General features: G+C 44.1%; 3 protein-coding genes across 6 annotated transcripts; 1 reads left to right on the plus strand and 2 right to left on the minus strand.

Annotated features, from left to right (window-relative positions):
- Positions 1 to 50,381: 50,381 nt before the first annotated feature.
- ARNT2 (aryl hydrocarbon receptor nuclear translocator 2) lies at positions 50,382 to 173,051 on the minus strand. Of its 4 annotated transcripts, none has more exons than XM_088472947.1 (20): positions 172,889 to 173,051; positions 172,117 to 172,177; positions 164,147 to 164,258; positions 145,509 to 145,556; positions 128,928 to 129,141; positions 127,809 to 128,022; positions 92,009 to 92,111; positions 91,025 to 91,090; positions 90,847 to 90,932; positions 68,835 to 68,911; positions 66,894 to 67,028; positions 66,490 to 66,564; positions 60,012 to 60,163; positions 57,673 to 57,745; positions 57,398 to 57,524; positions 56,489 to 56,585; positions 55,915 to 56,050; positions 55,638 to 55,803; positions 52,640 to 52,776; positions 50,382 to 51,181 (listed from the first exon to the last, which is right to left on the minus strand). In XM_088472947.1, the coding sequence occupies exons 2-20, from the start codon at positions 172,145 to 172,147 to the stop codon at positions 51,083 to 51,085; spliced, it is 2,148 nt and encodes a 715-aa protein (XP_088329073.1). In that variant the 5' UTR covers positions 172,148 to 172,177; positions 172,889 to 173,051; the 3' UTR covers positions 50,382 to 51,082. The 4 variants fall into 4 exon arrangements, with proteins under 4 accessions (XP_088329073.1, XP_088329072.1, XP_088329075.1 ...); XM_088472946.1 differs by having other exon boundaries at positions 90,838 to 90,932; positions 172,889 to 173,049; XM_088472949.1 differs by lacking the exon at positions 145,509 to 145,556 and having other exon boundaries at positions 90,838 to 90,932; positions 172,889 to 173,050.
- Positions 173,052 to 183,015: 9,964 nt separating this feature from the next.
- MESP1 (mesoderm posterior bHLH transcription factor 1) lies at positions 183,016 to 184,523 on the minus strand. The gene is made up of 2 exons (XM_088473037.1): positions 183,738 to 184,523; positions 183,016 to 183,078 (listed from the first exon to the last, which is right to left on the minus strand). Exons 1-2 carry the CDS (start codon positions 184,521 to 184,523, stop codon positions 183,016 to 183,018), a joined length of 849 nt encoding a protein of 282 aa, XP_088329163.1.
- A 76,744-nt stretch (positions 184,524 to 261,267) lies between these two features.
- LOC148523704 (uncharacterized) lies at positions 261,268 to 263,173 on the plus strand. The gene is made up of 2 exons (XM_088473026.1): positions 261,268 to 262,153; positions 263,078 to 263,173. Exons 1-2 carry the CDS (start codon positions 261,311 to 261,313, stop codon positions 263,171 to 263,173), a joined length of 939 nt encoding a protein of 312 aa, XP_088329152.1. The 5' UTR covers positions 261,268 to 261,310.
- Positions 263,174 to 283,989: the final 20,816 nt, after the last annotated feature.

Below are 283,989 nucleotides of genomic sequence, written 5' to 3' on the forward strand. Positions count from 1 at the left end.
AGTCGAATCTGATTGGTTGCTATGGGCAACATCACTTCTTAATAGAACTCCCATCTTAGTAAATTTACCCTCAGTAGTGGAAGCCACCTGTCTATTTACACTAAAAAAATAAATATGTTGCATAGTGGAACAATTAGGATTCTGCAGAAAGTGACCAGGCCTGGGCTTGTGGTAGGACACATACAGTAGGTGAAAGGCCCATGTAGGCAGTGACACAGGAGCACACTCCTCTCACTTTATACAACATTCTGTTTACCATTTTTATTTGCATATTACAGGTTGAGTCTCCCATATCCAAATATGCCGAAATACGGAATATTCCGAAATACGGAATAAGTTTGGCATGACTGAGATAATGAAACCTTTGATTTTTGATGGTTCAATGTACACAAACTTTGTCTAAGGCACAAATTATTAAAAATATAGTATAAAATTACCTTTAGGCTGTGTGTATAAGGTGTATATGAAACATAAATGAATTTCATTTCTGTACACAAACTTTGCTTGGGCCACAAAATTATTGAAAATATTGTATGAAATTACCTGCCGGCTGTGTGTATAGGTGTATATTACACATAAATGCATTCTGTGTGTATATTGGGTCCTATTCCCAAGATATTTCATTATGTTATGCAATTATTCCAAAATACGGAATATTCCGTTATCCAAAATACCCCTGGTCCCAAGCATTTTGAATATGGGAGACTCAACCTGTATAAACAACCTGTATAAACATTCGATTTAACTATGGGTTCAATAACTGCTGCGTTTTCTTGACATAAATTTAATAGAGATTTCACCATCTACGGTGCAATGAGTATGAGTTGTGGGGCTGGCACAGAAAATACAACCTATAGGGTCGAAAAAATGTTCACAAGCAAAAACTAGATTTTTTTTTTTTTAAACACAATTTAAACAACAGTAATAATTTCTGGAATAATTATTCTGCATGACATAGCCAGTAGGTCATTTGTAACATCCTGTACTATTAAATAAAACATTTTAATTCTTAGCCACAGCTTCACTTTAACTCCTTTATTTCCAAGGAATGGAAAACACGCAACTTAACAAGACTGTGCCCAATGGCACCTGCCAGACGCTGTCAGTGTTTCTGTTAGTTTGTAGGTCATTGAGATGACAGTGAGTATTCGAACTGCTGCCTTGTTAGGTTTTTTGTGCCCTGCAGACATTTCATATGATGTAAACTGGTGTTTCATTAAATGCTTATGACGTTAGTCTCCACCTACAGACCAGAGGCCCAGCGAGAGGTCTGCGTCAGTACTAATGAGCACTAATAATAATGCATCCTGTTTGTTGTATCAGCTAAACTATACAAACATTCACCTCACATTAAATGTCAGCTGACTTCTCCACAGTAACATTCCGAGCCCTTCATTTTACACTTGGACCAAAGTGACATTTCTGCTTCCAAGTCACTGAGCAACAGAGTTTACACTGTGGCCACATCCCAAAACAGACAAAGGGAAAGGCACAAAACAGGAACCTTAGTGTAAGACTCATCACAGCATGACGTTACCATTTACCATGTCATACAACTCGGAAATTACTTAGGTCTCCCAAACGTTTCTTTAAACCTTGGACTGCTGGGAATAAACCTTTATTTACGCCATATCTGGACAGTAATAAATGTGACACTTTCCTCCATAAAACCAGCATTCTGTTTACAAGAAAAGAAATAACACATTTCTACATATTGACACATGTACTGACACTATTAAATGTTCTTTATAAAGACAACTTGTGTATTAGGTAACTACTTTCTTAACATTTAGAATTGTAATCACATCTCCATATAATATACCACACTCTGACCTTAGTTATTCCCTGTCTGCATGTTTTTTTTATACTGAGTTTAATTATTTTTATGTTTGGAAATTAAGTAAGGGAAAAAAGAATTCACTATATATATATATATATATATATATATATATTCACTCAGGCACTTTGTTTCTCAGTAGTAGCAGCATATTTCAGGGTACACAGTTGGGTGTAAAGTAACTGTATACCTGGTCAAACCATGTTGCAATGCAAGAGGTGCAAATACATCTATTCTTTTGCATGTTGGGTAAATACTGGCTGCTTTTGCATGTAGCTCACACTGCAGTTTAGATTCCAGTTTGGACACACCCCTCCCAAATATAATTCAGGGGGGCGCAGTCAGGGATATTATATTACACCGCATTAGGGGCTGGGGGGGGCGTGACCATAGTGTAAGAAGCCGTCACATGACGGGGAAACGCGTTAGAAATTTGATACTTTTTTGATATCCAGATGCAAACATTGTCTCCTGTCCAAGGCTGCAGCTCTGCAGTGTTAATAAGAACCCGCTGTGTGAAGTGAGAACGCACACAATAACATCTATCTCCCAGCAATCACACGGAGAAAGGGATTCTACACCTTTGGACTCGCAAGATATCAGCAGCGTTTTCAGACCAGCAGTGCTCCCCGTAGACGTCAGGGAGAGGAGAGCTGGGTAAATATACAGAGACTGTACTATTAAATCATCACCCTCTTTTGAAATAGCAATCTTGTAACACCTTTGGTTGGCTGCAGAGAGTGTTGACTAATAACTTCAGGCACCACCAGAGTGGACATGTTACTAGCTGCAACTTGCTTGGAAATTCCTTATCCCTTCCTAATCAGAAGTACAGTTATTAAAGGGACTGGAAAACATTAGTCTTATTTGGACAAAATATACTCTTTAAGGAGACAAATATAACTATCCATATAAGTGGATCCTTGATTGTTCATACACGCTACCTTTAATTTAATTGCGAAGGATATGAGAGAATGGCCGTTTAGATGCCGATTTATAAAATGTTCACCATATGTTTTATTGTGTCATTTTAATAAAAATTTTTATTGCATTATATGTTTCCTTATGTCTATGTGAGCGCACCCTGAGGTGAATCATTTAGAAATGACCTCTTATATTAATTGTTTATTGTTAAGTAGTAATATCAAAGCTACTTATTGGGTAGTGACTTTCTATACACTTACTACAAACAACTTTAAGTTTATATTCTAAATAGCGCCTGGTGTTGTATGTTTATATATTTTCATATGTTGCCTAAGATTCTAGGTTCTCTATTTAAAAATAAATGGTAGGGAAATTTTTTGGTTTTTTTTTGAAGGTGGCAGCCTTGGCAGAGAATAATGTAGATGTCCTTCCCTGGCCAATTAACAGCCCAGAGGCAAATTGAGAATTGTTGGGCAACTGTAAAGAATAAACTCTGGAATAAGACTATCACCACCAAGACTGGCCTCATAGCAGAAATTATCTGTATAAGCCATAGGGATGAAGACATCAAGAGAAACTATGAATCTCTCATAAACAGCAGCCAAACTGTATCATAATGTCTATAAACAACAAATTATATCATACAAAGTATTAATATTTGTAAATAGTGTGTCAATTAAAGAGTTTTATAGAAAAAGTGACTTTGGGATAGATGTATTAAGCCTTGGAGAGAGATAAATTGGAGAGAGATAAAGCACCAACCAATCCGCTCCTAATTGTCACTTTACAAGCTCTGTTTGAAAAATGAAAGTTATGTAGAAGCTGATTGGTTGTTACTTTATCTCTCTCCACTTTATCTCTCTTCAAGACTTAGCACATCTACTCCAAACTCCTTGTTTGAGTCTAGTAATTTGCACAGCTCTGTAGACTGAATATGCAGATGTAAAATGCGGGAGTGCAGGTGCATTTTTACCTGCACATTCTTGGCATTACTTTTATATGTAACTCAACTCTATATGAAATATGATCTTGGGGATCTATGGTTACAAAGCATATTTCATTTCCTACCACTATAGTATGTCGTTATAATCAAGGTATCATGACAATTGCAAACTTTCCCATTATAACACACCCTTTACTTGCCCAAACCATGTTCCTAGTGAAATAAGCCATTCCATTTACAAGGTGAAATTTAGGATGAACCAGGGACGTGCAGTCAGTGTAGGCAGGGGAGGCAGAGCCTTCCTTATCATATTGCTGAGACTTGATATAAAAATGATTAGAATAATACAAAGCAGATATTTATAACGTATAAACATCTTTTTTGTTTTTTGTAATCATTTTTATAGTTATCACTCACCAGCTTTGTGGAGCTCCCTGGGACTGCAGGGTTGATGAGAGATGAGGCAGAACCACCTTGGCCTCGCTTCTGTATAGTCAGACACTGCTTGCAGAGCTGGGGGCGGGGCCACACCACAGGCATTTAAGCTGCACAGAAAGAGAGCTAATAGAGGCATGCATCTGAATATGGGGGGTGTGCCTTGATCACTGATGGACACCTTTGATCTGTCATGTGTCCAGGAAGTGCACTGCAGTGTTTAGAGATTGGAGCTCAGTCAGCAACAGCAAGAGAAGACACAGTGATGCAGGTATGAGAATCAATGGACACTGAAGCTTAGTGTAGTGAGGGGAGAGTTACAGAAAGTAGGGGGTGAGAAAGGCTCCCAGCACTCAGACCATCTCCATGTGTGCCTCTCCAGCCATTGACCTCACCACACATCACTGGGAAGAACCAAGAAGATAACTGGGCAGTTGCAGCTCCAATCTGGTTATATACAGTCAGGTCCATAAATATTGGGACATTGACAGAATTTTCATATTTTGGCCTCTATTCACCACCACAATGGCTTTGAAATGAAACAAACAAGATGTGCTTTAACTGCAGACTTTCAGATTTAATTTGAGGATAATTACATCCAAAACAGAAAAACTTTTGCTATCGGCGCTAACAATAATATACTGCAAATTTATGTGTGTGCAGCAAATAAAACAAAGGGGATTTTGTCATGATTTGATCAAAGCACTTAAGCCTGCAGCCCAGCATCAAGGGACCCCATTTTTCTGCAGGTCCCTAACACTAGCATATATGCCTAGCACATCATTACATTGCAGTTAAATGTACTCACCTCCTAGATACAGAGGGACACATCTATACAGGGCTGGCTGTTAGCCACACCCAACTAGGCCTTTTATAGCCTTAATTGAAAGCTGCCATGATAGCACAAGGCAAAATTTTGAAACCAAAAAGAAAAGAAATATGCCCACGCTCGGTTTTACCCATATCATACATGGTACCAGCAGCATGGCAATATTAATGCCATATATGTGTACAAAACAGAAAAACTTTTGCTATCGGCGCTAACAATAATATACTGCAAATTTATGTGTGTGCAGCAAATAAAACAAAGGGGATTTTGTCATGATTTGATCAAAGCACTTAAGCCTGCAGCCCAGCATCAAGGGACCCCATTTTTCTGCAGGTCCCTAACACTAGCATATATGCCTAGCACATCATTACATTGCAGTTAAATTTACTCACCTCCTAGATACAGAGGGACACATCTATACAGGGCTGGCTGTTAGCCACACCCAACTAGGCCTTTTATAGCCTTAATTGAAAGCTGCCATGATAGCACAAGGCAAAATTTTTAAACCAAACAGAAAAGAAATATGCCCGCGCTCGGTTTTACCCATATCATACATGGTACCAGCAGCATGGCATTATTAATGCCATATATGTGTACAAAACAGAAAAACTTTTGCTATCGGCGCTAACAATAATATACTGCAAATTTATGTGTGTGCAGCAAATAAAACAAAGGGGATTTTGTCATGATTTGATCAAAGCACTTAAGCCTGCAGCCCAGCATCAAGGGACCCCATTTTTCTGCAGGTCCCTAACACTAGCATATATGCCTAGCACATCATTACATTGCAGTTAAATGTACTCACCTCCTAGATACAGAGGGACACATCTATACAGGGCTGGCTGTTAGCCACACCCAACTAGGCCTTTTATAGCCTTAATTGAAAGCTGCCATGATAGCACAAGGCAAAATTTTGAAACCAAATGCAATGTAATGATGTGCTAGGCATATATGCTAGTGTTAGGGACCTGCAGAAAAATGGGGTCCCTTGATGCTGGGCTGCAGGCTTAAGTGCTTTGATCAAATCATGACAAAATCCCCTTTGTTTTATTTGCTGCACACACATAAATTTGCAGTATATTATTGTTAGCGCTGATAGCAAAAGTTTTTCTGTTTTGTACACATATATGGCATTAATATTGCCATGCTGCTGGTACCATGTATGATATGGGTAAAACCGAGCGCGGGCATATTTCTTTTCTGTTTGGTTTCAAAATTTTGCCTTGTGCTATCATGGCAGCTTTCAATTAAGGCTATAAAAGGCCTAGTTGGGTGTGGCTAACAGCCAGCCCTGTATAGATGTGTCCCTCTGTATCTAGGAGGTGAGTACATTTAACTGCAATGGTAATTACATCCAAATCAGGTGAACGGTGTAGGAATTACAACAGTTTCTATATGTGCCTCCCACTTTTTAAGGGGCCAAAAGTAATGGGACTATCAACTCAAAAGCTATTTCATGGACAGGTGTGGGCTATTCCCTCGTTATTTCATTATCAATTAAGCAGGTGAAAGGTCTGGAGTTGATTCTAGGTGTGACATTTGCATTTGGAATCAGTTGCTGTCGACTCTCAATATGAGATCCAAAGAGCTGTCACCATCAGTGAAGCCAGCCATCATTAGGCTGTAAAATCAAAACAAACCCATCAGAGAGATAGCAAATACATTAGGTGTGGCCAAATCAACTGTTTGGAACATTATTAAAAAGTAAGAACGCACCGCAGAGCTCAGCAACACCAAAAGACCCGGAAGACCACGGAAAACAACTGTGGTGGATGACAGAAAAATTATTTCCCTGGTGAAGAAAAACCCCTTCACAACAGTTGGCCAAATCAAGAACACTCTACAGGAGGTAGATGTATATGTGTCAAAGTCAATAATCAAGAGAAGACTTCACAAGAGTGAATATAGAGGGTTCACCACAAGATGTACACCATTGGTGAGCAACAAAAACAGGAAGACCAGATTAGAGTTTGCCATACAACGTCTAAAAAAGCCATTACAGTTCTGGAACAACATCCTATGGACAGATGAGACAAAGATCAACTTGTACCAGAGTGATGGGAAGAGAAGAGTATGGAGAAGGAAAGGAACTGCTCATGATCCAAAACCTACCATCTCATCAGTGAAGCTTGGTGGTGGTAGTGTCATGGCATGGGCATGTATGGTTGCCAATGGAACTGGTTCCCTTGTATTTATTGATGATGTGACTGCTGACAAAAGCAGCAGAATGAATTCTGAAGTCTTTCGGCCAATATTATATGCTCATTTTCAGTCAAATGCTTCAGAACTCATTGGACGGCGCTTCACAGTGCAGATGGACAATGACCCGAAGCATACTGCAAAAGTAACCAAAGAGTTTTTTAAGGCTAAAAAGTGGAATGTTATGCAATGGCCAAGTCAATCCCCTGACATGCATCCGATTGAGCATGCATTTCACTTGATGAAGACAAAACTGATGGGAAAATGCCCCAGGAACAAGCAGGAACTGAAGACATTTGCAGTAGAGGCCTGGCAGAGCATCACCAGGGATGAAACCCAGCGTCTGGTGATGTCTATGTGTTCCAGACTTCAGGCTGTAATTGCCTGCAAAGGATTTGCAACAAAGTATTAAAAAGTGAAAGTTAGATTTAGGATTGTTTAGTTTGTCCCATTACTTTTGGCCCCTTAAAAAGTGGGAGGCACATATAGAAACCATTGTAATTCCTATACCGTTCACCTGATTTGGATGTAATTACCCTCAAATGAAATCTGAAAGTCTGCAGTTAAAGCAGATCTTGTTTGTTTCATTTCAAAGCCATTGTGGTGGTGAATAGAGGCCAAAATATGAAAATTCTGTCAATGTCCCAATATTTATGCACCTGACTGTATCTACAGCATGAAGTACATAGTAAATATCAGTTGCATATTGTGCTCTGGATCTGGCTACACAGATATTTGGAGAACATGACGGAAGCACAGACTATGCTGCTTCTTGTTCAGAAAGAGTTAAACTGTAAAATTAGTCAGGAGTCAGCGGTTGTAATCATAGCTGTGTTTAGTTATTGTATTGTGATCTTCCATTATCCAAATAAACATCTGGATTGTCTGTGCTCAGCATGCTTTATATTCTAAAATGTCAAATAATCAGCCAATTTATATAATTCAATGTTTTTATTCCTGCACAGCTTCGCCCCTCTTTTCGCCCACGTGGGACAGTTTCCTATTGCAATAGTGAGAGCAAATAAATACATAAAATGTATATTTCCTGGTCACATTAGTTAGTTTGTGTGGGTTAGCATGATGTTTAGATTTTATTTTATTATTGGAAACTGCTGGGGAGATGGCTTTTACATTAACATTTACATTTCGAACACGATTATGTGTGCTACACACCTCACGTCACAATTGAAAATGAATCTTAGTTACATAAATAATACATTTAAAAAAATAAAAAGCAGTTAAAGATCATCTTGCATAAACTCTAATTGTGTGGAAGGCAAAACAGAACCCCAATATGCAGGTTTGGACTAGGGGTGAGCGGGTTCGGATTTCTGAAATCCGAACCCCCCCGAGCCCCCCCGATCCGAGTCCGATCCGAGTCAGGCTCGACTTTTCCCGCCTGACTCGGATCTGAAATCGAGGCAAAACGTCATCTTCCCGCCTTCCGAGTCTCGCGGGTTTTGGATCCTATATAAGGTACACACGTCGGCGCCATTTTCTCACTCGGCTGTGGACAGTGAAGAGGGAGGGTGGGAGTTAGGGCTGTGTAGTGTAGTGTAGTGTAGTGCTGCTGTTGTCCACTACTTCAAAGTCCATAGGGGCTGGCTGTGTTGTGCTGTGCTGCTGTTGTTAATAGGGGCTGTGTCCACTACTTCAAAGTCCATAGGGGCTGGCTGGACTGTGTTGTGCAGTCAGTTCTCCATAGGGGCTGTGTCCACTCCAAAGTCCTGTGCAGTGTCCCAGTCCTAAAGGAGTGCTGTAGTGTTGTCCAGGGGGTGCTCTGTCCATCAGGGGTGCTCCCCCCAAGTGCTAAAAAAATAATATATTTTCTGTGTTTGTGAATTGTGTGCGCAGTAGCCGCACGTGCATCAACAAAGTAGTGCCAAGCGTGCGCCTGTGTCATAAGTAAAGGGCCGGCTGGCTTGACCGTTAAGGGTGCTGTAACCCCCGAAAGTACACTCCAGTCCAAACCAAAAAAAAAATTATTTTCTGTGTTTGTGAATTGTGTGCGCAGTAGCCGCACGTGCATCAACAAAGTAGTGCCAAGCGTGCGCCTGTGTCATAAGTAAAGGGCCGGCTGGCTTGACCGTTAAGGGTGCTGTAACCCCCGAAAGTACACTCCAGTCCAAACCAAAAAAAAAATTATTTTCTGTGTTTGTGAATTGTGTGCGCAGTAGCCGCACGTGCATCAACAAAGTAGTGCCAAGCGTGCGCCTGTGTCATAAGTAAAGGGCCGGCTGGCTTGACCGTTAAGGGTGCTGTAACCCCCGAAAGTACACTCCAGTCCAAACCAAAAAAAAATTATTTTCTGTGTTTGTGAATTGTGTGCGCAGTAGCCGCACGTGCATCAACAAAGTAGTGCCAAGCGTGCGCCTGTGTCATAAGTAAAGGGCCGGCTGGCTTGACCGTTAAGGGTGCTGTAACCCCCGAAAGTACACTCCAGTCCAAACCAAAAAAAAAATTATTTTCTGTGTTTGTGAATTGTGTGCGCAGTAGCCGCACGTGCATCAACAAAGTAATGCCAAGCGTGCGCCTGTGTCATAAGTAAAGGGCCGGCTGGCTTGACCGTTAAGGGTGCTGTAACCCCCGAAAGTACACTCCAGTCCAAACCAAAAAAAAAATTATTTTCTGTGTTTGTGAATTGTGTGCGCAGTAGCCGCACGTGCATCAACAAAGTAGTGCCAAGCGTGCGCCTGTGTCATAAGTAAAGGGCCGGCTGGCTTGACCGTTAAGGGTGCTGTAACCCCCGAAAGTACACTCCAGTCCAAACCTAAAAAAAAATTATTTTCTGTGTTTGTGAATTGTGTGCGCAGTAGCCGCACGTGCATCAACAAAGTAGTGCCAAGCGTGCGCCTGTGTCATAAGTAAAGGGCCGGCTGGCTTGACCGTTAAGGGTGCTGTAACCCCCGAAAGTACACTCCAGTCCAAACCAAAAAAAAAATTATTTTCTGTGTTTGTGAATTGTGTGCGCAGTAGCCGCACGTGCATCAACAAAGTAGTGCCAAGCGTGCGCCTGTGTCATAAGTAAAGGGCCGGCTGGCTTGACCGTTAAGGGTGCTGTAACCCCCGAAAGTACACTCCAGTCCAAACCCAAAAAAAAATTATTTTCTGTGTTTGTGAATTGTGTGCACTGTGGCTGCACGTGCATCAACAAAGGAGCAGCGCCAAGCGTGCGCCTGTGTCCCATAAGTAAAGAGCCGGCTGGCTCATTTCTTAAAGGGTGGTGTAACCCACAAAGTGCACTACTCTCCAGCAAAAATAAAATAATATTTTCTGTGTTTGTGTGCGCTTTAGCCGCACGTATATATATCAATATAACATAAATGGAGGACCAAACTTTCTCCGATAAAAATAAAATAGGGAAAGATCAAGAACCTCTTCCTCCTAGTGCTGTTGCTGCTGCTGGGAGTTGTTCATCATCCCAGAGAGGAAGTAGGAACATCACTACTTTTACTAAACAATTGACCCTCCAACAGTCCCTAGCGATGAGGATGAAGTACGACAGCAGTCATCCTGAAGCAAAACGTATAACTGAGGCCTTGACTGCTATGTTGGTGTTAGACGTGCGTCCGGTATCCGACATTAGTGCAGTTGGATTTAGACAATTGATGGAGGTAGTGTGTCCTCGGTTCCAAATCCCGTCTAGATTCCACCTGCATCCTCAAAGCAGCAGCGACAAGCGTGCGTCTGTCTGTTAAAGGGTGGTGACACCCTCAAAGTGTTCTACACAAACAATTAAAATATTGTTCTTTTTTTTCGGTCTTTGTGAAATGTGTGGGCTGTAGCCTCACCTGCATCCTTAAAGCAGCAGCGACAAGCGTGCGTCTGTCTGTTAAAGGGTGGTGTAACTCTCAAAGTGTTCCAAAAAATAAAAAACTATTTTTTTAATGTGTGTGACTTGTGTGCGATGTAGCCACACTTGCATCCTCAAAGCAGCAGCGACAAGCGTGCGTCTGTCTGTTAAAGGGTGGTGACACCCTCAAAGTGTGCTACAGAAACAATTAAAATATTGTTCTTTTTTTTTTCTGTCTATGTGAATTGTGTGGGCTGTAGCCGCACCTGCATCCTTAAAGCAGCAGCGACAAGCGTGCGTCTGTCTGTTAAAGGGTGATGACACCTCAAAGTGTTCTACACAAACAATTAAAATATTGTTCTTTTTTTTTTCGGTCTTTGTGAAATGTGTGGGCTGTAGCCGCACCTGCATCCTTAAAGCAGCAGCGACAAGCGTGCGTCTGTCTGTTAAAGGGTGGTGACACCCTCAAAGTGTGCTACACAAACAATTAAAATATTTTTCTTTTTTCTGTCTTTGTGAATTGTGTGGGCTGTAGCCGCACCTGCATCCTTAAAGCAGCAGCGACAAGCGTGCGTCTGTCTGTTAAAGGGTGGTGACACCCTCAAAGTGTGCTACACAAACAATTAAAATATTGTTCTTTTTTTTTGGTCTTTGTGAAATGTGTGGGCTGTAGCCGCACCTGCATCCTTAAAGCAGCAGCGACAAGCGTGCGTCTGTCTGTTAAAGGGTGGTGACACCCTCAAAGTGTTCTACACAAACAATTAAAATATTGTTCTTTTTTTTTCGGTCTTTGTGAAATGTGTGGGCTGTAGCCGCACCTGCATCCTTAAAGCAGCAGCGACAAGCGTGCGTCTGTCTGTTAAAGGGTGGTGTAACTCTCAAAGTGTTCCAAAAAATAAAAAACTATTTTTTTAATGTGTTTGTGACTTGTGTGCGATGTAGCCACACTTGCATCCTCAAAGCACCAGCGACAAGCGTGCGTCTGTCTGTTAAAGGGTGGTGACACCCTCAAAGTGTTCTACACAAACAATTAAAATATTGTTCTTTTTTTTTCAGCATTTGTGAAATGTGTGGGCTGTAGCCGCACCTGCATCCTTAAAGCAGCAGCGACAAGCGTGCGTCTGTCTGTTAAAGGGTGGTGTAACTCTCAAAGTGTTCCAAAAATAAAAAACTATTTTTTTAATGTGTTTGTGACTTGTGTGCGATGTAGCCACACTTGCATCCTCAAAGCAGCAGCGACAAGCGTGCGTCTGTCTGTTAAAGGGTGGTGACACCCTCAAAGTGTGCTACAGAAACAATTAAAATATTGTTCTTTTTTTTTCTGTCTATGTGAATTGTGTGGGCTGTAGCCGCACCTGCATCCTTAAAGCAGCAGCGACAAGCGTGCGTCTGTCTGTTAAAGGGTGATGACACCTCAAAGTGTTCTACACAAACAATTAAAATATTGTTCTTTTTTTTTTCGGTCTTTGTGAAATGTGTGGGCTGTAGCCGCACCTGCATCCTTAAAGCAGCAGCGACAAGCGTGCGTCTGTCTGTTAAAGGGTGGTGACACCTCAAAGTGTTCTACACAAACAATTAAAATATTCTTCTTCTTTTTTCTGTCTTTGTGAATTGTGTGGGCTGTAGCCGCACTTGCATCCTCAAAGCAGCAGCGACAAGCGTGCGTCTGTCTGTTAAAGGGTGGTGTAACCCTCAAAGTGTGCTCCACAAACAATAAAAATATTCTTTTTTTTTTTCTGTCTTTGTGAATTGTGTGGGCTGTAGCCGCACTTGAATCCTCAAAGCAGCAGCGACAAGCGTGCGTCTGTCTGTTAAAGGATTACATCGGTGACAGCATCCAAGTAGGCATGTCAGACAGTCCGTACCTGTACTGGCAGGAAAAAGAGGCAATTTGGAGGTCCCTGTACAAACTGGCTCTATTTTACCTGAGTTGCCCCCCCTCCAGTGTGTACTCCGAAAGAGTGTTTAGTGCAGCCGGGAACCTTGTCAGCGAAAGGCGTAGGAGGTTGCTTCCACAAAATGTGGAGAAGATGATGTTCATAAAATGAATTATCAACTCTTCCAGGGAGACCAGCCTCCAGAACGTACAGAGGGACCTGTGGTTCCAGCAGGGACGAATTAATACTCTGTGAGGATGAGGATGTACACACTGAAGAGGGTGAGGAATCGGTGGATGAGGAGGATGAGGATGACATCTTGCCTCCGTAGAGCCAGTTTGTGCAGGGACACATTAATTGCCAGCTTGTTTTGTGGGGGCCCAAACGAACCAATCATTTCAGCCACAGTTGTGTGGCAGACCCTGGCGCTGAAATGATTGATTTGTTAAAGTGTGCATGTCCTGTTTATACAACATAAGGGTGGGTGGGAGGGCCCAAGGACAATTCCATCTTGCACTTCTTTTTTTTCTTTGCATTATGTACAGTTTGGGGCCTAGTTTTTCTAACTGCCATCCTGTCTGCCACTGCAGTGTCACTCCTAGATGGGTCACGTGTTTGTGCCGCCCACTCGTGTCGCTTAGCATAGTCATCCAGCTACCTCGGTGCAACCTTTTGGACATGAAAACACTATTGTGAGGTGTGAGGTGTTCAGAATAGACTGGAAATGAGTGGAAATTAAGGTTATTGAGGTTAATAATAGCATAGGAGCAGAGAAACCAACAAATTCTGTGATTTTAGCTGTTTTTATGCTTTTTTAAAAAAAAATACAGATCCAAAACACAAAACCCAGAACCCAAAACACGGAAGGGTGGTTTTGGCAAAACCAATCCAGATCCAAAACACGAAGAAAGATCCAGATCCAAAACCAAAACACAAAACACGAAAAGTGGCCGGTGCACACCCCTAGTTTGGACCCAGGGCCGGTTCTATGACTACGCATGGTACGCGGCCACGTAGGGCGCCACATAGTGAAGGGCGCCGCGGCCGTGACCATGCTGATTTATAAACAATAGCCAGCAGCGGAGAGGCTGACCGCGGGCAGACTGTGTCACTGTGACACAGCTGCACCGTGGTCCTAATGGGCGGCCGTCCGATGGCTTGTATAGGGCGACGTGACGTCATGACGTCACGTCGCCGCCGTAGGCCTGAATAACACTCCCCCGTGAGTGGCGCCTTGCTGCAGCGGCCCTTCTGTCCCTGCATCCTTCGTCTTCCCCTGGATCCACTACCGATAATCTGAGAGAAGGCGCCAAGAGATGGAGAGGGGCCAATAGGGAATGCTATCCTCCCCCGTGTGGCTTAACCCCCAGTGACATGGCCATCACTGGTTAATAGCGCCCCATTGCTAAAAACTGCCCTGGTGGTCTAGTGGGGATGTGGAGCTGTCTTACCTGTCCCCAATGCGACTGGCTGCGGCTCTCCCTCTGTGCTGGATCCACTATCAAGGGGCTAGCCGTGGCCACCTAAGAGGAGGCTGAAGAGCAGAAGGAGGCAAAGGAAGTTGCTGCAGTGTAAGCCCAAGCAGCAAGCATAGCAGCAGTACCACCAGTGTCCACTCTGCAGACTGCAGGCATCCTTCCCTGAGAGACAATTTTATGGTAAATTGACGTTTACTTCATTTAGTTTATATATGTGTGTGTGTGTATACAGTGTACAATATATGTGTGTGTGGTGTGTGTATAATATATATATATATATATGTGTGTGTATACAGTGTTTAATATATATATATATATATATATATATATAATTATATATATATATATATACAGGTTGAGTCTCCCATATCCAAAATGCTCGGGACCAGGGGTATTTTGGATATCGGATTATTCCGTATTTTGGAATATTTGCATACTATAATGAAATATCTTGGGTATAGGACCCAAAACTAAACACAGAATGCATTTATGTTCTATATACACCTTATACACACAGCCTGCAGCTCATTTTATACAATATTTTTTATAATTTTGAGCATCAAAAAAAGTTTGTGTACATACATGAAATTAATTTATGTTTCATATACACCTTATACACACAGCCTGGAGGTTATTGTATACTGTATTTTAATGAAATTGTGCTTTAAAACAAGTTTGTGTACATTGAACCATCAGAAAGCAAAGGTTTCACATTCTCAGTCATACCCAAAATATTCCGTAATTCGGAATATTCCGTATTTCGGAATATTTGGATATGGGAAACTCAACCTGTATATATATATATAAACGACAGGCTCAATCCACGGCACTCGACCATCTGGGGTGCCCTTGGTATGTGATCACACCATCTACATAAAAAATATCATACAAACTCAGCACTCACATGCCACAAACTTTCTCATATATATGAGAAAGTTTGTGGAAGACAGGCGCCTTCAGTGTACCGGTCAGTTGGACAAAGTACACAGAGGATTTTTAAATCACAGGATCCTTTGGGGAAATTTCCTGAAGTGTCCTCACATAACGACCTTCTTGATGTGTGACTCAAAATAAACAGAAGAAAAAGAAAAAAAACATAGTGTAGCTGATAATAAATAGGTATAAATGGTGCTCATTCACACTGGAAATGGTGAAAATGCATTCAGTGAAAAGGCACTTCAAACGTGCTCAAAACAAGCCAGTTTTCTGCACCAATGATATCAGAGACTCGTACCGACTATCTGTCTTTGTAACTTAGCATATATCAGATTCTTTAATTATCCTGGACTTCCTTCAACGCTAATCATACTCCTGAAGAAGTCCCCAGAATTCCAAGTGGGACGAAACGCGTTGAGCGAGATACTCTGCTGTTAACCCTCTACTACCAGACAGATAAGCTGTTTATATTTTTTACTGATGTACGAGTCCTTATTTTTCTATTAAACTTTTGTGTGTTTTAAATGTAATGCACTATTGGAGGCTTTCCTTATTCTTTTATATTGTCCTATACGGAGGCGCTATATGTATGGAATTGAAGGAAGTCCAGGATAATTAAAGAATCTGATATATGCTAAGTTACAAAGACAGATAGTCGGTACGAGTCTCTGATATCATTGGTGCAGAAAACTGGCTTGTTTTGAGCACGTTTGAAGTGCCTTTTCACTGAATGCATTTTCACCATTTCCAGTGTGAATGAGCACCATTTATACCTATTTATTATCAGCTACACTCTGGTTTTTTTTCTTTTTCTTCTGTTTATTTTGAGTCACACATCAAGAAGGTTGTTATGTGAGGACACTTCAGGAAATTTCCCCAAAGGATCCTGTGATCTAAAAATCCTCTGTGAACTTTATCCAACTGACCGGTACACTGAAGGCGCCTGTCTTCCACAAACTTTCTCAAATTCACAGTTTGATGGTTTACTGATTCAACTATCCTAGGGAAGTTATCGGCTGCCACCTCAATTTGGGAGTGTCTAAATTGTGGTATTTTTCATCATTTTATTGCACTGTATATATATTTTTCTTGTGTTGTCATTGAGCTTTGTGCGCCACTTATATCATTGATATATCTACCATATATATATATATATATATATATATATATATATATACAGTATATATATATATATATATATATATACTGTATATATATAATAAGCAGAAAAGGTGGATGGCCATCTAGGGACTTTTACAAGAAAAAACCACCACACTGTCACAGCATAAGTGTATCTGATGTTTTTGCCTTAATAACCTTCTTCAAAAGTGGGAAAGTCAGACACACTTATGTTATGACAGTGTGGTGATTTTTTTCTTGTATAAGTCCCTTGAGTGCCGACCACCTTCTCTGCATTTGTTTATTATTTTTCGGAAGGCACCTGGTTATCTAAACCGCTCTTCACAGCTGGAGTGCCGAACTTTGTGCATTTATATCAACATTCATATATTAGCAGACTCAGGGGATGGATATGTGCTTGTGGTGGTTGAGGGTAATGGGACTGAAGGTGGTGGAGTGGGCCCCCTGGAGACACCAGTGTACAGAGCGCCCAGGTTTCTGTTGCTGGCCCTGCGAGTAGCTATATTGGCGGGGGGCCAGCACCAATCTATCTGTTGTGTTGTCACTCAGTACTGTCCTGCGGGATAGAGTGGCAGGGCCTCCAGATGCCGTCAACGGGATTCGGGAACAACGGGAAGGGTATTTATCCACATCCTGCCTGGCTGGTAAGTTGGTATTATAACACTGGCGGTGTGACAGACTGACCAAGTGCTGGCCTGGTCCTGGGGCAGGGCTTTAACCTGCATATGGTGTTGATTTATAGATATATATCACCAAAAATAATTTGACCCCTGGCTATCATATCTGTGAGGATACGGGGTTCTCTCAATCACCCAGACACCGAGCAGATGAAACCAACGTGATGGTTTATTTTTCCACAGCACACAGCAACAGATAATATGTCAGGAGAAGCGGTAAATACAGTGAACAGGCAATAAACAGGTAGCAGTCCAGACAGAGGCAGTCCCAGTAGAGTATAATGTCCCAGAACAATTCCACGAAATAGCTAGAGACCCTCAGTCCTCACAGTAGAAACTATCACTGATCACACTTGCAGTGAATAGCGCATGTCCACTCAATCGTTTCCAGGACCCCACACGTAGAAACTATCAGAGATCACACAGCAGTGATAGTCCCTGGGTCCAAACAATTGTTTCCAGGATCCCATACAGTAGAAGCTAATCACAGAACACACAGCAATGAATAGCGTATAGGTCCTTGCAGAATTTCCAAAGTATAAATCCACAGAGAACTGGTGATGCGTTCCACTAGCACCTTAGCAGAGCGAGGCCTCTTAGCCAAAGTCAGCGACTAACATGTGGAGTTGCCTTCGGTGACCTGTTTTGAAATCTTCCAATTTCCCACGATATTGTGACCACCCAGGGGGGGTTGCACCGTTTGCTGATTGGTGCGCGTCCCTTATGCTGTCACTTTCTCCTACCTCCTCCGCGTATTACTTCCCTGACGAACACCTGCTGGGATGGTTCCGTTTAGTCTACCAGATTCACATGAGGCACAAAACAGGCAAATGGAAGGAGGAGTAATTCCTGAGCATCCCCTGGGGAGGTGGGAATTAACTTAGAGGGTCTTTTGTTCTGGGAGGTGTCACCTTGCTCTAGTGGTTACGAATAACACAGACATATGGACCAGGCTAACATCAAGGCTTATCCAGTATTAAACATTACAATTACTTACATTATTACAGTACATAATATACATGCTAATGGAAATATGTGTCCTGAGAATGATCACACATACACTAGGAGACGGGAAGGGGAACACAAAAGGACTAAAAAGTAAATTGATCTCTGCAAGGACTGAGATGCTGCCAGTACATTTGTAACACATATCTCATGTCCTTACATTCCTCACCCACTTTTTTAGGCCCTGTTCCCAGGGGGGATCCGGAATCATTACTGACTGGGCAAGGCGGTGCTAGGTCTTCCTGTGTTGCGTAGAACTGGGTCTGGTTTCTGCTGACGGGACAAGCCATCCGCGTTTCCGTGATCTCTACCCTGTTTGTGGGAAATAGAGAAGTTGTACAGTTGCAGGGCCAAACTCCATCTTAGCAAGCGTCCATTGTCTCCTGCGGTATGTTGTAGCCAACTAAGGGGGTTATGATCTGTGACCAACGAGAACTCGTGCCCATACACGTATGGCTGCAGCTTCTTAAGGGCCCAGACTATAGCCAGACACTCCTTTTCAATAGTGGCTTAGGCTACCTCACGGTCGACAAGCCTCCGCGAGAGAAAAGCCACTGGGTGTTCAAATTCATCTTCCCCTACCTGGCTCAACACAGCTCCTATTCCATAACCTGAGGTATCGGTTTGCACAATGAACCGCGTGCGAAAGTCGGGGGCTGCTAATACTGGGGATTGGGACAAAATTTCCTTAAGCTGGGAAAAAGCCCGTTCACACTCAAGGGTCCAGTGTATTTCTCGGGTGTACCTTTTGGTCGTCAGGTCAGTTAATGGCTTGGCAATGGTGCTGTACTGGGGCACAAACTTCCGATAGTACCCTGCCGTTCCAAGGAAGGCACGTACCTGTTTTTGGTTAGTGGGGTGAGGCCACTTCAAGATGGCCTCAATTTTTGTTGGCTCTGGATGAATTTGGCCTCCACCAACCCTGTGCCCGAGATACAACACCTCTGCCATCCCCATCTGACATTTGTCCGGTCTGATAGTCAACCCCGTCTGGCTAATCCGGGCTAGCACCTGGGCAACATGCTGCAGATGTTCCTCCCAGGTCTCACTGAAAATGGCTATGTCGTCCAGGTATGCCTGGGCAAACTCCTGACACCCTGTCAGCACGCGATCTACTGTACGCTGAAAGGTGGCTGGGGCATTCTTCATACCAAAGGGCATGGCTGAGAATTCAAATAGCCCAAATGGGGTGCTGAATGCAGACCTCTCCTGTGCCTCCCTGGTAAGGGGTCTCTGCCAGTACCCCTTACTAAGGTCCACAGTGGATACATAGCGAGCCGCCCCCAACCTGTCTAGCAACTCATTTACCCGGGGCATGGGGTATTCATGCGTCACAGTCACCTCATTCAGCTTCCTATAGTCCACACAGAAGCGAGTGCTCCCATCCTTCTTAGGCACTAAGACTACACTGGCTGCCCAGGGACTAGTGGATGGTACAATGACCCCAAGTGCCAGCATTTCATCAACCTCTTTTTTGATCATGTCTAGCACCTCTGGACTCACCCGATATGCGGGTTGCCTAATGGGCCGAGCCGCCCCGGTGTCGACATGATGGGCCACTACATGGGTGCGCCCTGGTTTGCTCGTGAATTGAGGTCTCTCTACCTCCAACATCTCCCTCATCTTTCTGGCCTGGGTTGCTGTTAACTGTGAGCCTATGGGCACTGCCTCTACCCCTAGATCCTTTTTGGTTGCTGCTAAAATGTCAGGGATAGGGTCAGTCTCTGGGTCATCCATAGGTGGGCAGCAGATTGCCACAGCCCCTATTTCTCTGGTGACATACTTCTTTAACCGATTTATGTGGTAGGTACCCATACGCTTCCCTGTTGGACCTAGGGCAACAATATAATCTACCTGGCGCTGACGACCCATGATGGTATAGGGCCCTGCCCAGGTTGCCTGTAACTTGTGCTTTCGGGCAGTTACTAGAACCATCACTTTCTGCCCAACATCTAGCTCTCTTTCATGCGCTCGCTGGTTGTAGTACTGGCTCTGCCGTTCCTGTGCCCCCAGCATGTGATCATGCGCAAGCTGCATCAAACGCTGCAATCTCTCCCTCATTTGGACTACATACTCCAGGACAGGAACCTCAGGTTCCTGGAATGTCCCTTCCCAGCTTTCCCGGACTAGGTCTAGAGGCCCTCGTACCCTTTGCGCATATAATAACTCAAAAGGGGAGAATCCAGTGGAATCTTGCGGCACTTCGCCGTACGCGAATAATAGCTGCTGCAACGACTTCTCCCAATCCCCCCCCTCTGATTCAGCATATGCCCGCAGCAACTGCTTTAGGGTCCCATTAAACCTCTCGCAGAGCCCATTCGTCTGGGGATGGTAGGCCGTCGTGCGGAAGGGATGAACCCCAAATTTGTCCCATACTGTTTGCAGCAAGTCCCCTTGAAATTGTGTACCCTGATCGGTAACTACTTCTTGGGGAAATCCTACACGGCTAAAGATATCCATGAGAGCCTGGGCGATATGCTGAGCATCTATGGATGCCAGGGCCACTGCCTCAGGGTATCTAGTCGCATAGTCAACTACGGTCAGTATGTATTTCTTCCCTGTTCGGCTCGGCTTCTTAAAAGGCCCAACAATATCCATGGCCACTCTCTTAAATGGCTCGCTTATGACAGGCATGGGTTGTAGGGGAGCTCGACGTGGGGGCCCCCCGAGGCGTTGACATACCTCACAGGATTCCTTATACTGTTTTACTGCTTGGCTTATTCCAGGCCAGAAGAAGTGCCCTAATAGCTGGGCACGGGTTTTACGAACACCTAAGTGGCCTGCTAAGGGAGTGTCATGGGCAAGTGCTAGCAACCGGGTACGGTACTGCTGGGGAACAATCAACTGTTTCCTTAGGACTTCGGGCTCTAAGGGGTCTGCTTTTGCAGGCACCCTGTACAGTCTCCCCTCCTCCCACTGGATGCGATCCCCCTGAGGTCCCCAATCTGCCCATTCTGCCGCACTGCGTAGGCTAGCTAGGGAAGGGTCTGTCCGTTGGGCTTCCCTAAATGCCGTCCTGTCTAGCTCCCCCAGATTCCCATTACAGTCAAACAAGTCTGGTTTAGTGTTACTCACCAGTGACAGGTCAGGGGTTGTGGCCATTGATCCCACCAAGACCCCCGATGCTGGCCCGAGAGGGTCCTCTGGTGCTGTCGCCAACAACTGCGCTTGGCTCCGGGTGATAGCTCCAACAAAATAACTAGCCAACCCACTGCCCAGATCATTTCCCAGGATAACATGGGTGGGTAACCCACCCAAAAGTCCCACCTCCACTTCCCCTGAGTCCAGGCCCCAATCCAAGTGTACCCGGGCCATGGGGATAACAGTGATCTGCCCTCCGGCCATGGAGATTTTAATTTTCCGTTTCTCCAATAGTTGGCAGGGGGGGATTAACTCCGGTCGGACCAGGGTAATGGAGGCCCCGGAGTCTCTCAATCCTTGCAGTTCCTGTCCATTGACTTTAACAGGCTGTACGTGGGATTTCATGTTATCCAGGGTAGCTTTCCCAATAGCTGCTACTACCTCCACTTGATATGCTACTTCCTCCACCTCTGGCGCATCAGGAACGCAGTTCCCCTCCCCACCCCCAAATGTTGTTTCCTGGCACACAGCTACCCTGGGCACAGCTAGTCGGGCACCTGGAAATGGTCCTCTTCCCCGCGGACAGTCTCGCTGCACATGCCATACCTGGTGACAGTTGAAGCACCACCGAGGCTCTGGAAGTGCAGGGCCCCGCGGCCTTGCATTGGCCGTTTGCAGAGCTGGGGTGTGTAGTGGGGCCGGGCGCTGGGTTGCCAGGTTTCTGGCAACCCAGACCAGGGATTCTGGTCTTGTTGGGGCCGTCGGGGGGCTGACCTCTCTACCGGGTTGGCTCCTCTCCACCGGGGCCTGTTAGCTGTGAACTCGTCAGCTAGGTGTGCTGCATTCTCAGGAGTGGTAGGGTTCCGATCCGCCACCCACTCTCGAATTTCCGGGGGCATCTTGTTAAGCAACTGTTCCAGGATAATAATGTTTTTAACCTCCACTACAGTGAGTGCCTGCTTTCCGGCCAACCATCTGTCACAGTTCTGCCGCAACAGGTTCTTAAACTCTATAAATGAGGTATCCCCTTTCCATGACATTGACTGGAACTTGGCGCAGTATGATTCAGCAGTCACCGCATATCTGGCAAGCAGCACCCCCCGGACCTCCTCATAGGACAATGTCTGTTCTGGACTCAAAGCCTGGCACGCTTCCAGCGCCCGTCCTCTCAGACTGGGTAACAAATATAGAGGCCATTCTGCTGCCTCAATCTTATGCAGAGTCATCATTGATTCAAACGTCTGCAAAGGGTTATCAATGTCCGAGCTGGCCTCATCAAAAGGCGGTATGTCCCGATATCGCAGCCTGGCTGGCTGACTTACCGATACTGGTGGGACAGGGGTGTAGGTCTGTGCTCCCAGGGCGGCCCCCAGTACCGCTGCTCCTTGTCCTAGTGCTGCCAGCAACTCCCGCAACTGATCTACCCCTCCCATGGTAGGCATTGCCCCGGAAACCATTGCCGCCGTGGTTCCCTGACCCTCGGTCTGCTCCGGTACGTCCTCATCGTCCTCATCATCCTCCTCTGCTGGATGATCTTGGTCCCACTGGGCTAGTTTTGCCATTAATTTTTTTCTGGTGTCCTGCGCATAAAACTCAATCTGTTTTGTTCGGCAGAGATCCTGCAGGGGGCCCTTATTGAGGTATCGGTAGCATAGTGGTTCTGGATCCATTCCCTACTGTATTTTATGGCTTTATGCTCGAAAGCTGGTGTCTGAATGATCCCACTGCTGCCACCAAATGTGAGGATACGGGGTTCTCTCAATCACCCAGACACCGAGCAGATGAAACCAACGTGATGGTTTATTTTTCCACAGCACACAGCAACAGATAATATGTCAGGACAAGCGGTAAATACAGTGAACAGGCAATAAACAGGTAGCAGTCCAGACAGAGGCAGTCCCAGTAGAGTATAATGTCCCAGAACAATTCCACGAAATAGCTAGAGACCCTCAGTCCTCACAGTAGAAACTATCACTGATCACACTTGCAGTGAATAGCGCATAAGTCCACTCAATCGTTTCCAGGACCCCACACGTAGAAACTATCAGAGATCACACAGCAGTGATAGTCCCTGGGTCCAAACAATTGTTTCCAGGATCCCATACAGTAGAAGCTAATCACAGAACACACAGCAATGAATAGCGTATAGGTCCTTGCAGAATTTCCAAAGTATAAATCCACAGAGAACTGGTGATGCGTTCCACTAGCACCTTAGCAGAGCGAAGCCTCTTAGCCAAAGTCAGCGACTAACATGTGGAGTTGCCTTTGGTGACCTGTTTTGAAATCTTCCAATTTCCCACGATATTGTGACCACCCAGGGGGGGTTGCACCGTTTGCTGATTGGTGCGCGTCCCTTATGCTGTCACTTTCTTCTACCTCCTCCGGGTATTACTTCCCTGACGGACACCTGCTGGGATGGTTCAGTTTAGTCTACCAGATTCACATGAGGCACAAAACAGGCAAATGGAAGGAGGAGTAAATCCTGAGCGTCCCCTGGGGAGGTGGGAATTAACTTAGAGGGTCTTTTGTTCTGGGAGGTGTCACCTTGCTCTAGTGGTTACGAATAACACAGACATATGGACCAGGCTAACATCAAGGCTTATCCAGTATTAAACATTACAATTACTTACATTATTACAGTACATAATATACATGCTAATGGAAATATGTGTCCTGAGAATGATCACACATACACTAGGAGACGGGAAGGGGAACACAAAAGGACTAAAAAGTAAATTGATCTCTGCAAGGACTGAGATGCTGCCAGTACATTTGTAACACATATCTCATGTCCTTACAATATCATAAAGGTATATCTATCTATAATGCTTAAACATGGCAATGGTGTGGTTTTATAGATTTAGCTATATCTATAAAACCACAACATTAGAATGTTTAAGCCCTATAGATAGATATATAGATACAGCTATATGATAGCCTAGAGGCATATTTTTTTTGGTGAGGAAATATAACATAGATATATCTATATCTGTAGATAGATATAGCTGTAGTTAGGCCATGCCCCATCTTTGGTATTTATAGTAACAAATAAAAATGTGAGGTATATAATACATATATACATATACACATGTGTATGCAGGGCCGGCCGGTCCATTACGCCAGGTACTTATCCGCGTAAGGCACCAAGCTGGAAGGGCGGCCACATCATCTCCTGTGTCCCGCCGTGGTCCCACAGAGCCGCCAGGTGCCGGCATTACAATGAGTCACACTGACTCTTTATATGCCACTGTGCAGTCAGCCGCCAGTGCCGCAGCCGGTGCCTGTCTCCCCAGAGTGACGCAGCTTAGTTACAAGAGCTGGATGGGGAGGAGGGCCGCGCTCTACTCCACTCCTCCCCTTTTCACATTCCAACCCCAGCTTCCTCTCTCTCTGAGGCTGTGCTGGACGTTGGAGATCTGATGTCACGATCACTTGACCACCACCAGCGTTAAGTGAGGTCCGAGGAGGAGCTCTGCAGTTCTGTCCCCAGGTAAGGAAATTGATATACCCTGTATGGTTGTCACCCTGTCACCCATTGGTCATTCTCTCCCTGTCACCCACTGCTGACACCATCTCCCTGTCATCCACTGCCTTCACCCTTTCATGGATTAACCCTCTCCCTGTCAGCCTTTACCTGTCACCTCGTGATGTTGACCTCTCACCCAGTGCTGTCACCCTCTCCCTGTCTCCTAGTGCTGTCATCCTCTCCCCATCGTCACCCTCTCCCTGTCACCCGGTGCTGTCATCCTCTCCCCATCGTCACCCTCTCCCTGTCACCTAGTGCTGTTGCCCTCTCCCTCTCACCCAGTACTGTCACTTTCTCCCTGTCATCACCCTCTCCTTGTCACCCAATGCTTTCATCCTCTCCCTGTCACCCAGTGCTGTTGCCCTCTCCATGTCACCCACTGGCGGTCTCCCTCTCCGTAAATACATATCTTAGGGTATAATTATAGCTTAGCACCCAGGGTGCTCCAGCTGTACAGGGTGTGTGTGTGTGTGTGTGTGGTTTTTTTTTTCATGCAAATCCTATGTGTTTTATTATTTTCATGTGGGGCCATATGTGTTTGTTTTTTTCATGTTGTGGCCTATGTATGTGTTTTTTATTTATCATCTGGGGCCCCACACAGCGGGGCTTAATGTGTATGATTTTTCACCTGTTACGTCAATTGTATATTATTACTAAGGATTCTGTTTGGCCTGATGCAGGAGAAGGTCCATGTGGGGTAACACCATTAGTTACTGCACTCAGTTACACCAACCCTAGTGACACCACTAAATTAAATTATAAACGTGTTTATATAAAGCTGGTCTTTTGATCTACAGATTCCCTTTTGTCATTGTTACATTATTACACGTACTCCGGATATTTCACACACCAAAATATGAGGCTTTATTTCAAAAGGGGGCGCCAAAATCTATATCTGCTTACCAAAAAAATCAGGCTCGGGCCCACCCTGGTTGGACCACAAGGATACAGTGGAAATTCCCGAGGGACCCCCCTCCCTTGAGGGCCACAGCCCCTACTCTAATATCAGGTTCCAGACTGTGCACTCAAATTATTAATTGGCACTCTATTAGAGGGTCAGTTACTTAGTAGAGCAGGAACATGGATGAACAATGGTGCCTGATTTGTTTGTTTAGAGAGTACACTACGATTCGCCCTCCTACCAATCAAAATGAATGGTTGGGTTAACAAATGTAATGTTTTCTTGTGTAAAACTTATTACCAGAGGTTTGCGCAGTAGATGTAGAAGGCTGGAGTCCGCAACCTATTAACTTTTGGGCTACTGGACTGTGGGCCTGATTCAGAGCCAGATGCTCTGACAGAACGCTAGTTCTGAATCAGAGCTGGCCTTCTGTTTTTTTTAGAGCGGCCTTCTGGCCGCTCGCATAGCTGTGGGTGACCACCCACAGCTATATTGAGCGGCCAGGAAGATGGTCGCGATGGTCAAGACCATCGTGACCATCGGGCTTGCAACGAGACCCTTGTAGTAGGGTCTCGTTGCCGCAAGCCCTAAAGTGCTATCGGCTCTAACAGAGCCGAAAGCACTCCCACTGACATCACTTGTGATGTCAGTGGGGCCGGCCCCAGACGGTAGGCGTTCCCATGGGAACTCCTCCATCTGGGCAGCCACTCCCCCGGCCCGCCCACCAAAGGGGGTGTGCTGTCACTCAACATCGACAGCACACCCCTTTGGTACGAGACCTGGAGCGACGGATTGCCTGTTGCTATCCAGGTCTCGCGCATGTGCACGAATGGAGCTGGCTCCATCTTGCGCATGCGCACTGGGCCACCATCGGCCCGCTTGCGAGCGCATAGCGCTCGCGAGCGGGTCTGAATCAGGCCCTGTGTCTGTAACCTGTTAGCAGTACTATATGCCACAGTGGAAGACATATCTGGGCTCAGCACACTTGGTGTTATTATATTTTCAGTTGGAAGTCAATGTACTTGGCCAGAGTGTATAATGGTGTTAAGCATGTGGTGCAGAATGTTGGTACTGGTGTCGATTAGTCCACACGTGGCACAGCTTAACCAGGTCTTATATTTTTTTAGCCATGTAGAAACAACATATGTAGCATAGAGGCACAGTGATGTACAGGTATAGTAACTGTATAGAGCAGCCTGAAGTGCAAGGGTATTGCTGGGTATTCTAGTATGCCTAGCAGGGGATCGGTATGATTTACCGCCGGCCGCATTCAAATCCCGACAGTGGAAGCCCGGCAGTGAAGATCCCGACAGGAAAGTATATTTTCTATTTACTAACCTAACCTCCCCCCCTAACTCTAACCCTCCCTTATGGGTGCCTAACCCTAACCTCCCCCCCAAGTGCCTAACCCCCCTCTAAGTGCCTAAACCTAACCCCCCCTTCCCCGCAGCCTAACCCTAAGTTTCCTGGAGGGTGCCTAACCCTAACCTCCCCCCGGGGTTGCCTAACCCTAACCCCCCCTTCCCATAGCCTAACCCTATCCTCCCGGGGGGGTGCCTAACTCTAAGTCCCCACAGGAGCCCCTAACCTAATCCCCCCCTGTGGCTGTCCACGCCCGGCACCCGGCTTACCTTCGATCGGTAAGCTGGGTGTCGGGCTCCCCGCGTAGGTCAAATGACAGGCGTCGGGATTTCAAATTGGGCATACACTGCACGATATGCCCGATTTGTCGTTCCAATTTGGCTAAATTGGCCAAATTGGCCTGATATCGTACAGGTGTGTATGAACCCTAAGTAATATCAATAGCATTGTAGACAATATTAACACTGAAAACTCTATAAATATATACAGTAGAACACAGGTTCTCAAACTCAGTGGGTCATTCAGACCCACTCGCAAGCGGCAGTACGCTCGCAAGTGGGTCGATGTTCCCCACTGCGCATGCGCACGATGGAGGGAGCTCCGTCGTGCGCATGCGCGAGACTCGGACTGCGACAGCCAAGCTATCGCTCCGGGTCTCGCACCAAAGGGGGCGTGCTGTCGATGGTGACTGACAGCACGCCCCCTTTGGTGGGCGTGCCGGGGGGTGCCTGCCAGACGGAGGCGTTCCCATGGGAACGCCTACCGTCTGAAGCCGGCCCCACTGACATCACTAGTGATGTCAGTGGGAGTGATTTTGGCTCTGATAGAGCCAAAATCACTTCAGGGCTTGTGGCAGGGAGACCCTACCGCAGGGTCTCCGTCGCAAGTCCGATGGTCGCGATGGTCACGACCATCGCGACCATCTTTTTGGACGCTCGTATATGCTGTGGGTGGTCACCCACAGCTATACGAGCGTCCAGGAGGACGCTCCATTTTAATGGAGGAGGGCCCTGATTCAGAGCGAGCGCTCTGGTCAGAGCGTCTGGCTCTGAATCAGGCCCTCAGTCCTCAGTACCCCAAACAGTGCATGTTTTCCAGTGAAATAATTAGCTCCTCCTGTGGATCTTTTAAAATATGTCAGTGAGTAATGAATACACCTGTGTACCTGCTGGGTGACCTTGAAAATGTGACCTGAGGACTGAGTTTAGAACCACTGCAGTAGAAAACTTGTCTATTGTAAATATAAACAACATATAAGAGATAATACAAATGATAAGATTGTACTGGCAGAAAGAGATAAGTTTGGGTTTATGGGGGACGGGGGGAAAGGAGGAAAAAGAATGAGATAGAAAAGAAGAAAGAAAAGAAAAAAGAGGGAGGAGGTGGGCACAGATCACTTAATGTTAAGGAAGGCCGGGTGTAGGGGTTAATCAGTTATGTCAGACCAGGGAGAGATGCATGATGGAGGGCATACCAAGACCTCCAGACCTCATGGATCTTTTCCACCATGTTGTTTTGGAGGCTAGTCAAATATTCCATTTTAAAAACGAACCATATTCTATTGAGTAGTTCCTGGCGGGATGGTGGAGAGGATGGTTTCCAGGCTCTAGCGATCGTATAGATATGCATAATCAATTTATTGGTTTGCTTGGGTAACTGGCAGACTGGGGCACAAAGGAGAAGTGTGGCTGGAGAGAGAGGTGGGTGGGCAGGCACTAATGAAGTTATAAGTGAACTGACCATAGTCCAGAAGGGCACTTTCTTTGGACAAGTCCACCAAGTATGAAAAAAGGTGCCCACTTGACCACACTGACGCCAGCATAATTGTGAGACATTGGGGAAAAGTTGATGCAGATGGTTCGGAACAAGGTACCAACTTGTGTACACCTTGAATGAGTTTTCTTTAATAGCGACGACACTAATGGAGCTTATTCCAATATAAGATCGAACTTCATCCCAGGAGTCCTTGCCCAAAGAAAAGCCAAGGTCCGCTTCCCAAGATAGTTTGTGGGCTGACAAGGATGTACGAGCTGGGCTTAAGGTGGAGTGATACAGTTGAGATTTAGTGCCTCTATCCAAAGGGCAATAAATACATAAACGCTCCTTCTGTTCTTTTTTTTTTTTAATGAGGTTGCTTATGTTTGAACTTCTAAAATGTATTCTATATTCAAATGCAGTTTAACTAGTGACTTATAATGGTTATGCTATGTTTGCCTTACATGCATTTAACCCTCATTTTATGAATTAAATTATTTTTGCCGCAGCTGCTTGGCACTTTGCTGCTTCTTGGCTTTCTGTCAACCAGCATTCCTAGGTCCTTTCCCATCTCTTTTTTCCCCAGTTGTATTTGATTACTTTGACTACATTTTTAAGGGCTGTTGCAGAGTTGGCAGTAAAAGTGGAGAACATCTGTGAGACATGGCGCACGCTGGGTGGATAACATTTGTGTCACATTTATGTCAACTGTGGACAACAGAGCATCTGTGACCCAACTATTGTATGTGCTGCTTAGTAACTTACTGACTGGTGAGCTGTATGACACCCTGCACTGCTCAAGCTCCACTCCATCAACTAGCATGTATAACAGTGCCCATTTTAGGTTTAGGGATTCCCAGGGGGACTTAGGGTTAGGCTAGTGGGAGGGAGGGTTAGGGTTAGGCACCACTGGGGGGAGGTTAGGGTTAGGTCCCTACCACGGAGGATTAGGTTTTTTTTGCGGGAAGGGAGGGTTAGATTTTGGTTGCGGGAAGGGAGGGTTAGATTTAGGCACAACCCGGGGGGACTTAGGGTTAGGCACCACCCTGGAAGTCTTAGGGTTAGGCAACACTAAAGGAGAGCGGGAAGGGAGGGTTAGATTTAGGCACAACCCGGGGGGACTTAGGGTTAGGCACCACCCTGGAAGTCTTAGGGTTAGGCAACACTAAAGGAGAGTTAGGGTTAGGGAAAGGAGAGGGGATAGTTAGGGTACTTACGGGCCTAGCTAAACAGTCAACAATATTTCATAGCTATCCCCAAATCCTCCAGCTATCTTCTCTCATTAGTGTAGTACGTCTGACATTCTATAGGGCATTTTTTCCCCTCACAGCACAGCACCGCAGGCTTTCCCCTCACTGCACAGCACCCATCACAGCACAGCATCCTTCTACCAGCACAGATCACAGCACAGCACCCATCACTCAGTACAGTACCCCTCACCCACCATCCCTCACCCACCAAAGCACCCTTCACCCAGCACAGTGCAAATCACAGCACAGAACCCCACTCCCAGCACAGATCACAGCACCCATCACACAGTACAGTACACTTCACCCAGCATCCCTCTCCCAGCACAGCACCCCTCACAGCACAGCACAAATCAGAGCACAGCACACAAATCACAGCTCAGCACCCCTCTCCCAGCACAGTACCCCTCACCCAGTGCAGATCACAGCACAGCACCATTCACCCAGCACAGCACCCCTCACCTAGCATCCCTCTCCCACCACAGCACACTTCTCCCAGCACAGCACCCCTTACCCAAAACAGTCAGCACCCATCATTCAACACAGCATCCCTGGCTTCATTAATTATGCACCCATGCCTGTCCCAGCACAGCAACCCTCAGTCATCCAGCACCCCTGGCTAGGCTAACCTATGAATGCACCCAGCACCCCAGCCTTTTGCCAGCATAGTCAGAACCCAAGTTACAGGCAGCCCTTCTCAGTCAGTCTAGTCAGATCCAGGCTCCAGAATCACCCCTCTGCCCCCAGTACCCCCTCTCCCAGCTGAGAGCTCAGCTTCAGATTATCAGACAGAAAGACAGTGACTCACACTTTCGTGCTTGGAGTGGGACTGACCATGACCATCCCTGCTGCAACTGCTGTTCCTATCTCTGCTGGCCTGACAGTGAGCACTGGCCGTTGGTGGAAAATGGAGGTGAAGCCTATGAGATGAGTGGCCACGGCTGTGCATATGCAGCATGCTCTCCCGTGGCCATCTTACTTGTTGCAAAATGAAGCTGCTACAAGTAAGGATGAGCTCATTCTGACCGCTGCAGTGCTGTCCGATTGGAGCTTGGCTTTGATCGTGTTAGCCAGTGGGGGCAGCGGGTAGGTAGATGGTAGTTGCCGATACTGTCAGCTGCTAGAGCCAGCTCTCCAGATAGGTAGTCGCTAAGTGCCATCACAGCTGGGCTGCAGATCCGTGGAAATGCAATTAAAGCATGAAAGATTGTTGAAGGTCACATCAGACCCAAGTAAAGGTCCAAGCCCAGATGATGTAGAGAGAGCCATGGGTGCCATAGGCTTAAGTGTAGAGCAATGTGTACTCTGTCATACATGGGAAGATGTCAGCAAATGACATGGACAGCACTGCAGGCAGCGTACCAAGATGGTGGTCTCATGAGAAGGATATAAATTTAAGATGTGTATTATTCAATACCAAGTTATGTGACAGCTGCAATATGAGTGCTTACATTGACAGAATGATGTCTGTATCTCAGCAACTATTGTCTGTTGGAGTGAAAGTAAATGATGAATAAATTGCTATAGAACTTAACTCCTGAGTTTGACCTCTTGGTTGTGGAATTGGAGGCAAACAAAGAATGGTTGACCACAGACACAGTTAGAGCAAAGCTATTACAGTTGCAAAAATGTTTGCCATGTGAGTCAACCACTGAGAGAACTGCATTACACACAAAGCGCCAATGTAATAGAGTGAGAGTTTAGAAAATGTGTGAGTTTGGGGCCTATTCATTAAACGTTAAAAATCTCTGGAGATAATTAGCTTTACAACTCCCATGGAGTTCAAGCTAATTATAGGTGGAATTCATCATTCCTCCTCTCCATAAGTATCTATTCCGAAAAGCTGTCATTTTTGCGATGACAGCCTTTCGGGAAATAGATACTTTTCCCTGCCTACACTACCTTATCGCATCTGGAAACAGTGCTGCGCATGCGCTGTTACATCTGTAAAACCAGCGCATGCGCAGCACTGCCTACAGATGCGTTAAGTTTCGTACCCACCCCCACCCCCCTCCCCCCTCCGCTCACCTTCCCCCCCCCCCGACTTACCTGTCCGCGCAGCAGCCTCCGGCTCCGTCCTGCGGTTTCCCAGCAGACCACTTGACAGATTACAAAAAAAAAAAAAACTTTTTTTTTTTTGACTAAACTTTCTTGTGCTCTGCTGGGGAGCACACATGTCCGACCAGCCTCCGGAGCCTGAGGACGGAGCAGAGCGCCGGAGGGACTCGTCGGGGGACCTGCACACGTGGATACAGGTAAGTTTCACCTGCTATTCGCCACCTCACAGTGGCGAATAATAACTGCATCAAATTCCGAAAATTGATAATTTTCGGAATTTGATGAATACCATAATTTTCACATCCCCATACTAATGTATGGGGAGTGTAGAAATGAACGCAGGGGAACTTAGCAAGGAGATATCTGTGATATCTCCTGTGCTAAGTGGCTACATGAATACCAAAATAACGTTATTTAAGGAAAATGTCCTTAAAAACGTTATTTTAGTGTTGATGAATAGGCCCCTTTAGCAGTAAACTCTCACACTTTTTAAACTTGGCCAATGTAATAGAGTCCGAGAACATGCAAACTGGCAGGCTTTTAGACTCCAAAACTCCCTTGATTTTAACTGTCATCCAGATACTTTCCCATTTTGAAGATAAAACATGACCAATGTGAGAGTTTACTGCTAAACTCTCCCATTTTCTAAACTCTCACCCTATTACATTGGGCCCAAAAAGTGAAAAATTTAGAAAATTCAAGTTCAAGTGTTACAATTGTCACAGGATATATCACAAAGAATTTGAGTGCTAGCAAAATAATGTGAATCCTATGCAAAGCAAGAAATGCAATGGCAAAGATAAATCAGCTCTGAGTGATACAGTAGCCACAGAAAAGATTGCTGGTATATCGATTCAGGGGCAACAAAGCATTTCAGCTGCAATGAAGAATGTGTCACCAAGTTAGTGACATGTGATCCTATCACAATCAAAGGGGTTGGCAATCAACTGCTTACAGCTGCAAAAGTTGGAACAATTAAAGTTGGAAAATTGGGCTAGAGGAAAACTCACAAAAAACCAAGATATGCTCTATGTACTAGAGATGGGAAGAAATGTTATAGCTATCAGTGTCTGGGAACAGAGAAGCTCAGAGTTCACTTCACAAAAGGAAAGTCTATTGTGTGAAACAGAAGACGGACTGTCATAGCTACAGACACAAGGTGCAGAAGATGTACAGCTTTGATACACTGCACTGTTACGCAATGATAACAACTGAGTCACAGTCACTAGAACTCTGGCATGCCAGATTTGGTCACCTTGGAAATGATAGTGTTCAGAAACTACTAAATGGGATGGTCAAAGGAATGTCAGTGAGTGATGCAGGGAAACCCATGTGTAAGAGCTGTATAGTAGGAAAACAAAGTCTTCAGCCATTTCCCAAGTCAGCAAGCATAGCTACTGCACTACTTGAGATAGTACACACAGATGTGTGTGGTCCAATGGGAGTAAAGTCAGTAAGTGGATACAGATACTTTGTGACATGCATAGATGACTTCCCAAGAATAACACACGTGTATATCATCACAGAGAAATCTGAAGTAGCAAAGAAGTTGCAGACTACAAGAGACATGTGGAGAATCAAACCAGTCACAGACTCAAGGCCCTGAGATATGATAATGGCTGAGAATACCTATACAGAGAGTTGGAACTCTTATTGAGAAAATATGGCATAGAACATCAATTTACCAATGCTTATAGTTCTGAGAAAAATGGTGTAAGTGAATGAGCAAAGCATACACTAGAGGAGAAAGCAAGATGTATGCTAAAGGATGTAGGCCTAAGAGCAAAGGTTGCAGATATTAGAATCCAATTGCCAAAAGGCTTATCAAGTCTAGAGATGTCATATTCCAAGAAATAGTGCAAGTTAGAGAGAAGCCAGAAGTTGATATTCAGAACGAGCATACGTCACTGAACATGACAGCAACTGTAGATGTATTGGAACCAGAGGCTACCAGCATGGAAGTTCAGCTACAGAAAAGATCTTCTGCAAGGTCAAATGTCGGCAAGCCACTTACAGTAAGAGGTATAATTAGGTATTTATAAATATTGCATTTAGTGAACCTCTGAATATTTGAAAAGCACAGTCAAGGGCTGAATGGTCTGAATGGAAGCAAGCAATCGACAAGGAGATGACATTGCTCCCACTCTTCTCTTATTATGCCCCAGCTGCTACCAGGATATAGTTTAGAGCTTATCATCTCATGGAAATGAGTCATATTTGTTAGGTATATCTGGTCTTTGATAGCAGTGTGTTGTCAATCACTTTATACAATATATTTTAACAGTATCATTGAGAATTGATGAGTCAAGCTCACAGGTTGTGCACTTATCTCGATCCAGCCATAATAAAGGATTAGGAGTCTAGCTATCAAAGGGAGAAAAGGCCAAAGTACGGCAAAAAGAGAAAGATTATCTCTATTTATCAAGCTCCCCTGGGGTAGCTGTCCCAAGCTATGTAACCACATATTTAAGGACAGTGGTAGCACTTGTACTGATGGTTGTCCTGCTATCTATATAATAATTGTGCATTTTTCTATTATTTACCATTTTTTTTTAGATTTTTTATCTTTAACAAATCTGCACCTGGAAAACCGGATTTAAATAGTTAAAAAAAAATGTAGTAACTCAACACCCGCTGACCAAGGGTGTTGAGAGGAGCTCCAATGCTTTTAGCATGCAGCTATTTTTTCCTAGAATGGAGGCTTCCTTTTTATTTCAGGCTACTTTTTTCCAGGGAATACAGCCGGCATGCTGACCATGCAAGAGCTCAGTCTGTCTATGATAGAGGGGCACCATCCTGTGGGGAAAAGAATTAGCAGGTATAATTTACCGGGGTGAAAAAGGATGGTAGCCTCTGGCTTTAACGCTCGGTCTATTCAGTTGTAGCCCCTTTTTCTCCCCCGGTAAATTACTGTGTTAATGTGCGTTATCCCATAGAATCTGGGATAAGTTCCTGGACATATGGGTTAACATGGTCACGGCACCCGCAAACAGGCTATTTAACATGGATTTCTTTTCAAGCCGGCATCAGGCTCAACTAAAAAAATCCTTGTTAACTGCAGCCTGCGGAATGCTTGCGGCTCTAATTGAATGGCCCCACTGCTTCAATTAGTCTGCGGCTAATTGAATTTCCCCCATAGTCTGGTTCTGTTTACTGCTTCTGCGGGTCATCCCACACTGTTCTTCCCCAAGGATCAGCCCAGGCTATGAGCATTGGTGCTTGGTTCACGTTTGGGGCTCTATTCATCATGAAAAAACTCTCTTTAGTGAAAGTTACGTTTAAGTTTTCTGGGTTTTCTTTACAAAAAATTATTGTAATTAATCATTCTCAACTTATAAAAGTTTAACTTCGAAAGTGGCTCCTTTTGCGGAGACAGCTTTTCACATTTCCCTTCTGTAGCTGCGTTTTCACTTACCTACTGTGCAGTCTTCATACTGCGCATGTGCAGCACCTGAACAAGGACGTGAGCCTGCAGCACACCGTCACACGTAAAGTTCTGCCAGAGGATTCTTCTTGCGTTACATGTGCAGCAGCCGAAAGTGAAAAGGTGTGCAAGCAGGGGGCACAGCGTCACAGGACAACAGTGATGAGGGATCTGAACAGATCCCTCTGCTACACAAGCTGCTTCTCAAGCTGTTGGCAGCATGTGAAGACATTTGGGAACTGAACGCCATCTCAAGACGGTTTCACTATCAAATTCCAAAAATAATGAATTTTCGGATTTTGATGAATTACACAATTTCTACATCCCCATACTTTAGTATGGGGAGCAGGGCCGCCATCAGGGGGGGACTGCCGGGCCTCCAGTCCCGGGCCCGGAGAGAGAGGGGGCCGAGTGGCATCGGCGAGAAATGCACGGGCGGCAGGAAGAAAAAGGCTGAACATCAGCGCAGCACGGCAGAGACATTTCAAATATGGAGCCGACCGCAAGCTAAATACAGCTAGCGGAACGGCAGCCAATCAGGAGCGGCCGCTCCTGATTGGCTGCCGTTCCGCGAGCTGTGATTGGCTCACGGCCGGCTACATATTTCAAATGCCTCTGCCGTGCTGATGCGCTTTCTACCTGCCAGTGCCTGCAGCCCACGCTGCATTGGTGGTGGGCACCGGCCGCCCCAGAGACACCACTGGGGTCAGTCTCCCGATATTGTTGCATTGCATAAGAATCACCTATGCAGCTGTGATGTCGAATCACATGTTATATGGGTCTAATTTATAAACTAAAATATGGATTTTCTCCAGCATTTTAGCTGGAGAAAGCCATACTTTTATTTTCTCTGTATTTAGTTACATTAAAAGTGTGACAAAATCACTGATTTCTCCACCTTTTAAGTTCTCCTTACCCATCCTTGCAACCCCCAAGGGCTGTGCAGGAATGATATTTATATAGAAGAGAGAAGCATTTTGTGTCCTACCTGCAGAAACTGATAAAAGCAGGAAAAAAGGCGTTACCTTCCTGCTTTTTGTCCGCAGCCCTAGCTGATGCTGCTCCCCTGCCGACTGCTTCTCCCCCCAGGCCGGCTTGGCCGATCAGTGGCATTCAGCCAGCCTGTATTCCCTGCACTGCCCCAGCCCAGCCAGCCAGCCTTTCCTGCAGCCCCCCAGTCCAGCCAGCCTGTCTTCCCTGTCCTGCCCTGCCAGCCTGTCTTCCCTGTCCTGCCACAGTCCTGTACCCCCCCTAGTCCAGCCTGCCTGCCCTTCCCCTCGCCCAGTCCAGCCAACCTTCCCTGCTCTTTGCCCTCCCTAGTCCAACCACCCTTCCCTAACAAGTGCCCCCACATGTCAAACTTTGATCATTTTTAAACTGGTTTGCGCACCAATTGATGCCCCACCCCAAAGTAGCTCCACCCACGTAATCCACGGCACATTATCTGCAGCATACCTCTGGGGGGGGGGGGCCCTACCTATTTTATCAGTACCGGCCCCACAATTTCTGATGGCAGCCCTGATGGGAAGTGTGGAAATTATCAGGCCAGTTTTGTAATAAGGAGGTATCTGTGATATCTGGGATATCTCCTTCGTTACAGCCTTGTTGAATAAGAAAACAAATAAAACCTGAGAAACAAACATGAAAACATTGTAAAAAGGGCTGATTTAGTGATGATGAATAGAGACCTTGAAGTAGTATTTATTTATGTATCTTTTGTATCTTTCCTTTTTTTAGACACATCTAGACATTGAGGTCTGACACAATCCTGTTTAGTACAGATATATGTACTATCTGTAAGAAAGGGGATATTTCAGAAGAATCGCTATGCATCTTGTCTGTGCTGTGTAAAGATGATTCTAGACTTGTTACCTAAATGTGAGATTCCCATAATTTATGCTATAAAGTAACATTAGAGTGTAATGTCTGTGGCCACTTATGGCAGAGATTTATATTGTGCTATCCAATAAGACCTCTTCTGGACCATATTCTGGTCTTCCAGCTGGGAACCACTCCAATACATCCCATAGGACACCCCAGAGTAATCCAAGCATAGTGGGTCCCCCTTGTTACTGGATTTCAGGTAATCCCATACCCCTTGCTGTGTCTCAGGGAACATGTGTCATCTGGGTCACCTGATGGTTCAGATATTGGACTGTGTGTACAGCAAGGTACAAACTAGACAATACGTTCTCTGATCTCGCGGATCGGGCCAACGTATTTGGCACATCGTCTAGTGCGTACCCACTATGCACGCTCCCGTGAGTAATTTGTCGGGGGTCATTCTATTGGCCTGCATGCACGGCCAATGGAGCGACCCAGCTGCTGACGCTGAGAAGGTCAATGGTACCAGTGAACGATATATATCGGGCGGTTGTTCACTGGATTGTGCAGTGTGTACCGACCGCCCGATATTTAGACAATCGGTACCATCAGTTGTCGCATTGATGAGTCGCTTAGTGTGTACCCAGCCTACGTAAAGCAGTTGTGGAACAGAATAGAGAGGGTGGACACCCTGTTGGTAAAGTGTGTGCAATGCGTCTTCATCAAAGTTATTCCTAAAATTTTACTCGGCCATCATGTACGTTGATGCCCCCAAGGGCAGTGCCAGATTAAGGTCCACATGGTCCTGGAGCTGGCATTTAGGAAGGCCTTATTGTGTGCCGTCACATGGGCTGTGACCAGCACCACACGTGGGAAGGAGGGGAGGTGACTAGTGATGTGGGGGTGTAACCAGTGTTGGGTGTGCATAATGCCTACATTCAAAAACCTCAATCTCCCTCCTGTCTTTGCTTATATCAACAGAGTACTCAGGGGGGTATTTATAAAGGGTACAGGGTGTGCCCGCACCGCACACCCTGCACCCATTTTTTTCCCCTACTTACCTCTCCAATGTCCCACGAAGTAGCGTTGCTGAAAATGCCTGGAAAATGGCAGCCGCGCCCATATTCCTAGCGTTTTTCATATGTGCAGTAGAAAATCACTGGGTAAATGGCTGCCACCCCATTTTCACAGTGAATTGCGCATGCTCAGTAGACTCCGGGCACACTCTAGTGCCCGAAGTCTACTGCTGCTGTCAGTTCGCTGACAGCAGCCGGGGAGAGAGGAGGGGGCGCCGGCCCTAAGTGTACTGTGAGAGTCTAGATAGAAATGAGCAAAAGGAAAACACCCCTTGTTAACATGAGAGACACTGAAAGGATTTTATATCTAAACACTACAGTGAGATCCAAAATAAAAGTCACTAAGTGCCGCAAATATATATATATATATATATATATATATATATATGTATATATATAATATATATATATGTATATAGACACACACACGCAGTACATACATACATACAGTTATGCAAAAAAACTGTCCTGTTCAGCTGAACGTTCCATGTAATATAGTATAAGAAGGGGACAGTTCTCCGGGACTTTTAGAATCAAACATATATGTTTTTATACGTTTAGATAGCAAAAATCACTCCAATGTTTTGGTGTATTATTGATGCATGCGGTTTCAGTTTATTATCAATCCTTGATGATGGTGTGTCAGTACACCAAAACGTTGGAGTGATTTTTTGCTGTGTAAACCTGTTATTCTCACTCACTGATGTCTTGTGAGTAATGTTATTTCAACGGAGTGCCGCCATTGGAAGCTATATTTGTCAGTGATTTTTCGGATCTGGAAACACACTGTGGAAGGCACCCAGACCAGTCATTATTGGACTATCTCATGAGTTCCGCATCCTGGTTCTATATATACACACAAAGGTCCGGCACTCCAAGAAAAATAGCAGCCCTGGCCGGTGCCCTCACAGCAAAGAGCAGTACACACGGAAAGCAGGTGCAGCACTCGGCACAATAAACAGGCGGAGACACAGGAGTCAGATGTCAACGTTTCAGTGTTAGATACACTATCGTCAGGATAAAGAAACATACATACATCTTACCTTAAATAGCATCACCCCGGTGCACACGCCGCGACAGGACCGGGACCACACACCCGACCGGACGCAGCTGAATGACGTCATCACGCCTCGCCCAAATCAGCTGATGACACCACGTGTACCATCACCATGACAACAAAGCTAAACAGTATGGAAGAACATTCTGTATTAATACACATAGAGATAACTATGCAAAATATATACAAGTAAAAAATACATACATATAGACACACTGCATATATAAATGAATCAGAACATAGCCAAAGTTAAAGATTCATTTAATCCTCTAGGAGAGATGACATCTAAACGATGTATCCACCGTGCCTCACATTGAAGTAATTGACGGGCTCTATCACCCCCTTTAAATGATGGGGGGACGTGATCAATCATGCGATATTTCAAGCATGCTAAACTGTGTTTCGCCTCCACAAAGTGGCGAGCCACAGGTTGATCGCTGGAACCACTGGTTAAGGCAGCTCTAATGGTGGAGCGATGAGTAGCCATACGCTCCTTGAACTTACATTGTGTCTTGCCCACATATGAGAGACCGCATAGGCAGATGATCTGATATATAACGTAGGAGCTATTACAGGTTAGTCTGTGGTGAATCTGATATTTTTTGCCCGAATGTGGGTGTATTAAATATCTGCAAGTCACACACTCTCGTGGCAGGACCTAGGGACCTATTGGTGAAATCTGATATCACTAAAAGGAGTGATACAACATCCACACATTTTTTGTCCAAAAAGAAACTTCGTTGTTTTAAATGCAATTGTGTGACTTGGGCAAGACACAATGTAAGTTCAAGGAGCGTATGGCTACTCATCGCTCCACCATTAGAGCTGCCTTAACCAGTGGTTCCAGCGATCAACCTGTGGCTCGCCACTTTGTGGAGGTGAAACACGTTTTGCATGCTTGAAATATCACATGATTGATCACGTCCCCCCATCATTTAGGGGGGGTGATAGAGCCCGTCAATGACTTCAATGTGAGGCACGGTGGATACATCGTTTAGATGTCATCTCTCCTAGAGGATTAAATGAATCTTTAAGTTTGGCTATGTTCTGATTCATTTATATATGCAGTGTGTCTATATGTATGTATTTTTTACATGTATGTATTTTTCATACTGTTATCTCTATGTGCATTAATACGGAATGTTCTTCCATACTGTTTAGCTTTGTTGTCATGGTGATGGTACACGTGGTGTCATCAGCTGATTTGGGCGAGGCGTGATGACGTCATTCAGCTGCATCCGGTCGGGTGCGTGGTCCCGGTCCTGTCGCGGCGTTGCACCGGGGTGATGCTATTTAAGGTAAGATGTATGTATGTTTCTTTATCGTGACGATAGTGTATCTAACTATTGACGTTGACATATGATCTGACTCCTGTGTCTCCGCCTGTTCACTGTGCCGAGTGCCGCACCTGCTTTCCGTGTATATATATATATATATATATATATATATGTATTGTATTATATATAGGCCCCCACACCTTTGTTGCCCAGAGGCCCCCACAGACCTTAATTCGGACCTGTGTCTGACCTAGAATATACATTGCTGAGTTGACTTAAGAATGAGACAGTCCCACAAAGAAACCCGGCTGCACGATCCCGGATATAGCAGAGATGTGCACACAGAGCAAAAGGTCACATTGCAGAGATGAGTGATGACTGCTGTGTGCATTTCTTTCACATAGACATTTTCATCTAAATAAAATGAAAACAAGAGTTGCTAAATGTTCTTTAAATACCTAAATGTTTTGCAAACAGGAATATCTCCTCATGCTGGTAAACAACTTGCTGAGCACAATGTGTACTACTACTACTAACACTACACCGACACGTATTCTGAAAGCCATTTCTGCTGCAGACTTGATGCACAATCATGTGAGCACAATTCATGTGCCGTAACTGACTGCAGACTAATGCTGGGATGGAATTCCGGGAACGAAGCTTCTTCTTGTGTCTGATCCAATATTGTGATATGCAAAACAAACCCAGCCAAATAGAACAGAACAAATTCTATTTTTAATGTTAGGACTTGTTTAAAAGAGGCAAATATGTTATGTGTCTCATTTCATACATGACATAAGGATGACAAAAGCTAATGTGGGCAGTTATGACAGCTGGTGCAAAGGAATAAAAGAATATATTGCACAAAGCAACCAGCTGGTTCAAAGGAGCGAAAAGATGCTACTGCCCATAGCAACTAATCAGATTGTAACTGATTCTTCGGTTTAGAAAATGATGGTAATGTTATGAGCAATAATATCAGTGTTGACTCAAACATAATATGGATCATATATTATGAAACCATAAAAGGAAGATCTCAGAGAGTTGAAAAGAGGATAAGTCTGTTGATAGTGGAGTGCATTACTGCACAGACTCCATGCTTAAAGTAACTCCAGGGAGGCTTCCCTGATCCAAGATGGACACCGAGGTCAGTACTGTACATGTCTGGCGCCATCTTGTTTATTGTGACAGAGTGAAACAGTGTCTCCAACTTAGCTCTGAGAAAGCCGGCGCACTAAGCTGTATTTACCACACCCTGCACTGCTACCCACAACATATATACACAATCACTGGCTGGTGAGAGTATCACAGCCCTCTCTGCTCCACCCTAACCAGTGTATCACAGTGAATATGGTTCTACATCACATATCTGCCAATAAACCATCTTACTGGTTAAGCAATTGGGCTGTCTGTAGTGATAAGGCATTCCGCTGGTGTGTAACACATACCACCACACCTGTACATACCACCACACCTATACACTAGCATTTCCAACAAAGTCCACTCAGAAATGTACAGTTTCTGCATTGTTGCTTTAGTTTGTACCAGGAGGATATATGGCCACGTCAACAGTCCTAGGGGCCTATTCATCATCACTTAATTTCTACAAAAGCAGGTGAAAATGCTCCATGGGAGGTCTCTGTCCTCCCTGAGCTCACCTTAGGACACCTGCTTTACGGTTGGACAGGTGTACCGCCCCAGTAAAACTCCCCATCGGCCATTCATCAAGAAGGTAACGCAGGGGATATAGCAGATATCTCCTGCTAACCTTCCTCTCGCGGAATGGCCCGCTGTCTCCATACACTAGTATGGGGACAGAATTCATCAATCTCCAAAAATGCAATATTTTCTGAGCTTGAGTGCGGGAGCATTCGTCATCTTCAGATGGTGTTTTCTCCCGTTCACTGTAAGCAACACATTCCTTCCTATGGGAAGGAGTCACGGATTGTGAAGAGGGATCCTTTCGGATCCCTCCGCCCCTGTCCGGATCCTTCCACTGGACGTCGGGGCTCTTGTTCACAAGCGTGACCTGTAGATCATGCATGCACACTAGCGTCACTGCTCTGAAAGGTAGCAATGAAACACTTCGGGAAACAGTTGATTTTCGGATCAGCTGTCTCCGCACTGGAGCAATGATGAATTGCTCTGGCGCTCGCGGAGAGTTAGTATGTTAATTATCGGGGTGGTTTCGGACCCCGATAATTAACATAATAAATAGACCCCTTAGTACTTAGACATAACTGCATTAACTTCACCAGCCTATACACTTCTCTTTCATACATCTGTTGCTGGATTCATTTGGCCGAAGTTGGTCATTTAGTTAACTGGATTTAACAGCTCATCATGCTGAATGATGATTCAGTTTTACTGGCAAGCCATATTTTGCTATGTCTAATACATTGTTTTATTTATATTTTTTAACAATTTCAAAAGACTGTTATGTTGTTCTAGAATTCTGTTAGTGTCTTATGCTGCTTTTTCTAACCCCTTATTAACTAAGAATTATACAGCATCACTTGTATATAGTGTTGGGTGGTCTCTGAATATACTCACTGGCTAGTTCCATCTTTATTGCTGTACACATTGCTGGTCAGTGGCAACCACAATTAATTTATCAGATTTTAACAATGGAAACATTAGAAAGAAAATTATTTTATGCGCAAAATATAATCTTTATTAGTATCTCTTTTCCCTAGAATCAACTTTATGATTATCCTACTAAGGATGACTTTTAATGAATTTATAAGCTCCATAACCTGGATATGGTCTTTGCAGTAGAACCTTGTAGTGTAGATCCATCTACCACAACAGAATATACCTTTACCTATTGCCGATGTACAAGATTTGCTAACGTCAAACTGACACTCTACTCAAAACGGATGTGGTACAAAATGTTGACATTTAGAATGTCTACAAGGACGTTATGTCGACTGACGTATCAAATAACCGTATCACCATAACCAAAGCCTAACTCTAATACTAACACCAACTTCACAATGTCCACATTTTGTCCATGTTGACATTCAGAGTTGAAATAATGACTGCTTACCGCCAAAACACCTACATTACATATGTAAAGGAAGTAAACATAAGTGTAGCACACACTGCAGCTTACAGGATTGTGTATTCATGCCGTGACAGCATATGTGTTTGTGCGGTATACACAATTAAACTGAAAGCTCCCTTAGGGCAGGGACTGATAGGAATCATTACATATTAACTGGCAATAAATGGAAATAAAATTATTACAAAAACTATTTCAGCTTTATATGAGTAATTATACTGCAAATTTTAATGAACTCTAGACGCCGGTCATTTCACCCTCGCTGGGATATGACAGTCGGGAGGCCGGCTGTCGGTATAATGTCAGCCGGCTTCCCAATTGCATCCCGATCACACAATGCCCCTTTATCCTATAGTCCTCTTGACAATTTTGCTTTTGCACTTTTGTCTGTTCATCCTTAGTACAGGTCTAGCCACAATAATTATTCCAAATGACACTTTCCAGGACCAAAAAAGGTCTGGTAAAGCCCAGACATGTTCTGCCAAGGGCTGAGCGACGTGCCAGGGTCATCTAATGCTTATGGTGAGTGGATCAGTAAATTACCTTATGTAAGGAAAAGGAGTACAAAATGTTGCTTTAGCTGTAGTTTGCGCTCTTAGTATCACTACCTGTTGGTTATTACCAGCAATCAATACTCACCTAAGACATTTTACTACATTGATGTAACATATCTTTGGTACGTTCAGCCGGGTAACTTGATAAGTGGGGACAACTGTAAGAAGAGTCCAGAATTAAGAGTCTGTTTGAGAGGTGCACGAAAATCCTGTTGCCACTGTGAATCCGTATGCTGCGAAAATATGCTAATGAATATGAATTTGCAGAGGCTCACTGACATACCTGCGTTCTTGTAGGCCCCCCCTCCCCGAACGACAAATCGCGTAAAATATGTCCAAATTGGGAGTGTCCGATGCGCTTACCCGTGGGTCATACATCGCATCTTCAGATCTTGCCTACAGCAGGCAATATCTGCCAATCTCGTACACAACGTACTGGAAATCGTTAAGGAAGCATGATAGGTTGTTGGCTAGATTGGACACTTTTTAGCACCATATTGTGTCCTGGAGTGCCGGGATGATGCCGGGGAGAAATAAAGGGAAATCGCTCGCGATATAGCATCATGAGCCCATCGTCTAGTACACACCTTAGAGAGTGCAATGATCTTATCATATTGATTGATATCTAAAGCTGGTTATACACTGCACGGTAATTGGCACACCAGCCAACCTTACTCTGGGCATTTACTGCCTGAAAACGGCTGACAAATGGTCTGGATTGTTCTGTTTGTAGTGTATGGAGGCATTCCATGTCTATTGGGCAATCAACTTCTTCCCTATCCATGACTGCTGCAGGGTATGGCCAGCTTTAGGAGCAGCATATACACATACATTGATGGAATCTACCAGTCTTGTTCTCAGTGTTCATAATATATGTTTAAGATTGATGCAAAAAAAGATGTCTGCCTCAAGTGCACTACAAGATAAAGTCAACTTTAACCCTCCCCCCCACCAAAATAAACAAAAATGTATATTTTTTGCCAGCTGAGAAGTCTTTAAATGCCAAACCTCTGCCACATAGTAGTATACCCAGAAACCAGGCATCTTCTGCATCCTCTTATTAAACTACATTTGTCTTTATCGTTTAAGCTGACTTATGTGAAATGTTGAACAATGGAAAAGGAATTACTATTTATAAAATATCATCTGAATGCTTCATTTGTAATCGACTCTTCATTTAAAACTAAGGTGGAAAATGTTTTAAGTGCCCATCTTGGTTTAGTTTAGCACTGGCACAGGGAGGGATCTTTCATTTAATGCCCGTACTGTACTCAGTTACAGGCCCTGAAAGAAAGCACATCTGGCTGGTTGCATTCAGCAGGCACAATGAGACATCCCATGTGCTAACAGGAGACCTTTTACAATAGTATTACTAGTCTAATATTTCATGGTGTTGGAAAATGGATTAAAAGATTACAAATGTTCCATATCGAAAGATTTTATGGAATAAAAAGAAAATCTATAGCAAATCTCCCTATTGTTTATTTTGTTACACAGGTAACATAAGGCCTGATCAGGGGAAATCCCATCGATACTACGATTCTGTACACAGCGGGTAATTTGCTAATGCCGCAGCCGATTAGATTTGTACAGAGATGCCCACCGGCTCCATCTCTAATACACAGACGCAGTGGCAGGCTGAGACAGGCTCCCGAAACGGTCTGGTCACTCCTACGTTTGACTTGCCAGCCCCCCCCATTACTTCCCACAAAGGGTCAGTGAATGTCAATCAATCTGTGTCCAAATCCTCACTGCATCTGCTGATGGGTAATAAAACTGGGCGCTGGTTCATGCGTAAGACAAAAGAAATTACTTAACGCTGCAAGCATCGGCATTGCGTTCACCCTGAAATTAGACCTGCAGGTATTATATAGGTTAAATATAGCTTTATATATGAATTTCAGACCATCCACACAAATTACATGCACATTGATAAATATTGGAATAGGCTTAATCTCTGTGCCTCATACCTCAGTGAAGCCACTAATTCCTTGTCAGTGACAACCGAGCAACAGTTTAATCTGTACTACTGCCACAGTCAGGCCTGGGAAGCAAATATCAATTCATATGAAAGTAAAGCTGCATACACACGTAAAGATTTTCTATCCAATCATCCAACTAGTTGATTGGTTGGAATGAAAATCTGGTAAGGTACAGTATGAAAGCAAATGACAATCAGCAATTTGCTCCCAAACGCTGGAAAATGGACAAAAACTGTTGTTTGAACAAATTGTTTAGATCAAACATTTAACAAACATGTCTGACGACCATTTTCATCTGTTTTCTGGCATTTAGGAGCAAATTGCTGATCATCATTTACTCCCATACGTTACCAGATTTTCATTCCAACCAATCCACTAGTTGGATGGTTGGACAGAAAATCTTTATGTGTGTACCCAGCCTTAGTGACATTTTTGGTGTTGTGCTTGAAATAGGAGAAATTAGTCTGAATACAAATAAAGTACAACTACAATCCACAGATGACACTAATGGGAGTAATTTTGGCCAAAATTCAGGAAAAGCCATTCTGTGCATTCAGTGTTGTGTCACAATGTTCAATCAGTGAATTCTTTTCTAACGTCTGAGTGCTGTAAGACCATTGGATGTTTCACACTAATTAAGACAACAATTCTGTATATGGAACATTCTGTTTTATCATCCAGTACATTGCAACATCTTGTTTTAAAGGCTGAACAATGAGCATAATAAAATTAATGGACAGACTGCGATTAAATTGTTCAGCAGGGAAATCATTAAGTTGAAGGCATAATTAAAAGTATTTAACATACATAAATAATACATACCTGCCTACTCTTTGGACCTCATCTCTGAAGGAAAAGGCTAAGGGTTAATCACAGGGAAAGTAATTACGCATTTTGAATCATTACAATCCTGTTGCGTAAAGTGGTGAATTGTGTTGTCGCGGAGTAGGGCCACTATGACTCGATTCGCACCATCAAGCCCCAATCCCCCCGATGTCCAAGAACATATGGGGGAAATGTGATAAACTGCGAGGTACAGGCATCGCCGAGTCTCTCCAATGTTTTTAAGTGGCAATCATTTAAAAAGCAAAACCTTTGCCTTTTAAATGATTGTCACTTTAAAACATCAGGCAATCTTACCTGCATCTCACAGGATATTACATTTCCCCCATCTCCAGCACAAGTGATATCCCGGAGGACGGCTTCATTTCAAAGAATTTTATTTAAAATGTCATTAGCATTATTGTCTGCAAGTGGCACCTACCTATAGGTGAGGGCACTGAAAAGGAACTTCCTATGTGCATCTCATTTTTATTTCCTGCTGCTCATCCATTGGTTGACAACTGACATTATCATCCAGCTAACATAACAAAGTGGAAACTGATCAAATCAATTTGGCAATACTCTTCAGGTGCATGAAAGGGAGGGGTCATACTAAACAAAAAAACAGAAAGGGGGGGTGTCCCCCAGCACACTAAATTGTACCTGCAACAGTACTTTGAATTTCTATTACCATATAGTTTTCGAGATATTTGTTGCATGTATTTGCAAATACCAGCACAACTTCATGGCTTCTCTAATGCTGGTGGTCCCTACACTGCATGATAACAGTACACACTCTGGGCCATGTAATTGTCTATTGTAAGGCCTCATAGTAAAGGTACATACAGAAATATATCCAAATTGAGAGCAAGCTTACCTGGGAATCAACCCTGGGACCTCCAATTAGCACTATAGGAATCAGCATGCCCTCCGAATGGTGGTTCCATCTACTGTATGCCTCTCAAAACAGCAAACATAAAGTGGAAGCTGCTCAACTCAATTTGGCAATACTCTTCAGGTGCATGAAAGGGAGGGGTCATACTAAACAAAAACACAGAAAGGGGGGTGTCCCCAGATGTCCCCGAGCACACTAAATTGTACCTGCAACATCATCCAGCTGCTAACTGGTGATCTTACTGTAATATTCTTTACCCAATACGGTAACCCACTATTATTTATGTTTACATTATTATACGTTTGGGTATACTTTGTGCAGTGTTCCATTTAAAAAAAAAAACGTGTTATCCATTTATTCTTGCTGGAATAAAAAAAAACACTTTTTTCTTTTATCATGCAGGGAAATCTCACGTTTCACCCTACAGTGACAGAATTAATATACAGGAAAACAAACTATAATGGATATCTCATTCATTATTTGGGGCCGTATGGCCCCCAATGATTAAGTATTCACCTTGCCACGGAAGATACTTAACACCGAAGCAATTCATCATTGCTCTGGTGCAGGGACAGCTGCTCCGAAAAGCAGCTGTCCCAGCGATTAGTAACACAGCTACAGAAGTAGCTGTGTTACTTACCTGTCCCTGCAGCAGGCTTCTGCGCATGCGTGACCTGAGGTCAGGCATGCGCAAAGCCGCTGGGGAGTCAGTGAGGAGGCATCCGCTTGGATCCCTCTTCGCATCCCCGGACTCCTTCCCATAGTATTGTATTTGGAAACAGCCTATTGGTAGGATAGAATAATAACCTGCGTCAGCACCAGGAGTTGGGAAGTGTGTGCAGCAATATAAGATGGAACAATAGACTTCATTAATAGACGTTTTAGAAAGAAAAAAAAAAAAATGACTCAGTTTAGTTGACTGTCCATGTTGCGAGATCATGATGTATTTCCTTAGAGGTCCTCGAATTAGAGTGAACACGGCCATATTGTACAGGTTTTCCTCAGTGCTGGGAGTGTTACATTTATTATTCATGGGTTAAAGGAAAACAAACTCATTAGTTATACCAGTGATTGTTCCAACTTCTCTCTGGGAAGGATCAGCAACCCAAAAACAATCCTTGCCGAGAGGAAGGACACAGCGCAAGGGCTGCTAGCTCTTGTGTTCACGTAATGACTAATTCTTTGCACATATTTATACAGCTGACATGAAGCACTGTGGCTACCAGTTGGGTCTCTACACGTTCTCTTATATATATTTGTACCGGTGCTTTCTGTGACACATATCCATTCCTTTTGCGTGTATTTGTATTTAATTCTGTTTTGTTTGCATGTCTATGTTATTTATATGATGTTTAGTACAAGACCCATACATATTATTAGCTGATGACATGTTGTATATGTATCTATCTGAAAACTGCATAGCCAGGCTGCACATAAACATGGAAACTAAGCAATATGCACATTCCTTGTACACTTCAGATGAGTGAATCAGATGCTTGCTATTAACTCTTGTTGTCTACATTTATATTTTAAGGTTTCAGCATAGGCGCCCGAAGGGGGGTGGGTCAAGGGGACGACTCACACCCCCCCCCAATTATTTGAGGCGCCAATATTTGTGTTTCGGGGAGCAGGGTTACCACGGGCCAGGCATGGAGCTACTTCCCTTTCCAGCTGCTCCATTTCCTCCCTCCCCACAGCACTTCTCTTCCCTCCTCCACCTAGCTCCGACCCCTACAGTGGCTAGTAACTGCAGGCTGGCCCCACCTTTGGAACCAGGCTTGCGCCCCACTTATATATTCCTCCTCTATTACCCCTCAGCTCCACCTTCGTACTTTCTCTCTCCCCGCTTGGACCCAAATGCCCTACCCCCTCATTCGTGGCATATTTATAGTGTAACCAAAAAAATTTTTGAAATAAAGTTATTGGCCCCCGACTGTTCTGTGTACTCATTGTATGTCAGTTGCAGAACTGCGCAGCGGACAGTGGGACCTCCGTATTCCTGTCACACTAGCACCAATAAGCTTTGCGTCTGCTGATATATCGCTTAATAATGGGGAGTTTTTCAGTGAAATAAATGACATGAGACAGTAAGCTACATAAATTATAATATATTATTATAAAACAGAGTTTAAAGTCTGCATTTGTTTTAGCTAAAGAACTCTGGTGTTTTTCAAGCGTCATGAATGCAATGTTCTGATTGGATGCTATTAATAATCTAGACTGAGACAATTTAACTGAGTTTCCACTAAATGTCATCAATCATTTTAATAACTCAGCAACATCTATTTGTCGACTCTAACGTCATTACCCAAATCACCGGATCAATGAACAGAAACCTGGCACACCGGATCAATGAACAGAAACCTGGCACAGACAAAATATAGTAATACAACAACACACACAACCCATGTGATTCTTTAATGAAATGACATTAGCAAAATGCGGCATAGTAAGTCTATGCAAAGAGTAATAGTACGGAACATTCAGTAGTACAAAATACACAATATATATGTTTTACATGAACATAACAGCTTAACAGATAAGTAACCGTGTGATTGGTCACTTCAAAGACACATGATGATTGTCCAATCCACCGCAGATTATGGACATACCCAACAATTTACTAGGAAGGGAATAAGGGTTTAGATTATGCCATCTGGCCGAGTGCTGATGTACAAATCCAAGCGAAGGAATAAAAGACACTAGGGACTCTGACAGAGGATTCCTGTACATTGAGCGCCCACATAGAAATTACTGTGAGAGCATCATACTCTATGGTTGATATTTTCCAGCTATAGGATACTGTCGCAGTAGCAATTTGTATAGCTATATACCAGTTAATCACAATTTATTTTCGATGATGTTTACTTTTTGCTTTCAGAAGCACAGTCTGTATAATAATGTCCCCGTTTCTTGCTTGAGGCAATTAAGTTACAACAAGTTTGCGTGAACCCTTCAAGCTTGTGAGAGGTGGGATGATTGTTGGATTGACAGATGTTGGTCATTTGGAGAGAGCAGGTAACTGTGCAGAGACCATGATGCAGGCTCTCTCCTCCGTTGCTGTACAAGCGACACAGGGAAGGAATGGGCACGCTTCCAAGAGATTATTCAGAAAAAGGTGGGAACATCCCCAGGTCTGCAAAGTCTTCAATGTTGTAGTTACCAGTGCCTTGGGTGGGGTCTCCAGACATAGGAAGCATGTCCTGGGGAAACAGAGGATTTATACAGCCATCCGTATACGTCACTTCCACTCAGACGCTTACCATCTTCATTTTTTACCCAGCCCTAGTATTACAACACCCTCCTTACAAATATGCATTTTTATTATTATTATTATGTTTGAGATTGGGAGATATGATACATAGGGGTGCTAGTGTAGGTGTCAGACTTGTAATCTCACATTATTTAAAACCGGTGTAAAAATAATGTAATCAGTCTATAGCTACTACAGATGTGTCCTCCTCATACATCATTGCTGCGGTCACGCCACTGAGTCTGAGTCCAGATACCAAATACTACGATGCAGCGGACGTAGATTTTTTCCACGCCAAGATCCGTTGTGCTTTCGTGTATACACTCAGTCTCACATTCGTGTATACATTCAGTCACATTCGTGTATACACTCAGTTTTGTAGACGGCGCGGGGGGGGGGGGGGGGGGTGACTACACAAACGGAGTGGTGAGCTTCCGGCTCTAATAGAGCCAAAAGCTCACTGGGGCTTGCAGTAGACGAGACCCTACCACAAGGGTCTCTTCGCAAGCCCCTCAAGACCATCAACCTGGCCACTCGCTAAAGCTGTGGGAGGTCACCCACAGCCTAGCGAGCGTCCAGGAGTCTGACTCTGACCATAGAAGCTGCAGCCCTCATTCAGAGCGAGCGCTCGCATTTTGCGAGCGGCTCTGAATGAGGTCCTCAGTCTCACATACGTGTATACACTCAGTCTCACATCCGTGTATGCACTCATTCTCACATCCGTGTACGCACTCATTCTCACATACATGTATACACTCAATTTGTAAGTTATTTTTCATATGTTGCTTTATTCATCTGGGTAGAACCATGATCAAATTCTTTATTAGTACAATTGCCCAAAAAAAAATATACAAAACCCACCCAAAAAAATATTACCGCACCCAATCTCAGTCACAATCGTAGACAGTCACAGGATTATTGCCCTTACATATAAAAACTGTATTAATGCAGTTAAACTCTCTAGTGGACATGAATTTTCATGGCCAGAAAGCTAAATACATCACAGCGGATAACAGAGTCCCCCCTGCTATGTCTCAGGTTTACTTGTAGCTCTATAACCTCCTGTGTATGGTGCGGAGCCCCTGCTGGACACAGAAACTCAGACAATACATTTCTATCATAATGCGCTGCCTTTGTGCGGGCTTTTTCTGTATAGGTGATTGTAACCAAGATGGGCACTGTCACAGCAGGTAGGACTCGCCTGACACCTAGATAATGATTAGAAATATCCCTGACTATTATTAAACTGCCTCTCTAATACCAAATGAGAAAAACGTGAAATATCTTCTGCACTTGGTTGTACGCACAAACTGGGCTTTTGGTGTATACTGTGCTGTTCTTCATTGTACTATGCCTCAATAAATAATATTAGGTAATCCCAAACTGTGCCCATAGAGACATTAGGTACCTGGAAGACTTCGGCTTGGCCTGGCTGCTGGTGGGAGTGCTGCTCATTGCTCTGCTGGTTATGATGCTGACTCTGCCACTGAGACCACACTTCTGATGCCCGGCCCTGGAACTGACTACTGCTCTGCCCTGTTTCAGCTGAACACAGAGGACAGGAAATAAAAGGGTGGTATCAGAATGGTGCTATAAACATTTCATCTCCATTGTATATGTAGCTTGTGGTGTAATGATGTTTTTTCTGTTTATTGACCACAAACACTATTCAAATGTGCATGCAATATGTTTAATAGTAGATAATAGATAGACAATACTGATAAAGACTGACAAATAGATTATGGTCTGTTTATCGTTAGCATTCTCTGTAAAGCTGTAATGTATTCCACATCATCTTCTATTTTGTGGAGGGGGCCAAGCTCTCTGCCCTCATGGCAGCATGGTAACTTGATGCCCCCCAGTTGTGGCATAGGCAATTCTCCAGTGGAAAGACACCTACCTTTTTGGTTTCCCCAAGCAGTGATATTTTGGGGTGTAAGCCATGAGTACAGAGTAGATACCAGGATGAGACCCCCCCCCCCCCACCCCCTAATAGTCTCCTCATCATGAGGAGGACAGAAAAGCATTTTAATATGTAAATCTTCTCCTTTAACACAAGAAAACAAGTGATTACCAAAGTGAAGAGATAATTATATGGGAGGTGATGGGTAGCTATGGATGGAATAGATCGGGTATATGACAGGTGGATGTTCATTGTAGCAATAAGAGGTAAGTCAGTGGGTGCATGCTGGTCAGGAAGTAATACATACTGATGGGAACAAACACTATGGGCCAAATGTAATAGGGTGAAAGTTTAGAAAATGTCAGAGTTTTCTCACACTTTTTAAAACTCGGCCAATGTAATAGAGTCCGAGAACAAAGTAACAGAGCAAACTCGCATATTTTTCAAACTCTAAAAACTCTCACGATTTAAACTCTCATCCAGATGTTTTCCCATTTTGAAGATACAACTTGACCAATGAAATAGTGTGAGAGTTTACTGCTGGTACACGCTGGCCGACGCACACAAAATATATTGGCCAATCAATTGATCGGCCAACATATCTGCCAGTGTGTACCCAGCATAACAGTTCTCCCAGGGGAGTATTTATAATGGGTACAGGGTGTGCGGGGCACACGGGCCCCTAGGTCCAGGGGAAGCCCGTACCCATAAAACTTACCTCTCCAGAGTCCCGCGTCGGCTCTGGTGTCTGCGCCTGTAAAAACGCCTGGAAAATGTCAGCCGTGGCCATTTTTCCCGTGACCTGTGTATGCTCTATAGACTCTGGGCACACTCTAGTGCCCAGAGTCTATAAATGCGCCGCTGGCCGCATACCGCTCAGTGCGCAGCCGGCCACCGGACGAGGAGAGGGCCCGTGTCAGAGACTGCACACGGGCCCCCTCCTCTCTAGAAATGCCCCTGAATTCTCCCTCGATCCTCTGCAAGGGACATGGGGTTGGCTAATTTCCCTCAGTCTAAGAGAAGTAAATGTCACATTCCATCATCATATCTAGAACTGTTCAAGTAAACAGGATTCAACAGTAGAGATAATATAATAATAAAAGAAGCCTGAAGTCACCAATGACATTATGTTGTATTCTTCTGCCTTTCCATTAGGTGTAATAAAAGAAAACATTCACACTGAAAAGAGATAACTATGAAAGATATAGGGGGTCTATATACTAAGCCTTGGAGAGAGATAAAGTAGATAGAGATAACATACAATCCAATCAGCTACTAAATGTAATTTTTCAAAAGCAGCCTGTAAAGTGACAGGAGCTGATTGGTTTGTACTTTATCTCCATCCACTTAATCTCTCTCCAAGGTTTAGTACATAGACCCCTTAGTGCAGTATATTGATGGCATTAAAATACATAATATGCTGAAACCAGAGTACAGTACACTGTCTGTCTTATGTGCCAGGCCCGACTGCCAAGTGGTCAGATCTCTGTCAGATTTGGCAATGGGCATTCTTACATGTGTGGCTAAATATAAAAGATCTTGTTGTCTGGTGCTCTGTTAAAAACAAGGTTGGATCGGACAGGGCACCATTAGTAAGGTAGATGCGGACATTTTTTAACTGCATTTGCTGTCCATCCCAAACAATACATGATAGTTCTCCATCAGAAGTTTATCAGAGTCGGCTTGTCTACCTGGGACCATACATGCTCAGTTTGCAGCCAATAAAACAGTCAAATTAGCTGTCACAATTGTAGTAGCTTAGGAGATATAAAAGAGAGAGAGACTCTGCTCAGCAGCTCTTCTCAACAAGTAACCCCAGCTGTACTCGCTGGGACGTTCCGGGTAAGCAAAAACTTTTTTTCTTTAATGGCAGGGTGGGGGCAATGAAACAAATCTATCACTGTATCCTTGTAATTGTTAGAATATAATGTAGCTTTAAAAACAAATACTAAGAAACATGTGGATTATAGTTTTATTGTCAATTTTTTGTTTTTCTTAAATTGTAATATGTGAGATATATAAAGTATATCTACAATTCATTCTAATCTTGTATTATTTTTAATGAATACTTGTTTATAGCACATTTATTGCTTATATATAGTAGCACTTAAACATTTGATCAATTAGCATTTATATTCATTACAAATATTTTACTAGGAAAATGTTGGAGGTACAAATAACACAAATGGGCTGCCTGGTGGGTACCCAGGTAGGACATGATTGAGAAGCACTGCTCTAGGCCAATAGCTATTGATGGTGTGGTACATTGATGATGTGGTTGCAGGTACTGTGATGTGGAGATTCAGCGGATAAAGCCAGTGTCCCCCAGGATACAAGGTGGCCATAGCTCACAGTGGAGATTTAAAGAGCAGCGGTGTGGAGAAATATAGGACTTTTTCACCACCACATATATTAAGCAACACAAGGAAAACCTATGAGCATTTTACTTCCTGTACCAAAGAGGTTAATATGGTGACCACAAAGAATCAGAATGCAGACTTACTGAATGCCGCGTTCCGTCCTCCTAAGCCAGAGTAGGCATTTCCGCTGGGAGATGATGTAGCCGGGCTGGATAGCGGGCTGTATGTGGACGGATCTGATGTGTATGTGTGACTTGTTCCAATACCAAATGGAGAAGTTTGAGCTTTACCAGATTGTGAAGTAATTTGCTGTGAATTTAACAAACACATATTTTGCCGTAAAGACAATTCAGCATTGTGCCTCCCACTTTCAGCACGCTATCTGACTAAGAATACATAGACTTCTGGTGGTGAAAGTACCTGTCCTTGAAAAGGAGGTCGGCTTCCTGTCCAAACCTGTCCAGCATTAATCTGACGTGATATTTGGGTCAAGTTCTGCCCTGTGCCTGTTGGAGACTGGATCTCATTAACTCCAGACACATGAACTACTGAAGAACTGAAATAACAAATAGGGAATTATTTACAGCAGAGTAGAGTAGTAGGGGACAGACTCTTCCATCTTTTGTCAGGGGGGAGATGTACTAAGCTCTGGAAAGTGATAAATTGGACAGTGATAAACTACTAACGAATCAGCTCCTAACTGCCCTGTTACAGTCTGTGTTTGAAAAAGGAGTTAGGAGCTGACTGGTTGGTAGTTTACCACTCTCCAATTTATCATATATATATATATATATATATAAATATATATACATATATATATATATGTATATATATATATATATATATACACACATATATATATATATATATATATGCAAAGGGAGGCAGCAGCACTCACAGGACTTCACTGGAAGAATGCCGGATGTTCGGTTCAACGTTTCAGTCAACGGACCTTTATCAAGAACATGGTCGTTTTCTTGATAAAGCTTAGTACCTGAAAGACTTGCCGCTGTGTCCCGGCTGGAAGGGGCTGCCTGTTGAGTACAGTTGCTGAGTCCCGCTGCCGGATGCCGACAACATTTTCTTCTCAGCTAAGAGGCGAGCGAGACAGGAATAAGAGAGCATGCAAATACTAATATAATAGCCATTCCCATTTCTAGTGCAACTCAAATCTTTCACAGCTGACTTATACATAGATCATAATCGCATTACATATGTTAGTAAAATCTACAGACACAACCACTAACACACAGAAATTCCATAGAAATAACTCACCTCCCATTACCCTAAACTATTAAATCAACATCCACCAATATATGTAGCCTCACAAACAATATATAAATAATTGACACGACCTTGGATCTCTTTCAGATGTTGACATGACCCTGGATCTGTTGCAGATGTTCCCCCTAATTCTAACAGAGACACGAGCCCTTGTTACCCCTGTAACTATGCACTGATGGCGACAGGCAGACTAGCAGAAGGCACCTTGGCTATGTTAACACTACATTCCTTCTGAATGAAGACTCTGCATTTGACCCTCTCACTGCATTTACAAACATATCTAAATGCTTATTAAAAACACACTTAACCAGGATCCCTGGGGCCCATGAACTCAACTCTATGCACTGACCTGTCCTGATCTGAACCTGCTAGGCATCTAAGATCACATAATCCCTTTTAAGATGCAATAAACTGTTGAAAGTAAGCAGACTGACTCTATTAGGGTTACAATATAAAAGATGAACAATGATAGTTCTCTAGGTATTGAGGCGTCAAGGTTGCGGTAAAATGTCCTCATATCACACACAACAGGCTGGTTGCATAAAAGTGATGTTTTTAGAAGCTATCACCACTAAAAGAGATGTGTGACTGGCTGTGAGGGATAATATTGACAACTTACAGGCTGTGATTCCAGCAAACATCTCTGCAAAACGTGGGTCCCGGTCCTGGGAAAATATGGGATCAGGCTTATCAACCACAGATTTCCCCCCCTCATGTACATTCCCTGCAAGGTTTGTGACAGGCACCTGTAATGACACACAGCGTCTCAGTGACCACAAGGGGAGCACACAGCAAGATGGTGGGATGGGAGGAACATGTGTGCGAGTATTATGTGTATAGCGCTGCATTATTGGTGGCGCTACATAAATAAATAATAATAATAATAATACACACCTGTGACAGGTCATAGGAGGACAAACTGTCCCTTGGATGAACCTCCAGCTCAGCTTGCTGCTGCTGGACCTGCCTGGGAACATAGGAACAGCTGCGGAAATACTGTAGGCTATAGTTTATGTGACATAAAATAAACAGCACTTTTTCCCTAGTTGTACCCTTTGCAATGTCTTACCAGAGCTATCCTAGATATATCCTGGTGACTTTAAAGTGTGCATACATAAATCAGATTTATCTGGTGACTACTAGAAACCAAAATCGCAGATGTTGTAATAACCTGGAACAAGGGATAGGTGATTATGATTTTTTTTTTTACAGGTTACATGGATGCTACATGGAAAAGAGGACATGAATGGCTACAAGGATTGTAGGTGAGTATGTGGGGGTGTGAGTGAATGAGTGAATGTATGTGTAATAAACTATTAAAAACCTTGAATGTCCGTGACTTGTGGTTTTTTAAATAATTGTTTTACAGGTGTACTAGAGGTACCAGCGGGCTCTTAATGCCCCGCATGCTGGTACTTGTGGTTCTCCACGTACAAGTATGCGGGGGAGGCTTGCTGGGACCTTTAGTTCTACTGTAAAAGAAAATATTATTTTATCTATTTTTTGACAATATCAACTCGGCAACCACCGCCCAGGGATCCCGGGGATAGCCCCTGGCCATCAGCCCAGGCCTGGTGTGTTCTGGAGAGGGGGGAACACATTTATTGTGGAGGTCCCCATCTCCCCAGGGATCCCCAGCCTGGGCTGACTAGCAAGGGGTGATGAATGCTTTGGCCGGGGGACCCGGTGAAAGGGTCCCACGGCCGTGGCATTATACACCCGGTGCTGGTTGTGGAAAATACAGGGGACCCCAACTCATTTTGTCCCCTGTATTTCCACAACCAGGACTGGCTCACTGAGCCCAATGCTGGTTGATGAAAATACAGGGGAGCCCTACGTCTTTTTTCTCCTGTATTTTTTTGCCCCCTGTATTTACATAACCAGGACCAGCTCAGCAAAGACCGGTGCTGGCTGTGCTTTTAGAGTGGGGAGGGGGGGCACATAATTATTTTTTTAAATTTTACTATTTTTTTTTAACACAGAAGCCTTCACGGATCTCACTAATCTGTGAAGATTTTACAATACAAAGTGCGAGTTTACAAAAAACTTGCACGGACTCCCACAATGTAATAGGCTCAAACTCACAAGTTCGCAGGCTATTATTTGCAGAGTTGTGGGTCAAACTCGCACCTCTAAATGTGCAAGAAAGTGTGAGTTTGTCCTGCACAAAAAACTCAGCCCCTATTACATTTGGCCCCATATTGGAATTTGAATGTTATCAGCCATGCACAGCTAAAGAGGTCTATCACAAATTAGACCAAATTCTCTGCATTTCCACCTACATTCTGCTTAATCTGTACATCTAAATGGAGGGGAGAACCCCTGATCATAGAGTATAGTATTTGATCTGGGTTATGTGTGATATGGAATAGTGAAATGACCTCATTTTCATGATCTAGATAAAAGCATCTGGCCTGTTGGTCTCATACCCGTCTAGTGTCAGAGCTCTTGGTGACGTTTTATACCCTTACAGTGTACAATAGGGAGTATTTTACCCCAGATATTACATGCAGGGATCACACTTTGGGTCTGATGTTGAGTCGGACAGATCTCTTGGCACAGACGCAAATGGTGAGTTTTTCATCCAGCGCAGGCGCAGAAACAAATGTGCACATTTTTGCAATAGTCCATCCTATTCTGAGCTGGATGGAACTCGGACACATCTGTCTTCCTTAGAAATGGCGCATTTCGGGGCTGGAACTGGGCGGTGTCAATGCAATTGCACATAAACACCCAGACTTGTCGGAGTGTCACGTGAGTGTCATGGGTGTGTATGTAGAGCTCTCTGCAATTCTGAGGGCTACATACAAGAAAGAGAAGACTGTTTCTGACCGATCTCTTGCAGATATTAATGATGACAGTGGTGGCGGCCAATGTAAAACCAATGTGCGGCACAGGTTTCCGCTGGCACATGCAGGAATGCCCGCATTAGTTGAATGGACACTGGCATTAGGTGGTAAATCTAACTTCCGCAGCGTCCCGCAACTACAGCCACTTTGCATGCGACTCAGAATACGCCCCTTTGCCTTGAATGTTCATCCAAAGTAATAATAATAATGTTATTTATATAGCACTTTTCTACTAATAGGAATCAAAGTGTTTTACATTTGCATTTAAAACACAAAATACAAAATAAGCTTAAAAGCAAAGAGAAACATTAGTTTCCATGTTTGGTCTCCAGTATACCTAAATAAAGGAAGCAGGGTCTGGCTTATTGTGTTCCAACTACTTACTTCACATTGGTATTTGTACAGATAATGTATTCAATCTCATCAGAGTATGGGTTCTGGAAAGTGAAGCTGCTTGTGCGAAGCAGCATCCAGTCTCGAGTCTTAGTGTGAAAACGATACATCACAGAGAGCACCTGTCCTTTCAGCTTCACCACCTGGTGCAAAAAACACTGTATTAATATAATATATCTAATTAACAAAGACATTCATTAAATTGGATTCATTGTGAGATATATTGATACTGGTGACCTACTCACTGCAGTATACAACCTAGTGATGCAGCGGAGCGGTGTTTCATACAACTCACCGGCGAGTGTATGATGCTTGCGGGTTGCGGTGCAGGATGATGGAACAGCATAATAGCAGGTAATAACCAGGTCTCTTATTTGAAGCTAAGTAGGATACGTCTGTCTCCCACCATGTCACTCTACGCAGTGGCAAGATGGCGCAGCGCATGCGTAGTACTAACAGTGGCAGCCATTTTGGTACAGGAAATGAAGCCTCCCTGGAGGTATAGTAAGATGGAGACTATGCAGTAGAGCACTCCACTTTTAACATTGTGAGTGGGACTAAAGACATGAATTCATGTAGTATGCATTAAAGAGTATTAAGGTAGAATCATGCTCTTCTGCATTTAGGGCTGCATTGAATTACCTGGATATCAAGAAAAATCCCAGTAACCCTGGGATTGCCTGTGGTTCCCAGGGCTGGAACAGCCATATGGGCCTGTAGGGTTTTCTGACAATATCACCATTTAAAGTTGTGTTTATATATATCATCATAGTGCGCAATGCTCTGCAACACCGACCAATAGGGAAAACAGAGCATACATAACACAAAGCAGATAAAATAAATGCAAACATAAAAACATATGGTAGGGATGGCTCTGCTCATGAGAAATGGGTTGTGAGCGTGAATGGAAGCGGACTTGTAGAATAGGTGAATCTCAGGGAAGATGCGAGTCACTGGTCATAGGCAGGACTAAGAGGGCATCAGGGACAGTATTTTAAGATGGGATTTGAGATGTATGAAGTGGTAATCTCATTGAGGGCTTTGTAGATGATAATGAGTAATCTGAATTGGATACTGAAAGATATGGGCTCTATTTATTAACATTATTTTTACTAAAATAAAGTGAAAAAGGGTGTTTTCACACGCTTTTCACATTATTTTAGTTTCACCTGTAGTTATTACAGGGCAATTGGAGTAGAATTAGTAAAATTCTACTCCAACCCCTAAGTATCACTTATTTTTAGTAAAGCAGATCTCATTTCCCATAATTGTAATGGGAAATGTGATCCGACTATAGCTACTAAAAATAAATTGTAAAAAAATACCGGGGAAAGTCCTGTGATAATAACGCCACCTGGAGGTGGCGTTATCCAGGGTCTCCCCCGGTTACCGGGCTCCCAATCTGCTCTAATGGGGAAACCAGAGGCGGGAGCCGGTACCAGTAATCAGCTGTGTGGTCTAAACAGACCACAAGCTGATTGCTGTAAAAAAAAAAAAAAAAAAAAATTTAAACATTTTTTTTTTTACTTACCTGAATCCAGGGACCGGTGATCGGGCCTCCGGTGATGGCTCCTCTCTGGTCAGCTGGTCTCCCATAGTGCCGTGCTGCCCGGTCATCAGGTGATCGGGCCCCAGTGCAGTATGGGAGATCACCTGATCGGGAAGCCCGGAGAAGATCACCGAAGGCTAAGAGGATGCAGGTAAGTGTAATGAAGGGAGGGGGGGGGGCGCGGGGGGCGGGGCTTAGCGTTGATGGGGGGTAGCAGCGATGGTGGGTCGGCGCATGCGCGGGCTCTTAGTCGCGGTATTTTTTCCGAAAATACCGCGACTAGAGTGCGGATGGGATCCGCAGGGACAGAGCTTTATCGCAAGCTCTGTCCCTGCAAGGGATTTAGAATAAATCCCTGTGATATTGCCTGAATTCGCAATGCGAATTCACTCGGTAATATCACACTAGAATCTGCATTCAATATGCGGATTGTAGTAAATAGAGCCCATGGTGAGCTAATCTAGGTATTTGCAGAATGGTGCATAAGATGTGGAGTGGGAAGAGAGAAAGATCAATCTTTCCACAGTATTTAGGACAGAGTGAAACTGAGTAAGGGGAATGTCAGTTAGGAGGAGTTTGTAGTAGTTAAAACAAGAGAAGATGAGAGAATAGAAGAGCTATGGTTGTATATATATATACTACATGATTAGTGGCTGGCTGTCATGGTATACACCACAATACTATACTGGGCCTGAGCAATTGCAGCTGCAATGTATAAGGTAGACAATGTGTACCATTGTCTTTCTACTTGTCCATTATATTACATTATATACTGTATATTTTGTGTGTATGTCTGAATTTATGTATTTGTACAGTGGGAAGCTGAATGTAAGGAAGTTATAGTGAAGGCCCATATAATATGTAAGGATAAGAAGGAATGAAGCTGCCCATTATGGAGGTAGAGGACTGTATAAACAGAGGGATAGTGTGTGAGATTCCTTAGACTATATTAATATATGGATGAATATCAGGGCTATTTAATCTGCATAGCTACGTAGGCTATTTAATTTAACAATAGGTAACTCTATTAAATAGTTGGATGTGGGGACTAGATTACTTAGGTGGATAAGCAGAGATATATAAGTGGACTGGTAAAATGTTGGCATTAAGGTTAAACACTATAATGGTAGCATATGTCTTTACACTGGGATTATAATATGGCTATTCAATATGCATAATACTGAATTCTGTAAATATATTGTCAGGATAATGAATGGGCACTATTTAATAAAATTGGGCAGCATGGGGGTATGTAATACCCATGGGCAAATTATTGCACAGTAGTTAGCAGTGCTGCCTCAAAGTCCTGGGGTCATAAATTTGATGCTGATCAAGGCCCTGAGTGGAGTAAGCATGTTCTCTCCGTGTTTAGGTGGGTTTACTACATACTAATAGGGTAAAAGGCTTCTGACAAAATGGACCCTAGTGTATGTGTGTATGGCAGGGAACTTAAAGGGCACAGACTAATGTGGATGACTATGTATTCCCCGGGCAGTGTTATACACATAAATGACCACAAATAAATACTAGGATGTGTATGTTTGAAAAGGTGCTTCGAGTGTGGGAGAGAAGTGGTTCATATGCTGCAGCGGCTTTCGGGCAAGTATCAGTTTAATACGATTTGTTGTCTGCATAGCAATCTGCTTCCATGTTATACACAAATTTTTGTCAATAAAATATCTGAAGTGGTTAGGTCTTTGCCCTCCACTTCCAGCTATGCACAAATATAGTTTTTCCCATCTGATATTGAGATTAAGAACAGAAAGACACCTCCCTAGGACCTAACTAAATATGAGTAGGTCACTGTGAAATTAGGTTTATTTTGTCATTCACATGTTAAATGAATTTGTAAAGTGACCATTAGCAATTACTGGTTTAGTTCAGAAAGAAGTAACTTATGACAGCAAGTTTTAGTAAACTGACAATTTAGTTCTGAAGTCTTCATTACAGTCTTTGATTAAACCACTGAGACTGAGAGGTAACTTTACTAAGTGTTGGATTTGGGTCTATTTCAAAGCTCACAGTCAACGACAGGTATCGACGTCAGATTTCAGTCTAAAAAAAACAGCATTACTGTGCATCGGTTTTGACTGTCAATTCAAATCTGGCGTCGATACCCATTGGATTTCTTCCCTCTATTCACATCAGATCCGACGTCAAAGCTGTTGTCAATCTACTGTACAGTGAAAGCCCTGCACAGATCACTATAATCTGTGCAGGCTTCAATTTCTGTACATGTTAACAAATGGTTAAATATAGAAAACATTTGTGGGGTCCTCCCATAAATTCATAACCAGCCCCAGACTTTTGAGCCTAGATTGATATTGGTAATTAGGGGAGAGAAGCAGAAAAAGGGTTTCCCCTATTATAACCAGGACTAGGCTGAACCGGTTTTGGGAGCTGGCGCTATAGCAGGGGAATACACAGCATGGGATCCCCCTGCCGTAATGGCAATCAGCCCCAACCTGGGCAGCCCAAGGCTGTGGGGACCCCCTTTCCCAAAAAAAAAGATCCCACTCGCCAAGGACAAATAGCCCTGGGGTGAAAGGCCACGGCTCTTCTCTGCACAACCTGGGCTTTGGGTGCTAAGGTAATAGTAATTAAATAGTTAAATAATATTGTTTTTACAGAGCCACGCCGCAAATGACAGGTCACTTCCGGTCACTCTTCATAGAAATTAATGGGGACGCGACAGGGCATGCTAACCATCATGCCGGGGCAGGCTTGCTGGGTCCTGTAGGCCACCTGTAATAAACAATATTAGTGCTGATTATTGGAAAATAGAGGGAACCCCACTCTCTTTTTCACCCAATTTTCCAATACCAGTCTAAGCTCAGAGGTCCGGGGCTGGTTATGGATTTGGAGATGGACCCTATAACATTTTTTATTTAACTATTTATTAACATATCAGCAAACAAAGTCTGCACAGATCATAGTGTTCTCTGCAATGTTCACCCAAACTAGCCTGACTAAGAAGGCAGGACTATTGTTTGGGCAGGTTGTCGTTTCAGTGTTGGTTTCTGGTTGGTTTGCAAGTAAATCTGTGGCTTGCATACCCTGTCCCCTCCCGCCTCCAGCACAAGCTCTCTCCTGATGCCTGTCCAATCTTGGCCACCACTTCAATCTTTCCCTCTCATCAGATACTGTTCCCTCTGTATTCAAGCATGCCCTTGTCTTCCCATTCTTAAAAAAATCCACCCTTGATCCAAACATTCTCTCCAACTACCACCCCATCTCTCTCCTCCCATATGCCTCCAAACTCTTTGAGCGGATTGTCTACAACTGCCTTACTGGCTTTCTCTCCTCCCACTCCCTGCTTGACCCATTTCAGTCTGGCTATCATCCTCTCCACTCCACAGAAACTGCCCTCATGAAAGTCAGCAATGACCTTCAAATTCAAGGTCCACTACTCTCATTCTGCGTGTTACTGCCCTCTCCTGGCTGTCCTCTTACCTCTCTGACTGTTTTTTCTCCATCTCCTTTCATTACTCTACTCCACCCTCCACTTCCACTACTGGTAAGTGTCCCCCAAGGGCCTGTCCTTGGACCTTCTTACGTCTTCCTTAGGTGAGATCATCAGCTCTTTTGGCCTCCAATATCATCACTATGCTGATGACACTCAGATCTACCTCTTTTCACCCCCTCACTCCTTACTGTGTCTTTGTTATTTGTTCCTGGATGTCACAGCGCTTTCTTAACCTTAACATGTCTAAGACTGAGCTGATCATATTCCCACCCTCCCACATAACCTCGCTTCTCACAATTTAATTAGCTATTGATGGCACAACTATCTCCTCTATCCCACAAGTGCGCTGTCTTCAAACAAAACATCCAGTACCTTTCGCAGTTCTGCCATCTCCATCTCAGAAATATCTCCAGGATCAGAGACTTTCTCACCCTTGAGGTAACCAAGACCCTCATCCACTCACTCGTCATCTGCATACTGGACTGCTGTAACATCCTACTTTCTGACCTCCCTGCCTCCCATCTCTTCACTACAATCTGTCCTCAATGCTGCTGTATCACTCATCTTCCTCTCCAAATGCACTATATCTGCATCCCATCTCCTCAAAGGCCTACACCGCTCCCCTTACCTTCCGAACCCAATTCAAACTTACCACACTCACTTACAAAGCCCTCAGCCAATTCACTCCTATTTACGTCTCTGACTTTATCTCCTTTACACTCCCGCCTGATAACTTCGCTCCACAAACACATGTCGCCTCTCCTGCCATCTGATTACTTCCTCCCACTCCCGCCTCCAAGATTTTGCCCGCGCTGCTCCCCACTTTTGGAATTCTCTTCCCTTCTCTATCAGACTCTCCACCTCTCTACTAATCTTCAGACAGGCTCTCAAGACCCACTTCTTCATCAAAGCATTCCAGCCCTCATCCTAACCTCTGCTCCTTCCACACTATCTACCTCATCTGTGTCACCCCTGTCTTTCTGCCCGTCCCCTTCAGAATATAAGCTCTCACGAGCAGGGTCCTCTTTCCTCACGTGTTTCTCATTCCCTTACTTGTACTATGATTTACTCCTAACTCCCCAAATGGCACCTAAAACTTGGCTTCTAATGCCCTGCTGCTTATTTAAGTGTTATGCAGCAATGTTTATAATCCTTGTCTTTGTCTTGCATTGTTTTGTACTGTTAATAATTGTTTTTCTTGTGTGCTCATTTATGTACTTTTTAAGGCGCTGTGAAAAAATCGATAGTTGGTCCGACCTTCTAAAGTCTGTATTATGGTAATTTTTCCGTCTGTTTTGCCTTTAGCAAATGGTCGGTTTGCAAACCCACAGCAAAAACGACCAAAATACCAAACTTGACCTTTAGTTAATATACTCCTTAGAAGTAAGGGACAGGTGACAAGTGAGCAGACTTGAAGCATGTTATGTTTTTCCAGGTACATTACTGATGTGTACCTGCTGAAAACTTTCTCGAAGATGACTCTGGTCTTCAGGGTGGCAGAACTCAATTATGTCCTTTCCCAGGAGGTCCTAGACAGACAGAAACTGTTTAGTATTCTACTAGTATACAGCAATTCTGTATCTTTATTCTATATCTGCAGTCTTAAACATTCAGGAGAAATGTAAGCATAGATCTAGGCCACTTCAATGATAGAACAACCAAGTCAAGGCAATAAAAACACACATGGTCTGATCAAAGGCACAGACCATGAAACGGTAAATAGACAAAGTAAAAAAAGCCGCAAAATCGAGGCCAAACTGAAACAAGCCATAACACTAGAATGAACCCTCACCCACAAAGCAAATCTGCTTTTTCAATCTCAGACATATGCCAGATGGTAACTGGTCACACTACTAACCTGTGGTTGATATCCAATCACACTGATGCACCGAGGGTCCACAAATGTGATTACTCCGTCTGTGCTGTGTCGTGATAAGAACTCAGTGGGAAGAGACATTCCATTCATATCCAGGCTCCCTGGAGAACTTGTGACCTGAATAAGACAGCAATACACTTTATCCCGTTATTTATACTGAGCTGTAGAAGTAATATGGAAAGCTTGCACTTGGATCAGTGCATGTGTGTGAGAAATGAAGGGGCAGTGAGAGACTGGAAAACTTTTTGTTTGTACTACTCAGGGTGGGCAATGTAGCAAAGCCGGCATAAAAACAATGGAGATCTGGCTGTAGGTGCTTGATGAAGAGATGACAACACGTTTACTAACAAAGTTATATGCAAAGAGTGACAGAGATGGACAAGAGCAAACGTGATGATGAAATGGATGTATGACAGAAGTGCGGCATGAATGAAGTGACATAGTTTATATACAATAAAATACATTTTTGGTGGCCTTGGCAGCAGGATATCACAGGACAATCACAACATTTTAGCTTATCAGAAATCTCCAGGTAAACAGGAGTGCTGCGGCATGAGATGGAAGTGGCACTAGATACCATGGACAGAAACTCACACTCAATTCATGATGCCTACCATAGGTTAATGTTCTACTAAAAGTAGTAATTAATTGAACCCTATTAAGACACAAAATACTTAATTAGCAATATACTAACAATGTGTGACTAATTCGCACATCTGTGTAAAAAAGGTTCCGGTACGAGTGTTCGCAGCCGTTTTTCCTGCAACGTTTTGTTATGTTTAATCTGCGACTTTTTACACATAGTATACAAATTCCTTTGTGACAAAAGTAGTAACCTAGCGTCCCTGGTACACTGTGAGCGGCTTTGCATGTGATTATGATGCGACTAAGATGCAATATTTAGGAAAGAGTAGGCTTTGATAGCCGTGGCGGAGCATCTAAGTCGCACCAGCAATCTGGTGCCATATAGCAAACAGATGCTGGTTGCATGAGGACACATCTGTATGTGGTCAGTTTTGAATGATGATCTCCCAACAATAGGGGTGTCCCCTTTTAAATGCTGGACATCCAATTCTATATTCCAAAAAGCTTATCAATTCCTCTTATTTATGGATGGAAGAAAAATCAAGGCAAAGCTCGGTCTGGTTTCAGATAATGAGAATTGGTGTACATAGAACCGACCATTAAGGCTCTATTCACATCAGTACTGCTATGTGACTGAGTACAGCGCTGTGTAATATGTCAGTGCTTTATAAATAATGGATAATAATATTAATAATAAAAGTTTTACCATATTGAATGTTTTATTAATGAAATACAATTAAGTATCAGTAAAGGAAGAGCCTATTGGGATTATTAACTGCTGATGATATTCAGGCAAATATAGTGGGCTGTTCTCACATGTATACAGAACAATCCACCACGTACCAAGAAAAAGAGCATGATTGGTTTCTGGTGCACAATACACATAGCAGGGAACGTCTTACCTGAGGATTTCAGTGTGTTTTACACTTGCCATAGACAGGGATGAACATCACAGTCATTTACACCCAGTAAAGGATTAAGGATGCTTATCCAACAAATGTCTTGTGTGGCATCAGTCCTCTACGGATGCCATAAATGACTTTGTAGCCGGCAATGTAATATGGGGATGAAATCTCCAGGTGAGAAGTTTTCACCTATAGAGATGTGTCCTGATGTGCAACAAATGTGTTCACTACAGGATGTATGTAAAAACAAGTGCAGTGAAGTGCCCAAGGGCACAGGTAATGGGCACAGGTGATCAACACGCCTATAAAAGTGGAAATTGTAAAGAAGTCAGTGGGAATTTCTACTTTGGCTTCTCACAAACATAAACATATCTTATTTTTTAACATTGATTTGACATAACAAGTAAAGTGACAATAATTACAGCATTCTCACCTGCAGTCTCCCAATAGCAACGAGGCAGTACTTGCTCACCTGGCCCACCTCAGCATCTTCTTCAGGGATAGTCATTCCTGTAACATATAAGACGCATATATGACTATACTATACAATTCAGTAGTGATTTACCGCATTATTTTATTTTTTAAATAGGACATACAACTTCTTACTCCAAAAGTAATACAAAAAGCTTTATCTGTACTAAGATATCACTGAATGTCTCATAAACATGGCATTGCATACTACTGTCCTGTAGATGACGTGTTTGTGTGCACATCATGGGGGGCAGGGTAATTACCTTTACATAAGTTGACTTGATATAACTAACATCCCATAATATGTACGTGTGTACTGCATATGTGTATTACATACTCATAGCCACCCACGGTTACTCATGTATATTTATAGCATCGAGCTTGGACATTTATGTTACAGTCACTGATCACTAAGCTGTTTTCTTGTATAAATAAACAGTTGTTAACATGCAAATGAGATTTTGTTGTCTGTCTATGTCATGGTAAGGGGAAATAACATAACAGCTAATGCGTCAGTGTAAAATGTGGTAAGAGTTAATGCAAGCTCTCTTGTAGATCTATAAGAACTTGCTGTCCCTGGTTCCCCCTGCTCAGCAGACACACAGCACAGGAATGTTGTTTACTAGTAGCAAATCAGAGGCGATGGAGCACATTTGTGTCTCATTAGAGGTATTTTTATCACATGCAATTCTGCACTGCTTGAAGCCATCCAAACTTCCTGTTATGAATTTGGAAAAAATGCGGCTTATTTTTTTTTTTCTTTGTGCGGAACTGGTTTCAGCATTTTCCAAGCCCATTTCACAAGGCCCCGAGTTATGTAGTGACGGCACAGGGGCGAGTCTGCCAGAACACATCTTGTTTAAGAAAGAGGCTTCAGATTCGACCATCCAAAACAATAGGAACTTCCCATGTGGCAGCGCGCACATCTGTGGGCTTATTATGTACAGTATGGGGAAATTACAGTGACCCCATAGATTGCAGAAGCCGGAACAGAATCACCATGTGGTCAGACTCAACTACCTATGGATGGGATGTAGTCACAAGGTAGACAATTCCACATTCAAAATGTTGACAGTTACGATGTTGGCATTGTTAAAATGTCAACTGGCAATGTGTCAACATTATCAAAATGTCGATAGGTGACATGTCTACAAAGTCAGAATGTCGACATTAGGGCTAGGCTGTGTGTGAGAGGATTAGGGTGAGGCTGTGGGGGTGGGGAGGTAAGGCTTAGGTTGCACGTGCTCACAGTTTTTAGGCACTAATGGGAGGGTTAGGGATTAGGGTTAGAGGAAAGCCGGAGGAGCACAGTTATATTGACATGATGAATGTCGACATATCATAGCACACCCCTATGGATTGTTCTCCACATTGCACCTTGTTTCCTATACTATATACAGTATTAAAATTGTAGGTGTCAGGCTTCACGTACTGTATAAACCTTATCCATGTCTGTGTATATAATGACACAGATAGTATCTCTTTGTAATGTAATGTAATGTATATGAGAGCTCTCATTTCTTATGTATGATTACAACATAAAGACAACGCATATGTGATTTTGAGAGCATTAAAAAATATGTCTTATTCTCTGGAGATATGTTAAATGCACAACAGATGTTAAATAAACTCACATTCTATAAATATCCCATTCTACTAGGCCATTAGTTTTGCACCTACAGTATAAGGAACAGCTCAACTCTTCCTGAACGAGACATCTATATAGTTGAGTGCAGGAGCTACTGTGGCTGCCAGGAGCATGTCAGCCCTATCTATAACAAATTCATGTTCTTTTTTTATATCTTATTGTAACCAAATGTTTTAAGCTGTAGAAACTACGGGAGTTTATTGATGGAAAATGCTTCTATTGGTGATCTATAACCTACATTTTATCATTCACTTTAGGTTGTCTGATGGTCATGGATTAACCAGGGAGTTTAAGACACACAACTGAGATTGAAATGCAATATTTGAGGTGAGAAAAAACTGACGCTCTCAGTGATCATCCTTACAGCACAGCAGGAGTTGAATCAGCAACAGAAAGCATACCCAGCCCTATCCTATTCTATTACAGCATGTAACAGCATCACATACAGAGAACCACACATACAAGGCATACCTAGCAATAAAAGTAGCTCTGGGATAGCCCTTGTGTTAGAGAGCAACGCTCTGGGCTGCCTCTATTACTGGCCCTGGAGCCAACGCGCACTAGGACCAGGCGTAGCTCTCTCTGGAGGTTCGACCTCTGACATGCACGACTTTACAGCGGGTTCTCACTCCTCTGTGTCAATACACAGAATGGATATGCCCCTGATTGACTCCAGGATACTACCTACATTACGAAGGACCCACAGAGCTCCTATAACACTATACCACAACCACCACAGTGTACAGTACAAGAACCATTGCTGTTACCACCATACAAACAGCATACTGCACCTGGCACACTACAACACCCAGCATACCCTGTATGCTCCAGGCTGCAATTGAGTTATCCCTATAATCTGTATCTTCTACAAACCATGTGTTGAATTACTGCCTGTCTTTACCTGGTTAATAAACCAATGACCTGGTTAAGCAGTCTGCTGTGTGAGCTAACCACCATTGTCACTGCCCATCCAGCACCACTCCAAAATTCTGCCAATAAGTTATGAATTACAGACACCCCAGTGTGAAGACAGACGTTTCCAAGAACAGAAACTGAAGCAACATGGAATAAGAGGATCTGAGAGAGTACAGAAAATTCCTTATTCACCTTAATTAAAAAATGTACAGTGCAGGAATAAGCATGAGCTTTGCAAAACTAGCTGGTTCAGAGAATTATGCTACATGGACGTTTGCCGTGGAAATGCAATTACAGCAGAAAAAGCTGTGGAAGGTTACTAGCAATCTTGGTGATAATCCAAGGTGAGATGATGTGGATAGAGCCATGGGAATAATAGGCTTAGCTATGGAGCAGCATGTATATTCCATTATTCTTGGAAAGACAACCACACATGATATATGGGTGGCTTTACAGATGTCAAAGGCCTAATGAGACTAATTAACTTGAGGCATACTTTATATACAAAGCTTAGTGCATGCAAGAACATGAATGAATATCTAGATAAAATGTTGTCCACCTATCAGAAACTTGACTTGACTTCAGTAGGCATCCTAATAGGCAACTAGGAGGTTGCAATGGTGATGCTGCAAAACTTTAAGCCAGAGTACGACTTCTCAGTAGTAGCTTTAAAGTCTAACACTACAAAGCTAACAACAGAGATTGTACAGGCCAAGCTACAGCAATTACAAGTGTGTATGCCCGTGGAGACTAATGCTGAGAACTCTGTTCTTCTGTCAAAGAGCACAAAGCCTGAAAAGCCACAGTACGGATGTTTCAAATGTCTTAAGTTGGGACGTAAAGCCTTCAGAGTGCAGAGCAAGTGAACTAAGTGGTACCACATCACATAAACGGGACAGCAGGAATGAGTCAGCATTGAATGTAGCAGACAGCCACCACAAGGACTGCTGGTACATAGACTCAGGAGCCACAAACCACTTTAGCTGCAACGGGAGTTGGTTCAAGTCACTAAAGCCATGTGAATATCAGGGGAATAGGAGATAAAGAGCCTGATTCAGCAGTGAATGCAATTGCGATTACGGACGCATATGGAGCGACTGTTTGGCATCACGCATGTGTATAAGCCACCCTGCGTACGTACAGTGATGGCATTGCGATTACGGACACGCAAAGCAATACATAGCAAAGTGGATGACAGGCTGTCAGTGTTTGTGGGTGGTGACAGGGAGTGGTCAGAAAAATGAAGGCGTGTCTCTACATTTGAATGCCGTTTCATGGGTGTGCATAAATTAGCCACTGTGATTTCACATCTGCAAGATCGCTCGCAGAGTCTCCAAAATGCAGCCTGATTGACAAGCTGCGGGTGTTTGGGGGTGGGGAGGGGGTGGCGCTGGCCTGCTTTCCCAGAAATAGTGGGGTGTTGCCCTGTTTTCTGGGAGTGCTGAGGCCAGGGACTGCGTGTCACAAGCTGCCGCACTGAGAATGCAGGGCGAGGCGAACTCCAGGCGATCGCTCGTGACTTCCTGATGAGCATTGATGGTACTGATGTCTACGCAGAAGAGCAACATTGGACGGATATGAGAAAGCAGCAGTGGGCGTCTTTATGCCGGCTGAGCTTTGGGAAGCATTAGCATATTTTTGCTGCTGCATTCCATGCCAAATTCTCAGCTGCGATTGCAGTAGCGATCACTGCTGAATCAGGCACAAAGTCCTAAATGCCATGAAAGTCAGGACAATTACTGTACTCTTAAGAATTAAAAGCAAAACAGATATTACAGAAATAGAAGATGTACTATTTGTGTCTAATTTAGGGATAAATCTAACTGCCATTAGTATACTGGAGAAGAAAGGATACAAAGTCCAATTCACAAAGGGTCAGTGTGTTGTGTACAACCAAAAATGGACTGTAATTGTGGCAGCAACCCGGTGCCAAAAAGTGTATATCCTAGATACAGAGTAATGTTGTGCAATAGCAGCTTCTGAATCTAACCAGTCAATGGAGGTATGTCACAGAAGATTAGGTCAAGACAATTTACAGAAACTTCTAGCATGGCGTAGGGGTGTGGGTGAGCAATCCTGAAAGACCAGAATGTGAAAGTCACGTGAAAGGCAGGCAAGCATGTTGCACCTTTCCCAAGTCAGCATCCAGAACAAAAGCACTGTTGAAATTAGTGCATATCGATGTATTTGGACCAATGAAAGTGGAATCCATGAGTGGGAATCAATACTTCATTATTATTATTATTATCATTTATTTTTATGGCGCCACAAATGTTCCGCAGCGCCTTAGAAAGTACATAAACAAGTTGTAGACAAGCGACTTACAGAACAATACACTACAGGACCAAGACATGGATAATATATATTGTTACATTAGCGACCATAACACCCAGATAAGCAACAGAGCACAAGCAACCAAGTGTTAGGTGCCCTAGTGATGAGTAAGAAGTAGATGAAACTAAAGTAGGGAGAAGCGCAAGAGGGTAAAGGGCCCTGCTCGTAAGAGCTTACATTCTAAAAGGGAGGGGAAGACAAACAGGGGTGACACAGATGCGGTAGATGGGGAGGAAGGAGCATGTAGCAGGGAGTTAGAATGATAGCTGGAAGGCTTTGATGGAGTAGTGGGTCTTAACAGCCCGTTTGAAGGATTGCAAAAAGGTGGAGAGTCTGATGGGGAGTGGGAGAGAGTTCCAGAGGTGAGGAGCAGTGCGGGCAAAATCTTGGAGGCGGGAGTGGGAGGAAGTAATCATCTGGCATGAAAGCTGGCGTGCATTAGTTGAATGAAGAGAGCGGAGAGGAGAGTGACGGGAGATGAGATCAGAGATGTATACGGAAGAAGATTGGGTGAGGGCTTTGTAAGTGAGCGTGAGAATCTTAAATTGGGTTCTAAAAGGGAAGGGGAGCCAGTGGAGGGCTTGTAGGAGAGGGGAGGCAGATGTAGAGCGTTTGGAGAGGAAGATAAGCCATGCAGCAGCATTAAGGATAGACTGGAGAGGAGAGAGATGGGATTTGGGGATGCCAGATAGGAGAAGGTTACAGTAGTCCAACCTGGAGATGACCAGTGAGTGTATGAGGGTTTTAGTAGCATCCTGGGTGAGACAGGGTCTGATCTTAGAAATATTTTTGAGATGGAAACGACAGGACTGTGAAAGGTTCTGGATATGTGGTTTGAAGGAGAGGGATGAGTCCAGGATAACTCCAAGGCAGCACACCTTGGGACTAGATTAGATAGTTATTCCATCAATTGATAAAGAAATAGTGGGAAGTGAGGTTATGTGGGAGGGTGGGAAGATGATCAGCTATGTCTTAGACATATTAAGTTTAAGAAATCGATGGGACATCATAAAGAGATAGCAGAGAGACAGTTGGAGATACGAGTCAGAAGAGAGGGGAAGAGATCAGGGGAGGAAAGGTAGATTTGAATATCATCAGCATAGAGATGATAATGGAGGTCAAAAGAGCTGATGAGTTCACCTAGAGAGGAAGTATAGAGGTTGAATAGGAGAGGTCCAAGAACAGAACCTTGGGGAACACCTACTGTAAGAGGCTGTTGAGGGAAAGAGGAAACTGAAAAAGATCGGTCAGAGAGGTAGGATGACAGCCAGGAGAGCGCAGTGTCACGTAGACCAAGGGAGTGAAGGATATGCAGCAGGAGAGGGTGGTCCATAGTGTCAAAAGCAGCAGAGAGATCAAGGAGAATGAGAAGTAAGTAGTGGCCTTTGGATTTGGCAGCAAAGAGGTCAGTGCTGACATTCGTGAGGGCAGTTTCAGTGGAGTGGAGAGAACGGAAGCCGAACTGAAAAGGGTCAAGGAGGGAGTGGGAGGAATGAAAAGTGGTCAGGCGTTTGTAGACAATCCGCTCAAGGAGTTTGGAGGCAAAAGGGAAGAGAGAGTTGGGTTGGTAGTTAGAAAGAAGGTTAGTATCAAGGGTAGGATTTTTAAGAATGGGGAGACAAGGGCATGCTTGAATGCAGAAGGAACATTGCCTGATGAGAGGGAGAGGTTAATGAGGTGGGCAAGATGGGAGCAGGCAGAAAGAGAGAGGAAGCGGAGGAGGCGGGAGGGGATAGGATCAAGAGGGGAGGTGGAAGAGTTGGGAGGACCAGATGAGGGCCATGACTTCCTCTCCAGATACAGAGGAGAAGGATGTTAGAGTTGGTAAAGTTGATGGGGAGGGGTGATCTGGGAAAGGAGGAGGTGGAGAGCTGGGGGACTGGTTGGATATGATGTCCTGACGTATGGAATCAATTTTAGATGTAAAGTAGGTGACTCATCAATGATGCTACTAGGATGACGCATGTTTACTTCTTAAGAAACAAAAGTTTACTTACAGGCAAGATCAAAGAAAACAAAAGTCTTGTAGAGAATCAGACAGGCCAGAAAATACAATTATTAAGATCTGACAATGACAGAGAATACAAAAATAAAGATATAGCTATCTATCTAAAAAAAATGCACACAGCATCAATTAACTATCATCTACACACTAGAAAAAAACGCTGTGAGTGAAAGAGCAAATAGAACAATAATTGAGAGAGCTTGAACTATGTTGAATGATACAAAAAATGTTGGGCAGAAGAAGTTCAAACAGCTGTTTACCTTACAACTGAGCACCTACAATGGCAGTCAAAGACAAGACACATTGGAAGCGTCATCCAGGAATAGACCAAGTATCAACCATTTACATGTTTATGCTAGGATACTGCCAACAAAGCAAGAGTTACAGACTGTGGGACATCAGCAACAAAAGGCTTCTAAAGTTGAGAGATGCACTATTTCACAAGACCATTTCAGCTAAGTACAAGCAAGATATCGTAACACTACAAAGATTTGTGATGCTAGACATGCCTGCAGCTGCAAGCATGTCAGAGACTGAAACAGTAATACAGATGATCAGAAGCAGGAGTTTTGTGAGGAGCAACAAAGGAAAACCTAACAAAAGTTACAGTGCAGAATTTGCAAACTTTGTCAACTGTGAACCTCAAACATTCCAAGAAGCAAAGTCAAGTAGGCACTGACAAGAAAGGGAATCTGCCACAAGTCCAAAAGTTGACAACCAATGTCCAGCAAACAGATGACAAGAAGACAAAATAGCAAGTGTCAAGCTCAAAGACCTTGGGCCTGTGCACCATCTATGACTTTTTAATATTGTACAATATCTAAGTGCTGGGACTGTTACAATACATCACCAAGGCTATACTGGAGCAATGCTTAACAAGTCCGGGATAGCAGATGCAAGAGCAGTCAGCACACCCATCAACGAACGCATGAAAACTTCAAAAGCTATGTGTCCAACTACAAGCGCAGAAACAGAAGGAATGCAAACAGTTGCCTTATCTACTACCGAGGCGAAAAAAACATGACTCACTGAGACAGCCATAGAGGCGTTGTGGCTGGAAGAGACTAATGGGTAAATTTACTAAAGGTTGATTTTCATTGATTTTGAATTATCTAAATCGATGTTGTGTTTCAGGGGCTTAATCGCACATTTACTAACATTTAAAAATCAATATTAAAAAAGACATCTGTTAGTAAATGTGCAATTTAGCCCATAAAAACAACATCGATTTAGTTCGATTTAGATTAATCAAAATTGATTATAATAGACCTTTAGTAAATTTACCCCTCACTGTGAATGACTTATTTCTAGTTTTAGATGAGACCATCAACATTGCATGTGACAATAGAGTTGCAATTATTTTAAGTACTATGGTAGGTCCAATTATATATATATCAGATACCATTTCATTAGAGAGCTGGTAGATAATGCCTCAGTCAATGCATTTTTAACATGACTAGCAAAAACAATGTTGTGGAGATGTCAACCAAAAGTTAATTATCTCATGTCACAAATGTTTTCTTGCAGGTATATGGACGAACACATTTTAATGTTGATGTACTTTATCATGTTATGTTGCATAACAACTTCTAAAACCCCATAACAACCCTAAATGGCTGTCTAGCTGAGCTCCAGGAGTGGATGAGTGCTAGTTGGCCTGCGACTGAGCCCTGATAAAACAGAGGTCCTTATGATAGGTCACAGGACAAAGCTACAGCATAGCCAACCAACAGGACTTACGCTTGGGGGTTCAGAATTACAAAACATTGAACGTGTGCGGAATCTTGGTGTTTTCCTGGATAGTGGCTTGACACTTAAACATCAGGTATCAGCCACAATCAAATCCTCATTCTTTCATCTGAGGAACATAGCCAGAATCAAGCACTTAGGCCCTGATTCAGAGGCGCTCGCAAAAAGCGAGCGCTTGCTCTGAATCAGGACGGGCGCTTATTTTTTTAGTTACAGCCTCTTGGCCGCTCGCATAGCTGTGGGTTACCACCCACAGCTTATACGAGCAGCCAGATGATGGTCGCGATGGTCAAGACGACGTTGCGGTAGGGTCTTGTTGCCACAAGCCCCAGTGGACTTCCTGCTCTAACAGAGCAGGAAGTCCACCTACTGACATCACGAGTAATGTCAGTAGGGCCACCCACAAATGTCAGGCGTTCCTGCAGGAACGCCTCCGTTTGCCCTGCCACCACCCCGCCCCGCCTTCCAAACGGGGCGAGCTGTCGATCAACATCGACAGCCGCCCCTTTTGGATGCGAGCGCAGGAGTGAGTGCTTTTTGTGCGGGCGCACTGCCTAACAATCGACCCACTTGCGAGTGGGTCTGAATCAGGCCCTTAATTCCCTCAGAAGATCTGCCTAAAGTCATACATGTATTTATATAATCACGCCTAGACTACTGCAATGCACTCTACCTTGATCTCCCAGGCTATTAACCAACCAGCCCCGTTCCAGCCACATAACACCCACTCTCTACTCCCTTCAGTGGCTGCTGGCGAATTGTTTTCAAGATTGGCTTACTAACTTTCAAAGTCCTACATGACCAAGGCCCAAGGTACCTGAAGCAGCTTCTGATTCCTTACTGTCCCATTTGATTACTGTGATCCGTTGACGAAGGACTATTAATAGTACCTAGAATCTCCCGGAATTCGTCTGGGGGTCGAGCTTTCAGCTTTGTGGCTCCAACTCTGTGGCTCCAACTCGCTCCCCCGCACAGTACAAGAAGCCTTCACTCTAGAATCCTTCAAAAATAGACTCAAGACTTTCCTGTTCACCCAAGTATTTCTCTAAAGTTCCTTGTTAAGCTTGTTATGTACTGTATTTTGTGCTGCAAAGGCAAATGTAAAGCACTTTGCAGACTTTAGGAGCAAAGCGCTATATAAATAACATAATTATTATTATATTCTCTGTTTCTGGTTGCAGGTGAGACGTCAAAACTGTGCGATGTTCATGTTGAGATCTTTGTAACCAGAGACAGCCTTGAGCAGGGGGGGGGGGGGGTGTTATAGAGAGCTCTGCGCTGCCTGTGTTCCTGGCTCCGGAACTGACGGGCGCTGGGCTCTCTCCGGAGATTTGACCTGTGACGTGCTACAGTGCATGCGAGACTATACTGCACATATACCGAGTGCCCGTGCCCCTAAGTGACAACAGGGTACTATCTCCATTACGAAGAAGCCATAGAGACCCTATAGCACTATACCACCACAGCAGTGTATAGTACAAGCACCACTGCTGTTACCACCATACAAGCAGCATATAGAGTGCATACTGCACCTGGCCACACTACAAAACCCAGCATACCCTGTAGGCTCCAGGCTGCAACTAGGTTATCCCTATACCTTGTATCTGCTATTAATATTAACCCTGTGTCGCCTTACTGCCTGTCTCTACCTGATTAATAAACCAAGGATCTGGTTAAGCAGTCTGCTGTATGGACTAAACTCCATTCGCACATCCACTGCGCTTCCTGCACCACTCCATATTAGGAAAACTATGGTGCAGGTAAACCATTGATAACCTAATCCAGTACTAATCTCTCCTTCACAGTCCATGTGCCCTATGTTTCATCTACTGCAGAAATGATCTTATGCTATGTAAACTGACATATTTTTTTATCTTTCACCTATACTACTTCAAAACCCTATGGTGAATTCTAGCTCTTTCACGGCACGTGGTTGACAAAATGGTATTTTGCACCCTTAGGAATAGCCTTTGTGTGCATGTCAGTGTGATACCAAGTGACAGTCCCTAAGACACATAAACAGTTAACATGAGTGTAATTTGCCAGTCATTACTTTGTTGTGTATGCCAGATGTGATTTCAATTACACTTTCCTTTTATGGGACTTTCTTCAAGCTACTGCCGAATAAATCCAGGACGTTTAAAAAGCAGCCTGGAAGCGAAAGTCTTGGCAGGACAGCCACTGCTTGGAATCTGGGATTTAGCACAACGGAAAATCTGTAGCTTTCGGCCTGGCGCACGCTGCTCGGCGGGAGTGCCAGATATGTATGGTTATTGTAGTACAAAGATGAACAGAATATGAAAGGACATATTTAAAAGCTGAGGAACAGTTGCATGGGAGAAAGATCTGGTCTCTAATAAAGGGTTCTCCAGGAAACTGTTGGCTGGAAAGATTTATCGATCAGTCAACATCAACTTGCCATTGCAGAGGCATGCATACATTTTTCACTTCATGGCCATACGAAGCTTGAGGCCTCAAAGCGTGCGCTGAAGTTAGCAATTCCTGAGTGAGGTCTGACCTGCCTTAACTGTGCGCATGGGTCCTATGTTACTCGATGTTACCGATTAATTCACTATGTTGCCCAAGTATAGGGATGTGAGTGAGGGGAAGTGGGCGTCCTTATGTTAGGCTGCGATTGCAATGCGATTGCAAACATTTGCATTTCACCGCTGATATTAGCTACTGCGTAGCGCGCGTATTAGCAGAATAGCGATCCTTGCTGAATCAGGCCCTGAGACAATTTAGAAAGTCTATTGATTTATTAATACTTTACTTATTATTAATTTTTAAATAGTGGTTACAGTTTTACATAGATATAAACAGAATTATTCGGGCACCTCTTCCACCCATTTGTGCTGATAGTTTAGTTTAAGATGTGGACAATGTTCTTCAGCCAAATTCTTAGTGGCAAATTTACTAAAAATCGTGTTTGGTCCAAGATTGCCAAAGTTGAAACACGCTCAGTATCGGTGAAACACGGGAGACTTTCGACGGCTCAAACACTCAAATTACCAAGAATCATGTTCTGCTGAATTGTGTTTTTCGATGGTGTATGTGATCTCAGAGTTCCCTGTGCCTGACCGCATCCAAACACTCCCGAACAAGCAGCCTGCACATATCAGTGAGATGTGTGTAATATTTATTAAAAGAAAGGGTTAATTTTAAATAAATATTGATGTGGGATCCCCTCCCCCAAAGCATAACCAGCAACCAGTCCTGGTTCTAAACATACGGGGGACAAAATGTGTAGGGGTCCCCCGTATTTTATGAACCAGCACTGTGCTCTGTGAGCTAGTCCTGGTTTAAAATATGGAAAAAAATGGGATGGGGCTCCCCGTATTTTTAAAACTAGCACCGGACTTAAACTAGCCGAGGTGTAATGCAACAGCCAGGGGACCCTTTTACCTGATCACCCTGGCCAAAGCATTAACACCTCAAGCTAGTTAGCCCAGGTCATGGATCCACTACACGTTCTGTCCCCTGTATTTTTAGAACCAGAACTGGCTCATGAGCCCGGGGCTGGTTATGTTTTGGGGGGGGAGCACATTTTTTTTTTTAAACATTTTTTAGGCTAATTACAGGCAGAAACGTACACAGATCACACTGATCTGTGTATGTTTCTGCCAAACACGCAGCTGAGGAGGTAGTCTATTTGAAACTTCTATTTAGGACCGAGTTTGCTACTGATTATAATCAGAATTCTTGGTAAATTCCTGAGTTGTATTCCTGGCTATGAAAAGTACCTACGAGTTTGGCCGATGGTGTATTTATTTCTATCAGTGTTTTCATCTGAGTTTTAAAGAGAGTTTCATGATTTCTCACCTGAGTTTGCTTTTAGTAAATTTCTGAGTTCTAAAAATTAGCCAAACACACCCGTGATTGCAATCTCGACCAGACACGGAGCTTAGTAAATTTACCCCTTAGTGTTAATCAGTGCCTTCAAGTACTCCTCTGATTAAATTGTCATCAAAAAGGCTTTGATTAAAAGTTCAAACATTTAGTAGCCAATATATTTGGGAGAATTAGACAAATACAATGCAATTTGATTTTTTTAGTATGTAAAAGAAACCTCATCAAGATTGATTAAAAAGAGTCTTATTTGTGAGTGTGTGTGTGTGTGTGGGGGTAATTGCTGCAAAACAAATTGAATATTTCATTATCTTAATAAGACTACAACAGTTTCTGAAAACAAAGCCCTAGTCCAACATTGTCCTGGATAAATTGTGGAATTGATACACTCCCCAGCAAAATTGTAGCAGCACAAAGCAATGAAAATGGGCCCGGATAAAGGACTAAGGGGGTGATTCAGCAAGGATCGCAATTGCACAGCTGCACACAGGCAGCTTTGCAATTATGTCGTTGCTATTATGCAAATGCAGCAGAAGGTGTATGACATTTGCGATCCCAGCACGGAGGTCACAGGCTGAGATCACCATCGCGACCATATGTGGTCAATGGTCGTGATGGTGGACGGCGCCGGGCCGCCATCCAGCTGAGTAAACCTCAGCTTACTCAGGCTGACCGGCTTGCGAGCCCAGGACACTACGTCGTTGACGCAGTCCCTGGGCTTGCTACTCCCGGAAATCGGGGCAGTCACCCCCCCGTTTCTGGGAATGCCGGCCGACCCCGCCCCACACCGGCCCTTAAATGCAGCTGCCTGTCAATCAAGCAGTGGTATAAAAGGGTCTGCATGCGACTATGCATGACCCATTCTGCACACTCGTAGAATTCCCGATAATCGGGAATCTGCGATCAGCAGTGCACTTGCGTGCACTACTGAATCAGGCCCTAAATCCCCTGCAGTCTGCAAGAGGTTAAAATAAGATGACTTTATACAAAGGTCAAGAGCTGTGACTATAAAAGCATGATGGTGATGGATGCAGTCCAACTGATAAGTTTTATGTGCAAATTCCAAAGCATAATTGTCTGCTTTATATACAATTATTAACTATTGTATGGACATGTCCCTATGTGATCCATGACAAGATGGCGGATAGCAGCTAGTAAAATGTAATACATGTAATGAATATGAATGGAGAAACTAATAAAACTGCAATGATGATTTAATGGGTAAGAGAAGATCAGCCAATGACTTCTGCTCCTGACATTTAGAAATTTAATTTGCTTACATTTATCCGGAGTGTTTCCATTCTACAATTTCTACATTTCTTCATGATAAAGCTGAGCCTGGTTGGCCAGGGGGGTCTCATTTATATGAGCTCACATCAGCGGGCTCTTTCCGATCGGCACACACAAACAATGTGGAACAAGTGATTCTTTGCGTGTGCTGGAACGTTGAATTCCCACCTGCCATATATTACAGAAGGGGCTGCTGGCTGCAGGCTAAACAATTCTATATATAGGATTTCTGAGCAGAACCTTAATTCCCACAGGACAAAATAGCATACGCCACAACTAAGGAATTTCCACAGGTTATTGAGGGGCAGCACTAACTTGATCTTGCATAGAAAGACATAGCCGGAAAATCTGAGTACCTATTAGTCTTGACTAAACCAGCATAGCATCTAGCACAAATCACTGTGACAATATAGTAGTATGGGGAGGGGTTAGTGGGAGATTCACCCTATATTTGAAAAGGTACTTGATAACTTTTGTAATTGCTGCAGTGGTATTGTTCAAATGCTGTTTTCTTCCAACGATATAAAATGACTGCGCACCGCCGCACATCGCCTAAGTGTTTGCATCCAAAATGACAGATATTTATACAGCAGTTTGTAGGGTTAAAACTGAAATCCCTGGTGATGTGAGGAGGTTTTAAAACCCCAAACTAGATGGAAGTTTAAGCCAAATGAACCAACAGAAAACAGAAAAGGTTTACGAGTGATGAGTTTGCTCGACATGCATGCAGATTCAGCTACCTGGCGTTTCACAGCATTATAAGGTGGCAAAATTGTGAAAGCAATAGTCTCGACATGCATGCAGATTCAGCTACCCGGCGTTTCACAGCATTATAAGGTGGCAAAATTGTGAAAGCAATAGTCTTGCCCTCTGTCATTCATAATATAATATTGCCCATATTAAAATGTCAATATTACTGCCCCTATAACTTAATGAAAAAAAAAAACGGATGCAGTCACCATGTCGACAGTAACAATGTCAACAGTTATGACGTCGACATTGCAAAATGTCGTCATCTGAAATGTCGACATTCTGCATAATGCACTAGGGGGAGGCTTAGGGTTTGGGGCATTACTCACCACTGGATAGTAGACTGAAGTCATTATCACCTGACCTCTGAATCCAGAAAACACTGCCACAGCCGCTGGAGACCCGCTAGCAGGGAAGTGACCGCTGCACCAACGGGACTGTTTTGTCGACATTCTAATCATGTTGATATTCCATCAATGTTGACATAATGAATATCGACATTGTCAATGTCTGCGTCCATGTAGACGTTCTCATGTCGACATTGTTGGAAAATGGTGTGTGTACAGGCTTAAGAATGGAGCAGAGTAACTGTACACACCAGCGGATGCCTTACAACTAACAACAGCCCAGTTACTTAGCCAGTGCAGTGGTTTATTGAAATGACGGGCACAGCCGTACTCACTCAGATGCACACTGGTAGGATGGAGCGGCAATTGAGTAGAGTGGGGTGTCATACAGCTCACCAGCTGGTGAATGTATGCAGGATGCGGGTAGCAGTGCAGGATCACTCTGGAAACGTTTTTGGAGCAGATAAATCGCAGGTCTCACTGCGTCGCTCATACACAGTAACAAGATGGCGCAGTATGTGCAGTACTAGGCTTGGCGGCCATCTTGGCTAGGGAATGAAGCCTCCCCATAAAAACGAACACATACTTACCGACATTCCTGGGCAGCTTTCTGGGAGCAGCAGGAATGGACCTGCTGCTCTCCTCTTCGAGGGGCGGGGCCAGACGATACACAGCATTAAGCCCCATCCCCTTTACAGAAACCCCCGCGATTTGCTGGTCCGTGAGGGGCGGGTGGGGCTAAATGACGCGATTTGCACCATTTAGCCCCGCCCCTTCCCTACGGACCATAAAATTCCAGATAAAATCTCCCCATCCTGCCCACTTCACTAGGAAGTGGGCGGGATGCGGGAGATATGCCTACTCTTCCGGGGGTGCGGGGGGTTACCCGAAAAATCAGGAGCCTCCCGCGATTACCGGGAGAGTAGGAATGTATGAACTAACATGGAGTCAGGGCAGCAGCACACTCCATTTTCCATAGACACGATGAATGGCAACAAAATATACCAAACCCTTAATTAATGCATTGTGACTTTTTATGATGTCTTGGATGGTCTGATAGCTCAAACTGTGCTCTGTGTGAGCAATCTCGCCACTCACTACCTCCCCTTGTCTCACATTTTTTCCAGCGGGTTTTATGACGGTTTGTGGAATTACAGCGTGATAAAAATTTGTATGCTTGACATGTAAAAAAAATCGGGAGGGCGATTTGAAGAGGCTTGATTTTCCATGGCTTTGCCTTTATCAAATCTAACCCCGAAAGACAATTAAAATGGGTGAGATTAACAAATTTCTTCTTAATAAATCTGCCCCCTGCATTCTACATATCAGACTGTTAAGATGTTAATAGGCCCTCTCAACTTCTGTGTGATGCTGGAGCAGTCAGATTTCCTTGTCAGGGAATAACATGTGTTCCTGGGACAAGTCAGTAAACAGAGGGATTGGAACAACCTGAATAGAATGAATGGCGTGTTGATCGCTTGTATACAGTAATAATTCAAACATAAGAGTAGAATAACAGAATGTAAACAATCCAGGAATAAAAATGCATTCCTCAAAATGTGTTACAGGCCCCTATGGTTGAATAAGGTATAAAATGGATAGTCGTGTTCAAGTCAGGCCGGTTTACATTTACAGACTACCTGGGCTTCTACAACACGACCCTAGTTAGGAGTGAAAGCTGAGATGTCCGTCTGACAGAGTTTGGCACACACGTCCAGCATCTTTCACTTTCCTATGAGAATCCCAACTGCCAGATTGATTTTCAGAAAAAAGTCGCATTTCTACTTGGAACAGACCATTCTGATCTGCCAAAATATACCAGCACCTCTAATAGCAAACCTTAACCTCATGTAAAACACAAAAGACATTCACATTTAATGCTCTAGTGAACGCTGACAAACCTGGGGGTATATTTACAATGGTTCGATTTTGATTTCTGTTCGATTTTGCATTCGATTTCGGTTGGATTTTTTTATGAAGGGATTTACTAAAGGTCAAATCGAATGTCAAATCGAATAGAAAAAGGAAATAGAAATTAAATTGAATTTCTAAAAACATTGATGTTTTCACATAGAGGACAATAGGATCCCTTCATTTACTAACATTCGATTTGTAAATCGAATGAAAAACGAACTCAAACTTGAACTGTAAAGCCCCAAATGACTAGAAGAACTTCATGCATTAGTTTTCAGCATGAGCAGTTCGATTTACACAGATACATGCATAAGTGAGATGCACGCATACATCAGTGAGATGCATGCATGTATCTTACAGTAACAAGCTTGTAAAGAGTTAATGTTAAAAAAAATAAAAAAATGACGTGACACAACCAGCCCCAGACTTTTCATAGCTAGTCCTGGTTGTGTAAGTACAGGGAAAAAATTGCGTAGGGTTCCACTGTACTTAGCACAACCAGCACTGGGCTCAGATCCGGTTCTGGTTCTGGAATTACAGGGGCAAAATGCGTAGGATTCCCCTGTAATTTCCACAACCAGCACCGGACCCTTTCTAGCACGGGGGCGAGGGAATAATGTCACAGCCAGGGAAACCCTATCCCTGTGCTCCCCAGCCGGAACATTACTCCTGACCGCTAGTCAGCCCAGGCCTGGGGAGTTGGGGACCCCCCCAATAAAGGGGTCCCCCTCTCCAGGGCACCCCAGGCCAGGCCTGATGTATGCATGTATCTGTGTCACAAGGAACTGCTCATGCTGAAAATTAAAGCAGTTCTATTCATTTGGGGCTTTGAAGTTTATTTTGGAGTGGGATTTGCTGTTCGATTATGACATGAACATGCAAAATCGAACAACAAATCCCTTCTTAAACTTAAACACGCTCGAATTCGAGTTGAAAATCGAAAGCAAAATCCATTCTTAGTAAATTTGAGATTTGCTGAGGGATTTTGCTGTTCAAGTTCAATTCAATCTCAGGAGATTTCAGTGATTCATAAAAATGAATCTCTAATCGAACTTTAGTAAATTTACCCCCTGGAGTAAGATGTAATGTCCACTCGTTCATACAGAAGGTATAAGGAGATGAACTCCTGACACTGCAGCATATGATAATGTATCATACCTACAGTACTTTCACCTCGTCGCACACAAACGTTTTGTTTTTGTAAAGTGTCTCTATGCAGTCAGTCACTTTCCGTGACCATTTGTAGGATTGCAGGCACAAAAGGGAAAGTATATGCTAGTAAAAAAAAAACACTTGAAAGTACCATCTAATATAACCTTTGGGTCACACCGTTAATAAATTACATAATTTCTAGTTTTCTCCTAAACTAAATTCTCACGGGAGCTTCTTTCTTTTTTTCAAAATTCAGTAAAGCGGCCTCTGCTTCCCTGCTAAAGTGCATGAAGAGGCACATGGCATGTCAGCAGGGTATCAGCCAGCTGATCGCGTCAATGAGTCTTAGTAAATGTGTTTTTGTGAGAGGAATTCTCTATATATTCTGTCAGTCATTACTGTGTGATGTGCAGGTTACTTGTTGATTCCTGCAATATGTGTAAATCTACACTATTAATCTGTGTCAATATGCATTATCTTTTCTATAATTATGCAACAAATATAAAAACTTTCTCTACAAAAACTATTTGCTGTTAGCACTGGGCAGAAATGTCAAACCCCAAAACTTAGATTTTACTTATTTTCACAGATTTTGGATTATAGAGACTCAAAATACAAAACAAAGACTTAGGTGGGAATTCAATTAGCCGTGAAAAATTTTCTCGGGTGAAAAAGGGAGGTAGCCTCAGGCTTTATCGCCAAAGGTTATTCTATTAGGCTCCCTTTTTCACCCGATACCTTTGTTAATGGTCATTAAAGTGACGTGATAACGGGCATAAACACAGGTTAACGGGCATTAACACACATCAGTGAAAAGTTCCCGGATTCGTGTGGTAATAGGGTCGCAGCACTCGTTAACCACCTAGTTATCGAGGGGGTGGATGTCACAGTGAATACAAGGCTGAGAGTGTTCCATAGTCTCTCTGCTCTGTACACCAGGTGCCAAAGGACTGTGGATGCCATTGTAGTAACACAAAACAAAAAAATAAATCATTTATAGCAGTCTAAAGAAACAAATCTCTATATATCTATAATAAAGCACCCGGTTTAGGGGTCTGTCTGTTCATTAGGGCTAATCTCTTGAACCACTGAATGGATTTTAATAGGGTTTTCACTATTCTATACATCATTGGTTAAGGAAGGATTAGGTGTATGAACCATTCCTCTGTGACAAAAGATAGCCGAGCAGTGACCATTTTACTGAAGAAAGTCACAGAAAAAAACTGTTGTGCTGTGTGAGTGACTGACTGCAGCTGCTACAGAGGGAAAGGGCTGCACTCTGATTGGTTCTCTGAGACAGTGAAAGCCAATCAGAGCTAGCAATGTGCCCTCTGAATGCTTAGCAGCAGCCTAGAGAGGGAAGGGAGTCAGGGACTGAGCAAGGTCACGCCTGGCAGACAGAGAGTGAGAGACAGCCTCCAACGAACCCATGAAGATGCCCTGATACAGACAGAGTAGCCAGGCAGAAGCCAGGGGAAGCATAGCTACCAAGAATTAAAAAAAAACAACTTAAAACCATCGGAACACAATCTAATGATTTCCATTTAATGGTGGAAAACATCAGACCACCACCATCAAATGGTACAAACCCTACCATCGGAACAAAAACATTGATGGTTAGTAACCATCGGATTCCGATGACCATCCCTACGCTGAACCTGTAGATGAACTCCAGCCACCACTCCTCCATCGTGAGGGGATCCCTCTACAGTGTGATTTCCCAATTAGCCACACGTCCTCAGTGAACAGAAGGCACCTCAGTGAACAGAAGGCATGCCCTCGGTGAACAGATGGCACCTCTCATGGAAGTCAGCGCTGTTCTCAGACAGGGGCACCACGGCGAGGAAGCTCAATAGGAAAACCCGGAAATACAGGATACATAGTGCAAAGAGGACATTGCTCATTGCAAATTTTCAGAAGCCTGTAAGGAGTGCGCATGGAGGCTGCGGAAATATGCACAGGTTCCCCAGCCGCAGGGACATGCTGCTGATAATGCTTACAGTAGCTGCAATACAAATCTCTAATCTATGATCCTAATACCTTTTTAGTGGCCGGGCCTCAGCCAGCTGCTGGGAAACAGCAGGGAAGGTTGTAGTGACACTGGGGAGATGCACGGCGCAGGAGTGAGAAGCACGGGGTTGTAGTGAGATGCAGAGACCTGTGGTGAGGCAGGGGCCTGTGGTAAGAACCAGTGACAGGAGTGAAAAGCAAGGGCATGTGGTGAGATGCAAGGTGCTGTGGTGAAATATAGGAACCTGTGGTGAAATGCAGGAGACAGGAGAAGCAGGAGACTGTTGTGAGATGCAGGGGGTAGAAATAAGAAGAAGGAGGCTGTTGTGAGATCCAGGGGACTGTGGTAACATGGCTTAAGTTGTGATGAGATGCAGGGGGCTGTGCTGAGATAAAGGGAACTGTGGTGACATGGCGTAGGTTGTGATGAGATACAGGGGACTGTGGCGAGATGAAATCACTCGTGTGCAATATTGTCATCAGATCGCTGCTTTAAGTGGTCCTTAAATACATAACAACAAAATCTGGTTTTTTTTCTTAAATGTATGCGGATTCCTCCCCAAAATCATTGCACACATCTGATCCTTCCACTCACATCAGAAAACAGTCTATGATCCATCTTTTTTTAACATATGCTGGTTAGGTTGCAATTCCCTCCATTGTTTCTTTCTTATAAACCGACTCTCACCACCTAAAACTGGGCCCATAAAATTCACCAAACCGCCACTCAACACATCATGTGTATCTGCAAGGTCAGCCTGCCATCAATCAGAACACTTAACCATGGGCCAAAAGCCCAAAAGGGCCATCGCATAAGGAAGATATTCTGATGGGGCAATTTAATTCAAAATGGCTGCAATGTACTGGAAAAAACAGTGGAACACCGGCACATTGCAATCATCAACATTACAGTTTCCCCTCACACTCCGTTATGTCTTCTGTAATTCTCTGGAATGCACACAGCCGAATATCACAACTGCACATCACGAAAAATTGAATTGCCCACTAATAATGTTACATTAATCTTCCATACTGCAAACACAATACACTGTAATAATTGAATGACATCTGTAATAAATGTAAATATTTACATATATGGTGAAAAATTTGTGCTACATATAAAAAAATGCATATTACACTGAGCACTCATTTATATTTTAATTGGCCCTCAATGTGCCAACATAGCGTCTGTCATTCTGCTTCCACTGCACCGACCTAATGTATTTCCACCCCTCATGAGCTCATCACTCCAGGTACTCACTTCAAGTCTCCAAGCATTACTTTAAAACTAATCTATACCAAAAAAGAGAGAAAGCTAGCTCGGTAATGTACAGCATGGCAGTGCTCACTGGGATGCCGCCAGTGTCGGACTGGGGCATGAAGGGCCCACTGGGGGAATGTAGTGGTAAGGGCCCATGCTTAATGGTTGTAGCCAGCCACCACAGACGCTTGGCTAACCAATAAGCAAATCTTGTTGTAGTTTCTATAGAAAAGAGCCAAGAACCCATGTTGATCAGAGGTACTACCCCACCAGTTAACTGACCATCTAATACAGTAACAATGTATGATTTGAGGTCTGGAACCTGACACTTAGAAGAGGGGGTGGGCCCCCAGGCAGTGAGGCCCACCGGGGATTTCCCCTGTACCCCTGTGGGCCAGTCCAACTCTGGATGCCGCTATGAAACAGACTAGCTAAGCAATAATATACTGACAGTGGAATTCAATGTATAATGTTGGTGTTATATATATATTATGTACAGCAATATTAATATAACATTATTATTAATAATAACATATTACTAATACCACAGTAGAAAACCAATGCCATGTAAGTGGGAATTTCAGACCCCTGATTAGTTACTTTGAGTAAGTGGGGGAAAAATAAACTTATGCCAGACATCTGACTTGTCTCTAGGATCACTAACGTCCACATTTCCGGATTCCAGATCTGCGTCATGGTCCCAGCTGGACGGAAATGACTCTTTGTTTTCACTTCACACACCTTTCTTACCTGCTGGAGGCCATGCCTTAATGTATCCAGTACAGTGAACTACGGAATATTGTGCCTCTCCTTCTTTCACTGGTCCAAGGCCGTTCCTAAAAGAGACAGTAGAGTGCTTTGTGCCGAGATAGAGAAACTGCTTTGAGAAACAAAATAGAGAATAGCTAAAAATAAGTGGAAAGCTTACCTGTATCTCTTTCGCATTGTGCTAATTCTGTTAAGAGGTAGGTGATCCAGTTGGGCATTACCACACCTACAGTAAAACATACTGGCCGACTTAGTATACAGAGAGCAGACAGAGCAATGTGACCTTGGAGACAGCACGGTAGTTGGTGATTTTATATACAGATGTGTCTTTTCTTATATAGCCTCAATGCACCATGCAGTTTGGCGTGAGTGAGCTGCCTAGTTCTGTGAGACTATGTTAGCGTCAGGCATCTCTTTGGCAAAAAAAAAAGCGTCTAAGTCACAATGCGATGCGACTAGGACGCACCAGGAGACTGTGCTGATTAATTTGATATGTTACACTTGTATATCTGTGTGCGACTGAGACTGGAAACGGAACTTGGTGTAGAAAAAAAGTTGCTGCCATTGCATCATAGCACTTTGCATGCTGATTGAGAGAATTAGTCGCACACAGATATACAGGGGTCACATATCCAATTAATCAGCACAGTCTTCTGGTGCGCCCTAGTCAAATCGCATTGCAACTAAGACGCATTTTCAACAAAAAAAGATGTAAAATATCACCAGATACTGGCAGGATCTCACAGGACCAGGAGTGCCAGGAAGGTCTGTTTGGCGCGACTGCATATATATAGTACTGCTGTAAAGTCATATATATAGTACTGCTGTAAAGTCATATATATAGTACTGCTGTAAAGTCATACATATAGTACTGCTGTAAAGTCATGTACATAGTACTGCTGTAAAGTCATATATATAGTACTGCTGTAAAGTCATGTATATAGTACTGCTGTAAAGTCATATATATAGTACTGCTGTAAAGTCATGTATATAGTACTGCTGTAAAGTCATATATATAGTACTGCTGTAAAGTCATGAGAAAATAGTCTGGTTATATACTTATTACATGTCCACTACACATATCTTAGACTTATGTGGAAACACGGCATTTTAAATTAAGGGCACACATATATTTTGACATTACCTCATCCGGCAAATGAAGGAACGCCGGGAACCCATACACATTCTCATAGACGATTGCTGGCCCTCTTTCTTCACTGTACCGGTCTTCAAGTCCAAAATCCGTCCTAAAAACAGAAAAACACAAAACAAATTGAATTATTTTTCCTGTTCTGTTCCTTATTAAATTAACATTTTCAACATGTTGACTATAAAAGGAAACTCCTATTTCTGTTATTTGGTACATGGGAAATATATCTAACAAAAAGAAAAAAATAGAGTGAGGGACCTCTTTTCTTGTTACTATAATGTATGACTCCTACTTGTAAACATCAAAATAGAGGTCATCAATAATGGAGGCAGAGTACTGTGACATCATGGGGCGAATCGCTCAGCTGCGATGGCTGCAATGTGCTATGCCGGAACAGTATATTGCGCCAGCAACATGGCTAATATTTCCTAGTACCCCATAGAGGTGTGCAGGAAAATTAGTGATGTTGAGCTACCGTAATAGGCAGAAATGTGCGCAGCTGAACATCATGGTGATGTCCAGGGTGATAATGTCTGCAATTGATTTGTATCCTCCCCCTTCATGTGACTACTTTTGTATGTGTTGTCTTGTCTTCGGTGTTTATGATGTAGTTCAGGAAGTAACGCTGAATTAAGGGACTGATTCACTACGGTTCGCAAGTCTGCAATCGCAGGCACCCGCTCGCTGTGAAAATATGCAAATGAATGCGATCGCAGTGCAATTGAAGCACTATACCAAGACACCTACCACTCTATAAAGCCGCCCACTTCCCATTACATACATCCGCAAGTCAGCGAAAACATTGAGTAACATCGGACCCATATGCGCAGTTGTGGTTGATCTGACCCTGACTCAGAAACTGTGAAACTTCCTGTCGCAATATAGACCTCTGGATGCATATGCCGTCGCAGAGGCTTAATTATGCACACTCATGTAACGGCGTTCCAACGCACAGGCACGCCTGCTTTTCTTTGACCACCTCCCTCTCCACCCCCTAACGGTACTTCCTCTCAATCATTTCTTTGTGCCGTTGTGTGTCCGCTGCATTCTCATACCTGATCGCAGTGGCCGGCTTGCGCACGCACTGCAATGCATATGCATGCACAGAACGCAAACATCGACCGGCTGCGTGCATCTGCAGCCATGCAATCCAACCTGAATCAGGCCCTAAGTTCTGAAGTTGCTAAAATTCCTTTAATGCTGTTGGCAAGTGACAGAGGGCCTGATTCATTACCAATCGTCACTGCGATTACGCTCATAGTCGGACGATTGTTGAGTTTCACGCATGTCTATGCATCTCAATGCGCGTTGTCGAAGGCTCCTCTGCAATCGCAGTGTCTACGCAGACCCATCTCAGAGTGATTGAGAGGAAGAGACCATTTGGGGGAGTTGATGGGGGGAGAGGGGGCGTCGGTGAAATGCAGACGTGTCAGTATGTTTGAACGCGTGCATAAATTAGCCACTGCAGTGGTATGTGCAGCTTGAGCTCCCACTGTGTGCGACGAGGTTAGCAATTTCTAAGTAGGGTCAGACCTTGTGCAACTGTGCCTGAGGCTGCAATAGTACTCGATGTTAACCATGGCTTAGTTATTTTGCTAAGTATTACGGATGTGTGTAAGGGGATGTGGGCGTCCTTATGTTTGGCTGTGACGGCACTGCGATCACAATAGCGATCCATAATAAATCGGGCCCAAAGAGCGGAGGAATGAAGCACATCTTTAAAGACATTCCCCACTTTGATGGCAACTGCAGAATGCTTAGCCGCAAAAAAAAAAAAAAAAAAGAACAGATTATACCACAGGTGGCATTATACATTATTCACAATCCCAACTGTTCCACACAGGACCATGTATAGTGGTAACACAATATAAATCACGTGCATGCATGATCCTTTACAAAATCCTAAGTATGAAAAAGTATTGCATGGTAGATATAAGCAGCCTTGATGTTATAGTTTACCGACTTATATAACTGTTACATGACAGTATGATTATGTTTAAAAAGAAAAAGTTTGAATGAATGAGGGAGGTGGGTACACAAACGGATATCCAATACAGTATATCTGCTCACGTTGATCTCTATGCCTTTACTTGGATTAAGGTCTTCTCTGCCAGATATAATATACGTAGCTTTGTCTCATCAGCTGTAGTATCTTTCATTAAAACTGTCATATTGCATAAATCACACTGTCATCCATTGCCTACACTGCTGCACAGGGTGGTCAGCAAAATACCATTGTCCTGGTCCACCCTTTCCTTTTGTGTCATTGCTGTGTAGAGCCTGAGGTGTGTGTTCCTGGGATTACACATTAGTGCCTGAGAAATGCATCCTCTTGTACATTGTACGCACGGTCAGCAGAACACAGAGACAAAGCACATTCATCTACTTCCCGCATTGTAAATGCTATAGGTGTCTGTTTTTGCACAAATATGCTAACGTTTGTGCAACACGCTTACAGTACATACTGTGCTAGATAGTGGCAGTATCTGCTATGGTGCAATATGTTGTAAGTTGTGATATAACAGCCGGCAGATCGATGTGTTCCCTGCCCAGTGCAGAATAGGCACATGAACGCAGATCATTTAGCACTCACATTCAAAAATGTAAAAAAAAAATGCAATAAATAATAGCAGTCTGTCCGCTGGCATCAGTGTTGAGAAGGAAAATTGTTTGCAGCAACCTAAGTCCTGACATAGAACAGTCGCCGAAGACCATGGAGAAGGAGTGGGGTGTGGCACCCTCCAACAAATCATGAAGTGTACAGGAGGACCCAACTAGACCACTAGAGAGGGGGGTACGTGGATGGAAGATCGAATATTTCGACACCAGATGGCCTACAGTCAATAGGTCCACATAGTGAAAAGGTTGACAGGGACAGAAGGTTGATTAATAATTGGTCTACATTGTTAAAAGTTGACAGGTTCATATGGTCGCCACAAAAAAAAAGGTCAACGTGTGTTTTATGGTTTTTCAAAGGTTAGGCACTTGGGGGAGGGTTAGGAGGCCAGAGGGGACAGTTAGGGTTAGGCACTAGGGGGAGGGTTAGGTTTAAGCACTAGGGGGAGGGTTAGGTCAATCGATCGGCCAATATATCATGTGCCCGTCGCCCAGTGTGTATCAGCAATAAGTCTGTGAACGACGTTGTTCACAGACATATCCTGTTGGCTGTGCTGCACAGCCGATGGCGGATATATCTGTCCATCGTGCTGTGTGTACGGGCGTCAGAGGGTTGCTGTGCTGGGTGAGTTGTGCTGTGCTGGGAGAGGGGTGATGGGTGCTGTGCTGGGTGAGTTGTGCTGTGTTGGGAGAGGGGTGATGGGTGCTGTACTAGGAGAGGGGTGCTGAATGAATGGTGCTGTGCTGGGAGTGGGGTGCTGGTTGAGGGGTGCTGTGTGAAGGATGATGGGCACTGCGCTGGGAGAGGGTTGCTGGATAAGGGGTGATGTGCTGGGAGAGGCGTGCTGGATGAGGGATGCTGAGCTGGATGAGGGGTGATAGTGGTGTGCTGGATGAGGGGTGTTTTGCTGGGAGCGGTGTGCTGTGCTGGGAAAGTGGTGCTGTGTTAGGGGTGATGGGTGCAGTGCTGGGAGAGGGGTGCTGGATAAGGGGTGATGTGCTGGGAGAGGGGTGCTGGGTGCTGTGCTGGGAGAGGAGTGCTGGATGAGGGATGCTGTGCTGGGTGAGGAGTGTTGTGCTGGGAGAGGGGTGCTGTGCTGGGAGAATGGTGCTGTGTGAGGGGTGATGGGTGCAGTGCTGGGAGAGGGGTGCTCGATAAGGGGTGATGTGCTGGGAGAGGGGTGCTGTGCTGGGAGAGGAGTGCTGGATGAGGGATGCTGTGCTTGGTGAGGAGTGTTGTGCTGGGAGAGGGGTGCTGTGCTGGGAGAGTGGTGCTGTGTGAGAGGTGATAGGTGCAGTGCTGGATGAGGGATGCTGTGCTGGGTGAGGAGTGTTGTGCTGCGAGAGTGGTTCTGTGCTGGGAGTGGGGTGCTGTGTGAGGGGTGCTGTGCTGGGAGAGGGGTACTGGATAAGGCGTGCTGTGCTGTATGAAGAGTGCTGTGCAGTGAGGGGAGAGGGGTGCTGGATGGGGAGTGCTGTGCTGGGTGAGGGGTGGTGTGCTGGGATAGGGGTGCTGTGCAGTGAATCACTATATCCATTTGTCAGGGCTAAGTAGGCCTAATCATTACTGGGGTGCTCTTCCATATCTCCTGGCCTAAATTATAAAAATAAGTGCAACTACACCTACTCATTTCTGCAGCGCAGTTTCCAGCTGGCAATAGAGGTCAACCTTTTAATTTTCACTTTCCTGGAGTGGAATGTGACAAGGAGCGTAGACAGTGTTGTAACCAAAACCACAGTAGGGTTACAACCACTATATTTCTCAGATGTCAGGTACCCACATGCTCCCTTATATGTAATCTGCTCCACTTTCTCTTTTATATTCCATTAGAGCCCTCTCAAGCACTTTGTAAGCATTCAGACGCCATCCACATGCTCTTTATGCCATCTGTTCCACATGAAACCATCAGAGCCCCCTCAAGCCCCTTATGTGCATCACCCCTAGTCTACATGCCTCTTTATAAGACAGAGCCTCCTCATAAACTAATACTGTGCTAGAGCCCCCTCACGCCTTTATATGCCACTACTATGTCAGAGCCCACTCATGCCATTTTTATATGCCACTAATGTGCCAGTGCCCACTACTACCCCTTTATTTGTCATTGCCCCTCATGCCCCTTTTATGCCATTAATATGCCAGAGCCCCCTCATCTTTAGATGCCATCAAATCAGAGCCCTGGTCTTGACTTATCTCCTTCCATGTGTCACCAAAACAGCAAAGTTTAGTGTATAAAACACTAGTGACCGCCGCCACAGATTCCAAACAATTTGCTAGAGAGTCCTTCAGTTCTATCCTAGTCCTGGTGACTCAGTCTGATTGCCACTCCCTAACTGCAGTGACGCGGACGAATTAGAGGAAGCAGAGGCATGACTTCCCAACACTGACCGTCCAGGACTGACAAGCCTACGGACAGATATTGTAATTTTCAGACTGTCTGGAGGAATCTCGAACGGGTGATAACCCTAGCTGGCAGTAAGTAGAGACCTAAGGGAAGTGTGGGCTAAAAATAAAATAGTGCCAGAGATGTGCTGTTGTGGCGGTTAATAGGACCATAAAACGTAAGATCATAAATTAATTACTTGCTTTGAAAATTTGGACAGCTACCGGTATTTACCTAAGAAGTCGTTTATATAATCACTGTGTATTATGCTTCATTTGTTTGATGTAAATGTACCTCTCAGGATCAGTTTCCAACAATGTCATGCTGCAAGTAGGAGACTGTATGCTCCAATGATGCAGGGACTGATGTTAAATATTCTCTGTACAGCGCTACATAATATGGTGGCACCGTGGCACTATAATAATCCAGCAAGGGCACTAAGGATTTATTGTCCTTTACAATACTCACCTTATTTATGGCTGTTTCTTTTGCAGAGTCTGACAAACTCTTCAGCAACCTGCCTCTCGTCAGCCATGCTTTTATGGACCCTCCTGTTATAAATGGGGTGTTCAGTTTCCAATAGTAAAAGCAACAGGAATGCTGGAGCAGTATCCACGATTCAACATTCCTACGCTAGTTTTAGTAGTAGACCACGTATTCATTCTAAGCATTGCTCTGATCAATCTTTAATATAAATGATATCATGCACAGTGTCACTTTACATTTATTTCACCACATTCCTATCACTATTCTTTCTGGCTGGTGCACAGACACATCTGACTTCATTTGGACTTTCAGTAGCTGTAGAACATATGAAATTTCAGCTACATGTTTTGTCAATTAATGACAAAGTAGTTCTAAAACCAAAACTTGTGACATGTGGCTCGTGTGAGCCCTTTCCAGATTTTTCCTGTTATGTGCGGCGCTGGTTAGGGGAACACATGTGTCTAGCAGAGCCCAGCCACCTGTGACAGATTATGGGAGCACAGTGGACAGCCAATAACGGTTTATATTTCTAGCACCTGTCTCCGAATACAATTCTGCACAACACATAGTTTGGCCCCAGAGAAGATATATTGTACAGGGTATTGGACTTGTAAAATATTTAACCTGGCAGCAGCAGAAGTCATGGTCCAGCCTGATTGCTACTGATACAGTATATGGCTGTCTTTATCTTTCCCTAACTCATCTGTCTTTAGTATTGTCCTTGATTTATGCTCCTTGTTGCAATACAATTACATGGCTTACACTAGAGACAGTTAATGTCTGGCACTCCAGATGCTGTGGAACTACAGATGCCAGCATATCTTTCCACAGTTTAAGCATGCCATAACACAATAACTGTGGCAGGGCATGTTTCCATGTGTAGTTCCACAGTAGCTGGAGTGCCGCACATTGCATACACCTGGTTTATACCCAGAGGCGTCATTCGCTGGTGCGGCAATTACCTACTCCATGCTTGTAACTCGTGACCACACCCACAGCTAAACTAAACAATTCCTAAAGTAGTTATGACAGAGAGAGACACAATTTTCTATTTGAATATAAAGTTGTCTTTTCTAAATAATGATATATGTGTGTGACTGAGTTAATAAACGAACACTGCAATTAGGCTTTTACTCAAGCTGTAGAATTAATGTGAGATTTTTCAAGACTGCACTACAAGTATACAACAGTTCTGCATTAATTATACATTACACTCACATTAATAAACAGCATTACAGTCTTGTTCTCTACCAACATTTGTAGGGAAAATGAGCATGGCAACGCATGACAGGGAGCTGGCCACATCTCACGGGGGTTGGCTCAGAGCATCTTTTAATACGCACCCAGCCTGCTGATCACTAGTGTTGGGAGGTTTAAATCCTGACCCTCTATCTCTGTCATCCTCATATGGTGCAGATATTATTTCAGCATTCCGTTCGCTGTGGCTCACCAATTACACATATTTTGAATTGAAGAACTATGGCCCTAGAAGCCCAGCATGTCATGTCACAATCTGTGATATGCAAAAAGTGAGCCACCAAGCAGTGTACATGATGTTCAGCAATGATGTAGAGTGGGACTAATTCAGGGAGTCCCCTTTTACACCACAGCTAAAATCCGGACCCGGGTTGCTGCAAGGTGTAAAAGGGGCTTGGGTTGGATACCTGGGTCAAGTGACCTGGCAATCCAACCCGGTTACTTTGCATGGTTTAACACGGGGATGACCCGTGCAATCCTGCAGTGTAAACAGGTAACCTGGGTCGACTGACTCAGGTCCCGTTTACAGGATGGAGAGTTCCACTGCACCCGGGTGCTCCACGGTCTGAAGTGGGTATGTCCCGGGTCTGATCCGGTTTAGAACCTTGTTCTAAATACCGGGTCAGAACCGGGAATTTAGTGTAAAATGGGTTTGTCAGAGCATGATCCGTATACTGTAGCTTGCATGTATTTAAGCAGAATATAGGGCCGAACCAGCTGCTTCTTGCTCCTGAATGGCATATAACAGCCTTCAATAATAAAGGGGGCCACAGCAAGAGCAATGTCTAGGGCACTGGCTGATCTGCGACATATGTACTGTACTGACTTACCTCCAGAATATACTTTCATGACTACATTATATATTTGTAGACAACATCTAACACTTTTCCTGTGTAATACAGAGAATCATTTTTAAATACTGTATTTTGTGTACAGTAGAGAATTCCCAAGTGGGCATTATTGCTGACAGCTAGGACTTTCTTTGGTAACAAATAAAAGCTATTCATGCTTGTTAGACCAAATCCAATGATGTTGAGTTTGCGACGTGCAAGTAAAGGCCGGGCATAGACAGAGAATGGACATATGTCTGGCCCACAGATGAAGACTTTGATAAATGTATTATACTCTCCACTAGAGAGATTACAAATAGGAAAAGCTTTTATATTAGTGAAAGTAAAACCTAAGACCTCCACCAAGCACTAAATTCTTCATTTCTTTTTGGGTGGATCACAAACAGCTCAGATAGAAATCAAACATGCTTGGTGTGATCCATTCGATGGAGTCACCGGAGTCCCTGATATATCTAACAGTCCCATGTGACATCCCCATCTCCCATACCAATGAATGGGAAGTTCAGAGTGGAGGGGCCACTGAGGAACAGGAGAGTGATTGCGGTGTGGGACCATTAGAACCATGTAGCGATGCAGAGACAAAAGGCTGCTGTTTTAAGTCAATGTAGTGTTAACAAGTGGTTAACACAGGATAAGCTGTCTTAGGTCTCCCAAGTTGCCAGCACTGGTAGCTTCACTGTAACTTCAATCTAAGAGCAACTGACATTATAAGTGGCACTAGAACAACGAGTAATGACAGGCAGTGGAAATCTGACAGATCTCCCCTGTAGCTCACTTACCTACCTTGCACTACAGGAAATCCCTGATTACACCATCACTACAGATTTCCTTTACCAGAAGTACAAGAACACTATGTACAACAATTCTAATGGTTCCTGGTCACATCTGTGGAACTTGAGGCTGTTACTAACAGCTAGATTGCTAGAATGAGGCGCTACCAAATACACGGCTGTTTTCAGCAAACATTTATTAACCTATGCAGGCGATAAAACCCAAATGCTGTGTAAATAAGCATCCGGTGGGCGGGTATGAGTTAAACTTAAAAATTCTGAACCAAAAATAAATTTTCCATACTGTAATTATTTCTTTGACTGATGTATGCAATAAATGAAGTGGGCTATATTGATCCATTAAAAGGTATTCCCAGCCAAGAGCACCTTGTATTACTTATAAACCTGATACTGCACTCAAAGATTGCACGCACAGCAACATATGACAGCTATCCAACAGAAATCCAGCCTGTAGGGAGCGAGAGGTGGCTGTCCATAGTCCAACATGGAGCTCATCACTGCTCTGCAATTTCATGTACCATAAATCACACCACGGTTCTGGTTAACAAGGGTGATTGCTCTAACATCAGCATCAGGACAGAAATATAAATATGGGTCAACAGCTGTGATTAGCTAAAGCTTTCTATTTTATGAGTCCCCCAAGATAAAGATAAAAACAAATTTAATAGCTGAAACTGTGCCATTACACAAGAAACACTTCAAAACTTAAACTGCAGCGCAAAAAGGAAAAAGCCAGGCGACAGCACAGGAAAACAACAAGGATATGAGCGGCCAGTGGGGCAGCGCAGGTGTTTGATTCTCTGCCAGATATAAGCAGGATTTGAGAGGAAGAGTCTCAGGAACTGCCAAGACGCATGTCATTATTCCAGGAGATGAGAGAGAAGGGAAAGGATTAATATGAGTGAAATGAGAAAGAGAGGGAGGGTATGAGAGATGGAAATTTGCTAAACCAACTAACTAAAAACACAATAAATCAAAACAAGAAAAAGGGTTAAAAATGGTAAAAATACAGCAGGCAGAGACCATCTAGAACTACAGACATGAAGGAAACTCAGGGAAACAAGAGGCCTGTGTGTTATTCAGCTCCCACAATTAATACTTTAAAGGTCCTGCAGCATAATGACAACTACAATGTAGAGCCTAAAGCCTAAAGAAAGAAATACTTTGATGAAATGAGAGGGATGGATGAACAGCAGACAATAAGGATGAAATATAGGTAGATAAAAGGTGAAAAGACAAGCATAGGAGAAGTAAAAAATGTTTATACAAGTACAGAGAGGTACAACTACAAATAACAACAAAGATACATATTAAACAAAGATTAACACAAGAATGTGAAAAAGCATAAAGGGCCCCACACACGCAGCGATATAGCGGGCGATCCGACGGTTTTGAACGCTACCACCGCTATATCATTCTGTGTGTGGGCATGATATCGCCTGCTGCACGCTCCCGTGGGGTCATCCATCGCTCCTCCAGATCTTTCTGTTTGTTCAATTGATCTGGGGGAGCGACGAGCTATCCCATGCAGCGCTATGCAGGTTGGGGATGGGGGTGCCGGCATATCGGGTGGTCGGCCACCGGATCGCTCCGTGTGTGGGGACCACCTGATATGTCGGCCGTCAGATTGGCCGTTGCATCGCAAGGTGCATATCGCACCGTGTATGGGGCCCTTAAGACAGATAAGAAGACAGAATATCAGAGTGTAAACGGTAACACTGCAGTTAGCAAGAGAGAGCGCAAACAAGAGCAGAGAAGCCAGTCCAGGAGAGCATGACTAAAAGACTTAAGGGGCCCATACATAGGTGACTGATTGGCGCAATTCCTTGAACCCCCGACACCCGGGTCAGGGCATCAACATGTTGGATTTCCCTGAATTGCTGATCCAACCAAAAAATGATCAGTATCTGTAAATCTGGGAATTTTAACATGCAGAATTTCCTCCATACGCACTGGATCTCCGATCATCGATGTCTGTAGATCGCCGGTTTTGATCACCAAACAGATCAGCGTCGGGGGATCAGGGAATTGTGGCGCTGACGTATGGACCCCATGAGGCCTCATAGCGTGAGCAGAAGCACTTCCAGAGTGAGGTCTGTCGAAGCTGAATAATTGGCTAAGACAAGTTCAGGTTGAAATTTAATCGCGGCGACGCCATCTTGCGACTGGCCGCAAGACGCCATCTTGAAAATGAGATCGCAAGACGCCATTTTGTGAATGGCCGCCTAAGCGCCATTTTAGATAAACTCACATTTTAGTACATGTGGCGATAATACTAATAGCACCATGCGTTTGCATCTTTCACCATTTCTCATACACACATTAATACACACAATTGCGCTGTTAACTAGTCGCAAATTAGCGAATGCATAGGACTTTGTATGAAACCGCTGTTTTATTAACTTTATGCGCACGCAACTGCCCCAAGTTAACTAGCGTCCTTATTTCAAACCCTGAATACCCACACATTACATATTCACACATAAGGTTCAATAAGCTTTAAAGTGTATGATTTAAGTAGGTTCAGTTAGTTTAAATGCTGAGAAATAAAGATATTTAATAACTAAGGTATTATACATGCTAAACCAGTCGTGTTTGGAGTTGTACTGATGCGTACTCTTTTCACAGTATTCCGGTGTTATCGGTGGGGAGATCGCATCATGCATTCCTGAGTTATGGATCGCAGAGCCTACAAGCAACAAAATGTATATTTTAGAAACAACTGTTAGGATGATACAGGAGGCGTGAAGAGGAAGACCCCCAGCTGTTAGAGGCAGGGAGAGTCTGTTTGAACCAGCCTGTTAAATGTGCTGTAACAGATGCTTCACCCCTGAGAACCAATGATATCAGCAACAGACTTCCCTATTGTCCTGTATATTCTGGGGGGGTATAAATATGAGTGCACGAACACTGGTTCTGAGTCTTCGTACTGAATGCTGAATGACGAGGGGTCTCTAGCTGATGCCTATCTCTGGGTCCGGAAGCGCCTGCGTATGTATACTGTACTTGCGGTCTGTATAATTTCCATTTGCGCCTAAATTGTGTCTTGATCAATTGCGTGTAACTGTCTGAACTTTTACCTGAATATCACTTGTGCTTTGGAACCACAGATTCCACGTCTAAGTCTTTATTTATGGTGTGACTGCGTACGCAAATTAGCGTCATCCTTAGAAGGTATAGGCAGGACAATAGAGGGTATAGGAAGGTGTGTATAGAGGTTCTGATCCAGTATCGTTAGTTGGGGGCTCGTAGTGAAGTCACTTACCTGCACACACGGTACATACGGTCAACGATATTTCAGCAAAGGGTGGAGTGGCCACATGTAGGGTTTGCCTGCAACCGCTTTGTGCTGAAAGATTGCTATCTGTCGCCGTGTGAATCAAGGGAGCTGACTAGAATCCAGGGACAAGAGAGGAAAAAGTTTGTTTTCCTCTGTTGATAGAACCTTACGTTTAAAGGGGTGTCGCAGTACTGAGTACGCGACTAAGTCGCAGGTTTGCGCATAGAAAAAAAGACGCACTTTTGTGTACGCAGTTAAAAAGCCATTATACGGTTGTGTGGTAGTCGCATTATTGTGTATGCGACTGGTCGCACAATAGCGTATACGGACTTCCGGCCGTGCTGCCACGTGTTTGAACAAAGCCATTGAAGTTTACATTTTTTTCTATTACCAATATCTGGGTTAACGTGTATTTTTCTGCACAGGAAAAAAGTGTGTAACAGTGAATACTTGTTGAACAAAGTTAAGGGTATCGTATGATCCTTAAGGGCTAGGTGCAAGGGTTAGCCTAGCCGCTCGGTAAGCAGCTTTACCGTTCTATACACAGTAGCAGGTGTACATGTTGTCTTTGTTGTAGAGAGGTGCGTGAGAGTAGCCGACATATAAACTCTCATCTGATCCGGGTGTGGAAGTTGCCTTTTTCAAATCTAATCCAGGTGTGGAAGTTGCCTTACTAAATCTTATCAAGGTGTGTGGGCGCCGCCGACTTAAATCGTCCACAGGTAAGTGAAAGTGTCTTGATTGTCTTTCACCGGCTTAAATCTTTATTGAAAAATGTAGGAGTTGTCTCAGAATGGGAGCCACGCAAACAGTAGAGATGTTAGGCCATGATGTGCTGCTAATGGAGGCGCCGATCGGATCGGCCCGTCGTATCATGCATACCAAGTACGGTACTTATGCAATAAGGTATTGTGATTTATGATTTAATATGACGAGGAAGAGTGTTAGACCGTTTCCCAGAATTGGTAGTTTTGATAAAAATGTGTTAGACAATGTCCGGGATAACATCAGTTTGATGCGCTCCCGAGAGAAAAGGGTTAAATATTTTGAATGTTTAAAACTGTGGCAGCATGAAGGGGATGCGTGGCTTAACAATGTGCAAACGACGCAAACTAGCATCGCGAGCACATTGTCAGAAAATACATCCGCGACGCTAAATTGCAATACGGGTGAGCCGCAAATGGCGCGCACATGCAACAAGGTAGCATCGTGGAGAGTATTGCCAGCAGTTCACGCTCACCTCCCCCACCTTATCTGGATGGAGGTGCAAGTACAGTAACCAAAAATACCCATAAAAATGTAACAAGCAACTTGTACCCTCTCTTAGGCAATTATAAAGAAAATGTTCATGATGCGGATGATGAGCCTATTGTAATGTCTGCCATTTCCCATGCTGTGCAGATGATAGATGCTGCATCATCACAATCACGAGTGATGCCGCCATCTCCATCGGTAACAGCAAGGGAAGTGTTAATGCCCTCTGCACCCGTAGAGGAAGTTGTTCATACCATAGGTAGCAGCAGCAGACTAAACCCCCAGCCAGGTAATCAGGTCAAAGGTAGCAGCGCTACCAGTCTGCATCCCATTCGGACAATAACTGTTCCAAATGGAAATGCAGACGCGAACGGTATAGTGCCCACGAGGGAAGTAGTAATGCATTGTCCTTGGACAAGAGCAGAACTAAATTCCATCATAAATGATTTCCCCGATCCCAAAAAGGAATTAGCCAAATGTCAAAGATTTTTGAGAAATTTGGGTAGTTCACATGAACCCACTAATAAATATTGGCGTGTGGTGTTAAGGGCCTGTCTGCCACGCAATACTGACGTGACAAAATTTATCACGGATTGTGTATTGGATGATGACGTTCCCTTAACAGACCAAGTAAACCAAGGTAACATTTCCCGCATTGTAACTCAATTGGGTATATATTTTCCAGTAGTAGTTAACTGGAACAAAATTTTCACCATTAAGCAGAAAGAGAGTGAGACTGCAGAAGATTACTGCGATCGGGCTCTGCAGGCTATCACCCAGTACACAGGGATAGAGGATATTAAAGATAGCACTCACCACAGGGGGATGATAGTTACGGTACTTGTGGATGGTCTGAAAGAGAGTTTAAAAACTCGGGTTCAGACCTCACAGCCTGGCTGGCGGGGACTTACAATAGATACCCTCATAGAAACCGCCATTGAACATGATAAGAACATCTCCAAAAAGAGAGAAGCCCAGAGCGAGAAACTAATGGCTGTCAGTATACAAGCTCTGGAGGGAATGACGGTAACATCACAGCCAACAGACACACTTGCACCTGCACACACACTCACTTCTGAACAAGTATGTGCTCTCAATAACCCCACTCAACAACAAACACAACTCTATCCAACTAGCCCGATGCAACCACAGGTCCCAGGCTATCCACCAACCTCTTATCCCCCACAATACCCTTACCCTCCCTATCCTTACCCATATCCACCACCCTTACCCTCTGCGCAAACCTCACAACACCACATGTCTTCACCCGAAACACGAACATGTTTTAACTATAAACAAACAGGACACTTAAGTAGAAACTGTACAGTAAAAGGAGTAGGGATCTCACATCAGGGAAGACCTAGATATCCCCATAAGGGATATGCACAGAGGCCAGCAAATGTTCAGCAGGCACCAGCTCCAATTGTAGCCATAAATGCTTTATTGGAGAATGGTAGCCAACACTAGGGGTCAGGTCATACCTGTAGTCTACAGATGGTCAGGTTAACGGGAAGTACTAGGGAAGAACCGGTCATGATGGTTGATGTAGCTGGTACTGAATATCCTTTTCTTGTAGACACAGGGGCGACCAGGTCGGTGATAAAATCTCCCGTTAATTTGCAGGTGACCGAGACAGTACCAACAATGGGTGTAACAGGTAAAGTGGAACATTATCCTTTAACAAAGTCCACAGAGGTTACTATTGGGCCGTCGCATACCAGGCATTCTTTTCTCCTGGCTGCTGCGGCTCCTACTAACCTACTGGGCAGAGACTTGTTATGTAAAATGGGATGTGTTATATATTGCACCCCTGATGGTGTATTTTTAGATATCCCAGAGAGAATGGTATACGAGGTGCGGGATATGTTAGACACTCCTCAAAGTATAATGTATCACTCTACCGTTTTAAATGAAACTCCATCACAAGTAGATGAAATGTTGTCCCTAATTCCAGATTCCCTTTGGACTAAAGATGGACAGGACACTGGATTAATGGCAAACGTAAGCCCTGTAATGGTAAATTTAAAAAGCAGAAGGCAAGCTCCAAAAATTCCCCAGTACCCACTAAAGCAGGAGGTAGAACTAGGGGTTTTTCCAATAATTGAGCGATTATTGCAACAGGGAATTTTAGTTCGTACAGCTAGTGTAGCCAACAGTCCCATCTTTCCAGTGAAGAAGAGTGGTGGGAGGGGTTATAGGCTGGTACAAGACCTTAGAGGTGTCAATAAGGTAGTAGAGAGCCAATTCCCCGTAGTGCCGAATCCAGCTGTCATTTTGATGCAAATCCCACCAAATGCAACCCATTTCACTGTCATTGACCTCTGTTCAGCTTTCTTCTCTGTGCCTCTCCATCCTGACTGTCAGTATCTATTCGCATTTACATACAGAGGTTTACAATACACATGGACACGATTACCCCAAGGGTTCATAGACAGCCCCAGTATCTTCTCCCAGGCATTGCACGACTGTTTACAATCTTTTCAAAATGCCAATGGATCTGTTCTAATTCAATATGTGGACGATTTATTGCTATGTTCTGACTCGTTTATGTCATGTTTGAATGTTTGGTGTCCTTAGCCACCACAAGGTGGCTAAGGACAAACTACAGCTGTGCCAATCCAGAGTAAAATATTTGGGACACTGCCTAACCCAGGGGTTACGACACCTTACAACAGATAGAATCCAGGCCCTATTTTGGCCTTACCTTTACAGGAATTAGTCTCTTCCTCAAAGCCCGATCGTGTCATACACACAGAGGAATCAGAACAGGCTTTCCTTAATCTTAAGGATAGTCTGACAAGAGCTCCTGCATTGGGAATACCTGATTATGAAAAACCTTTTGATTTGTATTGTACGGAAGCCAATGGTTGTGCTGCAGGTGTCCTTACACAAAAATTGGTGATGCCAGTAGGCCCGTAGCATACTACAGTGCCCAATTGGACACGGTAGCAAGATTACTCCCCACCTGTTTGAGAAGTGTAGCAGCTACCGCTTTATTGGTGAGTAAAAGTGAGGACGTAGTATTGGGCCATAATATGATTGTCTACACTCCCCATGCTGTATCTACTCTGTTGAACTCAGCTCAAACCAGACACGTCTCCTCGGCTAAGTTCACCAAATGGGAACTAGCTCTAATCGCTCCTGCAATTACTGTTAAACGTTGCAGTACGCTGAATCCAGCAACATACCTACCATATGTACAACATGATGTACAAAGGGTGGAAGGAGAGGAGTTGCTGGCGGGAGGTGTGTTCGGCAGACATAATGATACACATGATTGTATGACATATCTGAATCAGACCTTTACTGCTAGACCTGACATACATGACACACCTTTAGAGAACGTGGATGTAACTTTTTATACAGTTGGGAGTTGTCATAGACAAACAGACACAGGTGAATTATGTACAGGTTATGCTGTTGTAAATGACACAGACACCATAGAAGCTAAACCTCTTGGTCCTCCTCATTCAGCCCAGGTGGCAGAGTTAGTAGCACTGACTAGAGCATGTGAACTGGCAGCAGGCAAATCTGCTAACATGTACACTGACTCGAGGTACGCGTTCGGGGTGGTGCACGATTTTGGGGCTCTATGGCATCTGAGAAAGTTTATGACAGCAGCAGGCACACCAGTTGCACATTCCCGACACATAAAACATCTTTTAGAAGCAATCCAACTGCCCAAAGCAGTGGCAGTAATTAAATGCAAAGCCCACACATGAGAGGATGACCCGGTGTTACTGGGCAACAACAGAGCTGATGAAGCTGCAAAATGGGCAGCAGGGTTAAAAATGTTTCTTCCAACTGAAACAATTATGTCATTTCAAACTATTGATATGCTGAAATTAATTGAGATGCAAAATTTGTGTTCAATTCAGGAAAAATCCATTTGGAAGTCCAAGGGGTGTGGGCAAGGGTCCTCTGGGCTCTGGAGGAACGGACATGGTAAGCCAGTAGCCCCCAAGGTATATTACCCCAGCCTGGCTGAGGCAGCACACGGTCTGACTCATCTGGGTAAACAGGGTATGTGCAAGATGGTGAGGGCATACTGGTGCGCACCAGGTTTTTCTTCACAAGCAGAGAAGATAGCAATGTCCTGTCTGACCTGTTTGAGAAAGAACATAGGGAAAGCGATCCCTACCGAACCGTCCCACATTCCACCGACTGATGGACCTTTCCAGGTGATACAAACTGATTTCAACCAATTACCACCCTGCAGGAACCTTAAGTATGTATTAGTGTGCACAGACGTATTTTCTAACTGGGTTGAGGCCTACCCAGCGGCCACTAATACTGCTGCGTTTACTGCCAAGAAAATAGTTCAGGAATTTGTATGCAGGTACGGTATCCCTAGAATCATCGGGAGTGATAGGGGTACCCATTTCACAGGTGATGTTTTTCAAAATATGTGTAAGCTGATGGGTATTAATAGCCGACTTCACACCCCCTACCGACCGCAAGCCAGTGCCAAGGTAGAGAGGATGAACGGGACTATTAAAAATAAGCTAAGTAAAATCATGGCAGAGACTGGACTAGGATGGCCAGAAGCTTTACCTTTGGTCCTACATAGCATAAGGACCACTCCTAGACCTCCTCTGAATCTGTCCCCATTTGAAATATTGTTCGGTAGACAACTTAATTTGATTATAAGTCCACAGGAAGATCTAAAGGGTAACAATGAGGAAACTGTGAAGTATCTTATATCAATGAGTAAGCAGTTAAAACAACAGCAGCAGAAACTGAAATTGTTGTCTAATGATATGCCTGAAACGAACTGTCATGATGCTGAACCAGGAGAATATGTAATGATCAGAAATTTCTTGCGTTCAGGTTGTTTGACTGATCGGTGGGAAGGTCCGTACCAGGTGCTGCTGACGAGTACTACATCTTTGAAGGTGGCCGAGAGAGATACCTGGGTCCATTCCACTCACTGCAAAAAGGTCAATCAACCGGTGGAGAAACAAGTCGGAGACAAAGCTGATAGCATGGATCTGTCGCTCGCGAGCTTGCTCCGGGAGGATTGAAAAGGTCGTAGTAAGATACCTGAACTGAGAGAAATTTGCAGGTCTTGTTGTGACAATGGACGGGCCTGCTGTGTTCATTTTCATATTCTCTTTTAGAGTGTTCACCATCCTGGTCAGTCCGGGGATATCCAGTGTCTGTGATGGGGCACCGATTGAGGAAACGGGAGCTGATATGGCAGTGCTGATGGAGTGGAATCAGGAGGAGTGCAATGCCAATCAGGGGAGTGTCTTTAAATTCTTAGTACTGTTATTGTTAAAAGAGCTGTAATTCTGGATACTCGGGGAAGGTGTGGAGGGTTATCGTCTGAAGATTCCTGTATTTGTGAGCTTTGTGGGTCCCTAGTTGATGAGAACTGTATCCAACGGTGCCAACCTAAATATAATCTGTACTGGGGTGGGTATCCTCTAGAGGATTATCATAGCATGGTAGGCAAAGTGTTAAATCAAACTGATTGCTGGGTGTATTCACATGTGCCCCAGGGACAGCATAACGTAGGGTTGGTGCCATTTCCGCTGAATATCACGGAAATTTTTGAATTACAAAAAGGGAAAACATTGGATGGAAAATTCCTCTCATCCAAACCACCTCATTTCAAACTCTATCAATTCCAAGTAGATAGATCACTTTTGTGTTTAAACATAACCAACCCCAATAAACCCGGGAGTTGGGAAGTGACGGGGAATAATTAGACGATGACCTTCTCACAAAGAGCTGATAATGAGTCCATAAACCATGATCTATTGCGCTCCATTAAGTCTGGTGGGAAACATTTTAGGTATCGGTATACATTGAGTTCCACCAAAGAAATTATTGGTAAGGTGCCAAATGGTTATTGTGCTAAAATAATAGAGCCAGAAACTTGCATGTACCAGATGGAAGAACCAGAAATAGGATTGTTTGCAAGGGAAATGTGCTTAATGATAATGATGCATACCATTCCTTATGTTCTCCCTGATAATGTATATTTCATCTGTGGAAGAAAAGCGTATAAATGGCTCTCCCTGAGTTCCGAAGGTTTGTGTTACCTGGGAAAAGTAGTCCCAGAAGTTATGACCCTCACACATGTTGAAATGCTGGGTATACATAAAAACACACCTTCACTATATCTTCACACACAATATGAACACAGAGGCAAAAGAAATTTGGTACCTGGTGATATACATAAAGCCACTCAGTTAATCAGTGAGACAACTGGCTTTCAAGTTCTGGTCGCATTGGACCCCACCAGGATCGCTCGGGGTACATTAAATTTTAGATATATCCAGGAACTTGCTAAATTAAGATAATATCACCGAGATGTACGATGACACATTCAGGTATACAGGGAGAGAATTGCAAGCGTACAAGAAAGAACTGGTGCAACACAGGCTAGTGTTGAATAATTTAACTGCTGTTACTGGAGGGTATTGCGTAACCTTGGCCACCCAATTTGGAGTAAAATGTTGCACCTATGTCACCAATGATACCAGCGACCCTAAGGAGGTGATAGACCGGAAGATGGATGAAATTCTGCAGCTAAAGTGGGAATTTCGCAAGAACCATAACGCTTCAGTGGCTGAAGTAGGGGAAAAGATAGAAGGATGGGTGTCATGGCTGAACCCAGTGAAATGGTTCTCAGGTCTAGGGGAATGGGTCCAGGAAGTGATCGCTAGCATAGGCAAATTCTTAATCCTTATACTGATTGTCATCATAATAATTGGCATATGCGTCCGGTGTGTTCCTATTGTGTTGAAGTGTGGAAAATGTAAAAACAGAGTGAAACGAAAGAATGAAACTATGATGGTGGTCTGTAATGACAATATGTATACTGAGGTAAATATAGAACTGCATTACAACCCTGAACTAGGAAATACAATTGTTTGATGTATTATATTTAGACATGCATAGAATGTATTATTGAAATGTTATTCATAGAACACCTCAGATGATGTAAAGTCTCAATTCCCGTTCAAGACTGCTATTATAAGACTGGTGCATTCCCGCACCTTTCACATGATCTTCCAAGATGCACGGTGTGCGTATAATAGTAGTTTTATGTCCCCACCCAGAGACACATTATTGATGGATAAAGAACCACCTTGTGCCATACCATAATAACACCAAATAATATGTAAATGTAAGCCTAAATTAAATTCTAATAGCAGATTGTGATAGCATGTTGTTTGCTATCAAAGGGTGGACTGTCGAAGCTGAATAATTGGCTAAGACAAGTTCAGGTTGAAATTTAATCGCGGCGACGCCATCTTGCGACTGGCCGCAAGACGCCATCTTGAAAATGAGATCGCAAGACGCCATTTTGCGAATGGCCGCCTAAGCGCCATTTTAGATAAACTCACATTTTAGTACATGTGGCAATAATATTAATAGCACCATGCGTTTGCATCTTTCACCATTTCTCATACACACATTAATACACACAATTGCGCTGTTAACTAGTCGCAAATTAGCGAATGCATAGGACTTTGCATGAAACCGCTGTTTTATTAGCTTTATGCGCACGCAACTGCCCCAAGTTAACTAGCGTTCTTATTTCAAACCCTGAATACCCACACATTACATATTCACACATAAGGTTCAATAAGCTTTAAAGTGTATGATTTAAGTAGGTTCAGTTAGTTTAAATGCTGAGAAATAAAGATATTTGATAACTAAGGTATTGTACATGCTAAACCAGTCGTGTTTGGAGTTGTACTGATGCGTACTCTTTTCACAGTATTCCGGTGTTATCGGTGGGGAGATCGCATCATGCATTCCCGAGTTATGGATCACAGAGCCTACAAGCAACAAAATGTATATTTTAGAAACAACTGTTAGGATGATACAGGAGGCGTGAAGAGGAAGACCCCCAGCTGTTAGAGGCAGGGAGAGTCTGTTTGAACCAGCCTGTTAAATGTGCTGTAACAGATGCTTCACCCCTGAGAACCAATGATATCAGCAACAGACTTCCCTATTGTCCTGTATATTCTGGGGGGGTATAAATATGAGTGCACGAACGCTGGTTCTGAGTCTTCGTACTGAATGCTGAATGACGAGGGGTCTCTTGCTGATGCCTATCTCTGGGTCCGGAAGCGCCTGCGTATGTATACTGTACTTGCGGTCTGTATAATTTCCTTTTGCGCCTTGATCAATTGCGTGTAACTGTCTGAACTTTTACCTGAATATCACTTGTGCTTTGGAACCACAGATTCCACGTCTAAGTCTTTATTTATGGTGTGACTGGGTACGCAAATTAGCGTCATCTTTAGAAGGTATAGGCAGGACATTAGAAGGTATAGGAAGGTGTGTATAGAGGTTCTGATCCAGTATCGTTAGGTCTGACCTGCCTTAACTGTGCGCATGGGTCTGATGTTATTCAATGTTACTGATTGTTTTGCTATGTTACCCAAGTATACAGATGTGAGTAAGGGGAAGTGGGCGCCCTTATGTTAGGAAGCGTTTGCAATGCGAATACAATTATTTACATATCACCGCTGATATTAGCAACTGCATTGCGTGCGTATAAGCAGAATATCGATCCATGCTGAATCAGGCCCTCAGACAGCAAAGGAGAGAACTTCAGAAAACAGAAAGAGATAACTAGAGTCACACAGAGCACAGCAGAACTAGAACATGTGTCACACAGAGTACAGCAGAACTAGAACAAGAGTATCACACAGAGCACAGCAGAACTAGAACAAGAGTGTCACACAGAGCACAGCAGAACTAGAACAAGAGTGTCACAGAGAGCACAGCAGAACTAGAACAAGAGTGTCACACAGAGCACAGCAGAACTAGAACAAGAGTGTCACACAGAGCACAGCAGAACTAGAACAAGAGTGTCAAACAGAGCACAGCAGAACTAGAACTGAGTGTCACACAGAGCACAGCAGAACTAGAACAAGAGTATCATACAGCACAGCAGAAGTAGAACATGAGTATCACACAGAGCACAGCAGAACTAGAACATGAGTGTCATAGAGCACAGCAGAACTAGAATATGAGTGTCACACAGAGCACAGCAGAACTAGAACATGAGGGTGACACAGAGCACAGCAGAACTACAACATAAGTGTCATGGAGCACAGCAGAATTAGAATATGAGTGTCACACAGAGCACAGCAGAACTAAAACATGAGTGTCACACAGAGCACAGCAGAACTAGAACATGAGTGTCATAGAGCACAGCAGAACTTGAACATGAGTGTCACACAGAGCACAGCAGAACTAGAACATGAGTGTCACATAAAGCACAGCAGAAGTAGAACATGAGTGTCACACAGAGCACAGCAGAACTAGAACATGAGTGTCACACAGAGCACAGCAGAACTAGAACATGAGTGTCATAGAGCACAGCAGAACTAGAACATGAGTGTCACACAGAGCACAGCAGAACTAGAACATGAGTGTCACATAAAGCACAGCAGAACTACAACATGAGTGTCACTTAGAGCAGGAGAGAGAAATGCAGATAGATATGAATAGTGACATAAAGACCACCACAGAGAGAGCAAAAGGGAAGAGATAACTACAGAGAGCACACAATAGACACCAGTGTGACAGACAGAGGAAAAGAATGAAGATACCAAAAAATACACAGAGAGAACACAAAAGAGTCTCATATAAAAGAGAAGTAAATACTGAAAGCACTCAATATAAACCAAAAGTGTCACAGAAAATGAGAGCCTGAATACAAGACACATAGGGGTGTTATGCCCTACATCGTGTTCCAAAAAAAAACATTGTGGGACCCCCTACATGGGCGGTTTTGCCTCGTAGGTATAGAGGTGCAATGGAAAATCGGCAATAAGGTGGCTACCATAATGGGCAAATGTGTCCATAGACAAAAACTGCAGTGATGTACGGCAGGAAAACAGCCAAACTTGAAATGCCCCCCCCTGGAGGAGGTATAAACAAGAGAAAGTAAATAAAAAAATCAAGACCAAGGGCTCTATTTATCAACATTATTTTTACTAAAATAATGTGAAAAAGGGTGTTTTCACACCATTTCACATTATTTTAGTATCACCTATAGTTATTACAGGGCAATTGGAGTAGAATTCGTAAAATTCTACTCCAACCCCTAAGTATCACTTATTTTTAGTAAAGCAGATCGCATTTCCCATAACTGTAATGGGAAATGTGATCTGACCATAGCTACTAAAAATAAATGTGAAAAAAATACCGGGGAAAGCCCTGTGATAATAACGCCACCTGGAGGTGGCGTTATCCAGGGTCTCCCCCGGTTACCGGCCTCCTGCCCTGCTCTAACAGGGAGAGCAGAGCCGGGAGTCGGTCCCTGTAATCAGCTGTGTGGTCTAAACAGACCGCAAGCTGATTACTGTAAAAAAAAAGAAAAAAAAAATAGTAAAAAAAATGTACTTACCTGACTCCAGGGACCAGTGATCGGGCCTCCGGTGATGACTCCCCTCCTGTCAGCTGGTCTCCCACAGTGCACTGCTGCCCGGTCATCAGGTGATCGGGCAGCAGTGCAGTATGGGAGATCATCTGACCGGAGGAATGGAGACCATCACCGGAGGCCTGCAGCATGCAGGTAAGCGTAAGTAAGAGAGAGGGGGGTCGCGGGGGGTTCCGCAATCGCGGGGGCGGGGCTTAGCACTTGGGGCGGGGCTTAGCGCCGGAGGGGGGGTAGCAGCGGCGACCGGTCGGCGCATGCACGGGCACTTAATCACGGTATTTTTTGCGAAAATACCGTGATAAGGCTCCGAAGGGGATTAGCAGGGACAAAGCTTTATCGCAAGCTCTGTCCCTGCAAGGGTTTTGTAGTAAATCCCTGTGATATTGCCTGAATTCGCAATGCGAATTCACTCGGTAATATCACACTACAATCTGCATTACCAATGCGGATTGTAGTAAATAGAGCCCCAAGGGGTATATTTACAAGGTTCGATTTTGATTTTAGTGTGATTTCACATTAAATTTTCATTCGATTTTGCATTAGGAGACTTACTAAAGGCAAAATAGTATGTAATGTCTACCATAAAACCGAATTTAACTCAAATCCCACTCAAAATTGAACATCGGTAAAACATCGGTACTTTTACATAGACCAACACACAAATCCCTTATTTACTATTATTCGATTTGAAATCGAACACAAAATCGAACTTCAAATCCCCAAATGAATAGACCTGCTTTATGCTTTCGATTTTAGCATAAGCAGGTCAGATTTACACAGATGCATGCATACATCAGTGAGATGCATGCATACATCTTAGTGTAAAATGCTTCTTAAGTGTTATTTTTTTTTTTTAATGATGTGGGGTCCCCCCCTAAATACACAACCAGTCCCGGACTTTTCATAGCCAATCCTGGTTGTGTAAGTACAGGGAAAAAATTGCGTAGGGTTCCCCTGTACTTAGCACAACCAGAATCTGGCCCTGGTTCTGAAATTACAGGGGAAAAATGCGTAGGGTTCCCCTGTAATTTCCACAACCAGAACCGGACCCTTTCTAGCGGGGGGTAATGTCACAGCCAGGGAAACCCTATCAACAGTTTCCCCAGCCAAAACATTACCCCTAGTCAGCCCAGGCCAGGGATCCCTGGGGAGTTGGTGACCCCCCCAATAAATGGGTCCCCCTCTCCAGGGCACCCCAGGCCTAGGCTGATAGCCTGGGGCTATCCCCACCACCCGTGGGCACTGGGTGGCGGGTTGAGTGTAAGAGTAGTGTAAAAAAAATAAACATTGTCTTTACGAGTAGAACTACAGGTCCCAGCAAGCCTCCCCCGCATGCTAGTACTTGGAGAACCACAAGTACCAGCATGTGGGGCATTAAGGGCCCGCTGGTACCTGTAGTTCACTTGCAAAGAAATGTTTAAACAAACAGAATGCACACACACACTGTGATAATATAGTTTAAATTCATACATACACACTCACACATACTCACCTACATTACCTGGACCGGTCCACTTCTCCCTGTAGGCATCCTAGGTCTTCGTAAAATAAAAAAATGCGAAAACCGGAGCCACGCAACAGGTAACAACCACGATGGTTGTTAGCTCCCGAATGAAGAGCTCAGGCGCGGCTTTTCTCTTTGTAGGGCCGTGTCTGAGCGTTCATTGGCTAAGAGAGACAATGTTTACACTTATCTTTTTACACTACACTTACACTATCAACCCGCAACCCACCACCCAGGGGTGGCGGGGATAGCCCCGGGCTATCAGCCTAGGCCAGGGGTGCTCTGGAGAGGGGAACCCCTTTATTGGGGGGGTCTCCAACTCCCCAGGGATCACTGGCCTGTGCTGACTAGTGGTGAGGAGTAATGTTTTGGCTGGGGAACCCGGTGATAGGGTTTCCCTGGCTGTGACATTACCCCCTCCTCCCCTGCTAGAAAGGGTCCGGTGGTGGTCGTGGAAATTACAGGGGAATCCTACGCATTTTTCCCCCTGTAATTTCAGAACCAGATCAGAGCCTGGTGCTGGTTGTGCTAAGTACAGGGGAAGCCTACGCAATTTTTTCCCTGTACTTACACAACCAGGACTGGCTGTGAAAAGTCCGGGGCTGGTTGTGTACTTAGGGAGGGACCCCACATCATTTAAAAAAAAGAAATAAAACTTAACAAGCATTTTACAATAAGATACATGCATGCGTCTCACTGATGTATGCATGGATCTGTGTCAAAACGAACTGATCATGCTGGAAATGAAAGCATGAAGCAGTTCTATTCATTTGGGGCTTTGAAGTTCATTTTGAAGTGGGATTTGGTGTTCGATTTGCACATGAACATGCAAAAGCAAACATCAAATCACTGTTCAAAATCTAACCAAATCGAATCAGATTTAGAAAGGGCTTCTAAAATCGAATTTTAGTAAATGTGGGATTTGTACTTTCGATTTAATTCGATTTGAGGTGAGCTAAATCGAACATCAAAACTAAAGTAAAAACGAACTTTGATAATTATATCCCCAAGAGTCTAAGGGCAAAATTACTAAACAGCGGATTTTACAGGTACCATCATGCAGGGGCAGGCTTGCTGGGACTTATAGGTTGCCTGCAAAGAACAATATAATTAACTATTCTATCACCATTATCCCTGCACCAACCGCCCAAGGCTGGATATTGATTTAGGGCATACTTGCCAACTCTCCCTCATTGTCAGGGAGACTCCCTGAAATAGCAGCAATCTCCCTGATTGCACCAAACTCCCATTATGAAGTTGTTATATTAAAAAAAACAGAGATATATACATTCAGATGGGATCATTAGTATCATTTCCCTGCATTAGTTAAAAGGCACAATGATCCCTATGGCTACATGCATTTCCTGAAAAGTATCAGTGTGTTTTCATCAACAAGTAGATCTGACTAACTGCTTTGGGGCTCATTTACAGTTGGATGTAAGTCAGTTTTATGGCACGCCTCTCAGATGTAGCAGTACATATCCACTTTACCACTGCGCACATAGGTGTTGCTTTCACAATCTCCCTGAAATGCTTATTCAAAAGTAGGCAAGTATGATTTGGGGGGAGAGAAGACACCACACATTTTTTAACAATATTGAACTATATCTATCCTTTTGAAGCCTGCCCAGATCACAGTGATCTGTGCAGTTTGTTACCTAAACTTGTCTGCCACAGGCAGGTCTGTTGTTTGGGCAGGTTTGTCAGCGGATTTCAAAACCCCACTTGATAAATTAGGGGTTTCTATTCTATCATTTCCATTGTCTAAAATATTGATGGTGCTTTCATATTCAATTCTATTCTATTCTGAAGTGTGCTCTCTGCGGTTTTGCAGTGGTTTTGGCCTTAGTAAATCGGTGGCTTGCAAATTTAGAAGCCACCGCTTAGTAAATTTGGCCCTACGTGTATAAATAGAACTGGAATTCAGTTCAAAGATGATCTAGATATGATTATCAACCAGAACCACAAGGCACAAAAGTAATGATGTAGGGTATCTATAAGGAGGACAGGGAGAAGAGCGGATTGTTACATATGAGATTCATATACGGAGATGGAGACGATTGTAGAAGAAGAAAGAGACGCCAGGCATATAGAGAAATACGACTGCACTGACAGAACATCCAGCTGATAAGGAATTTCGCCCAGCCCTTTCGGGAAAGCTGAGGAATTTTTCTGCAACAAGTTAAGAAAGAAAAATAAACGTTTGAGGGACCTTCTTTTTCTATTTCAGCACTCGGAAATATTACAACTAAAATAAAACAGAGCCAGGGAAAAGTTGCTGAACTTTAAACATTTTTCAAGTACCATCAAATAGAGAGGCAAAACAAGGCAGGGCGAATAAATATTTTACTCTAAAGAGCAGCAGAACTAGATCCAGCAAAACATCTGCCATAACAAACTGCAGGAAGAAAGCGTGAAACCTTAAACCTAGACTGTTGTGAACTGTCAGGAACTCTCTGTTGCCAGAGCCCTGCGGAGCACTGTGGGGCTTTTCGGAGCAAGCTGTGTGGAGACTGTGCCGTAGAACATACTCAGCCATGCCCATAGATTAATGCTCTTGCCTATATACGTGCTGTGTAAAATGCCTACAGGTGCTTGGTCCTGTCCTTGGAGTCTGCAAACACAACACATAATAGAACAGAAGCAAGTATCCTATTTCATAGACAGAATAATACTAAATAGCCCTGCAATTATGAATAAACATCTTAAACAAAGTATCTGAAACACTATATATCATGCTAGCAATTTGCTCCATAAATCTCTTAATGAGTTTGTCCGCTCCACTCATTGGAAAAAGAAATGTCACTGAATTAAGGGATATTTAAAGACAGATAAACTGTTGCCTTGCGGTAGTCTATCCAGTGCTACTACTTACTGCAGAAAAATAATATCTACAAGCAGAATAATGATAAAGAACAAGGCATATGTATCAATTATCGGGTTTTAGACCCGATAATTGTTATGTCTTATAGATGCTATTCACGGCAATAAGAAGTTAATATTCATTTGAATGTATCATAAAGGAAGGAAGCCAAATGTGTTAGAAGTGAAATAATGGAATTAGTGGTCACTTCTATATCGGGAACGCCGCAGGGCATCCAGAGCTTGGTAAATCTTCAGGCTTATAAGAAATAAAGATGCTAATAAACAGTGCGCTGTAAAGAAATAGTATATGCTGCCAGAAATTACACAAAGGGATGTACATCCACAACCCAAAGTGCAGTAAATTCTGCACTTCCTATTTCCCCATGTAAACCAATGGTCAGATAGGTAAATGAATACACTAAAAGAACCAAACAATTGTGAACAAACACCACACATGAAATAAGTTCACATTACATATAGTCCAGTTACAGTCCTTCTTTATAGGCCAGTCCACCTTGTTAGGAATTGTTCCACAGGTATGTGAAGCATCTTCTGATGAAGGACCTATTAAGGTCAGAAACTCGATGGCTATATGCTTTCCGTGGTATTTGTGGTTACAACTGCATGTCACCATTGGTAACTGGGGAGACACAGTCCGGACCTGTATCAGCATTTCCATATTTTTGGTTATCACTGCATGTCACCATTGGTAACTGGGGAGACACAGTCCGGACCTGTATCAGCATTTCCAGCCCTTATTTCCATCTGGGGGATCCAAAGAGGTGCTGCTTTGCCACAAAAGACTTGTGTTACATGCTGTGTTTACTCCTTGATCTTGTAAGTGTGATGTATCATTAAAATTTACCTTTTATCTTAAGGTTTTGCACTATCTTTTCTTTCTGTTCTTGTGCCCCCCCATTGTTTTTGCACGTGTTGCATATATGGGAGACACACCTGTTGTTTCAGGGCAAGGATATACATACCTGTGGAACAATTCCTAACAAGGTGGACTGACCTATAAAGAATGACTGTAACTGGGCTATGTGAAATCTTCAGGCTTCTCAGTCCCCATAGTAACCAGTGCGGGCTACAGCTGCTGCTGGGAATAGAGTAACCACGGCAGATATCAGAGATCTCTCTCTATCATAAATTGGGGCGATACCAAATATTTGCAGGTGTTTGAGGGATATGCCGCAAATATTGAGTGATAAATAAGCCCCCAAGAGAGAGAACCAGAGGAAACAGGAAATAATACAAATAAAACCTTTTTCCCTTGTGTAATTTTCTGCCCAAAAATAGACATCCTATTACAGTGCTGTGCAGTGGCGGATTTTGCCTAGGGGCCGCAGGACTGCAGCCCCCCCAGTAAAATCCCCCATCTCAGTGTAGTCAGTACAGTCCGTGACTGCACTGGCTACACTTTGACTGGCAGAGGCTTCCCACTGGAAGCGCTACCTGCCAGTCACATACACCACAAGCAGTCTCAGGGGGAGGTGCCAGTCCGGGCTGCTATTAGCAGAGAGCGGCTTCCAGTAGGAAGCTGCTTCTCTGCCTCTCCACCAGCCCTAACCGGATCCTTGGTGCTGCAGACGATGCAGCCCTTTGGAAGCCGGTGATATGCACATGCGCCGGTCCCGCCGCCTGTCAGATCGATTGCGCAGGTGCCGGGACCCAGCCAGGACAGTGTTTTCGGTGGCGGCAGCCCTCATCTAAGAGGGTAGGAGCAGCCGCTGGTGCTGTGTAGTGTAGAACAACCACTCATGACCTGACACATTGGGGTCAATTCAATAAGATGCGCGTTTGCTAAAGTGAATTTGCATAAAAAATGTTGCATACATCAATGGCAACGTACGCACTTGATAAATGTGAGATTCAATTAAAAATGCCGACTTGTGCGACCTGGAAAAAGTACATGAAAAAGTGGAGAACTCATCCTGGACCCCCGAAAAGTGGTAAATGAGATTGCAGGACCATAAAGAAGGCTGTAAGTGGCCCCAAGGAATGTACTGGAGGTTCTTAACAGGTGTCCAATGGCTGATTTTGCACTTTTTATTAATGGTGGAAACATGATAGCCAGCAAGTGTTTTTCAGCAAATTTAAGTCTTTACAGTATATCTGGGGTACAGAAAAATGCCTGTAAAGTGATTTTCATTATTTTTATGCAAGTTTGTAAAAAGTTTGAAAAACACCATTATCTGCTTTTGACAAGTTCAAAAACCCCTTTCCCATCCATACACCTCCACATACCTGTCATACATCATTTACACCTCCACATCATATATCATTTACACCTCCACATATCTGTCATATATCATTATACCCATTATTGAGCTTTATAGAGAAATTCTCCTAAAACTGCCATGTCTGTATTGGCCAAATGATGCTTTTGAAACCCCTCCAAGTGCAGGATTATTCACTGGGAGGGGTGTACCAGAGGTTCTGCACTGTGGGGGTCATTCAGACCCGCTCGCGAGCGCAGGACGCTCGCAAGCGGTTCGATGTTACCCAAATGCGCATGCGCACGACGGAGGGAGCTCCGTCGTGCGCATGCGCGAGACCCAGCGAGCGACGGGCTCTCCATCGCTCTGGGTCTCGCACCAAAGGGGGCGTGCTGTCGATGTTGATTGACAGCAGCACGCCCCCTTTGGTGGGCGTGCCTGCCAGACGGAGGCGTTCCCATGGGAACGCCTACTGTCTGAAGCCGGCCCCACTGACATCACTAGTGATGTCAGTGGGAGTGATTTTGGCTCTGATAGAGCCAAAATCACTCCAGGGCTTGCGGCAGCGAGTCCCTACCGCAGGGTCTCCGTCGCAAGCCCAATGGTCGCGATGGTCAAGACCATCGCGACCATCATCATGGTCATCATCATGGTCACCCACAGCTATGCGAGCGGCCAGGAGGCCGCTCCATTTTCATGGAGGAGGGCCCTGATTCAGAGCGAGCGCTCTGGTCAGAGCATTCGGCTCTGAATCAGGCCCAGTGTTCCAACATTTTTACGTAAATGAAGATTGTCCCTACCTTTTCACCTGCTCAGGGGGGTGCGCAAAACAAAATGTGACTTTAGGCCTGATTCAGAGGTGAACGTAAGTAAAACACTGGGCGCAACCGCCCAATGTTTTACTTCTGTGCATGCGTCCAAGACGTACCAATGGTTACCACTGTCGGACGCAGATCAGAACTGCATGGAAATTCATGCAGTTCCGATAGGCATTCCTGGACAGTGATAGGGTGTGGGGTTCGAGTCGATGGGCATATCGGGGGCATGCTGGTGTCAGGGACTGCATCAGGTGACACAGTTTCTTTGACCCAGGGAGCCAAATACTGTCAGACAATCTGAGCAGCATTAGGGTTGCTCAGAAGATCGATGGTGCAGCCGATGTCAGCTCGATGGTGAGCCTTTGTGCAGACCACGGTGGATTAGAGCTGCAGCCGGTGGGTGTCTCAATAAGCATCTTATCAGCTATACCATTAGCATAATTTGGCAGTAGCATTCGCAGCTGCAGGTGCTTAGCGTCCACCTCTGTATCAGGCCTGTGCTGGGAAAACGCAAATGAGTTTGGGTGAATGTACCGTGAAAACAGCTCGCAGGACACAACTCACTCCTAACTGAGGGCCTGATTTAGAGCCGGACGCTATTTGCGCTCGCTCATTCAGAAAAAGGGGCCGGCTATTTAAATTGAGCGCTCGCTCTTTGCGGTCTGTTGACGCCTCTATGTCTGAGCGAGCGAACGAAACATGCACTCGCTATTTTGTAAAGACGCCCCCTGGCCGCTCGCATCCTACGTCATCTCCGCTATTTATTTGATTAATCGAGTACATCGAAAGGCGTCTGAACTGCTCGCAGTGCTTGTGGTTGGATTTTCCCACCGCAATCAAGCGAACAGTTCAGGCTAAGAAACAACCAAGTGACATGGTCGATGACGCTGCTTTGTTAATTATGCACACCCTTAAAACGCCCGTTTTGACCGTTTGGCACGCCTGCGTTCGGATCACCACTCCCCGTTTTCAAGCACCTTCCCCTGTTACCACCCACAAACGCCTCATCCTGTCACTCAAATTAGCAGGCACTCGCTATTTTGCGAGCGCTCGATTACCGACCGCAATGACTGGATGGCGCATGCGCATTACGACCCATACGCATGCGCAGTTGTGCGAACATCGCTCGGAGCGAACGAGCGGCCGCTTACGAGCTCTGAATCAGGCTCTGAATTTACACCATTATGTCACATACAAATATTCAGGTGAGCACTCCAATTCAACCCCTCTACTTAAAACAAATATATTGCTATAGAAAATATTTACATTTAAGGAAAAATCTAAGCTTGAATGCACCTAAATCAGAATATTAAGCCACAAACACATGGTTTAATTGTTCTTAAGAAGCTGTAATTCACAGAGGAACAACATTTTCTCCACTTTGGTCAGTGTTTCACTAGAGGTGTGTTTGACTTACTAAGGATATTTTATTGAAGAGATTGTCTGTGGTACACATGCATTGGCTCTTTACTGATTACATACAGTTACTACAGCAATTTGATTAGTGCTTACTTACTCTCTTAACATTCTTTAGGCATAAAGGAGGTAAATTATAGAGTGTGAATACTGGTGTGGAGTGCAAAATCATTTTTGTTAGTGTCATGCCGTAATGTGGGCAAGTGTGCTTAGATTTCCACTAACGCACATAGGTGTCATTCCAGTGACATAAATAATCTGTAGCGTCTGTCAGTACTGAATCCTGTGGGAGAGCATTCCACAGTTTCACTGCTCTAACCATAAAAAACCTTTGTACAGATGCAGATTACATTATCAAATTAAGGGTCTGATTCAGAGTCGCACGCAATGCCGATGTTGGCAGAGATGAGCGACTCTTTGCTGCTGCGCATGCGCAATAATCCCTAAAAACTCCAATGGTGCATGTGTTATACATAGTGTATGCACAATGGCTTTGTTTTGCGATTGAGATGCACGTTATCAGATATGTGATGGTAAATAGTGGGCGTGCCTGGGCGATGACAGGGAGGTGGCTAACCAGAGGCACGGAGATGGGCTGTCTTATGGGTGTGATGCAGGAGTGCTTGCACACTCAGGCGATCAGTCACTCATTTTGGAGGCCATACTGGTAAATCTGCACCTGTCATAGGGCTTGAGCAAGATTCGATGGTGCGACCGATGGTGTCATCTAAAGATGTAGCAGACGGTATTATAGCATGTACAGACGCTGAAATTGGGGTCTCAGGGTCTCATTCAGACCCGTTCGCGAGCGCAGGACGCTCGCAAGCGGGTCGATGTTACCCCAATGAGCTCCGTCGTGCGCATGCATGAGACCCGGATAGCGACAGCACCAAAGGGGGCGTGCTGTCGATGGTGACTGACAGCACGCCCCCTTTGGTGGGCGTGCCGGGGGCATGGCTGCCAGATGGAGGCGCCAGATGGAGGCACCTACCGTCTGGGTCCGGCCCCACTGATAGAGCCAAAATCACTCCAGGGCTTGCTGCAGCGAGACCCTACCGCAGGGTCTCGTCACAAGCCCCATGGCCGCGATGGTCTTGACCATCGCGACCATCATCATGGATGCTCGCATAAGCTGTCGGTGGTAACCCACAGCTATGCGAGCGTCCAAAAGGCCGCTCCACATTTAAATAGGACGGCCCTGATTCAGAGCGAGCGCTCTAGTCAGTGCGTCCGGCTCTGAATCAGGCCCTCAGTCCTTGTACATTCTTACGCACGGATGTGCACCAGGGAAGAACTTTGTATCAGCATTTGCATAAAGTCGCAGACAGGCGACCGCCAATAGACGTGGCTACAGAGTCCAGGTTTAGAATAATGCAATTTAACACTGTGACAATTTCTCCCTTAAACATTTTTCTGTAGGGTAAGTAAATACTGTATAGGTCAAACAGTCTTCACTCACAATGGAGAGCCTCTATATCCCTTATTAGATTCCATCACTTAAATTTCATTAATTACTTTGAAATAAGAGTAACAATAGATATAATTGTAAAACGTAAGGATAAATGTAGGTAAGAATATCAAATAGCACAAATATTTTTCAGATGAAAACTAGTGTCTATTTGATCAGTATAAGTGATTCATTGGCCTATTCATCAACACTAAAATAAAAATGTCAAGTATTTTTTCTTAATTACCGTTATTTTAGTATTCATTAACACAGAGAATTACCGCAGCTGTAATCAGTGCTGCATATGCGCTACATTTGTGAATGTAACAGTGCATGCACAGCACTGACTACAGCTGCGGTAAGTTAGGGCAGAAAGGGAAAAGTATCTATTTTCTGAAAAGCTGTCATCGCAAAAATGACAGCTTTTCGGAATAGATACTTATGGGGAGGAGGAATGATGAAATCCTACGGTACTTAGGTAAAACTCCATGCGAGTTCTATAGCTAATTAACTCAATTGATTATTTTAGTGTTGATGAATAGGCCCCATAATTCCTTCATTGGATCCAAACCACAGACATGTCTTTGTAACTTGGATGGCACTTATTTGTTTTAACTAAAATGTATCACTGAGTTCCATAGGGAATAAGGCGGATATTTAACTAGAAAATATGGAAGGAGTGCTTGTTTGAATAACCACACTAAGGGCCTGATTCAGACCCACTCGCGAGCGGCTGTCCGCTCGCAAGTGGGTCGATGTTATGGACTGAGCATGCGCACGACGGAGGGAGCTCCGTCGTGCGCATGCGCCAGACGCGACGAGCGAAGGAAAGTCCTTCGCTCGTTGTGTCCGATCAAAGGGGGCGTGTTGTCAATGTTGATTGACAGCACGCCCCCTTTGGTGGGCGTGCCTCCCTGACGGGGGCGTTCCCACGGGAACGCCTCCCGTCAGAAGCCGGCCCACTGACATCACTAGTGATGTCAGTGGGAGTGATTTTGGCTCTGATAGAGCCAAAATCACTCCGGAGCTTGCGGTTGAAAACCTCAACCGCAGGCTCCGGCTCGCAATTTTGATGGTCGCAATGGTCACGACCATCGCGGCCATCACAATGCACGCTCGTATAGCCTGTGGGTGGTGACCCACAGCTATACGAGCGTCCAGGAGGACGCTCCATTTTCATGGAGCCCGGCCCTCATTCAGAGCGTGCGCTCTGCTCAGAGCGTACGGCTCTGAATGAGGGCCTAAGGACGGAGAGATTACTCTGCTAAAGCTCCTTTCATTATCCCACCTACAGTTATTTACCGCTTATTGCATCCTTAAGCCCGGCCAGGAAGAATTGCAGAGCGGCTGCCCCAGCGCTTAATATGCGGACACGCTAGTGGATCCCTGGGATTGTACTGTTTACCGCACAGTCCAGCTGTCACATTTCATCGAGCGGCTGGTCCGTGACAAGCCTGCGCTCCCGCTGACGAGCAGTCGCAAGCCCTCACATGTGGAACACAGACCAGTGAGCATCTTGTGCAGCTTACAAACCCTAATCATTTCAGTGTATGTTTGTACATACGGCACCCAGTCAAAGGACTTAGCCCAATATTGAGGTAACAACACATCCCAGAGGCACAGATGGTTTAAACCAGGACATATCCACTTATTTCTTCATATGTGGCAGCTAAAAAGGGCATTGTATTAATATGCCCATATAGGAACTGGCATTTCAATAAGTGGGAGATCAATTGGAATACACAAATCAGAATAATCCCTTTCTCGGGTGGAACTATACAAGCCAATGTTATATGAATCCTTGATTTACTGTTCTGATCCAACATACTCTTTTTTGGAAAAAGATTGGGAATCAATTTATTGAGTTTAGAGCTTGAGCAGATATTGCACTATATTTTATTGTTTTTTTGCATTGTATTTAATATGCTAACAGTGTTATTAAATAATTGGTTTTAAACATAAGTGTGGTTATTCAAACAAGCGCTCCTTCCATATTTTCTAGATTTCCCCTTTTAGTAGAAAGCAGATTTTGCTGGTGGAGCTGCCAGTTTGAAACCAGTTTATATTGACTGATTGAGGGGCGCACTTGTCTTTTTCTTTTTTGGATATTTATAACTACATTATTTCATTGGTAGTAAATAATATTATGATATCAGCCATTGTACGTATATTCTACTAATAGGACATACCGGTCATGGAATTCTCTGAAGTGCATAATTGCTCTCTGAGCTTCTCAATGTCATCCGGGTGCGTCTGCTCATATAGCGTGCTCCCAAACCATTCTGACTGAGACTGGTTTAATACAGGAGTGACTGAGTCTGACACGTAGATCACTCTCCCAGTTTCTGCTGCCACGACAAATAGAAATCCATCAGCAGCCTCCAGTATAAGATGCTTCAGCTCCTGATCAGAGGAAAACAGGAGAAGTAAGGACCATAGTAGTGTTTGTTCATTTGAGTAAAAAATGTAGTTTTTATATAACAGTAGAGTCAAATCGCAAGTAAGACACTATCCTACGTAAAGAAAAACCTTATAAAATGTATTCACAATGTAGATTCTACAGTGTAAAAGCATAAAGCAGCTATTACCCACTTCCCTCTTTTTATATCAGGTTATTAGGCTATAAAATATATGCTACTTGTACTAGACACATGTACCATATATGTAAGAAAAACAAATGAAGCCTGCAAACCAGGAGCAGTGACATAACAAAATTAATAAACGGTTAAAAGCATTGACATTGTCTAATTCAGGAAAAAAATACTAAATGTTTAGGGCTTGGCAGGATTTCCCAAACTTGGTCTTCAAGACACCCTAACAGTCCAGGTTTTAAGAATATCCATGCTTGAGCACAGATGGTTAAAACAAACTAAGCTACTAATTAAATCACCTGTACTTAAGCATGGATATCCTTAAACCAGGACTGTTAGGGTGCCCTGAGGACTAAGTTTTGGAAACTCTGGGTGTTATGTAATAACAAATGCACTAAGGGAAAAATTAAGATAAAGCTTTCAACTGTAATAATGATAAAATAGCACTGTGTGGTATACTGCTACAGTGTTACTTAACTGGGCACATGTCTCAAAAAGACATGTTTAAAGGAAGTGTTTTGACTATGTATACCACTTTCCTTCTCCACCACTATTCAGTGTAACTAAATCATGTTTTGTAATTGCCATCTTTTCTTCCTCTACTGTACTTCTAACTTTTTAACTCTCGTCTCTTCCAGAGTCCCAGTTATTATTCTCTCTACACAATCGCCCTTGCTGGAGTGCACATAGTTCTAATAGCCTTCAGAGCAGCAGCACCTGTTCTGTTAAGAAGGAGGGTTTATAAGCTCCGTCCGTAGATTTATTTCCTGTCCCTCTCATGGATTTCATGTGGGACACAGCCATGCGCAGGATGGTGAGCTTGTCAGGTTTGCGTGCGAGGGCACTGCAGGTGGGAACCATGTCGGACAGCTCTGTGATGTATTGAGTCATCTTATTCCTCCGACGTCTTTCAATTTCACTGTGATTCTCTCTGAAAGCAGAATCAGAGCAGGAGAAAAAAACGGAAGAGTATAAGAATCAGCACCAAGCAGAGCCGTCCAGGGACACGGTCCCCGCAACCCAACGAACACACACGTGTGAGAGGCTGGAGATGATGTGTGCACACAAGAGTCTTTGTCAGTGTCTGTTCAGCTTCCAAATTACTTTCCATACTTTTTCAATGGCATCGGGTCTTGTTAATGGTTTGGTTCTCCTTTGCTTGGTCAACATCTGATTAGCTTTTTTTTCCTTTTAGGTTTTGTTTCAAATGGTAGGAATGCTTGTTTATTTTATGGAATTTGCTGCTGGGCTGCAAGTGTATTAAACTGCAGGACTCTCCAGCAGTAAATAGACAGATGTGTGTAAATCAAAGTTAACTTATAACTTCACTGGAAGGTTAAAAGTCATTGCACAGTCACTGTGCGGAAAATCAGTTTTTTATTTTTAATCCTTTTGCTTCCAGGAGGCCTGAAACCAATTCAATGGAAGCAAATATTTTCTTCATTGGCTGCAAACAGCATCCATGTAATCATTTCTACATTTCTGAGTTATTTATTGAAATAATAATACGTGTTCCAGATCACGGAGCCACCAAGACCAAATAAATGAAACAAAAAAAATAAATTAATTTATAATTTACTGAGTGGAATAACTGATTAAGATTTGGTTTGTCAGCTGAAAAAACACTGGCGACTGTTTTTTATCGTGTACTGTGTAACAGGCATTCCTGAGTGCCATACATGTCAGCAAGATACATTGTATGTTAGTGTGCCCCGTCAAACTTAGTGTGACACACAAACACACGTACTGCTCAGTGTATTGCACTCACGGAATATTGAGAGAAACATAGATTCATAATACATTGAGAATGGTTCCCTAAGGCACTTGCGTAGCAAAAAAACTCAACTATTTATTTGCTGATGTCATTTAATTTTATCTGCTGTCTTCTGTACAACACCAGTACTGCCAAACTGGGACAAAACTGAAGCAAACGAACAAACCTCTCCTTTAACCGATAGCTCAGCACGGCCCTGCACCATTTAGGTGGGATGTTGTCTTGACCAAATAAGAGAGAAAGGTGCAGCACTTTGAAAAGAAATTACCTGGGATCTTCATGAATAGGAACTTACAATCTTAATGACAACACAAAAAGAGACATCAGCGAAATAGGACACATACAGAGATAGAAGATAAAGCAAACATTTATTTAATCGAATTGTGGAGTATATCAAAAGCACACAAGCCACTGTTGGATGCCAATAAACATCTTTTATCTAGAGTCCTAGGGGTACATTTACTAAAGTGAGAGATTTTAGAAGTGGAGAAATTGCCCATAGCAACTAATCAGCTTTCACTTTACATTTAACTAGCACCTGCTAGAAGATAATAGCTAGAATATGATTGCTTGCTATGGGCAACATCTCCACTTCTAAAAACTATCACTTTAGTAAATACACCCCCTAGAACAGGGATGGGGAACCTCAGGCCTGGGGGCCGTATAAGGCCCCCGGAATCATTTTGTCTGGCCCTCAGAGCTTTTTTCTGGTAGCCTCAACTGGCTTACAGGGTACTTAGAATGGCATCCTGCAGCCAGAATCTATTCAGTAGTGCCACCTGGAGCGTCATTAGGAAGCTTCAGATGGTCACACCGCTGCCCTTACAGCTCCCCAGAGCATCTTCAGGATGCCCTGGGGATTGCTGTAATCACTAGCGATTGTGGCCTCGCCCCATGTAGCATCACACTCAGGAGGCGTGGCCTGTGAATAATGTTATATATATCAAAATGGCCCTCGGCAGAAAAAAGGTTCCCCACCCCTGCCCGAGAATCATTGCTTGAGCAATTACACTTTGTTTTTCTATTATCTGAGACTTGTATGTTGTTTGATATACTTTACTTTGTTTACATATTGTGCAACATGTTTTCTTTCTATTTTCTTGTACCACAGCAGGGGAGATACAGCAAATGTTTGGCTTTGTAAAGATTTTGATTAAAGAAATATTTATATTGGTATACACAAACTCTCTTGCTGACACTGTTTGTACAAGCCAGCAGGTGAATGCTTATTAATCCAAATGTGTCCTCTTCCCGCACTGCGCTGTCCTATACTGTGTTAGACCTGAGCCACGTGAATGATTGAAGCCAAGAGGTGGTCTTTGTGACCGTGATTTGCTCATGACTGTAGGTGAAGGGTGGTTTGGTGCAGTGTTAGAAGAGAGCAGTGTATACACAGCTGGAGGATTTCAACACTAACAATCCATCAGTGCAGATAAGGAGCCACTTTACTTTCCACCTTAAAGGAGAACTTATGACATATAATATATGAGTGAACTTGTCCATGTGCTTACCTCTTATAAACTTAGGAGCATACTGTAAAAATACCTTTTGCTGTGGTGAAGGTTTTCCATCTGTTGCCCCAGAAACCATTATGGTGGTTTTTTTTTTCAGATCTTCTAGATGTTAGGTAATACATACATACATATCATGCGTGTAAAGCAATTGTTTACCCAGTCCTGCTTTAGGCAGCACAGGGTAAAAAATTGCTATGATCCTTTTAGCTTTAGAGGAGTTCCTATACCCATTCAGAGGGATAAGGCATTTCTGAGTGCGCATGACCTCATCGCTCTTGAAAGCTGCAGTGCAAGACCTGACTTATACCCCTTTTACACCAGAGCAAAAACCTGGGTTTTTGCTGGGTCTACCCGGGTCGCAGCTCAGTGCAAAAGGGTCCCTGAAAAATATCCTAGGTCAAGTGACCCAGCAATCCAACCCAGGTAGCTACCAGGGTTGGACCCAGGATGGACCCGGGTAATGGTGCAGTGTAAATGGCACGACCCAGGTTATCCAACCTGGGTCATGCCTAAAATGAGCTGATTGGTGGTTGTGGAGCATTCACTCCCACTTTTTATGACCTCGCAGGTTTAGCAGGGCAGACCTGAGTTCAGTGTGAACAGGGCTGACCTGGGAGTAACCCAAATCGAAGGTGCAGTGTAAATGGGTCTGACCTGGGTCTGACCAGGGTTGGAACCATGTCCAAAAAGCCAGGTCGGACCTGGGTTTTTGGTGGAAAAGAGGTATAAGTGTGCTCAAGAGAAGTCAGTGCTCCAGCATGCAAAGCATGTTATGCCAATCAGTGGTGAGGTGTAGGGAAGGCGGGTCAACTAAATAAATCGTACAAACAGTTGTCAATGGCCCCATGGAAGTCACTGACTTAATAGGATTAACATTTTGCAAAATGCTAATAAAATAAAAAAAAGAAATAAGGGTGGTCATAAAGGGGTTCATTTACATATGCATCTGATGTTTTGCTTAAGAAAAGATATACAAAAATAAACGTGCATACATTTATATATACATTTTTGTGTATCAGTGTTCTCCCCAGGGCCTTTTTCATAGGTGCACCACTTGGCATTTTTACCAAAACACCTGGTTGTCAATCTGTTCCAATGTCCATAACCGACAGCTGGGGAGCGTAGCAGCAGGTACCAGTTGTTACTACTTATTAGAACCCTCCCACTCTCCCCGTTCATCCCACTCCTCAGGGATAGATGTACTAAGCCTTGGAGAGAGAAAAAGTGGAGAGAGATAAAGTACCAACCAGTCAGCTCCTAACTGTCATTTTACAATCTGTATTTGAAAAATGACAGGAGCTGATTGGCTGGTACTTTCTCTCTCTCCAAGGCTTAGTACATCTACCCCTCAATCCCTCCAACTAACTATTTATCCCACTCCTCATTAAGTTCCTCCTACTCAGTGTGACATAGCATTTAGGGATGGTTCCATTCCTAATTACCGTCAATGGCACAAAACAATATAGTATGAACCATCAATGGTTGGCAATACCCTCGATGGCCACTGCTGCTACAGGGTACGGCAGGCTGTGGGCCAATCAGCAAAATGGGCAGGCTTAATGGGCCTTCGGTGGCCGGGTTAAGCTCTGTGCTGTTGGTAACAAAGAAAAAGCCCATGGGTTCCCAGTCTGCCATTGATGGCAGAGAACCATTGGATCTCTGCCTTCGATGGTGAAACCATCGACAGTTAACCATTGATTGTTATTAACTATTGATGGCCATCACTAATAGCATTAGAGCAGTGGGTAGCGTGGCAGGAACACTGATGTGCAGACAGTCATAGTGCAGACGTTCTTTCCATACCTCATCTTAAGAACTTCTTAGTGCTTCAAGTGCAAATACAGCTTACATCAGTGGAGGCACGCTATTACTCAGTCCTTTCACGTTTTCTGTACATTGTTCCTCAACATACATGGTGACTCACTATTCAAATTAATTAGGGACTGGTGAGGCACTGTATGAAAGCCTTCTGAAGAGTGGAGAAGTTGACCATATCGACCAATCGGCTTCTGCGTATCATTTTATAGATTGTACTTGATAAATGTTAGCTAAAAGGTGATTGGTTGCTATGGGTAACTTATCCACTTTTTAAAAGGTTTGATACATTCGCTCCTAAGCTTTAGTTTGGCTGACACAGAGTGGAAGCAGGGAGAACAAAATAAAACCTCATCTACACCACTGTGTGACACCCCCAAAGAGCGGCATCACTTGACCCTAGGAGGCTCAGAAGGAGCACATGCTGCTATATAACAGTAATATATTTTGTGAAACTATATTGGATGACTCCTGTGATTTGCAATGTGGAGGCGGAGTGATACAGATCTGGGTGATTTGCCCAGTCAGAGAATGAGGAGCAGGCTGAGACACAGGAAGAAGGGGGTGCTGTGACGGTATCCATGCTGTGTGAAGGAGAGCAGTGTCTGAGTGGGAGAGCCATGCCTGTGAGGAGAGTGCAGTGCAGCAGCCAGAGGTAGTAGGTTGTGCAGGGAAACCAGTGCTGAGAGAGTAGGATGTGACAACACAGAGAAAAGAGACAGAGAAGAGCACCTGAGACTCTCCACTTTGATCTGATGCTGATGTGAAGCCCAGGGCCGCCAAGAGCCAAGGCGGGCCCCGATAATAGGGGGCGTGGCCTAATCTCGGGAGTCGTGGTCACGCCCCCTTGCCGGGAAAAAATAAAATAAAAATGATTTGCAGAGGCGCTGCGCGCCGGGGAGGGGGGCGCTCTGAGCCCCCTCAGCCTGGCGCAAAGCCAGGGGGGCCACGATCAGTGTGATCGCTCCCCCGCACAGGCATAGGAGACTGCTGTGGCTGCTGCTCAGCAGCCACGAGCAGTCTCCAACTGCAGCTCAGCACAAGCTGTGTGCTGGGCTGCTGTGAGGGAGGGGGGGGCGGCGTCGGACCCGGGCCCCCGCCGGGCCCCTCAGGAAGCCCGGGCCCGGGTAATCTGTACCCGCTCCCCCCCCCCTCTCGGCGCCCCTGGTGAAGCCATCTAGAGAGGTCTGTATTTGTAACAGTGAATAGTCAGACACAAATCAGACAGGAAAAATAGAATTTCACCACTGCTACAGCCAATACTGACTACCAACTAATAATCCCCCTCAGTATCCTTGGGAGTCTGGTAACTGTGCCTTAGTAATTTACCTCAGGAGAGGTGATTGAGCTCTGCTCCACTGACTGTAAATGGCACCTGCACCCTAAACTTAGCAGAGAACTCTGCCTACATAACCTACAGTGCCAGCTTTGCCAGCAGATTAGTATTCTGTGGAAATGATACCAAATACAGTATTACAGCTACAAACCTAATTAGCAGCTATAGCTGAGGATTATATCTGCCCAGAAAGTTATTATCTGCATGGAAATGTCTATATATATATATGCATATATATTTGTAAATTTGCAATGCACCAAGGACTGCCTTTTAAGACTATTATTACAAGTGAACTCAAAACAGGATTATCATCTGTTATGGATCCGAGGGCAGATTCACAGGACCAATTTATGAGCGTCACCAGTATTGAAACAACTAGGTTTAAGTCAGGACATGTGAGTCCTACAGTATCTAAGGCAGAGTGAGATTAATATATATTGATTTGCTTAAGTGTTATTAGTATAAAAGGAATGCTTATTTAAGGATTCGCAATTACATGGTTATGTGTTATATGTAAATTATCTTAACTACTTATGGAAATGCTATAGTACTATGAATGTTACTCATTTTACTGTTTAAAATGGACTAACTTTTCTATCATCTAGAGTCAGAACCGTGGCCTGTTAAATAAACGGAGATTTTCTAAATCTGTGTGATTCTTGTTTCTGGGGTTGGTTTGTCTTCACCTCTCTGCCAAGGAAGAAAGAGAAAACATCCCTGTTGCAGTGTACCTGATTCTCAGAACCTACCCAATCCACCGGACATCGTTGGTGTGGTGAGTGTCACCCTATAGCGAGGAAAGGGCGTCACAACTACACGTTAGACCTGTACACATGTGTTCAGTCTGCCCACACCCGGCTACTTCATAATGCCACCTAGTTGAGACTATTTTCTGGGGAGAACACTGTGTAGCTTTAACCACTGGTGTCACAAGGGGGGTGAGGTCCGCACCCGGGTGTCACCAGCCGAGGGGAGCCGGATGCTGCACTATGTGCAGCACTCAGCTCCTAGCACAGTGAGGGAGCCGGCACTTCACACAGGCTGGTCCCCGGGGGCAGCCTGCATCTCCTTCACCCCCGGTGTGACAAGAAACGGGGATTCGGGCCAAGAGGCCACGTCCCCACCCACGAGGCCATGCCCCCTGCAGAAAGCTGCCCGCACCGGGTGCAACGAGAGGTAGTCTTTAACTTGTGTCTCCTACGGCTGAAGAGGCAGAATGGGGGATGATGGGTGTGATTAAGCTTAAGTAGAGTACAGTAAGGACATGTTCACATAATTGCAACACAAACAGTTGTGCCTGTTCCCATCTTGCCCACCTCTTCAAGCTCTCCCTCTCATCTGGCACTGTCCCTTCTGCATTCAAACAAGCCCTTGTCTCCCCCATTCTTTTAAAACCTACCCTTGATCCTAACACTCTCTCCAACTACCGTCCCATCTCTCTCCTCTCTTTTGCCTGGAGCTCCTTGAGTGTGTTGTTTACAACTGCCTTGCCACCTTTCTTTCCTCCCGCTCCCTCCTTGAGCCTTTTCAGTCTGGCTTCCGTTCTCTCCACTCCACTGATACTGCCCTCACGAAAGTCAGCAATGACCCTCTTGCTGCTAAATCCAAGGGCCACTACTCTGCTCATTCTATTTGACCTCTGCCCTCTCCTGGCTATCCTTCTACCTCTCTGACCGATTCTTCTCTGTCTCCTCTCATGACTCCTCTCCCCCCCCCTCACAGCCTCTTACATTGGGTGTTCCCCAAGGTTCTGTGGGGACCTCTCCTATTCTCCCTCTAAACGTCCTCTCTAGGTAAACTCATCAGCTCTTTTGACCTCCATTATCATCTCTATGCTGATGATACTCAGATCTACCATTCCTCCCCTGACCTCTCCCCCTCTCTCCTCACTCATATCTCCAACTGTCTTTCTGCTATCTGTTCCTGGATGTCCCAGCAATTTCTTAAACTTAATATGTCTAAGACTGAGCTGATCATTTTCCCGCTCTCCAACATGACTATACTTCCCACCTTTGTCAATTGATGGCACAACTATCTCCTCTACTCCCAAAGTGAGCTGTCTTGGAGTTATAATGGGCTCCTCCCTCTCCTTCAAACCACATATCCAGAACCTCTCGCAGTCCTGTCATTTCCATCTTAAAAATATTTCCAAAATTAGACCCTTTGTCACCCAGGATGCCACTAAAACCCTCATACACTCACTGGTCATCTCCAAATTGGACTACTTTAAACTCCTATCTGGCCTCCCCAACTCCCATCTCTCTCCTCTCCAGTCTGTCCTCAGTGCTGCTGCCTGGCTCATCTTCCTCTCCAAATGCTCTACATCTGCCTCCCCTCTCCTACAAGCCCTCTACTGGCTCTCCTTCCCATTCAGAACCCAATTCAAGGTTCTCACACTCGCTTACAAAGCCCTCACCCATTCCTCTCCCATTTACATCTCTGATCTTATCTAACTTCACTCTCCTGTCCGCTCTTTTCGTTCAACAAATACACTCCGCCTCTCATGCCGATTACTTCCACTCCCGCCTCCAAGATTTTGCCCGTGCTGCTCTCCACCTCTGGAACTCTCTCCCTCTTCCCATCAGACTCTTCACCTCTCTACAATCCTTCAAATGGGCTATCAAGACCCACTACTCATCACAGCCTTTCAGCTTTCATCCTAACTTGCTGATACATGCTCCTTCCTCCCTGTCTACCCCATCTGTGTCACACCTGTTTGTCTGCCCCTCCCCTTTAAAATGTAAGCTCTTACGCGCAGGGCCCTCTGCCCTCTTGTGCTTCTCCTTACTTTACTTTCATCTGCTTCTTACTCCCCACTAGGGCGCCTAACACTTGGTTGCTTATGCTCTGATGCTTATCTGGGTGTTATGGTCGCTAATGTAGCAATGTATATTATCCATGTTCTCATCCTGTATTGTATTGTACTGTAAGTCACTGGTCACCTATTTGTTTATGTACTTTGTAAGGCGCTGCAGAGCACCTGTGGCACCATATAAATAAATTATAATAATAATAAAATAGAAGTGGATGTATCCACATTTAGGTGGTGTCATTACGAGTGATGAAGATGACTAAAGCCAGGTACACACTAGATGACATTTTAATCAAATTTGGCGATAACGACCAATCGTTAAGTCAAATTCTTCAGTGTGTATGCACTATATTGCTAGTGATGCGTGCTCTCGTGGCTCGCTATTGATGTCCTCTGTCATCTGTACATGCAACTCAATTTCGAAAATGTTGCTAACAACTAGGAGCAAATCGTGCAGTTTGTACGCTACAAACGACGAACGATATGTCTTCAAGACCTTCCTGGTGTGGATGTCATCAGAGCCACTCCCTGGACACTCCCATCTAATCCCTCTGCAGCAGCCTCTCCTTTCTCTAGCATGATCTCCAGCGTCTCCTATTCTGGGGCTTCTCCCTATCAGTTAACACCACAGCTGCAGCATATGATGCCATAACCCGATAGTGAAGTGAGACATCACAGGAGAATGAAGTAGTTACACTTTGTTAAGGCAAGCCAAAAACAAAGCAGAACAATCTAGCAATGTAACAGCATTCAGCAGGTATAAACCTAACCTCACTAGCCACACAGCATAAATGCAGAGAAGTTATATGGCCGCCGGCTATTTATCCCCTCCTGAAAGTCCTGCCCATACCTCCTGAAACTCCTGCCCAGTATTTAACTTAGGCAGAAATCCGTCAATTTGGTAGTGTCGGATGACTCACGTATATCGTTTGGTCGTTTTCAAAATCGCTCAGTGTGTACGCACAATATCGTTTGTCCGGGAGTTCCAGGGGTTCAAGGGAAATCGTGAGCGACATTGTGTCATTTGCATGTCGTCTAGTGTGTACCCTACAGTAACACTTTCTAGATTGTTATGAATGGGTAATTGTGTATTTATCTTCCCAGCCCCCCTGCCCCGCTGATAGTATTTCATTAATTAGTGTCACAGCTATATTAGATCATCTCCAATTGGAATGTTGCAGAAAAAAAGATTCTTATTTCATTTATAGACAAAACAATAGATTATATATTCAATATACTTTGTATTTCTGTTTATTTCATTACATTACTGTATATTGAAAATTTTACTTTTGTATTTATTAAAACACTGTTAAGACTATGGGCCTGATTCAGCAAGGATTGCAATTGCTAAAGTGTACGCAGACGGCCGTTTGTTGTGTACTGCTCATGCGTATACATCACAGTGCGCGTGCACGAACCAGCCACTGCGATCGGGACTCCGATCACAGTGACTACGCAGACCAATCACAAAGTGATTGACAGGAAGCACCATTTGGGGTGACGAGGGGGTGGTCGGAGAAACGTTTGAACGCAGTTGCAGGTACGTGCATAAATTAGCCGCTACGGTGGCATACGCAGCATGAACTCTCACTGCGTGCAGGAAAGTTAGCAATTTAGGGCAGTATTCAATTAGAGGCGACAAGGCAGTTATTGGCGATAATTTATCACTGATGATGTCATTTTCGCCTATTTTCATTATCCCCGTATTCAATTTCAAATACTTTTCGCCGGTGCGAAAAGTCCTAGTAAAAAAAAAACGGGGATAACTTTTCACCACACAATTGGTGGCGAAAAAAAGTTTAGAATTGGGCTTTAGGGGTGCAGGCTTAAAAAAAAATAGCCTGCAACCCTGGGAATGGCCCCTAAAATTAATGTGTGTCAAATAATAAAAAAAAAAAATCGGGACACCCCAAAAACTTAACTTGAATTTTGGGGTAAAAAAAAAAATGGGGAGCAAAGTTTTAAACTAGCGCAATTAATGCAGGAGGGGTTCCCAATTGTGCGGCAGGTGTTTTAAAGAATGCGGGTGGTAGCGGCAGGTGCCCTTTAATGCACTTTAGGGACTTAAAAATATGCTTGCACCCATTTTCATGTACCCCTAATTGATGGGCATAGTTTCCCCCCCCCAAAAAAAAAAACCTAAGTGCTCTTCTTCACCCCTTCTTCACAGGCGCAAAAAAGCACCTGCCGCGGCTATTTAAAAACCCTACTTACCTAAAGCAGGCTAAAACGGAGGTCAAGACATCATTAGGGAGGTCCCTGGATGATTTTCCAAAAACTCCCCTATTTTTTCCGATACTTACCTTTCCGCAGGGTCCCGTTTTCGCCAGCTACAAAGTGAATGCGGGGATAAAGTGGGCACGCACCCGATACGTTATCCCTGCAAAACCTCCGATGTGGAGCGAAAAGTCCAGCATGGACTTTTCTCTCCCAAATTGAATATGGCCCTGAGTGGTAGGGTCAGACCTGCCTTAAATGTGCGAGTGGCTCCGATGTACTTCAATGTTACCGATGTTTTGGCTAGATTGCAAGGTACTACGGATGTGCGAGAGGGGAAGTGGGCGTCGCCATCTACATGTTGTCAGTGAGAGTGATTTGCGATTGCAATTATTACCATACTTTCGCAGAAAAACTGTGTGCACAATTGCTACCTTGCTGAATCAGGCCCTATATTCTCTCTTGTATATATAACCCTTCGTTACATTTTTATCTTTTGTACACATAGGGTCAGGCAACTTTAGCATTTACTTCTAACACTATCAACCCACATCCCTTTCCTATCATAGACTTTAGTATAGTCACTTGTACGTGTGACATTTGTCTGGCGCAAATGCAGCCATTCTACTGATGAACACATTTTTAAATGCATCAACTGCTCATAAGCTGTAAGTATTCATTTGTGGCACAAAATGTTTATTTATAAAATATTAAACTTTGGGCAATCTACCTCTTTAAGGACATCACATTTCTGCAAAATATATCATAGGCAAACGCAGGGGGGGTTTCCATCTGCCTGGAAACCCCCCTCCCCAGCCCACGCCATGACTACAATAGGAATAGTAGAATAGAATTTTACAAGTGCTGCATGTTATTCTCACTATCACAAATGAAATAATTAGCACTACCTGTGGATCTTTTAACATGTATCAGCTACTAATAAATAATCTGTACATCAACTAGGAGATCTGGAAAACACGCACTGTTAGGGATGTGCTGCTATAGAGCCCAATATGTACATATATGTCCAGGGCAGTGCTAGGTTCTGCTGCTGCTCCCAGACTCCCGGACTTGCTCCCATGCTCTGGAATGGTGCCCACATCTAAAATAAAAATATTCAGCTTAGGCAGGATAGCCATTATGCCGCATATAATGGCTTAGTGTGATCGCTGGTCCTGTACATGCTGGAGTTATGACACACAATACACTTTGTATGACGCATATTAAAGCTGGTTAAGTGCTAATTCTACAATCTCCATGGACTGGCCACACTCACTCTAAAATCAAGCATTTGGAAACCCCTCTCTAGAAATCCTGCGTTTGCCACTGTATATAGTTTTCTAGTGGTGGAAAGAGCTGCAGATCACCAGTATGTTAAATGTTTTCCTGACAGCGGAATGCAGGGAGAGACATGAGCGCTGTATGCTGGGAGCTATGAATGATGACAAGCTTGGAATCTAACTCCCACATGGCGAGCTAGGGCAGTACACCCCAAACCTGTTATCTGGGATTCATGTTCCACTTGTAGACATCTTGCACACATACATATATATATTACATTCAAGTGCAATATAAAACAATTATTTACAATGCTAATACATGACATAATTACCTTTTACATAATGATGGGAACCCAACTATCATTACTGAATATTGAAGGTGGCAGCTATCCTAGGGGTCCACCAACACCCTAAAACCCAAAAGGCATATACATGTGCTGAGAATAATTGATGCTAATAGGCGCTATCAATCCTTTTCAACATAAATGCCTTTTACACAATAAAACGTGATTACTAGTTGAAGGTGTTGTAAATCTTTGTATAACACATGATATTATAGCCTTTGTATAACACATGATATTATAGCCTTTGTATAACACATGATATTATAGCCTTTGTATAACACATGATATTATAGCCTTTGTATAACACATGATATTATAGCCTTTGTATAACACATGATTTTATAGCCTTTGTATAACACATGATATTATAGCCTTTGTATAACACATGATATTATAGCCTTTGTATAACACATGATATTATAGCCTTTGTATAACACATGATATTATAGCCTTTGTATAACACATGATATTATAGCCTGTGTCCTGTACTCTCTGCAATATAGGCATTTAACCACGTGTGACTCAGGCAGCAATGAGCTTCTTTTCATTTCATAAGCTTTAAAAAAATAATAGCTATTTAACAGCAAAATGCTCCAAATTCCCTAAAATAAGATGTCCAGCATGTTTGGTCTAACTAGGGGGTATATTTACTAAAATGTGGGTTTATAGACTTGGAAGTCTATATCAACTAATCAGATTCTACTTTTCATTCATCTAGTACCTTCTAGAAGATGATAGCTAAAATCTGATGGTTGCTATGGACAACATCTCCACTTCTATAAACCCGCACTTTAGCAAATATACTCCTAGATGTGCTGTTAATTCCACATAAACAGCGGGAAGAAAGAATATTCCTTCTGCACCTCCGGTACAGACATCAGCCCTGCCACATGTGCTTATGTTAATTTGATTCATTCTGCATCCACTCAGAACAAGATTATAGCTTGTGTTGCACATGGGCTTGCTGCCTTCCTCCTCTGTTGGGTGGGAATGAGGGAATACCATATACATACTCTACTGCCCTTCCATTGTGCATAAAATAATTTGCAGTAAGGAGATACATTTATGTAGTTATTTGTCTCCCATGGCCAAGTCATTGAACTTCCTATGAGTTGTGAATCCACACAAATGTATTATATGTAATTTGCCTAAACTCCCATTTTATAATTTTGTACATACTGTTCCCCTTCCAAGCCTCTCCTATGTTTGCCATTCCCTTCTATTTACTATATCCCTCACTCCTCTGTTCTCATGTCTTAGCTTTTTACTTTTAGAGTGAGGGTCTCATTAACAGAGTGAACTGAATGCACTTTGATTGTGTCTGGATAGACATTGGTATGGTTTTTATTACATGTGTAGTTTTATAGTATAGAAACGAAAGGTGCCTACACACATGGCGATATTTTACCCGATCTGGCCGATTCCGACGTATCGGAACGACAGATCGTGTAAAATATGCCCAAATCGTGAGTCCCCACTTACGATCACGATGCGCATCCTTGCTGGTCGCACATCGCATCCTCAAATCTGCCGTGCTGTAGGGCAGATCTGACAATCTCAGTCACGATGCACTGGATAGTTTAGGAGGCACGATAGATCATGTGTCAAATTGGCAGCTTTTTCAGACCAAATCGTGCCCAGGACTGCCGGGGAGCTCCCGGGGAGAGTTCAGGGGGAAATCGTACACATCGTGGGATTGTGAGCACATCGCTATGTGTGTAGGCACCTTAAACCTTGAGTTTGCAGTGGCTCGCAAAACAATTAAGATTCACTCTCACTGCCCTAACAACCAATGCAAACTACAGCTACTGTGAAGACACTACCATACTTCCCCACAAATGTATGCGCTTAGGCAGAAATCTAGGTGCACCTGCATTACACCAATACACAGGGTTTTGTTCTGCTTCTCGCTGTGTCACCTGTTTATTTTAGTAGGAGTAGCAGTTGTAATATGTAATCAGCAAGTGGGTATATAGCCAGGGTGGTGGTCTACTTAGGTGTGAGAACTGACCAACTTTTTATGCCTTTTATGTAAGCTAGCTTCTATCTGGATGATTACTGCATTATATTATAATTATATATGTGAGGACGATGCAAAAAGAATGGGAATATTTCTCAGTAAATGAACAGCACATCAAATGTCTAAATCTACATATATATATTCCATGGACTAGCAAATAGCAATATAAGCATAATGCATAAAATCAGATAAAATATTATTAGGTATTTTAAAAGGTTGCTAATTGGCTGCTGTGTGATGAGTGTATCTGTGGGAGGCGTGGCCAATGGGTAATAGAGAGTCTGTTCCCGGTTCCCGCTGCATGTTGTGTGTACAGGTAAGCAAGCGGCAGCTGTGGTACAGGGCAGTATGTGTGTCACACCCGCATCTTAATACCCTCACCCCAAACACTGGGCATCACATGCAGCATCTGCACATTTTCAGCATTGGGATGCTTTCATCTGCTAATTCCTCCCCCCATACAGCGTGCTCTCCACGCACACAGACACACGTTCTGTATAATCTGCTGTACATCTGTGTAGTTTAGTATTGTGTGGCATCTGTAGTCTAGCATAGTAAACTACATAGCTAAATAGGTGGATGTAATTCTTTAAAAAAAAATATCCTGGCCTATTACACATTTTCGCCATGTGAGGCATTGGGACAGGGGTGCAACCAGGCTTTGTCATCCGGGGCAAAGACACAGCTCCGTGTAATACCTACCACCCCATCCACTCATAGCTGCACCCATGCATTGGGAGGTGAGTGGTTCTATAAGGGGTACTACTGTGCGGCGTAACGTGAATAAGAGGCACTACTGTGTGGTGTAATGTGAATAAGGGGCACTACTGTGTGGCATAACTTGAATAAGAGGCACTACTGTGTGGTGTAATGTGAATAAGGTTGCAATTTGTGGCCATGCCCCATCCCCAGGAGGCCACATACCTTTATTTTTGACATGCACCTATTTAGAATATAAGGGGGGGGAGCCAGTCCCTTACTTTGCCAGGGGCGCAAGGACCCCTAGATACACCCCTGGTGTATTGTACAAATCTAAACAATGAATTGAATTGATTCACTGATGCTTAAGAACACAATTCTTACTAATTCATTATGCAGTACAAGTAGCTGCAATAGGAATATAAATGAGAGGTCCTGGTTGCTACTATCTATCTGGTTATAATAAAAAACTCCTTTCAATAATTATTGTACATATTGAAGCTGTATTCTGTGCAGCTATTCATCAAAACAAAAAATTTCATGCAGGCACCAATACACTATACAGTGATGTGTTAATATAAAGCGCGGGCACCAGAGGCTGTGGTACACTCTAAAGCCGCTTATCCACTAGACGATAAAGTGGACGATTCGAACGATAACGATATCGGTATCATTTATCGTCCACAATATCGTCCAGTGTATATGCCATTAACGACCAGTGATGCACGCTCCCGCTGGTCATTGACAACATCTATCATCGCCCGTACTTGCAGGGCAACCTGACAATATCGTCAGGTTCTGCAAGTACGGGGATGAGGGAGGGTGACGTCACTGAACGATATCATGAATGATATCATTCAGTGTTTGTGCTCAATGTCGTTAATGACATTGAGCACATCACTGCCAGGGAAACACTAGATGATATCGCTCATGGAGCATATCGTCTAGTGCAGAGGTTCCCAAAGTCCGCCATTACAGTCCACGTTTTAGGGCTATCCAAGCTTGAGTCCAGATGGTTATATCAAATGGATTGAGGTACTAATTAAGTCACCTGTGCTCAAGCATGGATATTCCTAAAACGCAGACTGAAATGGCGGACTTTGGGAACCTCTGGTCTAGTGGATAAGCGGCATTACAGTCATGGCCTGCACTGGCAGTTGAAAATTGAGATAGGTTGCTATTATTCAGTGGGGTAATGCTTCCTGTCAGTCCAAGCGTAAGCTGTTTGCCCTACCTGCATAGGTGATCCCTTTCCAGTAAGCTTTTGTCATCTTCCAGCTTGGAAACAAACCACCAGCTCTCTCAGCAGGGAACACAAACCCGCTGCATGTATGAGTGCCGGGCATTAGCCGCAATCTCCTCCTATCTTATCGTTCAAACCCTGCAACTTGCAGTCATACCTATAAGACGGGACAGAAGAGGATATTGAGTAACCGTTGTCTTCTGCAGTGTCACATGAGGGCAGCAGAATTCCAGTAATCACTAACCTTGAAAATTTGCTTGGACCCTCTCCATCTTCATCGTCAAAGTCCATTCTATTACAAACAAGAAGAGTGTGAGCTGGGCCACTTAGCAGACAGAAAATACCTGTTCTAATGTTCAAAAACAAACTTTAGGTTTCTCAAAGAGCGCCTTGTCCACCCTCGGCTCCTTTCTTGCTATCTGCACACCCTTTTTGAGGCTTGTGTAATGTGACCATCAAACCAGAACCTTTGGCAGATTATAACCCTGTATTTGTCTCTTCTCCATTGTTACTCCTTCTAGTGAGTATGTGGACCAGTACCTCTCGATCCTACTCCCCCACATCTCTGCCCTTATTACGGTCATTTTTAGGCTACAGCCTTTTTTTCTCTGCTATGTCAGTTTCATTTTCTTTTACTTTCTTTATTATGTTAAACTTGTTCAGTCTGTGCATATTTCTGCAAAATCCAGGGTCTACTGTGTATTATTTCTATGGTGTTCTGTATTGCTTGCCATCAAAAACTTGTCAAAATAAAGACTTCAAAAAAAATAATTCAGTTCACTTTAGTGTATATAGTGAGTCTAAATAAAAGGGAACACGTCCATGTAGTACAACTTTCACTACTGTAACTGTGTTGATCCAATGGGATCATATACTATATACAGCCACCGACACTCCTTCTGTGTATCATTATCCTAGTTTATTTCTAAGTTGTCACAAAACTGTCAGTATAACAAATCATACTGTGGAGAACCAACGAGGTTGACATAGAAGGTGCAGATATGAAACTGAGTTCACTGAAGGAAATTATATGGCCTAATGACTTATTGTACTGCATACTCCGTTACCAGTACAGTAATCATTGCTGCATTTCTGTGCAACTTACACTGAAATAATATACAAGTTCTCCAGCATTGATTTCATAGTGAAGAACAGTTACATTGGAATGCGACTGTCATTACAAAAGGTATCTGTGTTAAAAGGGACCTTTAAATCATCCATAGAACCTATCGCTGAATCTTTCATATTATTGTTAGACAGTTAGATGGTGATGCATGAGAATACTGCAGGACTATGAGGCCGTGGACATGTGGCTGCTGAAAAGAGGCAGATAATACTGTACATCTGTAGAAACACATAATGATTAGTATGCCTGAGGTATGACTTTTCCCACCATCCTGGTGCAGGAAACAGGAAACAAAGAGGAGATGTGAGGCATGGGCTGGTTTTAAACAAACACACGCCTCTCTTCCCACTGATAACCGGACAATTCCTCACTCACACGGAAGGGAGGAGAAATATTCATTCCCAAATGAATCTTTTTAAGGTAGAAAAGTGTTTGACAGCTCACATCCTACTCAGCAACCACCAGCAAGGAGATGTGTTTCGTGGATTGATCCTACAGTGTTCCTCCCTCATTGTAAGATACAAAACGGGGCACTGCCTGTTCATGCAGAGATAAGTTAGTCTTGTATACTACCTAACGGATGGGCAGCTGTTTTATTAGGTGTGTTCTGCCCAAGCCAAGAACCGCCAATAGTGCTCTCTGCATCTTTCTGATTTTAAAAGGGGCTGCACACAAAGAATAATGCGTTTTATGCCGGAACATGTAAGGGAAACATAGAAGCCAGAATATTTCTAGATCCTAGGAGAATACGTGTAGCAGTGTAATAAAGACATAATGCCACTGGCATATTAGGCTAACCAACAAAATGGTCATACGTCATAACATGATAAATAAATTGATAAAAAATATGGTGCCACTTTGCACAGCTGAACATATAGTTAATTCTGACAATGTGCTACAATGGGGGGGGGGGTCATTTGGCCTGAGGGGGGACAAGTGAGTGGCCATTGTACAGAAGCCTACTGTCACATAGTATTGTTAGAAGGGATATCCTGGCAGCAGCTCGTGATGAGGACAAGAGGATAATAGAGCAGCACTACAAAGCCATATCTCATTCTCAGTAGTAAGATGCAGTCACGATCAAGTCCAGCATAACAGTCACTAGCGACTTGAAAAAAAAGCTTGGGCTGGAAATTTGCCTTTGTTTTTTTAATGTAATAAAGTCTATTTGCACCTCATCATACTATTATAGATGCTTGAATCCTTCCTGGAACGTAAGTTTTCTGGATCTTGTTTTGGCCAAGGAATCTGCCTGACAACTGCAGAAGTGCCACATACTGCAACGATTGCAGGTCTCTTTAGAGTTGGTCCTCATCTATTTAAAATTGTATTATTTTTTTTAATTAAAAGGGCCTGGGGAGCAAACAACCTTCTGCCTCTCATCCCACCATCATGGCAAGTGCATTTGTGTTTTTGTTCTAAATAAAATGAAGTTGATGACAAATTAATAGATTCCTATGGATATTGCAGAAAATCTGGATTTGTTTAGTTGGATGTAATCGTGCTTTATAGCTAAAAATAAGAAGCCAAGATACAACAGTGTGCCAGAACATTTTATGGGTATTTGTGGTGTGGTGGTGTCCTCTAGTGGTAACACCTCTACATTGCACAATCATTGTTAAGAATTTGTAGGCAGTGGGACTCATGCCGAATTGGAAGATATTTGCGCCCTAATACAAGCACAAAATGCAACCTGGAAAAAGATGCAATCTGCTTAGCTGGCAGTGCTGGTCATATACATAATATATATATCCAGCTTGGCAAGCATAGCCTATGCACCTTCTTTCCTTCTGGAGAGAAAGGTAGTATATTTGCCTGCTATGCTCCAGTAGAGAACAGTATAAAAGCCTACTTCAGTTCTGGATAGAACAGTAATATATGCACTTGGATTACACCAAGAGAGAAAAGTACCTGGTTTACTCCAGGAAATAAACAGTTGTACATACACCTAGTATACTCCAGGATAATATGAGATATGGTAAGAACTTACCCTTGTTATCTCTATTTCTACGAAGTCCATAGGGTTCCACAGGATACCTTGGGTATAGGTGTGACGTCAGTCGCAGGGCACCAAAGAGTTAAGCTTTCAGCCTCCCAGGATGCACTAGGTCCCCCTCCTATACCCCGCCCCCGGGCCAAGGCACCTCAGTTAGTTACCAAGCCATAGGCCGGAGGAGGAGAAGGAAGAGAGAGAACAAAGATCTGGACACATACAAGAATCACATTCTCACCAGAGGGAGACGGAAAACCGGTGACCAGAGCAAAGCCCATCTGCAGCACAGGTGCGACAGGGCGGGAGTCCTGTGGAACCCTATGGACTTCGTAGAAATAGAGATAACAAGGGTAAGTTCTTACCATATCTCATATTTTCTACTTCAGGGTCCATAGGGTATCCACAGGATACCTTGGGGATGTCCCAAAGCAGTATCCTTTAAGGGTGGGGACGCTCCTGTGCAGAAAGGAGAATCCGCCGCCCGAAGGAAGCATCCTGAGAGGCGAAGGTGTCAAACCTGTAATACCTCACGAAGGTATGGACAGAAGACCACGTAGCAGCCTTGCAGATCTGAACTGCCGAGGCACCACGTCGAGCTGCCCACGAAGGACCCACAGACCTAGTGGAATGAGGCTTCAGAGAAGGAGGGACCGGTAGGCCTTCATGAAGATAAGCTTCAGAAATAGCCATACGGATCCAGGCTGCCAAAGTTTGCTTTGAAGCAGGCCAACCCTTTTTACGGAAGCCAAAGAGGACAAACAAAGCGTCCGACTTCCTAAACGAAGAAGTGCGGTCAACATAAGTCCTTAAGGCCCGCACAACATCCAAAGAGGCCTCACCCACGGAAAGACCCGGTGAGTTAAAGGCCGGAACAACTATTTCCTCGTTAATATGAAACTGGGAAACAACTTTGGGAAGAAACTCGGGCCGAGTGCGGAGCACTGCCCTGTTCCCATAAAAAACCAAGAAAGGGGGTCTACAAGAAAGAGCCCCTAACTCAGAAACACGTCTGGCCGAAGCAATGGCCAGAAGGAAAACAGTCTTAGCTGTTAGCCATTTAAGATCCACTGAGCCCAGTGGTTCAAACGGCGGTCCTTGGAGAGCCCTCAGGACCACAGCCAAATCCCAAGGCGCCACAGGTGGAACAAAGGGCGGCTGAATGCGGAGAACACCCTGCATAAAGGTGCGCACATCCGGGATTGTAGCAATCCTACGGTGAAACCAGACAGATAGGGCCGAAACCTGTACCTTCAAAGAAGCAAGGCGAAGCCCATGATCTAGTCCCGCTTGCAGGAAGGCGAGAATCCGAGACAGACGAAACTCCCGCGGTGCATAACCTCTCGGTCGACACCACTGGAAGAACGTATGCCACACGCGATGGTATATCCTCGCGGAAGACGGTTTCCGAGCTCGCAACATGGTACGCACCACAGAGCTGGAAAACCCCCGGGACCTCAGCATGGCCGTCTCAACAGCCACGCCGTCAAAGACAGCCAAGTCAGGTCCGGGTGAAGGCAAGGACCCTGAGACAGAAGGTCCGGTCGTAGCGGCAACCGCAGAGGAATGTCCACGGACAGACCCTGAAGGTCTGAGAACCAGTGCCGTCTGGGCCACGCGGGAGCTATCAACAGGAGCGTCCCTCCTTCCTGTTTGAATTTCCGGATTACCCGTGGAAGAAGGGAGACCGGAGGGAACAGGTATGCGAACCGGAACGTCCACCGGACGGACAGAGCATCCACCAGAGACGCCCCTTCGTCTCTTGTGCGAGACCCGTACACCGGCAACTTGTTGTTGTGCCGGGACGCCATGAGGTAGATTTCTGGAAGACCCCACCTGTCCACCAGTAGTTGAAAAACGTCCGGGTGCAGGGACCATTCCCCCGGATGAACGTCCTGGCGACTTAGAAAGTCCGCCTCCCAATTGAGCACTCCCGGGATGAAGACCGCTGATATGGCCGGAAGATTGCGCTCCGCCCAAACCAGGATCCGAGAGACCTCTACGAGAGCCGCCCGACTGCGAGTTCCTCCTTGCCTGTTTATGTAGGCCACGGTGGTAGCGTTGTCCGACTGGACCTGCACCGGGCGACCCTGGAGAAACCGCTGTGCCTGCTGGAGAGCATTGAAGACCGCACGGAGTTCCAAGATATTTATTGGAAGCTCCGCTTCTGTCGGCGTCCACCTGCCCTGGAACAAGTGTGGACCCGAAACTGCTCCCCAGCCCCGAAGACTGGAGTCCGTTGTCAACAGGACCCAATTTGGAACCCAGAACGGACGTCCCTTGTTGAGGTGGGTCGTCTGTAACCACCACGTAAGGGACAGGCGAACCTCCTGGGTGAGCACAATCGTCTGGGACTTCAGAGACTGAGTCAGCCCGTTCCACTTGGACAGGATCAGGTGCTGCAGAGGTCTGGAGTGAAACTGGGCGTATTCCACCATGTCGAACACCGACACCATGGAGCCCAGTAACCTCATCGCCGAGTGTAAGGACACCCGGCGGCTGTGCAGACAACTGCGCACCCTTGACTGTAAAGCAGAGATCTTGTCCTCCGTCACGAAGATCCTTTGCTGTCCCGAGTCCAATAAGGCTCCAAGATGCAGAATCCTCCGAGACGGGATTAGAGTGGACTTCTGCCAGTTGATTAGCCAGCCGTGCCGTTGCAGCAGTGCAATGGTCAGGTCCAAGTGGCGTAACAGGAGCTCTGGAGATCCTGCCACCAATAACAGGTCGTCCAAATACGGCAACATGCGGACTCCCTGCAGCCGCAGAGAAGCCGCCATGACCGCCATTACCTTGGTGAAAACACGTGGTGCTGTTGCCAGGCCAAAAGGTAACGCCCGAAACTGGAAGTGGTCGCTGCTGATTGCGAACCTGAGGAACTGTTGATGGCGCCAAAGAATAGGGACATGCAGGTAAGCGTCCTGTATGTCCAATGACACCAAGTAGTCCCCAGGTTCCAGCGCCAGAATGATGGACCGTAGGGTCTCCATCCGAAACTTCGGGACCCGCAAAGACTTGTTGAGTGCTTTGAGGTTGAGAATCGGACGATATGACCCATTGGGTTTCTGTACCAAAAATAGATTTGAATAGAAACCCTGGCCCCTCTGGGAGAATGGAACCGCCACTATAACTCCAGCCTGGAGCATAGTGTGCAATACCTTCCGCAGCTCCGTAGCCTTGTTCCGGTCTGATGGGAGACCCGTGGTGAAGAAGCGAGCCGGGGGTCTGTGCCGGAAGGAGAGGGCGTATCCGTGAGAAACCACCTCCAGAACCCAAGTGTCTGTCGTAGTGGTCGACCAACACTGGGCGAACTGTAGCAGGCGGCCTCCCACCCTGGGATCCCCCAAAGGGAGGCCCGGACCGTCAGGCCGCAGGCTTGTCATCTGGCTTGGGGGCCGGACGTCTGGTACTCCATGCCTGCTTCCGGGGCTTGACCGATTTCTTAGGGCCAGCCTGTCGAGGAAACGACTGTGGTTTGGGCCTGCCCTGGGCCCTAGATGACCGAAAGGACGATGGTCCCGAACCAGAAGGAGCAGCGGCCGACGGGAGACAGGCAGATTTGGCTGCCGCCAGCGTGGCCACAATCTTATCCAGATCCGGACCGAAGAGAACTTCTCCGGTACACGGCAACGCTTCCAGACCTTTCTTGGAATCTGCGTCCGCCTTCCAGGATCGCAGCCACAAGGTGCGACGAGCAGCTACCGCTGCTGAAGAAATTCTAGACACCAGAGTACTAATGTCTAGAGCCGCCTCGTTGATGTAGGTGGCCGAATCACGGAGATTGCCAATCAACTCCGCCTGATCGGCCGGACAGTCGGATTCAAAAGAAGCCTCTAATGAATCCGCCCAGCGCTCCATCGCTCTGGCAACCCAGCAAATGGCCATAGCCGGCCGTGCTGCCCCCCCTGCAAGGGAATAAGCGGACTTCAGGCAGATTTCTACCTTGCGGTCCGTAGCATCCTTAAGGGAGGACATGGATGGCATCGGCAATGTGGCACTACGGACAAGACGGGTCACGTGAGAATCCACCTGTGGAGGGGATTCCCACTTCGCAAAATAATTATCCGTGAACGGATAAGCCACCGCCAGGCGTCTCTGCGGCTGGTATCTTTTGCCAGGTTGTTTCCACGCCTCCTCTAAATGGTCCACCAACTGACCCGAAAGAGGAAAGACTGTGGCATCGCCCTTCACATCTTTGAAAAAGGCATACTTAGATTTAGCCGCTGGGGGAACTTCGTCCTCAATCACCAAGGCTGTGCGGACCGCCCGAATAAGTCCAGGAATATATACTTTGGACTTAGCATCAGCGTCCTTAGTATGGAGAGGTTCCTGATCGTAAGGATCTAGAATCTCCCCATCATCAGACGTCCCTTCGTCATCCTCATAAGGAGCGGACAGAGACGCCACCGGCCTTTTATGAGACCGCATCACAGACTCCCCTTGCAACACATCCGACAAGTGCTGTACAGAACTCGTCAGGGAGTTAACCCACGCTGGCTCCTGAGAACCCGGGAGCGGGGAAATAGGGAGACTGTGGGGTACCACCAATTGTCGTGGGAACCCCTGCATGGGTGACGACACCACAGACTGCTGGGACAAACCCATCGGAGTAAACGCGGGCTGCGGAGCTAACTGGCCCACTAAAGCTGTTAACGCCTGAGCGAAACAAGCCCAGGGCGGCTCCTGTACCGGTGCTGTAACCGTAATAGGCCGCGCCATGGACAAACACTGCCGGCAAAGGCCCTCCGCGCTACCCTCCCCCTCCGCTAACGGTACTTTGCACGTGGTACACTGTAGCCGGAGGGGAAAATCACTTTCAGACATGATGGCACCACGTATGTGACCTCTCTCACCAATTAAGTATTAAATAGGCGAGAGACCACCCTGCAGCACCGCACCGCAAGGGCTTTAGCAGAAAGAACAGGGACAGTAATAAAGCTGACAGTTTAGATGAAGAAAAGATTACAGGCAGCAGCGCTAGCACAGTCACATACAATGCAGAGAAATAACAATTCCTGCACTAACAGCGCTGATCACTCAACTACACAGACACAGGGCCTGGTAGGACACAGCGCTGCATACACAGACCTGACCACAGCGGAGGAGAGGTATGCGGGGGGACCCAGACCACGATGCTTCCGTCCAGCGCTTCCAGCAGCGTTCACCATGCGTTCTGGAGAAGATGGCCGCCGAGGAGCAGAGAGGAGGCTGGCCTGGGGGAGGAGCGCTGCCACAGGACCAGTCGGCAGCATGCAGAGAGGGCTGTGTGCAGCGGGGGAGGCGCCGGCTGTGAGACAGGGAAGGCGCGCTCCCCTGGCATGCATTTAACCCCTGGGACGCCGCAGCGCTACCGCTCTGCTGCGGTCCGCTGTCCCAGGGGGTAGTGGAAGCGCAGGTTGGTCGCCTGGCTCCACGCTGCAGCCAGTCCCCAGGGAGCCCCCTGCCTGGGGACTTAGGACCATGTGATCAGCGGGGACCCACCGCGGGACCCCGCTGCTTACCTCTGTCCCCCTTGAATCCGGCCATGGTCCGGAGCATCTGGGGTCACCGCTAGCTGTGACCCCAGACGCCCACCAGCATCCCCGGATCAGTACCGGCGTTCTGGTACCGGCGGGGTGTAGGGAAGACAGCATGGACGTCAGGACTGACTGTCCATGCTGTACATCCAGTTGTGCAGCCACAGCTGCATGAAGAATAAGCTTCAGGGGCTCTTCTAGCCCCCACTCCAACAGGTGCACCCGACTCCGGCCGGGCACCAAACTAAACTGAGGTGCCTTGGCCCGGGGGCGGGGTATAGGAGGGGGACCTAGTGCATCCTGGGAGGCTGAAAGCTTAACTCTTTGGTGCCCTGCGACTGACGTCACACCTATACCCAAGGTATCCTGTGGAACCCTATGGACCCTGAAGTAGAAAAAACAGTACTTGCCAACTCTCCATCATTGCCAGGGAGACTCCTTGTAATAGTAGCAATCTGACTGACTCCCTGAAGAGTCTAGCAATCTCCCTGATTGCACCTTACCCCCATTATGTAGCTGTTATATACTTGAAAATATAGAGATCTACAAATTCAAATGGTATAATCAGTGCCATTTCCTTGCATTAGTTATGACCCCTATGGCTACATGCAACTTCATATAAGGCTTCTCGTAGCCACTTATATGGAACCACTTGTAAAACACAATGGGGTAGATGTATGATAGCGGCACTATAACGCTTCCTGCTTCGCCTCTTTACCGAGGCGAAGCAGGAAGCACTACTGATGAGCTGTAAGAACATCTCATCGGCCGGAGAGGGGGAGCGTGAACTCCCCCCTCCCGCTAGAGACAGCAGCGCATCAGCCTAGTGCTGATGCGCTGTGTCTCTGTCCCGGCCGGCTCCACTGAGCATGCGCGGAATCTCGCAAGTATCGCGAGATCCCCGCGTGCAGCCCTGGAGCCGGCAGCAGCCCCAGCAGGGACTGCGCTGTCCCTGCTGTGGGGATAGGCTAGCGCCAGGCTGTAGCTGTCCATAACGACAGCTACAGCCGGCCAAAAGGTCATGCGGTATGACCGTTCGTACATGGCCCTGCCACTCGGTGCTGCTATCTTGTAGATAGCAGCGCCGATAATGACAGGGGCGCATAGCGCCCCTGTCATTTACCGCCCAGACCCCCAATCATACATCGGGGAGAAGCGGTATCAGCGCACATAACGTGCGCTGATACCGCTTCTGGGCTTCATACATCTACCCCAATGCATGTACATGGTCTATGCACCTGGTTTACTTCAGGAGATAACAGTAGTATATACTCATACATTTACTATACTCCAGGAGAGAACAGTAGTCTATGCACCTTGTTTACTTCAGGACAGAACAGTAGTTTATGCACCTGGTTTACACCAGGAGACACAAGTAGTCTATGCACCTCGTTTACTCCAGGAGAGAACAGTAGTATATACTCATACATTTACTATACTCCAGGAGATAACAGTAGTATATACTCATACATTTACTATACTCCAGGAGAGAACAGTAGTATATACTCATACATTTACTATACTCCAGGAGAGAACAGTAGTCTATGCACCTTGTTTACTTCAGGACAGAACAGTAGTTTATGCACCTGGTTTACACCAGGAGACACAAGTAGTCTATGCACCTCGTTTACTCCAGGAGATAACAGTAGTATATACTCGTGCACCTACTATACTCCAGGAGATAACAGTAGTATATACTCATACATTTACTATACTCCAGGAGAGAACAGTAGTATATACTCATACATTTACTATACTCCAGGAGAGAACAGTAGTCTATGCACCTTGTTTACTTCAGGACAGAACAGTAGTTTATGCACCTGGTTTACACCAGGAGACACAAGTAGTCTATGCACCTCGTTTACTCCAGGAGAGAACAGTAGTATATACTCATGCATTTACTATACTCCAGGAGATAACAGTAGTATATACTCGTGCACCTACTATACTCCAGGAGAGAACAGTAGTATATACTCATACATTTACTATACTCCAGGAGATAACAGTAGTATATACTCGTGCACCTACTATACTCCAGGAGAGAACAGTCTTATATACTCATACATTTACTGTACACCAGGAGACACAAGTAGTCTATGCACCTCGTTTACTCCAGGAGAGAACAGTAGTATATACTCATGCATTTACTATACTCCAGGAGATAACAGTAGTATATACTCGTGCACCTACTATACTCCAGGAGAGAACAGTAGTATATACTCATACATTTACTATACTCCAGGAGATAACAGTAGTATATACTCGTGCACCTACTATACTCCAGGAGAGAACAGTAGTATATACTCATACATTTACTATACTCCAGGAGATAACAGTAGTATATACTCATGCACCTACTATACTCCAGGAGAGAACAGTCTTATATACTCATACATTTACTGTACACCAGGAGACACAAGTAGTCTATGCACCTCGTTTACTCCAGGAGAGAACAGTAGTATATACTCATGCATTTACTATACTCCAGGAGATAACAGTAGTATATACTCGTGCACCTACTATACTCCAGGAGAAAACAGTAGTATATACTCATACATTTACTATACTCCAGGAGATAACAGTAGTATATACTCGTGCACCTACTATACTCCAGGAGAGAACAGTAGTATATACTCATACATTTACTATACTCCAGGAGATAACAGTAGTATATACTCATGCACCTACTATACTCCAGGAGAGAACAGTCTTATATACTCATACATTTACTTTACACCAGGAGACACAAGTAGTCTATGCACCTCGTTTACTCCAGGAGAGAACAGTAGTATATACTCATGCATTTACTATACTCCAGGAGATAACAGTAGTATATACTCGTGCACCTACTATACTCCAGGAGAGAACAGTAGTATATACTCATACATTTACTATACTCCAGGAGATAACAGTAGTATATACTCGTGCACCTACTATACTCCAGGAGAGAACAGTAGTATATACTCATACATTTACTATACTCCAGGAGATAACAGTAGTATATACTCATGCACCTACTATACTCCAGGAGAGAACAGTCTTATATACTCATACATTTACTGTACACCAGGAGACACAAGTAGTCTATGCACCTCATTTACTCCAGGAGATAACAGTAGTATATACTCGTGCACCTACTATACTCCAGGAGAGAACAGTAGTATATACTTGTGAACCTACTATACTCCAGGAGAGAACAGTAGTCTATGCACATTGTTTACTACAGAAGAGAACAGTAGCATATACTCGTACGCCTACTATACTCCAGAAGAGAACAGTAGTATACACACCTGGTTTACATCAGGAGACGAGTAGTTTATGCACCTGTTTTATAACAGTAGTATATATTTGCACACCTAGTATACTCCAGGAGAGAACAGTACTATATGCACCTGGTTTACACCAGGTGACAACAGCAGTACATGTACCTGGTTTACTCCTGGAGAGAACAGTAGTATATGCACCTGGTTTACACCAGGAGAGAACAGTAGCATTTACACCAGGAGAGAACAGTATTATATACGCTTGGTTTATTCCAGGAGGGAAAATTTGTATTTTCACCTGGTTAAATAGTAGTATATGCACCTGGTTTACACCAGGAGAGAACAGTAGCATTTACACCTGGTTTACACCAGGAGAGAACAGTATTATATACGCTTGGTTTATTCCAGGAGGGAAAATTTGTATTTTCACCAGGTTAAATAGTAGATAATATATAATAGATGTGGCTGCACAGTGGTAATATTAAATTCTTAAATGCAGTACACAATATAGTACATGACTGGACAGTGTTATAAATAACTAATAAAGTCACATTTAAAATTAAATTAGAACAAGATGTAAAGATGAAATGAAATTGTTAAGGAAGTGCAAATGAATACACATTTGCAAATGAATACACACATTCGCTGTCATCCCCTTATAGTTCAAATGGTAAACTGCATTTATTGCTGGAGAGCAATTGCAAGTATCACTATATTGTAATAATGAGAATAGATTGCAGCAACGTTACCATAGCATTAATGCAGTTGGGAGGGATACAGCCAATCAGAAGTGATCGCCAATCATTATCATCAGATCACATTTTGCTCCAGGGGTGATCAGCCTCCAAACAGGCACATACAGTATGCAGAGTTGCCTACCTTTGAAGATCTCTTCCCGGGAGAAGCCCGGGTAAGAGAAGCAGGAGGGAGGCAATGGGGGCGGGGCCTGTCGATTCACGTCATTAAGCCCCGCCCCCTCACGGTAAAATTGCCGCGATTGGCTAGAATTTGCATAGGGAGCGGGGCCAAATGACGTGATTCATGTAGAATCACATTTTAAGCCCCGCCCCCTACCGGAAGACCCGCAATCGCCGCGGGTATTCTCCTCATTCTGCCCACTTCACTAGGAAGTGGGCAGAATGCAGAAGAAATGCCTACCCTTCTGGGGGTGCGGGAGGTTACCCGAAAAATCGGGAGCCTCCAGCGAAAACCGGGAGGCTAGGCATGTATGACAGTATGCATTGTATTTCCGTCCAACTCTGGTGGGTGGTCTGGGATCAAACCAAATTATTTATGATCAGCGTGATCAAAAAATATGTGTATAAACAAAAGTACAACCCTGTGCACCACTCCATAACTGTCCCTATGCATGGCAGATAAGCACAATTTACTTAATTTAAAACTTTTTTTCTGAATTTCTCAATAAGAAATTTTTGGCCTTGGGGTGCTGTGGAAAAAATGCTGATTCTCTAGGGCGCCGTGATTCAAGAGAGTCTGGGAAACACTTACCTAAAGGTGCGTACACGCTAGACGATATTTTGCACAATTTGCTCGATTTCGACGCAACGGAACTACAAATCGTGTAAAATATGTCCAAATCGTGAGTGTCCAATCATGTTCTCGATGCCGATGTGCATCTCCATGGGTCGTAAATCGCATCTTCAGATTTCGCCTACAGCAGGCAAAATCTGCCAATCTCATTAACAAGACTCAGGTCGTTGGTCAGATTGTTTGTCAGATTGGACAGTTTATGCAAGATATCGGGGAGTTCAAAGGGGAGTTCAAGGGAAATTGTTGACGACATTGCATCTTTTGCAAGTCATCTAGGGTGTAGGCCAGTGGTGTAACTAGGGTATTTGGAGCCCAGGGCAAATTTGAAAAGGGAGCCCCCCCCTGATGTGCACGTGGCGAAGGCATGTGCGGCAAAAAAATTGGGCGTGGTCACTTAAAAATGGGGCGTGTCAACATGACACACCCCTTTATTTTCAAACTGAACATTCCTATCCATATGCACCTTAACCCCAGTAGTACCCCTTATACAGTACCCCCAGTATGCAGTTGTGGTCCCTCTTATGCAGGCCCATAGTAGTGCCCCTTATACAGTATCCCCAGTAGTGGTCCCCCTTATACAGCCCCCAATTAGTTCCCCTTACTCAGTACCCCCAGTAGTGGTCCCCCCAAATGCAGTGCCCCACGTAGTGTTCCCCCTTATGCAGTGCCCCCAGTAGCAGTCCCCACAATGCAGTGCGCCCAGTAGCGGTATCCCCTTATGCAGTGCCCTTTATATGGTGCCCCCAGTAGTAGTCCCCTCCCCATGCAGTGCCCTTTATATAGTGCCCCCAGCAGTAGTCCCCCCCCATGCAGTTTTCCCAGTAGTGGTCCCCTTATGCAGGCACCCTGTAGTGATCCCCCCTATCCAGTGCCCCCTGTAGTGGCCCTTCCTATTATTGCCCCCAGTAGTGGTCCCCCGAGTGCATTGCCTCTACTAATAGGCCCCTTTTATAATGCCCCCAGTGGTAGTTCCCCCCCAAGTAGTAGTCCCCAGTAGAGTAGCCCCCCCCAGTAGAGGTCCTCCCAATGGCGCCCCCAGTAGTAGCCACCCCTCCCCCAGTAGAGGTCCCCCCAGTAGTAGCCACCCCCCTCCCCCGTTGTGCAGATAAGTTAAAAAAAAATAATAAAAAAAAAATATATATATATAGATGTACTTACCTGAATTCCTGCTCCTGCTCCAGCTCCTGCTCCTTTCCGCAACGCCGCTACCGCCCGGGCTGGCGCGGTCAGCATTATGGGACAGACCTCATGACGTCAGTCCCATTACCCACTGCAAGAGCCGGACGGAAGCCCGGCTCTTGCAGTGGGTGCTGCAGCAGTCAACGAGAGTCTATCTGACTCTCATTGGCTGCTGTTTAACACACGCATCGCCGCCAGCGCTGGCGGCGATGCGTGTGTTATGCACAGCCTGAGTCCGCCTCCTAGCGCTATTGGGCAAGCGCTCAGGGGGAGGGAACGGGCTCAGGTGTGAAGCACAGGACCGGCGCTGGAAGCCTAGCGCCGGTCCTGTGTAAATGTGTAGAGCTGACCGCATTCAATGCGGTCGGTGCTACACTGGCTAACTAGGGCGGGCGAGCCGGTACCAACGGCGCCCAGGGCACGCACCCCGCTCGCCCTGCCCTAGTTACGCCACTGGTGTAGGCACTTTAAGGGAAAATATTGTGTAGACAGTGTTTGTGTCAAGAACAAAACTGAGAAAACCTTCTCTCACAAAACATGAGAATATGATTTACAATGTATGTTTGGAACCTAGCACAAACTGACAATGAAAATGACAACAAAAATTACACTGGATTCAGCAGACCCTATAAAGGAATTTCTATTCAGCACATTATAAATATTATAATTTTATTAATTAATAAATATAATCGTATTGCATTTCCATGATATAAGGAAAAATAGCAAAGGTATAATTTACACTTAAATGGTTTGTGCACATTATAGACGGATGAGAATGATTAAAAATATGATCTGTGCAACGCTGTGTTATATAATGGTGCTATATATATAACTGGTAATAATATAGCAAAACTGGTAATTAGTATACATTCTTGCATAATTCAGTGTACATTAAATCAATTCTGGTGTTCATGAGCATATATATATATATAAGTATATATATAAGTATATGAAAGTGTATCTTTTATAAAAGGACTGGCCTTATTTCATGGTTTAATTTTTTTTTAATATGCACTATGCATGATCTGATTGCATATCTACTGTATATACAAAGTCACAATATGACATCCCAAGAGATATATGGCAGTGGTTAATTAGGATTCCAGATGAAGCATCTGATAGAATTCCCCGCTTCCAGCATCATGTGGTCTCTTTCCAGCTACAACTGATATTACATAAACACATTATAATCTACAATATTCAAATGTACTGCCATAGCAAAGCACAATGTTATTATCAGGTATACAATAGCAGTGTCAGGCTGGTGCATGAAGGGCCCACTGGAGGAATGCAGTGGTAGGGGCCCATGCTTTGGGGATGTGGTCAGCCCCCACAGAGACTTAGACATTAGAGACAATGTGACCCTCTAATAGAGTAACAATGTATAATTCAAGTGCATAGTCTGAAACCTGACACTAGAGCAAATGGTGGGGCCCACCGGGGATTTCCCATGTACCCCTGTGGGCCAGTCCAACCCTGTACAGTAAGTAGCTGGAGATCGTGGGGAAGCTGGAACACCAATGCACAGTAACATTTTAGATATATAACATAACCAGAACTCGGCAGCTGTACAAAATGATCAGCAATTACTAAAACTGTATGGGGCGGTTACAAGTATGATTACTCTCTTAAAGTAAAGTGAGTTAAGCAACACATACAAAATGAACGAAAACAGGGCAGGTGTGTATCTTGGTGTCGAGCGCCCTTGGCAAAGTAAGGGACTGGCACCCCCCTGCTGGCAGATAGTAATGGGCGGCGATCGCCCTCCCCCCTCCTTCCTTTCCCTCATCGTCCGGCACTGATGCTTCTGACTGAGAAATCAGCAGCACAGACTTTTGACAGACAGTACTGGCCGCAAATGGCACTGCCGGACGGCAACAGCACCCCCCTACCTGCTGCCGCCCCTGGCAAGTGCCAATCTGGCCAGTAGGAAGATACGCCCCTGAAACAGGGATATGTAGACAAGTCCTTAATAGAAAACCCCACTTTTTCTTGGCGCTCAGATGATTAAATGTGAAAAATGAAGCTAAATGGTCTGTTTTGAAAATACATCTCTTATACTCTGCATAGATCATTAGTTGGATACACTCTGCTACATAGGGCCATAATCAATTTGAAGCGAAAAGTCTGTTGCTGGACTTTTCGTCGTCATCGGAGGTTTCCAGGTCGGAAACTTATCACGTTCGTCCCCGCGTATCCCCATATTCAATTCCAGATCGGCAAAAACAGGACCCGGCGAAAACGAAAACAGCGAAAAATACTGTAATTTTTGGGGAAATCAGCCTGACACCCCCCAAAAGATGCTCTGACATGGGGGTTCACTATGGGTACCCCCGAATAGCCCTTCTAAAGGTATTTGGGGTCTCAATAGGTGCTATTTAGCGTCTTTGAGCAAGTGGTGAAGAATAGCATTTACCACTGTTTTTTTTGGAAAAATAAGTAGTCCCATCAAATTTGGGGTACATGAAAATGTATGCAAGCAAATTTAAAAATCGCTAATGTCAAGCATAAGAATACGCAAAAAAACGCACCTTCAGCAAACACCTGCAATCAACAAAACACCTCCCCCATACTTGCAGACCCCCCCAAAGGCTATTTCACTAATTTGTACCCCCACTTTGAACTCTTTCACCCACATTTTGGGGGTGTCCTTTGTGTTTTTTTAAGAGTTTTTTGATGCAGTTAGTGTCAAGGGGGGTGTACAAAGGGTGCATAATGGTTTCCGCACCTCTGCACCCCAAAACCCGCAATTCTGCACTTTTTTCCGCTGGGTAATCATAGGCAAAACTTTTTCGCCTATTACATTGCATTGCGTTTTCGCACCGGCGAAAAGATGCTACAATTGAATGCGGGGATAAGTGAGAACGGCGAAAATGACGTCATCGGCGAAAAAGTTTCGCCGAGAACGGCTTTTCGCTCCAAATTGAATATGGCCCTTAGTGTATTTAATTGAGTGTATCCAGCTAATACTTTTTTAACAGATGTAAATATTTTTCAACAATTTTTCTCATGTTCATAACTTAGAAAATGTCCAGAAAAGTATTAGCTAGTTTTCCTGAGTACAGGGATACCAAATGTGTGTTCTGTTTATCAAGGACTTAAGAAGGTATATGGGAAAAAATGTGGATATGTTTTATTGTACACGTTAGTGTGTATATTAAGGTAAAAGAAGGTATGTGCGTCCCACTGTGCTTACTTTTTGCCGATAAAACAGGGAGAGAGAGGCTGTTAGGTGACCAAAGAGGGACAGATAGAGAGCAGACTTTATCCAAATAGATTTAACTGTCTTTAAGATTACCAATCAATAGTGAGTTAGTCACAGCATATCATACAGGCAATCTATCGCCCTACCAATAACCCAAGAAAGAGAGCTTATGGAAGGTTGGGAAAAACAATTAAGAGTCTGGGGGAAAAAATTATATAGCTACCTACCACAAAACAACTTAAAGAACATAAATACACACAATAACAATGTTGCTTACACACTGACTGCTAAGTAGTCTATTAAGGTATAAAGATCAAAGAAAAAAATATTTGATTAAACAAGATAAAATTCAAGTAATATAATGGGATGGAAAATCTCAGCAGCTCTCACTGAACCCAGCAAGATGGAAGATTGATTTAAGAAAGTCATTGATAGAAAATTGGTGAATTCAGAATAAGGGAAAGATGAAGTTATAACTGAGTTACAAGTCTATAAAATAAAGAAATAATATAATACAGAATACGCCAAAGTAGACAATATAATATAATATTATATTATAATATAATACAGAATATGTAGGAGTAGAAGTAAACCTACAATAAAAGGCTTTGTCATCATGAAACATCTAATATATAAATAAATATATATACAGTATATCCACATATACACACATTTATTTACAAACTGATCAGAATAATAGTTCTAGTATACACTTCTTCCTTCTCTAAATGTAAACCTAAATGTAAAACTTTCTTCCACTGATTCAAAAGTTAGACCCTGAATAAAAGTATATTTTAACAGTTATATTAAAAGTTACATTTTGAAGAATAAAGTAGTCCTTTTGTGCATCACATTTGGAAACCCTCCGTTCTCTCTCTATAGTGAATACTAGTCTTCACTGGGATCAGTGGTGGAACCTCCCCTCAATTCTGGGGAGGAAGAAACTTTCTCCCAGCAATACGTCTAAGGGGATGGGCATAACAAAAGGAATTATAATATGGTGCGGTGACAATTTTGGGTTTAATCGAGACTCAAGCATGAAACCAGCTTACCCTGATCGCCGTTTTCCTCCTCGTGCTGACATTGGGCCCGTCATCCTCACCTGCCCAGGCGCCATAGCAGCCACCGGCAAAGTCACTGATCCTGGGATGTCTGTGGTCATCTCTGTGGATTTAAAACAACCATTATCATCCCCATCATCAACAATAAATCAACCAATAGAAGAAGTATCATTGGTTATATGACATATTTCAGATCACTTACAAACTGTACAATATCTGCAACTTATAAGATCAGTATTCCTCACCCCTTATCCCAACATCCATCAAGTCTGTGAACATTTTTTATTTCCATTTACAGTATATATTTAGATGTAGGAAGCACATACATGTTACAGCCTATATTTCTGATTACTTACATGGCACAACCATATAAATCTGTACCTGATCATAAATCAGCTCCTAACCTAACACCATGCAGATGAGTGAGATGCTCAGATCTCTTCCTGCAACAATCACAGTCTCTAAGCAGCTACAAGACCATATACACAACAAGCATATTGGTGATGCCGTCTGTATTGCCAGAGGGGCACAGACAATCCAAGCAGGCAAGGAGAATATACTGTCATTTCACTTTAACACAAGTATCCCTCAGTGAAGATTCTCCTCTATCACACAGATGAATTAGCACAAATGTTGGAAGGTGCAATCTTTCCGATAAAGCCAGGCAGTGATTGATCTGCTTCCATAGATGAGCACCACAGCCAGACAAAGGCTGACATTAGCTATGACAAAATGACATGTCAATCGGCAGCGTGGAAAGGAGAACTGGGTGAGACTGAAGAGACGCAAACAATCGCTGTTAAACTTTTACCTGCAATAAAGTGAATGAAATAGAGCTGATGGCGTTTCCTCCTAGCAGAGAATCTAGCACTGAGAACGGAGCATCATCAGTATGCAAGAAATCTGGCAGTAATGGCTGAGACGGAGGAGGGGGCGAGAATTTGTATTCAGCTCAGAACAAGAAAACATCCCTATCTACCTCTGTTCAGCGTGATCGTGATTCAGCTGCCAACACAAAGCACAATTGCAGCAGCAAGACCACACTATCCGCCTATAGCGGCTACTGAATCAAACAGGTTGGACAGTGGGAGAGTGCTTCATGTATGATACACAGGAACCCTAAAGACACACTAACATCCAGTACACCCCCCCCCATCCCCAGGGCAGACTTACACAGTGCATGGAGCTAAGTATGGCAGACACTTTCATGTTTACATAGTTAGATAACATGTTTATCACTAGCTTTAACATTACAAAGACCAATAAGGGGACTGATATAATAAACTAGAAATAAAAGAACAGTGCACCTGCTGTCTATGTACAGGCAGACCACACACTTTATGGGATGTGCCATTCCTAATAATGGAGCCTATAAATTTACTAGAAGGAAGTGACATCACTGAGATATATACGGTACTTTTATTTTGACCCCAATAAATCGGAACTGCTCATGTCATTCAATTAGAAACTTCAAGTCACTGGCATTGCAGTCATATTGTGCATTATTTGTGCAGTTTAGTCAAATATGAGTTCAAAAAAATGTAGCTCCCATCTGCAAGTTCTAAAATCCCTTTCCCATCAATTCAACACCTCAACAAACATGAGGTTGCTATCAGAAACTGTGGGTCCCGTTAAGGCGTGTATTCACCAGACGATAAATTGGACGAGTTGAACGATAACGATATCGTTAATCGTCCGCAATATTGTTCAGTGTGTATAGAAACATAGAATTTGACGGCAGATAAGAACCACTTGGCCCATCTAGTCTGCCCCATTTTTAAACATATTATTACCTCAATCCTTATTGATCCTTACTTCTTCTGAAGGATATCCTTATGTCTATCCCATGCATGTTTAAATTGCTCTACTGTCTTAGCCTCTACCAGCTCTGACGGGGGCTATTCCACTTGTCCGCTACCCTTTCTGTGAAGTAATTTTTCCTCATATTTCCCCTGAACCTACCACTCTTCAGTTTCAGAACATGTCCTCTTGTTCTAATACTTCTCTTTCTTTGAAGAATGTCTCCTTCCTTTACCTTGTTAAAACCCTTTATACATTTGAATGTTTCTATCATGTCCCCCTTTTCCCTTCTCTGCTCCAAACTATACTTATTTAGATCTTTTAGTCTTTCCTGGTACATTTTGTGGTGTAGACTTTGCACCATTTTAGTTGCCCTTCTTTGTACAGTCTGTAATGTATTAATATCCTTCTGGAGATATGGCCTCCAGAATTGAACACAGTATTCAAGATGAGGACGTACCAATGACCTATACAGTGGTATTATCACTTCTTTCTTTCTGCTACTGATTCCTCTCCCTATGCAACCAAGCATCTGACTTGCCTTCCTCATTGCTTTGTTACAATGTTTGCTTGCCTTTAAGTCACCTGAAATAGTGACTTCTAGATCCCTTTCCTCTTCAGTACTTTCCAGTATAGTGCCATTAATACTATATTTAGCCTTTGGATTTTTGAGACCCAAGTGCATGATCTTGCATTTTTTGGCATTAAACTGTAGTTGCCACGTTCTTGACCATTCCTCTAGTCTACCTAGATCATCAATCATTTGTTTTACTTCTCCTGGTGTGTCTACCCTGTTGCATACCTTTGTGTCATCTGTGACGACATCTTTCATCGCCCGTACTTGCAGGGCAACCTGACGATAACGTTAGGTTCTGCAAGTACGGAGATGAGGGAGGGTGACGTCACTGAACAATATCGTGAACAATATCGTTCAGTGTGTATGCTCAATTTCGTTAACGACACTGAGCCCGGCACTGCAGGGCAAACACTAGACCATAACGCTCATGTAGCATATCGTCTAGTGGATACCCGCTTTTACTTTATTACTTACCTTTTCTTTGGCTGGTCTTTCTGTCCTCTCCTCTAAAATGCAATCTTTGCTCACTTAGAGCTCTAGGGCACGGTATTCCGCAGCGACTCTCCACTCCACCTGCAGGAACGATTCACAGAGGGCCGATGTGCAGGGAAGGTTTGTTTTTAAGAGGTTCTCCCTGCGCATCAGCTCACTGTTTTTGTGAAGCCTGGTGCAGCTCTTCAGGTATCGACAGTAGGAGCCAGGGGCAGGCCGCCCTCTCTGTCCGTGCAGTCCCCTCTGATGGCTGCCCTGAACATACATGTCACACATAATTAAAACAATTGTTCTGCTTTTCAGAGAAAATGACATGCAAAAATTACCTGTCTGGCCATATCTCACTATTTAGAGGCACCTCCACAAACATATATGGTTTTATCCATAAGTATCATAACACTTTTCTGGTGGTGGTATTTATGCAGTAACAATATCTGCTGAAGCTGTTATGTGCTGCTTTATACTTTAGGACAGGTATAATCTGTTAATTGATGATAGCAGCAGCAGATCTCATATTGATCTTATGAACTAACAGCAAGTACCCTCCATGGATAAATACACATTAGACAGCATATTCATAAACTGGGTATAATAAACAAACTACTTGAGTGAGGTAAATCAATATCTTGTTCAGTTGATTGTATTCATATCATCCATAGGGGCATATTTATCACAATCTGCATTTTAAACGAGCACGCGATAAATATTTTACGCCTAAATTCGCAACATGAAAATGTTTAGTTTCACGTGAATTTAGTAAAACGCTCTTTTCGGGAGTCAGGCTACAAGAAGAGCCCGTCCTGGCAAAGAGCTGGAAGCAGAGTGTTAAGGCGCACCTCCACATGCCGATAATACTGAGCGATTGCACGATTACGACATCATAATCGTGCAATCGCTCAGTAATCGTGCACCTTTATGTCGGAAACGATCAGCGATGCGGGCTCCCGCTGGTCATTTCCGACATCAATCATCGGTCGACCATGCTGTTCAACCTGACGATAACGTCAGGTTGAGCATAGTATGGGATGATTGATGTGCCTACTATGAACGGCTGAACGTTCAGTGTAGGCACAGCACAGACTGTCATATAACTGTACAATTACAATGTCGGAATCGTGCAGTCGTTTTTTGATTGGCACGTGGATGTGTGCCTTTTGTTTACGCTATTACTCTGCTTACTGCTTCAGGTCCTCAGCTCACACTGTGCATTTGTGGCTGTTAGCCGGCGCATGCGTCAGTGAGGGGACACAGGGAGGGATCCGCAGGATCCGGCTGTTTTCGGTGATATCCTGTAATTATTAATACATAGGCCCCTTATTGTGCTGCTGTTTTGTATCTGAACAATCCCTGTGAATGTGTATACAGTCACCAACCAAAAGCAGCAGATTCATACTGTTAGTGACTATGTCGACTATCTTTAGGTCAACACTGATGATATCCAGGTCCCGGCGGTCACGTGAGAAGGAATTCCGGGTGACGTCTCAGCAGAGGCGTTCTTGTGAGTATTCTACCCCCTATCCCTAATCTTCCTCTAGTGCCTAACGCTAACCTCCCCCCACAGCATAACCCTAACCTCACCCCGCAGCTTAACCCTAACCCACCTAGCGGCACCTAACCCTAACCGTCAGCATCCTCAGAATGTTAGCATTTCACACTGCAACATTTCCGATGTCGACATTCTAATGTCAACAATGTGGTGTTGGGACTCATATTTCCTTCAAAGTTATAGTTGGTATACTACTCAACACTGTCTCCATTTATGGGGTGGTGGGGAGGTTTATAGATTTCCATGTAATGAAATCAAAAATAGACAGGATATTGGCGTGACACTAGGGTATATGTGTGCTCATATTCCAAATACACACGACACTCAAACTTGGTCAAACTTGGAGGGGGTGTGCAAGCATTGGTCGAGTACTACAAGTGAGTTCATGCAGATTCGATCTATACTGATCACTACAAAGACGCAAATGCACCTGTCGCAAAACCTATTACTTGGTGGTGCTTGAGCCCTAAAGCAAAATATGCAGAGACGATGACGATCAACATCTGCTGGTGATTGGCTGCATCTAATTTTAAATATATTTTACATAGTAAATGCAACTTATTTATTAGTAACATTGTTCAGGCAAATATATATTCAAAACATATTGTATAATACGGCACTGAACTTGTAAATTATTACAAAGTTGTCACGTATGTATGATACTAAATAATCGCTAGTTATAGGTAGATTTCACTATCCAAAAACCGTGCGTGGTTTGGCGGTGCTTCCAGAAATAAAGTAGAACTACTTAAACAATACTTTTAGCAAGAGCTAAAAGGAAATTTCCATTTTTGGGGAACACTCATTAGAAAAATATAACAGAAGTGTGAATTTAATTGTAATATGATGTATATTAAAACATACCTTTTATGAGTGTTTCTTTTAAAATATAGGGTATCTGGGCTCTTTAAAGATAATGAGTCCACCCAACAGCATTAAATAAAGATTTTAAATCACTGGAAATAAATTCTATTCCATGAATAATATAGCGGCGAAATATAGTTCAGAATTAAGACGCATGATAAGTATCATCACCTGTCACAGGTGATTAAGCTTACACGGCGGAACGCGCGTCCTGCTTCTCTCCCCACTCAGCATACCTTCCATGAACACGCTACCTTGGAGCAATAGGAGATTGTATCTTGCATTATACTCCCAGGTACCCTTCCTTCTGTGTAGGCAGTCCTCACACAACGCATCTGACTTCTGTTATGTCTCATATTGACACCAGAAGTCACCTAACACCTGGCATGAGAGTGATAGCTTGCATTTTTCTTTAGCTTCCATCAGCACAGCTACTGGCCCCCCTCTCATCCAGCATCCTCTCCTGGAAGAGGCTGGAAAGCAGACAGGGTTAGGGCATCTGTGTGCTGTACTTTATACTTACCTTTTTATCATACTTTACACTTTTAACAGTGGGTTATATGTTACATAATTCACAACCTACAAACTGTATTTCTGTTTACAATTTATACATGTGAATATTACAAGAGATGATGCTTTCTCCACCATACCTTTACCAGATAACAATACTTTCTTCTTTCTTCCCTGCTGTGCATATTTCACATGCGGAGACTACGATACTCTGCTATATTAGGAGATTATATTTTGCACTAACTCCTAGGTCTCTTTATTCTTTGCAGACAGTCCTCACATGGTGCATCGGAATATATATGTTACACCGCTAGCAGCACCAGCCCGACGTGGAAGGAAATCCCGATCGTGCTTAAGGTAAGTATTATCTAACCTAATCTGCCCCCTAACCCTAACTCTCCTTAGGGGTGCCTAACTCTAACCTCCCCTCCCTGTGCCTAACCCTAATCCCCCTTCTAAGTGCCTAAACCTAACCCCCCATTTCCCTGCCATCTACACCTAAGTCCCCCGGGGGGGTGCCTAACCCTAAGTTCCCCCCAGGGGGTGCCTAACCATAACTCTCCCTCCCCCTAGCCTAACCCTAACCCTCCCTCCCCCTAACCTAAACCTAACCTCCGGTGGGGGTGCCTCACCCTAAGTCCCCCCCTGATCCCTAAACCTAACCCTCCCCCCCCGCTGCTGTCCGCGCTCTGTGCCCGGCATTAACCCTCACCGGGATTCTGTAGTGGAGATGCCGGCGGTCGGCATAGCGACCGCCGTCATCATGAACTCATACCGGCGCATCTGACCTCTGCAATGTCCTTATTGTGACATCAGAGGTCACCTAACACCAGGCATGTGAGATATAGCTTGCACTTTCCTACTGTTTCTATCAGCGCAGCTACTGACCCTCCTCTCATCCAGCATCCTCTCTTGTAAGAGGATGGAAAGCAGACGGTGTCAGGGCATCTGTGTGCTGTACTTGTTTATTTATTTATTAACAGTTTCTTATATAGCGCAACATACCCCGTTGCGCTTTACAATTGTGAACATTGATAGAACAAAACTGAGTAATATAACAGACAGATATATAGGTAGGAAGGCCCTGCTCGCAAGCTTACAATCTATATCTTTAAACCTCTACAATATACAAAATGAGCTATGTGTTGTATGATTTACCATTAGTCCATTCTCTGGCTATGTGTTTTTTGTGAAGTGGCTAATTGTAGCCAATTGAATTTGGGCAAACTTGTTCAAACTTGTATTAGAGGTTGAATATTTGACTCAGTACCTGTGAGAGAATTATATACAGTATATATTTTTTTTTCATTTTAGCAATTGATCAGAATAGTTTTGTCTCCATTGCTGTCAGGTGATGATACTTAACATGTGTCTTAATAATTCTGAACTATGTTTCGCCGCTATATTATTCATGGAATAGAACTTATTTCCAGTGATTTAAAATCTTTATTTAATGCTGTTGGGTGGACTAATTATTGTTAAAGAGCCCAGATACCCTATATTTTAAAAGAAACACTAATAAAAGGTATGTTTTAATATACATCATATTACAATTAAATTCATACTTCTGTTATATTTTTCTAATGAGTGTTCCCCAAAAAGGAATTTTCTTTTTTTCTTTTTAGCTCTTGCTAAAAGTATTGTTTAAATTGTTCAGACAAAGACGGATGTATATGATACTACAAGGAATTATTACATTGTATACAACTTGTGTACTGTAACATTAGCATTGACTACAGTATTACCCGACAGCCACATCTCCTGGCGTAAACCAGACACGAGTACTACATATGCCTATGGCCTATGTATGTATGTACGAGTATGAATGTGGTTTTGTTATGTAAATAAGATGTATATCCTTTCATTGTTAAAAGAAATAAATCTCTGACAGCAAATCAGTCCCATGCTGTTAATTTTGTTTTTAACTGCTGACATTTGTTAAATATTAACTCTCATCTTCAAGTGCTAAATTAACAAATATTCATATTTTCGGAACACTGTACACGTGCATGTAACATGTTAGTTTACTAAAGGACACTGTAATCATTATCGTCAGCAATACATTTCACCCCTCACAGCCAAGTGTACATAGTCACCTGTCTGAAAATATCCCAGTTATTATAATAGAACATTGCAGCAATTCTTGTATTGCAACAAATTGTATGTACTTACCGCCCGGGTTTACGGCTGCTGGTGTTGCCATTGTTCTACGTGAGAACTGCACCGATTATCCCTGGAAATAATTAACAAACATAAACACCAAGGAAAGAGAGAGAGCAGTGGAGCGTACAGTTCCAGATGAGCGACTGGAAACTAGTAATTGTACTAATGCTGCATGGAAGTAGCTGAAAGGGGAATTGGGTGGTTAGTATGGCTTACTATGGGATAGGTACACAGGATGCACTAGACGAGGTGGCAAATTGTGGTTATCGGATAACCATTATCCACTTGTGACACTGAAAGTCCCAGCATTGGGTACATTGGTATAAAATAATGCATTGTTTTCATATTGCTAAGCACTGGTTGATACTGGTTGATACCTCATAACTGTGCAGAACTGAATGACAAAGGGGGTTACAAATAACCAGATGTCACAACAATGAAATAGAAAGTGTTTTAAGATATGTTTCTGTGTTTCTAACTGCTGATTTCAGTGTTGCTGATGTTGAAGAGTCCAACACAGATCTGTTTTTACTTAGTAGTGACAGGTGGGGACAGTGGGGCAGCACGGGCAGGGGGAGAGCTTTGTTCAGGAGAGGTGACAGAAAGAGGGGCACATTGTAGAAGGAATGAAGGAGCAGTGAGGCTGGGATAAGGGAGGAGGGTGGCACAGTGGGCGGTGCAGCTTCGTATTTATGGATGTGAGAGCATCGCACATCATTGCTGCTGCATGGAGGTGGCAGGGAGCTCGGTGTTATATAGGGGTGCGGGGCTGGATACTCACGGTGCTCCCTCCCCCTCCCCAGTGTCCGGTCCTTTTGTGCGGCGGCCGGTGCCCGGAGCTGAGTGAGGGGAGAAGATACCGCGAGAGCTGCGAATCTCTTTAGGGGGGGAATCAGGAGGGGGAGACTGCGGTGTTGCCACAGCAACAAGTCACTGCCTGACCAGGGAGGGAGTATCCCCATGGCAACCACGAGAGGTGGAGAGGTGAGGGACAGAGCGGGGCACCAGATCCTCTGTGTGTGTGTGTGCGGTGTGTTATGCCGCTTATTTCATATATTCTGATCCTAGTGAGTCCCATGACTCCCATCGCCAACAATAGTGCTCACGCATACAATTATGTGGCGCCATCTAGTGGTAAAAGACTAAAGTGCCAACAGTGGGCAAAGACTTTGGATTAATGCGAATATGTATAATAATTACTATTATTCTTCTAACCTGGTGGTTCTCAATCATTTTCCTCCTGGGTATCCCTTGGCAGCCCATTTGCGTTATTTGTATACCAAACATTTTCAAAACAAAATATTTGTAAAGACTTCAAATAGAAATAGAGGGGTTTATGTATCAAGCAAGTGAAAAGCGTCGATAAGTTGCCCATAGCGACCAATTAGCTTCTACCTATAATATTATAGACTATACTTGATAAATGCTACTTTAAAGCTGATTATTTGCTATGGGCAACTTCTCAACTGGTACACTTCCCCACGCTTTTCATTGCTTGATACATAAACCTCAGAATGTTACAATTAAATTAAGGTAGCATAACGTAATGATACTGGCAGTTCTTCACAGTCCGCCGAACAGACATGTTATTTACTTATTTGCACTCAGTACTGGGAAAACTTCTTTGGAGGGAATTCAGTTGTTTTTTCACACCCGATCTCTCATCTAAAATGATTACTTTTTTTTGTGCATGTCGTGCCCACATGCCCCGGGTTTATACATCTAAAGTGGCTACACCTGTCTAAACTATTGGGCACGCTGACAAACATGCAGTTTGAGTGCCCAAAAGCCCAATTTTTCACCCATTTCTGCTCGCCACCTCAAAAAGGTGCGAGCAGAAATAAAGGTCACCCGCATCACTCAAGCCCGATCAGTTCACCAATTGAATGGCTCCATCAGGTGCTGAGAAAAACGATTGAATTCCCTCTATTTATGTAGAGTATATATTAACATTTACATATATATATTTTTAATGAAATGAGTTTGTTCATTACAACAACTTAATGACTGGAACTTTACCTGCACTCCTTTCCCTATAAAATACTTATAAAAGGAATGATTCATTACAAGCCGCCTACAATAAAATAGCTGAATGCTACAGACATGTTAACTAATTATCCTGCACTATAATTATGCTTGAATTAGCTTAAAGTCCATGCCCCCTCACACAGTAGGAAGTTGATAAAAGGATGGCTATTATGCAAGAAAAAGGCTAGATGCATTATTTCCTTCATCACTGCTAATTGATAACACAATGTAGCCCCTGTTTTCCTTGAGGGATATTGGCAATATGTTATCCTTAATTCCCTTCAGAACTTGCTGGTTAACCACCTGGTAGTAGCCCAGGTTTCTCTTAAATCAAGGCACTAGCAAACAAGTGCCTCTGAAAATACTGGTTTATACCCCTTTTACACCAAAGTCCCGGGTCTGACCTGGGATTTGGAACACGTTTCCAACCCGGATCTGACCCGGGAGAGACCCCCTTTTACACTGCGGCACCGACCCGGGCCAGCTCTCCAGCACAGGTGAACAGCGCTTCTTACCATCCCTCCCCCTCTGCGACCCCCTTACCTTACTCCGAAGTGGTCTGGAGGCACAGAGGGCAGGTGGGGTGCGCTGCTCCGTTCTGGTCGGCCTGGCAGTGGACGCTTGGTGATGATGTCATCTCCAAGCGCCACTGAAGCCGGCCAATCGGGCGGCATGCGGCGCGACCCGGGTCATCGTGACCTGGATCGCACTGTTTACACTGCAGGGTGAAAAGGGAAAGACCTGTGCTCAACCCTGCAATCCAGCTGGGTTGGATCCCTGGGTCACTGGAACCGGGTTGATCCGTTTACACTGACAAAAATCCCGGGTTGATGCGCGTTCACGTTATTTATATAGTGAACACATATTATGCAGCACTTTACAGAAAATTTTTAGTCATTCACATCAGTCACTGCCCGAGTGGAGCTTGCAATCTATTTTCACTGTTACATATACAAACTAGGGTTAATTTGTTGTCATAAGCCAGTTAAACTACCAGTGTAAACAGCAGTACCTGGATTAAACCCATAAAAGTAAGGGGAGGACATACAAACTCCACATAGATAGGGTATTGGTAGGTAGGAAACTAAAGACTTATTTACATTATGCTACACAGACGTACCCCTTATTTACATTAAACCACACAGTAGTGCCTACAATGCACATTACAGTACACAGTAGTGCCCACAATTTATGTTAAGCCACACAGTAGTGCCTCTTATTCACGTTACACCACACAGTAGTGCTCCTTATTCACATTATGCCACACAGTAGCGCCTCTTATTCACTTTACGCCACACAGAAGTACCAGTTATTCACATTACAACACACAGTAGTACCTGCAATTCACATTATGCCAAACAGTAGTGCACACAATTAACTTTATTACACACAGCAGTGCCTCTTATTTACATTACACCACTCAGTAGTGCCCCTTATTCACATTATGTCACACTGTAATGCCCCTTATTCATGTTATGCCACACAGTAGAGACCCTTATTCACATTATGCTACACAGTAGTTTCCCTGATTCACATTATACAACAGTAGTGCCCCATATTCACCTTCAACTTTACCAAAGCCAGGCTAACCATGTATGTGAAGACCCAGCACATGAACAGTTTCATCTAACCAACAACTACTGATGTCTGCCGTCTCTGAGCCCTTCCATGGCGCACTGTCACGTCAGCCCAGGAAGGAGAGCGGCGGGTGTTTGAACAAAGGAAGAGGGCTGGCCTGCGAGGGATTACCCTGTAAGAGGGAGTGGTGTAACAAGGAGTGTGAACTGGTCGAGGAGAGGAGGCTGGTCAGAGGAGCTGAGTAGAGAGTTATGAGGGCTTATAGGCTTGTTTGAAGAAGTGAGTCTTGAGGAATAATTTGAAAGTGTGTTGGCTGGCAGCAAGTCTGATAGTGAGGCACTGGGAGTGAGTTCCTGAGTACAGGGGTGGCACAAGATCTGGAGTGAGGGGAAGTGACCAGGAAGGAGATTAGGTGTGGTTAGTGGAGGAACGGAGAGTGTGGGAGAGAGTGTGGATAGAATGCAATAAAGCACTTTGCATCGGGGGAGGCCAACACAGAGCGGTAAAAGAATTAAATGAGATGGACGCAGCATTACGGATAGATTGATGTGAGAAGAGATGGGTGAGAAGGAGGCCAGAGAGGAGGAGATTGCAGTAGTCTAGGTGGTAAATTACATCTTAATATTATAGTCAACATTGTTCATTGGTAATTTAACTGTTTCATTTACCATAAATTGAGGTCACTGCGTATCCTTTACTAACAACATGCATAATTGAAACAATATCAATAAAGAAATCACCCATCATTAAATAAAAAATAACAGAGGTCAATATTCTATTATAGCTTGATACTTTTACTACCTTTTTTTTTGTTAAGCTTCTGGTTAGGGTGTTTTAGGCATATAACATGAAGTTTCTCTGATAGGTGGGTTAAGGTTAGAACAGTAGTCGGCAACCTGTGGAACTCCAGCTGCTGTTGAAACTACACATCCCAGCATATCCTGCCACTGTTTTAGCATGCCATAACAGCAGAACTGTGGCAGGGCATGCTGAGAGGTGTAGTTCAACAAGAGATGGAATGCCACAGATTACCTACTTCTGTGGAAGAACTTGGATTAGTTCTGTGTAGTTATTTGATATCTCATTATAATAACCTAATTTAAAAAACAGCCTTTTCAATTTCCAAAATTGGCTCAGCATGAGAAATGTTGGGCACCAGTACGAAAGGGGCGTGATCCACCCTCTAAGCGCTCCAGGATATATCTGCCTACAAGGAGTAGTGGAGTTTTCTGACAAGCCATCAGTAGCAATCAGTGATCTCCAGCAAATGGCTTCAAGGTAGGGTTATGAACCCCTTATCTTTGTTCCCCAAACTGTGCACACTCTCATGGGTCCCGCAGGTGGTCTGTTCCTAAATCAGAAGATTTGGAATACTTGTAGGCTGGGCTGTGTGCTGCCTGTAGACCTTAGTGAGGCAGTGCATGGCCATTTACACAGGCTGCACTACTGCTTGTGTATAGCTCAGTGGCCCACCCCCTCTTATACATCCCCTACTCCTCTGTGCAACAAATGAGCCCCAATGAGATACTGCTGACAACCAAGTGGAATACACTAATAAATCAATGTAAGTAGTGTAGCGAAGTTCAGGTTATTTAAGGTAGGAAAACCGCACTTGTTTTTGCTCACACCTGTATCGGGTACGAGTAGAAGCGAGCAAGGTTTTCTTGTGGGATGACCAGCGCAGTATTAACATGTCACTAAATTAATCTCCCCCTAAGCCTATGGAAAGCATTGAAAAAATTGCTGAGCAGAGAAAGTTTGGAACCACTGCCTTATTTACATTCACCAAGCTTGTATGCTAGTGCTTATGCTAGTACGGCTAGTATTTATGCTTCCTTGGATACATTTTAGGGTAATATAAAATTGTGCCTGTTGATCCAGAGTTAACCAAAATGATGACTGACATTCATGAGCCAACCAAATACATGTAAGAGCTCTCCACATTTTATGAAAGCCCAACATATATAAAAAAGGGAAACTATTCAGAAATCGCTCTAAATGTGCACTAACTGTAGCTGCCTGGTACTTTGACTGTGTCCCAGCTGTAGTACCTAGTGAGTATTTTGTAAAAAATATTTCTACATGGCAACCTTGGTTTTGATTGATAAAAACACTTTTGAAGACCATGGGGTAATTGCAATAGGGTACAGAATTCTGATATCGGCGAGTTCTGTGTGAGACTGCCCGATGTTTTAAAGTAGCAGTTATTTAACAGGCAAAATCAACCTGGTTTTAAATAACTGCTACTTTAAAACATCAGGCAGTCTCGCACGGGACTCGCCGAAGTCAGAATTCCACATTCTTTTCCAGTTACTCCCATAAATTCATATTTAAGAGCATTATAAATGCTGACTTCTATATTAACCACCTGTATTTCAGTTACATTGTCCACTTTCCCCAAACAAAATGCATTAGTCCAGTTTTTCCCAAATTTGTTCCTCAAGGCACCCTAAAGCTAGGTACACACCTGGCCTGACCTATCTAATGATTGGAAAGTGAATACACACTTACCAATCGTTCGACCGATGTGTGTGGCCAGCAGAGTCATTTGAAGATACCTGCCCACTTGTGACATCAAATTCAGTGACTTCTGTGGGCGATATATCGGACGGTCGGCAAGTCGGCCATACAAACAGTCAGATGAAACAATATGTCTGCTAGTTCAGAGGTTCCCAAACTCAGTCCTCAAGGCACTCTCACATTCCAGACACACGCACAAACCTGATCACTAACCAGTCAGAGACTCAATTAATTAAATATTGGTGCAGCAGTAAATATAGAGGTAATTGCCCACCTCACTAAATGAAAATACAGAAAAAACGTTTACTGCGCTCCAATATTATTGCAGGGACACAGGGAAAACACAAATCACGTAAGTATTCAAAATTTAATTGTATACGCTATAACAAACACAATAGCAATGTATAATTAACATGAATGAATGGATATTGCAATACACTCCACTAGTTAATTAGTATACATAAGAATAGAGATAAAACATGGAGGGATAAAAAACGACAACATAAAACATAAATTCACAGGAAGGGGACAACAAAAGGAGTTGATCAGGCTCCAATAATATGTCCCCAATAACACCTGTGAAAAATCAATTCCAAATAAAACCAATTGAGTAACTGGAGAACCAATGCTATATTGTAGTAAGTACTAGAAACCAGATTGTAGCATAGGAAAAACTGATATATAACAGCTCTCCCTATATGTGAGTGGACCTCGGTGTTATTAGCCCCTCACTGCAATAGCCAACAGATGTGTCCAAGTCACGTATAGTGTAATCAGCTGTATATAAAGCTGAAAACGCAGTTTGGTATTCTGTACTCAGATACAAAAATGCTGATCCTTTGTAGTGTATTATATGGCACAACATATAATTTTGTACAAGAACAATAGCAAAGCCGGTAATGTACCTGTAGAAATGAAACAGCACAGTCTCTATCATCAAAAAGAGTGAACCTTGGGCGGCTCAGCGTGGTATGCTAACAGCTGGCAACCAGCAATAATGTATCAGGGCAGTAATCCTCTCTAGTCAGCGTTGTTCACCATCTGGAGAGCAGATATGGCAGAAATGCTGACCAACAATAGGGCTGGTGTCTCCTCTTATTTGGAAACGGCTGTTAACAGAAACCCCGGCTGGCGATGATTATATATGGACTCCCGTTTCAGTGGAGCCAGCGGTGGAAGAAATAGACAGCGTAGTTAATATCTGGCAATTTACGCTATTACCTTCCGTCTTCTGTGTCAGAGCAGCTGGTGGAAGGCGCTGGCAGAGATGTCAGCTGACAGCAAGGAAATGACCTCCCGTCCGTTGGAGCCAGCAAGGACACTGACAGCGGAGCCGCCGGCTGGCGGTGAGAGTAATAGCTCCCGTGTGTCAGGACCAGTATTGCAAGCTGTTGGCGGTATAAATTCAGTGGCCGCATACAGGTTGTACCAGCGCCAGTCCAGGGACTTGAATAAACACAAAGTATCAACCGGCTTGCAATGATCAGCAGCAAAAGATCTTTATATAGGGAGAGACTCCAGTAACTTGGTATAGAGAGCAGCAACGCGTTTCGGATACTCCTGTATCCTTTTTCAAGCTTCCACCAGCTGCTCTGACACAGAAGACGGAAGGTAATAGTGTAAATTGCCAGATATTAACTACGCTGTCTATTTCTTCCACCGCTGGCTCCACTGAAACGGGAGTCCATATATAATCATCGCCAGCCGGGGTTTCTGTTAACAGCCGTTTCCAAATAAGAGGAGACACCAGCCCTATTGTTGGTCAGCATTTCTGCCATATCTGCTCTCCAGATGGTGAACAACGCTGACTAGAGAGGATTACTGCCCTGATACATTATTGCTGGTTGCCAGCTGTTAGCATACCACGCTGAGCCGCCCAAGGTTCACTCTTTTTGATGATAGAGACTGTGCTGTTTCATTTCTACAGGTACATTACTGGCTTTGCTATTGTTCTTGTACAAAATTATATGTTGTGCCATATAATACACTACAAAGGATCAGCATTTTTGTATCTGAGTACAGAATACCAAACTGCGTTTTCAGCTTTATATACAGCTGATTACACTATACGTGACTTGGACACATCTGTTGGCTATTGCAGTGAGGGGCTAATAACACCGAGGTCCACTCACATATAGGGAGAGCTGTTATATATCAGTTTTTCATATGCTACAATCTGGTTTCTAGTACTTACTACAATATAGCATTGATTCTCCAGTTACTCAATTGGTTTTCATTGGAATTGATTTTTCACAGGTGTTATTGGGGACATATTATTGGAGCCTGATCAACTCCTTTTGTTGTCCTCTTCCTGTGAATTTATGTTTTATGTTGTCGTTTTTTATCCCTCCATGTTTTATCTCTATTCTTATGTATACTAATTAACTAGTGGAGTGTATTGCCATATCCATTCATTCATGTTAATTATACATTGCTATTGTGTTTGTTATAGCGTATACAATTAAATTTTGAATACTTACGTGATTTGTGTTTTCCCTGTGTCCCTGCAATAATATTGGAACACAGTAAACTTTTTTTCTGTACTGTCACATTCCAGGTTTTAAGGATATCTATGCTTGACCACAGGTGACTTAATTAGTACCTCAGTCAATTTGATTTAACCACCTGTGCGCGACCATGGATATCTCTAAAACCTGAACTGTTGGGGTGCCTTGAGGACGGCGTTTGGGTACCTCTGTCGTAGGTATATATGGTCATTGGCTGGGCTGCAGGGCCTCTCAGATATGACTGTGATCAATGTCGTTCACCTACATATCGAAGATACACACCCGCCGATGATAGAACTATATATTTTTAGTCACTAGATTGAATAATATATTGTTCAAGTGTGTATCCAGGTTTTAAAGATATCCGTACTTAAGCATAGGTGACTTAATTAGTACCTCAGTCAGTTTGATTTAACATTTATGCTCAAGAATCGATATTTTTAAAACCTTGACTGTTATCCCTATTTCACACACAACAGATTTGTCCTTCTGGCAAAAAAAACTGAAGTTTTGTTTCATTTCAGTGGAAATGACAAATACATTAGGGCTTTCACACTGCACACACACGGCACTATCTCCGTGTTACAGCCGTGATAACCACTGACTAGGATGGCTGCTGTCCACGGTCTTCAGTTTGACAGATTAAAAAGAGATTCAAACACACGGCAATAACATTACACACGGCACAAAACTGTTGCTTGTGGAAGGGACTGATCCACAGGAAAACACCCAACGTTCTTTTTCTGTCCGGACAAAAGCGTTGTGTGTGAAAGCGTTGTGTAATAATATTATTTGAGATTAATGAATATTTTATAACCTAGATTAGGGGTTCTTAATTCCACTCTAAGGGGTAAATTTACTAAAGTGAGAGTTATTAGAAGTGAGTTTTAAAAGAGTTGTTGCCCTTAGCAACCAATCAGATTGTACTTAACATTTAACTAGCACCTTCTAGAAGATAATAGCTAGAATCTGATTGGTTGCTATGGGCAACATCTCTTCTAAAACTCACTTCTAAAAACTCTCACTTTAGTAAATTTACCCCTAAGTAGCACCAACAGGTCATGTTTTGTGGATTTCTTTAATCATGCACTCGTGAGTTCATCTGTTTTGCTTGGTCAGTAATTATTCCACAAACAGAAATCCACAAAACATGACCTGTGGGGGGTACTTGAGGGTTGAGGTTGAGAACCGCTAATCTAGGTCATAGTTTTTAACATTTTGATATAAAGCAAGGCTTTAGTGCTATTAATGTTTACCAAATACCATATAATTTAAATATGTTTACAAAGTACATTTTTATGTCAGAAAGTTAATACCGAGTACCAGTGGCTATGGGTGGTGACACTCAGTGCGGCATCTAGGGACTCTGTGTACGTGCCAAAGATGATGACCTTGTGTGGGCATGGCCACGTCCCCTGATGTGGGACATTATGGGATTGCGAATGCATGTCACACCCTCGTTTTTGTCACACTGGGGGCTTGCCTAGCTCTCTGGAGCTGCTGAACAGACCCAGCCTCTCCCAGTAGAGTGTGGCTGACACATGCATGTGTGCGTCATCCATCACCGCTGCAGTGCTGCTCGTGGCATTATCTGGGGGGGTGACACCAAAATAGCAGAGTAGCTCCGATATTTGGTGTCAACCCTTTGTATGATGTTACCAAGTACGGGCCACACACCCCTTACCCTCATAGTGATGCCACTGCGAAGTACCCATGTATGTCTATGTGTATCCAGTCCCTCCTTATATTCCAACACCTATTATTTCTAGAATTACTTAGCAGTACCCCTCATGCCATGCCTATATGTTTATATAGGTTTGTTATACTTATGTCTCTTTGGGGTCTATTTACCAAACAGTTGGGAACTGCTTAGTAAATAGACCCCTAAGTTTTCTACTTAGGTTTCTAGTATTTCCTCTACTTTTTTAAGCTTATTACTATTTACTAATACACATTGAAGAACCTGCTTTAATATATCAGAGATGTCCCTGAGGGTGCACATACTGTAGAATGAAAAACCCTGTAACGTACTTTATGGAACAAGTATTCCTAAAATATTGTCCATTTCACTCTCAAAAGAAATAACTTATGACATAGAATATATAGATATTTAATAAATAAATATATGCTATTAAATATTTGCAAATGCCATAATGATTGACAGAATCAAAAGACATGACACTATCGATCCATATAAATGATATCTATGTACATAATAAAAACACAATAAGTTAATCAAGTTGACTTTTGTGAGTGTTGGATGCTTTCCTCCAGCTCAGGCATGAGATTGTTCTTTCCTCCACATCTCCACCAGATTTGTGTACTCTTCACATGTGATCTGACAAATACATGATAACATTATGGTTAATTTTAAGAATATATGCATGGAATTTATTACACTTCAGCAATTAACTGCAAATTGTGCCTGAATTATTATACTATTATACTGGGATCTACATTCTGTAATATAGCAGGCTGTGGTGTGGCTCCAAAGCAGCTATAAACTGTCAATTAACTTCAGATGTCAAATACAATTGGAGATGTAGTTCAAAGCCATGTTAGAATATCATATTATATTATTATATTATAGTATATATATATATATATATATATATACTATAGAATATTATACTATATATATATATATGGCTAATTTCACTTTTATCATGCCTGCAGTCGCTGACGACAAACGCATCCAAGTGCTACATTTCTTTAATGCACCGAAAACAGACATTTTAGAACAGGGGTATTCAACATGCGGCCCTCCAACTGCTATGAGACTACACATCCCAGCATGCCTTGCCATTTTAAGCATACCCTAACAATAAAACTGTGGCAGGGCATACTGGGATGTGTAGTTCCACAGCAGTTGGAGGGCTGCATATTGAATTCCCCTATAATATTAATACTTCTCAGTTTAAATTAAAATATTACTGGAGCTGACAATGAGTGACATATTATTATCAGTATATTACAGTATGTGTAAGAGGCACTTACCATCTGCTGTTCACCTGTGATATCGTACTCATTAGTTAGCTGGGACAATGCTGTGCTTGTTGTTGGATACTGATGTTGTAGAGGGGTCGGTGGTGGCAGCTCGTACTGCAGCTGGTAGCTTGTGGGTGTATTCTGTAGCCCAGATTCAACAGTTATAGGTCTTGCTGCTGCTGTAGACTCTGCTGATGATGCAAAAGGTATAATATTTTCTTCTATAGGCTCTGAGCAAAGTGGATGAGTCATGTCCATGCAAAAGTTAAGGCCTTGAGGGCATCTTTTAGTCCTTTGCATTGCAGCTAGTCTTCTTTGCTTCAAGACTTCTTCGCTAAGTCCCAGCTGTGCAGACAGATGTGAGATATAGAGTATTGTCAACTGAAGGGTTTCAATTTTGGTCAAGGTCTTGTCTGCTGGAGCTACTGAAGGAGGAAGATATCTTCTGAGGTTCTGCAGAGCTTTGGAGAGGTTCCTCATCCTCATCTTCTCTCGTTCACTTGCACTTTGCCTTTGACCATATGGCAGCTTTCCCTTCATCTTCTTGCTTTTCTTTTCTGAAGAACTTTTAGGATGAGCTATGGTCTGAGGATAACTGGAAGAAATATTACCATAGGCCTCCTGAGATGTTGTATAATGGATATACGGAGGAGAAATGCCACAGGAATCAATGGAAGATGCAGGAGAAAGACTGCTGTATCCCTCAGAGCTGGGGTAGCCGCATTGGTACAAAGTGGTACAGGTCTGGTGCATGCTGCAGTCCTGGCGATGGAGAGGTACAGATGAGCTTTCCATGGCTTCCTTCCCTCTCACAGCGCTGGTGGAATAGTGAACAGAGCCAGACTGCCTCTGTCTTTATCCAGTTTGCAGAGGTGTGAATTGTCACCTTCACCACCATCATCAACACATCAAAGCTTCATGGGGTAGAGGAAAACAAGGCAGGGGGTCTCTGGGAAGAAGACTCAGTGGAGAGCCAAAAGTGAGGGATTTCACTCCTGCAGCCACGAAATGTAATTCAGTCTGTCTGGTATTTTGAAATATACTCATGTAGTCCGAAGAATTTCTCTGAGAAATGTTAGAAAGTTCTCTCCCAGGTATAATTTAGTAATATGGTGGGAAATACACTTTTGTGTTTGTAGGTAGTTATCCCTCATTTCAAAACTGTTAAAAGTAGCCCCTGTAGTGTAGTTTGTACTGATGGGTTCACAGTATTTGAGAAACAGATTAGTTGTAACTTTTGTACATATATTCTTTTATATTCACACCATAGTGAATGCTCTGCCATATATTGAAGCATTAAAGATTATGTTTTTATGAGTCTATTAAATAATGGCTATTTATTGTATACAGCATACCAGTCATCATTTTTTTAAGTGCATGTATTAATTTTATATTATTATAATTATTATAATGTTCACGTAGTTATAATTATATATAATGTTCATTGTTCACATTTTTTTATGTACAATATCATTCCAATAGAGGTTTTGTAATTGACACTCCTACACAAAATACATAGATTATTACATGAAGTGACATAGATTATTACATGAAATGAAGTGCCTATTTGCACAACTGGCAAAGTAGCAATTACCCATGGTACCTTCAGTTGTACCTTGTGCGAGATGATGATCACTTCTATGCTCTAAATGAATATGTCCTTTTGTGTTATTGGTGTTGTGCTCCCTTGGGCTCATTCATGTCTTATAGAAAACATTCCTTACCTCTAAGGGCCTTAATCAGAGATGTACGCTAATGCATTTGCAGCTACCATCCCGCATGCAGCTGCTGTGCGGAAATATGCTAATGCTGTAGTCAACTGGAAATGTAATGAGACGCCCATTGGCGACTTCGCAGATCCAATCAAGTGCGTACAAATACACAGCCGCCGTCATAAATCATTAGAAATTGGCCATCTGAGTAGTCCTGTGGTCACTGAAAATGGCTGCCTGGGCTGAGACGTAGGAACCCCTTTATCTGGATCACAGACGCAGGATAAGAAATGCCCTGAATGTGTGATGTGGTATCACCATGGAAATGATAGTGAACCAAGTTTGAGCACACTCACTTCTGTATTCCTTACAGCAAGCCAATCTTGCATACTTTGGACCTGATTCGTGGTATAGGGTAGGTGCTAGTATGCATTGATGATTATTAGGGATACCAAAACTACCAACGGGTGTGGGTGCTAGGGTGGCACGACCACAGAGGGTGACATGGCTATGCCCGCTCATTCATGAATCTGTGGTGCACACACCGGAGGACATGGTCATGCATCAGTTGAAGGGGGGGGGTGTTGGCTATATCTACTCCGCACGCCTAGGCCCTTAGAGAGGCAGGCCTGTGTAATCCGTACTCGGTGCCCCTGGCCCCTGATAATAATGATGACTAGTAAGAATTCTAAAGAGTGGCAAAGTGGACAGGTGTAGAAGTTGCTCATAACAACCAATTAGCTTCTACCTGTCGTTGTATAGAATGTACTTGATATATGCTTCCTCAAAGCTGATTAGTTACTATGTGCAACTTCTCTATTTTGTAGCGGGGATACATTTGTTGGCGGGGTTACATCACCTGCCAAGTGTACAAATAGGGGGTGATCCATCCACAAGATGTGTACCACTCTGCATACCGGCGAATATACACATTTCTGTGCATGCCGTTTGGGAGCAACATATGCTCAATTTACCTGCAACTTTGCATCAGCCCCTTTATATCTCTCTCTGTTAATGTTGGTGGGTCCAAACTGACCATTACTGTTACCAGAAGAATCACTGGTTGACCACAAGTCGTAGTGGACCTTGTGACTGGTGACTAGGATTTCCCTTTGTGTCTCATAACGTCTCTCAGTCACAGCTAACGTGTATTTTTTGATTATGTAAATGTAATTGTTACATATTTGCAGGTGTTATCTCTGGGTGCAGTTAATGTTATTAAGAAGCTTTATTCACCTGTACATTGCAGTGGATTTGTCCGCATTGATCACAATGTAAGTGTAACATTACACTAAATGGTATTCACACCTGTTTTACCTTGTCCTGATAGAGATGAGACATGAGCTTACTCACTATGCCATATTTAAATTATATCTGCACAACTAGTGAATGAAGGCTGATACTACAAATATGTATTTTGGTGTATCCTATGTGCCACTAAAGCTGGGATGGATTATCCACTATCAGGGCTGCTCTACCTGCCATTAGTGCGGTGGTACTGGGCATCGGCAAGTAAGCAGCAAAAACATGGGTTATCCCACCCGAATTCCTCTCTTTCAGATCCTCACTCAAGCTATTCTGGTCTTACACCCAGATTTGTCTAACCTTCACTTATGGCAACTACTTACCTGTGAGGTAAAATAAGGATGGGGTTACCCAGCATTATGTCACAGGGGTGTTTCAGCCATTCTGCTGCCTGAGGTGACTAATTAAATGCTACCACTTTCAACCTTTATATAAACTACTATAAACATTTGGATGTTTAAAAAGCTACTAATGCTGCTCCATCCTCTGATCTAAGGCTCTCGCTCTTTTCTCAGATAATTAGATTTTTAGTACATAATACATATATATAGTATATACTAGATATTATTTATGGTACAGTAATACATTTTATAGGTCATGAAAGAGGAAAACATTGCAAGCTAGTTGGCATTTTATATTATGCATGGGACCTAGTGCTAGGAATCAATAATGTGCAGAGTACACTAAGGACAAGTTCTCATCTTAAGTGTTTTTTACAGTGGCAACATGTTTTGTACCTGAGAGTCATTCATGTAGAGTCCATATTACTACGCTTGTACCATTATCATTGTGAGCAAAATACAGAGGACAATAATGTTAGAAACATGCCTTACTTTCTGATTAAATTCTAACTTAATGCTTTCTAGTTGGTTATGTCATTGTCCATCACAGGATCCTGGGAAAGAGTACACAGGTGCCCCTCACCATTTACAGCTGCTGTAAGAAGGATTCACAGTGAACCGGGACATTCCCACACTATACAGACCAAAAGGTGACCAGTTTGCCTCCTTTGGTGACAAATTCTTTAAAAAGGAGTAAAACATGAGGGCTTCAAAATATAATTCTCAGCTTCTCAATTATCATCCTGAGGCTTTATTTTTCTTTGGAGTTTTTTTTTGTACTCTTCCTCCATGATGAGCAATACATTAATGTCTTTACTACCAGACTAACGTATTATCTATTGCAATAACTATCAGCTAACGTATGCAATCTACCCAAAAACAGGATTCCTCTCAGACAGGAATAACTTATCTCTGTATTTCTAAGTGAGTGAAGTCCAGTCAGACTAGAGAGAGGTTGGTACATAACTTACGAGATTACAAGAGATCACAGTGAGATGCTTGCATTTCAAACATTGCGAGTCACAGATTGACAGGAATGAGAGTTTTTAGCAGCTCATTTCACAGATAACTGCTGTTCATTAGTGTCCTTTAGTTCATTTCCAGATCCTCCCTAACTCCTGAATTGCACAGTGCCTATCTAATTGTGTATTGGCATCCTGGTGCAAATTCCCAGTGACACCCTGGCTTTTAGGCCCAGGCTGAAAGAGATCCCCAGTCACTAGGCTAGTCTGCAATATACAGAGTAATGCCCAGGGACAGATAACCACATCCATGGGATATTTATGGATGGTTAGTTTATCAGGAGACTAAACACAGCACCTCCTTATTTATTATGCATATATGCTACAAAAATGATTTGCATATATGAATATACACATTCTCTACATTATATTAACAGAAGTATGCACTTAGGTGAATTATGATAGAATTTAAAGGAAGTTACAGTGTATATAGTTTGCAAAGTGTTTGACTTCTTACTCTGGCTGTAGCATATAACTCCATATATATGGCCTGATTCAGCAGTAGACTTAAGTGCACTGCTGAATACAGATTTCCGATTATCGGGAATCTGCACGTGCGCAGGACCTGTTCTGAGCATGTGCACAGACGGTGTAATGGTTAGCATTACTGCCTCACAGCACTGAGGTCGTGGGTTTGACACCCACTATGGCCCTAACTGTGTGGAGTTTGTATGTTCTCCCTGTGCTTGCATGGGTTTCCTCCGGGTGCTCCTAGTGTGTAGAATGTAAGCTCTTACGAGCAGGGCCCTCTACCCTCTTGTGCTTCTCCCTACTTTAGTTTCATCTACTTTTCACCACTAAGGCACCTAACACTTGGTTGCTTACGCTCTGTTGCTTATCTGGGTGTTATGGTCGCTAATGTAGCAATATGTAGTATCCATGTCCTCGTCCTGTGTTGTATTGTTCGGTAAGTCGGAGTAAGAAGTAGATGAAACTAAAGTAGGGAGAAGCACAAGAGGGTAGAGGGCCCTGCTCGTAAGAGCTTACATTCTAAAAGAGCTTACATTCTAACATCTTATATATACTGTATTTGATGTCACTTTTTTCCAGGTTTAGTTTGGTTGAATTTTCATAATATCCAATAATGTGATAAACTATCTGAGCTATAACTATCCCTTTAGCCTCAGCAGCTGCCGCTATACATTAATATGTTACATAAAGTACACCTTACACTGCCCTGCCATCTGGCATAGCTACTAATAACAAGAGAAGTAGCTCTTTTGTACTAAGTTTTCCTTTTCTTGTCTCCCTTGCAAAGGTAACTATAAACATAGATGTGTATAGGTAGTTTTCCTTTCTAGCTTCAAATAATGTCTGTCTAGCATCTAAATTACACATACCTGATTCACCTACAGGATTATTTTAAGTGTTGTTTGTAATGTATGTGATTGTATATTGTCATATGTTAATTTGTGTCCAGAAGCCTACTGTGATGAGATGAGCAAATTGATTATGCTAATTCTAAAATTTGAGTGAATTTGTAAAGATAGTTAATTTGGGATACAGGGGCCCATTTATCATAGATCGCTTTTGCAATGCGATCAGGGCATGCCAGTACCGGCTCTGATCGCAAAAAGCGATCTCTTTGGCCAAATGTATCATCCGGGACATGCAGGGACACGGGCTCCAAAAGGAGCCCGTCCCTGCGATGTCTCCAGAGAGCTGCCAGCCACTACAGGGGGTGGTGCGCATGCACAGTCCCGTGGGTGGCACATGCACATCCGCCATAGCTGGAGAGGGTTCCGGCGGATCCCCCCGCTGGGTAATAGTGCACGGTGTAGCCCATAGGCTACAGTGGCTAACGCCAAGTTCAGATACTTAGTATCTGATTTTACCTTAAATACATTTTGATAAATGGGCCCCTCAGTCATACATGCCAAAAATTAGCAGAATGGATAATTCCCACTAGAGTATCTAGCCAATCACAATACATGGCACATAAAGATGCAAATCAGCATGCATGAATAGATGTCACATGTCTGCATTTTTTTAAAAGAAGTTTACAGCACCTTGTACATTTATATTTTGCAGACTGCCCTATATAGCTACACTATGACATATACCTATATATACCTATATATTTAAAGGGCAGACTAGATGGGCCAAGTTGTTCTTATCAGCTGTCAAATTCTATACCAGTAATTGGCTATACAGCAATTCTGTCTGTATCACTCCGCTGACTATATAGGAGGACTTTCACTGGGTCCCCTGTGAAAGTTCTCTGTGAAAGCTCTTCCCAGATGCCCGGAGGCAAGTTATAATTTGGTGCCCCCCCTATAAAAAAGGGAAAATAAATATGGTGCATATCTATCTATCTATCCACACAAAACACTAATATAGAATATGTGAATTTTTTTCTATTAGGTCTATTTACTAAAGTAAATTTACCGGATATCCCCCCCCTTCGCGGGTATATACAGCTATGCCTTAGGCACAGATAAGATAGTGACCTGTATAGTGCAATTAGCTTGAGGCTCAGAGTCCTCCTGATGGAGGCGAAAGACATCTGATGTGGATGGGGAGCCCTCCTGATACCCCAGATAGAGGGAAAAAACACCTGATGTGGGGGCTTTGAGGACTGAGTTTGAGTCAAGATACTGTAAGACTGCTACTGTGGTGGAACTAGAAATCACAAAATGCCAAGTCTACTGCCGACTGCTCCACCAAAGATCTGCCTCCAGCCTCAATTGCTGGTGCCTCAGGACCCCGCCACCTATGCCCTCTTACCCGCAGCTCCGACTGGTGCATCCTTGTTGACATCCAGCACCTGGAAGATCTGCAGCCGTGCTTATGCTCGGGCCTGCTGCACAGGTCTGTGTGTATTCTACCAGGAAGGAGTGGGATGGGGAGTTGTGGGTGAGGGTAACACCAGAGTCACACTGGCATGAGATCTGCTGAGGAGCAGCGACATCAATGAGCGGGGACAGGCTATAGATAGACGGAAGCGCTTTCTGATGGTCTGACACAGAGCCCTCCACTAATATATGGTTATGGTAGCTTCTCAGGTGCCGGGAAGAGGTGACACTACACTCTGGGTATATATTTACAACCCTAAGTGGGCATATATTGTGGGCAATGGAGGAGGTGCCCCTTCAGTGCTGGCGCCCGGCGGCATGCGCCTCCATTGTCTCCCATTGTTCTGCCCCTGACCCCAATCTAGTCAGCTTAGGCTGGGGATCTCAGGGGATTTGGTGACACCCCCAAGAAAGGGGATCCCCCTCTCCTGAGCACCGCAGGCCTGGACTGGAGCCAGGGCTCTTCCCTGCACCGCTGGCCGGTGGGTGCAGGGGGTAATAGTCAGTGGCGGGCTGGGTCGGGGGGCAGGTTGCCATGTGCCCCCCGGGCCGCAGCATCATGCGGGCCGCGGGCCGGTGCAGTGTGTGTCACTCTGACACAGACTGCACCGCGTGTGTAGCGCTGACGGACAGATTTCGGTCAGCGCTATGCAGCACAAACACACAGCCGCCGGAGCCGGCAGCTGTGTGTTTGCTGTAATCAGCAGCCGATGAGAGTCTGCCAGACTCTCAGCGGCTGCTGCTGCTCCCACTGCGGGAGCCATCTTCCGGCTCCCACAGTGGGTAATGGGAGAGACGTCGTCATGACGACGTCTCTCCCATAATGCAAAGTGGCCGGAGGAGACGGTAGAAGCGTCGGGACCAGGAGCGGGAGTTTAAGGTAAGTGGGTTTTTTTTATTTTTTATTATTAAGTCTCTCTGCTGGGGGGGGACTACTGGGGGCACTACCAGGGGGGGGGGATTACTATGGGGGGCACTACCAGGGGGGGTGGACTACTACTGGGGGCACTACAAGGGGGGGACTACTACTGGGGGCACTACAAGGGGGCGACTACTACTGGAGGCACTACAAGGGGGGGCTACTACTGAGGGCACTACAAAGGTGGGGGGACTACTACTACTGGGGGCACTACAAAGGGGGGGACTACTACTACTGGGGGCACTACAAAGGGGGGGCTACTACTGGGGGCACTACAAGGGGGTACTACTACTACTGGGGGCACTACAAGGGGGGACTACTCCTAGGGGCACTACAAGGGGGGGACTACTCCTAGGGGCACTACAAGGGGAGGGGGCTACTACTAGGGGCACTACATAGGGGGAGGGGACTACCACGGGGGGCACTGCATCGAGGGACCACTGCTGGGGGCTCTATATAAAGGGCAATACTGGGGGTACTGCATAGGGGGGAGACTAGAACTGGGGCCACTAAGGGGCATTGCATAAGGGTTACCACTATTGGGGGCACTGCATGGGGGGTGGACTGCTACTGGGGGCACTATATAAGGGGCACTGCATAGGGGGTACCACTATTGGGGGCACTATATAAGGGGCTTACTACTGGGGGCACAAGGGGCACTGCACAGGGGGGACCACTACTGGGGGCACTATATAAGGGGCTTACTACTGGGGGCACAAGGGGCACTGCATAGGGGGGAATCTCTACTGGGGGCACTACTGGAGGCCTGCATAAGGGTGTTCTCTCCTGTGGCACACAGGGGCACTGCATATGGGCACTACGACAGGGGGCTGCGCCTAATCTTTATTTTTACCTTACATTAATCCCATATGGACCTGCCTCCTCCCTGAAACACTTGAGGGGGGGCGGCGCCGTAGCACGCACGTTCTTCGGGCACCCTGGCTACACGCTACTCCTCTGCCAGGGCCGCCTGCATGCATTTGCCCCCCAGGCTAAAAGTTGCCAGCCAGCCCCTGGTAATAGTGATAATATTTAATGTCTATATACTATTGTTTTTTACAGTGGGACTACAGGTGCCAGCATGCCTGCCCTTTGGCACTTGTGGAACCAGAAGGGTCAGCAGGCAGCCAGCACCGGTACCCCCACTGTAAAAGACATTTGCAGTGTTTTCCGCCAGTGGGTGTGTATGGGCTGGTTTGTTTCTTCTGCTTTCATTTTTGTGGAGATTCTGATGGACTTTGCAGGCTTGTGGGAGTGCCTATGTTAGCTGGTGTTGGATTCTGGTTTTCTCTCATCATGTTTGTGTTTTCCTTGGTGGAGTGTTCTACACAAGTTATTTTCTCTGTCACATGGGTAATATGTATTGCTTTATTGTTTGCTAACATTGGGTGGTATCAGGGCCGAAACTAGGATTTTTGTCACCCATAGCAAGGCCATAATTTGGCTCCCCCACAAAAATGCAACATAGAGGACAAAAAAGGTGTGTGGTTTTGTGACATAGTAATGACCCTTATAACATATTATGCCACACATTAATGACACTTATAACACATTATGTCACAGTAATGCCCTTTACAACACATTATGCCACAGTAATGTCCCTTATTCATTAAGCCACAGCAATGCCCCTTACACATTATGCCACAGTAAGACCTCTTTTCAGTGGTGTAAGTTCATCCCAGATGCCCGGAGGCAAGTTATAATTTGGTGCACCCGTCACAGCCGCTGACACTGTAATGTAGCAAATTGTATGCAGACAGGCTATAGATAGATAGATTAAGGCAGCAGTTGATGGTCTGACAAGGAGCTCTCCACTAGTGTATGGTGGCTTCTCAGGTGGTGCCATGTATTGGGCGGCCGTGACGGTACACTCCGGGTACATAGTTACAGCCCTAAGTGGGGTGAATATGTTGTGGACAATGGAGGAGGTGCCCCTTCAGAGCTGGAACCGGCGGCAGGCGCCTCCATTGTCTCCCATAGTTCTGCCCCTGCCTCTTTTACATTAAGCCACAGTAAGGCCCCATCTCCCTTCTCTTACCACCCAGGGCCGTGCGATAGGGGAGCTCGGGTTGGCGCGGTAATGTGGCACTGCTCACGAACCAATTGGAGCTCACGAACCGGCAGCCTCTGCTGATTGGCTGCCGGTCCGCGAGCACTAATTGGCTCGGGACCAGCACCACATTAGACTGACGGTGCCTCTGTGCCTCTCAAGGCCGGGATGTGGCTCCAAATCCACAAGAGCAGCAACCTAGCCTCCCAGCAATCTCTCCCGGGCACCCCCTCAAGTCCGACATCCAGGTCACGTGCCCCCTTAGGCCCCCCCCCCTAGTTTTGCAGCCCTGGTGGTATAAAGTGTCACTCACATATGTTTTAAGCAGCAGGGTTGATAGCGCTGTTTTTGACACAAATACATCTATATATATATATATATAATGTATGGAGCTGATAAATAGCATCCTACATGGTTCTTCAAAGTTTTCTTGGCACCCCTTACCGCCTAATTTAATTGACCTCCATTATTTTTGTGATCTTGCAAAGACTTTGGTCACCCAAATCTTCTTTGTATCAGTAATTGTGTTTTTATATTTCTTTTATCTGAATCATATTTTCACCATCCCTCCCTTTCCCTCCACAGTTACAGTTTTCTTCCCACATCTCCTCCCTCTTCCCCAACTGGTCTTCCCCAGTAATTGAAGAAATTATCTTTAGTTTTTAAGCTACGGGCCCATTTGTCATTGTTTCTTCTGTACTCTATTTCATTTTTTTACTTTTCCCATAGACACTTTTAGTATGTTTATTGTACCTATGGATTTTGTGGTATATTGTTAAAAAGACATAGGGCCTGATTCAGAGGTGGATACATTGCCGATGTTAGCGGGGTTGAACGATTTGTTTCTGTACTGCACATGCGTAGGAGTCGCACTGCGTATATGCCGCGATTAATTACTGATGGTGGTTACAGTGAGAGTCTAGTAGTAGAGTGAGTGATCGTCAGTGAGCGTTTATGGGAGGGTGTAGGCAGTTGCACTGGCTCCGGAGGATTACATCCGACAAACATTCTGAGCAGCATTTTTGCCGGTGGGAGTCTCTGTACAACTCCCGGCAGCTGCAGCATTTGCATATGTTCGCAGTACCGCTGCATACAGATACACAGTGGTACCAGGATTAGCATTCACCTCTGGATCTAGCCCATAATTCAGAAGGTATGCAGTCAGAATGTCTGAGATTACAATGTTGACATCAGAAGGTCGGCTTTGATGATGTCAACATTGTTAAAATGCGGACACCTACAATGCTGACATAAAAAATTTTGAGATTGTCATAATGTTGACATTTCCATTGAGGTTATGGTTAGCATCAGACTAAAAGCACAGTGTTGACATTTCACCAATGTGAACAATACATCAGTGTCGACATAATGGATGTTGACATTGTGAATGTCGACAAAATATACCACACCCATTGAGAAAGTGCCTGTGCTAAGCAACAGAAAAGATGGGCATGTTAATGTATGTTTTTTTATAATATGTCTCAAGAAGATTTAATATGATGAGCAAAATCGATGAGTGATGCTTTTTTACTTGCAGACAAATACATTTAATGTTGTTAAATCCCTGGAAACTGATCCTTCCCAATAGCACTGACCCCAAGACTGAATATCACTTTCTTTCATTCACAGTGTTTACATTGGGCCTGATTCAGAGTAGTACGCTAATAGCATTGCAGCTGCATCTTTGGACGCAGCAACGATGCTAAAATATGCTTATGTCGCAGGAGGTGTCTGAAGATGCATGTGTACGCACAGTCCACCCACCATCGGGTTTGTATACAAGCCTGAAAAGGGTCATTATTATCCACAAGAGCATCCAGGACCTACCATTGATAGCAAATTGTTTTAAACAATCATCAGAAAACCATTGATGGTCGGGTATTGCGCACAAAGTCTTCAAAAGCTTTGATGGGCCACTGGGCTGGGGGCCATGACCAAATCCTGGAGGCCATGCCCCTTCCCAAAATAAATGTAAGAACCTACTATAAGTGGTGCCGTGAAGAGGCGCCGCAAGCTCAGCACAGAGAGGACGGCTCCAGAGGATGGCAATGCAGTCATTCCAACCTGTAACACTTCACCTCTCTGCTCACTACTGTAGGCCGTGCCTGTATATCAGTGCAGGAGCACATTGGGCAGTGAAAGAAGATTGCTGCAGCTCTCTTATTGCCTGATATGTGTCTGTGCTGCTACACAGGCACGGTCAGCGGTAATGGGCAAAGCAGTGGGGGACATCACTGTTCAAGGTTTCCACCAAGCCTTTCCAACAGGCCCGGGTGTATAGTAGTGACTCCCCCCCTCTCTGCGCCCTTGGCCTTGCATGTGCACATCTCAAACATCAGACAGGTGTCACAGATGTTCTACAAACGCACCATCAATGGCAAAAGAACAAAAACAAAACTTGTCATTGGCCAAAAACCATCGATGGTCAATGACCATACCTAACCCGGGGTCATGTGATTATATTCACTGCTAGGTCTCTTTCTCTTAAACACTCTCCTCTCTTATGTCTGTCTCTCTAAAGCTCCCTCTCACTGTCCATGTCTGTACTATCTCCCCGCATCACCCTCTCTTTTGTCTCCCTCCACTATTTTCTGTCTGTGCATTGAGGGGATTCTTCTGTGTGGGTCATGTGGACATAGGGCCTGATTCAGAGCCGGACGCTATTTGCGGACGGTCGTTCAGGAAAAGGGGGTGGCTATTCAAATGAACCGTTCGCTCTTTGCGGTCTGTTGACGCCTCCATGTCTGAACGAGTGAACAAAACTTGCGGTCCTTTTTTGGATAACTTCGCCCCCTGGCCACTCGCATCCTATGTCATGTACGCTATTTATTAGATTAATCGAGTACATCGACCAGCGCATGAACTGCTCGCTATTCTTGTGGTTGGTTTTTCCTACCACAATCTTGCGAGCAGTTCTGACTATAAAATAACCCAGTGACGTGGTCAATGACGCTGCTGTATTAATTATGCACACCCATAAAACGCCCGTTTTGACCTTTAAGCACGCCTGCGTTCGGATCTCCACTCCCCGTTTTCAAGCACCTTCCCCTGTTACCACCCACATAAGCCTCCTCCTGTCACTCAAAATAGCAGGCATTCGCTATTTAGCGAACAAACGATTTTCGGCCGCACTGACTGGTTTGCGCATGCGTATTAAAATCCGTACGCATGCGCAGTTGGAACGAATGAGCGGCCGCTTACCAGCGTCTCTGAATCAGGCCCATAGACCAGGCTGTTGCTGTTTTGTGGGGAGATGGCTGGGTGCCTGACAAAAATAAATAAATAAAGTCAACTTGTTTTTTCAAATTTAAAGTATTTTTTTCTCATTTTAATAAAAAAATACTTTCTCTATGTGTCAGTTAAATTGAAAATACTTTTTTTTAATGCATTTTTATTTTACATGGAAAGGTAATGTTGAAGAGTTTAAAACTGGATGAGAGATTGCAGACAGAGCTTACTAGGAGGCATCATCTACACACTGGAGACAGAAATTTTGTGGGCTAAACCAATATTCAGTTTATCAATTTTCGAGGATCTGGTTAAGCCCAGAAGTAAGGGGTATATTTACTACAGTGCAGGTTTTTAGAAGTGGAGATGTTGCCTATAGCAACCAATCAACCTATTATTATTTTCTAGAAGGCGCTAGATAAATGTTAAGTAGAATCTGATTGGTTGCTATGGGCAACATCTCCACTTCTAAAAACCCGCACTGTAGTAAATATTCCACTAATACTGGCCATACACGCTACAATTATCGGGGCGATCCGCCTATTGATAATTGTAGCGTGTGGGGGGGGCGACCGAGGGTTAAATATTGCTTGGTCGGGCATGCCGGATTGTCCAGCATGCCCGTCCGATGCGATATTTCCCGTTAAACTGTCTGCCGCATCGGGCAGTGTATGCCCAGCCGCGGACGACAGACAGACATTTCCTGTGTAGGAACAGGGAAATGTCTATTCCCCCGGGGGTGGAGCGCAGATGTCTGCCGAATACACTGTGAGAGAAATCTCACAGTGTTTGCCGGCGACATCTGCGGCTGGCAGCCGGCCAGATAAATTGTCGGTCTGACAGGCATTTTATCTGGCCGTGTATGCCCAGCATAAGTGTCTATTTTTGTATGCATGTGACAGATCAATCTTAACTTTGAAAAGATTTTTATAATCTTTCTCTTTCATATTTTTCATAAATCTCATGCAACAATAATATGTAGCCCCTGCATTTAGATACCGCTATGTGCGGTGCTGCAGAGCCTTTGTGGCACCATATAAATAGAATATATTATTGTGTGGCAGCCCCTGCTTACCCCCCCTCACAGTAACTGCCTATGCTGCAGATAACAGGATCATGAAGTCTTGAGACGGACACTGGGTGCATCTTTAGGGCACCAGGCACATCTTCAGGGATCCTCCAGGTCCTCTTCAAGAGAGGCACAAGTGCCACAGTGCCACCAGGGCAGCACCTCAGCACCTCATATGTGGGTTGAGGATTACAATTTAGTACTGGTGGCTTTTTTTTTTTTTATGTAGAAATTTATATGGGATATTTTCATTAATTTTTTTCTACATTAAATGGCGGGTTACAATACATAATGTACCCAATTCTAATAATAAGAATATTGTTAGAAACTTTGCAGCTCACTAACTCGTACAAGAGCATTCAGGGGGTCATTCAGACCCGGTCGTTAGCGCACACAGAGCATGCGCACGACGGCGCCGTCGTGCGCATGCGTGAGACCCGCTACGACCGACAGCGCCGGTCGTAGCGGGTCTCGATCCAAAGGGGGCAAGCTGTCGATGTTGATTGACAGCTCGCCCCATTTGGAAGGCGGGCCGGGGGGGTGGCAGCCCAAACGTAGGCGTTCCCTTGGGAACGCCTACCATTCGGGGGCGGCACCACTGACATCACTAGTGATGTCAGTGGAGAGCTTCCGGCTCAGATAGAGCCAGAAGCTCTCCAGGGCTTACGACAAGGGAGACCCTACCCTAGGGTCTCGTCGTAAGCCCCGATGGTCGCGATGGTCTCTGACCATCGCGACCATCATACCGGAGCAGTCGTTAGAGCTGTGGGTGTTAACCCACAGCCTAACGACCGCAACAGAGGCGGGCGGTCAGGATGCAAGTGGCCGCACAGTTTCTGAGCGACCGCTTGCATCCTCCGACCACCTCTGAATGAGGCCCTCAGTCTCTGGCCTTTAACAGCCCTTTGTTTTAAAGCATATTTGTATCATAACTTAATAATACCTTATATATTTAGATTATTAAAGTTAATTTGTTTAATAATTGACATTAAATTATTCTAAAAACTTTTATATGATGGAATAAAATGTATTTAATAATTATGTTATTTGAATTTTGTTCATACAGCAGTGAGTATGGGAAAATGTGTGGACCCTGAACCTCTGATGTGTCAGTATAAGGTCAGGTCACCTGGGTTCCTTTGTAAACTATTTCCAAGCATGCTCACTTTCCCAAGCCTGTCCCAATTCCCCAGTTACGTGTGTGTCTCTGACTGCTTAGAAGTGTGACCACTTCACACCTCGCACTCATGTTGATACAAGTGCCTAAAAACCTGTCCTCCTGGCAGCCAAAAGTGTTAACTTGGGAATTGCTACATTAAACAGAACATCTATTCTAAACTACTTTTCCAGATTATAGCCAGTCTGGACTATTAATATGGTAATATTCATATTTGTTAAAGCAGCATGGAAATGGAAATTATTCAATCAAGTGTTTTAGAAACCATGCGTTCTTTTTAAAGGATGATCTACACTGTCTTACAAAAATAATATTTAATTTTACATAATTCAAATACATTTGGGATAAAACACTTCTTTGTATAGCACTACAGAAAATATTGGCTTAATGTACTATTATTATTATTATTATTATTATTAATAATAATAATAGCATTTAACAAGGAGAGGACATCATACAAACTGACTTTAGCAAATGTTGTAGATGACATTGCCCTGAAAATCCGAGCAAGTACCACAAACAGGTCATGTTTTGTGGATTACTTTATTCATTACAGGTGACTTTGTTTAACTGACTCACATAGCAAAATGCCACATGTCAACAAAAATGGCCCAATATTGTAGTCTGTGCCCCAAATAGACATAAATTGTTGGTGGTATCTTCCAGAAACTCTGTTCTAGGGCTGTTCGCATATTTTGCTACTTTGTTGACCTTCCCTAGTAAAATACAGCTCTGTGGAACATACAGTATTATCATTATGTGGGTAAACATTTGAATACACTGGGTTAAAGTGCTTAATATTAAATCTAGTTCTCACCAAGGCAATAGTTAAACATCCATTGATGGCTAGATAACAGATTTACTAAGCTGTTAGGAGATAAAGTGAACGGTGATCAGGTACCAGCCAATCAGCTCCTAACTGCCATTTTTCAAACACAGCCTGTGACATGGCAGTTAGGAGTTGATTGGCTGGTACCTTATCACGTTCACTTTATCTCCTAACAGCTTAATAAATAGACTCCTTATACTGCTTTAGTACATCTGAGTCACTTGTGAGATTGATACAATATACAGTAAAAGCCTCACTGATGTGGTGGTTTCCAGTGATTCAGTTGGTTCAGGCCACAAAATGGCTGCCACTGCTGTGTATGGATGATGGGTGCTGCCATACCCTGTCTATCATGACCTCACATCCAGTGTTGAACTCTTCAATATTATTTTCCCAAATAACATGGCTCTTCGCTGCCCCTTGACCTTTTCAGATGCCTCTGTTAGTGTGAAGATTTCTCACCTTGTATTTGGACAAGTGCCGGGATTCAGACATTTTATGATTCTCCCTGTCAATGCCATCATCTCTATTAATCATTGAGTTTTTAGAGTGGGAACTGGACAGGTTCTCTAATATATTTAGATATGACAGGAATTACAGGTAAATAGCTTTACTGGGGTGAACTTCTTATATGAACAGTATAGCATTAATTTATAAATAATTACTGAAACTGGCCCTGGTGCAGAGCCGGACGCTCTGACAGAGCGCTCGCTCTGAATCAGGGCCGTCCCTCCTCCTTTTTGGAGCGGCCTCCGGGCCGCTCGCATAGCTGTGGGTGACCACCCACAGCTATAGCGAGCGGCCAAAATGATGGTCGCGATGGTCAAGACCATCGCGACCATCAGGCTTGCGACGAGACCCTTGAGGTAGGGACTCGCTGCTGCAAGCCCTGGAGTGCTTTTGGCTCTACTAGTGATGTCAGTGGGGCCGGCCCCAGATGGTAGGCGTTCCCATGGAAACGCCTCCGTCTGGGCAGCCACGCCCCCGGCACACCCACCAAAGGGGGCGTGCTGTCAATCACCATCGACAGCACGCCCCCTTTGGTGCGAGACCCATAACGACGGCATGGCCGTCGTTATTCGGATCTCACGCATGCGCACGACAGAGCCACCTCCATCGTGCACATGCGCACTTGGGCAACATCGACCCGCTTGCGAGCGCTCAGCGTACGCATTGCAGTGTGCATGTGCGAACCAGCTGCTGCGATCGGAACTGCGATCGCAGTGGTGACACAGACCCATCACAGAATGATTGACAGGAAGTGCCGTTTGCGGGTGGTGACGTGGAGGTGGTCGGACGAACGCAGGCGTGACAATACTTTTGCTATGTTGCTAAAGTATATGGATGTGAGTAAAGGGGAAGTGACCGTTCTTATGTTAGGCTGCGATCGCAATGCGAATACAATTATTTGCATATCAACACTGATATTAGCAACTGCATTGCATGCGTATCAGCAGAATATCGATTCTTATTGAATCAGGCCCAGACACTGCATACAGAATTGTGTTGCAACTGTATTGGGCGGTGCCAGGAAGGCACATGGAGATGGTCCATCTTATGGGCATGTTATATGAGTGTCGCGGGTGAGTCGCTGATAGTGGTTGTGTACACAGACGCTCAACCGCTCACGTAGGAGGCCATAGACTGACGGAGATGCTGCACCTGCCGTGACTGAAGGTACCTCTAATTGGTGCACCAATTGGTATTTCAGCCTCTATAGACTCTCAAAGTGAGCGTCGCAGCCCTGGCACTTTCAGACACACAGATGTATTCGGGCTTTGTAGTGGTATTAGCATAAAGCCACGACAGGCGTCTAGCAAAGAGCAGACATTGTTGCGGCTGCATTCAACTCAGAATCAGACCCTAAAATCTCTATGTACTACAGTATGTCTGCAAATGGATGCAGATGAAAATAAAATAATCATGATTTGTACTAAATTAGAAAATTCAGTAATCAATATGTGTATTTTATTATTATCTTTTATTTATACAGTACAGATATACAGTATTTTATAGCCCTGTACATTGGATCATTATGCATATAAATAGCAATACATTACAGTGACATTACTGAGAAGGGATGACCTGCCCAAATTGCATACAATCTAACTGGAGGAGAGGAACAAGTATAATATAAGGCATAACAACAAATGCCGATAGTGGTGGTGGTGGGGAATGTGTGCGTGGCTACTGTAAAGCAGCCTATTATCAGCCAACAATATTAAAGCAACCCCAGGTATCTGCCATTTCTGTGCAGCTGCTGGTGATGTGTAATACAGGTTGAGTCTCCCATATCCAAAATGTTTGGGACTAGGGGTATTTTAGATAATGGAATATTCCGTATATTGGAATAATTGCATACCATAATGAAATATCTTGGGAATAGGACCCAAATATACACACAGAATGCATTTATGTGTTATATACACCTTATACACACAGCCTGCAGGTAATTTTATACAATATATTCAATAATTTTGTGGTTCAAACAAAGTTTGTGTACAGAAATGAAATTCGTATATGTTTCATATACTCCTTATACAGACAGCCTGAAGGTAATTTTATACAATATTTTCTAATAATTTGTGCCTTAGATAAAGTTTGTGCACATTGAACCATCAAAAATCAAAGTTTTCATTATCTCAGTCATGGCAAAAAAATTCTGTATTTCAGAATATTTTGTAGTACGGAATATTTGGATATGGGAGACTCATAAAAACATTGGCAAGTAATTGTAGAAATCTTCTGATAGGTATTTGCTGGCAACCAAGACTCCCCTTCACCATCTATTTAACCAGAACCTCCTACTCTTCTGCTCGCAGACAAAAAAATTCCCTCTTGTGCTGTTTGGACACGCGTGTGGGTCATCAGCCAGTTCGGAGTAGTGTGTAATTTGTATATCCGTCAGCTCGGACTAGTGTGTGTTTGGTGTATTTGTTTGGTATCATGTCTGCTGCTGGATACAGAGCTAGGACACTTTTTCCCCTTGTTTGCAGAAGTTGTGGCACCCACGGAGATCACCAAAGGAGGAACAGAGATGGGACTGCATTGACCACTGAACTCTCTGCCCCAATAGCTGGACTTAGATGGTATTCCAGTAGATCTTTCATGAAGCCCTGTACAGTCTTGTCATTTCCCATTGCCGTCATATTTGTGAGAAGATATGTAGGAGGTAGGACAAAGAGCTGATCTATGAGTTGTACTGAACATGTTTTTTCTTATTATTATTATTTATTTCAAGGAAAATGTAAAACTGGTCAATGGATATTTAATTATTTGACTAACACTCAACATTTGTCTGAATAATATTTAAATGATAATAAGGCAAACAGGTGTGCAAAAACTTTCAAATGTTGACATTATGAATGTCACCATATTGGTTGCCAACCTAACGTCCATGTGGACATTAAGAAACGGTCGACATTCTGACTGGATCCCATTAGGGATCTATGGGCCTGATTCTGAGGTGGGAGTAAAGGAATAAAAGCAAGTAATTCTGTATCTGGAACAAACCATGTTGCACTGTAAGGGGTGGAAATGTATTTATCTTTTTGCATGCACAGTTAATACTGGCTGCTTTTGCATGTTGCCTACAAATACTGGGCAGGTTACTTTGTACACTGCAATTTAGATTTTAGTTTGGACACACCACTCTAAAATCCAGAGGCGTCATTAGGGGGATGCCGACTGCACCGGGTGTCATCCTCTGAGGGGGTGACACCAAAATGCCGGCTCCTACTCACTGACCAGGAGCCGGGCTCTGCACTGTGATGTTATTGTGCAGCGCCCGGCTCATGGTCACTGAGGAGGACCCAGCAGTGCGGGGAGAGTCTCTGGGGTCAGCCCGGCCATGGCCCCAGAGTTATGAAACCGGGAGTATATCATGAGCCCACACTCGTTCCCTGAGAACCCCCACCCCTTTTCTAATATGTTCCTTCACTGTGTGCAGGAGGTCTATTTGGTGCACTGGGTGTTACCGTACCCAGTGATGCAGCTGCTCACCTCTAAAGCTGGGTACACATCAGACGACATCAGATCACATCAGATCCACGGGATCGGACGACATATCGTCTAGTGTGTACCCAGCTTAAATCTCTCTGCACATTTCAAATCTGCCCCACCTACAGTGCAATACATACTTGCCGACTTTACAATTGCTGCCGACAGGTTCGGGGAGGCGGGTCCGGACAGAAAATGTACTTAAGCCCCACCCCTTCCTGGTAAAAGGCCGTGTTTTGCGGGTCTGCGGAGGGGCTATATGATGTGATTCACTGCGTTTTAGCCCCGCCATAATTCCCCATAAAATCTCCCCATCCTGCCCACATCACTAGGATGTGGGCAGGATGCGGGAGATCTGCCTACTTTTCCAGTGTTGCGGGGGGGTACCCGAAAAATCAGGAGCCTCCCGCGACCTCCGGCAGAGTAGGCAACAATGGTGCAACATGGTTGTGCCAAAGTGCTCTCTTTTGTTTTGCTCCCACCTCAGAATCAGGCCCTGTGTCTGTATTAATATTGTTTGCGTATTCCTTATTTCCTGCATTTACAGGCATTACACCATAGCTGCATCAGTACAAACCTATTAGCTACATGTCTCACATAGCCAGACTAGTAAATATACAGTATGTTACTCCCATTATTTCTGTGTACTACCATGTCTTAGCATAATAAGTAGTATAGAGCATGTGTTTTGCTTACTAGTCTCTACATTAAAGAGTAGATGCTGTTACTTAATACACAGTATATTGTACCTGTTGAATTGCTCGTTAGTAAATAAATACAAGTGTTGCAGCGTTAGTACTTCCCTGCACTCATATGCAAATAAGGTTCACAGTTTTCACTTCCCACTTAACTAATTACCATCCTGAGTGACTTAAGGATAGGATAAAAAAAGATGACCTTGGGACGTGTATTTGTCTGTGCAGTGGAGATCATTTACCAAGAGCAAAAAGACTACGGCACATTGCAAGAACAGCTTCGGTTTGTGCAGGTGCATCTAGATTTCCGCCGAGGCGCATGTATTTATAGGGTCTGACTCATTGTTGCCAATGTTTTATTGAACACCACTAGGGATTTTGCTGGCACCCCTTGGGTCAGGGTAATAGTATATTGTCCAATACTGATTATGTGCTTCTCTAGAACTACAAGTCCCAGCAAATGCTGGCAGCCATTTACTGTTGAGGCGTGTAGAATTATGGCTGCCAAATATTGCTGGGATTTGTAGTTCTACAACAATATCAAACCATTTAAGGACAATACATTATTAGACTGGCTCTATTTATAATAATAATGTTATTTATATAGCACTTTTCTCCGAATAGGACTCAAAGTGCAGAGCCTTAGTGCAACTAGTTTTCCATGGGGGGTATATGGCAGTTATGGAGGGAGGCAACAGCATTCCTTTTGAAGACTTGAATAGCCTAAAAAGTTCTTCTCCGTGCTGACTGAGCTGGGAATGTACATCAACCTACTTTGTGCTGGCTGCAATTTTTGCAGGGGGAACCCAACATTGTTTCCGTGTTGTAGCAATATCCAGCACATTTGCCTCCGGGGGGCAGGTGTGGGGGAGCACCAGCAAGGGATGCCAGGACAGGGATAGAGCCTTAGGACAGAATACCAGGGCCTACACCTTAGGGCACTGAGTGTAGAACCAGCAGCTATAGTACTGGTGGTTGTTAAATAATTTAGGGCTGAGGGTAATCACATAAGGGCTCAATCTAAGCTGCATACATAGTGGCTGTATGTTCGAGCAGCTGTGGAAGCCAGGTTCACTACCTTATGCTAACACGAGATTTCGTTCAGCTAATGCAGGGGTCCATGCGCCTGCAAGCGGGGAAACCATACGCCCCTTGATTGTACCCCAGTTGCCGCAAACGTCATCAATAGTATTAACACTTGCACCATTCTCATCCATCAGAAACAAGCCTCCCTTCCCCGTACTGATGACTCAGAATTGCACAGAGCTTTAGGGGCTCCCATGACACTTCCACTGATCACATTGTCACCACCCATTTCCCTTCCCGAAATGCTCAATTTTACAGAAAGACAGATCTAACCAATATGCACAAAATGCATAAATTGGCATCTGCACATGCGCTGTATTCAAAAACCTGCCCTTTGCGTCCATGCACAGAGATCCGTCTGCATCAGCAACACTGTTGTCTTCCAAATGTCATTTTTATTATTTTTAATACAGCAGTAATCATCGTCAAGTCGATGATGGTCCTGGAGCTGCATCAGCTCATATACTGTGTATGCATGATGCTGTGCTCTCTCTTTATAATGTTCCCAATACAATGACAACCCCCCCACCACCACCACACTTCCTGCCTTATACAACATTTACAGTATGGCATTAATATGTATTTATTTAATTACCTGTTACCATCTTTTTATCGCCACACATGATAAAATGGCAGATTTGGCCTGTATTTTAAGTTTGTCATATAAAGAAGGAGAACTGTATATGGGATAATGGGCCTGATTCTGACACGGGTTGGGTACGGGATGCCGTTGCTCGGTATCCCGGCGGTCAGAATCGCAATGCCGCCATCCTGTCAGGGTTAGGATACCGACACATTTCAGCATGTATCCTAACTTCCCCTACCCCTAAACATAACCCTCCCTCGCCACAGCCTAAACCTAGCCCTCCCCCTAGTGCCTAATTCTGACCCCTAAACCTCCCGCTAACCCCACTACTTACAGTCGGGATGCCGGCTGTCGTGATGCTGGAGCCAGGATTCTGACTTCACCAATAGATGTAGCCGCAGTCGCATCTGTATCCACCTCTGAACCAGGCCCAGTCTGTCTCTCTTGTGTTGATTATATGCAAAATAGAAAACATTAGGGGTCCTTTGCAATCACACATGGTAACTAATGGTGTGTGAGCTGTGCTGCTGTCCAAGACACATGGCCGATGGGTGGCACCATTGTTGCCTATTGGCATCTGTATTTGGCTTGCAGGGTGCCTATAAAGGCACTTTGTAGCCTGGATATAAACCTCAGAGCCACATGGCGCATCCTTAGGGTGTGCCCGGCTCTCAATATCCTAGCTCCAGCATTTCCTGTGTAGGAATGGACAATGACCATTAATGTTTAGTAAACTATGGCTTGCTATCGATGATCGCTAAAGGTGGTGGATTACCAATATTTCTTCTACATCAATGGTTGATTTCTGATGGTAAAGCAGCTATGCTTTTTTTCACATGTTGCTTGTCATGTAGCCATGTCTTCTCTTTAGCCATCCCGTAGCCCTACCCTCCTTCCCCTATTGGCCCACCGTAGTCACGTGTCCACATTTGTGCAATCCACTGATGGTTGAAACAAACATTGGTTTTCCAACGACGGTTTCCGGTCTGTGATGGAAATTGCAGCTGGTGACATTAATGGAGACCATTAACGATGAACCATTCAATGTCCAGCCCTACTTGTGATATTCCATATACAGGGAACAGGGCTGCCCCAGGGTGCAATATTACCCTGCCATGGCGCTGAGTCATCACATCTTGTTTTGCCCCTCCGTATCAGCCTGCCCTAATTGTGCCACAGTGCATGCCTTAGGAGTCAAGATAATGCTTTTTGTAAATGGAATTTCTCTTGGTGTAGAGTAGAGGGGATAAAAACCAAAATATATAAAGGTGTTCCCTACTGCATTCTATTAGAGGCCTTATTTTTAATGCCAACTATAAAGTGGTAAGCAAAAAAGATGTACCCAGCCTTTAGTACAAAACTGACATATGAAGGTGTTCAATATTTATATATATTTTTTGAGATATAAAGAACCCCCTTACTTTACAGAGTTAATGAATCACTTGAGGAAGGTTAAAGGGGCAGTTTTAAGAATTAATTGGGATAATACAAATGCAAATCAGTGATTGAGTATAAATGTGCTTACAATAATAACAAAGAACACTACTGAACATAAATGTACAGTATTTCTGCATACTGTAGGTTTGCCAGATCAGCCATTCAAATTTAAAACTGGCCACTTAAAAACTACACCTGATGAACGGCTCCATTACAATGAATCGATATTGCAGTTGATTTTGAGCAGTTGGAATTGTGTGTGGCCCCAAGCGGTCACAATTCTCAAAAACGAAACCTATTGAAATTGACGGAATCATTGTGTCACATGGTAGAAAATGCAGTTGAAACATGACCGCTATTAACCTCAGTATGCGGTCAACCGTCAACTCATTAATAGGCTGCAGTAAAGCCACAAGTGATCCAACCTCTGGGCTCGAACATCAAATGGCTGGTTCTCATCCAATTTGACCAAACAATGCTCCTGTAAGTCAACTGTTGTTATGTTGTTCAAAATAAGAGTTCAATGGTAAATCAATGGAAAACTATTTTTTTCAAAATATCACAAGCTCTATGCTTTATATAAAAGTTGTAGAAAAGGGTCTGCCCCCTGCTCTTCCTGGTCCTGTCCCCACTGTATACTTACCCCGTTACTGGCGCAGAGTGGTCCTCCGTTATCTACGGCTGGTCTCTGCAGCAGGAGCCTTTGGTAGTGGAGGAGGTCACATGCCTACAGTGAGCTCCTTAGCTCCCCCTGCGCATGTTGGAGACGGGATAGTGCTTATGGTTCTCCTCTCCACACTCTGGCTGCCTTAGAAACTTGGCAACATGAAACATTAACTAAATAAAATGTATTTTAAATGTATAACAAATTTCCAATCTTTAACCATTGGTTTAGTTACATTCTTAAGATATTTCTATGATAACTATTATCGTGAAATTTCCATTTTCAGGGCGTGCAGGCGAATGCAGCCTTTACACCACCTCTGTAACAAATGCATGACACCTGGCATAAACGAGAGGCCATAGTTTTACCTCGCACATGATTACACCAACACAGCCCCTCATGTTTAATCAATTGAGGACCCCATTGCACAAGTTTATTGCATGCCACATCACACACACACTAACTTTGTCATCCAGCATTGGGGTATGGCTGCTCTGTGGGTGTTTTTCTTGGATGAACTTGCCCATGGGACACCTACATGATGCACTCATTCTGATTAAATATAGGTCTAATGATAAATCACAAAATATTTGGCTTTTGTTTCGGATGCAAACCAAACGCAATGCGCAAAAAATTCTGAAAACCCCAACAGCGCATGTGTTACCCTGAGTGTACACACAAAGATGCTATTGCGATGGTCTAAGATGGTATCAGAAATAAGGTGGTAAACTGATGGGCCTTCCTGGGCTTTGACTGAGAGGTGGCTTGAAGAGAATCCCTGAACTGGTGGCCACACTCCCAACTGATATACAGGGCATGTAGGAATCTGCGGGCTGCATTTCTTTTCTGTCAATAGTCAGTGCTCCATGTGCATCACAGTGGCATTATGTCATATATTATGTGTTATAGATTTCCCTATCCATCGGCACCCTAGGTAACTTTCTAGGTGTATTCAATTCTAGAGCATACCTGAAGGAGGCAGAGAATGAGTGACAACATGGCCACCTTGTTTTGCAGACATGCACTGTGTGGATTGATGGAGTTATACACAGGGATAGCTAGTCACAGATCACTACTGCTTATCAGATACCATTAGGAGAGTGTCCTAAAGATGTTGGAGGATGCTTCATAGTCTGTAGTGCAGCTGGGAGGTAATAATTTACTTTACTTTTTTTAACAGGGCTGTAGTTTTATATCATGTTAACACTTAATGTATTTTACCTTCCTACCTACCTATCTGAAAAAAAAACATGTATGTAGTGCAGTGAGGGGAACAAAACAAGAGACAGTGAGCTCCTGTACCATTGGGGAAAGCTAGAAGATTGATGGAAGATGAGAAACGGCCAGGTGCGAAGATTTGTATTTTGTGTCTATAATGGGTATTATTTAAGGCTAAGATCATCAGAGGGTGAAATACATAATTATAAGCTGGAGTTCTGCACAAAAACCAGTGGGTATTTATCAAGGCCATCTATTGAACATATTATCCCTAGTGATAGAAGTCTTGCTTGCCATTGTAAGAGATTACATTTTAATCCAAGCATCTGTCAGATATGGAAATTATTTTATTTAATTCAACAGATGAGTAAAAAAAAATGATTTTGTTTGTAGCTACATGGTACCTATTATTATCCCTGCGTACTACTGTAGAATTATATTGAGAGAAGTACCTAAATCAGTACCAGATACAAACTACCATGGACTGGATGCACTGAGGGCCTCATTCAGACCCGCTCGCAAGCGCCGAGCGCTCGCAAGCGGGTCAATGTTGAGGCCCTGCGCACTTGCAGCAGCCGCACTGCGCGTATGCAAGCCCCAGAGCGAGAGAGAAATTCTCTCGCTCCCGGGCTCATTACAGAAGGGGCGGCTGTCGATGGTGATCGACAGCTCGCACCGTTTTGTAGGCGGGGTGGGGGGGGTGGCTGGCCAAACGGAGGCGTTCCTGAAGGAACACCTGCCATTTGGGGGCAGCCCCACTGACATCACTCGTGATGTCAGTGGTGAGCTTCCGGTTCTATTAGAGCCGAAAGCTCACTGGGGCATGCGGCAGACGAGACCCTACCACAAGGGTCTCGTCGCAAGCCCGGATGGTCGCAATGGTCTTGACCATCGCAACCATCAACCTGGCCGCTCGCTAAAGCTGTGGGTGGTCACTCACAGCTTAGCGAACGGCCAGCAGGCCGGCTCATTACACAGAAGTGGCCGCCCTCATTCAAAGCGAGCGCTCGCATTTTGCGAGCGGCTCTGAATGAGGTCCTGAGTGTATTGCAATAAAGAGTAATAGGATCTCACCAAGATCAGTGGACAACACAGCAAGCCCCCTCTTATCACATCACAAGGTGCATCTGGCTGTAAAGCAGTAGCCATTGCACCAAGCGTTTGTCAGAGGCACAAAGTGTGTCACTTCCATGTCACTATAGCTAAGAGGAAGTGTAGAGATAACATAGAGACGACTGTGTTACCCTATCAGTTCACAACTGTCATTATTATTTATTAATTACTTATTACCAGTTATTTATATAGCGCACACATATTCCGCAGCGCTTTACAGAGCATATTTATCCATTCACATCAGTCCCTGCCCCAGTGGAGCTTACAATCTATATTCCCTACCACATGTACAGGCACATACTTACACACAAGGGTTATTTTTTATTTATTTGGGAGCCAATTAACCTACCTGTATATTTTTGGAGTGTGGGAGGAAACCGTAGTACCCGGAGGAAACCCACGCAAGCACAGGGAGAATATACAAACTCCACACAGGTAGGGCCGTGGTGAGAATCGAACCCCGGCGATCTCAGTGCTGTGAGGCCGTAATGCTAACCATTACACCATCTGTGCTGCTCATATACACCGTGCTGCCTGTCATAGACACAAGAGAGAGAAGTGTCTAGACAGTTATTAATTTGGTCACATTTCCATAGAAAAGGTATATAAATACAAATATAAATACAATTTAAATAAAAATAAACAAAATTAAATTAAGTTATTTTAGTAGAAACATATGTTGTTTTCCCCTTCAAAAATCTTCTGCATTAGACCAAATAGAAAAGCTGCGAATTTATATAATATATCCGCAAAGCCAACAAATCAATAAATACACAAGTAGCCAATCAGCAGCTGCTAGATATTGCTGCCGATAACTGCCATCAACATCATCATCGCATTACTAACCCCATCTGCCCTCTCCTGTTCCACATATCCCCTCCCCTATTCCACCTGTGTGCCCGCCAACTGTAAATGAGCCCATTATTATTTTAGTCTCAGATAGTTAATTAGAATTATTAAAGTGTGGCTTTTTATTTCACTTACTTTATTTTAGGCACAGGGCTATTGTAGATTACTGAGTAATCACATAATAACTAAACAATGTTTTATCACTTACGGAACTTGAAACTTCTTGTTAATGCACATTTGTGTTGATACTTTTAATGAATATGTTCCTCTAAAAACATTTACAAAATTACCACTGAGAATAATTGTTTATATTTTATGATTTGTTCCTACTGTGCTTGTGATATATGTATTCCTATTTTTACCTCTATGTAGAGCAAGAAAAAAATGAATTAGCATTATCAGTGACTATATTTTATTGCTGTTATTGCATAATTGCAAGGGAAACACCTGAGCAGTGCAGAAACATATCATAAAACTAGAAACTTAGCCAATAAAAAGCAATTCTTTATTTCCATAGAGCTCAATGTAATAAATGTACTGTACGCTACTAGCTAGCATGGTGTACTAACAGGTATCAAAAAGCTCAATGTAACTCCTATATTAGAGTCTTCATTAAGTGGGAGCATCTCGCAGTGGCCTGGTACAGACACATGAAGTAAGAAAGTTAGCAGTTGTCATATATATAATAATTGTTCCCACCACACATAAGGAGTTCACTGTAGCATCAATTAGAGACATAAGGAGACAAAATTCACACCTTTGCAAATGGGGCTCACTTTCCCAGAGACCCCCTGCATCTGACCCATTCAAAAGGCTGATGATTTTGACACATCTCTAGTCCTGGGAAGAAGACTGTTTACACCTCTGGACTCAGTATATAAACCAGTGGAAGCTCAGAGCTTTCACTATTTGGACTGGCTGTCAGATAAGCACAGGGCTCTGGAGAAGGAACAAAGTAGACTCTCCTAGTATACATGATGCCACAAGACTGCTCTTTTCTCCCTGAGTGGGTCTGTCCTTCATCGTGCTCACAGTCTCCAGCATCCGAAACCTACGGTCTGTCTCCCAGCTGTTCCTGTCCATCCATGCACAACAAACCTTTTACCAATTGCCATCAAAATCCGATGTTCAACATGGCTTGTCCTCAAACGGAGAAGTCCCTTCTGACATCGACAAGAACAAGGTGCAAAATGATTGGTCCTCAAAGACACAATGCCAGTGAGCGGGAGAAGATGAGGATGAGAAACCTATCCAAGGCTCTGCATAACCTGAGAAGATACCTGCCACCCTCACTAGTGCCCGCAGGCCGTAACCTAACCAAAATTGAAACCTTAAGGCTGACCATAAGCTACATTTCCTATCTGTCACAGCTACTTGGCTTTAATGAAGAAACCGTGAGTCAGAGAAGAGAGCCTCAACAAGATGTGAAGGCTGCATATCTAAAGATGCCTGAGGGATACCAAGAAATGACATGTAGACACTATCAGCACAACCAACAGCAGTCACAAAGCCTCCTCTTCCATGAAACACCCCCTCAGTGTGAGAACTTCAGAATTTCTCCCACACAACAAAAACATGCCCAGATGGAAGAAGAACCTATTCCATCATCGGTGTATCACAAAAGACATGTACCAGTCACCGACTGCAACCTGGTGTCTCCATATAGCTCAAGGTTTACACATTATCACCAGGTAACGTAATTCCATTCCACTGTATAATATATAATGTATACCTCATATATTAATATGAATTTTCTATTATGCTTTATTAGATTTGCATTGTGTGCTATCCCAGGTCTCCAAAATCTACCAGTGCTGAAATTACAATAAGGCCACAAATTACACATATTGTCATGTTTTATAAAATTGTGGATAAGTGGAAGGTTTTAGTAAGTTTAACATTTTCGGTTAATCTATAAGAACTTTAGTCATACATAATACAAATGCAATTATTGACTGCAGCAGCAAACGCATGCCCATTTTGAAAAAATCACTAGATACTGCTGCACCTTACAAAAAGTAATTAAGGGGTCTATGTACTAATAATCGCAGACCAGCCGCGATTATTATCTATCCATATCGTTGGGGATATTTAATTTTTAATGAAAATATCCCTGCTATATACAAAGGGGAATTCGCAGGCACAGCGGTTGCGGTAACCACTGACCCTGCGAGTTATATCCCCGGCAAATTGTAGAAGTCTTTCATATTTGTTAAAGACTTTTCCTGTGAAAGTGACACTGTGCATGCGCACAGCATCAGTAACGGGAGCCGGACTGAGGCTGCGAGAGTGAGAGATCGAAAGATCTCCCTCCTGCATTGGGAGCCTCCATAGGCTTAAAGCAGTTTACACCATATGAAGATGGTGTAAACTACTGGGGTCAAACTCCAAAAAGCTTTGCGGTTTAGAGTTTAGTACATATGGGTCAGATCGTAGTCCCCATTGATAATAATGGGTACTACGATCTGAAGTGCTAATTAGCACTTTGCCAGAGATTTCTGTGAAATCTCCTGCATTGTGCCATTAGCACGTAGGGACAATACATAAATATGCAGAAACTGCAACTTGTGCATAACTTTATGTAACAAACAGATTGATACATTATAGGACTCTAAAACTTGATTTGAGTAGACACGTGCATTAATTTTACATAGAATGCACCTGGGGAAGCGAAATGCCCTATTTTATAACCTGAATTTAGTGGCTCAAACACTTACAAAAACATCTATACAACAATATATATCAGTTTTTTTTACAACAAAAAAAACACCCATACGTGTGTCAAACAATTAGTTGTGATGAATTTCGTTATTGCATATGCTGGGCATACACTATACAATTATCTGTCAGATATCTGTCCAATCTGGCTGGTTGGAATGAAAACCTGGTAATGTATGGGAACAAATGACAGTTGATCATATGGTTTTAAACACTGAAAAAAGGACAAAAAATATTTTTCAAATTGGTTACATTTGTGTGTTTTAACCAATTTATCTGAACAACTATTTTTGGCTATTTTCCAGTGTTGGTGAGCAAATGGACGATTGTCACTTTCTCCCATACATTACCAGGTTTTCATTTCAACCAGCCAGATTGGACAGATATCTGACAGAAAATTGTATAGTGTATGCCCAGCAATAGTAAAATCCTTATGCTGGGCATACACTATACAATTATCTATCAGATATCTGTCCAATCTGACTGGTTGGAATAAAAACCTGGTAAATGACAGTCGATCATATGATCTTAAACACTGAAAAACGGACAAAACAAATTTGTTCAAATTGGTTAAATTCATGTGATTTAACCAATTTGTCTGAACAACAATTTGTGTCTCTTTTCCAGTGTTTGTGAGCAAATGGATGATTGTCATTGGCTCCCATACATTACCAGATTTTCATTCTAACCAGCCAGATTGGACAGATATCTGACAAATAATTGTATAGAGTATGCCCAGCATTAGTGGTGATAAAAACTGCATATGACATTTAAAGGGGTATAATTCTAAGGCAGGTATGACATCAAAACTTAAAGCAGCACAAATATTAAGTGCAAAAGGCAGGTCTTTACGTATTAATGACACTTAAAATTTTGAGGTCAAACCCACTTGAGAAACAGTGGTTTTCAAGAACTGCCCTTTTGTAAATATAGCCATTAGGCCAGTGGTTTCCAGACTCGGTCCTCAAGGCTCCCTAACAATCCAGGGTTTAAGGATATCCATGCTTAAGCACAGGCGACTCAACTAGTACTTCAGTCTGCCTTAGGCACTGTATTGTAATTTGATATATATAGTTGTATAAGGTCCTTTATATAGCAGCACTTCTATGCTACAATTCAGTTGGGGGAATAATTTACATTACAGGGGAAAAAATAATTGCATTAGCAGACATAAATAAAACAAAAGGTAGAATTTGCATTTACCAAGTGCTGTATGTAACAATTAATTAGATTTATGGAAAATAAACAGAACATTGTGACAACATTTGCTTGATAAATCACTATTCACTCTGATAGATTGTTAGTTAGCCAATGTGTACAATGCGATTTTTGTGTCATTATTTTTTCAAATCTAGAAGAGCTAATAACATAAAAAGATGGATTTACTAAGCTCACTCATTATTCTTTTTATTCAGGTTACAGAACATCGAGCATCGGACCTCCACTCGGCACATCTGCCATATATAAGAGAAAGTGACAGCAGTCTGAGAAGCACAGACCCCCGACTCACCTTCATCAATGCATTGCAGGCCTCTTAGTGACCTTACTACTCAGAAAAGACTTATACAAAGAAACAAATTAAATATATGACTACCTAGTCCACTACCTAGCCCAATACTAATGACTGACTGTAACATACGTGTACAAATGTTTAACAATAATTGTTCAATTGTATTGCATTCAGATAATAATAGGTAAAGTTTATCAGACTGACACAAATGCTACCAGGCCTGTACTCATTGCAAACTACAAACTGATTGCAATCAACCTGCATTGCTCCAAAGTGTGTTCATAGCTTTACAGTTTACATAGCCCATATGCATTTATTTTCAGTAGGTATTTCTAATTTACTGTATCTGAAAAACTCATAACTAGGTCACAGTATGCAAAAATACACACTATATATATGTGTAATGATTGATTTGAGAGGATTGGGTGGTATGGGGCACAGATCAGGGCCTGCAGGGTGAAGCACACATCAGGAACAGGGCTTATTTTGTGATGTTACCTATATAAAAGCTGGAAGCTATGGTATATGTATGAACCAAAAATTGGTCATGTGACATTGCCTGAGCACCTTTTATCAGCAGTAAAATATCTAAAGCCCCTTCTTTACAATTTTATTTTACTAGCAATAATCTGCAGACATAAGAGGCTTATATCCATGACCATATTTACCATGTCAGATACTCAACAATCTTGCTGAAGTAGCATAGCCCACATTTAGAGCCCTTATCCACTGGCGTCTCATAGATCATGCTTTTACTAGTGGTCTTACCATGCAAATAAATATGGGAATGTAACCAATTGGTTACAAAGACACATTGCCCACTTGCACTTGTGCCTGTGGTCAGGAGCGTTTGTGCCATGGCTGCTGTTCTGTAAGCTGTCTACTCTATTTACTCTCTTTCACTGCAAGTGAACACACCAGGGTCAATGGAATATCTTCCATTGGCTCCCCCAACTGCAAACTCTGGTTATCAGGGCAAGTTTTCTATTATTGGGGTCTATTTATTAAGCAGTGTTAGGAGATAGAGTGAAAAGTGATAAGGTGCCAGCCAATCAGCTCCCAACTGTCATTTTTCAAACACAGCCTGTGAGATGACAGTTGGGAGCTGATTGGCTGGCACCTTATCACTTTCTTATCACTTTTCACTCTGTCTCCTAACACTGCTTAGTAAATAGACCCATATGTCTGTAAACAGTACCCTAGTCCACTCTTGTAAAAATGTTAGGCAGCGTTCATATATAACACAAAGCTGTGAAATATAACCAAATTCACAATATTGGTTGGCATATAGCAGTATTTGTGGGCAGCTTTACACTTGTACAGTATATACTTTTCATTACACTGTGTCACTGTAGGTATTGATATATGTTGTTTTGGTGTGTGAAGTGACAAATGGCTTTATATAAAACATATCTATGTATTTCTAGTATTTATCGTAATTTGCATTATGTTGGCAATTGAGAATGTTTATTTATTTGTATTAAAAAGGAATATTAAAAATACAAAAAAAAATTAACTACACAACTTAAGCAACCTTGTACGTGTGACTAACACGTTATTGGGCATAATGCTAATTTGTAATATATTGGGTATTTCATTTTAAATAAATATTTATGAGACATCATGCATCTCTATGGCAAATCATCAATAACATAAAGCCAATACTACACCTGGTAATTATCTCTATTCTTTTCTATGTTATATTTAGAAATATATGAGAATATAATGGGGGTTTCCACCTTCAGATTAATTACTTTATATGCTTCCACATGCCTTCCTATAGTTTTTTGTTTTTCTTCTGGAGTTTCTGGCTGTGCTTTATCATTTATGTATTATGGGCCTGATTCAGCAAGGATCGCTATTCTGCTTATACGCACGAAACGCAGTTGCTAAAATCAGCGGGGAAATGTAAATGTTTGCAATCGCATTGTCCACTTCCCCTTACTCACATCCGTATACTTTGGCAACATAGTGAAACAATCTGTAACATCGGACCCATATGCACAGTTAAGGCAGGTCAGACCTCGCTCAGGAATTGCTTCAGCGCACGCTATGAGGCCTCATCATGCATATGGTATTGCAGTGGCTAAGTCATACACGCCCCTGCAATGGCGTTGAAACACACTGGCACGCCTGCGTTTGCCCGACCCCCCCCCGTCACGGCACTTCCTGTCAATCACTCTGCCATGGGTCTGCGTACACACTGCGATCTCATTCCTGATCGCAGTGGCTAGTTCTTGCGATGCATACGCGAAAATCGTCCGAATGCATGCATCTTAGCACTTGCGATCTTTGCTGAATCAGGCCCTATATTATCAGTTGGTTGTCTCTTTCTGTACCTCTAGAAAAGGGGTCAGGGAACTTTTTTACCTTTTACCCCAAAATATATATAGATACGTCGATGTTACCCCCTTGATTTGAAAGGAAGGAAATCATATAGTAGTGCCCCCAAATAATGCCCCTATAGTAGTGCCCATGTAGCAGTGCCCCCTTAGTTGTGCCCCTGTAGTAGTGCCCCCATATAATGCCCCTGTAGTAGTGCCCCCATAGTTATACCCCTGTATTTGTGCCCCCATATAATGCCCCTGCAGTAGTGCCCCCATATAGTGCCCCTGTAGTAGTGCCCCCATATAATGCCCCTGTAGTGCCGTTTGTACAAACACTTACCTTAATCCCCGTTCCTGCATTCGCCGCCGTCCTGTCCACCCGGCTGCTCCTCGGAACTCATGACGTCTCTCCCATAGTGCGCATGGAGAGAGGCGGAAGCTGGAGTTCAGAAGAGAACTCCAGCCTCCGGCTAACGCGGCCCTGCAGTGAAGGAGCCGGGCGCCCGCTGGTAATAACATCTCAGCGGGCGTCCGACTTAGAGCCTCCCTGCGGCACAGCCGGGCATGCATATGAATCATTCTATATTATAGAATGATTCATATGCATGCCCGGCTGTCCGTCCATTACCCACTGGAATTTCATTTTTACCCCATGTGGGGTAATTTACCCCTGTTCCCTGACCACTGCTCTAGAATATGACGTGTATCCAAAGATTAAGGGGCATATTTTCTATAATTTCATGGGCGTATCTATAATAGAAATGAGCGATTCAGTTTTGTTGAAATTTGGGGTTCTGAGTCGAACTGAGGGTCTGATTCAACAAGGAACGCACACACTTGGCTGATGTTTTTGCACTGTGCATGCATCGCACTGAGCGTGTGCAAAGTAGTCAGTGCGATCGAGTTAGAGTACGCAGACTACACGCAGTGTGTACGCAGACCCCTCCGATATTGATTGACATGAACTGCCGTTTGTGGGTGGTGACGGGGAGTGGTCTGGTGAACGGAGGCATTATAACGCTGTTTAGGAGCGTGCATAATTAAGGCAGTGCGGCGGCATATGCAGCCATACAGTAAGCTGTACACAGGAAGCGGCCAAAATCCTGCAGAAGGTCAGGTCAACCACTATTATGCTAATGGGTTCGATGGTTCTCGATGTTACCGATGTTTACGCTAACTTGCGTGCTTATCAGGCTATGAGTAAAGGTAGATGGGCGGCATAGTATGGGGCTGGGCGTCTGCATCTTGTGCTGCAGTCTCCGTGCGTATGCATTGATTAGCATATTCTCGCAGCGGACGGGTGCGTGCGTCTGCATCTGTGCTTTCCTTTCTGAATCAGGCCCTGAGTCCGGACTCGGGTTCTCCGGCTCTAAAAATCAGATCTCACATGTTTTTGATTGCATGTAAGTCCAACCCTCGTGATTTCAGGTGCCAAAATTGGTCAAAATTGACTGGAAATGGAACTGAATGTTATTGATATTGATATTAATAATACTATTGGAACAGAAACAGCTCCAAGTTTCGGGATGTTAACTGTTTTCATAAATTTTTTTAAGAAAAAACAAAACCAGAGCTTTTGAGGGTGGTTTTGCCAAAACACAAACACTGTGGTTCGGGCACATCTCTAATCTATAATAGGTGAAGGGTGGGCAGTGCACATGAGTAGGGCCATATAGGGGTGTCTGAGTTTGCCCAGGGCGTAGGGCCCTGGTGGCGGCACCGTCACTTCCCTGTGGCACCTGCATATGGCTTGCATGGCACCGGGAGCAGCACCATGCAGCCAGTGGTACTGTTGCAGAGCCACCCACAGCGTCCACTTGACACTCCGGTCCGCACCCTGCAGCCTATAGAGCTCTACTTACTAGTGATGGCTGCTCCATCCCCTAGGCATGGCATCATGATAGCACAGGTTAGGGGGCAGGGTTAGCACAGAGCGGCATAGAGCCCTTCTCCAGCCCTGCACATGGGCCCCTGAGTTCAGAGAGAGCCCACAATCTACACCTGTTGGCACCATGTTGCAGGAGATCTGTGTCATTTTCCCGAAGATTGGTGCATGCACAGTGCCATGCACCGGGGGAGATGGGAAGGGGGTTGCACGGTGGATGCACATGGGCCCTGCCCTCTCTTGATCTGCCCCCACATATTGCAGCAATAAAAACATTTTGAATTTACCAAATGATTCTTGCAGGGACATTGCTCCAATAAAAGCACATCTCGCCAAAGAGAAGCAAAGTGACAGCCTAAAGTGCCTCATCCTCAAGTAACCGATAAATGCTCAAACTGCGTAAACATCGACATTGCGCCCGTCTCTGAATGAGGCCCATTGTTGTGAACAAAGTAGTCAGCTCCAGGAACACATAAAGCTTTCTGGCTGTACATCCGAATCCCTGCAAGTTTGGCTATCAATGTGTGTGGCTAAATAGTACATTGAGGGGGCTATTCATCATACCTTAAAACTCTCTGGAGGTAATTAGGTTTAGAACTCGCATGGAGTTCTACCTAATTACCGAAGGACTTCATCATTCCTCCTCTCCATAACTATCTATTTAGATAAGCTGTCATTTTTGCAATGACAGCTTTTCGGGAAATAGATAGTTATCTCTATCTACACTAACTTACCGCAGCTGGAATCCGTTCTGCGCATACGCTGTTACATTCGTAAAGCCAGCGCATGTGCAGCACTGCCTACAGTGGTGGTAAATTTGTGTCCCCCCCAACCCCCTCCCCCCCACGCTCACCTCCCCGTCCCCACACTTACCTGCCCGCTGCTGCGCCTCCGGTGGCTGTGCTGTCACATGTTCTCCCAGCAGCCCACAGCACAGTTTAGAAAAAAACACAACATTTTTTTCTTCTAAACTTTATTGTGTTCTGCTGGGAGAACACGTGTCTGCACAGCCCCAGGAGCCAGAGGACGGACCAGAGTGCCAGAGGAAGACGCCAGGGGACCTCACCAGCTGGAAGCAGGTAAGTGTCACCTGCTATTCGCCACCTCACAGTGGCAAATAGTAACTCCATCAAATTCCGAAAATACATAATTTTCGGATTTTGATGAATACCATAATTTCCATAGCCCCATACAAATGTATGGGGAGTGTGTAAATTAACGCAGGGAAACTTAGCAAGGAGATATCTGTGATATCTCCTGTGCTAAGTGTGTTCATGAATACTAAAATAACGTTAATTAAGGAAAATGTCCTTAAAAACGTTATTATAGTGTTGATGAATAGGCCCCTGAGCCTATTACTCTGTGCTTTGCCCCCCAAAATTCTGAAGGTTGACATAGCTTAGTATACATTTTTGTCTACATTTTTTTATGGGGGGTGGGGGGGGGGGTATGTTGCCCCCTAACACATTATCAGTATTGCTTGTTCTTGGTCGTGTATACGAAGCAAGATATATATATTATATATGTAAAGAAAATAAAGGTGATTATGATATATATGATACTATTAAACCTAGATATAATTCATTGTGCTCTTTTTTATGGGGGAATTGTCCCTTGGAAAAACAGCGTGACATACGGTATAGACCAGTGTTTTTCTTTTAAAGTACGCTGTAGTGAATATTGTCTCTCTAAGCTTCTGAAAGGCGAATAGTCAGGGACGGATTATAGGCGGGATGGTTGTCCATGGACCCCCACACTGTACCATACAGTGCCACTCTGGACCGGTATACACTACATTGCCAGCTCGTTTTGACTTGTTACTTGAGACTGCCGAGGAAGCTTTGTCTCTGCCTCAACATTGGGTGGCCCGGCCGTGGCTGCCGATCGAAAACTTGCCCCCTCGCTGGCACATTGCCGCAATTCACGGGTGTATGGGTGTGGGCGGGGCCTAATGCCGCGACATGCCCGTCCCCATCAGAAACCTCATTCTGGAAGCCTGAAGCACAAATAGGTAGTGTGACACTACTAGTGTCAGTGTGTGTGGCTGTATGTGTGCTTGTGGTCTCTCCCTCTGTCTCTCCTCCCTCTCTCTCCCTCCCTCCCCTCTTCTCTCCCTCTCCTCTTAGATGCTGCAGGCTAGTGGAGCAGGTGGGGTCATGAAAACCTCTGCACAACCCCCTCTACAGCTGAAGAGCCCCACAAACATAGTGGGCAGTGGGTGCCAGCACGGATCATTACAGAAAAAACGCTGACACCTAGTTTACTTTCATTCTAAACTATATATATATATAAAAAAAAATCAGTACAGCGCCCCCTGGTGACTGTCGGGTGCACTGCCAGTTAATAGAGTTTCCCTACAGCACAGTCCAGGACGTAGCCGCACGCAGCTGATGCATTGGGCAAATGCATACCCTCCAACTATACCGATATAGCCGGTACAGTACCGTTTTTTAAAGGTCTGTACCGGCAACAGAGGCTGTACCGTTTTGTACCGGTGGGGTACAATCTCCTGAATTCTTTAGCAGCGCTGCTGGGATACAGGACTCCCGCAGCGCTGCTGAGTGACAGGCGGCTCCGCTGTATCCTCCCTGGTGGTCTGTAGAGCAGTCAGCACTGACGCTGACGTAATTACGCCAGCGCCGGTGATCAGAAGCCAGAGCCCAGCCAGTGCCTGCTACCTCCAGCCCCCATGTACAGCCCTGTAGACACGCCCTTTAAATGTAACCACGCCCCCTTTTGAGCGTGGTCACGCCCCTGTACCGGGTTTTCTCAATGAAATGTTGGAGGGTATGCAAATGCTGCAAATGAAGGAAGCCTTTTTATGGTTATCTCCGTCCTCTGCATCATCCTGCAAAGGCAGAGACATTCATGAACAAGTACCCCCTTCATCCAGCCTCGTTCCAATATCAGGAAATTGCTCGCAAGGACTTACCTGCACCCAGTCCGGGTCCACTTCCCACTTCGGACGTGACACTCACTCCTTAATACTGATATTAAATTGTTTGCCAAAGTCATTGCTAGTGGGCTTAAGACCAGTGGTGTAACTAAGGGGGGGTCGAGCAGGGCGTGTGCCGTGGGCGCCATAGGTTAGGTCAGCACTACACATTTACACAGGACTGGCGCTAGGCTTCCCTGCGCCGGACCTGTGCTGCACAGCCGAGCCCCTTCCCTCCCCGTGAGCGCTTGCCCAATAGCACCAGGAGGAGGGTGGGAGGCGGGCTCAGGCTGTGCTAACACACACATCGCCGCCAGCCCGGCAGTGATGTATGTGTTTACCAGCAGCCAATAAGAGTCAGACGACTCTTATTGGCTGCTGCTGCTGCACACATATCTCCGCCGAGCGGCAGTGATGTGTGTGTGAATAAGCAGCCAATGAGAGTCAGACAGGCTCTCATTGACTGCTGCAGCGCCCACTGCAAGAGCCGGGCTGGAGCTCACTCATGAGCTCCGCCTTTCCGGCTCATGCAGTGGGTAATGGGAGAGACGTCATGACGTCTCTCCCATTATGCTGAGCGCGCCAGCCCGGGAGGACTGACGTGCGGCGGCGGGAGCGGTGTCCGGAGCCGGAGCGTGGATTCAGGTAAGTTTGTATATATATATAATTTTTAATGTGTCTGCACTACTGGGGTCACAACGGGGGAGGGGGTGGCTACTACTGGCAGCACCACTACTGGGGGGACTTCTACTGGGGGTGGGGCACTACTGGTGTCTACTACGGGGGGGCTACTACTGGGGGCACTTCATCGGGAGGGGGAACCTCTACTGGGGACTACTACTGGGGGGGGAAACTACTACTGGGGGCACTATATAAGGGGCTTACTACTAGGGGCACTGCACTGAGGGGACCACTACTGGGGACAATAATAGGAAGGACCACTACAGGGGCACTGTATAAGGGGCACTGGATAGGGGGGGATCACTACTGGGGGTCTGCCTAAGGGGAACAACTACTGGGGGCACTGCATTGTGGGGACTGCTACTGGGGGCAATATATAAGGAGCACTGCATAAGGGGGAACACTACTGGGGGCACTTCATAGGGGGACCACTACAGGAGGCACTGGATAGGGGGGATCACTACTGGGGGCACTGCTTGGGGGGGGATACTGCTGGGGGCACTGCATGGGGGGGACTACTGCTGGGGGCACCACTATATAAGGGGCTTACTGCTAGGGGCACTGCACTAGGGGGAAAACTACTGAGGGCACTAAATAGGGAGGACCACTACAAGGGGCACTGGATAGGGGTACCACTACTGGGGGCCTGCATAAGGGGGACCACTACTGGGGGCACTGCATAGGGGGGGACTACTACTGGGGGCACTATATAAAGGGCACTGCATAAGGGGGGGTACCACTACTGGGGGCACTACATTGTGGGGAATGCTACTGGGGGCACTATATAAGGGGCACTGCATAAGTGGGAACACTACTGGGGGCTCTTCATAGGGGGGACCACTACATGGGGCACTGCATTTGGGGGGAACACTCCTGGGGGCACTGAATAAGGGGAACTAATGGGGTACTGTATAAGGGGCACTACTATGGGCTGCATAAGAGGGACCACAACTGGGGACATTGCATACTCAGGGTACTGTATAAGGGGCACTACTGTGGTTAAGGTGCATATGGATAGGAATGTTCTGAGTGACGATAAAGGGGTGTGTGTCATGTTGACACGCCCCATTTTTAAGTGACCACGCCCATTTTTCGCAGCTCGCGCACAAGGGGGGGGTGCTTCATTTTCAGATTTGCCCTGGGCTCCAAATACCCTAGTTACGCCACTGCTTAAGACCCTACTCTGCACTAAATCATTCTGATCAGGTGGGGTTTGTGGCAACACCACCAAGGTCCTAGACATGTAGCCCATAGGGACTGCACCCCGACAAATCTACTATCCACAGTACCAGATTAAGGTCCAAACGGGCCTGGAGCTGAAATTTATGAAGGGCCTATTGTGTACTTCTGCAGGAGGCATGACCAGCATGATGGGGGTGTGACCAGTGCTGTGGGGGTTTGGTGCACACACACACACACACATAATATATATATGCATGCACGCACACACACACACACAAAAATAAACAGATAAAGTATGTAACCACTAAACTAGCTAAAATTTTTCCAAAAATATCCCCAAAATTGTCGATTTTTTTAATTATCAAATTATGTAAATAACAGCTATTTAAACCTGATTTAATATTTTTTTTTTAACAAAAAGACAAATCAAGTTTAAATGGCTATTATTGTATAATGCGATATTTTTTTTAAAAAAGTGTGGACCAGGCGGGACGGAGCAAGAGGGGCGGGGAAGGGGGTTGGTGGGGTGGAGTTGTGGCAAAGTGGGTAGGGCACGGCAGGATAGTGTAGAGGGCAGAATGGGGGGCAGGGATAAACGCTGTATATAGACACAGTACACGTACACCCACAGTATGACCGTGTATACATTATACATATATACATACCCAGTGTGTGTGTATATACATACATATATATAAATCGGTATATATGACCGCCAAACCTCAGCCTGGCGGATAAAATCCCGACTCCGGAAGGCCGGCAGATGAAGATTCCCAACTGAGGTGAGTAACTACCCTATCCCTCCCCTTCCCCCCCACTAAGCCTAACCTTCCCTCAGGGGGTGCCTAACCCTAACCTCCCCCCAGAGGTGCCCCCCCTCCTCGCACTCTAAACCTAACCCTCCCGGGGGGGTGCCTAAACATAACCTCCCCCCGTTGGTGCCTGAACCTAACACCCCCTTCCCCTAGCCTAACCCTAAATGTCCCAGGGGGGGTGCCTAACCCTAAGTCCCCCTGGGAGTCCCTAAATCTAACCATCCCCCCCTGCGGCTATGAGCTCCCGACGCCCAGCTTACCTACGTTTGGTATGCCGGGCGTCGGGATTTCGGCGTGGGGCTAATGCAGGGGTGTCTTAAGAGAGGAGGGGAGCCGATGTGGCTAGCCGGCCACCGCAGAGTCAGTAGACTCTGGGCACTAGAGTGTACCCAGAGTCTACTGCACATGCGCAGAACGCCGGAAAAATGGCTGCGGCGGCCATTTTCCGGTGTCCTGTGCAGTGCTGACACCCGTCTTGGGACCATGGATGGGTGAGTTTTAGATAATATGGGTGCAGGGTGTGCGGTGCAGGGCCTCTCTGGACCCTGGGGCCCGTGTGCACCGCACACCCTGCACCCATTATAGATACGTCCCTGGGCTAATGATAGGCGTCGGTATTTAGTCGCCTATCATTAGTCCCATGCCAGGGTTTCACTGTCAGGAAGCTGGCGGTCAGCATTTCGACCGTCGGCTTCCTGACTACATCCCACAAACACTGCCCAATCACTGTGGCCAGCAGTGATTGGGGGCAGAGCTGAGCTGTGGCTGCTTGGCCACTGTGGCCTGCAGTGATCAGGATAAATTGGGGGTGGAGCTGCGGGTGCAGAGGGGCTGGCACGTGGTTAAAAAAATATTTTCAAACTTTTAATAATTAAAAAGAAATAAAGCATTCCTTTTAAATGGAGAATAATCCTTAATAATTGAAAATTGTGCTTACCTGGCAGTCGCTTCTATGTTCCATCTTGTCTCTTCTGATCGGCAGCCAGCAGCTATTGGGTGAGGGGACAGAGGCACACATGGATAAAGGGGGCAGATGCACAAATGGGAAGAGGCACATAGGGTAAAAGGGAACAGGGGTATAAATAGAGAGGGGACAGAGGGACAGATATGAAGGGGGGGCAGAAGCAAAAATATGGGGATGAGGCAAACGCACAGGTATGGGGAAGGGGCAATAAAAGATGAAAGAGGGTAAAAGCACATATAAGGAGGGGCAAAGGCAAAAATATTGTAGTCTGAGTGAGGCACAGATATGGGAAGCAGCAGTGGCACATATATGGAGAAGGGGCAAAGAAAAGATGGTAAAGAGCACAACAACATAGGAGAGGGCAGAAGCACATATATGGGGAGGGGGAAGAGGTCGGAATGGGCGATGAGACAGGAGAGAAGGGCTGGGCCACCTCTGTGTATGGCAGCGCTGTCTCACCCACATTACCATCTTCTGTGTGCAGTGCAAGCACACACTATGCCCGGCCAGGGGGAGCAGGAGAGGAGAGCTGGGGGCGGAGCATCTCTAGTGGAGCTTATCCGGTGGGAGACCTGAGAGGAGCGACATGCAGGAGACAGGGGGGCAACACTCCCTGCTTCTCATTATCTGGCAGCAGGCATCAATGATTACTGTGGGGGAGGGGGGTCGCGACCCGCGTGATGGGGAGGGGCTTGTGCTTGGGGGCAGAGCCTCAGACAGCCACCGGCAAGCTGCTGCTGTAGCAGGAATTATTTTTTCCTGTCTATATATCAGCACATTACAGCAGTGAGGTGATGATGGGCCTATTTTAATGGGCGGCCTGGAGCTGAAGCTCCACCCGCCCCATTGTTAATCCTCCCCTGACTATCCACTTATGCCGAAAATTCCTTTGACAGAACAGATTGGCTTTTATGCAAGGACTGCTGACATTTTAGCAACGGTCCAACCTCCTTTCACTGGATTATAGCTTTATATACATCTTCCTCGGCATGTGTAAAGATCAATGGGATGCCTTCAGAATCAGTGCACATTGCTAATGGCATATGGCACGGTTCCTCCCACTCCCCCTTATCTTTGTGCTCTGTATGGAGGTACTGGCTTGGGCAATTCTGTTAAATCCCACTGTCTTAGGCCTGTGGGTCGGCGAGTCTGAATATAAACTGGAGTTATTTGCTGATAACATCCTATCCATCATATTCAACCAGACTGTATCTATCCCTAACCTAGGGCCTGATTCAGACCCACTCGCGAGCGGCTGTCCACTCGCAAGTGGGTCGATGTTATGGACTGAGCATGCGCACGACGGAGGGAGCTCCGTCGTGCGCATGCGCCAGACGCGACGAGCGAAGGAAAGTCCTTCGCTCGTTGTGTCCGATCAAAGGGGGCGTGCTGTCAATGTTGATTGACAGCACGCCCCCTTTGGTGGGCGTGCCTCCCTGACGGGGGCGTTCCCACGGGAACGCCTCCCGTCAAAAGCCGGCCCACTGACATCACTAGTGATGTCAGTGGGAGTGATTTTGGCTCTGATAGAGCCAAAATCACTCCGGAGCTTGCGGTTGAAAACCTCAACCGCAGGCTCCGGCTCGCAATTTCGATGGTCGCGATGGTCACGACCATCGCGGCCATCACAATGCACGCTCGTATAGCCTGTGGGTGGTGACCCACAGCTATACGAGCGTCCAGGAGGACGCTCCATTTTCATGGAGCCCGGCCCTCATTCAGAGCGTGCGCTCTGCTCAGAGCGTACGGCTCTGAATGAGGGCCCTAGTCTCTGAGTTCCATATATTTGGATCACTCATTTTTAGACCACGCCCCTTCATGTAGTGGAAAATCGGAAAGTTTCCTTTGCTTCTGCTGGCATCTGTCTAGCCTGACATGTCTAGCCATTGCAATCAGTAGTGATCTGTGTCACCTCGTCGCTAACAACTTCCAGCCTATGCTTCGTAAGCATCGCAATGGGCTCAATGTATTCATATCCAGCTGGGTCCCACGGACTGGCACAATATTATTTTCCTATTTGGTGAGTTACTCCATAATTGAAACTCAGTTTAAGATTTTTGTTCGGATTGTAATGATGCCCTAGCATACTTTCACTGTTTCTCGGAGTGCCCAACTCCTGCTGGCAATGTAATAATGCTATAGGCACTCCCCTACACATACTGCGGTGGGATTGTACGGCCAAACACTCCTTCTGGAACTTGGTGATTGCACTGTCTAAGGAGATTCTGGGCTTGGACATTCCGGTTGAACCCTTACTCACCAAGATCATAGGCCCTGCCTCTTCCTGTAAGAAGTCATTGCATAAACACCTTAAAAGTGCAGCCAAGTGGTCATCCTGATCCACTGGAAGTTCGCTTCTCCACCCACTGGGAATGGTTCTAGATCTCCAGATAAGACCACTACATGGCCATGGATGATCTACCTTTGTCAGGGATTGACAGATTTCGTGAACTGAGGGGGCGATTGTGACCCTCTCGCTAAGTTGCGAACGCATGCAACCTGCCGATGTTCAACCAACTGCGCATGCGTATACGCCGCAGTGCGCGTTCGCAAAGCACACACTGCGATCGGGAGAAGCTCGCTCTCTAAAATATCCCACGGCGCAAGTTTGAGTAACATCACAGGGGCGTGTGTGGGTGTTGACTAGGCCAGGTCTGTGTAAACGAGGTGTGCTTGCACTAGCACAGGCGTGGCTGGGCATTTTTACACCAATTTAAGGGCGTGCATAATTACATGTTAGTGTTAGCATACACGTCACCAAGCTGTTTCACAGACAGTGGTGATCGCAAAGCCCAGGGTCTACCTCAAGCACTGCGATTGCATCCGATGGTTCCCAGTTACCATTCCTCCCCACACTCCCTTGAAGCCGCCTCCTCCCATCATTCCTCCCCACACTCTCCTGAAGCCGCCTCCTCACTCCACTCCTCAAATTGGGCCACATCATCCCAAGAGGGACCGGGCCCAGTTGAGGAAGAACCTGTGGTGGAAGGTACATTGACACACATATGCTATACAGTATTTCATCTACAATACCTGCTCTGATCCCTCCATTTGTGCTGTCAGCAGAATCACCCATGTTTCTATGGTGTAAGCGTTGTTGCTAAATGTCACAGATGCCAAATGCCCCAATAGCCAGAATGTAGGCTCCTGCAGCTAATGCCATCTGAAAGCAGCATTAACCACAGTAGCCTATGTGCTACACTGTGCTCTATTAGCCGTGAACGGATACACCAAAAACATCCATGGCTATGTTGGGTGAGTGATGTTTTAAACTGTTAAGATGTTTGACTAACACACAATTAAAATTTAATCATTTTTTTTTATTGTTTACATTTCAGTGGAACTACAGGAGACATGGCGGGATGTGCTCCGGTCGGAGGGAGCTGAAAGTGGTGGGGACAGCTGTCCAAAGTATTACTGAGGCACTCACCCACATTTAAAGTGCACTTTCATTTTTTTTTTTACAATGTGTTAAAAAAAAAATGTTGTGTTTTTATTATATCTTAACATACTGATAATAAACAAAAACAAACAAACAATTTAATAGATTCTATCTATCTATCTATCTATCCTATCTAACATATATGTACATTAAAAAAATAAAAATAAACAGATCAAAGGCACAATTATTCAATGATTGCATACGCATAATGTGCAATCAAAAACGGCACATGGAAACATCAGATGGGAACACACGTCTCTAGAAAGTGATCGCGATGGGCTCGCAGGGTGATGGCTACTTCCATCGATCTCAGAAGTAAAGTGATCACACGCCGGGACACATAATGGTCCAGTAGGTGTGTTTCAATTAGTTTAGGTGTTCTTTAATCTTGCGTTGGAATTTGCGAGCGTTCGCTCGTTTTGCATATTGACGCTCATTTCGGTTGCGTGTGTTCGCAGCTTTGCGAACAGGTCTGAATCAGGCCCTGAGTGCTATATGGACCACTTGGATTCTGTTTAAGGATTCCAATAGCTACATAGCTTCTCATACCTGAGGCAGGATATTGGTCCCTGGTCAGTTTTATGACCCTGCCACTCCTGAGGGTAAATTTACTAAAGTGAGAGTTTTTAGAAGTGAGTTTCGGAAGTGATGACGCCCATAGCAACCAATCAGATTTTACTTAACATTTAACTAGCACCTCCTAGCAGATAATAGCTAGAATCTGATTGGTTGCTATAGGCAACATCACTTTTAAAACTTACTTCTAAAAACTCTCACTTTAGTAAATTTAGCCCCAGGTCTTTTCCTCTTGCTGTCTCTCCTCATTTTCGGTTGGGATCCCCCTTCCTTCCTTTCCCGCCTTTCTCCCTCTCTCTTCTATTCTTTCTCTATGCTTTGTCTTTGTTTATTATCTGGATTCTAACATTCACAACAAGGGCATTCTAGTTTTCTATTGGTTTTTGAACACTGAATAGTCACTCTATGTACCTGTCCATTGCTATAGCCTTGGACTTGTTCAATAATACCAACCAATGTATCTATAGTCACAACAGTTTGCCCTGTTTATATGCTATTTGTTTGTTTATTTTGTTATTTACAATAAAATCATAATGGGAATTTTTTTTAATCTATAATATACATTATAAAGAGGTGAGAAGTGATCCGCTATATAACGTGCCTTTTTGCTATCTATCCTCGATAACAAAGATTTTCTATCATTACTTATAGCAGCAGTAGAATATCTTGCTTTGCCCAATTTACTAGGCTTTACCAGACAGGCCTGCCCGCTGCAAGCATCTTGAAATGCGCCACACATCCACAATGGACTGGAGGTCCAGATAGTAGAATTGTTTCTTTAATATATTTATCTTCGGAAAATCATGCTTTATTTAAATAAAAAGCATATTTCGTAAATGTCCACTGCTCTCACCACATGGCAATTTTGATAGGAGGACAAACACTCCAGCTGTCCTCGTTATATAGACTCCCTCTGCTTTGCATTAGGCCGTTTTTCCAAGAGAGATGATTCTTGGCGACAGTCTTACCAGCCTGGGACCTTTAATACATAGGAAGATGCCCTATAGGGCTATCCCCCTTTACTAAATATGCCCATCAGTGACACTGATTTTGGCATTATAAGCTTTGGGCATGAACCAAGCGTGCATTGCGATGGCAATGTTAACTCAATCACCACTTATCCAACTGCAAACGAGACCTCCAGTGTAGTAGTAGCTGTATCAAAGCCACACTCTACTTAAATATACTGAGCAAACAAGTTGGCTTTGAGGTGCTTTGTGAGTTAGATAGCCCGCTTTGAACTCTTGGATTACCATTTTCAAAGTTTAATTAGCATGTAATCATGAGACATTAGCAGGCAAGTCTTAAACTCTGTGTCGGATAATTTAGAGCACTGTGTGTGTGTATTAGTGTCTCTCTATCTCTCTGGCCAGACTTCTAGTCTGTGCCCCCTATAAACATCCAAGCAGCTGGACTGCAGAATTCCATTGCAGGTAGTTGATTTATTTACTAACTCATTTCCATTTGAACAGGTATGTCACAACTATCTGTGTGTGATCAAGGTAGGCGGACACTTCTAATGACACTAATGCCAAGAAAAAAATAAATAAAGCAATTATGCTAAATATACTACAGACATCTTCTCGTTATGCTTGGAAATGTAACTTCTCTCCACCCAGGGGGGGTGCTGCTACTCCTGGAAACACTAACCTACAAGTGAGCAATGTCTGTGCATATGTAAGTTTATTTGAATTGTGCCAATGAACATGCAGCCGCATGTATAGGCAAAACATGCAATAACAGTTTACATTTCAGCATTTTATGTCATCCTGTCGCATAAAGCTTATAATCGAATTAGATAAAGGAGAATGCAAAACAGAATTGCTAAGTAAAATAATAACAGATCCTGCCTGATTGCAGAATGACCACATGCATATCCAATTCTATTAATTACTTGGTTGTCCATATTGCAGGTTCTTTGAGGATCAAACACAGTAATTGGATCATAGGGAGAGTAAACAATGCAGTTAAGCTCTAGTCTATAAAATTCAATTGAACTGGAACAAATCTTCAGCAATCTTACCGCTCTTTATAGGTCCATATTGCAGATTGGCGGATCCAGACTTAGGAGCAAATCAGAAAAAAGGAGCAATTTGTACATTGGCAAAACTATGGTGCACTGCAGATGGGTAGATGTAACATGTGCAGAGAGATTCAAGGTGGGAAGGAGTGTGACCTAGCTTATCAGAGCCATAACTAGACTATTTGGTACCCTGTGCCAGAAAGAGCAATGGCGCCCCCCCCCCCCCATTTTTAAAATAGGGATGTGATGTTCAGGGTTGTTTGTGGACCCGGGGTGGTAGCAGGAGCGATCACAGAAGCAGATTTGAAAATAAAACTAGGATCTTTAATAAGTGCTTGAGTAGACATATAATGTGGCAGTAAATAAAAATCCAGGAATATATAAATGTGCACAAGAGTTCTGTGGTGGGAGCAAAAGGGTTAATGTCCAAGTAGAAACAATTAGAGCTGTCCAGGTGTGCAGGTAGTGAAACTGAAAATAAACAAGCCAGGTTTGCAGGTAGTGAATTGAAGCGCAGGATGTCAGCAGGCTCAGGCACTCAGGTATGGGCAAGGGTGATGGAGGAAGCGGGGTAGTCCAGTGGGAGCTAGGAGCTGACAGGCAGACTGGCAGACAGCGAATTCACAGGAACAGGAAAGCACAGAGAACTCCCTCTCAGCTAGGCTGAGATACACGTTGCACTGGCAAAGAAGGAAGGCACTGACCCTTCCTAAATACCCCATGCCGTGCTGTTACTGGCCGGAGGGAACATGTGACTCACCAGGATTGGCCAGCCGCATCACATGGCCAGAAGACAAGATGGCGGCGCCCATGCCAAATGGAACGGAGACGCCGCCAGACCTTACCAGCGCATAGTGACAACAGGCCCGCACGACAACGCGCGCAGCCAAAGCCCCCCGCCAGACACCAGCTCCGCCACCAGACAGCCCGCGCCACAATGACCTCACAGGTAACACTCGCCTAGCGCCATGCTGAAATACACTGGCCGCGACAGTACCCCCCCCTTTTGGGGTGGCCTCAGGACACTCACCAGGCTTCTCCGGATGGGCAGAATGGAATCTCCTGATGAGCGTGGGAGCATGGACATCACGAGCATCGGTCCAGCAACGTTCCTCTGGACTGTAACCTTTCCAGTCCAGCAAATACTGTAGATGACCTCTGCGTAGACGAGAGTCCAAGATCTGGGCGACCTCAAACTCAACTCCTCTCTCCGTCTGGACTCGAGGAGAAGCAGGTAGAGCACTATGGAATTTATTCAGGACCAGGGGCTTCAATAAGGAAATATGGAAGGAATTAGGGATTTTTAGGTATGGGGGTAACTGTAGACGATAGGCCACTGGATTAATGACTTCTGTTATGGAGAAGGGACCGATGAAGCGTGGTGCAAATTTCATAGACGGAACCCTCAGACGAAGATTCCGGGTGGATAACCAGACCTGGCTTCCAACTTGCATGCGTGGAACTATTCTACGCTTCTTATCGGCCTGGGTCTTATAGCGAGAGGATGCCTTCAACAAATCAGACCGTACTTGCGTCCAGATGGCAGCAAAATTCCACACCGTGTCCTCCACGGCCAGAACATCGAAAACGGGCAGGCTTCGAAATTCGGGAACACGAGGATGAAGGCCATATACAACCTGAAATGGCGTTTGGTTAGTTGACGAGTGGTAGGAAGCATTATGTGCAAACTCAGCCCACGGCAGCAAGGCACCCCAATTGTCCTGGGAAGATGACATAAAAATTCTCAAGAAAGTCTCTAGATCTTGATTAACTCTCTCGGTGGAACCGTTGCTTTGCGGATGGTAGGCCGTGGAAAAGTTTAACTTCACTTGAAGAACAGAACACAAAGCCCTCCAGAATTTTGCAGTAAACTGCACACCACGGTCAGAGACAATTTCAGCAGGAAGGCCATGTAGACGAAATATGTGTTGGACAAACAACTGTGCCAGGTCAGGGGCAGAAGGTAACTTCTTCAACGGTATATAGTGGACCATCTTAGAAAATCGGTCTATTACAACCCAGATAGTGTTGAAACCTTGAGAGACTGGCAGGTCTGTGACGAAATCCATGGAGAGATGCGTCCATGGACGTGATGGAGTAGGTAATGGAAGCAATTCCCCAGCTGGAGCTTGTCGTGATGATTTATGCTGGGCACAGGAGGAGCAGGAAGAGATGAACTCCATTATATCTGCCTTCATAGAAGGCCACCAATAGTGTCTTTTCAGGAACTCCAAGGTCTTCCGAGTGCCTGAGTGCCCTGCGAAGCGAGAGGAATGTGCCCAAGTGAGAAGCTGCTTCCTTAATTCCGGGGCCACAAATGATTTTCCCGTAGGAGGCTGAACTTGTAATGAGGCAAAAACTCTAGATTCCAAGACAGGGGTATTGCTTTGATTTTCAGATTGATCATCACAGAGGAGAGATCTCGATAGGGCATCAGCCTTCTGATTAAGTGCTCCAGACCGGAAGGTCAGGGTGAACTGAAATCTGGCAAAGAATATTGCCCAGCGGGCCAAACGAGGACTCACACATTGGAGGTTTTTGAGAAATAGGAGATTTCTATGGTCCGTAAATACAGTAAATGGAAACTTGGCGCCTTCTAGCAAATATCTCCATTCCTTCAACGCCAACTTTACAGCTAGAAGTTCTTGCTCACCTATGGCGTAGTTCCTTTCGGCAGGTGAGAATTTTTTAGAAAAGAACCCACACGGATGGACTCGGTTGTCCTCATAACGTTGAGACAAGACTGCTCCCACAGCTTCAGATGATGCGTCCACTTCCAACAAAAAAGGCCTGTCCAGATCTGGTTGTCGAAGAACTGGTGCTGAGATAAAGGCCTGTTTTAGAAGATGAAAGGCAGACTCTGCCTCAGGTGACCATTGGGCAGGATTAGCACCTTTGCGGGTCAAGGCTGTAATGGGAGCCAGCAGTGTAGAAAATCCCTTAATGAAGCGTCTATAATAATTGGCGAAGCCCAACAATCTCTGGATGGCCTTCAGTGTCTGAGGTCGGGTCCAATCCAGAATTGCTCGTACCTTCTTGGGGTCCATTTCTAAACTGGAGCCAGATATTACATAGCCGAGAAAAGGTACACTGGGCACTCCAAATACGCACTTCTCCAGTTTGCAGTAAAGGTGGTTTTCTCTCAAACGGGTCAGAACTTCTTTAACATGTTCTTGATGTTTAGCCACAGAGGGTGAAAAAATCAGTATGTCATCCAGATAGACAACAACCGAAACATATAACAGATCCCGGAAAATCTCATTAACGAAACTTTGAAAGACAGCAGGGGCGTTACACAATCCAAAAGGCATTACTAAATACTCGAAATGTCCATCTCTGGTATTAAAAGTGGTCTTCCATTCATCGCCAGCTCGGATACGAATGAGGTTGTAAGCCCCTCTTAGATCTAATTTAGAAAAAATGACAGAGCCCTTGACCCTATCAAACAACTCAGTAATCAAGGGAAGAGGGTATCGATTTTTTACAGTAATGTCATTAAGGCCTCGATAATCGATACATGGTCTTAGACCACCGTCCTTCTTGCCAACGAAGAAAAACCCAGCTCCGGCAGGTGAAGTAGAGGGGCGGATGAACCCCTTTGCCAGGTTGTCCCGGATGTACTCGGTCATGGCTTGAGTCTCAGGCAAGGACAGCGGATAGGTACGACCACGAGGTGGCATCTTATCAGGTATCAATTCAATTGGACAGTCCCATTCCCTATGAGGGGGTAAGATATTTGCTTGTTGTTCAGAGAAAACGTCGGCGAACATCTGATATTCCTTGGGAATGGCAGAAGAAACTAATGAAACTGTCTTTCTCACAGGTCGAATTTTTGGAAGACAGGATTTCTGACAGTCCATACCTCATGACAGAATCTGCATAGAACTCCAATCAATCCTGGGATTATGTTTACGTAACCAGGGTAGACCAAGAACAATTTCTTGAGAGGCCTCTGATATCACCAGGAATTTTAAGGACTCAGAATGAAGTGCCCCAATTCGGACCAATACAGGTTGAGTCTCTTTGGTGACTATCCCGTTAGTCAGAGGGCGTCCGTCTATCGAGGTCAGAGAGATAGCATGGTTGAGAGACAAACAAGGTATCTGAAATTTATCTATGAAACTAGACGTTATGAAATTTCCGGCTGCTCCTGAGTCGATTAGATCAGTAGCAAAGACAGGTTTGGGTTTAAGATTCAAGGCTAGGGTAATCGTGAAATCTTTAATTTTTGGAGACGGGTTCATAACTCCTAACTTGATGTCTCCAGGGTCAGTTAGGATTTGGCATTTCCCGGTTTACGGGGGCAGGAGATCAGCAGGTGACCAGACTCTCCGCAGTACAGACAGAGGTTTTTTTGCATTCTTCTCTGACGTTCTTCTTTGGAGAGGTGTGTATGATTCACCTGCATAGGCTCCTCTTCAGTAGGAGAAGGAATGGGACGGGTAGAAATGGAGGGGGTAAATGACCTTTGCCGGTCAGTTCTGTTTTTTTCAGCCTGACGTTCCCTGAAGCGTAGGTCAACTTTGATACACAATGAAATCATGTCGTTCAGATTAGTAGGAAGCTCTCGAGTGACTAGATCATCCTTTAGTCGGTCTGACAACCCATGCCAGAAGGCCGAGGTGAGGGCTTCCTCATTCCATTTGAGCTCTGATGCTAAAATTTGAAATTGCACGGCATATTGACTGACAGGACGGACCCCTTGTCTCAGTGTCATGATGTTTGATGATGCTGATACAGTACGCCCAGGTTCATCGAAAATCCCCCTGAAGGATGACACAAAGCCTGCGTAATTATCCAGCAGTGGATCTGAGCGCTCCCAGAGTGGGGAAGCCCATTCCAAGGCCTGGCCGGATAACAGAGAGACTATATAAGCCACTTTAGTTCTTGCAGTTGGAAAGTTGTCAGGCTGCAGGGTAAAATGTATGTCACACTGATTTAGGAATCCTCGGCAGAGTTTAGGATTGCCGTCAAATTTATTTGGTAAAGGAAGATGTAAGCGGGGAGATGATCTGCCTCCTGTATTCCCAGACGCTGATGCGGATGTAGATGCTGGTACTTCAGGGGTAGAAAAGGAAGTTTGCAAACTATCCTGTCGCTTGGACATCTCTTGCAGAAATTGAGCCATCTGATGCTGCATGTTTTCCAGATTTTCTAAACGACCAGAAATGCACCGAAACAAATCCACTCCTGACTCCTGATCCGTGGCCGGCTCCATGGGGCCAGTGCAAACTGTGATGTTCTGGGTTGTTTGTGGACCCGGGGTGGTAGCAGGAGCGATCACAGAAGCAGATTTGAAAATAAAACTAGGATCTTTAATAAGTGCTTGAGTAGACATATAGGGCCTGATTCAGACCCACTCGCGAGCGGCTGTCCGGCTGTCGATGTTGATTGACAGCACGCCCCCTTTGGTAGGCGTGCCGGGGGCGTGCCTCCCTGACGGGGGCGTTCCCACGGGAACGCCTCCCGTCAGAAGCCGGCCCACTGACATCACTAGTGATGTCAGTGGGAGTGATTTTGGCTCTGATAGAGCCAAAATCACTCCGGAGCTTGCGGTTGAAAACCTCAACCGCAGGCTCCGGCTCGCAATTTCGATGGTCGCGATGGTCTCGACCATCGCGGCCATCAAAATGCACGCTCGTATAGCCTGTGGGTGGTGACCCACAGCTATACGAGCGTCCAGAAGGATGCTCCATTTTCATGGAGGCCGGCCCTCATTCAGAGAGTGCGCTCTGCTCAGAGCGTACGGCTCTGAATGAGGGCCATAATGTGGCAGTAAATAAAAGTCCAGGAATATATAAATGTGCACAAGAGTTCTGTGGTGGGAGCAAAAGGGTTAATGTCCAAGTAGAAACAATTAGAGCTATCCAGGTGTGCAGGTAGTGAAACTGAAAATAATCAAGCCAGGTTTGCAGATAGTGAACTGAAAATAAACAAGCCAGGTTTGCAGGTAGTGAATTGAAGCGCAGGATGTCAGCAGGCTCAGGCACTCAGGTATGGGCAAGGGTGATGGAGGAAGCGGGGTAGTCCAGTGGGAGCTAGGAGCTGACAGGCAGACTGGCAGACAGTGAATTCACAGGAACAGGAAAGCACAGAGAACTCCCTCTCAGCTAGGCTGAGATACACATTGCACTGGCAAAGAAGGAAGGCACTGACCCTTCCTAAATACCCCATGCCATGCTGTTACTGGCCGGAGGGAACATGTGACTCACCAGGATTGGCCAGCCGCATCACATGGCCAGAAGGCAAGATGGCGGCGCCCATGCCAAATGGAACGGAGACACCGCCAGACCTTACCAGCGCAGAGTGACAACAGGCCCGCACGACAACGCGCGCAGCCAAAGCCCCCCACCAGACACCAGCTCCGCCACCAGACAGCCCGCGCCACAATGACCTCACAGGTAACACTCGCCTAGCGCCATGCTGAAATACCCTGGCCGTGACAAGGGACATGAGAAGCACACTCAAAAAAGGGCCATGGCCTCATAGGGAAGGGCCAGGGAAGAGATAGGGAAGGCCAGGAGATGCTGGGGATAAAAGAAGAGGAAGCTACAAGTGAGAACAATAATAAACAGGAAAACTGACAGGCCCAAACAGCGTCCCCTGCCATGGCACTGGTCGCACTACCCTAGTTACGGCCCTGTAGCTTATATCTAAATTTCAGTGTAAAAACAAAGCTGCCCAGTACTGTTCGCTATATGGCAAACTAGTAAATACATTTGCATTCTTTGCCTTGCAACATGGTTTGTTCCAGAAGCAAATTGTACCTTATTTGCTCCTTTTTTGAATTGCTCCTAACCCTGAATCAGAGCCAATGAGACCCTATGTTGCTTTTGTAATTTTTCCCTATTTGACCTCTAAGCATGTTTCAATCAGTGCACTCAGATCTGGTCCTCAACTGTCCCAGTAAAATAGTGATGTGCCCCATATTGTCGCTCCATCTGAAAATGCACAACGGGGAACAGTGAACATCCCTTCCAAGTCCAACTTACTACAATTTTAGAATCATAACCTTAATTCCTTAAAACTTTAAATGATTTTGTCCTAATATAATTCTTGCTTTGGCCTAATTTATGTCTTAAATGATTCAAAATAGTGAAGGGCCATTGGCACTGTTTTTGTTACATGTGCCACTAATAAGTATTATAATAGTCTCTTTTTTATTGGTAGAAGTGTACCTGATAAATGCATTCCCATATAAAGCATGTCTTTGTATGGGAACAACGGGCATCCGTCCGATGATAAGGCAGCATGGGCAGATCAAGGAGTGAAATGCTGTGCCACCTCCTGGGTAACCCGGGAATGCTCCATACTGTAAATGTACCTTCTTCAGCCCTTTATCTCATTTAAATAATCTTGTCCAGCACAATGAGATGCATTTTTGCATATGATGCATACAGTAAGTAGCCTAGTCTACACTCAGCAAGCTATGCCCCCACTCTGCCCAGCTCCTTCCATCAGTGCTGGATGCTGTGAATTGTGTCATGTACCCATTGTCTTTACCACAGGTAAGTGCTCTCTGTATGAAATGCCTCTCCCTAATGGGCCCATTTGTAAAATAATATTTGCGGCATAACCCCGAAATAAAAACACAGTTTTTGGGGGTACCCGCAAATATTAAGAATCCCCCAAATGTGTGAAGGAGGGACCGAAGCATGTATCTCCATATCTGCAGCAGTCACAGCCCCCATATGTTTCTATGCATACTTGCCTACTTTGGAAAAAGCATTTCAGGGAGTTTGTGAAAGCAGCACCTATGAGTGTGGTGGTAAAGTGGGCGTGTACTGATACATCTGAGGGGCGTGTCCTAACATAGATTTACATCCAAATGTAAACGAGCCCCAAAGCAGTTACTAAGATCTATTTTTTTATGAAAAATTTAAAACACACTGATACTTTTAGAAAATACATGTAGCCATAGGGATCATTGGCCCTGATTCAGACCCACTCGCAAGCGGCTGTCCGCTCGCAAGTGGGTCGATGGTCTGCACTGAGCATGCGCACGACGGAGGGAGCTCCGTCGTGCGCATGCGCCAGACGCGACGAGCGAAGGAAAGTCCTTCGCTCGTTGTGTCTGATCAAAGGGGGCGTGCTGTCGATGTTGATTGACAGCACGCCCCCTTTGGTACTAATGATCCCATTTGAATGTATATATCTCTGTTTTTCTTTTATATAACACCTTCATAATGGGGGTAAGGTGCAATCAGGGAGATTGCTGGACTCTTTAGGGAGTCAGGGAGATTGCTACTTTTATTGAAGCAAGTCAATGAAAAACGGATGTCTGAGCGCTTTCTTGGCTTACACTGCTGAAACCATTACCAAACGATGGACTTTATTTTACACCATGTAGAAATTGATTCGTAATATCTGGTGTCTCCAGAAAAATAGATTTAATCCCTTTATCAGTTTTTCTCTTTTTTTTTGTTATTTATGTGAAAAAACGATTCTTTAATTTCAAACGAGTAATGGTGCATAGTACACACGGTCAGATCAGACAACGATAATGATATCATTGTCTGATCATCCTGCATGTGCTGGATGATTGATACCGATCATCCAGCACAGCACCAACCCCCAAGCGACTAAACGACCCGCGATCAACGGGTTCCTATAGTATATATCGACCAGGTTTGACTGCATGCACGGGTGATGGTCGTTATCGTATTGACCATCCGTGCCCACGCATCGTCCATCATTTGGGAGTTGGAAGGGGCCAAAAAATGGACGATATGAACGATATAACAATAAACGATATCATTATCGTTTATATCATCCTACAAAGTCTGACTGTGTGTATGCACCATAAGAGTCGGGGCAGGTCGCTAGTACACAATAATAGCACTGGCGGCTGTGTGTTTGTAAACTGTGCTCTCACTGCGAACTGCCCTACACTTGTGACTAGCAGGGGACTAGCAGTGGCTGCACCGCCACTAGTTCCGGTCCTTGTGGTCCCAGCCTGATTCCACCCCTTGGCTGCTGGAGGCACTGCCGGACTTCAATCCCCTTTGGCCGGCGCCCCTGGTGAGCGCCATCCTGGCCAATGGGTAGATACGCCCCTGTCTAGGTCCAGTGCACAGCACGGAGATGATACAACAGCACCAAATGACAGCTGGGAATAGTCCTCTGACTAGTTTAGCCTCTAGGGAGGATTTATCAGGGAGTGGCAAGGGGACAATACAGTTGCTGCCTAGACAGCACATGTTTCCATCTTGCAGGGCGCCGGGTGCATCCATTCTTCCTGCTCCTGGCACTTGTTCTGTTACTTAGGGGTCTATTTACTAAGCAGTGTTAGGAGACAGAGTGAACAGTGATAAGGTGCCAGCCAATCAGCTCCCAACTGTCAGTTTTCAAACACAGCCTGTGAGATGGCAGTTGGGAGCTGATTGGCTGGCACCTTATCACTTTTCACTCTGTCTCCTAACACTGCTTAGTAGGGAGCCTGCCAAGGGCATAGATGCACTCTGGGCCGGCAATAGATCTGTCATTGTGCAGTCATTATTACATAGCACATGTGCCTCGGAATTTTGTGTGTTTGGAGGAGTGGGGGAATGGGGTAAATTTAGGGAGTTATCTGTTGTTGATTCACACTTAGAAATGTTGGAATTTTATTTATACATCTTTGTGGGATAACTGACTGCGCTTTACAGTTACAATGTACTGACCACACTCAGACATATGGCCAGGGAAGTTATTCAATGGGAAATTTTACTATGGTCACTGGCCAAGCTCCTTCTGCCAATGGATAATAAAGTGGAAGCACTATGGGGCAGTTCAGGCATGCTGACAAGTTACAGAATAGGGTGTCTGTCTTGATTTAGTGCACTAATTACACTAGTATGGAACACAATGAATTGTCTGTGTACGAGTAGTTTTTGCACTAATGACAAGTACATAAAACAATTGTGTTTTGTAGTAAGTGATTTGTAATTGAGAAACACTTACTGAATTGGGTCATCATACTCCGCCACTGCTCCCTTCACTAGGGAATTGGGCATGATTTGAAAGGGTTGCCCGCTGTTCCCGGAGTCTGGGAGAATTCCCCAAATTTCAGTCTCCCGGACATTCTGTTAGAGTAGTCAAGTAGGAGTTAATGTTTAAAATGTGAACAAATAAAAGAGAAAAGAATAATCCATTATTACTTAGCTATTATGGCATCCTCATGGCATCATGGCCCTTTTTAGATATGAGTAATTTTCTTGTTTATATTGTAGATTGATACATTCTCCTTATTTGGTCCAGAGAACAACAAATGCAGTGTACAGTTCTCTAGGTTACCATCAGTCACAGAGAACATGCATAGACACAGTGTCTGAGCTCCTTATATGAGAATATATATCTGTGGCTTTTGTTGATGGCCAGCTTCTTTACCGTTCCATCCAACTGACGCTAATTATTCAACAAATATTTTGTAAATCAACATAAATCTATACTAATATAATAAGAACGTTGTGTCTGTCTGTTTGTTCCAAGTCAGAGCAAAAACTACTGAACCGATTTTCATGAAAACTGCATTATTTTGTATTGGAAACTCCTAGAAATAACCTGCACTTTGTTTCATCTGCATCCATCAAGTTAATGCTGTGCAATAACAAAAACAAAATTTATTAACATCACCAATGCAAGAGATAGGTGTGGCACCATGTGCCCGGCCGTTAAGGGGTGGGGGGAGAGGTGCATTGGGTCTGCACTCACTGCAATAGGATAGGCTACATTGCAGTCTATGCACAGGGCACACAGTGACATTAGTGTGGGTGGTGGGTGAAGACGCTATTGACATGTCTTTATAGCGCTGCTGGTCACGTGGGTCACACCCGCAATAGATCCCCTATGCAAACCAATACAACTAGAACACCTCAAATAAAAAAATGCTGGCAGAAGCAATTTCATTGTGGGCAAAGCCATGGGAAACAGCTAGTGTTTGAATTTGTGCAGTTATAAAAATATATTCACCCATCTCTACTCGTGCATAGAAAGGTGCATCACTTTGCCTATCCCACAAAATAAGGCCTGATCAGCTCTTATTCATCCATTGTCTTATGCAAAAGCTGTCTAAGGTGTGGTTGTAGCCACAGACAGTAGGCACAGGTCTATGGCTGGTATAGTGGCTCATGTTAGTCATGGAGGGCAGTGTAGGGTTATCTATACACAGACTATGGGTTCAGGGCAGTTATTTTCGAAGTGAGACTTTATCACAAGGAGCACAGAGGGAGGCTGGCTCAGGCACATGTGCAAACACAATTCAGGACAAGGTGTGAAATGGTCACACATCAGGGGAGGCAGTGACCTGTGGAGAAAGGGTGACCTGGGAGCCACCACACAGCAGACCTGACAGATTGTTTTTTCTTCTACTGAGCAGTCTATATATGGAACTTATTTAAAGCATGCTACATCCAAAACAGAAAACATTTATAGGGGATTGGTATAACAGATAGAGAAGAGTAAGATGTCTAGATAGACAACAGATGTTAGACAGGCAATAGGTCGACAGGGACAATAGGTTGACATAAACAAACGGTTGACACAGAAAAGGTCGACATGGATGAAGGTCGACAGGTACAAAAGGCTGACAGTATCAAAAGGTAGACACAAAAATGGCCAACACATTTTTTTTCCTAACCCTAATTTTCACCCTAACTGTCCCTTTTGTGCCTAACCCTAACCCTCCCTCCTGGTGCCTAACCCTAACCATCGGGGTAAGTGCCTAACCCTAACCCTCTGGTAAGTGCCATACCCTAGCCATAAAAAAATAAAAAAAATTGTGTCAACATTTTTTGTGTCGACCAATGTTTTTTTACGCAGACCTTTTGACCCTTCATCCATGTCTACCTTTTCTGTGTCGACATTTTGTCCCTGTCGATCTATTGCCTGTCTAACATTTGTTGTCTATGTAGACATTGTCGACCTTTTTAATGCCTATCTATAGACTGGAACGCACTGGAGAATTAACTATTAACTAGAACTGAAAGAAGTGATTCACTTGTGTACCACGCAGGGTAGGCAACAGAAATCATGGGGACCTGTACACCCATGTTTTCAGGGGCCCGCCATCCCAGGGTCCCTGGCAGGTACAGGCCAGTCGCTTGAGAGTCTGCCTTACCACATGCACCCTGTCAATTGTTGCCTTCTGTGCATGTATCACAGTGCGTGTGTGCGGGAACCAGTCACGGGACTGCGATCGCAGTGACTACGCAGACCCATTGCAGAGTGATTGACAGGAAGTACCATTTGGGGGAGGTCGGAGGAACTCAGGCTTACCAGTGAGTTATATATATATATATATATATATATAGGGGCGTATCTATAATGGGTGCAAGGTGTGCGGTGCCCCTGGGTCCCGGGGGGGCCCACAACGCATACTCTGCACCCATATAGTTTCATACATATATGAGCAGCAAAAATCACTGGAAAATGGCAGCGGGTGCCATTTTTCCAGAGACACAGCGGCACCGCACGAGAGAGGAGGGGGCCCGCATTGAGTCTGCACACGGGCCACCTCCTCTCTTGCCCCTGTATATATATACCCTCTTGTGCTTCTCCGTTCTCTACTTTCATCTACTTCTTACTCCTCACTAGGGCACCTAACACTTGGTTGCTTTGCACTGTTGCTTACCTGGGTGTTATGGTCGCTAATGTCCCCACACTGTTTCCATATCCCACTGTGCTCTCTCATCTAACACTATAATCTCTCATACCTCATCCCACAATGTGCTCTCCTATCTCCATCCCACACTGTGGGTCTCATTCAGACCCGCTTGCGAGCGCAGGATGCTCGCAAGCGGGTCGATGTTACCCCAATGCGCATGCGCACGACGGAGGGAGCTCCGTTGTGCGCATGCGCGAGACCTGGTCTCGCACCAAAGGGGGCGTGCTGTCGATGGTGACTGACAGCACGCCCCCTTTGGAGGGCGTGCCGGGGCGTGGCTGCCAGACGGAGGCGTTCCCATGGGAACGCCTACCGTCTGGGTCCGGCCCCACTGACATCACTAGTGATGTCAGTGGGAGTGATTTTGGCTCTGATAGAGCCAAAATCACTCCAGGGCTTGCGGCAGCGAGACCCTACCGCAGGGTCTCATCGCAAGCCCGATGGGATCGCGACCATCATCATGGACGCTCGCATAAGCTGTGGGTGGTAACCTACAGCTATGCGAGAGTCCAAAAGGCCGCTCCACATTTAAATAGGACGGCCCTGATTCAGAGCATGCGCTCTGGTCAGAGCGTCCGGCTCTGAATCAGGGCCTGTGTCTTCCCATACCCCATCCCCCATAAGCAAAGTGATGCACCTTTCTATGCACAAGTAGAGATGGGTGAATATATTTTTAAAACTGCCAAAATCAAAACACTAGCTGTTTCCCATGGCTTTGCCCACAATGAAATTGCTTCTGCCAACATTTTTTTATTTGAGGTGTTCTAGTTGTATTGGTTTGCATAGGGGATCTATTGCGGGCAGGGCCGGTTCTAGACATCGTGGAGCTCAGGGCGAAAGTTCACAGTTGCGCCCCCCCCCCCCAAAAAAAATATATTAATTTTATAGATGGCGTTCCTCTGCACGCGCTGAAAGCGCACGTGCTTCCGGAAAGGGAGCGTGTCCTTGTGGAACACCCCCAATTCATCACACTGTGGGGCGTGCCCAGCACTTATGAGGGTGCTGGGCTTCGCCCAAGCTCTCCCCTCGTGGCGAATAATTGCCATGTGCAGTAATACGCCTTACACAGTATGTCTTACACAGTAATTCCCTTTATAAACACAATATGCCACACGCAGTAATGCCCTGTATAACACATTATGCCACATGCAGTAATGCCCTTTGTAACACATTATGCCACACGCAGTAATGCCCTGTATAACACATTATGCCACACGCAGTAATGGCTTTATAACACATTAAGCCACACGCAGTAATAGCCTTTATAACACATTATGCCACATGCAGTAATGCCCTGTATAACACATTATCCCATACGCAGTAATGCCCTGTATAATACATTATGCCACATGCAGTAATGGCCTTTAAAACACAGTATGCCACATGCAGTAATGCCCTGTATAACACATTATACCATACGCAGTAATGCCCTGTATAATACATTATGCCACACGCAGTAATGCCCTGTATAATACATTGTGCCACACATAGTAATTCCATTTATAATACAATATCCCCAATTCAAATTACGTGACACATTAGTCCCTTATTCATGTTATGACACACAGTGGTGCCCCTTTTACACAATGCCCAAATTAGTGCCCCTTATACACAAGGCCCACAGTAGTAGTGCCCCTAATACAATGCCCACAGTAGTAGTGCCCTTAATACAATGCTCACAGCAGTGGTGCCCCTTACACAATGGCCCCGGTAGTGGTGCCCCCCATGCAGTGCCTCATTAGCAGTGCCCGCAGTGGTAGTGCCCACAGTGTTAATGCCCCCATTGGTAAAGTCCCCTATAGTAGTGCCCCCATTGGTAATGCCCCCAATAGTAGTGCCCACATTAGTAGTGCCCCCTATAGTAGTACCCAAAGTAGTAATGCCCAGAGTTGTAATGCCCCCAATAGTAGTGCCCAGAGTTGTAATGCCCCCATTAGTAGTGCCCCCTGTAGTAATTCCCCCTATAGAAGTGCCTCTAGCAGTAATTCCCCCTATAGAAGTGCCTCCAGTAGTAAAGCCCCCATTAGTAAGGCCCCCTATAGCATGCCCCCAGTAGTAATGCCCCGCTATAGTAATCCCTCCAGTAGTAATGCCCCCCATAGCCATGCCCCCAGTAGTAATGCCACCCTATAGCCATGCCCCTAGTAGTAATGCCCCCTATAGCCATGCCCCCAGTAGTAATGCCCCCTATAGCCATGCCCCCCATAGCCATGCCCCCAGTAGTAATCGCCCCTATAGCCATGCCCCCAGTAGTAATCGCCCCTATAGCCATGCCCCCAGTAGTAATTGCCCCTATAGCCATGCCCCTAGTAGTAATCGCCCCTATAGCCATGCCCTCTATAGCCATGCCCCCACTAGTAATGCCCCCTATAGCCATGCCCCCAGTAGTAATGCCCCCTATAGTAATCCCCAGAGTAGTAATGCCCCCTATAGCCATGCCCCCAGTAGGAAAGCCCCCTATAGCCATGCCCCCAGTAGTAATGCCCCCTATAGTAATCCACCTAGTAGTAATGCCCCCTATAGCCAAGCCCCCAGTAGTAATGCCCCCTATAGCCAAGCCCCCAGTAGTAATGCCCCCTATAGCCATGTCCCCAGTAGTAATGCCACTCTATAGCCATGCCCCCAGAAGTAATGCCACCCTATAGCCATGCCCCCAGTAGTAATGCCATCCTATAACCATGCCCCCAGTAATAATGCCCCCTATAGTAATCCCCCCAGTAGTAATGCCCCCCTATAGTCAAGCCCCTAGTAGTAATGCCCCCCTATAGCCATGCTCCCATTCTAAAAAAAAACCAAAAAACCACAATTGAAATACAAACACAATACTTACCTTAGGCCCCGCTCCTGTGTCCGCTGCCATCCGGTAAGACCGCGGCTCCACCACAGATCTATGGAAGAGATGTCATGACGTCCCTCCCATAGTGCTCCCTGCTGGAGCCGGAGCTCAGGAGTGAGTCCTGGCTCCACGGATCTATGGGAGTGACGTCATGACGTCCCTCCCATAGTGCTCTCAGTGGGAGCCGGAGCTCAGGAGGGAGGTCCGGCTTCTGGCTGCTGCTGCAGGGAAGGAGCCAGGTGCCCGCTGATAACATATATTAGCAGGCGCCCAGCAAATGGAGCCTCCCTGCGGCAGCTAACGCGGGGGGGGGGAGCGGAGCTGGTTTTTTTTTTTTCTTATGGGATTTTTATTTATTTTTTCTGGGGACTCAGTGGCGCCCTCTAGGGGCCAGCGCTCCGGGCAACGGCCCTGTTAGCTCGACCCTAGAACCACCACTGATTGCGGGTTTGACCCACGGACCAGCAGCGCTATAAAGACAGATGTCAGTAGCGTCTTCACCCACCACCCACACTAACGTCACTGTGTGCCCTGTGCACAGACTGCAATGTAACCTATCCTATTCAAGTGAGTGCAGGCCCAATGCACCTCTCCCCCCACCCCTTAACGGCCGGGCACATGGTGCCACACCTATTTCTTGCATTGGTGAGGTCAATAAATTTTGTTTTTGTTATTGCACAGCATTAACTTGATGGATGCAGATGAAACAAAGTTCAGGTTATTGCTAGGAATTTCCACTGTACTGTACTCTCCCATCCCACACTGTGCTCTCCCATCCCACACTGTGCTCTTCCACCCCCCATTTCCCACTGTGCTCTTCCATCCCCCACTGTTCTTCCCAACCCAATCCCACATTTTGTGTTCCCCCTCCCCCCAGGCTACTCTCACCTGCTGGAGCTTCCTGCTTGTGACATACAGACATTGTGTGCTGCTGCTGGGAGGGACTACTAGGGTGGGGGCGGGGCTGACTGATGACTACTCAGATCTCCCATCCAGTGATCTGAGGAGACAGTTCAACTTATATCAGACTCCTCGGATCACTGGCTGAGAGATCCGAGGAGTCACTGTAGCCCCGCCCTCACCACAGAGCTGAGCTTCTCCAAGCCCCGACGGCCAGCAGTGAGTGACACAGACTGGGCCGGCCCTGCTGATTTGTGTATATGCAGTGTGCGGGCCGGCTGCAGTTAATTTCTATAGACCGAGTGGCAGATGGCACCCTGCCACCCCCCCATCCCCCGCCAGTGGAATTGCTGCTGCAGTGATCAGCAGGGGCGCCATACATGTCTGCACCCTGCTGTTCACTCCGGGGTCCCCTAGGACCTTGGGGCCCGGTACAGTTGTACCCCTGGGGCCCCTCTTCCTGGGCTTTGTACCATGAGGTGGGAATGTGTGAGAATCTACAGTATAAACAAGTGATAATATAGTATTGTACCTTGCATTATATATTTCATATGACTGTCGCAAATTTTATGAAAAGGAGTTATAAAAAAATCTAGGATCACTGCAACCAGACCCGAGTTTAAATTATATTTCAAATAATAACTTTCCAACTATATTTTAGATCCAGCAAGGCACAATGACCTGTATTAAGATCTGTGGGGGGAGATGTATTAACATCTCACTTATCTATGTGCTAAAAGACATCCTGCATTGCCATTTATCGCAGTGATACTGCCTATCTTAGCACAGTGTTTTAAAAAAAGAGTCCCCAAAATAGTGTATACTTGCCTACCCTCCTGGAACGGCCGAAAATCGTGTGGCACTCATGGCCGCCAGGAAAAGCAGGAGACACCTGGCCCAGTGAATGGTACAGGAGGCTAATGACGCAATTCACATTGAATTGCATCATTGTGGCTCTGCCCTCTGCTTTACAATGCCGTAATCGCATCATTTTTAGTGGGGGCGGGGCAATGATGACACAATCACATCATCACACCCCAGATCTGCCCACCTATAAAACCAGCCCCTCCCACCCCCCACAGTGCCAACCTGGCTGCCCCTTCCCAGACGGGGCAGCCAAAATGTTGCCAAGTATGAAGTAGTTTCAAAGAAGGAGAAAAAGGTTGTCTCTCTTTCTGGGGCACTCTTTATACAGTGTGTAATGATAATATTAAAATATAACTTTTATTAAGATTATTTAAAATATATTTCTCCAACAATCTCTACGGACAGACATACACAAGTATTCAATAGAAATTGAAAAAATATATTTCTGAATTATGATATATGTGCAAAGTAAATACAAGTTTTAACAGATATGTGTCTCATATATAACCAAAAACATTTTGGTAATGGTGAAATATTTATTTAAAAAGTTTATCTCATAGGAACATAAAGTGTTAGATGTAATGTTACGACAATGCTTATTACACAGGGTATCCTATGTTGTCCTCACCCCTAGCATAAGTGAAAATACAATTTATTTCAAACTTAAAACATTCAGGTAAATCTAGTGGGTACATAAAATATAGGTGGTATTTTATAAGTGGACAGGTTTCATTGCACATATTTATATTGGTTATATATGAAACACATATGTGTTAAAAAACTTGTATTTACTTTCTACATGTACTGTATCATAATTCAGAAAAAAAAATTTCAATTTCTATTGAATACTTATGTATGTCTGTCCGCAAAGATTGTTGGAGAAATATATTTTAAATAATTTTAATAAAAGTTATATGTTAATATTATCATTACACACTGTATAAAGAGTGCCCCAGAAACAGAGTCAACCTTTTTCTCCTTCTTTGAAACCATGGTCTGTAATTTGACCTTGGGAGCACCACCAACCAATGTCATGTTGGCTATAACACTATATATATAAATATAAATATGATAATTAATTTTTCTGTGCGGAATCCCTCTCAAATCTTGTTATAATTTAAGTATGAAGTAGTGTTAAGATAAGTCACCTCTCTGTCCAACTGTATCACATCAGCATAGTGCTCATACGAAACATAATGGCTACTCTAGAAAAAGATGCAAGATCTAAATGCAAATTAAATGTGCATGCAAGAGGAGTATTAATGGACGTGATGGCTTTTAAGTAAGCATAACGCTGTCCTCAGATGGCACTATGGGGCTGATTTAGAGATGTATGTTAATTTGATGCTAATGCACATCTCCGATGTTTTAAGATCTGCACTGCGCATGTGCAGGTCTGGGGGCAGCGACTGGCAGCATTCCTGAATACCAGGGCGTCGGCTCCATTTTCTGAGCGTGTCGAAGCCAGTGGCTGCATCATTGGCTTCGGCAGCGTGACATCACCAGGGTTACTCAGATGTCCAGTGGTCACGCAGTTGATCCAATGGCTGCGTCTTCAGATGCAGCACAGGATCAGGGAAGCCGGCAGTGGGCGTCTTTTCACATAAAACACCTCCTGCAGCTTTTGCATAATTTTGCACAGCCACTGCATACAAAGACGCAGCTGCTGTATGAATAGCACCAATAATTACTTAACTTAATCAGTCCCAATGTGTTATTAAACAAACTTCTTGTTACTTTGTAAACGGTCATCACGTTTCTCCGCCATAGCAACTTTGGAGAGATCTCTGATTTCTCCATGGACTACTTTTTAAATACATTTTGGGGAAGCGAAAATGCAGAAAAAGGACTCATCACCGCTTGATCTGTTGACCTGTGGGGTCTCTAAACTAAAATGAGGTATTAGAAATAAATTTACATGATAGCCACTAGAGGGAGCCAGATCATATAATAAAACCACCATGTAATCCTTTCTCTGGTAAAGGGAGAGATGTACTAAGCTTTGGAGAGTGATACATTGGAGAGTGATAAACTACCAACTAATTAGCTCCTTACTGTCATGTTACAGGCTGTGTTTGAAAAATGACAGTTAAGGCACACATCCACATCCGTTTTCATGTCCAAAGACATGAAAACGACTGCATGATTATGATATTGTAATCGTGCAGTCATTTGTCAGTCTGTGATGTGCCTCCACTGAACGAGCAGTCGTTCAGTGTAGGCACATCAATCATCTCCTAACATGCTGAACCTGACGTTATCGTCAGGTTGTCCAGCATGTTTGCCCAATGATAGATGTCTAAACGACCAGCAGGAGTGCGCATCGCTGGTCATTTTAAACATTGAATGATATTGTTATCATTCAGTCGCTCAATTTAATCGTCTAGTGGATGTGTGCCATTAGAAGCTGATTGGTTGGTAGTTATCTCTCTCCAATTTATCACTTTTCAGAGCTTAGTACATCCGATCTGCCCCAAAGTCCCACAAATTAAATAGCATCTGTTAGTGCAGTTTTAAAACCGTGTTATATGTCAGAGAACAAATCTCACATCAAGCTTCACTTTTATAAATCGGCAGCTTACAAACCTCATTTTGTGTCCTGGGATCCATACAATCACCTGCAATGTACTAAGCAGCAGTTTGCAAGACCGCATGTGATACTCATGAAATTAGTCAAATTACAAGTGGTTTGAGGATGATAGAAAAGATTTACATGTGATCATTGAAAAAGCCAAAAAATAGATTGAGACACAACTCTTATAATATGTACAACTTTAGCTGTAACATATAGATGTACATAGATGACAGATGTGACAGTCATCATATTGAAGTACATTAGCACCAGGCCTAGGGAACAAACATGCTAAGCACAAATGGACTCATCACAATGGTTATATATCAGGAGCCTGATGTACTGTATTTTTAAACTGTACATATGTGATTTTAAGCAAACTGGAGATTAATACATACTGTGGGTTGTGTTTGAAAACCACGTCTGATTGATGTATGTTTAAAAATTGCATTAAAAAAACAAACTTTGATACATAAATTAATTTGATATCTGGTTTGACTTTGTTAGTTAATTAGTTTTAGAATCCATTGTTCAGTTTTTATTTAATAATGTATTTAGTATTTGTTTACATTTCATTTAGCTACAGGTCAAAAACATATATTTTTTTATTCAACATTACCTTAATGATTTAGGTGTTTGCATAAAATAATATTACAATCCAATTATTTGTTTTGCAGTCACAATGTGTTTTCAGTTGATAGTACACAATGATTTGCAAGAAGACCAAAGGTTACATGTAATAACCTGCCTGTCATTTAACCCTTGCAGGGATTAAGCAGTCGGGAAGTTGGTTGTTGGGATTAGGTCCACCGGCTTCCCAACTGCATACCATCCCATTCTCCCTTCTATGGTTACTGTTATAACGTGTTCCAGGTTTAAATTGTTATTAATTTTTTCCTTAACTTGGGATGCTTTCCCATTGTGCTGTTCATGTTTGATGTGGAATGTTCCTAGTTGTACATTGTTATACATGCCTTGACTAATTAAGAAGTTTATAAAAGTGGACAAATTATATCATCCACCATGTAGCACAGATCCCATTTGTCAGTAACTCATTACCTGTAAGTTATCAATTCCTGGTGTAAACACATGCCTCCCAACAAGGACCGCCATCAGGGGGGCACGGCCAGGGATGGATTCAATGCCAGCGGCTTGCAAGCTAGCCTGAGATCGCAGAATGGCAGCCAATCAGGAGCAGTCGTAGGACGCTCCTGATTGGCTGCTGGTCCGCGAGCTGTTATTGGCTCGTGGCCCGGCGCCATATTTGAAATGCCATCAGCGTTTTATATCAATTCTCTCTGCCATCCCTGGACCTCGGCTGCCGGTGCAGCACCGCTGCCACCCGGGCCCCTATCTCTCTCCATATTTGAAAAGCAGTGATTCTACCTGGCTGGCTGCACCAGCGCAGCCATCTGAACAAACCACTAAACAAGGTAATCCCTAACCTTGACATGTGCTCCTCCCCTGTTTCAGACAGCCTTTCCTGCTTTATGCCTCCCCCCTTGTCCAGTCAGCCTTCCCTGCCTTATGCCTCCTCCTCTGTTACAGCCTTCTCTGCCCTGTGCCCCCCCCAGTCCAGCCAGTCTTTCCTGCCCAGCCTCCCCACTCTAGCCAGTCTTCTCTGCCCTGTGCCTCCACCCTCAGTCCAGCCAGTCTTTCCTGCCCAGCATCCCCAGTCTTGCCAGTCTTCTCTGCCCTGTACCTCCATCCCCAGTCCAGCAGCCCTCCCTGCCCAGTCTCCCCCCAGTCTAGCCTGTCTTCTCTGCCCTGTGCCTCCCCTCATAGTTCAGCTAGCGTTCCCTGTCCCCCTCTAGTCCAGCCAGCCTTCCCTGCCCTGTCCCCGCAGTCCAGCCAGCCTTCTCTTCCCTGTGCCTCCTCCCCTTAGTCCAGCTATCCTTCCCTATTCCCCCCCCCAGTTCAGCCAGCCTACCCTGCCCCCCTCCTCCTTGTCCAGCCAGCCTTCCCTGTACCCTCCCCCTTGTCCAGCCAGCCTTCCCTGCCCTGTGTTCTAAACTTCTACACTTACTCTTCTTTCTGGCTTTTTATGTGGATCTGGCTTTTTCAGTGTATTTTATGTGGATCTGGTATATATATACCTAAGCAAGCAATCCATCATTAAAATGATGCAAAACAAACCTGGAAGTTACCACTGCAGTGGCTGCGTTACTTGCAGCTCCATGATCCGAATCCCAACCTTAGCCCATCCACATACAGGCAGAACACTCAAAAGCAAGTGGAGATTACACTGCAAAATGGATCATGTCATCTATGTACTGACATGTCCCTGCGGCCTATATTATGTAGGACTCACCTCCAGGAACTTTAGGGAAAGAATGGCCAACCACAGAGCCTCCATAAGAGCAGCACTACTAACGGGCCAGTCAGACAAACCAGTAGCAAAACATTTTGCACAAAGAGGGCATCAGGTGGCAAGCCTCAAATGCCAACTTATAAACTGGATACCGCCACCGGAACGTGGTGGTGATAGGTTATCTCAACTCAGGAGATGCGAGAGCTGTTGGATTTACAAACTGGAAATGGTTGCACCCCACGGCATAAATGAAAACTGCCCACTAAATATTTTCTTGTGAATCTGACAGTTGTTATCAATAGAGTACATGTCTGTTTACATCGTAGCTCCACCCCCAAGTGCTATACTAGGCCATAGGTCCTTCCTATCACCCCATAGCCCTTACAGTGAACACCGTCTCTATATGCACACATAACCCTATATTACTATAAATCCCACTTAACCTAATACTAGTATATATCCACTGTAATATTAAACCGTCAGATTAACAATTATTGGCCCAATGCATATATGGGTAACTACAGGTTCACCAAGGTGTTGCTAATACAGCTGTAACATATGGTTAGTGATGGTGGAATAGTCCCCCCATGATCAAGTATTAAATGTACTTTACTGATTACAAAGTAACCATGGTAATGTCACACTTGCGGTTACAATGACTAGGCTGCCCCATTGCCGGCTCGGCACTTCCAGTCCGGGTCCTAACAGCACTAATTATTGGAACCTTGGAAGCCTAAATAGGAGCTACCAAGCGGTTAGCATTCAGGCAAGCTGAGACCGCACACCTCGTAAAATCCAGTCCCAGCAAATAGATATTTGTGCCCACATCGTGTGCACACGCTCTTCCGGATGTGGGCCCGGAGCCATGACACACTTTCAGTCGCAGGGTATTTAAACTGCGATCTGTACCATGTATAGTGTCCACAAAGCAGCATGTCATGCCATCCCTCTGCCTGATGCAGGTAAGACTAGAATAACATTACCCATGTTTGAACCAGGACAAATATCAGGCAAAATATATGTATAAACCTATAAGTGGATATTGTTGATTCCCTTTAGTGCAGCTGATATGGCTACATAACCTTGATAGCAACAATGTATGTATACATCTGCATCACTCTGCAAAACAGTGGAAAGCTTTGGATTTTGCAAATGTCATTGCATGTACTGATTAAATACACTAATGTAGTCTAGTACCTGAAGTATGGATATACTCACATATTGTAATTGTGACATATTAGAAGGGCCTGTTACCATTATGCTTATACTGTTGTACTTACCCTATTATAGCAAAACAGACTGAAAACTGATGCCTTGACAAAGGTTGGCAAATTATTTGGTATGCACATGTATAATAAAGCTGAATAATATTGCTATCATCATGAAGTCTCCCTAGAGAGCACCCCAGTGAAGAATCCACACTAACTTGCGAGTGCTGGATTTTTGCTTTCTTTCTCTCCCTCTCTCTCTCCTCCTCTCCCCCTCTCTCTCTCTCTCTCCCTCTCCTCCTCTCTCCCTCTCCATTAGAATCAACGTTGATGACTAGCCGATAACTAGCCACGGGGCAACCGGTGCCGCAGCACAGAGAGCAGAGGGGTGTGACCGGAAACTTCCCCAGCCCTTGCTCCTGGCTAGCAGGGTGCTTGGAACAGCATCCTGCAGTCAGTATTGCTGCTGCAGCACCCACGCATCCTGTGAATAGGTCCTCTGCACAGTATATGCAGTTGTTTGGGCATCCTGATGCCCGGTCAGCGCTGCACTTACCAGAGCTGCCGGTCACACCACCTCTTCACGATGTAATGACATTGTGCGCTCAGGGGGCAGGGGTGGCAGAGGTCGCAATAGTGCCCTGTTACTGCTCTGGTCTACCCCATCTGTGCCCTGTTACCCCAATAGTGCCCTGTTACTGCTCTGGTCACCCCCGTCTCTACCCCATCCCTTTAGAATGTACGCTCTCACGAGCAGGGCCCTCTTCTCCCGTGTGCTTTTCCTTCCCTTACTTATACCATTATCTACTCCATACTCCCTACAACAACACCCAACCCTTGACTTCGGTCACCCTGTTACTTATTGGAGTGATATGACTGCTGTTGTAACAATGTTAATATACCATGTACTTGTCCTGTAATTACATGCACTTTGTTAGGTGCTACAGAACCTTTGTGGTGCTATTTATATAAAGGATAATATATATATATATATATATATATATATATATGTGTGTGTGTGTGTAACTGTAAAGCCATGTAATGACTAGAATGTCATGGTAAATGCTAATGAAACATTTGGTAAAAGCTACAGACTAGAGACTACAGACTGGGTGTGCCAGAATTTGAGTGGGCCTGAGGTTATTTTGCTACCCACAGCTCCCATGAAGTATAGTCTGTGAGTTAAGACAGAGACATAGTAATTATTGGATGTGTTCACTGCTAGAGGTTCTGAGGTTAAGTCATGGAGAGGGTAAAGTCAGTTCCCAAGTTGACACCTTAGCCCTGTGCAGAGAAGGTGCAAATGTCATGACGAGCTTCTGCCACTTGCATAAACACAGGGATTGTGAGGTGTGAAGTGGCCACACTTCTTATATGAGTCAGTGAACTGGGAGTTACTGGAAATATCAGGGAAACAGATTACATGTAACATGTGCTTTCTCCATTATCTCCGTAGTCTTACAATCATTTGTATTATATACACACACATATTAATATAAACCGCTTGCTCATTTATTACACCCACATTATGCAGCACTGTATGATTTTGGTTGTCCAATCACATTATCGACTCTACCTCCCAAATTGTACACTGAGCATGGAGATACACGTGTAGGACTAATGCCCGCTGATGCATGTTTTCTTTCTCTAACAGACACAGGGCCTGATTCAGAGATGAACACAACTGCAAATCGCACGCAGATCGAGCGATTGTTTGCCATTGCGCATGCATATGCGAAGGCAGCAGTGCGCGAAGGCAGTAGTGAGATCGCCGTGAGTTCACGCAGACCACGGAGGCCCATTGCAGATAGATTGACAGGAATTGATTGGGGGTGTTGACAGGGGGTGGTTAGCAAAACGCAGGCTTACCTGGCTGTTTGAACACTGTTACATGGGCATGCATAAATTAGACACTTCCATATTTTACCGTAGCTCTGCGTGGTAGAAGAGCTCCCCGGCCTGCGGAAGGTCAGTTCTTCCGCAAGGGTAAAATGGCCACGGATGAACTTCAATGGTTATGCAGGTATGCGTAGTCGCACGCAGGTGAGAAGGCCGTAGTGGGCATCTTTATGCTCGGATGATCTTTGCTAACATTAGCATATTTTTGCAACTGCATTGCGTAAGAAAACACATTTGCGATCGCATTAGCGTCCGTCTCTGAATCAGGCCTACAGACATGTTGTCATTCTTCTTGATATGAATGGATATAAACAAGTCTCATTATACATAGCACTATATAAAGCACACAAGACATGCCATCTCACAGACACATGCAGGGAAGTTGTCATATGATGCTTTGGCATCTCTGGCTGTAGTCTAGTTATAAGGGTGTGGATATCAGGGGGTTCTCTTTATACGTAGGATAAAGCTAGCTAGCACTTGTTTTAAGTTGTTTTTCTACAAATTGGGTGGTTGGTCTTGGATAAAAATTGAGGGTAGTGAGGGGCTTGGGTTTAAGTGGAACACAGACTCTATAGGGGTCCATACATTTAGCTGCAATTGCCCATTCTGCTGATGGTGGGGTCGTGGAATTGAGGATATTTAACATTTTCAAAAATCTTGACTCCCCGTTCTTGCCCCGAAAATGGTTGGAATCGGCGAGTCAGGATTTTTTTCATGTTGAATTTTCCTGATCCACCAACAGATCGCAGATCATTGATGAACGCCAATCTATGGATCAGTTCAGATCGGGGGCCGTAGATGTATGGGCCCCATTACACTAATGACTTTATAAGAAAAAGGGATATAATTTGTACATGACAGGTAGGAACATTTGGAAAGTTGTGGTTGGGAAGGAACCTGGGATACAGAGAGTGGGCCCAGAGTACACAATCAGCAAGGCGGATATACTGAGTACTAAAGTAACAGCTTTCTTTTCCATAGATAAGATCTATATCATAATTTGCCTAAAACAGTGCAGACATTGTGCACATGTGGCTTGTGACTAGGCACTAAGAGAACGGACTGCTGCCGCTCTGGTCTCACAGCTTCTCGTCACTACACTGTAAGGACAATATTTGAGAAAAGATCTCACAGTTCTCCATCTATTGCACATAAAGGTCATTACTAGAGAAAAATTGGAGTCTGAAGAAGAGGGCAGCGTATTGGTGACACGTGTAACCAGTTCATGCTATTCTTCTTCCATTTGCCTTACGCAAGACGTTATTTTGCCAGTCACTTATAAGAAAAAAAGGCAGCAACCACTTTGAAAGAGGAAAAATCTATTATCAGTACTATATGATTTATTATGTGGATTATGCTCCATCTCAAAATGAATGTGTTTATATATATACTACTGATGAATAATTTTATAGTGTCTCTTGTAAGGAATGAGAACATAAGGCCATTCCATAGCAAGAGGTTCCACCAAAGAACATACAGTATCATTGGCCTCAGTTCGTCTTCAAGCAGAGATAAAAATACTGATATACAGTTTCTAATAGAGCACTGTGCAGTATGAGAAACCTGGGACTTAAATGTGTAACTTCTGAAAAGAAAATGTGATCATGGTTTTATTGAGCCAGCACTCAGCCTCTACAGGAGTCTGCCCTGTAGGTGGTAAAGTTTGTCACCTTTTGGCACACTTTGCATGCAAATGTTACGAACCTCTGGGAATCACTCGTGCTCCCAGCAAATAACTATAACAGGAGAGGGACAGCTGATGACATCTCCATCGGTGTCTGCAAAATGATGGACCTGATGGGCTGACTGACAATTGTAATTTAGTAGTGGCTTGTTGCGCTACAGCTCAATAATCATAATTAGTACGCTACTAAAATACACAAGCAGGTGGTAGCTTATGTAAGTGATGGAAAAGGTGTAATTTCAGTCTACTTTTTAATAACAGTTATTTATATAGTGCACACATATTATGCAGCGCTGTACATAGAATATTATAGTCAAGAGCATCAAGCCCTACCCCAGTGGCACTTACAATCTATATCCACTATGACATGAGTAGACATATATACACTAGGGGTAATATGAGGAAACCAAGGTACCTCTGGGGGAATGTCACCAATCACTGGGAGAACATACAAACGCCTCAGGGCTGTAACACAGCAATATTAACCACTATGCCATTTGTGCTGCCCAATTACAATATGACTTTATAATTTGGTGGAAAGGAAATAAGATACCCTTATTGCTTTTCAATGCATACTGTATATCTACTACCAGGCTGGGCTAGGCTAATATGCAATATAATATTAGCCTGGCTCAACTGACAGGTCTGCTTTGAAGCAATAGCAAATCAGTTTAATCAGCTTCCAGAAATATTAAACCCAGAACATTTTTGTTAGCAAGCAGCATATGTTTATTTTCTGTCATAAATAGGATCCTACTGTAAGCTAATTACTAACATAGTAGAAATGTGAGCTAACCAACATCAATCAGACAACTTGCACTACATTGCTGGATGGTTGCTAATATGGTCCTTGGCTTATCACCCATTTGCACATTTTTGTATTTTTGTAATTAACCCCCTCATTGCTGTAACTGAGAATTAGATCACATATAACTTCACAAGGGTTATATAAATATATATGTATATATATATATATATATACATATATATATATATATATATATATATATATATATAGTGCATTTGTTAGCTAGTTTTTTTATTGTGGAATTTGAAGTACCGTTTTTTTCTTTATATAATGCCATGAGATGGTGTAAATGTCTTGGATAGACCTTTTACAGTTAAGGATAAATGAATCCTGGACAATGAGAGGATTGGAGAACTAAGTATTATACTACTAAAGTGTTTAATCAATAACGTTTGAGAGCAAGACTCATCACTATTTGTGTAATTAACTGTAATTAAGTAACTTAAATGCCTTTTCCATATAGGTTTCATCAGTAATTGACCCCCTCAGTCCATTTTTAGTTCATTTTCTTGGGGTGAAATTGCACACTTGGTACTCTGAGAACCTTCTTTCCAAGGACCCCCTGCTTAGTCCTATTAAACTTTGATATGTTGATGGTGCCAGGCAAGGTGACAATTCACACCTCAGCGTTCAGGATAAAGCCTGGGCTGAACAGCCCCCTTCAGCATTTCACAAGACACTGACAAGAGGAGCACACACATGGATCTCTCTCTAGCAGAGTTGCAGTTCAAGGAGAATATGTCACTGCCACATTGTACCGCACTTCAGCAATGGGGGTATCCTGATTCTGAGGGCTACAGCAGTCTTTCGCCAACTTCCTCCACAGACTCCTTCAGCTTTTCACCTCCGTATCAATCCTGTGCTTTCCCTGAAGGCACCTACAGCAGCATTCAAGCAGCTCTGTGCCAGGCACAAGTTTTACAAAGCAGACAGAAGGAAGTGCCAGCCAAGAAGAGCCACAAAATAAGAAACAAGACAGTTCCTAACCAGCGACAAAGTGCCAGTGAGCGGGAGAAGATGAGGATGAGGAACCTGTCTACTGCCACTCAGAATCTGAGAAGATACCTGCCCGCCGCAGTGGCACCAGTTGGTAAAAACTTGACAAAAATTGAGACGCTGCGTCTGACAATTCGCTACATTGCGCATCTCTCTGAAGTTCTTGGCCTGGATGATGAGACACTGGTCAAAAGAAGGGAAGAACGGCTCATGAGAGCCACGTGCCCAGTGGGTCTCAGCTGCTGTCATGGCAACATGCATGAAATGTGCTCAGCCACAGCAGCACAGATGCCAGAAACTCTTCCTCATTACTCTGCTTCTCCAAGAATATTTCCAGAGCAGACAAGACCCGGGGCCATGGACACAAACTTCTCCTTTGCGGAGATGCAGTCTCCTACATTCACAGACCAAGGGCTGCCCGAGGAAGAAGCGAGGTTCTCCCCATGTTCCATGCACTCCACATCCACTGATTTAACGGCAATATCAGACATGAAAGAAGACATTGTTACACAGCCACCTATTTCTCCAGACCTGGGCTTCTCTCAGGTATGTCTCCTTCTTATAATTTTTCTGAGTAGATTTATAACATTGTTATGATAATGTGATGTGTGTACTGAAGGCCCTTGGCCTCCCACTTGTATAGCTTCAGTTACTTTGCACTGTTTTTCATTAACGTATGGCCTCTGGACATATGTATACTGCTCTCCCCAGGAGTAACTTGGGCAGCTTTGATATACAGACAGTGGTCAAAAACAGTGTTCAGTAATAAGTAAAATAAAATATTTTCTATACGTACAAGGTAGATTGTGGATGGGATTAATGACGTCCCATTAGAGGTGTCAGAATGTTCTGTATTTTTGAATAGGAAATTAATTGCAATTGAGTTACAGTATATATAATAAACATAAAATATTAAGCAACACATAAGCAGTCCTTATAATTAAATTATTATTATTGATATTTTTTAGACTTATAAAGCACAAATATATTAGGCTCTACTCTCTGCAGACATAAAATAATGATATTACTGGCAATGAGGGTTATTTAATAACATTGCTTAAGACAATCACAGCTTTTAGCTGTCTAATTGAAGCATGGTTCTGATTGATTGTTAAAGTTCTGACTGATTGTAATAGATTTACAGCAGACTTACACAGTATTAATGCATATCTCGAGACTTATCAAACATTCTAAAAATGACAATTGATTGTAGCTATCATATCCTGTTGTACATTCTGTGATATAATAGCTAGCATCTCATTGGTTGCTGTGGGTAACACATGCAATTGTCTTCTTTAGAAGGCTTAATAATCTACCCCTAATTAAATGTATGATATACTGAGTCCTATTAGCCAATTGAGCATTGCTAGAATGCAAGTATTTTGTAATTAATATATAGTACCAGATTATAAACAAGAACTGTTACAATATTAATGTGAATTTTAATCATTTATTTATTTTGCCCTCTAGGATGTCATTGATGACATGTGGGACGAGCTTGAAAAGAAAGATCTCTGGACAACATTTCAAACCGGTGCATCGATCCAGACACAAGATTTCTGCTAACAAATCTAATTTATTTTCATTATTTAAGCACTCCTTGGTTATCCTGTGTATATGTAAATATAAAGTATTTTAAATTTGTAAATAGCTCATATATTTATTGCATATACTTCACGCCTTAATAAATGTATTTATTTTTTATATACTATATATATATATATTTCAAGCACAATATTTTCTTACTTTACTGGGCGGTAACCTGATTAAAATGTTAGTACTAAGCTAAACAAATGTATCTTATCTCCTGTCTAAGGGACTTTTCAAATCTATTAAACACATGAAATAATTATATTGCATGTTGGTACATCTGCTGCTGCTTTTGTAATGTGTTGGTCAGTGGTTCTCTCAAATGATCCCCTCTATTAGCAAAAAACATTATTTTGATTGGTCACTAGTTGTGATGCCTACAATCCTTTGCACATAAGAAGCACTAAGAAAATGTATACAGCATCAACCTCAATGTATACTGTACATTCTACGTGTATCCGTGCAAAATGTTTTCACATTTGTTGTGGATTATGCTTTATTTAAATAAATATATTTGGTTGTACATTATACAATCCAGAAATTGGATACATGTGAATTGTTATTTTGTTCATAAGTTATTGATTTGTGTCAACTGGTGCTAATTATAGCAATACAAAGGTATTGGAATTCTGTCATCTTTATTTAGCATGTACCTGTATAAGAACCGCATAGCTCTCACACAATTACAAATAAGTTCTCTTTAGGAAGGATACTTTATATATATATAGTATATATAAAAATATCAATAAATTTGGATGGGATATGTTCAATATCCCGGCGCAGGGGATGCTGATGATTAGAATACCGGCGCCGGAATCCCGACACCTGACAGAATCCCTGCGCCGGCATCCCGAAGGTAAGTAGCGGGGTTGGGGGCAGGGTTAGGGTTTATGGCTAGGATTAGGCACTAGGGGGAGGGTTAGGCACTAAGGTGGTAGGGTTATGTTTAGGGTGCGGGGAGTGGGAGGTTAGGTTTAGACACTAGGGGGGAGGTTAGGTTCAGGCACCGGGGGGAGGAGGGGGGGTTAAGGTAGGAGAGGGGGAGGGTTAGGATACCTACTGACAGGTGTCTGTATTCTAACCCTGTCGGGATGCCGGCGTCTGGATTTCGATCACTGGGATCCTGGGCACATCTCATACCCATCCCTGTTTAAATCTATCTATCTAAACAGCATAAATCCTATATATATATATATATATATATATATATATATATAAACATACATAGTATATTATATTTGTACATATCTAAATATGATAAATAATGTTGAGCACACTCGTGAATAATAAAATAAATGCACATTTTTTTACTGGAATAAAGGCTCACATACATACAATAGGTCACTTAACCACATGCAGGATGATGAGGCTGCGGTTTTAGATTATTCCCACAGACCATCGCTGGCTCCGGAAGTGCTGGGACCCTAACCCCCCTGAAACCTGGCCAGGATCCAACTGGACCACCTCACGTTGGTTTCATCCCAATCGGTGCAGGGGTGTCCGAATGCATAACCAAACAGACAAACAGAACAATGAATTTTGTATTTAAGATCTATTATATTATTATAAGAAAGTTATGTCTGTCTGTTGGTTCCAAGTTGGTGCAAAAACTACTGAAATTAATTTTCATGAACTTTTTAGAAATAACCTGAACTTTGTTTCATCTTGATCCGTCAAGGTAAAGCTGAGCAATTACAAAAGCAAATTTATTGACATCATCAATGCAAGAGATAGGTGTGGTACCATGTGCGCTGCCGACAGGGCCGTAGAGAGCCTGCCCGGGCCCAGGGGTGTGACCTAATCGTGGGAGGCGTGGCCATGCCCCACTTAGAAGAAAAGAGAGAACAATAACCTAGTTGCAGCACCGTTTTGCAGCGCTGCGTGCTGTGGAGGGGGTCGTCGTGAGCCCCTCAGCCCAGCGCAAATCCAAGGAGGGGCGCGATCATGCACAGGAGAGAAGACTGCTGCTGCATGCTGATGAATTAGTACCCGCTCCTCTCCCCTCTCGGCACCCCTGGCCGCCGGCAGGGGTGAGAGGAGAGGAGCTTTGGGCCCGCGTTTACTTGAATAGACTAGGTAACATAGCAGTCTGTGCACAGGACACAGTGACATCAGTGTGAGTGGTGGGTGAAGGTGCTACTGCCGCCAGTCTGGATAGTGCTGCTGGCCTTGTAATACAACTAAAACACCTCAAATAAAAACAAATGTTGACAGAAGCGTTTTCATTGTGGGCGAAGCAGCGGGCAACAGCTAGTATATAGGGTGGAATGTACTAAGGTTGCGGTGTACATTCTGCCAGTCACTGCAACCTTACTAATCGCATATGTACTAACATATGCAATTAGCATCGCAAAGCACAGCTCTTGCGATTAGAGCTGCCCTTTGCGAAGCAGCCGACGCCGTGTGAGGGGGTCTCCATGGGACTCCGCCCCCTCCGAGCCCCGGGAACTTCCTGCTGGTGACTTGTGCAGGAAGTCCCGGGCTCCTCCTACTCCTCTTAGCACCCGGAAGAAGATTAGGAGTAAAAGGAGGCGGCAACCAGGAGACTAAGGTGAGTGGGGGCCAGTGCTGGGCGTCTGCGGGGCGGCAGCGAAGTGTCGGGTGCGGGATGCGGTAAGAAGCCCATAGGCTTCTATTGGGTAACTCCAGGTTTTTCTGGCATTACCCTCCACATCGATAATAGGGCGGCCGGGGCGTAGTACATACGAAAATGTGGTAAAAACTCGGAAAATTGGGTTTTTACCGCATTTTTCCTTTAGTACTTCCTGGCCATAGAGAGAGACAGATATATTATACATGGTCAGCATTAACATTATAATTGCACTCCAAACTGTATTAAATTTAAATTCATGGAATTTAAAAGTGTCTTGTGAAATGCTGATGGGGGCTGTTCAGCCCAGGCATTATCCTGAACGCTGAGGTGAGAATTGTCACCTTGTCTGGCACCATCAACATATCAATGTTTAATAGGACTGAGCAGGAGGTTCTTGGAAACAGGATTCTCAGAGTACAATATTTACAATGTTTATTTTTGCTGTTTTATTTCTTATTTGTTATCTTATTATGCTGATGATATAAGGAATTTTTTTCTCAAATATTAAAAACTGACTTCTATTACATGGTATTAGTTACAACTCATTAAATTTGACTTAATTATTTATTAAAGCTGGGTATACACTGGATGATATATAGGGAACGGCCGATATATTGCGTGTGCGTCGGTGGATGTATACGTCTGTGAACGATATTGCATCTGCTCTGCAACACACATTGAGCGGCCGTTAGGTAAGTCTGTATAACTTACCTGATTGGCCGATGTGTTGGGGGATCCGTCCGTTAGTGTATCCGTCGGCACAGTGTGTATCCAACTAAAGGAATAGTAGGATTTCAAAAGGAAAAAATTGACATGTAGTTTAGAAAGGGGTTTTTCTTTTGTGCCTGACACAGTATGCTTTAGTCTGTTCTTTAAACTCTGATGACTGGAAAGAGACGTTGGTATTTATGTAGCATAGACTTTCCCAATATTATTCCAACTATATTGAAGATATAGAAAGGGAGCGCAGTACACAAAATCAATTCCCAGAGGTTCAACTTCTGGGCAACTCTATGGCTGCTCAGAATGTCCAACAGAAGCCGCCGGGTCCAGTAAAGATGTGTACAACGACACAGTTGCTGGCTGTGACACGCCAAACAAAGCGGTTACAACATGCTCGCATTTGACTAGCCACCCCCTCCCCCATTACCTCACATAAACGAACAGTGATAGTCAAACGCTCTGTGTCCAAATACTCACTACGACCTCAGACGGTAAACCATCGCAACACAAGTGTAGTGGGACTCAAATGAATGTGCAGTACAAAAAACATCGGGCAACTGCACAAACATTGGAATAGCGTCCTCTTCTGAATCAGGCCCTTAGTGCCATGAGTGGATCCAATTGTTTCTTTCTCCGCTGTGCTTGGACTGCAAGCCCACTCCCACTGTCATACCTCCACCAGTATGTGTGATCTGTCACTTTTGCCAAAACTTTGATAAAAGATAAATTATTTTTTTAAATTAAGAAAATAAAAGTATGTAAGTGCCCTTTGAATAGTGATGGCCATCCGAAGCTAAAGAACCCCATTGATGGTTTAGCCACTGATGGCTGAGTGCTGCACATGCGTAGACCTCAGCCATTGAGGCCCGATGTTTTCTCAACATCGGCTGCTGTCCCCTGCGCTGTCCTTGTCCTGCACTGTATTGTACTGTAAGTCACTTGTTGCTTGTTCACTTATTTGTTTATGTACTTTGTAAGGCGCTGCGAAACACTCGTGGCACCATATAAATAAAGAATATTAATAATAATAATGAATTAGTGCGCCATACAGGACAAGACTTTTTTTTCTTCTTTGGCCTTGCAGATAGCTCCCAACTATCCCGAGTTTGGCAAGACACTCCTGATTTGAAGAGACTGTCTCCCAATTAGGAAATTTGCGGGTAGTGATTGGGAGGTAAACCCTTGCGAATGGCCATGCCTATAATGACAGACTTACCTGGATTTTGAACTGATAAATATTTGGAGCAATGCAACACATACAGGGCCTAATTCAGAGATGTACATACATTTGCTATTTACATACATCCCCATTGTTTGCAGATTTGCGCACACGCATTAGCCGCACTGCAGGTCTGTTTCTGCGATGTTGCTCGCAGTGCCCGGAAAGCTGCTGCATGATCGACATGCTGTTGGCATTTGGGGTGGCGACAGTCAGCGTTCCAGGGGACAGGAGGGTGGGACACCTATTTTCTAGATAAGCTGAAGCCAGTGGCTGCATCCTTGGATGCATCTTCACTGGCCCTGGCAGCGTGATTTTCCCAGACTTCCCTGAGAGTACCCTGAGGGTAATTCAGGTGTTAATTTTTAATGATCTGTTACTATATCAAAAAATGTTTAACAAAAAATGTATCCAATAAAGACCTGTACAACAATTATCTGGTATTATATTTGTTACTGTATCATAATATTATTAAAGATCCTCATGATAATTTCTACTAATGTCAATACATACAGGTTAATCTCGGTGTACTAGTTGTGTAGAGGGGTGGGGGAGGGGGGCAGGGAGTGCAGAATTCCCCAAATTGCCCACTCCGCCGATAGCAGAATATAATTAGCTAGATACCTAGATGCAAATCTATTGACTGATGAGCAAAATCTACGTAAATGGGAGCAATCCCACATACAATGTATAAAGGTTGCATCAGAAGCACAAACACTAGTCTCTGACAATCCCATCAGGAACCTGCGGTGGGGGAAAAGATACCCATTGAGATAAATGTTATAGAACATTTCTATATACAGTACATGCTGGATGAGAGCACTGATTGAGAATATAGGAATGAGCTTAACAGACTTTCCAGGGAAATATAGGGGAATATAGTACATCAAGTAGACAAACCTGTAGATATTTTAGAATGATCTAAAGGAATCTGCAGAATGTTATAAAGGAGAGAAATTGCCCCCCCGTCCCCCCATAGCTCTAGCTAAGGAAGAGGGCCTGATTCAGAACCGCTCGCTAGATGCGGTCGCTCGCTCCCAGCTTATGCAAATCCAGCACACGCCCAAGGCAGGCAATCGCATGGCAAGGCATTAGCACACCCACTATGTCTTGGCGAGCGATCCCTTTGTGTATGCAGACACCCACCATCCATTCATAAAATGCCCACTTGCACGTCATCTCCTGGAAGAGCATGAAAACATTGGTACATCGAGCACCATCGAATGTGCTTGCAGCTATCGAGGTTGACTATACCTGGCCGTAAGCACTGCGATTACTTCAGTGTGAAATACAACCAGGTGACGTGTACAATGACGTTGCCTGTTAATTATGCCTGCGTTCGTACCTCCACTCCCCCATTTCTAACGACCTGCCCCTGTTACCACCCACAAACAGCCTCTCCTGTCACTCACTCAACTGGACTGTCTATGCTGGGCGAGCGAGCGCTTTCCAATCTGTCGCAGTGGTTAGCGCACACTCATTGTGATGTATGCGCAGAATGCAAATATCAGCCAGCTACGAGCGATCGCATCCTAGCGAGCAGGTCGGAATCAGGTCCAGAGTCTCTATCATGGAACTCACATAGTGTTGCACCTGATATAGCGCCAGAGAGTGGGATTGAGGTAACCCATATTTGTCCACTAACTTCGCCACTCGAAAGGGCTGACAGTTTTCGGGGTCAACCAATGCTCGGATGTAAGGAATCCTACTGTCAGGTCATAATGAGAAAGGCACAGAGGCCTCTCCATTTTGAAACTCAGGATTTAAATGTAATGGGAAAAAGAGAGAATGGTGGCAATTAAAATTTCTTTGCTTCTTAATATTATAATATTAGGAGGGCATGCTGGTTCTTGTAGTGCCATTAGGAGGACTTAGGGGTGACTCCAAGGTAAGCTGACTCTCAATTCAGGTATATTTGTATGTGCCATTATCATGTGGCCTTATATTGGGCAATTATTACCCAAATTGGATATAGTTATCAGTTTTGGGGATGAGTTTGGGGTTCGGTGCCCCTCGGGGTTGGTGTGGCTGGGCTGCTCTGGTGAGGCACACATTAACACTTTATTTAGCACTTTCACACTTTCTATTTTATGGTGTATATATATTTTTCTTAGCATTTTAATTACACCTTTCACTTATTAACACATAGGCCCTCATTCAGAGCCGTACGCTCTGAGCAGAGCGCACGCTCTGAATGAGGGCCGGGCTCCATTTTCATGGAGCGTCCTCCTGGATGCTCGTATAGCTGTGGGTCACCACCCACAGGCTATACGAGCGTGCATTTTGATGGCCGCGATGGTCGTGACCATCGCGACCATCGAAATTGCGAGCTGGAGCCTGCGGTTGAGGTTTTCAACCGCAAGCTCCGGAGTGATTTTGGCTCTATCAGAGCCAAAATCACTCCCACTGACATCACTAGTGATGTCAGTGGGCCGGCTTCTGACGGGAGGCGTTCCCGTGGGAATGCCCCCGTCAGGGAGGCACGCCCCCGGCACGCCCACCAAAGGGGGCGTGCTGTCAATCAACATTGACAGCACGCCCCCTTTGATCGGACACAACGAGCGAAGGAAAGTCCTTCGCTCGTCGTGTCTGGCGCATGCGCACGACGGAGCTCCCTCCGTCGTGCGCATGCTCAGTGCAGACCATCGACCCACTTGCGAGCGGACAGCCGCTCGCGAGTGGGTCTGAATCAGGCCCATAGTTTTTGCTTTAATCTTGTACTAACACTTTAGTCTCTCACTGGTGTGCTTCACTGGGGTGGCTGGCTAGTGCCGGATTTTTTTGGAGGTGTAATGAAACGATAGGGGGTAGCGGGGGAGTTGCAGGGGGTACGAGATTGCAGAGGGCAGGGATTATCACCGGGGACGGGGCTTATCAACGGTCGGCGCATGCGTCGGCACTTGTCACAGTATTTTTTGCAAAAATACAGTGATAAGTGTGCGGAGGGGATTCACAGGGACAGAGTTTTATCGCAAGCTCTGTCCCTGCAAGGGATTTGTAGTAAATCCCTTTGATATTGCCGGAATTCGCAATGCGAATTCAGTCAGTAATATCACACTACAATCCGCATTACAAATGCGGATTGTAGTAAATAGAGCACTATAGAATTTAAATTCGGAAAGTTATCCCCTCCATTAACCCGGGTTTGTTGGAGCTTCAGCAAGTCCTGAATGTTTTATATAAAAACATTTCATCCGCCTGTGAGAACAGAATTGGCAACATCTGTAAGGAATAAAGAAGTTTAGGGAATGAGACCATTTTTAATAAATTAGTCTTACCTAAATAGGACAACATAAGGTGACGCCAACAGGACAGTTCATCAACTACCTCTCGAATAAGTGACCTCATATTAAATCCTCAATATAACGTGGTAGTTCAATTCACAAATATTTAAGAGAAGTAGTAGCCCATATCAGAGGATAAGAGTCACCCCACTATGGCTTCACCATGGATCCTAAATACAGCGCTTCGAACTTATCCGAATTAATACTAAAGCCAGAAACTTTAGCATAATCTGACAATTTATGAAATATTTTGGGTAAGGTCTGTTCTGGATCGAAATATAAAGTACTAAGTCATCAGCAAAGGCTTGGACTTTAAACTCTCAAGAACCCACCAGAATACTTTTAAAATTTGTCCAAGAATGAAGAATGCGCAATAATGGGTCCAAAGCTATATTAATAACAATGACGATAGAGAGCATCCTTGTCGAGTGCCCATCGTCATTGAAATGGGGGAACTACAGGTGACATTATCAGGATAGTGGTCGGCTAACAATATAAAAAGTGAAATAGATCAGAGAAAGGTCTACCAAAATCACGTGCCTCAAAGATATTAAGCAAATTACCCCAAGACACAGTGTCAAATGCCTTTTCCGCGTCTAAGCTCAAAAGCATTGCTCCCAATGAGGATGGGGAAAGTGGGTGAGACACAAGAGTTGCCAGGAGCCATTCTGACCCCCTTTACATAAAATCTACCACGTGTAAATATCAACTGGTGGTGTTTTAGGAAGCAAGGTAAAAATAATTGGAGGCGATTGGCCATTATTTTGGTCAATATTTTCAGGTCCTGATTCAAAAGTGTAATAGGCCTATAGGATGTAACCAATTCTGGATCTTTAGAAGGTTTAGGTATAACTATAGTGTATGCTTTATTAAAATTTGGATAATGGAAAAGGCCCTCCAATGGGATGTAGTTAACTTACCGGCATCCGGAATGCCGCCTGCCAGAATCCTGATGCGGAAAGCCCAATTTGGGATTAAAGATAGGCGTCTAAATCCTGACTGCCGCCATGCCGAACGAAGGTAAACAGGGTATGTTAGGTGTTAGCTGCGAGGGGGGGGAGGGTTAGGTTTAGGCATCCCCGAGAGAGATTGGGGTTTGGAACCCCACGGGGTGGGTTAAGGTCAGGCTAGGGAAAGGAGGGGTTTAGGGTTAAACACAACCAGGGGGAGGTTAGGGTTAGGCACCACTAAGGGAGGGTGAGTGTTAGGAGGGGGACAGGGGAGGGTTAGGGTACTGATTCCCCTCCAATATACCCTGATACAACGTAATGAGGAATGTGACAAAGTGTGGCTGCAACATCTTATAATACACCCCCAAAAAACCATCAAGGCCCAGAGATTTATTATTGTGGAGATGGATAACCTCAGAGATCTTAATCTCTGTAATATCCTGCGTCAAAATCTCTCTCTGGGCAGAAGAAAGTTGTGGAAGCCTCGCCTCATTCAGCAGGTCCCAATGTAAACCAGGAAGTTCTGGAGGGGCCCTATACAAGGACTCATAATAACACTGAAATGTGGATACTATATCAGGAGTGGATACCACACGGTCAGATGTAGTAGGGTTACGTAATGCCCTAATAGATTGGCGAGGTCATTGCAATTTAGCCATATTAGCGAATAAATGCCCAGATCTATTGCCCCATCTGTAATAATGATTTTTGGCATAATCTGTTTGGATTCGAGCATTGGTCAAAAGGAAACTTTCCAGCAATTGACGATGTTTATAAATCAGAGGGATCAGTCTGATAGGTAACATAAGCCGTATGCATAGCACTATGCAAGGCATCATATTTACTGCCGTATTCCCGTCTCTTCCCAGCCTGATAAGCCAAAATATGGCCCCTCACTGCTTTTGTTTCCCAAAAGAGGACCAAGGGCCTGATTCAGCTTATAGATCGCTGTTGCTAATACGTACGCAATCGGACGTTTGTTTCACACTGCGCATGCGTATGTGGTATATGTCAGTAGTGTAGAGGAGTCTCCACATATCACATAAACCATGGAGCAAGATAAATAACCCTGTGCCCTCCATTCCTGGAGGCGTTAGAGAAGATGAGGGTCTGAAGCGATCAAGTGCCTCATTAGCTACACTATTAAAGTTTACCTCCACCAGCAGGTTGGGAGTGGGACGACCCAAAAGTAAATTAAAGATTGCTCGGAAAAAAATCCACATTAGGTGAATTAGGGGCATGTATATCGAGGACAGTGTAAGGTTCATCTTGTAAAAGCATGTCTAACAGAGTATATCGGCCCTCTGGATCACATTCTGAACTAATAATGGAATAATCTAAGCGTTTATGAAACACTACAGCCACACCTCTCTTTTTTGTAACAAAGGAAGACAAGATACATTCCTTAAGCCAGGAGCTGCCCAAACACATATTATCTGAGGTTGCCCAATGTGTCTCTTGTAAAAATACATAATCTGATCCCCGGTGTTTAAGAAGTGCAGCCACTCTACTATACTTAATAGGGAAATTCAACCCACGTACATTCCAACCAGCAACCCTTTTGCTCCACAGGAGGTTTCTGTCCTCCCTGAGCTCGCCTAACTAACCCCAATCTAAAGAGTGAACCCATGCAGATACTGTAAACCACCGTGCCTTCCACCCATCCCAGCACGTGGGGGGAAAAGCCAGGAAAGAAGAAAGGGGTTGCCACCTGCCAAGCCCAGACTTCAAAATATATACAGATCAAAAAACATTAACATATAAGTTTGCTCTGAGAATCTCCACTTTCTATATTTTTCCTCCAAACATTCAAACAAAGAAACATGTATCATGCTACACATTTCCGCAGCACATAAAATTAAAATAATAACTAAAATAACAAAAATAGGAAAAAGTGGAACCCAAAACTAGGCCATCTTACAACCCATAGCATAACTGTTCAAAACAATAGAACCATATCCATCAAGAGTTAAAAGTTTAGTATATCAAGTATTTGACCCCGTTGGACTAGCAGATCTAGTAGATAGTGCACATACACTTTGGCTTTGTTGAAATCATCGAACATGCGGACTACTCCATCTACAGTAACTTTCAATTTTGTGGGGAATAATAGAGCGAACTTAAGTATTTTACAGAACTCCTCCTCAAATAAACTTGTCCTTCAAATTTTACAGTCCGCAAGGTGTACTCTGGCCAAGTCTTGGGAACAACCTTCAGCACCCGCGTTACATTTAGTACATTAAAAGATTTGGTTTATTGCTAGTATGGAAAAACTCACCTTTGCTTGTAGGGACCAATCAGATAAATGTAATAAGATTTGGGACCCATGGTTTAATTATTCAGCTACTACTATAGCTGCATACACACACAACGATTTTTTGAACGATTATCGTTAAATATCGTGTAACGATAATCGTTTGAAAAAATCGTTCACTTTCTGAATCAAACGATGAACGATAATCGTTCATGCGCGTTCACGTTTGTAATTTGTAGTTCAGTCAGACTTGTCAACTCAACGATTTTCATTAAGGGAATATGCAAAAATCGTTTGTAGCTCAAAAAAAATCGTTCATTACACTTTAAAAAATCTGACACATAATCGTTCATAAAATCGTTCATAAAATCGTTGGTAACAAAATCATTGTGTGTGTATGCAGCTTATCCCTAGGTCTTGATACCTTGTATCTGAATATTATATTGTAGGGGATGTAGTCTGGAACCCGACAGTCTAAATGCCGACCGCCGGCTTCCAGACTGCTTTATCCCGACTAGGGACAAATGACAGGCGTCTAAATGTAGACGCCTGTAATTGCCCGACGTCTGGAGACCGGTGCCCAGCACCCCGATCGAGCAGATGCTGGGCGCCGCAGCGGACAGCCACGGGGGGGAGGTTTAGGGCTCCCGGGGGGGGACTTATGGTTAGGCACCCCCCACGGGAGGTTAGGGTTAGGCTAGGGGGAGGGAGGGTTAGGAACCCCCATGGGGAGGTTAGGGTTAGCCCCCCCCCTGGGGGACTTAGGGTTAGGCAGCGGGGAAGGGGGGGTTAGGTTTAGGCACTTAGAGGGGGGGGTTAGGTTAGGCACAGGGGGGAGGTTAGAGTTAGGCACCCCTAAGGAGGGTTAGGTGGGTTAGGTTAGTTGATACTTACCTTTAGGCGATCGGGATTTCCAGCGCTGTCTGGTAGCCGCTGTCGGGAATTGAACCGCCGGCCATGCACCCGCCGGTAATACATATCACACCCTATTGTAGATATGTTATGGTGGTTTTATGAGTATTGGATAGGTTCTCATATGATATTGTTTAGTGCTGAACCTCCCAGTCTCCTATTTACCAAGACATTAAGGTGTTTACATTCCTTTTTTGAAGAAGCAATTGCACATGTATTTAGCTATTAACGGGCATGGCCTAGAATCACTAGTGGATCTTTGTGGTCCTAGTCGACGTGCCCGTTCAATAATCATAGGGGGGACACCTGAGTTATGCCTAAGGCATTATTGAGATCATTTTGTAAATAATCAATCAAAGCTAGCCTCTTCAGTTTAAGGAATCCGAAAAAATTTTTGTCAGTTTGTGTTCTCCAAGTCATCTATCTTATCTAGGAGAGCCTTAATAGTATCCCCTTGTGAGGTGGAAGCTGATTGGAGGGATGACACAATATCTTCCACATCGCTCATGCATTAAGGGGGTCATTCAGACCCACTCGCAAGCGGCAGTACGTTCGCAAGTGGGTCGATGTTCCCCACTGCGCATGCGCACGACGGAGGGGGCTCCTTCGTGCGCATGCGCGAGACCCTGACTGTGACAGCCAAGCTGTCGCTCCGGGTCTCGCACCAAAGGGGGCGTGCTGTCGATGGTGACTGACAGCACGCCCCCTTTGGTGGGCGTGCCTGCCAGATGGAGGCATTCCCATGGGAACGTCTACCGTCTGAAGCCGGCCCCACTGACATCACTAGTGATGTCAGTGGGAGTGATTTTGGCTCTGATAGAGCCAAAATCACTCCAGGGCTTGTGGCAGGGAGACCCTACCGCAGGGTCTCCGTCGCAAGTCCGATGGTCGCGATGGTCAAGACCATCGCGACCATCTTTTTGGACGCTCGTATATGCTGTGTCACCCACAGCTATACGAGCGTCCAGGAGGACCCTCCATTTTAATGGAGGAGCGCCCTGATTCAGAGCGAGCGCTCTGGTCAGAGCGTCCGGCTCTGAATCAGGTCCTAAGTCTCTTCGTTTGAGACTCTAATTGGGAAACCACCGACGTAACGATGGAACTGAATTTTTTTAATTGTTGCTCTGTAAGGGGCTTAATAAACAGCAACATCTTATGGGCCGCTGCCATAGCTGATGGGGCGGCCAAAGCCACCGAATGCTGAGTATCCCCACCCAAGGCCAAAGAGGGTGATGATGGGGAACTGATGGAAAGGTCAGGAAAATTAACGGGGGAAGACACCATGGAAGTACATGGCTTCACCTGAGAGGCATTGCCCTTAACGGATTTTCTGGTCATAGTGAATTATTTGTGCATACCCAAGATAACCGCAATATATATAAAAACAAAAATGCAGCTTGTAGAGGGACAATTACATACAATCAAATATAGAACATTATAACATGACTTAACAGTACAGACACCAGTATCTTGAATAAAAAAATTGGCACAAAAATATATGTACTAATACAGAGTATTACCTTTTAGATGGCAATTAATGACAATGGCCCTCATTCAGAGCCGTACGCTCTGAGCAGAGCGCACGCTCTGAATGAGGGCCGGGCTGCATTTTCATGGAGCGTCCTCCTGGACGCTCGTATAGCTGTGGGTCACCACCCACAGGCTATACGAGCGTGCATTTTGATGGCCGCGATGGTCGTGACCATCGCGACCATCGAAATTGCGAGCCGGAGCCTGCGGTTGAGGTTTTCAACCGCAAGCTCCGGAGTGATTTTGGCTCTATCAGAGCCAAAATCACTCCCACTGACATCACTAGTGATGTCAGTGGGCCGGCTTCTGACGGGAGGCGTTCCCGTGGGAACGCCCCCGTCAGGGAGGCACGCCCCCGGCACGCCCACCAAAGGGGGCGTGCTGTCAATCAACATTGACAGCACGTCCCCTTTGATCGGACACAACGAGCGAAGGAAAGTCCTTCGCTCGTCGTGTCTGGCGCATGCGCACGACGGAGCTCCCTCCGTCGTGCGCATGCTCAGTGCAGACCATCGACCCACTTGCGAGCGGACAGCCGCTCGCGAGTGGGTCTGAATCAGGCCCAATATCTGATATTAAGAAAATAATAAATCAAATATAGAACATTATAACATGACTTAACAGTACAGACACCAGTATCTTAAATAAAAAAATTGGCACAAAAATATATGTAATATTACAGAGTATTACCTTTTAGATGGCAATTAATGACAATATCTGATATTAAGAAAATAAGATAAAACAAAACACTCAGCTGGGTATATCTTTGTTAATCAAAGGAGCAGTAAAATAGCAATGTGTAGGCACAACAGCCACAATGGTAGTTCTATAATCAGACGAGACAGCATTCCTGAAAAGGTAAGTCCCACACTGCTGTAGATAGATTCAAAGACTACCCAGGTAGTAGCAACCAAAAAAAAAAAAACATACAAAAAAACTATTGGAGAATGGGAGAAATAGGGTGGGTAAAAAAAAGATCAGAGGTGCAATAAGGCAGTTGGGAGGGAAATTGGAATGGGGAAACACACAAGGAGGGTGGAGAGCCAGAAAATGGAAGAAAACAGGAAAAATGTAAAAAGGTGTTAGTAAAAAGAAGGGATGGATAACAACCAATGTTAGTACCGGGATGAAGGTTGTCAGGTAACAGCCGTCGGGACGTCCCAGGTCGGAGCTCCCTCCGTCGTGCGCATGCGCAGTAGGGCACCATCGACCCGCTTGCGAGCGTCCTGCGCTCGCGAGCGGGTCTGAATGACCCCCTTTGTCCACAGGGTATGAGGATAGGCGTCCCATTCGGCTAACAGGGCATCACTCTCCCGTGGTTAACAGTCCACAGGTTCTCCAGCCACCCACCAGCAAGATGAGAGACAGCTGTAGTCAGCCTCCGGAGAGCTGCACTGCAGAAGTCAGCCTAGTGCGAGTCAGGTCCAATCCTGGGCAATCACCTCCTCCTGGCAGGGAGTGACCATGCCAGCAAGATGGTGGGCATGGTAGGTGCTCAGCAGCGTGAGCCGGACTCCGGGGAAAAACGGCAGCAAGGAGAGTGAAATGTCCAGCACCACACTCAATGCAGGGTCTCCTCAACTTTCTGCGTCAAGCAATGCTGGTAGACCCCCAAACAGCTCCCTAAAAGAACATCTAGGGGCCCAGGGTCCGAGGAGCCCAAGTAAAACACGTCCGCATACAAGGCCCGCCACCAGAAATCCTTCACCCATATTATTGATACTTATATTTAGGAATTTCTGAAATAATTTCACAGATTGCTTCGGGTTTTAGGAACTAATTATAAGACTTCAAAATTTTCTGATTATAAATAACTAGAACCCCTCATATTCTGTTTCCATTTTGAAATATCTTTGTTGAAAATGCCATGTCATTGTTATTATGTGCTCTTGTTTAACTTTGTTCATAATATTTTTTTTACATTATGGTATTGTTGAAGTAATTTACTGCAGCTTTCCTGTATTGCAATACTTTTTCAATAAAAACACTTGACAGACAAAGCAAATAAGTTAAAAGATTTAGTATTAGTCTGGTTCCAAAGGTCTTGGGCCAAAACGCCACCAGCAAAACAAAAGCAAAGTAATATTACAGAAATAAATCTTTTTTCTTATAGTTCTAAAATATATATTGTTTGTAACAATATAACCAAAGCAATACACATATGAGATTGCAAACCTAAAGCTGGATAAAGGTGTTAAAATGTTACCAATTTTAAGTTTAACATTATTTTCATATAACATTTAGGTCAACATAAACATACCTGTGCCTGTGTCGTGTCTGTGTGATGTCCTGTCAGCATTTACAGCAATAAAGTGTGAGTAAATGTATGGATGTCTACATTATACAGCTCATACTCAGCTGCTGATAACGTTTCTTAACCAAGCAGTGCCTTTTATACCAAAGCTGAGTGACAAAGGCCTTTTATGATGTAGTTCAGTCTCCTGATCAGTCCAGTCAACTGCTATATCGGGCCTGACTTAATTTCACCACTGACTGTAAGGATTCACATGCCAATGGTTGTGTTTACATCACATATTGCTGATGCCCCTGCAGTGTTGTATGATGACTTTATTTGCTAGATAAGAAATGGCAATCATTTGCTGTGTTTGAGAACACTGGTCATTTTCTGCACAAGAGAGTCATTGCTATAAGTACCATATATAGGGGTCTGGGCAACCCTGCCAGAACTCGAATAAAAACTTCCACTTAGCTGTGTCGCAACATCATGACGTTGCACATGCTGTATTTCTGGTACACAATATCATGGAGACCCTATGAGGGTCCAGAAAAAGCTAGGTTAATGTGCTACACACATCTATTCCCTGAGCGTTCAAGCATTTTATAGGCGATAAACGATGCCTGTGGCACAAATACATACTGCAGATGAAAACTCTTGCTTGCTGTTTTCAGATGTTGTTCAGTGCTTCATCTGTCTTGGATCATTGTCCATTCCCATTACTTTGTTAGCAGATCACTGACCACAAATGCATCTTGTCTACCTAGAGCCGATTAGGCTGAATTGATTTTAGCTTAAATGAAAATACCTTTTATGCAAATAGATTATTTTTAATAAATCACCTGTATACATCAGTACATCAGCAGGGAACACAGAAGGTTATTGCTTGTGAACTTCTGCTATTGTGAAATACAGGTCCCTGTACATTTATGCAGCCGATTAGGCTCATCTTTCTCAGGACGAGCTAACTTACATCTGATTATTATATTCAATTGCATTTACATTTTTGTTGCTGAGATTTTTTATATGTTGTATGATTATATCTAAATATTTGCATTGCCTTAGTCCCGGGTACATGGTGATATATTACTATTTTGGAGATATATTTGTTACGCCTTCCATTTTTGATTGATTAAATTGGTTTCATTTGATATTCTACCTGAAAAGCTGGAACAAAGTTTTTTCTGTTTCTGTTTTTCTTTATTCTTCCTTTGCTTTCCTCCTTCTCCCCCCCCCCCCCTCTCCCTTCCCCTTTGTTTTGCCCTTATGTACTTGCGCCGTGTACACAGCTAAAGCCTCTTGTTCTAGCACCATTTTAACAGTATATCCCTAGAATACTGCATGAAAAAGCTGTGCGCTTTGGAAGTTCTTCATGCTGTACCTCCATCATGTTTTCATTGCAACGGTTATTATTTTAAAGCAGACAAACTGCGAGTTCAATGGACTTTATTTAGGTCTTCATTGAAAACATTGATTTAGGTTACTGCATGATAAATAATGGCATCTAAACATATCCAAACAAACCATAAGCAAATGGCATCTAAACATATCCAAACAAACCCTGACCTTTACATGCTCTAGGCATATTTGAAAAATTAGCAGGTCCCGCATTACGTGCTGTGATGAGTCTGAACTATATGATCTGGCTGTGTGCAATGCAGACAATACCATCCACATCTAATTGTCTGAGGCCTCCCTCCCTCTCTGTCCACCCTCCCCTCAACCTTCTGGAGACATGCGGTGCGGCGTGTGCCGACTGAACATCACCTACTGCCCTGCCTGCACTCCCAGTGCCTGCCGCAACCCCAATCAATTACCTTTATTATGCCGGTGACCCCCGCCCACCTCTGGGACCACCATGCAGAGTGAGTAGTGTCCTCCCTCCTCCCTAATATGTGCTCTGAGAAATCACGTATTGGGGCACTGTGTGGCATATCATGTATTGGGGGTACTTATGTGTGGCATACACTGTATTGGGGGTACAGTGGTGTAACATACTATGTATTGTGGGCACAGCTATGTAACAGGCATGTATCAGGGTCTGATGGCATGTGGGGAAGCATAAGGGGCATGAGTGGTGTTCTATACTGTAGAAGTTTTCATATATTTTGGTTGTGGACAATAGTCTGACTCCTAAACGATTTTCCAACAATTTGTCGAGCCCTGATGTATAGTATATGGTAAATACATCATATTCTTGCACATTTCTTTCAGTGTCACCAGTCACATCTGGGAGAACAAGTAAAAAAATGTATTTGTTGCTGCCACTGAAGTGGTTAATTGACTTAAGTGCCACTTCTGGCAGCAAGTTCCATCTTAATATTCTACCTAGTCTTTGTCTCTCACACAGCATACACAGTTCTGGTCAATTATGGCAAATTGAAGATAAACTTCTCTGAATGAAACAAAGAAAAGCTGTAATTTCACTTGAAACTTAATGACATGCAAAAAAAGAAAGAAAAGAGTGAACCAATGAAAAAGATTAAAAACAAAATTGAATTGTGCAACGAGTCTTTCATTTCGGGAGAGACAATTCTTGGGAGTCTTGTGACTTTAAATTCCAGCTGTGTTTCTGATGGAAAACCTGTTGGATCTCAGTTTATTTTTCAGGCAGTGTATTGTGTAGCAAAATGCAAATGAGGGCGTTTGTAGTATGATTTACGCTATTGTAAGTCTGCAAATGCACAGTCTTAGCCTATAACGGTTTACTATGCGCCACTGCTTTGTTAAATAGTTATTTGCTCAAAGCAGTGCACTTAACTTGCTTAACTTTAAACTTTATATACCAAGCATAGGTTAATTATACTATACATTATTATTATTATTAATAATAATAATAATAATAATAATAATAATAAGTGCAGGGGGTTTAATGTCCCTGGAATCCACAACATCTCCACTTCTAAAAGCCCACACTTTTGTAATTATACCCCTTGTAGTGTATAGATTCTCTAATTATGCCCTCAATTAGAGACTGTGTGAAATTGGTTTGAAGTGAAACCTGAATCTCCCTTTGATAAAACCGCCATATTCTACGGCGAAGAAGCTAGTTAGGGTGACCTCCGGATTGGACTCTCTTTACTGACTGGTGCTGTAAGTCTAGCTGGGATCTTGTCCTTGTGGTCCAAAAATGAAGTGCGCTCCAGCATTCAAACTATAAAGCTAACTGTTGCAGTGCAATCTCTAGCAGCATACATTTCTTTTTGCAGTGCAGGGCAGCTTCTCCACCTTTCAAAAATAATAGCTGAAGATGCTTTATGTTATATTTGTGGAGAATTTATACAGCATACATAGCATATTATTTTCTTGAGATGAAAGGGAAGGTAATAATTTCTCCATCAAAATCCTGCATTTGCGTGTGATTGGATTTCAGTGTGTGACTATTATGACTGGTTACCGTATTTCCCTACTCTCCCAGTATGTCTGGGAGACTCCCCATGTATTCCTGAAACATAGGGTCACCGTCCTGCATCTTGCTCACTCCCTAGTGAAATGGGTGGGATGGGGAGTGGGGAAGTGATTACAGCATTCTCTGCGAATTGCATAATTATAGCCTCGTTCAATACAGAATGGGCCATGATGACATGACTTGTGTCACTTCGTCCTCAGCGCTGGCCATCTGCATCTCTTCTCCGGTATCTACTGGATGGGAGATTAAAGAAGTATGCTGCCAACATTTCTAACATTGGCCATGAGCCCAACCTACTGATATCATAGTTCCAATCCATCCAGTGGTGCAGGGGGGAGATGTATCAAACCGTTAAGAGAGATCAAGTGGAGAGAGATAAAGTACCAACCAATCAGTTTCTCAGTGTCATTTTTCAAACACACCCTGTAAAATGGAAGTTAGAAGCTGATTGGTTGGTACTTTATCTCTCTCCACTTATCTCTCTCCAAAGTTTGATACATCTCCCCCACAGTGTCTAACTGTGCTGCTGATCCAATAGGATAGAAGACACCAAATAGTAGAGTTACTAAAACTTCTAAAAGATCAGTGAAAGGTACCTATATCCCATTCCCTGCTCCTTTCCATCTTCTGTATCCCCTACTGTGACTATTTGTTTGAAAGGCTAATAATTTTTTTTTTATCAGAAACATCTAAAAAGGAAAAGTGGAGGTGTTGCCCATAGCAACCAATCAGTTTGTAGCTATCATTTTCTAGTACATTTTAGAAATTATTAGCTAGAATCTGATTGAAGGTAAATCTGCTCCCCGGACTGCTCCTTACCTATCAAGACTGTTGGGGTAAGATATGATATTTATAATACTCTCTACAGCTGTGAGAGTGTTTTATTAATTGCTCCAGACAGCTATTTCCATACTGCAGCTTTAGATATGCTATTGTACATATATATGAGTTGCTTCTGTAATCAATATAGTTGGAATTGTATTACATTTTTGTATACAAAACATCTGCCACACCAACAGTGATGAGTAAACTTCCATCCACCCAGAACTTACCAAATTAGTTTTTATTTTTGTTTTAAAAATCTGTGCAAGTCACCAAGGTGGCCTGCCCTGCTGGGATGTGTTTTATTGGTGAGGAGGGTGCTAGAACTAACAGCAGTATTTTACCATTTGGCCTCTTCTATCGGTATTTGAGACACAGTCTTTCATCATGTCCAGTGTGTCCACACAGAAATAATTTTGTTGATGTTTACTATAATGTGCCTTGTAGCAAAATCTGTTATAGAAATCTAATAAATATAAAAAAAATAATAATTTCATATCAATGCAAATGTAATAAAACACCTACTTTTAATTATTTTTGGAGATCTTATGACGCTCCTCCTTTTTCAGCATGCTAGGTTGTACATTGTACTGCCAGCAGATGGCAGTCTTTATACTAATATTCATGAGAAATGTACTTAAGTAAGATTAACAGTGGCAACATAAAGAGATAAATCATAGCTAAGCAATAAACATAATCAGAGATATATCTTTTTTTCTAATGAAATATACTGCAATGTAGTTTGCGTATTGTTTACTTTTCGGAATAATTAAATTGTAAACATTTCACATAACTACTCGTAGATTTATGAGTATTAAGATAAGTGGCTCTCGTTTTTCATCTAATTACTATGTAACTAA

Source organism: Taudactylus pleione, unplaced genomic scaffold (genome assembly GCF_031769625.1).
Source record: "Taudactylus pleione unplaced genomic scaffold, aTauple2 ptg000129l, whole genome shotgun sequence".
In the NCBI taxonomy this organism is placed as follows: Eukaryota; Metazoa; Chordata; class Amphibia; order Anura; family Myobatrachidae; genus Taudactylus; species Taudactylus pleione.

Bases quoted from the DNA above. Each gene is read 5' to 3' on its own strand.
- ARNT2 (XM_088472946.1), bottom strand. From the start codon at position 172,147: ATGGCAACACCAGCAGCCGTAAACCCGGGCG. The intron at 91,091-92,008 runs GTAATGTCAAAA...GTTTTACTGTAG, and splicing joins TCCTTCATTTGCCGGATGAG to GTGTGGTAATGCCCAACTGG. The intron at 90,933-91,024 runs GTAAGCTTTCCA...TGTCTCTTTTAG, and splicing joins ACAATGCGAAAGAGATACAG to GAACGGCCTTGGACCAGTGA.
- MESP1 (XM_088473037.1), bottom strand. From the start codon at position 184,523: ATGGAAAGCTCATCTGTACCTCTCCATCGCCAGGACTGCAGCATGCAC. The intron at 183,079-183,737 runs GTAAGTGCCTCT...TGTATTTGTCAG, and splicing joins TCACAGGTGAACAGCAGATG to ATCACATGTGAAGAGTACAC.
- LOC148523704 (XM_088473026.1), top strand. From the start codon at position 261,311: ATGGATCTCTCTCTAGCAGAGTTGCAGTTCAAGGAGAATATGTCACTG. The intron at 262,154-263,077 runs GTATGTCTCCTT...TTTGCCCTCTAG, and splicing joins CAGACCTGGGCTTCTCTCAG to GATGTCATTGATGACATGTG.